General features: G+C 31.6%; 4 protein-coding genes and 1 non-coding gene across 8 annotated transcripts; 4 read left to right on the forward strand and 1 right to left on the reverse strand.

Moving 5' to 3' along the window:
- Window positions 1-30,917: 30,917 nt before the first annotated feature.
- Window positions 30,918-183,823, forward strand: LOC124537966 (ras association domain-containing protein 10). Of its 4 annotated transcripts, none has more exons than XM_047114960.1 (7): window positions 30,918-31,109; window positions 150,764-150,822; window positions 165,348-165,382; window positions 181,494-181,634; window positions 182,284-182,411; window positions 182,667-182,881; window positions 183,005-183,823. In XM_047114960.1, exons 4-7 carry the CDS (start codon window positions 181,499-181,501, stop codon window positions 183,801-183,803), a joined length of 1,278 nt encoding a protein of 425 aa, XP_046970916.1. In that variant the 5' UTR covers window positions 30,918-31,109; window positions 150,764-150,822; window positions 165,348-165,382; window positions 181,494-181,498; the 3' UTR covers window positions 183,804-183,823. The 4 variants fall into 4 exon arrangements, with proteins under 4 accessions (XP_046970916.1, XP_046970919.1, XP_046970918.1 ...); XM_047114963.1 differs by having other exon boundaries at window positions 182,287-182,411; XM_047114962.1 differs by lacking the exon at window positions 30,918-31,109 and adding an exon at window positions 47,030-47,079.
- Window positions 183,824-185,154: 1,331 nt separating this feature from the next.
- On the reverse strand, window positions 185,155-196,141 carry LOC124537871 (proteasome subunit alpha type-1). The gene is made up of 6 exons (XM_047114823.1): window positions 196,010-196,141; window positions 195,077-195,327; window positions 194,587-194,746; window positions 194,140-194,349; window positions 191,657-191,824; window positions 185,155-185,796 (listed from the first exon to the last, which is right to left on the reverse strand). Exons 1-6 carry the CDS (start codon window positions 196,010-196,012, stop codon window positions 185,776-185,778), a joined length of 813 nt encoding a protein of 270 aa, XP_046970779.1. The 5' UTR covers window positions 196,013-196,141; the 3' UTR covers window positions 185,155-185,775.
- Trnaw-cca lies at window positions 186,294-186,365 on the forward strand. Its single transcript has one exon. It is a non-coding gene; the product is annotated as a tRNA-Trp (tRNA).
- Window positions 187,168-189,783, forward strand: LOC124537870 (alpha-N-acetylglucosaminidase). The gene has a single exon (XM_047114822.1). It carries the CDS (start codon window positions 187,363-187,365, stop codon window positions 189,670-189,672), a length of 2,310 nt encoding a protein of 769 aa, XP_046970778.1. The 5' UTR covers window positions 187,168-187,362; the 3' UTR covers window positions 189,673-189,783.
- A 27,298-nt stretch (window positions 196,142-223,439) lies between the features above and the next one.
- LOC124538023 (FMRFamide-related peptides-like) lies at window positions 223,440-248,979 on the forward strand. The gene is made up of 3 exons (XM_047115024.1): window positions 223,440-223,486; window positions 247,998-248,144; window positions 248,391-248,979. Exons 2-3 carry the CDS (start codon window positions 248,014-248,016, stop codon window positions 248,827-248,829), a joined length of 570 nt encoding a protein of 189 aa, XP_046970980.1. The 5' UTR covers window positions 223,440-223,486; window positions 247,998-248,013; the 3' UTR covers window positions 248,830-248,979.
- The last annotated feature ends 26,768 nt before the right edge of the window (window positions 248,980-275,747 follow it).

Below are 275,747 nucleotides of genomic sequence, written 5' to 3' on the forward strand. Positions count from 1 at the left end.
TTGGACCTCATAAATTTAATTAAAAATAGTTGCATAAATTGAGCGGAAAAACAGTGTTGCCATTACAAAAATAAAAATAAAAAAATATTTTATATATCACAATTGGGTTTAGTAAAAGGATCGTAATATACGGCACCATAATAAAATTCACTTATTTACTGTGATTGCAATTGCCTTTTGAGATTTCTAGATTGAAGACTGAAATGTTATAATTATGTATCTATTATATTATATAAACCACAATCATGTACGTACGCATGAAAATGGGGTGCCATAATGAAATCAGTAGAAAATCGATCGGATATATAGATCTATTCACTTAAAAGGCTCGCCAACCACCCCGCTCCTCACCCCCTTATGTTAGATTATCGGGTACCGTTAGCAAAATAGTAATATATTATTATTTTTTTGCTGTCTTTTTCTTACATTAGTAATCTCACGCATATTAAGACTATTTTTTGTTTTTTTTTTATTAGAATGCTAAGGTTATATAATTAGCATGAATCATAGCATATTACGACCCAATAGTGACGAAAAAACTATATGTACTTTTTCATTTATTGAAATATGTAGGGGGTATTTATGAGTTTGGGTCGTATTACTTCATAAAGTAGATTTTTAGTTAAACGAATTAATATGTATCAAAATCAGCATCTTTCTTCATCTTATAATCACGAATGTCAGTCATATTATATGTATGTGCACTGATAATTTATTTTGTGTTTGTGTGTGTGAGTGGGAGGAAGAGTCCTTTGCAAGCGAACAGATCTATAAAGTTTTATTATATACATTTTTATATATTATTGTACAAAAAGAAAACGTGCCTTAAATTTCGGTGCCTTGTTCGTTCGGCCAACCGTGTGCCATAATGGGCAAAAAACATCGGTGTACAAAGTAGTGTATGGAGAGTCACAAAAAAAATGCCAAACTTTTTTTTTTTTAATAATAGTGGAAGTGTAAATAGATACGTAAAGACCCACCGGGCTATATCGGTTGTATATAACGAATTGTAGGTTCCACCGAATAAGATGACTTGATAGGCCAAAAAGTTCGCTTTTGTATATACGGCTTCGATTGTTGTACTGTTCGTTGTGCGTCGTGGGTCACACGAGGTGACGACAATTATTGTGTAGTATATTTTTTCTCTGTTAAATTTGAGATTCGAACTGTCAATGTCATTTTGACATTAGTATTTTTTTTCTCTATTGAATTCGAGATTCAAACTGTCAATGTCATTTTGACATTAGACAGATTATACTAAAATGTATTCATTTGGTTACTGTAGAGATTTTTATTTAAAAACGTGTGGCCGATTTTTACCTGCCATAATTCATTCCTAGTGAATTGTTTGTTTGAACCGTCATTGGGACCAACCCTTTCCAACCCCCCTAGTTAAGATATTATTCGCCAACATTTGTCCAAATGTTGGTCGTTGGAATTGCGTTGTGTATTATTGAAGTTTTGTTTTTTTTGTTATAATTCCATGAAATCGTGTAAACATTTGATCTGAAATTGTACTGATGGCAGACATCTCAATATTTCGACCTCGTACGAAAGATGTGAGTTAGATTAATTATTGTAAATCTTGTAAATTGAAAGCTTGTAAATAATTCGAGATTAAATATGCATTCTGATTTTAAAAATTATTAATTAGATGTATTTTAAGTATTTTATAACGAAGCAACAGCTCCGTAGATAGTTGTAATAATTGATGTTGCATTATTGTATAAAAAAAATGTATATTTTATATAAACATTTATGTGAAGTTTATACATAGTTTTTTTTTGTAATTGTTACGAAGGTGAACATTGTTTTGCCAAATTAATTTAATGTTTTAATTCTTCCATTAAAGAAAGGGATTATATTTTGTAAAGACGCCAACACCGATGATAGGAGGTTGATATTAATAAAAAGTGAAAATAAAAATAATAAATCAATAATTGCATCGTTTGATTTTACACCCTCACTTTACAGTATACTAGTATTCGCCCTCGTGTTAGGTCTTCGTAGGTTTCAGTGGAGAGGATCTTTTGATCGCTGTTTTTCGAACGCAAAGCCCGCTTAATATATTGACATGAAATTTCTTACATTATATTCAGCGCCTCATAGATACGTTGTATTTATGTAGATGTATTGCATATAAACATACATTTTAAAGATAGAACGTATTAACATCTCCGTATTAAATACTTTATTGTATTTTGTTACTAAAATAAATAATAAAATACTTTCAAGAAATTATCAAATGCAGACGATAATAACGATTTAGTAATTGGAGCATATTTTGAAATATTGGATTGTTTTATTTTGCTTTATGATAAAGATAGGCAAGCAAATGGGCATCCTGTTGGTAAGTGCTTACAATCGCCCAAAGACATTGAGTATTGAAATAATAATTACCCCTCCATACATCTCCAAATACCCTCAAACTTCGGAGATAAAAATGCTATGTATCGGGTGCCTGCAGCTACTGGCTACCCACAATTCAAACAGTGGAGTAACTAGCCGTAAAGCAAAAAAGGCTCGGTGGGTTTTGCATACAGAGAGCAAGTAAAATCTAAAATCTCGAGACATATCATTGTCAAGAACCAAAAGTAAAACTTTGTAAAGGAGGTGGGTTCAGAGTCATTTTTCATAATCCGGTCTAATTCCTCTTGAACCCGTAAAAAATAAAGCAGTTTCAAACGCATATGCCAAGATTAATAATTTAACTTGGTGGAAGGTCTTTGTGCAAGCCCGTCTGGGTAGGTACCACCCACTCATCAGTTATTCTACTACCAAATAACAGTACTCAGTATTGTTGTGTTCCGGTCTGAAGGGTGAGTGAGCCAGTGTAACTGGCACAAAACAGGGACAAAACATCTTAGTTCCCAAGGTTGGTTGCACATTGAAGATGTAAGGAATAGTTAATATTTCTTACAGCGTCATTGTCTATGGGCGTATCTCTTAATTTAATTTTAAGACTGTCAGATGGCCTTCTTCGAAAATGTATTTTGAATTCTATGTTCCACCGTGACTTACTTGGATCAGAAGACCACATGCGGCCGAATTGGCTGCGGTGTCATAGCTACACCAATGCCTTCAAACTAGATCACAAGAATACTGACTATTGCTTTTTGGCGGTGGAATATCTGATGAGAGTCTCAGATGGGTCCGCAAAAGCCCTTCCACCAAGCAGAGTCGGATTTAAAGGTGTGGAGGCCCCGGGGCCACAAAGCAGTGAGGGCCCTAGGCAAACAGAAGCGTGAACACCCTAATAATTATATTATTATGAATTAATTCGTTTTTTTTTTATGTTCAATCAGTAAGCTATGAATTGTTTCGTATTTGTATCGGTAACTTTTAAAATATTAAATAGTAACATTATTATAATTTGACTATATCTCAGTATTTGTTAACTTGCTGAAAACTGTGGCCCCCTCTCATGTGGAGGCCCCAGGGCAGTTGCCCCGGTTGCCCTCCCCTAAATACCCTGCCACCAAGTGAAACTTGTCATACCAGTTTGATTCAATACCTACCATGAAATATAGATTAGAAAGCAAGCAATGATAATCTAACAATTAAAAAATTTAAAGGTAATCGCGAGGCCTCGGTTTTCGATACACTGTTTATTCCATTGTGTCACGCTTCATTCTAATTATTAAAAAAAAAAAAACTAAAGATTATGTAACAATAATCGATACATAATGGATTATGTAACATGATCATTGCGTGTCTAACGCGTAAAAAAACTCTAGAAGTATATAAAATGCAATTTAAATGACAAAGTTTTAAAATATTACAAGAATGCATTGCAGACATTAAAATTCCATTTGTACAGCAAAAACTTTCAATATTTAATTTATGTGTAGCAGTTAAAAGCATAAATCATAAATGTGATTTCATTGTTTTTAAGGATTCCGTATAAATAAAGTTAATTTATTAAAAATATAGTAAACATAAGCGATCTATTCCTCCTGTGAGTTCAAAGTGGTTGATATGTATGTGGTATGTTACCTGATAATGTTTTTCTTCACACTGAATTTTGATGAAACCTCACTTTTTGAGACCGGTCATGAAATCCTTCAAATATAATTGATACTTGAATTTAAACCTATGCTTAGCCATGAAAATTTCGTCTTAATTATTAAGTATTAATTATAAATACTCTAAAGATACATTTGTCTACGATAAAAACAAGACAACATCTTTCTTTTATTACAAACAATATATTCCTAGATAGTAGTATAATTAATATGGGTCTGAAATGTATACAACTATGCATTTTTACATTACTTAAAATTACATTTTTTAATATTAATAGAAAACATAATAATAATTTATAAAGGATTAACTACTTTTTATTAATAAAACCCCTTCGATAAAATTTCAAATGTGATCCTTAAATATCAAAGCACGGTGCCCTAACTACGATATAGCACATAAGCGTTTTTGCTAAGGCATACCTACAGTCAAATTTCTTACATAAGGCGTTATACAATGCTAATGGCGTGGGGCCGGCTCCACTCACGCGAAGGGGCAATCTTATAATCTACAATCGTGTAGATTACACCTCCTACTGACTAAACTCCAAGAATTTACTGTTATATGGTGCATCCACTAAAGCTATTTTGAAATACATACTATATATTATAACGTATATAAAGTACCATACGAATATTGGGTAATTGACTGCAATATATAAATAAAATATATATCTATTAATTAAATTGTACAATATAAAATATGGCAACTATAAGCGTTATGAATGATAGTGACGTCATATTGTCACTAGAGGGCTTGAGACGCATGAATCGTTTACAAGATGCCTTAACATTGTGACGTCATATGCCCTTGGAAATTATTGATGTTATATTTATATGATTCTAGTTTTTGCCCGCGGCTTCGTTCTTGCTTTAGGGTTTGATCGTTAGGTGTTAGGGATAAAAAGTCCTATAAAGCCTGTGTTCTTCTTTGAGATTTAAATTTGCTGCATACTAAATTTCATTTTTCAATTTCAAATTCAGTTCAGTGGTTTTGAAGGGAAAGAGCAACAGACAGACAGAGGGACAAACAAAAGAGTGAGTTACTTTAGCATTGACAATATTAGTATTGGTTATATCAACAAATTTTCTTTGAATTTGTAGGCATGCTTAGTAATAAATTAATTAAAGTCAAAATGAGGCAAAAAATATGAATCCGTTAATTCAAAAGTTGTTAGTTGAAGTTTTTTATTTACTTCAAACTACTTTTAAACATTTGCAAGCAAAATATCGTAAAAGAAAATTATGAGTCAACATTAAAAAAAATCCAACTTAAGGCACCTCCAAAAATAAAAATATTATTTATTTTAAAAACGTGATATCTTTTTTTTCGTAAATGTTTCAAGTAATATTACTTTAAGTAAAAGGCTGCGCCTACATTTAGTGGCTCGGCTGTAACCATAAAGTTGAGGTAGTTAAGCGCTCACGCACAGGATATGTTTTAATATAACCTACATTGGAAACTCTTGCTTCAAACTTTTTTAATATACAGTTTTTATTTCAGTATTTCTAAGAAAAGGGGAAAATTATTTGACCCTATCGTTAATCTCCCTTAAAAATTAGGGTGAATTTAATTACAAGGGTCGTGAAATAAATTAGACTGTTAATTTCGAATTTGCCTAATTAACATAGATTGATAGACATATCTTATAAGATAATTTTAAACGTATCATATCGTAGTGAAAAATCGTGCTTTTTCATCGCCGTGGAAAATAATGTAGAGCGATGTATTTATATATAATATACTTATTATCATAGCACGCAGCAGCACCTTACATTAATATCCTCCAAACATATATAGAAAAATTTCATCATTATTGGTTCAGCCATTCAGGAGATAATTTAAAGATATAAATACGTACATAAGAATTATATATGTAAAGATAAAAATCGTATTCTAATAAATTAAATGTATATAACGGAGCAGCATGTCCGAGCGCGTTTTTAAAAAACACATAGCTGACGTCACGAGTGTCAGAAGTTTCGCTCTTTAACCATCTTCGGTGGTATGAAATAAAACTCAGGAAATAATCCTCTCTGATTTATTCCAATATGAGACGGTCCGATCGCTCCGACGGCTCGACCAAGTCTATCGATACCGTTTTTTTTTAACGTGTGTTGTGTATTGCTGTTGGCCCTACTGGCCTTCACAGCGTCACCTGACTTTCGGGCGAGAACTAATGTCACCTGCCCTGAGGTTGAGCGCGGGTCTCTAAATTAAAACTAAATTAAAACCAAAGTTCGTCCTGAGGGTGTCTCCTATGAGATCGCACCTCGGCTCAGAACGAAATCGGTGGGGAGTGATTCTAACACTGAGTGAATTTACTGACGTCTCGGCCGCCTCCGAGACGTCGCATAACTGGGTCCTCGTTTCCGCCGGCGGAAACGCTGTGGGTGTGTGGTGTGTAGTGTGTTATTCCCTACAAATGGTTTGTTTGCGATAGTGAGGCTATCGTCTGTGTCGTTCAGGACGTGCATAGGTCGCCTGAGTCTATTCGGAATATTACCTCTGCGAGAGGTGTATCGGCACGATTGAGCAATCAGCGGATTGCTATGTTCTTTAGCTCTCTCAAAATACGCCGTCGATAGTATTTTGAGATGCTTCGCGATCGAATCGATGTCGAAGTCCTATTGGAGATCTACGTTTCGGATGTACCACGGCGAGTCCGTGGCAATGCGGAGAAATCTATTTTGAATGGTCTGCAATCTTTTGATTTGCGTCGCCTTGATATGAGCAAAGACAGGGCTCGCGTAGGTCATGATAGGACGAATGCAGGCTTTGTATAGTGTCGTCTTATTTCTAAGGGACATTTTACTCCGCCCGCATAACATCATATACAGTCTTCCTAGTACGAACGCTGCTTTGTTTCGGACTCTAGTTACGTGAGATTTGAAAGTTAGTCTACTGTCTAGGGTGACCCCCAGGTATTTCGCTTCCGGTTTCCACGGTATCGGTTTATTGAATATTTTAATGTCTCCCGGTTGGCCCTGATTCCATTTTATGTAACTGGGGTTTCTACTAAAGTGTACTGCTACACTTTTTTCCGGATTAACTTCGATTCTCCATTTCCTAAACCAGTTGCCTAGTGCGTTGGCTGCGGATTGGAGTCTCTTTGTGATGACCTTAGTCGAGGTTGAGGTCGTATAGAGTGCGGTGTCGTCCGCGAAGCGGGCTAGGTTGACCATTGGAGTGGCCTTCGGAATGTCGTTGGTGAATAAACAGTAAAGAATGGGAGATAGCGCGGAGCCCTGAGGGACTCCTGCCCTGATAGGGCGAGGTGAGGACAGGGTTCCTTCAACTCGGTTATCGATACCGGCGGGAGCTTAATCTTTTATAACAAAAATAGGTGGGTAGACTTATTCACTCAAGCTAACAGTTGTTTACAAACATTAAAATATTTCAGAGTAATAAAACATTTCAAAATTCACTAAAAATTATTCATTTAACAATGAAACAGTTTTAAATTATTAAAATAATTATTTCTGGACACGTGTTTTTCTTAAATTCGTGGCTCCGCGCCGACATATATTTTTATTTATAAGGCTTCAATTATAATTACTTATAGAAATAACTACTTAATTATTTATATATAATCACTAATGATTGAAGTATTTGTAAAGTTAGTTATTAATAGAAATAATTATGCGCATCCCCTAAACGAATATTTAATTAGTAGTTTGCACATATACTCCATGAGTCCGATTGTGAATTTTAAAGGCACTGGGGCCGTAAAGACGGAGGCCTCTAATTACTTTCTAAATAATTATAACTTTTGTTTCGGTTTTTAATAATAAATTGCAAAACAAATTAAATAATCTTAACAAAAATGGAGAGAAAAGGTTTACGTGTTAAATAGATTTTAATTGTCTGAATTAAAAGGTTTCTGTTTTATTTGTACGGGTTACCAGAATCTGTAAAAACATCTTAAGGTGCAAATTATAAATGATCCAATATAAAGTATGTACCATATAACAATAACAACAACAACAACAACAGCCTGTAAATTCCCACTGCTGGGCTAAAGGCCTCCTCTCCCTTTAAGGAGAAGGTTTGGAACATATTCCACCACTCTGTTCCAATGCGGGTTGGTGGAATACACATGTGGCAGAATTTATATGAAATTTGTCACATGCAGGTTTCCTCACGATGTTTTGAATTATAAAGACAAATTAAGCATATGAATCAGCGGTGCTTGCCTGGGTTTGAATCCGCAATCATCGGTTAAGATGCACGCGTTCTAACCACTGGGCCATCTCTGCAGTATGTATAAAACCCAACTATCACACGAAATCGCCGGTACAATTAGTAATATTATGTCAATTGTCGCTGTTTTCGCATTTGGACTCCACTACCACTTACCATCAGGTCGATTGGAGTCATATGCCTACCATGATTGTATATAAATATGAATATTCTTTGATGTTGAACGTTACATTGCGCACTAAATACAACCAAATAGCTTAGTTCCTACGAAGTAATTGAAAGTTTATTAGTACTTGCGTGAATATTACTGGATTCATAAAAGTTAACGTAGCAGATGGCGCGCGATTCGTATGAGACAATTTATTTAAAATATTCATGACCTATTGTGACACATGTCATGTTAGTAATTTAATAATAAAATATTATAAACGAAACAGTTTCTTTTTAAACATTTTTGTTCAATAATACTCGAACAGCTGGATTAATTATAATACAATTTGGAACAAAATACTGTTATATACAATGGAATAAGACAGGATAGATATGATAGTATGTTTATTAAATAATCCCCAAAAATATATATTTAAAATTTATCTAACGTTACATAGACTAATATGACTATTATCTCATTAAAAGTAACAGTAGAAAGCATCAATTATTATTTAGTGGCAGGGCTATATGCTAGCGCGTTGGGAAAGGTACCACCTAATCATAGTGTTGTACTGACAAACAGTGTTGTAGTGTTGTCGTTATCCGGTTTTAATGGTTAATGCAATCTTACTGCAGACACAGAGGACATACCAGCTTAATTCCCAAGATTGGCGGCGCATTGGCGACGTAAAGAATGGTTAATATTTCCTACAGCGCCAAAGTTTACTGGCGGTAATCTGTTCCCACTAGGAGGACCATTTTCCTGACAATTTATATAATAACAGGCATTTATAAACGTAGTTAAAGGTGTGATTGATTAAACAATATTGTGTCTTTGTTTTTGTATGACAAATCTATAATCACAGAACGGGAAAATTCAGGGTTTAATATCCCTTAAATGACCTTTATAAGTAAAGCCGTTAGTCCTAACACTTCTAAAATTAGGGGAATAGTTAAACGCAAAATATGTTACGAACATGCAATGTCGACATCAATTGAATTAAACAGCAATTTATGAGAAGGCTATAAATAAATCAATTTGCTATAAAAATTTTCAACACCCAACATACCTTTAATCCAGGGTACAAGACTGAAAGAACAATTAGGACAACACGCGTAGGGCATTAAGACCTGGACTGACGAAGAGGCGCCGTGGAAGGTGCCTTAAAATAAGTAGTAGATTTAAAATAATTATATGATGGTACACTGGTATATTTCGTTTAAAGATCCAGGGATATTATGCTGTAACAAAACCTAGTCTTATAATTATTAAATGATTGAGTCTTAGTATATAAATATGATAAATACATTGTCTATTATCATATATGTATATAGTATAATCTTTTATCACGGAATAAAAAAATGTCATTTTTACAAATTATCAAAACAAAAACTATCAGAATGTCAAACTAATTGTTTTGATAAAAGTTAATTCTCACATTTTTTTTCCTTTTTTTTTTTGATCCCAATTTAAGTAGCTAAAGCACTTGTGTTATGGAACATCAAAAGTAACGACGGTACCACAAACACCCAGACCCAAGACAACATAGAGAACTAATGATAATCTACATTGACTCGGCCGGGAATCGAACCCGGGACTTCGGAGTGGCGTACCCATGAAAACCGGTGTACACACCACTCGACCACGGAGATCGTCAAATTGTACCTAGACATTGTACCTTAGCTATGTAGAAGTCTAGGTTTATATTCAGATATTGGGATACAATTATAATTTGTTGAATCAGAGTAAACTCGCCTTTAGTTTGTGGAAAAAGGAAACGTTATCAGCAACTAATTATCTCCTCCTGACCCACAAATGGAAGCTTAACCGAAGGCACAGAATATGTATTTAGTGTTCAAGTGTGAGTGTGTGTGTGTGTGTGTGTGCGTGTGTGTGTCTGTGTGTGTGCATGCGTGCGTGCGTGCTTGCGTGCGTGCGTGCGTGCGTGCGTGCGTGCGTGTGTGCGTGTGTGTGTGTGTGGCAATATATGGGTAATATCTGTACTGTGATACGATACGATCGGAAATCGTTCAGTAAAGTTATGCTATATAATATTCGGAACTCATCGCATACATGTGTAAAAATGGCGTATCGATATATAACGTAAATTGATTGTCAACATTTATTTACTGAATTAAAAACAAAATATACCTAGTTCATTCAAGTAGGCCTTTACAGGCAACTTTGAATCGATCATTTAACAACTATATTAAGTGAAGCTACCACCGGTTCGGAAAGTAGATTCTTCTGAGAAGGACCGGCAAGAATGATTACAGAATCACACAGTTGTAGATTTGCTTGCCTTCTGAGGAATCATGGTTTAAAATATTACCAATATGTTATAAGCTATTAGATATATAAGACCAATGGGGCATTCGATAGAGCCTATGACATATAATTAATATACATAAATAAGAATCATAGTTAATAGAGATTTTAAAACAAATTTTACTTACAAAAGTACTACATAAAATTTCTATAATATTTTATGAACTATAAAAAATAAAATGAAGGTTTTAAAACGTTTTTTTCTATGCAGTTTCGGAATGTTCGGAAATTCAAATTGTTTATTTTGTGAACTAAAACACTATTTATTATAGCAGAAGGATACCATTAGATTGGTTCAAAATTAATACTTAATAGTTTATTTAGAAACGCTATAAAGCATGTTTTTTGTTATTTGTACATCGACATTAAAATTTTTGGTAAAATAATATCTAAAATATGATAAAGTTACTTTCACTATTTATTTTTTCTTTTAACTTTTTAAAATATATCGTCCATATAATATATTAATTAATACCGTATGAAATATCATAAATAAAGCATCAATTTTAATCATAGAATTTTCAGTAATATCTTAATAATTAAAATATGAAGTTTTTATACAAAATCGCTATCGCTTATGACTCGCACCACACACTTGCGTGACTGGCTACCGTCACGCGCCGCTTCGCCCGGAAATGTCCGGGTGGTGGGGTAACGGGGAACGTGCAATATACCCACTATTGGTATTATGGAAATGCTTTACTGACCGACAGTATGGTATTATGTTTATGGTAAGTTATGAAATTTTACTGGCGAATAATTTTAAAGTATACGACACATAATTTGATATTATTTTTTTTTTCACGGAGAAGGTTTTCATGTCATTTTGAAACTCGTCGTGAGATGGCGTTACTGTGTATCATTAACTAACGACCTGACTTTGTTTCGTACAAATGCTGATACTAAATATACTACAGATTTTTTCTCATATACCATATTGTCCATGTATGATATTCAAAAACATTCCTTTCGAATCACTCTATTTGTTAAAAGAACCATATCAAAATCCGTAACGTAATTTGAAATACCTAAGCATACATAGGGACAGACAATTGTAAGTGACTTTGTTTTATACTATGAAATGAAATGATGAATGGAATCTGTCTGGTACCAGACACTTATAAGATATTTTACCGCCAAACAGCAATACTTATTGGTGTGTTTCGGTCTGAACGATGTGTATTTATTGGTTGCTCATTGGAGATGTAAGGAATGGTTTATATTTTCTTATTAGGCCAATATGTTTAGGCGGTGATGATTACGGTGGTGATGATATCAGATCGCCCGTCAAAAAATAAACTTATATGACATTAAATCGTTTTTCATGACAATTTTATAGGTAGGTATATACTTTTCAAACATAATTGTTTTTTTTTATTGTCATTATTGTTCACTATGTGCCCGAAGAAATTGTCACATCGAGGTGGCATACTCGTAATTACATGATAACTCTACTTAATAGAAGAAGTTATCAGTATGATGAGTTAGCCTGTAAGAGTGATGTACATGGTAATATTTTTTAAGACAGGATGTATCTTGTAGAGTTAGTCACTTTGTATACCACGTTGGCTTCCCAAATAAATAAATAAAGTTAATTGCAGGTATATTAATTACACGATTGGGTCCGTAAATAAAGCTGCACTTCGTATTTCCCTCTATCCGACACGACCAAAGAGTCTTTTAGAACAGGATAAATGGATTACGTGCTTTTCAAGGCACATACTTTCAACTCTCAAACTCCATGTTGCTAACAAGGATTTTTCGATAACAATTCAAAAACCAATTTTAATAACAAAAAATAACTAAAGATAAGTTCGAAGAAATGCAAAGTTGTATTTTTATTTATTTGAAATGCTTTATTGCACAACACATGGAAAAAAGGGGAAATATAAAACATAAAATAAGTTGTATTTATTATTAAGACAATAAATTAATTTATTGGTTACATTGTTTATTAAACATTTAATCATAAATTAAGTCAAATGATTACAGTTATTAAAAACGGGATATTTTCCATAAAAAAGGAATAAAAAGAACCATGTTTACAATCTTACGTGAATCAAATCAATCAAAATTAGTAAAGAAATCACTAGAAACCACTGGGGTTTAGTTTTTTCAAAACCAAAATCAAAATAAACTCATTCAAGTAGGCTTTTACAAGTACTTTTGAATCGTCATTTTACAACTATTGTCGGTTCGGAAAGTAGATTCTTCCGAGAAGAACCGAAAAGAAACTCAGTAGTTACTCTTTTTCAACATTTGCATTGTAAGCTAAAGTTTGCTAAATTATTTTTCCATGCAACTACACACATAGACACACACACACAATACACCGACCCCAAGTAAATGGAATTGAAATAATAATTATAGACTAACTGCATTACTGGTTGTTTTGTAGTTGGTTCCTAGAATTTGCGTTGCGGAATCGGCGACACGATATGTCAGATGTCAATTTTATTGTATTTATAAGCGCATACTATTATAGAGGTGTCTTTTTAATAATAATAATATAATAATAAACATTTATTGAGCAAATTACACTACTTTCACACAACATAAAAAACGAAACATAACAAAATATCACTTATCCTAAAATACATCAAACAAAAAAAAAAATACTAACTAAAAATACAACAGAACAAGTGTTGAGAGTAAAAAATTAGTAATTAAAATAATATTAAACAATAAATAGTGTGCAGCTGTGTAATTTAGCCAAAAGGAGATCCACTCAGTGAAAAATAGAAACATAATTGCTTCTACACTGATTTTAATATTTGTATTGTCATATTTATAATCAATAAGTACAGGAAAATAGTGCTAGTATCGTAGTATAAGTAATCGTTTAAATTGAAAATGAATACAATTGCGAAGCACAGGTATCTATTTAATAATATATACTAATTACTAATATTATAAATGTAAAAGTAACACTCTCTGTCAAATCTGTATGTCGCTCTTTCACTACCAAGCCACTGAACCGAATTTGATGATACTTGGTATGAAGGAAAGTTAGGCTCCAAGAAACGACATAGGCTACTCTTTTGCCTAACATATGACAACCTTAAGCGCATAACGAAGCCGCAGGCGACAGCTAGTGACATATACTTAAAACTTCTCCAAAACATGTTGAATCTTCTCGTATTAGTTTTGTTATTATTCATTTAGTACTTTGGCTTTCTAAAAAACTTCATTGTATTTTTGTGCAAAGGTTAGTGTGAACTAAAAGTTCATAAGTTTTTATTTAAATAAAAGAAAGTGAAAATTATGGAAAACATAATTTGTCCGTCGTTTTCCCGTGTAGTTGACAACAATGCCCCAGTGTCACAATGGCAGTCAGGTATGTCATTTAACTCATGCGCGGACGAGCCCTGAATACCGACCTCCGTCGACGCCAGCTGAGGCGCGGCCGCACTTATAGCGGGGCGTTGTTTGAGCTGTTTGTGATTTTTTTCTTTGGACCATAACTTCAAACGTTATGGTAATAAAAGGAGCGGATAATTAATTATTGATTCATTTAGATATTTGTGTATAAAATTTGTTTTTAATATCATTTATAGATGATAAAAAAGCGTGCGTGCAGGCTAGTACATGTTGATTTCCAACAAGCAGGATAAATTATATAAGTATATACAAATATAATTGTGTTTAACTAACATGACTTTGTATTCTTAAAAGTTGAAAAAGAGTGACTTGACTTTGACTTAAGTTCCTATGTCCCCTAGATGGGGCAGAGGACCTCCACAGTGCTCTGCCAGCCGGTTCGGTCTTGAGCTTCGCGCTTAATTTCGCTCCATGTCCTGCCAATGGTCGCCGCTTCTGCGATGACTGTACGCCGCCAGGATTGCTTAAGGCGGCCGCGTTTTTGCTTTCCTTGAGGTATCCAGTCTAGGGCTTGCCTCGGGATGTGTTCAGGATCCCTTCGGAGCGTGTGGCCGATCCAGTTCCACTTGCGATGTTTAATCTGTAGATCGATCGGAGTCTCATCGCAGCGATCCCAAAGATCTTGGTTGGAGATTTTCTCGGGCCAGTATACACCGAAAAAGAGTAGCTACTATGATAACTGCCGATTCTTCCAAACCGGTGGTAGCTTCACTGATTATAGTTTGTAAAATTCTACAGTGCTTGTTACTACTACTACAACATTTTTTCAAGACTATTCCAATGATTGAAATATTAAGTAAAAAAGGTAACAATGCAGCTTGAGCACGTCTTCCTATAAATGTCATGCATAGCTCTGCTGTAAATAACATACTTTTACTAAATAGTTTGAACGTAATTTCTCCAAAACATATCTTATGAACATTAATAAATAATTTCTTATTATTCAATTTTCGTATAATTGAAGGCAGATTAGAGACAATACCCCCACCACCCACCCCCACCCCGAAACAAGGAAACAAAAAAAAATGTTTGGTGATACAATAGCGAATGGTAGGATTTAACCAAAGTCAATTCCCTCCAGAGTAAAGTAACATTTGCATTAGAAGTTGGGACTAAAATCTATTGTAATACGCAGTTATCAATTATTATCGATTAGTCTTTGCTTGCACGCTAACACTGCCACCACAGATTGCGCGGATTTTAGTAAGAAACAAACGATACTAATTCTTATGCGAGACATTATACCCTAACGCATGCGATAGCCTTTTATCGACGATTTCTTCCTATTGTATGCATATTTTACATCGCTGCTTGTGAGAATTTAAGTCTTACAGTTAATAATAATCATTTAGATATAAGCTCATTATAGAATTCATGTTAGTGTAGTGTCGTGAATCCGAAATGCTCAATTCGTATGAAGGTAAACATACATCGTCACGCTTGAAACGGGTTTTAATAATAATTACCTTATTCTTTTCTTCTTAATATACATAAAGGCAGGGGATGGGCAAAGTGACTGCCTATCATATTGGCGTTATGAGAAATATTAATCATTCCTTACGTGATCAATGCGCCAACAATATTTTTTTCTTAGTGGTAGGGCTTTGTGCAAGCCCGCCTGGGCAGTGTAACTACAGACACAAGGCACATAACAAGGTTCCCAAGGTTGGTGACGCATTGGCCATGTTAGGAATAGTTATTATTCCTTACAGCGCCATTGTCTTTGGGCAGTGGTGACTACTCACCATCAGGTGGCTCATATACTCGTCCGCTAACCTATAGCATTAAAAAACCTTATAAAGTAAGGTGTTATCCCTTGTGCAGGCGGTGGAATATCAGATCAGATGGATAAACATCAGGTAAAGTAGATTGTTTGGAAAGGTTCCAGTGTTGTAGATGGACCCTAAGCGACGATTTCGAGTTGAAATCCAGACCAGTGATTAATGCATTTACAGATAATGCATGCATTTATAATTTACAGAGAAATACGAGTGTATTTCTCTGTAAAGAAGAACGCTTTAAAACCAAATTAAATGTAATCTAAGGAAACTTACTGGTGTCGAATTAACTTATTCTGCGAGTTACCAGTTTAATACTATATCATCAGTTGTGGGCTCAAATACGAAATGAAATACTCGTTATTAAAAACCAAAATGCAATATAACCTAGAGTACTACGAGACATAAAAAATTTGGAGACCTCTGCTATAAAATTATCAAGGTTTCATAGCTTTTATTATTCCATAAAAAAACCAATCAAAGTATACAACTCAAGATCCATTCATTACTTTAATCGATTGTAATATCTTTTTAAAGTTGATTAATTTGTTCAGCGTACATTCAAAGCTTCATCGTGCATTCAGGCCTTTGAACGGACTGGTACAGTAATGGTTTCAGCTGAACCGTTGAACTGTTTGCAGTGACTTGCTAAAATTATACCGTACTGTGGACATGTGGTCGATATATTACTGGGGGATTTGTTTATGTACTAGTTGTACGTCACGACTTCGTATAGTTAGAAACGATTAGATTAAAGATTATACCGTGATATTACTTTACACAGGAGACATAAATAAGGAATAAAAAAAAAATAATAATAAACAGCTTTATTGCACTCAGAAAATAAACAAAATACAAGAAAAAAGCTTAAAATCAAAATCACTACAAAAGTCTTTGCATACTTTTGTAGTGTGTTTTGTAGTTTGGCGGCCTTATCACTAAGTAGTGATCTCTTCCAGGCAACCCTACTGAAAGATACTTACAAGAGAAAACATAGTGGGCTAGTGCATTAACAAATTAAAAGTAAATATACATACATACAAAATACAATAGGCAATACAACAGATAGGTGCGAGCATACTTAGCTGCTAGTAGTGAAAGGGTTAGATGAGGTTTAATTTATTGACAGGTAATGCAATTTAACATGGGTTTTGAATAACTGAAGTATTGGAGACTGACGGGCTTAAGTTGGTAGTGCATTCCACAATCTAACCGCCTTTGCCGTGAACGAATTCATGTTGAGTAATTTCGGCTGGAAATTTTGGTTGAAAATAATAATAAAAAAAGCTTAGTAGATATTTAACGATCTTCGTGGCCGAGTGGTGTGTACACCAGTTTTCATGGTTACGCCACTCCGAGGTCCCGGGTTCGATTCCCGGCCGAGTCGATGTAGATTATCATTATTTTTCCATGTTGTCTTGGGTTTGGGTGTTTGGTGGTACCGTCGTTACTTCTGATTTTCCATAACACAAGTGCTTTAGCTACTTACATTGGGATCAGAGTAATGTACGTGATGTTGTCTCAGATTTTTTATATATTTCAAATTTATATTTTAAAATGTGTTCTAGATAAGGTGCGATGGCAATCAGTTAGATTTTTTTTGGTTAATATCATAGGTTTCTTGAATGTGTGAGGTTGGTGAAACCTGAAAGGCGGAATACAAGTCCGAAGGTTCAAAGATCGAAAAACGATAAAAGCTCGGGCAAGGGATGATTGGATTCAATAGCGAGGGGTGATCATTTAAATCATGATAATTGCAGCTGTTCTCGTAACGTATGTGGCAGGTGTTTTAAATTTATTAAGTAACAGATAACCCTTAGTAGACTAGTGGCTCTATTAATCGTTGGTTATTAAAACAGTCATTGGGAAAACCTGGATGCGTCTGGCGCTGAATAAAAAAGAGTACGCACTGTCAACCTGATATGACTTAGGTATGGTTATGATGTGGTAACTTTGAAGTAACGTTAGTAGTAAAATATGAAAATTCTGTGTTATTTATTATTGTCTTGCATTAGTATGAATTATTGACGTTCGTGCTTACAATATTTCGTAGTCTGAGTGATACGACTAAGGGAATGGTCAGCAAAAAACTACAAATTAAAACACTTATTTTCACGTCCTTCTTGATTGAATACATCCATATATTTTATATACTTTTATGATTCCACCAACAAGCGTTACTGGATACTCAGGAACACGAGATGAATGGATATATACTAATAATCAACTCAAAATTGTACACCAATAAATTAGTTACACGTAAAACAGCGATCTCTTCCAGGCAACCTTAAGGTACATTTTAATTGAAATATGTGTCATTTTGATTTAATTTCCATATTGTATAAGAAAGATCAAAACTACTTTTAAGAGCCTACTTTATTCTAAAGACGATTCAAAACTACTTTTCAGAGCTTACTTTATTTTAATCAATGAGTTTATTTCATACATTAAATTGTAAATATAACAAACGAAGATGACAAAATCGAAACAACAGTTGAAAAAATGATACTTGTAGGTCAGCCGCAAAATTCCGTCTGTGGCAAATGTCATTTGAAATAAGAAAACATACATTTTGATATCATCACAGTTGCTCGAGCCGTCTCAATAATAATACTTTCAAGACAAGTGCCGAATGATATTAAAAATAAGAAATGTATGTTACATTTTGATATCATCACAATTGCTCAAGTCGTTTCAATAATAATACTTACAAGGCAAGTGCAGTCAAGGCTCGGTAGCGACAGCTGGTCCGGCACCTGTCGCGGCACGTGCCTAGTCCTGCGTAGATCCTTTGAAGGGGGATCTAATAATAATAGGCCTCCTTCGTCAGGTTGAATTCGTAACTTCCTTTAAGCTCAATTCCCTTAGTAACGTATTGTATAAAACATACGTCATATTGTACATTATGATTTTATAAATTATCTTGATTTTATTTAGTTCGTTATTTTAATATTTCTAAAATAATTACAATTATATTAAGGTTCATTATTATGAATAAGGTTCTATACATAAGATACAGAAGTCTTCACAAAAGATCCTAAATGTATTTTTTCATACATCTTTTAGTTTAATTGTAGTAATTTTCTTTTGTTACTTTTTTTTTAAATTAATTAATTGTGTGCTTTATATTCAATTATTTCATTAAAAATCAATAACATATAACATATTTTTTTTAAATATTGGAGAATGTTCTTTTATGTGCTTATAATTTATTATTTAACAAGCCATTTTAAGTAAAGGTAAAATTTGAATATAATAACAATACATATCCATTCAAGTTTTACGCTTAGGCTAGACTTTCGGTGTCTATCTAGATTTGGACTATTTTTTCCGCTTACGCTAGTTCAAATTTGTTTATTATATATTTTTAAATCGATCTAAATTTTATTATAGTTGCCTTAATATAAATATTCTTACTTTAATGCATTTCAGTTTTTATGTTTTAGAAATAGAATGGTGTAGCTTAAAATTATGATGTATTAGTAAAAGCAACATTTTTTTTTTAAAATAGTTTTACATTAATATTGTACATTCTGTTGCCTTCCTATTTGATAAAGAATAAAATATATCTTTCTCGCTCCAATAAGCGAGACAAACGAACAAACACATTCACATGAGTACGGCTGTGTTTATTTGTACCTCACTTATACTCATGTACTTGTTTCATGTATGTCATTCGAAATAATTTACCTCATTCAAAGGAACTCGTAACGCTAACAAATTACAACGAGATTATTATATGGTCTGTCGGTCTGTCTGTGCCGGACCGTGACAGTTGCTGCGGATGTTGGGAAACTGTGAGATTCTGAGATTTGTATCTACGGTTTGTATCTCAATTCGAATGAGTGAATCTATTTGAACGATGTAAGAATCGTAACATAATAGATATAGGAATCATTTAAATTCTAATTTAGTTTAGATACTTCTTATTCTTGTTTATCTATATTTATATTACAAATGTAAAGGTATCTCTGTGTGTCTATCTGTCGCTCTTTCACGACCCAACTGCTGAAGCGAATTTGATGTGGATTGAAGCAAATTTGAACTCTGAGAAAGGACATATGCTACTTTTTTTGCCTGACATATGACAACCAAAAACTTAAAAACGCGAACAAAGCCGAGGGCGACAACTAGTATTAGAATCTGTATTAAATAGTAAAAAGATAAAGAAACAGCCTGTAAATGCTCCATTTCTTGATTTACTTATTTCGTAAAGATAAAATTTGGAGTAAGCTCCATTTGTTAATATGTATATATATATTTATAGTGTTTTATTATTTTTATTAATCTCTGTTATTTGATATTGTTTGAGTCATTATTATGAATTAATAATGTATAATATAACCCAAAAAACAATCAAAATATAGAAAAAGTTTTTTTTTTTAAAAGAAACAAATCTTTGAACTTTGTTTTGTAAAAGTATGTGTGCGAAAAATAATAAATGTAGGTATTATTTATTATTTTTTACAAAAGTAGGTTAGTTATTTAGTACCTCCTTTATTTAAATTATTACGATTAAAATAAACTTCAACACATAATCAAGATTGTTTTAACAATTTAAAAGGTCATATTTATAAAATATTTTAAATGAACAAAATTAAAATAACTTATGCTTTTTAACCGTGTAACAAGAAGCGTTAATGTTGATTTCGTTTAATAGACACATTGTATTGCTATAAGTAATACAGGCTAATGTAATATTAAATATGTCGTTGAGATTATGAGACAAATTGATAATGATGGATACTGTTCGAAAGCGATAGATTTCTCTTTTAAAACTGGTTTTAGTTTTCATTGTAGGAAAACAATAGTTGAAAATTACAGAGTTATAATGTTATTACGATTGATAGTACTTCATATAATTCTAATAAATCAAGTAGTCTGAATGACAACGTACATAAGTCGGTTAATACAGAAAAATGAAAATGTACTGATGTTCCTTTTGACAAATTTTCGGGGGGAATCAATGATATTCTAATAAACAGATATGTTATATCCATACTAAACAACAGAAAAAAGTGTGCCGCGCCGGGGACCGTTTATTTTAGTTTATTTTTACATTTCGTTAAAAGTAAAAAGGATAGCTTGATAAAAACTATAAGTAAAAGGGATAACTAAATGTTTTAATAACGCAAAACATATTACTACGTACTTATGATGTTTTATAACGTATTACTACGTAAAACGACTAAAGGCAAACGTCCCATTTAGGCGTTTTCTAGTCTTCACTTTTTGCGCTTTAATAACATATGTGTTTACTACAACATCATTGGAGGGAATTCATGGTTCGACAATTCAAATTATAAAATTTGTCTTTTATTTTTTTGGGAAGAAATTTTTATAGTGATGTGCGGTGTTTTAGTATCGTTATAATTGTGCCTTTATTTGCTCAAACGAAACTTGTTGAGATCAAACGATAAAATGCATAGGTTGATAGAAGGAAATGTACAGTCAGAGTAAGAAAACCTTCGTCAGTTTTCAAATTAATTCCCTAGGTACTCTTAGTACTTTACTAAACAGACAATTGCATATTACATTAAACTTACATAGCACTTTGATAGAAGTGACTTATAATGACATTACGACGCAATATGACATTCTCAATCGGTAAAACAGATTATTGTCCATACTAAGCATACGAAAATAAATCTTAAGATGACGAACCTTTTAACCTGACTATACATAGTCAGGGATTATTAATATTTCAAAATAGCGTAATGTTTCCAGAAATCATTATACTATTTTGAAGCGCAATGACGAAAGCAAGAGCACATTATTTGATAATGATGATGTTGATTGGTAATTTGGCCTCTTGGTTTGTACTTTCAATCAAATGTATTGTGAACTACAATTGTCCACAGTACTAATTGCTTGTCGCACTTAGGATGTAAGTTAGTTGATAAGTTTGCGCTAATAACACTGACCCAAATATTGTGAGAAGTTATGACACAGTGATATCCAGTATCCGAAAAAAATTTTGTCTAAAATATGTAGTATACCTCTTTCCTTGCAACCTTTGATTGTACAGTGAAAACTAGGAAAGTGTTCATTGAAGTCGATAAAAACACAAATTTACAAAACTCTATCTACTTGGCAAATAGTATTATGAAAAATATAAGATAAATATGTTCTAAATATTAATATTAATAACGAATTGAAATACTTATTTTTGTAAAACAGATATTAATCAAAAGATATATTAATAAAATATATATTATTGACCAAAGAATTTATTATGATTGTCAAGACAATTTGTTTTATGATGCGTCCATGAAGGCTTTTCTTGTGTTATCGATAGCTTGGTTCGAGTTTTGGACAAAAATTGACCAATCCGATATTGCATATATCGCTATCGCTCACAAGGTTTCGTTTCATATTTTTTCCTTAACATTATAAATATAAATATATTAAATATAAGCAATTGTACTTACTAAGTTTTTCAATGTAACATAATCATTATAAATATATATGTAGTATGTATTTGAATCTATAGTCCAAATAATATCCAAGTAAATAGTTCAGAATTACAAAAGAAAACTTATTCCGACCTTTGACGACCTCCGTGGTCGAGTAGTGTGTACACCAGTTTTCATGGGTACGCCACTCCGAGGTCCCGGGTTCGATTCCCGGTCGAGTCGATGTAGATTACCATTATTTTTCTATGTTGTCTTGGTTGTGGGTGTTTGTGGTATCGTCGTTACTCTTGATTTTCCATAACACAAGTGCTTAGCTACTTACATTGGGATCAGAGTAATGTATGTTATGTTGTCTCATATTTATTTATTTATTTATTATTATTATTATTCCGAATTTAAAAAGTGTCAAATTTTTATAAGGATGATAATAATTTTGTTTCTTAAATAACGAACTATTCATATTTTGTGATTTTTAGTAGAAATGACCATTAAGTCCCCTTATCGTTAAACCAGATCGAATCGCGTGGGGTTCTGTTAAGCCATTTCGAGAAAACAGGCTCGCGTGGCTCAAAGAATGCCTTAATAGCTGTGATTATTGTTTCATGTTTGACTTAATAACTAAATATGATTTATCATGAAAATAACGTGTTATATATTTATCACTACGTTTATTCTTAATTAATTGTAGATTATTTTTGAATTTTTGAATTTAAATAATTTAATTTATATGCTCAGAGGTATTAAGGTACATTTTGATTTTAGAGTATTTATAGTACATAGTTGAATGTGTAAAAAGCTTACTAAAAACCTTAGCACGTCACCCATACAAAACATATGGTCTTCTTCACTCTTATTCAATATGTATGTTATGTAATATGATATATATAAGAAGTATACGAATATGCCTATCTGAGCACGTGATGAATTATCAGCAAGAACTAAACACATAAAGACTCAGTGGTGTTACAATCAGTAAAATTCTCTACAGTCTTATACATAAATGCTTCATAAAGTTTTACAGCGGTAGATTATAAAAAAAAGTAACAGCCTGTAAATTTCCCACTGCTGGGCTAATCTCCTCGTCTCCCATCAAGGAGAGGGCTTGGAACATATTCCACCACGCTGTTCCAATGCACATGTAGCAGAATTTCAATGAAATTAGATACATGCAGATTAATATACACCCGTTCTAACCACTGGGCCATTTCGGCTCATACTGGGCCATCTCGGCTCATACTAGGTAGATTATTGTACTATTGAATTTTTAAAGCCAACTTGATTTGGCTTGCAAATAAATATCAATGCTGGTTGCATAATATTTTTTGTAAATGTGATTTACTAATAAAAAAACAATTGCAATAATAAAATTTATGTAATAAAATTGAATAAGACATTTGAATTAGGTGCATTAATGTCTGAATAATTAAAATAACATTTTGTCTGTCTGTTTATAATGAGATCAAAATGTCATGTGACATCTCATATGGTTTTATACACTATCGTAATAATATAAATAAATCGAATCTTTCATTTGCTATTTATGTAATTTCGATACGACATTCACATCACTATGACACAAAATGAATGTTTCTCAAACTTTTATTCATTTTTCATTCAAAATCACAACATGTTGATATTTTTACTTTCGAATTACATAATATTCGAATACAATGATTAATTGTCATTGCTTGGTTAATTTATAACCTATTCTTTATTCATCAGACACCAACAGAAGTCAATCTTATCTTCATCTATATATTTTGCATGTACTATAATCGAAGCTGTTTAGCAATTTCGAACCTTATTGTATTGGTAGTGAGTTATTTTTTCTGTGACATGTATTTTTTTTTATATCTATTAAACCAGTTCTTGATTAATAAATGATGACTGCTTTTACAAAATGGCTATTATATTGTATTCGAAATTTAGTGTTATGTACAATACAAATGGTTGGCGCAGTGGCTGCAATTAGTTGCTGCGCAAACAATCGTAGGTTCGATTCCCGTCGCGATTATTTAAAAAAGCCTTCATCGGTTTTTTCATCTCTCTTTAAACATAGGTTGTATTTAAATTACGTTAAGGGAAATTAAGTTAAAAATCATGATTACAGATTAAATTGTAAATACCTAGTCGTGTACTTTGATAGAATATCCTAACCGAATGTACTGCACTCATTAATCTATTATTTCATAAACAGAAACATTGGCATCGATTCTTATATTTTAATTGAAATATGAAACTTCGATATGAAAGTTCACCCCCCAGTTCATCCTCTTGGGTTTTAGGACTTTTCAGAAGCACTATAACAACTCACTTCTAAAAAGAAACCTAAATACCTATTTCAATATTTCAACATCAAAAAATCATTTACAAATTTTCACCCTCCATTTAACTCCCTGAAGATGAATTTTGAACAATCTCAATCCTTAGTGCTCATAGAAATGCCGCTAATTTTCATCCTGTTAGACCTAACGGCTCAAGCTGTGTGGTATATCAGTTAGTTATTACAATATTTTATAAGTAGGTTTATAGAATGAAGTGTATATATTGTAACGGTTTTGTGTTTATTATAAGCAAAAAAATTCCAGAATTTCTTGCAGGAATATTAACAGCTATTTTGTTATTCTTGCACTTAGTAAATAATTATCTAGCATGCTTATTACTAGCGAATATTAACCGGTAAGTACCTATGCTAGTTAGCTTGTTATTTGTTGCTTAAGTTATTCATTTTGAGGAAAACATTTTGACAATTCTCAATTTTTTAATAAATTGAATTCTGTGTTCGGTATCCATATACGTATAATGATTATGTATGTTTGTTCGTTGACTAGTTTGTTGTAAATTAGTACAGCATTTTCTATGTGAAAAAAAAAAGAATTAAAGCTTTTGAAGATTGTTTGGAAAACGGAACTTGATCTAATTGGGATTTTAATGTTATACAAATAATAAACAGTTCTAAGTAAAGTAATAAGTGTCACTTATTAAATTTCCCACTGCTGGGCATAATACTTTATTTATCTAGTGGAGTATGTTTGAATTTAATTTTAGCACGCTCACATTGATATACGCACGTATACATGTTAGAGGATTAATCGACACATGTAGGTTTCCTCACGGCATTTTAAAACGAGGCAAATTGAATCGTATCCATACTACACATCGAAACACAAAATAAAAAAAAAAAATTAATGAATACTATTCGAAAGAGGTTGCTACTCATGTTATATTTTTATTTCTTAATTTGGACACCGCATCCGGTCTTACGCATACGCATTTAATATAACTTTGATATTTATTGCTATTGATATAAAAACTATAATAAAATTACATGTGTTTTTTAATTTAACATCGATACATTAATCCTTTGAATTTAATTACTTTGTTACAAAACTCTATTGGAACCGGTCAGGTTTGTTTAATGTTTTTATTATGAACTATTATTAAAATATTAGGTATAACTAGTCTATTCATAAAAAATAACGACACAAACAGTTGTTTGGATTTATTTTACAAATAATTCTACTGTTGTGTCTTTAGTAACATAATTTGATTGAAAGGCTTAAAAGAGAAAGAAAAACGCTTAGTTTGATTAGAAAATATGTATGTGTCATTGTGTATTGTTTTAGCTTCTGATTTATTTTTACTTAAAGTTAATCTTTATAAGAAAAAAATAGTAAAAATTAACAGACTAGATGTATAATAATATTATAAACGTGATAGTAACTTTGTCGGTCTGTCGCTTCACGACCAAACCGCGTAACCGATTTTGATGAAATTTGCTAAATAGCACACTTAAAATCTAAGAAAGGACACATGCTACTTTTTGCCTGATACATAACAAACAGCGTCCTAAAACGCAAAGTCTCAGGCGAGTACTAGTTTCCTATGAACGGCATAATTATTATTGATTTTCTTTTGTTTTAAAAACAATATTGAAGTAATTAATATAATAGCCCAAAAATTCGATTATTGTGAATGTTTTTCGCGCGATTCCGATGTATCGATTGGGTTTTTAAGATTTGGTATTCAAATGGATATTTCATCATAAAATACTCTATACATTAATGTTATAAATGCGAAAGCAACTTTGTCTGTGTGTCACTTTTTCATTAGCACACCACTGAACCGAATTTGATGAAATTTGGGATGAAGCAAACTTAGACATTGGCTACTTTTTTGCCTGATACATGACGACCAAAACTCTAAAAGACGAGTGAAGTCGCGGGCGTCTACTAGTATTATATATTTTTGATATAACCTATTATGTATATACATATATTGTTTTATTTTTATTCCCACTAGTAACGAGTCAATAAGAGAAGGCTGTTCTTAATCTTAGAGACAGACAAACATACATTAGGATAGGCTTGCTCGCTTAAATGTACATCGAATGTTAGAAAGAGATAGCATAATATCATTATTTCACTTTACTCTAATAAGTTAGACATTTATAAATCGTGCAATATTGAATATATTACGATGAAACAATACACAAATAAAAAGCGATGCGTTAATATGTAAATTAAATCGGCGTAGTCACGGGAACTAACTAGTCTAGTGTTGTGTGTTTAAGGTGAATGCACTGTTTCGGTTCTATACTCGGGTTGAGTCATCAAACAATACGAGGCATTCTTCTTCCCACTCGTGTGACGATAGATATTACCTAAGATGTTGCATTCGGATTTGTTTGTTCGGATATTTACTTAGAAATTTAAATATAAAATATTATATTAATATAGATGAGCCGAGATGGCCCATTGGTTAGAACGCGTGCATCTTAACCGATGATTGCGTGCTCCATAATATAAATGTACTAAATTTGTGTTTATAATTCATCATGAGGAAACTTGCATGTGTCTATTTTCATCGAAATTCTGCCACAAGTGCATTCCACCAACTCGCATTGGAACAGCGTGGTGGAATATGTTTCACTTCTACTTTACTTTACTTTTTTTTATTAATATAGATATATATTTAAAAGACATGAAAAATCTGTGACAGCCTAGTGGCAAATACATTTAATTGTGGTCATATGCTGCAGAATTTTCCCGTGATCCTTGAAGGCAAACATCGTGAGGATACCTCCATGTTTCGCATGGAATACTTACAAATACGTAAAGAGATTTGAGAGAAATATCCGTAACAAAGCAAATATGTATCAAAGCGTCTCTTTTTAAATAAATATTACCATTTACATATTTTCATTGGGAACAACAGTTTCACATATATTTGATAGATTCATGAGAAAAAACGGAAAGCATGCGGTACAATATATTAGCGCTATGCATCAGAGATCGCTTAGATAAAAAAAACTGTATTCAAACATTTGTTTATATCTCGATATTAAATGGTATCATGCTGTAATTACTTTCATCGGTAAAAGATAATGTTTAGTAAACTGAAAATATTTTGAAATGAATTTATAATATAAATAAATATTTATAATTTATTTATATTTTTGAGAATCGGAGAGATAGTTGGAACACGTCAATCTGTACGTGTATATATATGTAATGGAGTATATGTGTATGTATGTCTTAAGCTTCGCTAACGAGATGATATGTTGATTTATTTAGTGAGACAAAGCAGTGTCTTTAGTGTGTGAAAGCATTTGGGCCGATTTCAATGTATTTGAATTCCTGGGTAGTTTAAATTGAACCCAGTAGGTAAAACTGCTGTCGAGAAGTAAGAAAACATTACCAGGATAAAGACTCAGTGGCAGTGCAGTGTTAACATATCACATATATGTTTTGATTTATAATACTTTACACTTTTGCATTTTTTATAGGGTTGGCAACTAAGTGATTTCCGATTTCAAATAAGAAGGAAAATTTGAAATTTTTGTTTAAAAATGTAACTTTATTAAATTAGAATTTGCCATTGTTCTGGCAGTGGAAAAATTCCACGTTCGTAAAACTTCTGATCTTTGCTAACAGAAAACTGAATTAAATGTGATCTGTTATCATGAGCGTTATTAAATATTTTACCATTTAAGGAATTAAGCATGGAACGAAACAAATGGTAATCAGTTATGGTAGGCGTATAAACTATCCACTTTTCATCGCCAGTAATTATATTTTTCAGAAATAGATGAATTTCGTTGCGTTTCCAAAGCGAATCGCAAATGATAATGCGTTGCGTCAAATGAATTTCCTTGAACTGGTGAGGGATCCATAAACCGAGTTTCTTGGCATATCCAAACAATTTTAACGCATGTGTGCGATACATTGAGCTTCTCTGCAATATTATATATATCATAGTGTTGTGCTATAACGATCTGAATCGATAATGGCCCTGATATGGGTATCATCGATTTCGACTGGGCGACCAGATCGTTGAGCATTTTTCAATGAAAAATCACCAGAACGAAATCTGGCAAACCAATTTCTGTACTAACTCTCTTTCAAGGCCTGGTTTCCATATACGACACATAACTTTTTTTGTGCTTGTGAGGCGTTCTTGCCTTTTCGGAAGTAATACAATAAAATATGTCTGCAGTGCACGTCCTTTTCTTTAATTTTTTAATTGGGATAAAAACAAAACAAAAACACTAATCGATATATATTTTTTACTAAATTAAAGTGAGAAGTGTAAACAATAAAAAAAGCATACGTTAGGTGCTTTGACCACTTTCACAAAACGAAGAAAGTGTAAAGTCCACCTATCAACAAAATCGGCAATGACTTAGTTGCCAACCCAATATTTATATTACTTAAATCTTACTATCACAGTATGAGTACTTTTATGAGTAAAGCAAAGCAACATAACATTTTATTTCCTAAAGTTGGTGGCCCATTGGTTGTGTGTGGGATGGTAATGTCTATAGGCAGTGGCAACTTACCATCACAATCCCCGTTGTTACCGTCTATCGAAGGCAAAGAATAGATTATATATATATATATATATATATATATATATACACGTTTAAATTTTTTAGTGAACTATTCCACCTTAAATATATGAGCATATTTTCACTTCAATTTTTTGTGTGAATTTTAGCCGCTCGTAGACCGATTTATTGTTATCGAACAGACTATACTTTAAGGGCTCTCAAGGTGCTTTAATAAGTAGACGATATTTATTGATACATTTAATAAAATCAAAATATTAGATCATTTAATTTAAACCTTTAACGGTATAACATCCTCATTTTAATGAGTTCTTAATCTAGATATCAAGCAGAAACTTCTTCAAGCTAAAATAGTCTTATTTGTTTGAGTAATAAATACTACATTTGTTTCAAGTATTCGCGTTATGTAATTTGTGCGGTACAATGTATGATACTATGAAGGAAAAACATTTAAGACCGGAAATTGGTGTAGATGTTATATAGGTTAAGTTACACCGGTTCTAAGGTTGTATATCAGACATAATTCCCATCGTTCAATTGATACTTCTTTCAAATTTATTTCATAGTTTGATTAAATATGTTTAAATTGACAGCCCTAAAGATTAAATAATTCGTTTCAAAAGTTTTTGTATTATAATTTGTATTAGTTCAGATGACATCCAGTCAGGTTTTTCCCTTTCTTCAGTAGTTCGCGTATGCAAAATTAGTAAAGTCTGTATAGATTCCCGCGTCAGTTCAACTCGAGAAAGCAAGTGCAACTTAATCGACGTGTCAAATTGACGAATCTATTAGGTCATATGATATTACAAGTTATTACATTTGTGTAAATATGATATTTGCATAAGAAATAATTATTGATAATTTGAGACAGCGTACTTAATTCGGATGAGATTGGTTTTACGAATTTTGCCGATGCTTTATCTAAGTTGTGTCGTACTATACCTGTAGTGCAATTCCGTAAGAAGTTCGTAACTCATTCGTGAAATTTTGACATCTGACTTGGAATTTCATAATTATTACAGTCAACGTCACATGCTGATACTCATGTTGATTTATTAATCAAAGAGGAGTATTCTGCCAAGAGATTACTTTCCATGTGTTGTTTGCGTGTCATAAAAAACGCATTGAGTCGTTGCTCTTTGATCTTGAAGTCTTTGCGTTCCAGTTAGATTTACCATTAAGTTAAGGGCGGTAATTGTCTTATGATTTTTATGTGAACGCCGGAATTGTAGACATTTACCCTATATTTGTCAGGCTAACAGTCCATAATTACTGAAAAAAAAGTACTGTGCTTATGCTTCCTCTTACTTTGAGAAAAAGGATTGCTGTTTCTACCATGCTGATCAAAAACGGGTCGGTGGATACACATTTGGCAGAAATTTAACACAGGTGGGTTCCTAAAGATGTTTTCCTTCACCATTGAGCACGAGATTAATTATAAACACAAATTAAGACCATGAAATTTAGACTAAACCAAGGCGGTTTGAACCCGCTATTATCGGTTAGGATGCACGCATTCCACCATTTTTAACATATCGGTAGATTACACAGCAATTATTATTATTTCCTAATATATATATTATTTTGTTAGCGAAGTCACGAGTAACACATGATCTAAATATCTGCAGCGGCACACATAATGGTATCTGGTCTAATGTGGAGTCATAGATCTGTCAGTGTTACGACACCTCGGTTATTGTTTAACTAAAATATAAAAGCTGTCGACACTATAACCGCTACTATGGGTTTGTATTTGCTATTGTTTTTTACAATGACAGGTGTGATGCGTGCGCCTGCGCCAGTCGCTTTCCAACGTGCGCGGGAGTCGGTCGCGCGTTCGTACCGTTTGAAAAATAATATTTCGTAAATCGGAAAATTGTGATCGTGATCTCACACAGTGATATTACTGTGCTTATGTGTTGTGCTCTGGGTATATGTGATGTGTATGGGATTTTAAGTATACAGGGTGTTCATATACGGTGAGTGATTTTTTTAATAGTTCACGTTTGTTATGGCTCTTTACGTTTCCTAGCGCATGATAATATCTAAATTTGCCTCAATTTATTTCAAGGCTAAAGTTTTTCATAACAATGTTGAATTGAAGCCTCTACATAATTACTCATATTATTACAAATATGTTTATTTTTTCGCGCCGTTTTACTAGTGACATCTTGTAACATAAATAATGTTCTATATGTAAGTCTGTACTTAACATATTAAATAGACTGTAGAACACAAACGATGTAGAAAATATTTTCGTAAATGGTAACACTTTTTTATTACAATTTGCGTTAATCTGTATTTCCAAACTGTCAAATATTATTGTAAATATTTTTTAATATATTTTTCAAGATAAGATATCTATGTAGTTTAAAAATCAAAATCGTAGGAAAATACACGATACTAAGTTAATATAAAACAATATACAAATAATACAGGTAAATAATAAAAAAAATAACTGGCAACAAAGAAAATCTTCATCTTTACGAGAATCTAAGAAACAATTAAAGCATAGACAAATTTATTTTATTCTTTTTTTTTTAATTTTTAATATACACAATGCAACGACGCTATTGATATAAATTAAAATATTCATGTACACATAATTACACTTTATTACTGTTGTTTACAATTTAAAAATGAAAATACAATGTTAGAAACAAAACATTATGCTAATATGGCAGTTTTACATAAGACAATAAAAATAAATGTGCGAAGGAAAAAAATGATAAAAATAACTCAATGGTTGATTTGTTGAAACGTTGAGGACGATTGATTACCAGTTCGAGTTATTTGCATTTGCCTATTATGAATGTTTTACAAGACTCAATGTTTCTGTATCTTTGATTAATATACGAGTATGTTGTGAATGAAATTTCACTTTAAAAAGACTATAGTACAGTCAGCAGGACAACATACATATGTAAGTAAAGTACCAGCCTGTACATTTCCCACTGCTGAGATAAGGCCTCCTCTTCCATTAACGAGAGGGTTTGGAACATATTCCACCACGCTGTTCCAATGCGGGTTGGTGGAATTCACTTGTAGCAGAATTTTGATGAAATTAGACACATGCAGGTTTCCTCACGATGTTTTCCTTCACCGCCGCACACGAGATGAATTATAAGCACAGATTAAGCACATATATGTAGCGGTGCTTGCCTGGGTTTGAACCCGTAAAAAATTTAAAGCAATTTATAATTCTTAAAGTATTATAACCATACTGCCGCTATAATTGCCTGTGATTTCGCTTTAGTTTCTAGGATTGATCAGTAGGTATTTAGCATAAAAAAATAGGTCCTAATTATATCAAATTTGGTTCAGTGATTTGGCAGTTAAACAGACAAGTAGGCAGAGATATTTTTGAATTTATAATATTAGTAGTATTAGTAGTAGTTGTAAGTATCTAGTCTTTAGTTAGTTTTAGAACCAATTAGTTAATGTGGAACATTGGATCGGATTTATAGGATGGTTTAGCGTATATGCAAGCACAACGTATAAAAATTTGCTATTGACGATATATAAAATGGTTTGTGTTTTTTGCAGCGCCAGTGCTTTTGGCATTTGGAAAAAATAAGTTTATATCGTTTTAAACACAAATAAGGCAAACCTAACTTCGTTATATTAAGAATTTTATTGCCTTATATTCTAACAAATACATTATTTAAGTAAAATATCTAGGCAAGAGGCAGATTTAGAAGAAGGCAATAAAGTATCAAGATTTTCCGGTCCACATGTACTATTCCAGCTACGAATCAAATAAATACAAAATACCAGTGAATATTAAAAACAAGCATTATTTATGTGGTATGAAATAATAAACTAGGATTTTTATGAGTCACATGATATTATATTTAATGATATATCACATGATATTATATTTAATATTTGGCAGTAATAACGGAGATGTAGGTGGTACCACTTAGACAGGTCTGCACATACCACCGGAAGATAACTTAGTGCAACCTAAGATTTATCTATTATAAAATCCTTTAGAATTATACTGAGCACCGCAGACTTACGACAATTTGTCAGACGTATATTTTCTACCAGTAGTCGCCTGAGATTTCGCCCGCGTTTTAGTATACCATGTATTGGGTAAAAAAGTAGACTATGTCCTTTCTTGGAGGATTAAATGTCATCATATTAGATTCATGGTTTGGCTGTGAAAAAGCGACAGACAGACAGAGTTACTTTCAAATTTATAATAATAATAATATAGATTAACTATTACTACATTAAAAATTAATTTGACGACCTCCGTGGTCGAGTGGTGTGCATACCGGTTTTCATGGGTCACTCTGAGGTCCCGGGTTCGATCCCCGGCCGAGTCATTGTAGATTATCATTAGTTTTCTATGTTGTCTTGGGTCTGGAAGTTTGTGGTACCGTCTTTACTTCTGATTTTCCATAACACAAGTGCTTTAGCTACTTACATTGGGATCAGAGTAATGTATGTGATGTTGTCTCAAATTTATTATATTTATTATTATTAACGGTATGATGACTGTTACAAGGTAATTGGAAGGACTATTACTATGCAGTAAATCTAGCTAAATTGTAAGCTGTCGAAATATTATGGTGTATAGATTTTAATAGCAAGTCAATTTGAATTGAATTTTATAAAATATCTTTTATGCTCTGATTCCTGCAGAAAGGTGCGCTAGGCCTAGGGGGTAGGGATACCCATTAAAACTATCTTCGGTATGTTTCGGAGAGACTGCAGGATATATGCGTTTACAATATCTTATGATTTTTTTTCATCGCGGCTTGCTTGCTTGGTCACTTATGTAAATCTCGAATCTAAACTATTAATATACAGGCGTATGTCACCGTTGAGGAACAGTCCATACAAATTTACGGTGACACAATTATACTACGTTCATTTTTTTCACTTCACTATTGAATTCACTTTGAAAATAAAATCATTATTTCCATTACTTGGTGGTAGGGCTTTGTGCTAGCCCGTCTGGGTAGATACCACCCACTCATCAGTTATTCTTCCACCAAATAACTGCACTCAGTATTGTTGTGTTCCGGTTTGAAGGGTGAATGAGCCAGTGTAACTACAGGCACAAGGGACATAACATCTTAGTTCCCAAGGTCGGTGGCACATTGACGATGTAAGGAATAGTTAACATTTCTTACAGCATCATTGTCTATGGGTGATGGTGACCACTTACCATCAGGTGGCCCAAATGCTTGTCCGCCAACCTATACCATAAAAAAAATGTGTGTGTTAATAAATCATACAATTAAAGTTTTGTAACGACACATAAAAACATGTTTTTTTATGTTATTTTCTCACGAATAATAAATATTCGTTCTATATATTAAGACGATTTTGTCGCATATCCATGGCATGTAATAAATTGTATGGTATAAGTACTACCGATTGATCGACAGGTTTACTGATGTTTAGAGTTACCATGTTTTATTTTGTTAGCTGGGACAAGGATTAAGGAAATTAAAATATCATTAATAATACTTTAAAAAAAATTGGAACATGCTTATAATTTCTGACTGGAAACGTTTGTATACTTCTATATAATCTATATAATATTTAAATAAACTTCACAAGCCAGAACCAGCTTGATAGCCGGAAGCCATTATGACACATGATATAAATTAAATATACTTACCTAAATTAAAATAACTATACTGATTGAATATACACTTAATCATATACAATTATACAAAATCAAAATAAACTTTATTCAAGTAGGCTTTTACAAGCACGTTTGAATCGTCATTTTACAATTAAGTGAAGCTACCACCGGTTCGGAAAGTAGATTCTACTGAGAAGAACCGGCAAGAAACTTTTTTATTATAGGATAAGGATAAGTCTTCTATTTATAAGAAAATATGCGTAGGAGTTACTTATTTAATAAAATTTAAAACTGTATTTGGCATTTTTAGTGGAAATATTATTACTAGATACTAAACTATTCTTTTCTTTTGAACTTCATTTCAGAGGTCATTCAGAAGGTTACAAAGAGGTTGTATATCCGTATAAATTAATCACATAACCTTTTTCGTTACATAATACATTTCAAATAAATATCCGAAAAATGAACATAATTTATGGTATCCCTGACTATAAATTGCTAATCAGTTGAGAAAAGCTTATCGTCTGGATTTGAACTCGCACTTCCTGTGTAGTATGTGGGTGCGCTACAACCTACTATACTTGTACGTACAATGCGACAAACAAACTAGTTTATCGAATAAGTAACGTTATATTAATTTAATTTTTAATAACATCTAACGATTATTAAGGCATCATTTAAATTTTCCCAGGCTATCTGTTGCTACGTTTCATATAAACTGTTATTATGAAAGTACTTGACGTTTTATACGTTGAATATTTTATGCTATTGATCAATTAAATAGGTTACTTAAAACTTTAACAACAGATAATAGAACGATATTACTAAATATAATGCTTTGATAAATTTAAAAAGCATATATTAAATTATTTAAGTTGAAAGTATAGTTTCACTAGCTGCACGCCCCGGCTTCGCACGGGAGGATATAGGTACTTACGATTTATTTTTATATATTTTTACCTTTAATTTATATATTTTATTGCTTTTCCGATATGTTTAACAACTGTTGTTTTATTTCAACTTATTTACGCAAAAACCTTAATAAAGTATATACCTAAACCTTCCTTATGAATACCTCTGTCTATAAGTAAATACCACATGAAAATCCGTTTAATAGTTTTGTGGTTTTTGCGAACATACAGACAGACAGACTTGGCTGCCGGACATTTTTTTATAATATGTGGTGATATTGCAGAGGGCCACATTTTGTTCTATACGTAAAGTTTTGTTAATTACGCGCGGTTAAAGCCGCGGTTTCAGCTAGTTACGCATTTTTATATTTAACAATACTACGTTCCAGTGAGCTGAGATGGCCACGTGCATCCTAACCGATAATTGCGGGTTCAAACCCAGGCAAGCACCACTATATATATATGTGCTTAATTTGTGTTTATAATTCATCACGTACTCGGTGGTGAAGGAAAACATCGTGAGGAAACCTGCATGTGGCTAATTTCATCGAAATTCTGCCACATGTGCATTCCACCAACCTGCATTGGAACAGCGTGGTGGAATATGTTCCAAACCCTCTCCTTAATGGGAGTGGAGGCCTTAGCTCAGCAGTGGGAAATTTACAGGCTGTTACTTTACTTTAATTGACTACGTTCCAGTGATGCAATGTTTTATTATTCTTACATAATTAACTATTTATTAAAAAGGAAATACTATTCTTGATCTATTAACAGCGCGAATGCAATTCCATTGTTCAAATAATTGGAATTATTTAATTATACATACGCCTGTAACATAAACAAATCGTTTCTTGTTAATGTTTTAAATATTAAGTTCAAATGCAATGAGTTTTAAGAAATCAATGAGGATCTTGAATGAAGTAATTTCGATTCAAACAACAATCCCATGAAGAAACTAGAACGATAGGCTATGTTTAGTTTACTTCTTTTACACACAACTTTGTCAGTAATTTCCTTATTCTAAGCTAATAATAATAAGACGATAAGTCAATTAAATATTTCCCTAATTAACCTTTAGAGTGGGTACATGGTTTTCTTGGTGGTTGGGTTTTGTATGCCCTGGGTAGGTACCGACCACTTATTTGTTTCGCCAAACAGTAAGACATAGTATAGTTGTTTTTCAGTTTGAAAGGTGTGTGAGCCTGTAAATACATACGCATAACATCTTAATTCTCAAGGGCCTGCCTAAACAATGCATTCGTGAATGGAAAGGCGAATATTTTTTTAATCTTCATTGACCTTATATAATTCTATACTTGTCAGAGTTCCAATATTCCAGTTACAATATATCTCGTAAATAATTTAAAGATGTTGGGACCGTCAACTAAAACTAACCAAATCTTTTTATAGTACCCAAGCGTTTACGAAAACATAAGTTAGAAAAAGAAAGAGAGAGAAGTACACTTCTGAGACAGAAAATATCAATTATTGATTTATAATTCAGTTCAAGTTCATAATAAGATATTTTACAGGTAATGATAATATTACATCAGGTAAGCTCTGATTGGTTAGAAGACGTATTTAATATAAATATTACGGTTTGCGAACATATGAATCTAACATCAGATAATATATAAAGAATCGTCTCCCTCGGCACTTAATTTTTGCTATATAACTGTATAACATATAAAAAAGTTATCTATAAAATCGAATAAAAACTATGATAACGTTAGTAGTATAGAAATGTAGTCCAGTCTTGAAATAGACCGCGACGAATGTTTATATTATTTATTTAAGACTAGCATTCCATCAAGTGCCGGTAAAAAGTTACAATAAATCTATACCAATAATACTATGAAAGTAACTATGTCTGTTTGTCGATCTTACACTGTCAAACCAATGAACCGAATTTGACGAAAACTCAAACTCAAAGGCCTTTTTGCCTAATGACAACAAACCTAAAACGTAAGCGAATCCGCCGGCGACAACAAGTATGAAATATTAAAAAAAAAGTTTTTTTTTTATTTTTTTATTAGATCACCAACAAAGTACACACTGATACATGATAGCACACAGTTCATTAAATTAAAAAAAATAAAAGAAGTGGTATCTCAATTACAGGTGATAACTGCATGAACAGTAAGGCAACATATACATTAAAACACAAAAAAGCCAATAAAAGACTAATCAAAATAGCAAGTTACAAAACGAAACAAATCAATGAATAAAAAATTAATAAAATAAAAATAATAATGAAAACTAATATGGATAATGGATAATTAAGTATTACTTATTAATGGCATTATGGACCTTCTAAATTTATTTAATAAATACATGCGTTATTAAGTTGGTAACACATACAGGACGGAAACAAAGTTGTAGATCATGTTGTGCATGTCATTGCGGTTTCGCACGGTTCGATTTTATTTGACCAACATTTCATTTTTATTTCTTTATCTTTAAATATTTAATCTGTGTCTTTTTGGCTTAAATAACACCCAACAAAAAAAAAAAAGAAAATATTATAAATTAGTGAACTTTTATTCGAAATTTGAATTTCTACTTTCAATATGAAATTACATTTACTTATTACTTAATTAAAAAAATACCGGTCAGTCTTTTTTTTTAATTTTATAATTGCTTGCAATTTTCTTTACATAGGTAATAAATAAAGAGTCAGGCGGTGATCGCTTCATTTCCAAGATGTTATCAATGATATAATTCATATTAATAATATAGATTACAATATTTTTGTTTTCCTTTACGGCTTAACTCTGTCATTTCCATATACAGCATATATCATTCCATATAAGAATATATCTTAACGATTGAGCAGTTTTTTACTAGAACACAACCAGATCTAATGTAAATAGGAATCGCTGTGTTATAAAATGAATACAGGCTGTTTATACATATATATTTTTATAAATAGAATTAATAACTTTATTTACAGATAAATTACTTATTTCAAATAATAATAGATAGTAACAAGACGGAATGATTTTTGCCTTCGGCATTGTGTCAAGATTCCATGTGACACCCACGCCACATCGGAGTCCAAAACAGTGTGACTTTTAAAAAATATATATATCTTGCACAACTCCATGGAATCAGCTTTCGCCTCCAGATATGATTGGAAACATTTAAGTATAGTCTACGAATTTCTTAAACGCCGGCAACGCACCTAGTGTAATATGTCATTAGGTAGTTGTAATCATTTGGATGTGAGTTCCTCTTCGTAGTTATATGACATAAAAAAACGATGATTTTCTATTGACCGATTTCGTCACCATGGGCTTATCTTCACGAAGTATTACATATGAAAATTTCACACGAAATTTACATGTGTACTCACACACACACACACACACACACACACACACACACACACACACAGACACACACGAGTCTGAGTGCGCGCGCGCGCGCACTCAGACTCGTGCGCGCGTTTCTACCTATTTTCATTAGTGTTTTTGTAATTCTTAGTTTGTTTCATCCTATAACTTTGAATTAAAGTATGAGTATGTTAAGGAAGAGCGACTTCTTCTGGCACGGGAGCTCACGGCACTCAGAAGTCAACCTTTGTGATGTCATTGTACTGTATTGGTTATTGATAAAATACATATTTATTATTATTATCACTATCTGTTCCATCACAAACTGAATTCCATGAAACACGTTCTGGTTCAAGAATATCAATACCAGCAAGAAGAGGCTTCTGTACTAATCGAGTTAGTACAATTAGTATGGATTTCTACTATCTTACTACTATACTTATATACTTTTCTTACGTAGCCAATTTTATTCGTAAGCCACATGCGAGCACATCAACGACAAAACCGGAGTTGAAGACAGTCGCCGTGACCGAAATCGGCCAGGATCATCATCATACCTTTCTTACTACTAGAATGTAATTAATACATCTAAAAATTTAAAATTTTATTTTTATTTGGGTTTGATCCTAGGACCTCAGGACTTACAGCCGCTGTGTCGCTGTCTGTAGTCTCTGGATAAATGAGGCACTTTTCAAAATGGTTGGATATATTTGTAATAATATTCTGCCTATTGTAATACAGAAGACAGAAATAACTTTACCAATCATTGGTTTTAACTTGTTACCTTCTGGCTGTAATTATAATAATAATGCCGTATTATATTCGTGCGAAACCGGGCCGTATACAAGTATGAACTTGACCGATTTGCTACATATGATATATATTGTATATTTAATTGCTTCCAATTAACTTTTTAACAATACATAGTGGGAAAAACAATTATATTTATAAGTTACAATGGCATGTGAATAAATTTTACATATTTACGATTCTAATCTCTTTCCTTTTTTAACAAAGTAATAAAAGACTTTTGGCCTTTTTTATAGGTATCACCTCTAAACTGACGTGTGACGTTATTTTGTATGTGTGTGTAATGTCAGTGTATGTAAATCATTGGGTCAAATGTTTGATCCAAACGATAGTGTCACGTGCTTACGCGAACAAAATTATCTTTTGCCTTTATAAGTTACCACGAAATGTCTTAATGAAGCTTATAAGGGTTTGAAAGGAATTCAAGTTATCTTTGATTGATTTCCTAGCTTTCGAATATTTCAAACGTTTATGTTGTAAGTCTTAATAATTAAATAAGACTGGAATGTTATTTTTATGTGCTTATAAATAAAAATTATCATTGATCGCAACGCAAGAAATATTAGTTGTTTGTATAATTATGCTTACATTGATCCATGTTATGCGTATAAAATTCGTACTAAATTATAAAATTAAAAGTGCCAAATTTCACTAGCATAAGTTAAAGCGTCAAAACGAAAAAGTTCATGGTACGAACAAACTGACTTTCACATTTATTAGTATTGAAGGTACCATTGAGAGGTTAATGACCTTAACTAATTTTGTTAAATATAGTGTCGTTAGAGAATCAATCAAATCCCCAACTGTAACCAATAAAAATAAATCCATTATATCTTATAGAAATAAACCATATGCTTTGTTAATATATGCTTTAATTTAATTTTTATAGTGTATACAATAGATGTTTAAATGTTATGTAATTATTTATAAACACAATTTATGCATTGGTCGACAATACGAGTATGTCAAAGGGCATTAACTTCCAATCAAATCTAAAATAAAAAAGATATTATGCCGCAAATAATACAAGAATTAATAAATAGAAAAATAAAAACAATATCCAAATAAATATACAATAAACAAACTTATAAAGGGGACAACTGAACTTACTAGTAATAAAAAGAGTAAAAAAACCATTTGAAGTGAGTAAGTTTACAATATTATGACAGTTTACAGTCAATGTTAATTTTACTATTAAGTGTACATTTAATATGAAATACCAATGTAATTAAAGATTAAAAATGTAATTATAATATAGTTATGAAAATGTCCGACGGTGGATTAACGCTCCATAATGATGGACAAATGGTAACTCTGTCTGGGTGTCGTTCTTTGGCGAACAAACCGCTGAACCGAGTTTGATGAAATTTGGTATGACGCAAACTGATCTGATTTCCAAGAAAGGACATCAATTTTTTGCCTGACACAAGACAACACCATAAAACGCAAACGAAACCGCAGGTGACTACTATTATGATATTTATAATTATAACTAACCTATAGTGTATCAGAAATGTCCAAAAAGTTTCAACAAATTCTGAGTGTTCATTTGGACAAGGTTGCATACTATATATACCAATATATGACATTAGAGACACATCTCCAACTGACCTACCACACCTTAAATATATATTCTTATATTATAATAAGCATAAATATACATCGACTATTGTCAACTTTTTGCGAAACACAAAAGCGGTCCGATAAATGAATATGCATTTAATAGCCTTACCTGAATGTTATATTAAACTCGATACCGAAATTGGTTGAAATATTTAAATAAAAAATAACTTTACGGCATTCGTTTTATTTATAGCTTATAAGCTTTCAAATATTGACATTTCGTACGTTTATGTCGGTAGAGGATGACTTAGGTTCCAAGATTCGGGTATAGTACGACACAACTTAGATGTAGCATCGGCAAATTCAATACAAACGATTAATGCCGATTTATAAATCGGCATTAATCGTTTTTCAACCAATAGAAATGGCTCCCTATCGCGGCATTCGATGCTATTCGTCGCTATAGATTCTAGTGCATGTAAATCGACGTGGCAAATTCACGAATATATTAGGTCATATGATATTACAAGTTATTACGTTTGTGTAAAGATCATATTCACATAGGAAACAAATATTGATAATTTGGGATAGAGTATTTAATTCGGATGTGTTCGATTTTACGAACATGGCCGATGTTACATCTAAGTTGTGTCTTACTATATGTTTACGCGATTCTTTTGACATTAAACGACGATTCTTTTTTACAAACACAGGGATAATTTGAAAAGCAATTGCTTGTCGTGACTTTGTAAGACGTAAGGCGCTATAAAGTCATTTCTTTATTGGTTTCGGCTGTGAAGGTGACATCTGCGTCAATAATTTATTATATATTAAGTGTTTTTAGTTTAATTTAAAATTAACAATTTAAATATCAATAAATCATTGAATTTATGTAACATTATTTAAAACTAAGGATACGAGCAATAAGGATAATTGATAGAGAGATAGGTTTTTAATTAATTATTGATTGCCTAATTTACGTATTACCTTAACAAATTAAAATAGTAAAAGAAAAAAAATTACAATTTATATAACACAACAATAAGACATTTATTTACTGGAAAATATTTAAATTGAGAACTATATTAAACATATTAAAATCAAAACTGTATAAAACACGAGCGCGTGTGCTAATAGGTGACAAGAAAGCTATGCTATGCGGCATTGTCCCGTTGAATCGCAAATATCTGGGTGAAACATTAACCAGACCTCTTGTTACCAGTGTATCTACGTAAAACATTACTTACAAGTTAGGGGAGTCCATTTGAAATTGATTGTATATTAAAAAAAAAACATTTTAAAACCAATAACTTTATAATTTTAGACACTGTGCTGTGTTTAATTTTTATTTTCAGGAGTCATTGGATTGGATTCTTTAAAAGAGCACATTATCCGAAAAATTGATAAGACTGGGTTCGATTTTTAAATAATATTGTATAATAAAATTATATTAAAATCATACGAATATTATAAACACTCGGCCTTTGAAAGCATCCTCAGCATTCCATCCGAACTAAGAGAGTAAAAGACTAAATATTATAGTAAACTTGTGTTTGTTCACAAACTTATGCACAATTATATGTCCAGCGCATCTGGCTAGTTCCGGTGTAACTCTTGAAAATGGACGACACCTTTAAGAGGATGCCATTATTAATATTATCTTATGAGATACTCCTAAACGGGAGTTAAACACAGTTTTAATTTAAACTCACACATTTCTTATAATTTTCGAGTTATAACACGATGTCTCGGCATTAAGATAAAATCTATCTAATTCGCATATTGACATTACATTATTTCAAATTAATTAAAATTTACTCATGGTTAAATATTAAATATATTATGTATTTATTTTGATGGTACGTAAAACATACTGACTTAAGAGATAGAGTCGAAATGGATTACCTTATGGAAGATGGATATAGTTTGCCGAGAGAAGAAAATAATTATATTTAGTTCATTAGGAATACATAATGAACTAAATATAATAATTTTATTGTCAGTGAGCCGTAAAATATTCCTATTTATCACACATAAAGTAGCATCAAAAAATATGGACACTATAAAAGCCGTCGAGAAACATAAGTATGTATACTGTCTTGGTACTGGGTACTGTTTTACTTTTAAAAAACATTATATAGACTTAACTCACTTCCAAGTTCTATAGCAAACACATATGATGACACACTCGACATAACAAAAGTAACACGTGTAGAAAGACAAGTATAAAAACGTTACTTAAAATAACTTTTTGTTGAACTTGAAAACGTAAGTCGAGGTACGTGAATTCGATACAACGAAAACAAAATTTTTCAGACGCGAGTTTATTTGACTTATCTAAGTTTATGTTCAGTTCACATTGCTTAAGCGTTCGCGGAAATATTATAAGCGTTTTTTTTAACTGTAAAATATATACACATACATACATATCACAAGTTACTCTAGAATAGAATTCTAAACATTAATTCCTAAAATATATACAAATATAAATAGAAAATAGTCACTGTATAAATCTTGACTGCGTAGTGACAAGACATTTTAAACACCTTATCAAAACTTATACAACGTTCAATTCGTAATATATAAATTTATAAAATATTTCTGTAACTTTTGATAGACATATAATTAACAAACTAAATTAGAACTATACTATAACTATAGGAATATTAAAAAAAAAACATTGTACATGAATATCCTTATTTAAACAACTTAAGTTGTCAACTGTTTGTAAAATACAAAAAAAAAGTATCAACTTTGATAGTACGTTTCCTAAGAAGATTTCTGTTGTAAAACCAAACACGGTCTTGATTACAGACTAGACTCGTTACAATGTTAAGACTGTTTTTATCGATAACCGCTTTCGCTTATCTATATGTGCGGGTTTAATCAGTCAAGCGTGAGTTATTCATAGCTGGTCGTCCGTAGGAGTCGCGGCGGTGGGCGCGTGCGCAGAATTATAAATGTTTGTCATTCAACGCTTGTATCTAAGGTGCTTTACGAGGTAAGCTTTAAGCGATGTCGCGTGCTGGTTTATGATGAAACAGATACTCAATATATATTTGTATATCTGTAATATGGTTGACATATTTGCTTTAAACATATATGTGATGTGTTACAAGATAATATAGATTTATTTATATTATGACAACTGAGTATAGCTTTTAAAGCAGATTTTGCGCACGAGTGAGAGATGAGAGAGCATGATCAAACGTTAGAAAGAGACGAAAGATAGAGTGTAATAAGACGCATTAAATTGTTTGATATTTGTTGTTGACAAATTATCTATACATATAATAAAATTGGAGTGTCTGTTTGTAATATTAAACTAGTCATTTTTTACTCAATGCATATGTATGTATACACGGTACATATACCAAAATAACATATTTTACATTTTTTGTTTGTCTGTTTATTCCGGCTAATCCCTGGAACGGTTGGACTAATTTTGACGGGATTTTCACTAGCAGATAACTGATATAATAAGGAGTAACCAAGGCTGCAAAAGAATATAATTTTTGTTAAATTCAAACGCGAACAAGGTCGTGGGCATAGCTAGTCATTAAATTAAGTAAAACTTTAAAGTTATCTACGTCAACACACTTGATAAATTTAATAATAACACGCCAAAAATATCAAAAGTAAAGGTCAGAGACGCGTCTTTTTTATTTATTTTTTAATTTTATTATTGTCATTCTCACAAGGATTTGTTTATTTAAGTAATTCTATTCTATTAATAAATTGAATTTGAATTACGTAGTTTTGTATAAGATTCATAATAAATGATTATTATTATAGAATTCTCTATATTACTAAAAAGTTAATTGACATTTTAGTAATTGTTGTTTTTGTTGCTTAATCTTTCTCATATAAGCAAAGAACTCTTAATTTGACCAATGAGCGTTCAATATTACCTAATATGTATTGTATCATAAAATATAAAATGTTCAAATAAAGAATATTAGAATAGAATAAAATATAAAGCCTTTTATTTCTCGCACAGAATTAATTATGATTTACATTTAATTACATTTTAATTATAATATTAGCTAAATTTATAATAATAATTTTGTTTTTTTTTTTAATATAAATTAAATATTAAAATCCTAATTAAAATATAAGTTAAAACATTTTAGTTATTTTTCATGCAAGCATGCAAGCTCTTATGTGAGGGTGAAGGCCTCCTCCAGACTTTTCCATTGGCCTCTTTGGCGATTGTGATCCAGTTTTTACTAGCTATTTTTAAAAATGTCGTAATTCCAACGAGTTAATGGTTTTCCTCTCTTTCTATATAAAGAATATTAATCAACATCAAATTAGTGATTACTAATGACTACGTGATACGTACTGTTACGTCGAGCTGACATGGCCTAGTGGTTAGAACGCGTGCATCTTAACCGATGATTGCGGGTTCAAACCCAGGCGAGCACCGCTGATTCACGTGCTTAATTTGTCTTTATAATTCATCTCGTGCTCAGCGGTGAAGGAAAACATCGTGACGAAACCTGCATGTGACAAATTTCATAGAAATTCTGCCACATGTGTATTCCACCAACCCGCATTGGAACAGCGTGGTTGAATATGTTCCAAACCTTCTCCTCAAAGGGAGAGGAGGCTTTTAGCCCAGCAGTGGGAATTTACAGGCTTTTGTTGTTGTTTGTTGTGACGTGATACGTACAATGTTCATGTATCGATACATATAAAATACGACCTTTAGAAATAATAAATAGATATAATGAGTCTGTAACGAGGCTTGTCTGTCCATAATTGACATGTGAAAACGTTGTCTGTTCGTGCAAGCATCGCACGAAGTTCACAAAATCGATTATATATTAATGATACCTGAAAAAGTCATATTATACTATGCATATCAAATTTTGACACGAATTAGAAATTTAATGATACAGAAAAATAGATCACTTGTTTATAACGTTAAAAAGGGATATATGAATATGTTAATGTGATCCAAACATCGAGTGTATTAACATAAGAATTAATAACATTAAATGCTTAAATATATATACAAATATGAACTAAAACTAGTTACTGTATAAATCTTGAACGCGTGGAATGAATGAATGAATGAATTTGATACAATTGTAAAGCAGAATACGAAATAATAAATAGTTCCTTTTGCCATGAACAAAATTACATACATAAATAAATAAATGTATATATTACATATAGTATGCAGTTGAAAATAATATTTCTTTTGTACTTTAAATAGACAAATGTCACCTCAGTCTACCCGTGACCACGAACGCTGTAAAGTGCTCGAAACGTCGGGATGTTAAAAATAATTAATATACGCGATTCAAATCCGTTAAAATTAATTTTATTTCAATGTGCAATAATCGTGAAAATGTAAGACAACATTAGATGCATACTTGTAGTAGGTCCCGTATTAAGTTAAGATACTTCACTATATACAATATATATCTCTACAAAGTCTAAAACCTATACATAGTATGTTAAGTATACCACGCTTAGATTTAGTACTCGGAAGTAGCCTACATACAAATCAGCTTTAGATCATACCTATCCATATGAAGTCATTATAAAACATTTGTTTTATCAAGCAACTAGAATCTAAGCTCCTACATAAAGATCGTAGATATGATACCATTTTTATATACTGGCTATTTTTACAGGTCAATGCGTTGTCGTAATTACAGCTACAGTGTGCGTGTTTGCATAGCCGTGCTGCCCACTTTGCTCTACTGCGGTATGTGTAATAAGAAATAATAATGTCATCCTAGCCAAAATTTTGGTTATTGTAACCGTTTATTTGAGCATATCTGTGTGTCATACATGAAATAGAATCTCATCATTCTTTTAATCTAATGGGTAATGTGACTGGAATATGATCAGGCGTATAAATAATAGTCTTAAACTAACCTGCTTCTGAGAATTATTGGTAAAAAGTCATTGATTAAATATATGACAAGATAATATTTTAGAACATGACTAAAACATTTTTCAAGCTTTTTTAGATGGTTGACTAAAACAATAGCTTAACAGGCTTTCCGTATTATCAACTGCAACAACATCAACAGCAGCCTGTAAATGTCCCACAGTTGGGCTGAGGCCTCCTCTTTCTTTGAGAAGAAGGTTTGGAACATATTCCAACGTTGTTCCAATTAGGGTTGGTGGAATTTCTATGAAAACCTGCATGTGAATGCCTCACGATGTTTCGTATTTTAAACCTTCGGCAGAATTAAAAGCTAGTCTCTAGGCTAGGTACAGTCAACTTAATATAAATTTAGTACTGTGCCTTTGACGAGGTATATTTCTCAGTTCACTTTCTCGATAACAATCAGCCGTTTGGTTCTCATGCAAACGTATGTAGATTTAAATGTAAGAATTACTCGTGTGCATCGATTAAGACAAAAAAATCGTTGACGTTAGTTCACAAGAAACTGCACCTGCTGCAAACACAGAGGTCAGCCACTGCCTTAAATGCGAATGAATGTTTTATTTTCTTATTGTCCTTGTAATTACACAAATACATGTCGTTTCTGGCGACTTTGTTTGGTATTGCAAGGCAAGATAATATCACGTAATTTTTTTTATTAATAAATATCTTCTGTAGAAATTCACTTTCAACTTCACTTTTTTTAATTTTACATAATTACACCATTATTTTCGATTCGATTTCAATGAAGACCTCTTTTTTACATTGCATTAACAGCCTGTAGATTTTCCACTCCTGGGCTATGGTAGGCTATGGTCTCTTACTTTGAGGAGAAAGTATGGTATGAAGGTATATACATATTCCACCACGCTGTTCTAATGCAGGTTGATGAATACACATCTTGCAGAAACAAAAACACAAATGTGTTTAAATAATTTAATACTATTTTAATGGTATCTTCAAAATACAATATAATATTTTAATAAGCTAATAGAGAAGCAAGAACAATATAATTAAAATTTATTGATTTTTACATAGATACGAGATAAAACATGTAAATAAAGATGAGGTTAGTTTAAATGACACAACATTTCTTCATCTCAATGGCAAACAAAACACGAAAAAATGGGATATTTGTTCAAGTTAAAGTCATTAATTTTAAAAGTATTTTCCAAACGCATCGAGACGAAACCGCTTTAGAACTCGCCGCACAGTGATTAGGCAGATATAATGTTAATTCTATTAATTGTGTTTTTCGTGTTCTGACCACAACTGGCTGTTCTATTTAAAATATTATTACGTCTTCATTGAACTCGAGATGGCCAAGTGGATAGAACGCGTGCATCTTAACCGATGATTGCTGGTTCAGGGCCTGGAATATTCAAGTGCTTAATTTGTGTTTATAATTCATCTCGAGCTCGGCGGTGAAGGAAAATATTATGAAGAAGCCTACATGTGTCTAATCTCATAGATGTTCTGCCACATGTGTATTCCACACCCGCATTGGAATAGCGCGGTGAAATTTGTTCCAAAGCTTCTCCTCAAACGGCGAGGAGGCCTTAGCCTAGAAGTAGAGAATTTAGAGGCTGTAGTTGTTTGTTATTGTATATGAAAACTGTTACTTGTAAGTCACATTTCCGATGTAATTTCCAATTTAATCCAAATTCCAAATATGTCTTTGTCTGCTTAACTAACAGTTTATGTCTTTGCAAATCACCTAGACGTCGATCAGTGTTTAACGGTATCCAACGAAAACGTACTTTCGTTTCACAATATCCGTTTTGGATTGAAAACACCCTCGTTGCAGACAATGTAGCTAAATAGCTTATGGAATTGATGTTTGTTTCAATGCTTACATTATTTCATTATTATTATATTTGAGTCGAGATGGCCCAGTGGTTAGAACGCGTGCATCTTAACCGATGATTGCGGGTTCAAACCCAGGCAAGCACCGCTGATTCATGTGCTTAATTTGTCTTTATAATTCATATCGTGCTCAGCGGTGAAGGAAAACATCGTGAGGAAACCTGCATGTGACAAATTTCATAGAAATTCTGCCACATGTGTATTCCACCAACCCGCATTGGAACAGCGTGGTGGAATATGTTCCAAAACCTTCTCCTCAAAGGGAGAGGAGGCCCTTAGCCCAGCAGTGGGAATTTACAGGCTGTTGTTACATTATTTTATTTTTTTAAATTTTCCTCTGTACTAGCTTTAACATTCCAGCCAGTGTTCATAAAAAAAAAGACTTGACACATCTCAAGTCAGCCAAAGCCATATTAAAAAAAATATTGACAGTTCGAAAGATATACTTTATGAGTATAGATAATAAACTGTCATAAGATATGGTAGGGTTGGAAAAATATCGAATTGTCTATTAATTACCGATTGAAATAACGTGCTTAAGTCTTAAAAATATCTCGAAGTTTTGACACGTCTCATTTGTTATGTATCAAATGTATCACTGTGGATATGTGCACAAAGGTGAAAGTTCTATTGTGATCTTAATTTACTCTTCACTAGTTATCAGTCCACGGATTGCTTGTTTGTACTTAAAACGTTGTCATTACATATCTATTATTATCACTACATTGTATAAAACAAAGTCGCTTATTACTGTATGTCTCTATGTATGATTAGATCTTTAAAATTACGCAACGGTTTTTGATGCGATTTTTTTAATAGATAGAGTGATTTTAGAGGAAGGTTTTTGTATATAGTAAAGAAACACTGATAATTTTATAAGTTTCTAATGTGATGTTGCATATAAACAAATTCTGTAGTATATTTATAGTATCATAATTGCACCCGTGTGATGCCGGGACGGGTCGCTAGTATACCTATATTTTTTTAACATTGTAGCTTGGGATGAGTTTTGATTCAACATTTCTTTCTGTAATTTCTATTGCCATATAATTTGTGGAAGATCGTCTTGGCAGGGCAATCCCTATTCCTTCTCTTTAACTTATGTGTGCGTGCGAAACTATTAACTTAGTTACTTCTCTGTGAGATGATCTATAAACACATATAATAACTCGAATGTTATACTCACCCGGAATTGAACTCGTGACCTTCACTGGCGCACGGACACTATTAATTTGACTATATCAATTTTATTAATTTTAACTAATCGTAATTGTACTATAATTAAGATAAACGAATAACTTATGACTCACTTTTACTAAGTTTTAAGGTTCTTTTGTAAAATAATGAATCCTTATTTACATTTAATTTGTATAAAACACATTTTCATAAAAATTACGGTAACTTTTTTCTATGGGAAAATATAGAGCAAATGATCCGCCATATAAGCAAGTGATGTCGCGCGTAGAACATAGTTGATTATAATAATTATAGCTTTGGAATGGAACACCAGTGAGATACGAATTACATTCCTACAGAATAAGTCTATCAGTTCATGTATCATCATTAATTAGTATTTATTAGGCATGGGCGTTGTGTATCGAATATTTGGATTAAATATCAGTGTTGAAATCCAGTTTCAGATATCGCCCTGTCTCTGTTTAACTTAATATTGTACGATATGTGAGAAAGAGATGAAACGGATGTGATATCGAAATAGGTTTAACATTCGCTTCATCTCCTTCTCACAGATGGGTTACTGTAAAGTTGAAGAGAGATAGATCTAATGTTATAGTTGTTGTACTTTGGATTCTTTGACGTACCAGAATGATATTCATAGTTCTTTAGATGCGGTGAAATCGATGACATCTTTTTTTATGGAATAGGTTGCCGGATGAGGATATTGGCCTGATGGTAAGTGGTCACCATCCATAGACAATGACGCTGTAAGAAATATTAACTATTCCTTACATCGTCAATGCGCCACCAACCTTGGGAACTAAGATGATATGTCCCTTGTGCCTGTAGTTACACCGGCTCACTCTCCCTTCAAACCGGAACACAACAATACTGCGTACTGTTGTTTAGCGGTAGAATATGTGATATGTGGGTGGTACCTAACCAGGTTGGTTTCGATATATAGGACACATGACTAGTATTTATATAGGATATAATAGCTACGGAACCCTCCATATTAAACTACTCTGTCAGCTGTTTTTTTTAAATAGCAAATTGTATCAATAGCTATTTATTGAGGCGATTCTCGCTACCGTTGCTCGGAATCAAAACACGTTGGGCTTCTAATTAACATACGCGTTATATCATTGAAATTAATTATTATTCTTACGATTTTTTTCCTAACATTATGTACTGTTATCGATCATTATCAGAATACGTATGTATTTATTAGTGAGAACGGATTTAGTTGTAAAATTTGAAATATTTTACTCTCAAATAGTATCGATTTTAAAGTCTTAAGTGAGATTCTGGATTGTATTTTTGTAAGTTTCTTTTGGGTAAGCATTCTAGAGGATTGTTTACGTCTATATGATTTTTGCTCTATTGAACGCTTTAAGTTATATGTGATACTATATCTTACAATTTCACACATTTTTCCTGATTGAATTAGTTTATGAATGAACAGACAGCTTTCCAAATAGTAAATATAGTTAGTTAGCATACAATAAATGTAAAACTATTCACCTCTTGTATACATTTTTTGCTTTGATTCTTAATTAATGTTATTCATTATTACGAGAAGATCTTATACAGCGATTTACATACATACATATTGTGGAGTTTTTGCGTATTTATACAGAATTTATTAGTTCTAGTTTATTTGAAATATAAATCGTTTTCAAATCAGTTCCATGGAAAATCTATATCATTAAAAACTTTTGGTTTAGATTATTAAGTGTTGTAATAAATGTACGCCTAATAATGGTAGTATCGTTCGTGTAAAAAAGTATGATATAAATAATATTAGTTACATAAGTTGCTATAAATTCAGTTGCAAGCGAAAATGTGACCTTGACTTTAGTTTTCTTTTTTAGTATTTTAAAATTGTATAAATTAACAATAAATTAAACACTTTTAACATTAACATTTAAAAAAAAAATTAACAGTTTGAATCTGTAAGAACCACCAATTCTAATCATACATAATCATTCACATTTAAAACGTTAGTGAGATTAAATTTAACAATTTTTACCATAAGATAAGATTTACTCCTGAATTTTGGCAAAGAAACTTTATAAACAATTGTATAAAAGATGTACACAAGTGTGCATATATACATAGGTACATAAGCTGATGAAAATACGAGGTATACGAGTGTACGAGTGTATCACTGCAAACTGCCAAAAAATGCCAATTTATTGGCAGAAAACCTTATGAATTGTAAGTGTCTTACGTCTCGATAACAGGTTCAATATAGGATACAGCAGATTGTTTTCTATTTTCAAACCTTGAGTTAAATTTGGTCAATAAAAAAAAATTCGTCGTGAAAATATTTGTCATATTTTATATTCTCGTTCATCATAAAGTTTTTGATCTACTTATAGAGAAATCGCTGTAGTATCTTTCTGATATTCCACTTCGACAAAATATTTATAAGAGAAAATGAGTACAGAGACTACATTGTACGTCTAACTGTCTTTGGTAATACTCGTTTTCATATGAGTCAATAAATAATTTAAAAGGATATATTATGTGTTATATCTGATGAAAGTAATAAATGTTATGTAATTATGATATTTTTATAGCGTAAAATTGGGAGACAGTTTATAAAAAGTAGTTCTACATGTTTATCCAAAAATTCTTAAATTAATTTGATAAAATAAAGTAACAGCCTGTACATTTCCCACTGCTCAGATAAGGCCTCCTATTCCATTAAGGAGAGGGTTTGGAACATATTCCACCACGCTGTTCCAATGCGGGTTGGTGGAATGCACATACAGAATTTCAATGAAATTAGACACATGTAGGTTTCCTAACGATATTTTCCTTCACCGCCGAGCACAAGATGAATTATAAACACAAATTAAGCACATATATATAGTGGTGCTTGCCTGGGTTTGAACCCGCAATCAATCAATTAAGATGCACACGTTCTAACCACTAATTTGATAAAGAAACTACAATTTCAAAATCGCTGCTATCATGATTTAAAAAGAGATGGAATCTCAATCATTGCATTTATTCAAAGAGCCCCATAAGAACTTCAAACAACGGCTTTAAACACATATAAAATACAGTAGTATCCATATTGATAACTTTAATGTTGTCTGATATGTATTAGTAAAATAGATTAACAACAGGTTTGGATATACAATTTACGTTGAGGTAGCCTGAAAAAGGGGCTCAGTCATATGTACGTTCTGCAACGATGAAATTATAAACGAAGTTCATTTATTTTGCCTTAAATGACCTTCGTTGAATTTCCTCCACATTTAATAAAACCAACCAACCACCCACTCCATCTTTTCGGTGGATGTCACACGATCGCTTGGATTTACTACCGTGGTAATCGAAGATTTCGTTTTGTCATCGAAAACGATGATCTTGGATTGTGACTGCATCCAACCGACCACATCCTGAGAGGAAGTTAGATCTCTGTACAATCGTAGAATGTCATTCGGAGAGAAATTACTCAAATTTCAAGATGGAGCCTAAGACAGGCTCATCCGGTATCGCTTTAAGGACTAGTAGAGAAAATACTATTTACTGGATGAAATAAAAATCGGTATTAATATTCGGTATCAGCATTACCTATTGTTCCTTTTTTTGCCTTCTTTGTATCAACTTGATTTATTTATATGTCTCAGTCAGTAATCTAAATTAATTATGAATGTTTTATGTGTAGTCGTAATAAAAATGTAAATGTTTATTCAATACCATATAAAATCTTCAGGTTATGTCTGGCAATATATTTTGTTATAGAATTCATCATTTCCGATCTCGACCTGTGTCCCGTATAATATACTTTAAAAAAAGTTGGATGAACAGACAGACCGAATATTTAAACAGTTGGCCGGATACCAGAAAGCAAAACTTGACAAGCTAAAGCCGGACACTTGGAATCCTAATGTCACGTGATAGTCAAAATGTCTGCTACGTTTAATGTTCAACCCTATAGATAAACGTGTAATGTTACCCTATTAATAAATGAAAATTTTAAAACAGTTATTTTAATGTTTCGAAAACGTTTTAATAAATAAATGTATTTAACTATGTGCTCTTGAACTTTGCATTAAAACGAGTTTATGGATATGTTCGACGCCCTAAGGGGGTAAAATAGCTTGCGAGATATACATTCCCACGAGAAGGCAAAAACATTTAATAGTCAAATATAATTCATTTATTTATTCCTATTCGAATAACTTAAGAATAAATTACCCTACTACAAATAATAAATTTGAAAGTTTCGTTCAAATTTTAATATTCATCTCAATTTTTGTTCTAAAATTAATGTTTTTAAATCCAAATAAATATATAATCCATACGATAAAACGAAAAAAGAGATAGTATAAGAATTGGACGTGATTAATCATGACACCGCCAACCATCAAATTTCATTTGTATTGATGTATCGTGTAGTGTAATTAACGTATAAGGAAAATAATAGTTCATATGGCTGGCAATGCATTGGGATACAGAATGATTAATATTCCTAGAAATCCGATGTCTTGGGGCTTTAGCGACAAATTACCGTTGGGTGGTACAGTGGGGGTAAGAAAAGGTTCGTCATCTTAAGGTCTATTTTCGTGTCCTCAGTATGAGGGATAATCTGCTTTACCGATCGAGAATATATGACATATTTTGACAATTCAGTAGAAGATATAATATCTAATTTGAATTTGTAATGACTAATTACGCCATTAAAATCGTTTCATGTTGATATAAAACTAGACGTAGTCCAAAGATGTCACACTATTTTGAACCAAGTTATCATAGTATGTAAGTTTAATTTTATATTAGTTTTATATCAGTTTCAATTGAAAAAAAGTACTAAGAGTTTACGATTTGATAAATGAATGAATTTGAAAACTGACCAAGGTTATCTTACTCTGACTGTACATATATTTAAATCCTTTAATTTGGGTATAATATTAATCATCGTACTTTTCGGTTTCTATCTTGTAATTTCTTTATTTTTTAGGAGGCAATAAATCCTGGGTTGGGACGATCATGATAGATTTTAAACGCGATTGGCAGTCATTTGACCACATCATTCACGATTAACTGCACCGTTCCGTGAATCATGTGAAGCGATTTACGATCGAGACGTAATTAAAGCGGTTTAAAATTTCACCGACACCTCGAGCTATGTTCTTTAATCAGACAAGAAAGTTTTTTCCCTACTCGACTAAATGCTCGTTATATAAGGATAATCGTAAAGTATCTTGTAACTTTAAAAATATCACAATTTTTATTATACATACTTATAACAGATAGGTTAACTCCGCAACGAGTACGTGCGAGGAAGCGTGGACTACGCAGGTAATTTAGCATAACAGCTTTCCATCCCTGGTCGTAGATCCTGAGGCAGACCCAAAACAAGGTGAAAAGATGTGGTGTTGAAGGACATGAAGATGTGCCAGCTGTCCGACGACGATGTTAAGGATAGAGCGAAATGGAGAGCTAAAACGAGGAAAGCTGACCCCACCACCATGTGAGATATACAGCTAGAAAAAGAGAGAGAGAGAGAGATAACAGATAGGTTATCTAATTCCATGTAGTAATTAACGTGTAAATCATATATTAAGCTTGTGCGTAACAAAAATGTAAGTAATAAATTTGCAAAGGAATGCCTCCAACTCTATGCTCAATCGCTGAAGCATATATAAGGCTTATTGATATCAATTTCGCAAAAAGTAAAAAAGGCAGTAAACACCCGAAAAGTCGAATGGGCTAGAAAAGTATCTGCGACTATTGCATCGCTAGTCGGACTGTAGATTGTTAAGCTATAAGGCTTGTCACTTTAAATTATGTATATTTTAAAATACTCATCGGTCGAGTGAGGCAGATACCGTAATGCGTGTGTCAACAATAAATATCACGGATGATGCTCGTAGTATTTGAGGGCAATCGTGAATCTTGTAACGATGTGTGTTGATATAATGTAATGTTACTTAAAAAATGCCATTGACTTTAATGGTTTTCTTATGAATTACAAATAAAAAAACACAACTCATGATATCTAGCGAGTAAAACAGGTAAATAAGATCAGATAACAGACTAAAAGTACTACGCTTTCATGTGCTAATTTTGTGTTTAAAATGCATGCGTGCGTGAAGAATATACCTACATGTGTCGAAAGACATTCCATGTGTGCTTCAAATCGACGTCAGAGAAAAATGGAATCTGAACGATTAGTTCGTTAAAAAAATAATCCATTTCACAGTTACAAAGCTAACCTATTAGTGAAACAATAAATTAAGTATGAGAATAATTAAACCGATGAATTAATCATTAACCAATACGCCCTTGAGTAATTACAGAAGTCGACAGTTACTTTGTTTAAACTGGTAACTGCCGAATGAAAGTTAAATTAATGATCAGGCCTTGGCTAAAGTTGTAATGGCTGAGAAGAACATCAAGATTTCGTATCTATCCATAAATAAATTTAAACTATATGGCACCGGTCCCTATATGTAGGCCATTCAGAGAATATAAATTCGTACATGTGCGAATATACTCTGTATTTTTTTACATACATTTTCTGTCATTTATGTCAAAACGAATCAATTGTAGAATCGAGTTCGAAATCGAAAGTGAGTTGAACCGCTGGAATAGATTTTCCATACAATTAAGCATTCGATAAATAAGTACTCGTTAAATAGAGTTTGTTACCGGTTCTTTTCGGTGGAGTCTACCTTCCGAACCGTCGGTAATTTTACTATTAATTAAAAACTGTATCTTCTGAGTAGAGCCTACTCTGAACTGCCGGTAGCTTAATTATTACTTGAAAACTGTAACGTGACGAATCAAACCTACCTTTATAAGACCAGTAAAATATTATAACTAAAATAAATAAATAAATATAGGACAACATCACATACATTACTCTGATCCCAATGTAAGCAGCTAAAGCACTTGTGTTATGGAAAATCAGAAGTACCGACGGTACCACAAACACCCAGACCCGGGAATCGAACTCGGGACCTCGGAGTGGCGTACCCATGAAAACCGGTGTACACTACTCGACCACAGAGGTCATTGAAATATTATGTATTATGTTTTTGTAGTGAGTTCATTTAGGCAGGAAAGTAATAAATCAAATGTTTTATTCTTTGACCTGGGTCAGTGGGACGATTGTACCGGGTTCATACGTTCTTCTATCGATTTCTTAAATCTTTAAGGGTTGAATAATTTCACTTAGCCATGCAAAGGCCTTATAATATAGGTCCACTAGAGGTTTTATTTCGGTATGACATTAAGAATTAAAGAAAGAGGTAATATATTTCTTTTTAATTGAGCTAACTTATAGTTAATGAAATGTTTTGATAATTTATATTTTTGACAAAGATTACATGTTTTTTTTTTCAAATTAAATGGAATACAAAATTATTCATTTAGGACTTAATGGTCCAAGATCCATCTGTTGGCCCTGGGATCTTACGCTATTTTTTTTTTTACTCGAAATGTTATTCGATTTTTTTAGGTGTCGTAAATTTATACAAATTAATATCGAGTTATCGTAACCATCTTGAGGGAATATGCCTACAAATAAACGCATTACTTTCCGTGTCTTTACCGTAGTTGGGTAATAAACAGTCCCCATAAATGAGTTACATTGCGACAGAGCAATCTTATCGGCCCACATATTTATTACACAATTCGGAAAAAACTATAATTACACCAAGTATTTAACATCAACACGGCGACTCAAGTATTTGCGGTAATGAGCTGTATCCTGAATTTAATTTTACTGGTTTTTGATTTCGCTATTTACTAGGGTTTTTGATTTACGTTTAATTGAAGTCGGTCAACAGATAAGCTGTTTTTCTCTTTCTCTCATCAGTTGCTTGACACGGGAAGAAAGAAGACGCAGCATTGTGTTACTAGTATACTAGCTGTTCCACGTGGTTTCATTGTATTATCTTTAAGTAACTACCTATTTCCAGTTCGTTATTTCTATTATTATAACGAGACGGATTCAATAAAATTAATTAAGTAATAAATAATTTGTTTTACAATAAAGTCGGGCAATAATCTTTGGCATTAAAGATCATTCCTGAGGAATAGATTCGATGAAATTATACCCTATATTGAATATAGGTATATTCAAACATTTTGTATTGAATTCGAGATGTCAAACAACCTCTAATTTTCTTCTCAATAGAAAAGAAGGAAAGTTGCCTAGTAGTGAGATGGATTAGGGAATAGAATCAGGATCATTTTTTTTTTTTTTTTTTTATGGTATAGGTGGCAAACGAGCAGGAGGCTCACCTGATGGAAAGTGACTACCACCGCCCATGGACATCTGCAACACCAGGGGGCTTGCAGGTGCGTTGCCGGCCTTTGAGAAAGGAGTAGGCTCTTTTCTTGAAGGTTCCCATGTCGTATCGGTTCGGAAAAACCGCCGGCGACAGCTGGTTCCACAGAGTGGTTGTGCGAGGCAGAAAATGTCTAAGAAATCGCGCTGTTGTGGATTTTCGGACATCAAGATGGTGCGGGTGAAACTTAGAATTTTGACGAGATGTCCGAAGGTGAAATTCAGCAGCCGGGATTAATCCGAACAATTCCTCGGAACATTCCCCGTGAAAAATTCGGTAGAAGATGCAGAGTGATCCAACATCTCTACGCAAAGCCAAAGGATCAAGGAGATCGGAAAGGGCTTGATCGTCGATAATTCGAGCCGCTCTACATTGGATGCGGTCAAATGGAAGGAGCTGGTACTGGGGAGCACCCGCCCAGAGGTGAGAGCAGTACTCCATGTGAGGCCGAATTTGCGCCTTGTAAAGTTTTAGGCGATGGGCCGACGTGAAGTACTGTCTCGCCTTGCTGAGCACACCGAGCTTCTTTGAAGCCAATTTGGCTTTGCCTTCCAATTGACCGCGGAACTGAACGAGGCTCGAAATATCAACGCCAAGTATTCCGATACTACCTGTAGCGGCTATCGGGATGTTCTCAAATCGTGGAGATACGACAAATGGTGTTTTTTTAGCGGTTAACGCGCAAACTTGCGTCTTTTTGGGGTTGAAATGGACTAAATTTAGCCGGCCCCAGTTCGAGACTTCGTTTAACGAAGACTCGATTTCAGACACAAGTTTGTTCCGGTTTTCTTCGACGTTTTCCCGAGAAATATTAGCGCGGCCGGTGTATAAGGTGTCAACGGTACTGTCGTCTGCATAGCAATGAATGTTCCCGATTTGCAACAAATCATTGATATGCAGAAGAAACAGAGTGGGTGATAGAACGCAGCCTTGTGGAACACCAGCATTGACGAATTTTAAGTCAGAGCATGCACCGTCGACAACGACCTTGATGCTCCGATCTGCCAAAAAGCTGGTAATCCAATTGCATAATTTCCCGGGAAGCCCATAAGAAGGAAGCTTCGAAAGAAGCGCTTTGTGCCATACGCGATCGAAGGCCTTCGCTATGTCCAAGCTGGCTGCTAATGCCTCCCCCTTGCTCTCAACTGCTTCAGCCCACCTGTGAGTAAGGTAAACTAGAAGATCACCGGCTGAGCGACCCCGACGGAAACCGTACTGGCGGACACTAATCAGCTGATTCTCCTCTAGGTACCGCAGGAGCTGGCAGTTAATAAGGGACTCCATTATCTTGGAGAGCAAGGAGGTGATGGCTATAGGCCTATAATTGGACGGATCTGAGCGGTTGCCTTTTTTAGGGATCGGATGCACCAAAGCAGTCTTCCAGGAGTTCGGGACGACGCCTAATGCGTAGGATTGCCGGAAAAGACGCGTTAAGACCGGTGCCAACTCGGGAGCACATGTCCGTAGCACGATTGGAGGGATGCCATCGGGTCCACTCGACTTGTGAATGTCCAAGGAAAGAAGTGCTTTCCGAACTGCACTTTGCCGAAATTTAACCTCCGGCATCGTCGTATCACATCGCGGGATTGATGGAGGTGACTTTCCTTGGTCATCCAGAGTCGAGTTCGACGCGAAGAGAGACCCTAAAAGATCGGCCTTCTCCTTCGCGGTATGGGCCAATGACTCACCGTCCCTGTGCAAAGACGGAAAAGAAGGCTGACAGAAATTCCCTAGGACAGCCTTAGCGAGAGACCAGAACGCACGTGTTCCTGATGGGAAGCGCACCAGTCTCTCGCCAATTCTGCCAATGTACTTCGACTTCGCCTCAGCTATCACGTTTTTGAAGGACCTGGAGGCAGAGTTATATTCCTTTCTGAATGTGCTGGTGTTTGTATCACGAGACGCCGATGCGTTAGCCCAGTCTTGGTAGCGTTCCCATTTTCGGCGTGAAGCTGTCTTACAGAGGCGACCAAACCAGGGCTGGGACTTGCCACCAATGGGCACCGCAGAATATGGAATGAAAAGTTCCATACCCTGAAGCACCACATCGGCGACAGAGTCAGCAACAACGCTCGGATCATCCATCGAGAAACAAACTCGCCCCCATGGGTAAGATGCAAAGAAGGACCGCATCCCATCCCAATCTGCTGACTTGTAGTGCCACACGCGACGACAGCCCGCGAAACGAGGTCGTGAGTATCGTGTAACTGGCACTGTACTCCGGACGAGACAGTGGTCCGACGAGCCCAGAGGGGGATCGACGACAATCTTATAGCCGTCCGGATGCGAAGTCAGCAGAAGGTCCAACAGGGAAGGTGTATGATCCTCCACGTCCGGTATTCGCGTTGGCGAGGTGACCAGTTGTGTCAAATCATAAGCCAAAGCGAAGTCGAGAACAGATCTACCCGCATGATCAGTGGTGCGTGATCCAAGCCACTCTGTATGATGAGCATTGAAATCGCCCAGAATAATGATCTCTGCGGATGGAGTCTGCTGCAGCACGGAATCTGTAAAATTCCTTCATCATTCATCATCATCACAAATTCAGAAAAAGCTAAACTTTTTGGTGTTGAACCTAACTTGAAATCCACATTACAAAAATTGTGCATGTGCAAAAATGTGCATTGTCTATATCAAATCAGCAACTATTTAATCAAAGAGGCGTCTACTTACATTTTGTATTTGATCAAGATTTGTCGGACGGTCATAGCGCCGGATGATTTTTCACATTAATTGTAGCAATGAAACACTTATATCTTTCCTACGCATGAAGTATATTAAGTGAGTAAGTACAGAGTACGGTTAAAAATTCGGTGACCTGTGACTCATAAAGCTTATTGTGTAACCTAGCCTTGAATGCGGACTCTATCGTGCTATGTGAAATAAAATTCAACCTTTTTGTAATGTAATAGAGTTTATATTAGAACGATACTTCCCTACATTTCGATCATAGAAAATGGTAAGTGAGGTCTTTAAGATTTGAGCTGTAAGGTTCAAAATGAAACCTTAAAATTAGTTAGTATTGCATATTGAATAAGGTTCGATTTTGTTCAAGCATTAGTTATACAATATCGTCTTATACATATGTGCATCAAAGTTTGATTGATCGATGGGCCTTATGTATATTGGAAAAAGGATGAAAATCGTATGAAGATATAAAATGAAGGCTTATTATACGTGTGAAAATATCTGCTACCCTGGTTATTGTTAGTTGCCCAATTAGCGAAGATTTTAACGGCTTTTCAAAAGTAATTGCTCATATTTGATCTTTTATTTGCTTTGTACAAAAGTAATAATAAAAAGGTTTTTATGTAATCAATAAAATTGTGTTATCTTAGTTGTAAGCACGTAAAGCATCGCACTGTGTGTGTCTTAATGTAAATTCCCATTAAACACACTTGGGTTTTTTTATTGCTTTTAAGTAAACTAAGATTATGTCTGAAGAGGAAGATTCATTTATTCTTCTTACAAATATTATAAATTTCAGATGTATGATTTTTACTCAATAACGCCAGAACGGCTGCACAAATCTCAATGAAATTTGGCATAGGGATAGATTGAGGTCTGGAATAACACACAGTTTATTATGTTTTATCAGTAACTCCTGCATTCCCTGTCTTATCTCTAACGCAGGTGAAACCGCGGGCGGTAACAAGTTTATACAAAACTGTGATATAATTTTTCTAAAACTTCTATTCCTAATTATTTTTTTGTCGATTTTCTTGCACACGTGGAATCTACGAATTAGTTGTTGTAGAGTTTCATTCCTTGTATGGTCTACAACAGCCACACCAGTGTCATAGATAAACGCTCTTGGGGCCTTTTGCAAGCCTTTTTGGGTAGTAGTAGTAGAGCTTTGTGCAAGCCCGTCTGGATAGGTACCACCCATTCATTATTTTCCTACTGTCAAACAGCAATACTATTGTATTTTGGTTTGAATTATCTCAGTCATCAAGTGTAACTACTGGCACATGTATATCAAACCTTAATTCCTATAAAAATTCTTACTGCGCCAACGTGGTATGGGAATTGATGACCATTTAAAATCAGCGTATTTGCTTATCCACTAAACAGACTCACAAAAAAAGATACATTATGATGTCGGGAAATAAAGAGTATACGACTGTCAAGGACACCACGTCGTCTGGTACGTGTGGCGTGAGATATTATGGTGGTCAACTTCTCCCTTAGAAACCGCCATAAGAATAATAAAAGACATCTAACACCGACAAATACACAATCTATTTTTTTGTTTTGTATATATTACTAATTTTGTTTTATTGTTTGTGTTCAATCCTATGCTTTCTTTATTTTAAAATACAGACACAAGAAATGTCATTAATTTCGTTTATAATGTTTCTTGTATCTGTATTTATAATGTTTATGTGTAAAATAATCAATCGGTGGATGTCATATACCTCAATGGACCCGTCCAAAGCATGCCTATCGGTAAATATATTGTAATATTTATTTAAATTATATCTTTATATAATAGGAATTAAAAATATTTCATGTTTTATGTATTTATATATTTATATTGTTAGCAATTCTACTACTATATAAAGGCTATACGCTTTAAACATATTAAGGGGTTACAATTGGAATTTGTGGGAAGGGTACCGTTTTGATGAAACCAGGTACCATTCTCTATGAAACCCTGACATCTCATCCCAACCAACATTATTGAGAGTGATTGAAGATTAATTATCACTAAAATAACGTTATAATGCACTAAATGAATACAAATAAATATCAAATCCGCGACCGTTTAAAAAAAAACGATACAGACAGCAATGCAATCATAAAATAATACACAACGAAATACATTTTTGTATAAATTCTAACGGATTCCTAGACACGGAGTAATCTATATAATCTAGATCGATTTACGTACACACAGACATTACAAATGTATTTGTAGTCACGAGTTGTATTTACATAAACGGATAGAGGCGCGTATAATTTCATATGAATCGATCATAGCATTAACTGTATAAGTATACGTACAGTTATGTATAAGTCGTAGTTAGTTTTTATTGTTAATGCCCGTAACTTTGTTTACCCGAATGGTAGGTAGGTAGATAGATATGTAGAGTTCATTGACCTATGTAGTTACCAGGAGTATAAGTATATGTTAGACATCTTTTTTTGTATAAAGGTCATGTAATGATTAATAAATATTACACAAAATCAAGGGTTGTAAAAAAATTTACATCATTTCAGAAAGAAAACCCCCAAGTCCGTCAAGAACCGATGAGAAACTTATTTCTGTGTATATTTTTAAGATTTCTCATTCCTTTTAGGAGTTCTTCGGAAGGCTAATAAATCAATAATTTTAACATCTATAGAGTAAATTAACCCTCAATCAATATTGATGGTTCTCTTTGAATTGACTCTTATTTCTAAGTATCTCTAAATAAATAATGTTTTCTAAATAAATAATCAAAATGCCTGTCAGTCCTTTATATATGGGGTTGTATTTGTCGGGAATTATTCTACATATCCTACAACCTAAGCAAAATATTAAAAGGTAATATCAGTTTGTTTCTATATTATTTGTTTCTAACGCTATCATGTTTTAAGTTTTAAGCGAAACCGCGTTTGGAAACTAGTAATACAAACACCAGTAACAAACGTGCATCATAATGCAAATCATTATTTATAAATTCAAGTAATAAAAAAATCAATATTAAAAACTATAAGTTTATTTATATACATCGTAAAATTAATAATAAATATTTATGTCAACAATTAAATAAATATCTTATCAATAAGCCCCATCTTAAGTAAGTCTAGACTATAGACTATATTATAAGTTAATCGCCCTCTTTTATTTGTTGTGTCTGTGTGAGTAACTAATATGTGTTTGTTTTTTCATTTTTAAATATGGAACTACTCTTAGTATATAGGTTAGTCCGAAAATTAAACCAATATTTTTTCTAACTTTGATAAAATATTAGTATTATGATTTTTTTACGGAATTGATTGATGATTTGATTCATAATTCAACCGAACTATTTAATATCTAATATATTTCACATGTTTGTACATGTTTAAATTTTATTGTTTATATTTAAAGGTTGCGTAAACTTGCTTAAAGTGAAGTAAAAAGGCATGTTTTATGGTTCCGCATTTTAAAACGATTAGACGGAACCCTGGATAATTATATCTATATATTTAATGACACCTATTTAAGAAACAGCCCGAGTTATCACATTAGTATCGCATACATGCTATGTCATACAAATATTTGGGTTCCTTGTTTGTATAAACGACCTTAAAATTTTCATATCAAAATATACATCAAGTATTAATATTTTCTGCTTGATACAAAACAACTTAAAATTTTCATATCAAAATATACACCAAGTATCAATATTTTGCAGAAAATATTAAATGTAGAGCAAGTAACGTTCTGTTATGTTGGTCCATGACACCGTTATTCTAAGGAGAAGATACACAAATTACTCATAATATTCCACCAAATTACGAGGATTTACTATGTATTTCCGAATTTGAACTGTAAAACAATATTTATAGATCGATGATCGACGAAAAAACATAAAAAAGCTACGGAATCATGAGAGCGGCACTAAAAGTTACACTTTTTGTAAATACATTTCGAAATTTAAATATTTATATCATTCAAATTAGTGTAATATGTATTAGGAACATATTATGTTCATTTTTAAATATGTAATAAAATGTATCGTCCTATTACTTTTTAGTAATCGTTTAGACAAATTTAATGTTTTAATTAGTTGATATTTATCTGCAAGTTGACTAGACTTGGATCAATATTTTATAAATTTGATAAACATTAATTAATTTCTACATTTAAATATATCACTAATATTAATAATTAATTGTGCAAGCATGGTGGTATAAGATAATTTAGTTATAATTTATGACCTATAGAAACGATACAAATCAGTTTAATATTTTATTTAATAATAAGGATATACCAAAATCATTCGTTTGTATTTATACCTGATGAGTTTAATGCATTTTTTTCATTAATAATCTTCGTCACAGTGTCCTTTGAATGTAATATATATTGTAATTAATGTCACATATATATAATTTTCGGTTTGTAATTTACAACCGCAGTTGTGATTTTCGAATTTATTCCTTCAGAACAGTTTATTTATTTATCCATAAAATAATATGTATTTTATGTTCTGCTGTTGTTAAAAACGATGAAAAAAAAACTCTATTGGATGTATCTGTATTGATTGTTTCGTTGTCAACACATATGGAATTAAAAGTAGGTATACCATAACATAAAAGGTACATAGCTACTTGGTGGCAAGACCTTGTGCAAGCCCGTCTGGGTAGGTACCACCCATTCATCAGTTATTCTACCGCCAAATAACAGTACTCAGTATTGTTGTGTTCCGGTTTGAAGGGTGAGTGAGCCAGTGTATCTACAGGCACAAGGGACATAACATCTTAGTTCCCAAGATTGCTGGCGCATTGACGATATAAGGAATACTTAATATTTCTTACAGCGTCTACGGGTGATGGTGACCTATACCATAAAAAAAAAACTAATAAATGATGTTACAATTAGTTGCTTGTGTTTTTTTCTAATGAAATAGCGATAAGTCGATTGTCGCAGTGACTATTCATCAACCTGCTTAGAAAAACACCTAGTTGACCTATTAATATAGACTGCATTGTATATCTAATTAATATATATAAACATGTAGAGCTCGGTTCAATCTCCATGTTAGGTAATTCAAAAGTAACAAGGTTTTTCGGTCGAAAACGGCTTAGTGGCCTTGGAGTAGGATCTGGAGTAGGTCCTGTCCTTGAACTCATTTCGGTTGTATCAGACTGGCAGTCGCATCGGATTATGATCTTATAACAATCATAAGAGTGGTGCAATAAAGAAATAAAATGTTTTATGCACAGTCCTCTACAAGTTGCCTAGAACTACTAAAGAATGAAAACGCTTAATGCACAATAGTTAGCTAGAATTAGGCAGGATATAAAATGGTTGTCGTTGCCAAAAACTGTCGTCTTCTGATCTAATCTCAATTTTATTATATACAATTTTTTTACACTTCGTAGTAGAGCTTTACAAGCCTGCCTGGGTAGGTACCACCCACACTCATAAGATATTCTACCGCCACACTACAGTACTCAGTATTGTTGGGTCATGGTATCATAGTTTCGAAGGTTGGTGGCGCATTGGTGATGAAAAGAATGGTTAAAATTTCGTAAAGAATCAATTTCTATTATCGGTGGTAACCACATACTATCATTCGTTCGTCCACCTATCGATATGATACAAATTGATGTAGCCTGTAGTAGAATTCTACAATTAAAATTACTAATTTTACGTCTCTTCTCTTCACCTCGGAATTTAGATCCATACTACTACATTATTTTATTTATATTTTAATTAAATATGCCACATAAGTACATAATATCAAGAAAAAGTGTATATCGCCTAATTATCAATAACATTAATGTTCATTAAAGCCTTAACTTAACGCCCAGCGAACCGACTGTATAAAACAGCTAGTATATTAATATTCCACATAATATCGTAAAATGCTATGTTATGACAGTTTTTATATAATAATTTTACTTTATTCGATATTAAAACTCTCATTAAAGATAATGGCTTTAATAATTAATGCACACTTCATTTAATACATTTTGTTTCCGGGAAGTGTTTATTAAAACCTTTATCGACCAATATTTCAGTTGTCAATTGTTATTCTTCGTCTATATTTAATCTATTCTTATTCAGTTAAAATAATTAAAAAAGAGCAATTTCAAAACACGAGTATAATTTTTGGTTCCCTAAGAGTTTTCAGTCCATTTCAAGAATCAGCTAACGATATATCTGTAACAAATGAAATAATAAATATGAGACAACATCACATACATTACTCTGATCCCAATGTAAGTAGCTAAAGCACTTGTCTTCTGGAAAATCAGAAGTAACGACGGTACCACAAACACCCAGACCCAAGACAACATAGAAAACTAATGATAATCTCCATTGACTCGGCCGGAAACACGGAACCTCGGAGTGGCGTACCCATGATAACCGGTGAACACACCACTCGACCACGGAGGTCGTCGAAGTGTTATTCTTCGTCTTTATTAAATCTATTCTTAATCAATTAAAATTATTAAAAAAAAACAACAACAACAACAACAACAGCAGCCTGTAAATTCCCACTGCTGGGCTATGGGCCCCCTCTCCCTTTGAGGAGAAGGTTTGAAACATATTCCACCACGCTTTACCAATGCGGGTTGGTGGAATACAAATGTGGCAGAATTTCTATGAAATTTGTCACATGCAGGTTTCCTCACGATGTTTTCCTTCACCGCTGAGCACGAGATGAATTATAAAGACAAATTAAGCACATGAATCAGCGGTGCTTGCCTGGGTTTGAACCCGCAATCATCGGTTAAGATGCACGCGTTCTAACCACTGGGCCATCTCGACAAAAAAAAGAACAATTTAATAATAAATTGGAAAATGCTGAAAACAGATGAGTATCGACCAATCGGATATAAGTTTTTGTTCCCTAAGAGTTTCCAGTCGAAAAACCAGCTACCGAGATTTCGGTAACAAATGAAAAGAATAGCCTTTCATTTGTCAGATCCTATATTTGATTCGAGGACCATGTCTGCAATCTTATGTAGATACGATTTTGTGTCTGTGTCTTGTATATATTGTTGTTTTTATTACTGTTTTTCAAAGTTACACGGTGTATTTTAATACATTTGTATTTTTAAATGTTGAAGAAATGTAACCAGTGAGTTTCTTGCCGGCTCTTTTAATTAATAGAACTTTCCATTAGTAGACCATTCCAAGCCGGTGATAGCTTCACTTAATATAGTTGTTAAATGATGATTCAAAAGTGATTTTAAAAGCCTAATTGAATAAAGTATATTTTGGGTTGATTTGAATCACTTTCTGAAATTTGACGATCAAATTCGATGTCATGTTTCGATATTCTTATTACAAAATAATCACCGATTACTGGAGAAAGCAAGACGGAATAATATTGAACTTGCTTGAAAATATAAAAGACTAAAAGTAAACGTTTCTTGTAGTTTTTAAGACCTTTTTCTACTGCTACGAGTATGAATAGAGTCAGGTGTCCGTTAATACAATGTGTAGCTGACAAGATGATTGAAAGTATTCTCTGTTTATATAACCAGTTTATTTACAAGCCCATGAGCATTGTATATAATTTTATGACTCAATTTCCATAACATTCTATAATATACTGAAAATTCAAATCCGAATGTTTAGGATGTATATCCACTTCATATATAGCGCGATTGAACGAGAAATTCTAAAGATATACATTTTTATCGTTAGTTATTTGCATATGAAAACTAAGTTGTATTTTGTAGCCTATTATTAAACAAAGGCCTATTATTAAGTGTTTAGCCTAGAATAGAAGTATTCACTTTTGAACTTACTTAATTACCGTGAAATAACTAGAGTTTCCTTCAGACAAGATTCAGTTCAGAGAAGATATAAAGCTTTTTAAATTAACATCGTTATTTTTATTACTAAAGTTATTAATTATTATTAATAACTTAAGTAATAAGTTAATTATCTCGTGAACAAGACATTCGTAGATAATGTCGAAATATCGAGCTCCACCGAATAAAAATAAAAAAACATGGTAAATATCCCGAAATTAATAATTTTAGATATAAAGCTGTCTTAGAAAAAAATACTAGCAATAAAGCAAATTCAATAAAGAAACGGTAAACGGTTTTAACAAATAATAAGCATGATGACTTAGAAAAGATTTTGTAAAGCTGGTAGTGGCAAGCGTCATTTCGCGCGCTATATTTACTGGACGCTCAACTTTATAACAAGATAATTAAAAATCACGACTGCCACATTAATGTCAAGTATATAGTATAGATATAAAAATGATATAAATCATTGAATAATGAATTTTACTTTTTATTGTAGTACCAGATAATATATCTTTGGTTTGATTTAATTTTGTTTTTTTTTTGTTTTGAACATTTCACTTATGTTCTATCCGTTAGTTACCTACCGCTGGGTATGCTGATGTATTTCGGATTTTAACTGCAATATTTCCTGTTGTGAGATGCTAATTAAAATAATATGTAAGTTTGGTGTTAAATAAGAAACTGTTAATGTCTCACTTAGTCTAAGACCTCTCGTAATGACAGTGTTTAGGTTTTTTTTTTATGTAATAGGTGGCAAACGAGCTGGAAGCTCAGCTGATGGAAAGTGACTACCACGAAGTATATTAAGTGAGTAAGTACAGAGTACATACAGGGTTAAAAATTCGGTGACCTGTGACTCATAAAGCTTATTGTGTAACCTAGCCTTGAATGCGGACTCTATCGTGCTATGTGAAATAAAATTCAACCTTTTTGTAATGCAAGAGAGTTTATATTAGAACGACACTTCCCTACATTTCGATCATAGAAAATGGTAAGTGAGGTCTTTAAGATTTGAGCTGTAAGGTTCAAAATGAAACCTTAAAAATAGTATTGCATATTGAATAAGGTTCGATTTTGTTCAAGCATTAGTTATACAATATCTTCTTATACATATGTGCATCAAAGTTTGATTGATCGATGGGCCTTATGTATATTAGAAAAAGGATGAAAATCGAATGAAGATATAAAATGAAGGCTTATTATACGTGTGAAAATATCTGCTACCCTGGTTATTGTTAGTTGCCCAATTAGCGAAGATTTTAACGGCTTTTCAAAAGTAATTGCTCATATTTGATCTTTTATTTGCTTTGTACAAAAGTAATAATAAAAAGGTTTTTATGCAATCAATAAAACTGTGTTATCTTATTTGTAAGCACGTAAAGCATCGCACTAGAGAGTGACTTAATGTAAATTCCTATCAAACACACTTAAAATTTTATTGCTTTTATGAAGATTTATTTATTCTTCTTCCTGTTATTATAACAGAAATTTTAGACGGATTGATATTTTTTACACACGTCAGGGTGGCTACACAAGAAAATTATCTGTGTTTAAAACTTCTATGTTTTTTTTTTCGTGTCGACTTTCTTGCACACATGGAATGTATGAAGAAGTCTTCGTTGTAGGCTTTTATTTCTTGTATGGTTAATAATATATAAACGTTCTTGGTAGAGAACTTTAATCAAGCCCGTCTGGGTAGGTTCCATTCATTATATTATCCTACTGTCTAACAGCAATAAATAAATAAATAAATATGAGACAACATCACATACATTACTCTGATCCCAATGTAAGTAGCAGAAGCACTTGTGTTATGGAAATCAGAAGTAACGACGGTACCACAAACACCCAAACCCAAGACAACATAGAAAACTAATGGTAATCTACATCGACTCGGCCGGGAATCGAACCCGGGACCTCAGAGTGGCGTACCCATGAAAACCGGTGTACAAACCACTCGACCACGGAGGTCGTCAAATACTATTGTATTCTGATTTGAAGTATCAGCCATTAAGTGTAACTACTGGCACATATACATATATCAAATCATAATTCCTATAAAATTTCTTACGGCGCTAACGGGCTATGGGAATTGATGACCATTTAAAATCAGCGTATTTGCTCATCCACTAAACAGACTCTTAAAAAAAAAGATACATTATGATGTCGAGAAGTAAAGAGTATACGACTATCAAGGACACCACGTCGTCTGGTACGTGTGGCGTGAGATATTATGGTGGTCAACTTCGCCTATAGACGCTGCCATAAGAATAATAAAAGACATCTAACACCGCGACTACGAAATCTAATTTTTTTTGTCAATATTACTAATTTTGTTTTATTTTTCGTGTTCAATCCTAAGCTTTCTTTATTTTTGTAAAGTATACTTTATTGTATACCACAAACAATAAAATATAGACACAAGAAATATCATTCATTTCGTTTATAATATTTCTTGTGTCTTTATTATAATGTTTATTTGTAAAATAATCAGTCTGTGGATGCCATATACCTCGATGGACACGTTAAAAGCATGCCTATCGGTAAATACATATAGTGTAATATTTATTCTAAATTATATCTTTATGTATTTATATATTTATGTTGTTAGCAATATGTAAATATAATATATCTACTACTATGTAAAGGCTATATATACACTTTAAACATATTAAGTTATATACATATTAATGCAATTGGAATTTGTGGGAGGGGTACCGTTTTGATAGAACCAGATACCATTCTCTATGAAACCCTGCCATCTCATCCCTACCAACATAACTATTTATTGAGAGTGACTGAAGATTAATTAACACTAAAATAACGTTATAGTGCACTAAATGAATTTAAATAAACATCAAATCCGCGACCGTTAACAAAAAAACGATACAGACAGCAATGCAATCATAAAATAATGTACAACGAAATACATTTTTGTATAAATTCTAACGGATTCCTAGACACGGAGTAATCTATATAATCTAGATCGATTTACGTACACACAGACGTTTCAAATGTATTTGTAGTCACGAGTTGTATTTACATAAACGGATAGAGGCGCGTATAATTTCATATGAATCGATCATAGCATTAACTGTATAAGTATACGTACAGTTATGTATAAGTCGTAGTTAGTTTTTATTGTTATTGCCCGTAACTTTGTTTACCCCAATGGTAGGTGTAAAGTTCATTGACCTATTTTGTTACCAAGAGTATAATATGTTATACATCATTATCATTTTTTTTCGTATAAAGGACATGTAATGATTAATAAATATTACACAAATTAATGGATTTAAAAAAGAAAAAATACATCATTTCAGAAAGAAACCCCTCAAATCCGTCAAGAACTGATAAGAAACTCATTTTTGTGTATAAGTTCAAAATTTCTCATATCTTTTGAGGAGTACCTAGGGAGGCTAATAGATCACTAATTTTAACATCTATAGAGTAAATTAACCCTCAATCAATATTGATTGTTCTCTTTGAATTGACTCTTATTTCTAAGTAATATCTCTAAATAAATAATCTTTTCTAAATAAATAATGAAAATGCCTGTCTGTCCGTTATATATGGGCTTATATTTGTCGGGAATTATTCTACATATCCTACAACCTAATCAAAATACCAAAAGGTAATATCAGTTTGTTTCTATATTATTTATTTGTAACTTAAGTATTTATCGTAACTCCCATTTATAGGCGGGCGATACCGCGGTTGGAAACTAGTAACACAAACACCAGTAACAACAGTGCATCATAATGTCAAATCATTATTTATAAATTCAAATAATAAAAAATCAATATTAAAAACTATAAGTTTATTTATATACATCGTAAAATTAATAATAAATATTTATGTCAACAATTAAATAAATATCTTATCAATAAGTTCCATCTTAAGTAAGTCTAGACTATATTATAAGTTAATCGCCCTCTTTTATTTTTTGTGTCTGTGTGAGTATCAAATATGTGTTCGTTTTTTCAGTTTTAAATATGGAACTAATATTATTATTATAAATATGGAACTCTTATTATATAGGTTGGAAAATTAAACTAACATTATTTGGGGCAGGTAAGTGGAATATTAGTAGTGTGATTTTTTTACGGAATTGATTGATGATTTTATTCCTAATTCAACCGAGCTATTTAATATCTAATATATATCACATGTTGAAATTTTATTGTTTATATTTAAAGGATGTGCAAACTTATTTAAAGTGAAGCAAAAAAGCATGTTTTATGGTTCCGCATTTTAAACCGATTAGACGAAACCCTGGATAATTATATCTATATCTTTAATGACACCTATTTGAGAAACCCCCTGAGTTATCACATTAGTATCGCATACATGCTATGTCATACAAATATTTAAGGTTCCTTGTTTGATACAAAACAACTTAAAATGTTCATATCAAAATATATGAAGCATCAATATTTTGTAGAAAATATTAAATAAATGTAGAGCAAGTAACGTTCTGTTATGTTGGTCCATGACACCGTTATTCTAAGGAGAAGATACACAAAATACTCATAATATTCCACCAAATTATGAGGATTTACTATGTATTTCCGAATTTAAACTGTAAAACAATATTTATAGATCGATGATCGACGAAAAAACATAAAAAAGCTACGGAGCCATGAGCGCGGCACTAAAAGTTACACTTTTTGTAAATACATTTCGAAATTTAAATATTTATATCATTCAAATTAGTGTAATATGTATTAGAAACATATTATGTTTATTTTTAAATATGTAATAAAATGTATCGTCCTATTAGTTTTTAGCAATCGTTTAGACAAATTTAATGTTTTAATTAGTTGATATTTCTCTGCAAGTTGACTAGACTTGGATCAATATTTTATAAATTTGATAAACATTAATTAATTTCTACATTTAAATATATCACTAATATTAATAATTAATAGTGCAAGCATGGTGGTATAAGATAATTTAGTTATAATTTATGATCTACAGAAACGATACAAATCAGTTTAATATTTTATTTAATAATAAGGATATACCAAAATCATTCGTTTGTATTTATACCTGATGAGTTTAATGCATTTTTTTTTCATTAATAATCTTCGTCACAGTGTCCTTTGAATGTAATAAATATTGTTATTAATGTCACATATATATAATTTTCGGTTTGTAATTTACAACCGAGTTGTGATTTTCGAATTTATTCCTTCAGAACAGTTTATTTATTTATCCATAAAATAAAATGTGTTTTATGTTCTGCTGTTGTTAAAAACGATGAAACAAAAACTCTATTGGATGTATCTGTATTGATTGTTTCGTTGTCAACACATATGGAATTAAAAGTATACCATAACATCAAGATACAATACGAAAAAAAAAAGGTACATAAGTACTTGGTGCCAGGGCCTTGTGCAAGCCCGTCTGGGTAGGTACCACCCACTAATCAGTTATTCTACCGCCAAATAACAGTACTCAGTATTGTTGTGTTCCGGTTTGAAGGGTGAGTGAGACAGTGTATCTACAGGCACAAGGGACATAACATCTTAGTTCCCAAGATTGCTGGCGCATTGACGATATAAGGAATACTTAATATTTCTTACAGCGTCTACGGGTGATGGTGACCTATACCATAAAAAAAAAACTAATAAATGATGTTACAATTATTTGTTTGTGTTTTTTTCTAATGAAATAGCGATAAGTCGATTGTCGCAGTGACTATTCATCAACCTGCTTAGAAAAACACCTAGTTGACCTATTAATATAGACTGCATTGTATATCTAATTAATATATATAAAAATGTAGAGCTCGGTTCAATCTCCATGTTAGGTCATTCAAAAGTAACAAGGTTTTTCGGTCGAAAACGGCTTAGTGGCCTTGGAGTAGGATCTGGAGTAGGTCCTGTCCTTGAACTCATTTCGGTTGTATCAACTGGCAGTCGCATCGGATTATGGTCTTATAACAATCATAAGAGTGGTGCAATAAAGAAATAAAATGTTTTATGCAGTCCTCTACAAGTTGCCTAGAACTAAGCAGCATATAAAATGGTTGTCGTTGCCAAAAACTATCATATTCTCATCTAATTTCAATTTCATTTTTTTAAACTTCGTGATAGAGCTTTGCAAGCCTGCCTGGATAGATACCACACACTCATCAGATATTCTACCGCCAAACAACAGTACTCTCAGTATTGTTGTGTCCCGGTTGTAATAAAACTACTAAAATACAATCACAAGGGACATAATATCATAGTTTCAAAGGTTGGTGGCGCATTGGTGATGAAAAGAATGGTTAAAATTTCGTAAAGAATCATTACCTATTGTCGTGGTAACCACATACCATCATTCATTAGTCCACCTACCGATATCATACAAATGAACGTAGCGTGAATTCTACAATTATAATTACTAATTTTACGTCTCCTCTCTTCACCTCAGAATTTAGATCCATACTACTACTATTTTATTTATATTTTAATTAAATTAGCCACATAAGTACATAATATCAAGAAAAAGTGTATATCGCCTAATTATCAATAACATTAATGTTCATTAAAGCCTTAACTTAACGCCCAGCGAACCGGCTGTATAAAACAGCTAGTATATTAATATTCCACATAATATCGTAAAATGCTATGTTATGACAGTTTTTATATAATAATTTTACTTTATACGATATTAAAACTCTCATTAAAGATAATGGCTTTAATACTTAATGCACACTTCATTTAATAAATTTTGTTTCCGGGTAGTGTTTATTAAAACCTTTTTCGACCAATATTTCAGCTTTCAATAGTTATTCTTCGTCTATATTTAATCTATTCTTAATCAGTTAAAATGATTAAAAAAGAACAATTTCAAAACACGAGTATAATTTTTGGTTCCCTAAGAGTTTCCAGTCTATTTCAAGAATCAACTACCGAAATATCTGTAACAAATGAAATAATAAATAAATAATAAATATAAGACAATATCACATACATTACTCTGATTCCAATGTAAGTAGCTAAAGCACTTGTCTTACGGAAAATCAGAAGTAACGACGGTACCATAAACACCCAGACCCAAGACAACATAGAAAACTATTGATAATCTACATTGACTCGGCCGGAAACACGGAACCTCGGCGTGGCGTACCCATGATAACCGGTGAACACACCACTCGACCACGGAGGTCGTCGAAGTGTTATTCTTCGTCTTTATTAAATCTATTCTTAATCAATTAAAATTATTAAAAAAAAAAAAAAACAACCACAACAACAACAGCAGCCTGTAAATTCCCACTGCTGGGCTATGGGCCCCCTCTCCCTTTGAGGAGAAGGTTTGAAACATATTCCACCACGCTTTACCAATGCGGGTTGGTGGAATACAAATGTGGCAGAATTTCTATGAAATTTGTCACATGCAGGTTTCCTCACGATGTTTTCCTTCACCGCTGAGCACGAGATGAATTATAAAGAAAAATTAAGCACATGAATCAGCGGTGCTTGCCTGGGTTTGAACCCGCAATCATCGGTTAAGATGCACGCGTTCTAACCACTGGGCCATCTCGACAAAAAAAGAACAATTTAATACTAAATTGGAAAATGCTGAAAACAGATGAGTATCGACCAATCGGATATGAGTTTTTGTTCCCTAAGACTTTCCAGTCGAAAAACCAGCTACCGAGATTTCGGTAACAAATGAAATGAATAGCCTTTCATTTGTCAGATCCTTTATTTGATTCGAGGACCATGTCTGCAATCTTATGAAGTAGCTACGATTTTGTGTCTGTGTCTTGTATATATTGTTGTTTTTATTACTGTTTTTCAAAGTTACACGGTGTATTTTAATGCATTTGTGTTTTTAAATGTTAAAGAAAATTATCCACTGAGTTTCTTACAGGCTCTTTTATTTAGCTCTTTTATAGAGCATTCCAAGCCGGTGATAGCTTCACTTAAAATAGTTGTTAAATGACTATTCAAAAGTGATTGTAAAGGCCTAATTGAATAAAGTATATTGTGAATTGATTTGAATCACTTTCTGAAATTTGACCATCAAATTCGATGTCATGTTTCGATATTTTTATTACAAAATATTCACCGATTACTGGAGAAAGCAAGACGGAATATTATTGAACTTGCTTGAAAATAAAAAAAGGCTAAAAATAAACGTTTCTTGTAGTTTTTAAGACCTTTTTCTACTGCTACGAGTATGAATAGAGTCAGGTGTCCGTTAATACAATGTGTAGCTGACAAGATGATTGAAAGTATTCTCTGTTTATATAACCAGTTTATTTACAAGCCCATGAGCATTGTATATAATTTTATGGCTCAATTTCCATAACATTCTATAATATACTGAAAATTCAAATCCGAATGTTTAGGATGTATATCCACTTAATATATAGCGCGATTGAACGAAAAATTCTAAAGATATAAATGTTTTATCGTTAGCTATTTGCATATGAAAAGTAAGTTATATTTTGTAGCCTATTATTAGGTAAACAAAGGCAAATGTGTTTAGCCAAGAATAGAAGTATTCACTTTTGAACTTACTTAATTACCGTGAAATAACTAGAGTTTCCTTCAGACAAGATTCAATTCAGAGAAGATATAAAACTTTTTAAATTAACATGGTTATTTTTATTACTAAAATTATTTATTATTATTAATAACTTAACTAATAAGTTAATTATCTCGTGAACAAGACATTCGTAGATAATGTCGAAATATCGAGCTCCACCGAATAAAAATAAAAAACATGGTAAATATCCCGAAATTAATAATTTTAGATATAAAGCTGTCTTAGAAAAAAATACTAGCAATAAAGCAAATTCAATAAAGAAACGGTAAACGGTTTTACCAAATAATAAGCATGATGACTTAGAAAAGATTTTGTAAAGCTGTTAGTGGCAAGCGTCATTTCGCGCGCTATATTTACTGGACGCTCAACTTTATAACAAGATAATTAAAAATCACGACTGCCACATTAATGTCAAGTATATAGTATAGATATAAAAATGATATAAATCATTGAATAATGAATTTTACTTTTTATTGTAGTACCAGATAATATATCTTTGGTTTGATTTAATTTTGTTTTTTTTTTCTTGAACATTACACTTAGGTATGTTTTATCCGTTAGTTACCTACCGCTGGGTATGCTGATGTATTTCGGATTTTAACTGCAATATTTCCTGTTGTGAGATGCTAATTAAAATAATTTGTAATTTTGGCGTTAAATAATAAGCTGTTAATGTCTCACCTAGTCAAAGACCTCTCGTAATGACAGTGCTTAGTATCGAATTTCATTTTCGGACATCTCGTCAAAATTGTAAGTACTACCTGCAGCACCGTGTAATCCAAAAATCCAACATCGCTTTTTGAGACATTGTCTGTTTCGCTCTACTCTGCGGAACTGGCTCTCGCTGGCTTTTTCGAACCGATACGATTTCGGAACCTTCAAAAAAGAGCGTACACATTTCTTAAAGGCCAGCAACGTAACGCAAGACCCCCGATTATGTAGTCCATGGGTGAATCTCATCATTTAACACCGATAATATAAAAAAACATGCCGTTCCAATGGTTACGCATGTGGCAGATTTATTCTCTTTCTACCAAGCATGGGTACCAATTATTGACATGGAAATTTAGTGGTGCTTGTTCTTCTATAAACCCCTTAAACCAATGATTCATTATATCGAATAATAAGTCCAAACTAGATAAATATTACTGTTTACCGTAAAGATAGAATGAATATTCCTGCAAAGGAGGATTGAGAGTCACTTGAAAACATAAGTACTGTTAAATTAAATTCAATAATATTCATATTTGAACTTTATTGCTTTCGAGTGTAGCTGGTGAATAATAAATTAGTGAGCAAACAAATTCTCCAGTTTTTTGCCTTTAAAATAGCAGCCGTCTGTTTGTTATAACCATATGTGTGTTTTTATTAATTCTGTACACAAAATGAAATCTTTAAATGTCAGCACTAGTTTATTCTACCGCCAATTAATATTTTTTGAAGTGTCATTGTCTTTGGGAGGAGGTGACTATTTACCTGCCTTATTTGCTCGTCCGCATACAAGAGTACAAAATAGAGAAGTTGCCCAAATTATTTCTTCTCTAACAATAAATTTCGTCGTCAAAGAGTCTATGTTGCCATTACTTGACGAGCATTTGGATTCAATACATCTTTCTTCTTCAAAACCATAAATTTAAGACTTCCAAATGTATACAATTGTATAAGTATGAAAATATCAGTAGTCTGACATCACATCTTAGAATCAATTGGTCTAATACGTAGTAAGATCTCGCAGAAGGTAAATATGAGAACATCACATACATGACTCTGATCCCAATGTAAGTAGCTAAAGCACCTGTGTTATGGAAAATTAGAAGTAACGACGGTACCACAAACACCCAGACCCAAAACAGAACAGAAAACTAATGACAATCCACATCGACTCAGCCGGGAATCGAACCCTGGACCTCGGAATGGCGTACCCATGAAAACCACCACAAAAAAGTGTACACCTCTCGACCACGATGGTCGTCAAAAGGTACCTATCGTAAAAGTAAGTAAGTAAGTAAGTAACAGCCTGTACATTTCCCACTGCTGAGATAAGGCCTCCTCTTCCATGAAGGAGAGGGTTTGGAACATATTCCACCACGCTGTTCCAATGCGGGTTGGTGGAATGCACATGTGGCAGAATTTCGATGAAATTAGACACATGCAGGTTTCCTCACGATGTTTTCCTTCACCGCCGAGCATGAGATGAATTATAAACACAAATTAAGCACATATATATAGTGGTGCTTGCCTGGGTTTGAACCCGCAATCATCGGTTAAGATGCACGCGTTCTAACCACTGGGCCATCTCAGCTCTTACCTAATTAATAAAGTTGGCATTACCTATCGTAATGCCAACTTTATTCTAAGCCTTCTCTTCTTTCATGTTCTTAATAAAGAGGAAAATATAGTTTAGAGTAAAGAATAATTTTTGGACAGACGATGGACTCTAGGACGATTCAAATAAAATATTATTGATTAATATTGCACTGATTTGGATTATGAATCACTCTATTGTTTTGATTGTCATTTGAAAATAAAATTTTAAATCTTAGTCGAACGAAATTAGCCTTGGTTTTGATACACCTATAGTTCTCAGAAGAGATAAAGTTGGATCGAATCCTTGACCTTGTGGTCAATCAAATCTTTATTATGTTAGTTATATAAGGTGTTCCGTAACTAATCGCTAACGGTACTAGCTAAATGCGACTGAAAATGTTTGAAAAATTACAGTGTTTCGAAAAAAAAGCATAATTTATGTAGAGCTGAGATGGCCCAGTGGTTAGAAAGCGTGCATCTTAACTGATGATTTCAGGTTCAAGCCCAGGCAAGCACCACTATATAGATGTGTTTAATTTGTGTTTATAATTCATCTCGTGCTCGGCGGCGAAGGAAAACATCGTGAAGAAACCTGCATGTGTCTAATTTCAACGAAATTCTGCCACATGTGCATTCCACCAAGTCGCATTGGAACAGCGTGGTGGAATATGTTCCAAACCCTCTTCTTAATGGAAGAGGAGGCCTTAGCCCAGCAGTGGGTAATTTACAGGCTGTTACTTTACTTTACTATGTATATATATCGTATAACAAGATGATGGCTAAAGGTAATATTTACAAAGCTACTTTAACATATAAATGAAAATTAAATGATGTTGCAGAAAAAGCTTATATGATATACAAATACACACAACGATAACTATGTATGTGTGAAAATCACGTGACGTTACTATTAAGACCAAACAGAAATAATTTATTAATTTGTCGCTTACGTGTAAGATAGGATGACTAGTAATATCCAAAAGACGACCGATACAGCCATGAGTCAGATAACATACTACACCATGAAAGGTATAAAAGACACATCTTATTTGTGAAAATATTTATATTAGTATGACAGAAATTTCTGTTATTTTTTTTTTTAATTTCCGCTAGCATATATGCAAGTACAGTGTAAACTCTATATAACGACACTGAAGGGACCGTGCATTTTATGGCGTTATAAAGAGTGGTCGTTAAATGAAGAGAAGAAAAATCAGAATTCGAAAAAAAAGCTTATTTTAGTCTATTGTTAGTAGTTATGTACAAAAAATGCGCTATTGCGTATACTCTATTATTTTTGTCTGACGCCTTTTGCTGCACGACCAATTTTGTTGTATATTTTTATTTTTTTTATTTATATCTTATATAAAGGAAGTAATTTCCCAATAATTTAGCTGCTTTCAGAACTTTTTTAACGCTTGGCGGAGGCTCAAGCTCATCCGTCTCATCTTCTCATCATTCATCTCTTTATTCTTGAACCTCAGTTTTTTCTCACTGAATCTAAAATTTCTATGTCTGTGAGTAAAGCCGTTGTAAACAGGCAGTTGTCTACTTCGATGTAGGTTTGAAAATTTACCGTATTTCCTGCCATGTTGACCTGCTGAATCCACTCAGTTAATGGAAGGTCGTCGTCGCTATCAAACTCAAGTTCTGTTTCCACCTCATCAATCGTAGAATACATATGATAACGTTGTATTCCATGACTCATACTTATTAGGCATGGTCACAGTCTACACGTGCAAGCAATCCCAATTTGTAAACAAATTAACGAATTTCTTAGAAAGTTCCTAATGCGTGGTGCCGACATTCGAGTTTATTGAGGGCTAGAATAATAAAGCGACAAAAGAACGTATACAGATGCGCAGTTTTTTCTAATTTTAGCAATTTAAAAGGAAAAAAACTTAATTTTTATTTCTCAATTTTTGTCGTTATTGAGAGTGGGTGTGATGTTATGTAGAGTGTATCATTGTATAGAATACAAGCTAAACCAACTAAAACCAATTGATTTCGACGCTTTAGAGAGTTTGCCGTTAAATCGAGTGACGTTACATGGAGTTTACACTGTATATCCAAAGTACAATAACTTTTTTTTATGGAATAGTTTGGCGTACGAGCATATGGGCGACCTGAATGTAAGTGGTCACCATCACTTATAGACAATGACGCTGTAAGAAATATTAACTATTCCTTACATCGTCAATGCGCCACCAACCTTGGAAACTAAGATGATATGTCCCTTGTGCCTGTAGTTACACTGGCTCACTCACCCTTCAAACTGGAACACAACAATAGTGCGTACTGTTGTTTAGCGGTAGAATATCTAACTAACTAGAAACAATTTAATCATTCAAATTTCCCTACTCGATAAACAATTGAATAGAATCGACTTTTAAATTTAATCGAACTCATTCGATTATTATAAAATATATACCAATTATAAACCAAATATTGTGTGATGTTAACCTTACCTTACCTTACATGTATAACATCTAAATCTTTCCTCAATGACGACACCACTAACATGACATACTAGGCTTAAGTGTATGTACCACTTAAGTGGTTATCAGAGGAGATTTATAAACCACAACTAATGGTATGTGTTTAAGTATAATGGTAGTTGACTTCAGAATAGTAAATATTTCATAATAATGTTTATTATTGGTAATTTTAAATATACATTTTCTATCCTTCTCACACGTACTGTTGACAACGTGTTTGCTTTGAGTTAGAATTATGTAGAAAGTGTAATGTCATGCTATTTATTGTGAAATTACGGAAGATATTGTATATTTTATATCATACTTGTTTCGCTTCGCATGAAAATAAGAGTACGTAATCAAAATCAAAATCTTTATTCAAGTATATAACAGTGTTGAATTAAACGTAAAGCTCCCATCGGTTTTGAAAGTAGATTCTACCTAGAAGTACCGGCAACAACTTCAATAGTTACTCCTTTCTAACATGGTTATTGCAGGCTATGTGAATAAAGTATACTAAAATTTATATAAACGTTCATTATGAAACAGAAATAAAGAAAAAATGTCGCGAGCGTTTGGAGAAGCAGAAAGTTTAATGACAGCTTAGAAACGTATAGAGGAAAATAAAAAAAATATTCATTATTATTTAATATGAAGATTATGTGCATTTAACATATAACTATCAGCCTTATTTACATGCTTACTCATACCTACACATTAACATACTACACAAAAAAAAAACGATTTCTCTAAAGCAATTGGCCTTAGGATAGATATATCTCATACTGATTATAGCTTCTAATTGATCCATTGATGAATTAATCAATAAAATATAAATATAATTAAAATTGTAGTTATTTTAAAGCGTTCGTGTTCAATGGAACATAAGTCTCTGCTCAGAAGAATGACATTAAAAGGCTATCTCACGATTGCCATTAAATAATTAAAGTTACGATCTAATTAAAATGATTTGTAACTCAATTTAAGGTATTCTATATACTATATTTACGACTTTTACATCATATATTTTTTCATTGATGTTTACCGCCAACCACACGTTCTAAGATGTGAGTGCCTGTAATTACAATGACTCATATACGCTTTCAACTGGAACACAATAAATGTATTTGGCTAATTGAATACATGCTTCTGTGACTTATATCATTGTCCAGCTAACCCTGTTACACACATCCTGTTAAATGTTCGCTTAATAATGAAATCCAATTTAAAAAGTGTTCAACGTTGTCTCGAAAATTCTAATTTAACGGGCAACTTTTCTAATATGTCAGATAATTGTAAAAAAAGCATAATATTTTAAGCTGAAATACATTACGAGCTCAGTAGTACAACTTTTTTGGCTACAAGCTTTGCGACCTTGACAAATATTTTAATAGGTCACACACATATGTTTAAGCAATATTATAAATAAACAATCACCACGATCATCATGAACCCTTTACCTTATGTGGATCTCCATACACAGTTCAAAGGTACAGAAAAGGACATAAGACTAACCTAACCTAACACCTGTGCTCTCTAACGCTGAAACTAAACCAAAGCACTTAGGATATTTACGTATTGTTATCGTAGGTTTTAAAACAATTTGAAAACAAATCAAAACTTACTGGTAATTATGTTATAAAGCTCCGTGAAAGCGTTCATACGATAAAATGTTAACAACAAAAGGTTCTCAACTAACAAATGTAAACAGCATTAGATATGGGCAGTTTCATTTTATGGTAACACACGACCCAACGGTTTCTCACTCAGAGTGACTAATGGAATGTAAAGACAGTGCCACATATATGTATTATATTTTTTTTTGTTTGTATGAACGCGGATATTTTTCAGTGTGACAAGTTAAAAAAAATATTGTTATGAAAAAATATTAAATCTCATGTCTGAACTTAAAACTATTTGCTTTAGAATCGTTTCAATATATCGTATGATACATATAAACGACACAAGATTTTTATTTCGACAGATCTGAAAAGCATAAAAAAGTCTCGCTTTCAAAGTTCATTGTATTGTTTTAGCAGTCAAATCTCAATTGTCTTGCGTTTCTAGACGCTAAACTTCAAGGCTGAGTCCAACGTTCGCCCAATATTGGGTTATTCGGACAGAGGTTGGTAATCGTGTAAGTAAGTAGCGTGTGTGGTAGTTGGTAGACAAAGTAAAGCTGGTCCAACGTTTGAACTCTCTCCAGTCGTGTTGTAATTGCCGTCTCATCGAATTAGTAATGAGATGAGAGAATACCGGTGTGTGCGTATATTTAGTCAGGTCTGCTGGTCTCCATTGAGTACAACTAGAACCGGTCAGAATCTTGATAAATAATTCTTATTACAATCTTTGGTACCTATATGTAATTATTATTACCCCTTTGAGAGCCGAGATGGCGCAGTGGTTAGAATGCAGTTAGTAACGCTTAAACTTAGAAATCTGCAAAGTTTTTCCTCAAAGAGAGAGAAGTGGACTTAGCCAAATTGTAGGTCATTTACCGGCTTTTATTTTTGGTACCTTCAAGTCAAAAATGATAAAGCACTCATCTTCGTAAATCGCGTCAAAATTTGAAGTTTCATTTGCACTACCTAGATGTCCGAAAATGTATATAGATATATTTTGCATGCTACTGTTCCACTGGACAAAATTATTTTCGATGGTTTTTTCGAAGTGATACGAATTGGGAACCTTAAAAAAAAGCGTACACATTTCTCAAAGGCTGGCAATGCATCTGTAAGCTTCTCGATGTTGCGTTCTGGGCGTTGTCTCTTTCCATCGAATGAGGCACCAGCTCGCTTGCAATAAAAAATATTTTCAATTGTTACACAAAATAGTAAACACAGATAATATTGTTATACGTACGTTTCCTTTGTTACGTATTTATCAGTTATGAGTCATGAACGATCGCTACTGTTTGTGCAAAAGGTCGTATGTCGAAATGGTGTTTACACAATTGCATGCTTACAATCGATTATTTCATTATGTTTTATTGATACAATATTAATTTTCACCTATGCTACTTACGATAACTAAATATTTTATACGTGAATCTTCCGAGAATTTCTGGTTCTAAGCCAGGTAGTGCTACTGAGTTGTCATTTACTTAAATTGTGTGTATAATTTATCTCGTGCTGGTTAAGGCAGTTATCGTGAGGAATGGTTTCCTTTGTTGCAAATCATCATCATAAAATTTCGAAGTTGAAGACGAACGCTTATGAGTAATGCCGGAAATAGCTACCTACAGGTCCAAGGCAGTATTAATTATCTACTTAACGTTAGCGATCTTTGTGTGTTAGTCTCTTTTCAGTGTAACTTCCTTTTGACAGACTCGGAATTGAAGAGCTGAAGTGGTAGAGAATCTGAACTACACCACCAATGCTGGCTGGATATGTAAAATGGCAGGATGTGTCCTTGTATCGCACGAAATGGATTATAAACTACAAATTAAGCTCAGTGCTATGAATATGAATTCACGGTTACGAATTATTATAACAGAAAAAGAAAAATTCTATGTGTAAAGTTTTTCCGAAGTATTATTGTCTTTGACAGTTTTAACTAGTGAAAATTTAATAGAACTGTAATATATAATATTTAGAATATAGAGGTAAATTATCTCTACGTTCCAAATATTTGGTATTACTCAAAGATGCTACATAATTACTCAGTTCTCTTCTACTTAAAAGAAGGAGTATTTAGTATGTTTTTACTTTACCTAAATTTAATAGGTACAATACAAAGAAAAAGCGATTTTTATAGATTCGTTTAAGAAACAATTGAATATCTAGGCGATAAATTTGCATCAATACCTGTAGTTCATTAAAGAAAACAACACAAACTTTAAAGTTACCAACATAACGCAGTTTCATATCCAATAACAGATCGTTATTGTCAACTTTTTCTTTGTATACTTTTGTTTTCTTTACATTCTCATTATTTCAAGTTTGTTTTGTTTTTTTTTTTTTTATCAAATCAATATATTATATTAAAATTAGACGATGTGTGTAATTACAATTATTAACATATAAGAAAAAACTTTTTATAAATTAGTACTTTGTTTAGACTTCGTAATTAAAATGATACCCAATTCAAAATGTCATACATTTATGAAGGTTACTATCAAAATCAGGATCGTTTTCAATTGAACGCTTTTGCGGTTACGAGTTTGATCGACACTAACCCCTAAGCCTTAACGAGCTCAAGACACGACACGCCATTGACTTTTTTAATTAACGCCCTAATTTAATAAGAATAATGCAATAAAAATGTACAAAGTTTACAAATTAAAAAAAAAGGTTTTATATGCATATATGTTTGGCAACCAAATAATTGGTTTTTATTATCTGTTACGAAATCATTTTAAGTTTTATTTATATCGGATAATGTAGTTAGCCAGGTAGTTTTAATGATGCCACTGGACGTTCTGACAAGGTTACCTTGACTTTCTTGATGTAACAAAAACTGGTAACACTGACATGGAACGTAAATATATTTAGCGCGAACAAACATTGTAATGAAGTTGTAAGTTTTATGGTCAGAAATACTTTACATGTAAGAAAATAGTCCGTTATTATAGTTGTCGAGAAAACAGAGCGAGAAGTTAAACAGAAGTGGCATCGCTGCGTTTTAATAATACGGGTTTAATCTTGTATTGACGATTTACATATATATCATGAGTTTTCACGAGGAAACGGTTGTCATAATAATTTTATGCCTGATTTGGTTGCAACGAATAATAACATTAAAATTTTATGTTCGGTAAGTAAACGCTTAATTGAAAAGATATTCCAATTACATATACATGAAATATGTATGTTTGTTTATAATGCTATATTATTAATAAATCTATAATTATATTATACATGTGAAAGTTACTCTATCTGTCTATTGTTGTTTCACAGCCAAACCGTTGGACCGAATTTGATGAAATTTGGTATGAAGCAAACTCGAACTTCAAGAAAGGATGTGGGCTACATTTTTTGCGTAACACATGACAATTAGTATCCTAAAAAGCGAGCAAAGCTGCGGGCGACTACTAGTAATATAATATTTGGAATTATTTAAAAACAATTAAGTTTTCCGACAATGTACCGATATATAAATATATTAAATTATCTTTTGTGACTAGTATAATACGTCTTATAAAGACTTAGATAAGTAATTAAAATATAGAACTACTACATTGAATCTTGTTTAATTTACTCTTAAAAGTGTTCACTTCCAGATTTCAAAAGTGTTCGAAGCCTTCTAGAGTAATATTTGTATTATAACAAGGTAATTGTTTAATTGGTCATTACACGCAAAGGGTTTTTGCTTCACGCATCGATGGTTTTAACTTCGTATATCATAGTCTAGTGGAGTTCCAGATCAATGCTATTTTATTTTAAGATCTAAATCTAGAGTAGAAAGGTTTTCTTTTGAAGTTTTATTTCAACTGTTACTTATACTATTTTTGATATTAAGTTCATTAAGACAACGTATTTGATGTAACTGGTACATATAAAAAATGTTAGTTAAATAGTTTACAAAATTATTTTATTTTTGTTAAGTCTTTCCAGTATATAGACGACAAAGTATTTGAGTTAATATGTAATAAAAGCGCGGCGTGCGGTCAGATACAGCTCGGACGGGCAAAAAGCTTGATCAGTGCTAATAGTTTTATAGTATTTAATATTTAAAAGTTCTATATTGGACATAAAATAATTTCACCTGCGCGAAGACAGGTATAGATAACTAGTAAAGTATATTTTGATTTTAATACCAGTGTTTATAGAATGAGGACACTATGTTGCCATCAATAAAAAAATACTAATACAATTTGCATAGATAATATATAAATATAGTCGTTGAGGTTAGACTATAAAGTCGATACTGAATTAAACATAACTGTACCGTTCGATTTTCAAAATTACTGTCATTTTAGAATATTCTCGGTAATAAAATGTAGTTGAATATTATGTGATATAAGCCTTAAATGTGTTTGGTTTCACATTCAATTATGCATAATACCAAGATGCTGTTTATTTCTATCTTAAATATATTGAAAAATATATAAATTTCCTTAATGGTGCAGTGGTCAAAACACGTAAATTCTAAGTGAAATTTGAAGTTCTGCAAGTACCATTGGATATACAATCACCACTCAATCACCCAAAAGAAGCTGTATTAGGAGGGATGACGTTATAAGCCTAAGGGTTCGAGATCGAACATGTGTTTTATACATCAATTGAAGTCTTAACGTTGAGCTATTGAGTTGATAAGATCTCTCTCATCTATTCTACCGCCAATAAAAAAAATGTATTGTTGTGTTTCATTTTGAAGTGTACCACCGCAGGAGTATGTGACTACCGGCACAAGTGACATATGCTCTTAGCTCCCAAGGTTTGTGAACCAGAAATGGTTGAGATGATGTAAGAATGGCTTACAGGCGAATCATTTACCACTCCACCTATATTTAGAAAAAAGCCCTTAATTAATTACGATCAATTATTCAAAACATACAATGTATGAAATTTATACTTATAAATTAAATAATTTAAATGAATCAAAAAAAATTTTCAATTTAAAAATTAATACCAAAAACGTCTTAGCCTTTCTAGATAGGTGAACAAGTTAGCTATAATGCGCAGGCGCATTCGATATTAACGTTTACTGCGATTGTTATTGCATTACAGTTGTACCTCGGGAGGTCTAACCATCTAAGATTACGGAAATTAATTTAGATATAAAATGCAAAGCACGAAACGTCTCGCAGCTATTTTATAATTATATGAATAAAAGAGAAATATTTGCTATTTAAATAATTCTTCTTTCGTTCGTTCGTTCTATTAAAAATACGAGTAATAGTATTGTGTATTGCTTTTTGCTATAAAAAAGGGTATATTAATTTAGAAATTTCATTATAACATTGACATATTATTTATTTAAAAAAATAACTGAAAACTAACTTATATTCTCTGTTCGAAATTTTTATTACTTTATAACAGTACAGTAAGAGTTTATATACCAGCCTTGTATAATATAGATTGAAGAACAACTATAAAAACAAAAATTATTCGCTTTTCTCTACTAAAATATGTATATTATATACATGTAAACTTTTCTCTTTAATTACTCTGTTTATTGATAAAAACCGCAATAAAATCTGTTGCATAGTTTAAAAGATCTAAACATACAAAGAGCGGGATGTTACTTTGTTTTATACAATGCATCTACTTATACATGTTGTTCATTTCTTATATCATTTTTTATATTTAGTGTAAAATTGTAACATACACAAGTTAAAAAAGGCGTAAGTGTCTAAGAAATGCTTCTGACTTTGTATCTTGCACAAATCAGCATCTAGTTTTTTAATTGGTCAATCAGTGTTTATAAATGAAATTCTTTATAATAAACACTATGTAACGATATGGTTTAATTAATCAATCAATCGTTTAAATATTTAATAACACTTTTAACGATATATTTGTTTATTCCAACTGGGCCTAAACTATTATAGTGCACAGGGAATAACACAGGTGCGCCCTATTCGCTAACAAAAATTTACAGACACTGTCAGAGAAACAGAGGCTTCACTTTCTTGCTTACCTCTGGCACGGGCGTAGTGGGGAGTGTAGTATATGTAATTACCCAAACCTTACAAAAAATAATTTCTTAACAGAAAAATCCCAAAACCGTTACTGCCTCGTTCCGGATTTCGAACCTTGGATTTTATAATCTGTACCTGTTTAAGCTTACCACTAGACTGAGTATGTTGTTTGAAATATCACTCTATACACTTACCAAGTTATTTAATGTTTACGGTAATTTTAATGAGATTTCGTGGGGATAACTCTTGTAATTATGATGGCTAGATTGAGGTTGGTAATTTGCGTTCAACAGGAAGTTCAGTTGAGTACTTATATTGATTCAATATTGCTTTGATTAAAATATTTACCGAAACTATTTAGATTTGACGGTTTAACTTTATTTTGCGGCTCGTCAGGATATAAAATACATTAAGATTCATCAAAATCGATCCAGTAGTTTGGGATGATCACTGACACAGTTTAAAGTATTGAATTATTATAAAATTAGTTATGCCCGCGACTTCGTACCAGTTTGAATTTAACAAAAAAGTTATTGATGCATAAGTTCCTCCTTATTAAATCAGCTATCTGCCCGTGAAATTCCCGTCAAAATCTGTCTAGCCATTCCAGAGATTAGACGGAATAAACAGTTAGATAGATAAAAATTAGAAAAAATGTTATTGTAGTATATACTCCGTTTTTATACATACACATTTAGTAAATAGTGATTATTTTAATATTAAAACAGACACTCCAATTTTATTAACGATGTTTTTTCTATCGAAAGATATAATATAACAAAAGAAGATCAGTTTACAAATAAGCATCTTTCATTAAAGGCAGTTATCATTTCCTGTATTTCGATCTCATAAAACGTAGCTAGTCTCCGTTGAGACTAGCGGCCGTTATGAGGACGTCAAAATTAATCATCATTGTTAAATCCCACAGTTGATTATGTAAGTATAAACATTTTCGTATTATAAGCAATCGCAATATTTGAATTTTATCGAGTAGTTAAATATAAAATTACACGCATAATGTTGAAACTTATACCGAAACGCATTTCATATTATCCTAGAGGGACCACACGTAGCAATGTTACTCCATACAGAATAATATAATAGTTGAGTAATCTTTGATGTTTTTCCTTATTTTATTTAGTTGTGAGACGTCATACGATTATTACTACGCTTCTTGTTTTTTAAGACGTATAGTATGACACAACTTAGATGTAGCATCGGCTATTCAATAAAATCGATTACTGCAATTTATTAAACCAATAGAGATAGCTCCCTATCGCGCCATTCGACGCTATTCGTCGCTACAGATTCTCGCGTCAGTTCAACCCGAGAAAGCAAGTGCATGTAAATCGACGTGTCAAATTGACGAATATAATAGGTTATATGATATTACAAGTTATTACGTTTATGTAAAGATCATATTCACATAGAAATAAATATTGATATTTTGGGTTGGCGTACTTAATTCGGATGTGATCGGTTTTACGAATTTTGCCGATGCTACATCTAAGATGTGTCATATACGTGACTATTCTCGGAATCCCATAAATTGAGAAGTTAGATAAGAAACTTTCAAAGTATTAGGCACGTTAAAAATGGAGGTCTACTGTTAAACAGTTTTTGGATATCTAGAGTTTTGACTCGCTTTACAAACAACAAATAGTCATCATAGATTGATGACTATTTGTATTAAGCCCCGGTCGTAAAGACAAAATACTTTTCAGTATTTCTGTTGAGATATTATTCATCAATACCAATCTGTAGTTTGAAGGTTAGTCGTCGTGTATTCCCGTGTCTTGGAAAGATCGTAAAGTACTTGGTGATACATTCGATTTTTCTAGTCGTATGATTACAATTAGATAATACAGAGTATTTTCAATTAATATGTGTATCTAAACCGATGATTGCGAGTTCAAACCCAGGCATCTCGTGCTCGGCGGTGAAGGAAAACGTCGTGAGGAAACCTGCATGTGTCTAATTTCACCGAAATTCTGCCACATGTGCATTCCACCAACCCGCATTGGATCAGCGTGGAGGAATATGTTTCAAAGCCTCTCCTTAATGGAAGAGGAGGCGTTATCCCAGCTGTACAGGTTGTTACTTTACTTTACTTTTTTATGTGTGCTGACTTACCATAGAGGTAAGTCAGTACATATAAATTGAAAACGTACTCTAAAATTACATAATAATCATTACGATGTTAGTTTTTTAAATGAGCGTCTGAGTGACAGTATTCTGGTTTTATAACTTAGTAAGTTAACGAGATCGTTAGTAACAGAAGGTATATCGGTATAACCACGTGTGTACAGTGACGGGAGGCCAATATTCATTTGCATATTGATAAACGTGAAGTCAAAATAATAAGGCGTTCTACTGAGGGGCGATCTTTTAGTACGTGATTATAAATTTATAATGTTTAATGTTCTTTTTTTAAATATAGTGGTTATGCATTATGGTGTCTGTTTATATTTTGTCGCAATTTTAAATAAATATTTATTGATTTTGCAACTACATTGAGCTATAACATTTATTAAGCTATAACATATTAGTTGTAAGCTCTTTACAGCAATAAAACAAAATTACACAACGTAAACGATAGTTCTATGATAATAATGAATGTATTATAACATACTTATGAACATAGTAATAACAACCAATCATCACTATTATTTCGCCGTACGAGCTTTTGATGCATTCTTTTAAATCAGTTGGTCATTGGTCATTTATTTTTTGGACGAAAATTTTACCTTAAGAAATTGGCTATTTAATTCAAAATACTGTTTTATATTATATTAAAATGCAAGAGGCGTCAATCCACTACCGTTTAATAATTATTTATGACAAATCCACGAGCTCACTAGCTCTTAATACCTGGACACGACACTTACATTTTTATTTATTAATGGAATGACGCTGGCAGGAAAAGCAACGACTGATATTCTTGCGCTTTTTTTGTAGAGTCTTCATATATTATTGAGTTACAATTGTCCTTATCGGCTCACTTACATCTCATTTTAGAATACTTTAATGAAATTAAAACCGCGCAGTTTAAGGAGAGCCTTATGTCCGTACCATTGTAACATGCACATTTTTACCGTAACCATAATCGATGGGTCACGCCGGCTACAAGCGTAATTGTCGAATATTAACAATTCGTTCCTTATAGAATCGAATTGATAATTTAACGGAGGTTCGATGCTTACGTGATACATCGGTCGTTTAAGATGTTAATCCTTATCACACAATCAAATGTATTTCTTATTTTTAATTACGGTGTTTATCACTTTCCAGGCTCAATACACACAAAAGCGTAGTGTTATAGGATTATGTGTTCATCGTATATATTTAAAACAACCAAAGTCAGGCGGGTAAAAAAGCGCGGCACAGCTCGTCTTTTTTATGTTCGTCGGTGGACGAGCATATGGACCACCTGATGGTAAGTGGTCACCACCGCCCATGGACAATGGCCCATAGATAACGCCAATACGTCACCGACCTTGGGAATTAAGATGATATATCCCTTTTGGCTGTCACACTACTTCAATCTAGAAGTACCTCTCAGATAGACTTGCATAGAGCCCTACTACAAAGTAAATTATTTCATTAAAAACCAGCAGTTAACACTTATTATTTATAAGGTAAATGCTACGATTAACGTATATAGGAGAAACTAATTGATATAATTAAAACATGGTTACGATAGCCGTTACAAATCTATATCAAAAGATTATCCGATATACTAATTAAGCTGAGCCTACTTTAAAGTCAACAATTTCCTTTTTATGACGACCGTTAATCCTGAACATCCTGATGTAAATATAAATATATATTTGATATGTTCCACTTTATTAACAGGTTCTTAGGAATATTCAATGTTATTTAAATCTCACGGGATTTTTTTATTGGTAATTATAAGTACGCATATAATGGAAATATTATAAAAACAAAACAAAATTTAGAAGCGGGTTAAAAGAACAGTGTGTAGGAAGATAATTATGTATGATTCACTTAATTTCGTGCCATGTCTAATTCTTTTTAGGTCTTTAGATTATTATTAAATTAACAAAGACTTAAATTATTAATTTTGTATCACTAAAAACACGTTACTTTTTTTTATAAAAACTAATTACTTTAACAGCTGCGAATCCCTAAAAACCGTTACGAGGGAGTGATAAAATGATAAACATGGCGGACAGGTTCGCTTCACGCGTCGGCGCGCGCGCATGACGCATGACGTCACTTCCGCCCCCGCCCGCTTCCGGCGGACATTAACACAAGCTGCTATTGTGGTAAGGTTAGAAACAGACATGTAGCGTGAATGTTTAATTAATATAATAATTATTTTGACAATATCACCGAAATTATCGTGTAAAAATGTCTATTGTCTAAATCAAGATGGAAACGTAATTATTATTTAATGTATCGATTTAAACGATTATGATTCGATTATCTTATTTTATTATTTTAAATAAGTATGAGTATTTTTTTCATTCGATTATTGCAAAGTACATATCGTATTAGCGGCGGCTTGGTAGATCCATGTTGTCGGTATAAAATAAAATCAAGTCACTTTATTTTCATTTTCTTTATAGTATACATTTTTCTCTTTACAGTTTTTTTTACCATTTTGAACTCAAAATCCGTCTTATATCATAAACGAGAACAGTAAGCTGACACTTGTAACGTTAATAGCCTTAATTTAAACGACCTCTGTGGTCGAGTAGTATGTATACCGTTTTCATGGGTACGCCACACCGAAGTCCCGGGTACGATTCCATCCGATGTAGAAAAAGTTCATTAGTTTTCTATCTTGTCTTGGGTCAGGGTGTTTGTGGTACCGTCGTTACTTCTGATTTTCTATAACACAAGTGCTTTAGCTACTTACATCGGGATCAGAGTAGTGTGTGTGATGTTGTCCAATATTTATTTATTTAAAGCGGGTATATAATAATATTATATAATGAAACCTACGAAACGAGCTGCGTACTGTGATATAAGTTTTATTTAATAAATAAAAAAAATAATCATAGCTATTACATTGATTATTTTTTAGGTAAAAATATGTAATATTTTATCGGCCCAATGGATTTGGTCATTGCCTTATAAGCTGACAACTAACCCAGTGAGGCAGTTGGCGATGTGTAATGGTTAATGTATTTGCGTTGACAAGTGTTATTGCGAATCTGTATTTACATACGAATGAGTCGTCTGATTCAATTTGGGTGTCAGTTCTTGCAATGAAATAAATATTTTTTAGGTCTGTGGAATATTCTCTTACGTGGAATAAATTATTTAAAATTTGAGAGTCTCAGAACATTTTCTGAATGAGATTATATTAACTTTTAATAAATTTCATCTCATATTGAACATCTGATTGAATCTAATTGATAACAGCGGTTTTAAAATTGTTTATGACGCCCAACGTTGAAATTTTGTTCACATTCATTCATTCTTTATGGATAATATAAACATCGCATAACATATCTAATCATACGATGAGTGTTTCGTTGTCTATGCGTACACGCACTGAGAAATCATTCATTCAATAAAATAGAAACTTTGTACTGTTATTATTAAATCATTTTTGGCTACTAAAATTATAGAGGCATGAACTATTAACATCAAATAATGCTACTTTTATATGTTAGTACGAAAATAAATATGTTCCTTTTAACAAAGGTATCTTATCTTTGAAATAAACACCGATATACATACATTGGGACGGTTAGAAATGTTAATTGCATCTGCAATATTCCACCAAAGTTGGACACTCAGCTATTATACCCTTGTGCCTGTTACACTGACTAATTTATCCATAAAACCGGAATACAACAGTACAAAGCATTGCTTGGCGAGAGAATATATGATGAGTGGATCTACCCAGAAAGGCTTGCCCCAACCCCAAGTAATTGTTTCTCGTGCAAACAAAGCTACATAGTATTATCTACAGAATACATAGCTCTCTCGACTACGCACTAGTCAAAATAATGTTTATTCGAGCCGGGCATGTATAGCGATAATTAACGTAAATATTATTCATCATTATAAAATTTTAAATCTGTATTATCCACAATTAACAATATAAATGTAAAAGTAACTCTGTCTGTCTGACGCTTTTTCACGACCAAATCGCTGAACCGAATTCGATGAAATTTGAACTCCAGGAAAAGACATACTTGGTGTTAGGGCTTTGTGCTAGCCCGTCTGGGTAGGTACCACCCACTCACCAGATCTTCTACCGCCAAATAACAGTACTCAGTATTGTTGTGTTCTGGTTTGAAGGGTGAGTGAGCCAGTGTAACTACAGGCACAAGGGACATAATATCTTAGTTCCCAAGGTTGGTGGCATATTGACGATGTAAAGAATCGTTGATATTTCTTACAGCATCATTGTCTATGGTTGATGGTGACCACATACCATCAGGTGCCCCATATGCTCGTCCGCCAACCTATTCCATAAAAAGCCTACTGTTTTGCTTAACACATGACAAATAACACCCTAAAACGCGAACGAAACCGCGGCCGATTACTTTTTTTAATATAAAAACAAAACTCAAAAAGCACTTTAAAATAACAACTTATAGAATACCTATTTAAGTTACATAATACGATAATAAAGCAAAACGTTATGACATTTACAATGGCGGCAAAAATTCAAGCAACAATTTATATCGAGTAAATTCGTTATTTACAATGCATTCAAATCGATTCAATACTATCGATTCTTTGTCGATACATTACTCGTTTACATTACCGTACAATGTGCTTACCTGACAACATTAGTATTCAAACATTTCAGCCCGAGCTCTCTCTTCACGACCCAGAGCCTTAAGGTCTTTAATTGTTAGGAACCGTTGTTGCCTAAGGATTTACTCGGACAATACGTAAATTATGTTACGGAGAAATTTCAAGAGATCTTATCTCGATTTTATGATAAGCTAGACTTTACTGTGGTTTTGTTTGTGTGAAAATCTTTTCTGCCTCGAGAGCTAAAGAGAAATAAAATAATAACAATTTATAAAATACATTTGTCACATATTGTTTTATATAATAATTACCAAAGTTATGACGATATGATGTCTTATACATTCTTATATGTTATCTATCTCTATCGCTAGGTATATTTTTTTTATTTTAATTTTATTTATTGGGTTTGCTAGCGATTTTACATTTAATATACAATTAGATGATATGCATACAAAGATTATGTAAAAACATTTAAAAGCAAACACTACGTGCTAATGTAACTATTAATTACTGATCGAACCCCTTACTTCAAAATCATTAGATACAACAATAATCAACTACTCTAAAGAAGTAGAACTTAGAAGCTACAAACTACCCAAGACCAAAAACCAACTTTTCAATTCAAGCGAAAAAAAACACGAATTTCTTACTATATTCAATTTACAATCACTTACTTGAATAATAATTAAAATGCTATTAAGTGATCTTTTTTATTCGAAGATGCTTTCATTGATAGAGGTTCAAAGTACCGATAAGATAATACAATTATTTGCGTAATAGCCTTTCCAATACAGTACTTTCACTTATTTTAAGTCTGTTTTGTAACAGAAGAATCAAACAGTTAATTAATCTTTTCGAATACTTTATTAAACTTTAATATTGTTCTGAATATCGATGGATATAAATACCCATTTTATTATTTTGCTTTAGTCTTTTTTAGATGATTGATATACAAATCCACAAAACCATATTGAATAAGCTCCAAATATTTTACTCAAGAGGATAACTTATGCTCGTATTGAGATTTTGCTAAATTTAAATTTAGTAATAATGAATCATAATAAATAAATAATTAAAATAGATCAAACCACGGATTCGTTTAAAGAATAACTGGTGAATGTTTGATAACCACCCATACAGTAATTAATCCATCATAAATTAAGAGGAAAGTTGAAGGGCAATGGCTAGACTATACAAGGTTTGACATGAGCAGGAAAGAATGGACTCTGTATGACGGCAAAAGAAAGAAAGGTAGAACCTGAATAACTGTGTAACTGTGTATATATACATATAATAACAACAGATCAATGATGACATTACCATCTTAATAGCAGCCTCTGAGCAGTTCCAAGGCCACCTGTCCTCTTCGTAGTACTATTAAATTAAACTAAAGATTCGCTGTAACAAAATAAACCATTTTACATCGGTTCTATTGGCATTTTACCTAAAGGTCACAATTACATTCAGATCACCCACCCGTCGAAGCAAAGGGCACGGTTTTAGTGTATAGTTTAGTAATTTTGTTCCTTGGTTGTAATTTACATGAGGATTTTTCCACTTCCAATGAATTATTTTACAAGTTAGCTAATGACTCAGTGTAATTGAACTTACCATTATAAAATATCTTAAATTACTAAATTGAAACGAAATTTATCATTATTACATCGTATAAAACAAAGTCGCGTATCGTTGTCTGTCCGTGTATGCTTAGATCTTTAAAGTTACGCAAAGGATGAAGCGATTTTTTTTAAATGATAGAGTGATTTGAGAGGATGTTTTTTGTGTGTAAAACAATGAAAATTTAGTGAAGAAGCACTGATAATTTTAGAAGTTCCTACTGTGATGTCATACTGTAGTACCCGTGCGAAGCTGGGCCGGTTATTTTTTTATAACTCTTAGGATAAACCTCCACTTTATAAGAAAGAATTCGATGCGCTTTTGGCTACGTAGATCCAGTTTTAGTTCACCAACCCGCATTGGAACAGCGTGATGGAATATGTTCCAAACCTTCTCCTCAAAGGGACAGGAGTTCTTTAGCCCAGCAGTGGGAATTTACAGGCTGTTGTTGTTGTTGTTGTATATAGTAATGTTATTTATATGTTTAAAACCTCAATGCGACATCTCTTATGGTACAAATATTTGTTTCGAGGATCATGTCAATGTACGGACTGTTCAAGGAAATGAAGTAAATATGTCGTCTTTAATAAAGGCGATTATTGCTTAAATCTGGTATTTTTTCATGTTCGGCGTACAGTACAATAGAGTTCTTGAAATGTTCTCTGTGACTATTCAAATTAGTTTTCACTTCAGCGATCCGGCAAATTGCGAAAGAACTGTGGCCATTAAAGTCGCATAGAAAATCAATTTTACTGTTTTACAGAACTCATTAACTTTGTAAATGTGAAAGGTTACTTCCATTCGCGGCACTTTTTTACCACGCGATTAAATAGAGACAAAACCGAAACAAAATTAAATAATGTTACAATAGAGAATTTGCTTTTTGGTAATAAAAGTTTTAGAGTACAACGAACTGTCTTTTATTATGTCACAGAGCAGAGTTATATTTCCAAGTCATAGAATAGGCGCGAAATTTACCATAGACTATACATAACATAGACAAGTTGTATTTTGAGAAATAAGGTAAGAAAAAAAATGCTGATATTAAGTTGTGAGATTCAGTACAAATCCTACCCCTCTAATAATTTAAATGGGAAACCCTCAACGCATATGTTGTCATGAGAACATAAAATAATAATTTTGACTAACACATTATAACCCTTCCAGGATTACATTTTATGGGCTTAATTTAATTAAATTAATTAGGAAGTGTCACCTAATCATATTTCCCTTAGGAAGCCAAAAAGTGCCTATATCTTAAAACTGTCAAAATGCTGTCAACCGTATCAGCAAAATTTTATATTTTATCTGTAATTACACTGACTCACTTGTCCTGCATATAAAGTAACATGACTTTTAGATTAACAAACATGTGGGAATAATTTTATACATATTATACTTTTAGACTTGGGAGTAGTATTTTGTGAGTCAGAAAAAACAAAGTAAAGTAATGCCAGTAAATATTCACGCTGTTCCAATGAGAGTTGGTGGGATGCACATATGGTAGAATTTCGATTAAATTGGACACAAGCAGGTTTCCTCACGATATTTCTCTTCACCGCCGAGCACGAGATGAATTATAAACACAAATTAAGCACACATATAGTGGTGCTTGCCTGGGTTTGAAACCGAAATCATCGTTAAAATGCACGCGTTCTAGTGAGTCAGTAATGTTGTGTTATTGGTCTTGCTCATGCTCAGATTGTGCTTGTAATTGTATGAATAGCAATATATTAATATTTATTATATTCTGATGTGTGTGTTCTAGGTTAAGGATTTTGACAATCTCCTTCGTATATTCTCTATTTTGCAAGTCATCGAAGAAACTGTCTCTAACAGTAACTAACAGCTTTTAAGCAAAATTGCAATTTGTTAAACCAAAAATGTTGACATAGGTTTATTATTCTACGCGATAGCACTAACATTTGGAAACCCTGTTTCATGGGCAGTTTTACCGCATATAACTATTTATTGTGTTAACGGTTTATAAATAAGCTATGTAATAATTTAACGATCTATACATGCAGTAAATTAGCTGTAGTCAAAGCGCTTCCCTCGTCAGTTAACTTGAGGACAACCTTATTTTGTCTTTGTGTATATTTCACATGGTCACACTACTTATATAGTATATTTTTGGCCCAAAGAATCAAATGTTTCTGATTCAAAGAGAATATTCTGGATATATTCTTGTTACTATTGAACGCGGTCATTATATGGACACCATTCTTAGAAACTTATTACGTAGAAACCAAAAGAAAAAGTAAACAATGACTTATGTAAATTTTGTAATACAAATAAAATTATAAATAATTTCTCATAAGTTTTTCAAATAATAAAATAAAAAATGTGACAGAGTAGATACGTAGATAAAGAAATTTGTAAGACCTGTCATACTCGTCATAGCTATTACTTCACACCTTACATAGTATTAAAGTAGGTTCTGTATTGACTCACGTAAGCCGATTGAATAAATTTGATGTATTGAATATGGAAGAACTAAAATTGGGTCACTGATATATGAAGACGAGCTTGTATTCATTTATATGGGAAAGTATAGTATGGGCGAAAATGAGAAGTACTATCCAAATGCACAAGAGACATACCATGTTACTGTCTATAATTGGATTTTATTTCTTACACATCGCTCAACTCCTAAGAATGTTTGTGCCAAAATACCATTTAAGCATTCATTTAAAGTAAAAAGTAAAGTAACAGCCTGTAAATTTCCCACTGCTGCGATAAGACCTCCTCTTCCATTAAGGAGAGGGTTTGGAACATATTCCACCACGCTGTTGAAATACGGGTTGGTAGAATGCACATGTGGCAGAACTTCGATGAAATTAGACACATGCAGGTTTCCTCACGATGTTTTCCATCACCGCCTAGCACGAGATGAATTATAAACACAAATTAAGCACATATATTTAGTGGTGGTTGCCTGTGTTTGAACCCGCAATCATCGGTCTTACCACTGGGCCATCTCAGCTCAAGCGTTCATTTATCAATTTAAAAAAAAACTGTTCGATCGTTTGATAAGTTTTGTATCGTGTATTTTTTCTTACCTGGCGCTACAATTCATCAACGTATGTTATACATCGGTCGCCATGACAATCTCTATAATAGAGGTAGCACAACAACTACCTATATATGTAAATAATATACAAATATGCATTGAGTAATATTTTAAATAGTAATGACTATTGATGACTCAAACTCAAACTCAAATTGCTTTATTTAATATAGAATTACACTTTCTTATTGAAGGTCAATTGAAACAGTACCACCGGTTCGGAAAAGAAAATACCCCGACCTGAGAAGAACCGGCGAAAGAAACTCAGCGGGATTTTTGGCTCATATATTATGATTATGTAAACAATTTAAATGAAATGAAATAGATGAAGAATAATATTAGAATTATTAAATTCATGATCACGCGATGATCAATAATCGTTCCCAAATCAATTAGCATTGTCTCTATCTTTTAAAAATAAAATACTTACAGCCCAGTAGAGGTAAGGATACGGAGAATAAAACCGCTTCAGATTTTTGTAATTTCGTATCACTACCTGTAATTTTCGCGGAATGCTCACAAAAAGACGAGGAAATACCAGATGGTAAGCCACAAATCTCATGGCCTCTGAAGCCATAATGTTCGCAATCAAACCGTTCACACACCATAACAGTGGGAACTATCCTCTGACAGGGGATAACATTTAATAATCCTTATTGTAATGCCATAGAGGCTATATTACCATAACTAATCTGATATGTAAATTATGCAATTTTTTTCTTTTTTTTTTGTTGTTGTATTTGTAAGCCTTATTGTATAGCAATAAGGTATATAATGAAATACAGTTTTTGAAAACATTTCTGTAAAATACAATCAGATTTGCTCATAGAGCATATCGAAGGGTTTGAATGCTTTGTACATTGAACTTACCATTTTTACGAATGCATTAATATTTATCTGTTTCTTAAAGACATCAGATTTGGGTGATCATAGCAATAAACTAATAAAATTTACGATTTGTACTAAATTTAAATACCTTAGTAAAGATAATTTCGATGAATACGAAATAAAAATATGGATAATCCAATTAATATTTCCAGACTACAATTTTTATTTACATATGTGTCAAGTTTTAATCAGAAGCGTTAAGTTTTTTCTTGATTGATTAACTAACATCAATCCATACAAACTTTCTGATTTATTATATTAGAAAGACAAAGTCTACGCAATTAAAAAATCATGTTACGAATTAAAAAGGATTTTAATATATCTTAAGAAACACTAACCTATCTTTAATCAAATATAAAATATTAAATAAAATAATATTATAAATGTGGAAGGAACTATGTCTGTCTGTCTGTTGCTCTTTCACGCCCAAACCACTAAACCGAATTAGATGAAATTTGATATGAAGCAAACTTGAAGTCCGAGGAAGGACGAAGGCCCTTTTTGCCTAACTCATGACAACGCCCTGAAACGCGAGCGAAGCCGCGAGCCACAACTAGCCTAAAATATGTATTTAAAAACTATGTTAGGAAATTTGCCTAGACACTGGAAGTGCCTATACCACTCCGTACACCTAGATGCATCTAAGATTCTGTGCCTGTAATTATACCAGTTTACTACCAGCCACTTACCCTTCAAAATCGCAACACAGACGTACAAAATGATTGATGTTTTGCCTTAGAATAATTGATGAGTAGGTGGTACCCACCATACGGGCATGGAAAAAAAATAAATAAAATTGTATGTTTGTCTGATACAGATATAACGAAGTATAATGAAGAAACATAAAATGTACATATTAGACAACAAATATGTGTTAAATAAACGTAAATCAAATAAAATTCAATATAATAACTAAAAAACAATAAAACTATCTTTTCGAAAATTAATTGGTTTTGGCTGCATTAGTCTATATAGTAGGAAAAAAGGTAGACTAAGACTAAAATATATGATTTGTCTCATGTAAGTCACTGAGTCATAAATGATTTTTATTTAAAATGAAGTAAATATATCTTAAGACCATAATATTTAAATTGAATCTTGTAATTAAGCCTGTTAAGTAGTTAAAGAAATTGATTTGAAAAACAAACGTATACTTTTACTTTTTACACGTCAAATGATAACTAACTGACAATATAAATAAAAATATTGAAAATGTCAGTCTGGGACATGTACAGTTTACTTTTTTTTTATAGATTGGACATACATAAACTACATACATATCCACATGAATTTGAAAACTCTAACAGACACAATATTTTTTCATCCGAGTAGGTTTAGATTCTTACATCACTATAACACGAGTGGAATAGAGATATATCTATATGAAAGAGATAGAGAAAGAAAGAGAGTGAAAGAAAGAGATAGCATCTACTTACGGCGAAGAATATCTACATTGCAGGTGATTAATCTTTGAAATTATACGCTGTGGCCGAAAATCGGTCAGAAAGGTATAATTATAGGTAAGACCGTTACTCTTTAGGTACGCATTAGTAAAGCTAATTCCGTTTTACGCAATCTTCAAACTAAATTAATAAAACTGGACTTATAAATTTATTTTTATTTTTTAAATGATATGATTATATGATTCTCCTTCGAATTTGTCATAGTTTTAATTAAATTATTAATATATTTTATCTTAAACTAGCCGCTTCATGATTTTTTTACTTATTAAGATGACGTTTATAGTTTAATTAAACAATAAATATAATCGAAATCCGTAATAAAGATTTACATATGATGACATTATCAATTTAGTTGTTTGGGCGTCACGACCAAACAAACATACATACGTTCCGTTTATATTACTACAGTAAATTTAACTTTAATTGCGTGGGAACCCAAAACCTACCAGTATTTTTGAAGTTATAAATACAGTAACATGCGTATCAAATTTACTATCTATATAAAGATTTATGTGACTCTTTAACCGTGAAAATGTTTATACACATTCAAACAAAGCAGTGTTAAATATTTATAGGTATTTTATGAAATTATAAGGAAAGTCAGATTTGTAGTCTGAATACTGATCGCTCATTGGTGGGTTATCGCGTCATCAGTTTTATCAACCAATAAGAAACCTTCTCTTAATATTTTTTGCCAATTATAATTTGATTACAACTAATTTAATTATCAACGCTGTAAAATTTACATATATAGAGTTATTAACATTTTCTGGGACAGGAAAAAATATTCTTAAATGTAAAAATTTCTAAACTATTGAGGAAAAATTTCTCTTTGCGTAAATTAATTTTAATTAAAAACTTTAAGTAGATACATTATATTTTTAATAAAATAATCTTCATAATAATGTAAGTCGGCAAATTTTAACATATTAAATTTCAATTAATAATAATAAAAATATCAATCATAAAAGTTGGTATTTTAAAAAATAATTGCAATTTATAATATTCTTAATAAATTAAGAATCCAATAGCTATAGTTAACATGGTGCTTAGTACTCTATTCACGAATCGTTAGCACCAAGAGTTGAACGACCTCACGAATCAAGTCATGAACTATGGTCCTAGACACTTGACTTGTGTGGTACTGACTTTATAATACACAAGTCACCAAACGAAATATTAATACGGAATAAAAAGTAACACGATGACGCGGTGTTTTAAAAATGACTTTTATTTTCGAATTTCAATTTAACCTTTTTTTATTGTAATGTAAAAAGATTAAAGTAAAGTAAAGTAACAGCCTGTAAATTTCCCACTGCTGGGACAACAGTAATTAGTGTCCTAAGATGGAACCCGAGCCTAACTCCAGACGTTTCTTTCTAAAAAGTACTCTTTTATTAATAATATGATTCATTTATTAATCTAGTCTTAATAATGAGCTGAGATGGCCCAGTGGTTAGAACGCGTGCATCTTAACTGATGATTGCGGGTTCAAACCCAGGCAAGCACCACTATATATATGTGCTTAATTTGCGTTTATAATTCATCTCGTACTCGGTGGTGAAGGAAAACATCGTGAGGAAACCTGCATGTGTCTGATTTCATCGAAATTCTGCCACATGTGCATTCCACCAACCCGCATAGGAACAGCGTGGTTGAATATGTTCTAAAGCCGTTAATGGACGAGGAGGCTTTGTCTTTGTCAGGAAATTTAAATTTACTTTACTTTACTTTAATGGTAGTAAGTGTTTAATTTAATCGCTGAAGGTTTATCGGTAGAATTTACACTTCGAAACGGGCGGTAGTTTAACTTTTAATATATATTATTTATTAATAATTACTAATTATTAATATTATAAATGTGAAAGTAACTCTGTCTGTCGATCTTTAACGACCAAACCGCTGAACCGAATTCGATGAAATTTGGTATGAAGCTAACTTGAACTCCATGAAAGGATATAGGCTACTTTTTTGTGTAACAATTGACAACCAACGTAAAGCGAGCGAAGGCAAGTGCGACTACTATTATTTAATAATAATTTTGATTAATTTCTATAACGTAACTGTGCATAATGTACTACAATTAATTTACAATAAACCATTGTAAAACCTTCGCCAATAATAATATAATATTGTCAGTGTTGACAATTACAACTTTACGAACTAAAGCCATTTTTGCTGGTTCTATTTATATTACGTTAGGTTTTCGAAATACTTGTCATGAATCGAAAATACTTAATTTGTAATTACTTAAAGGATAAATTAAACTTCGTGTATTGCATTAATATGCTAAATTAAATTTGTACTAATTAAAGTCGCTACCATTCGGCTGGTATTGACGGCGTGTGACTAATTAATTAAGAATTAATCACCCTTTGCCGTTAATCGATACAAGACAACAGCAGAATATTTATTTAGAGCATATTCAATCATGCTGATTTTGCTGATATTTACTTGGTGGACTGTAAAAGTCCGTCTGGATTCATCTCATCATATATTATATATAACTACAGGCACAAGGGACATGACATCTTAGTTCCCAAGGTTGGTGGCACATTGACGATGTAAGGAATTGTAATATTTCTTGCAGCGTCATTGTCTATGGGTGATTGTGACCACTTACCATTGGGTGGCCCATATGCTCGTCCGCCAAACTATATCATAAAAAAAAATTATAATGCCAAACAGCAATACTTTGCACTTTTGTGTTCCGGTTGGAAGGGTGACTGAGCCAGTATAACTCTGTAGTTGTGCCTGTGCACAAGAAACATAACATTGTTCCAATGTTGGCGGTGCATTGGTGATCAAGGAATGGTTAATACTTCTTTCAGCGCCGAGGTTGGTGACCAATTACTATTAAGTGGATCATTTGCCTATCTATACATGAAAACAAAGTACTAATTCACTGTAGATTGGTGAATTAATATATGGCAAAATTCATCCCACACATGCATTTATCCTCACGAATATATTTAAGAAGTAAAAACTTATTCGCACAAAAAATCATGTAATTAAATAAAATAACTTCGATCAAAACCTAAAGTATCATGTTCAAATCCATCTGTTGTGTTCACAGTTGTCTCGCCCCGGCATAAAATTAAATTAATGAAAAACAAATTAATTAAAAATGTGGTTTTATCCATAGCGACTGTGCTATACCGGTAACACTATTTCAAGGCGGTTTAAAAATAATTTTAATTACCATAATTACTGTCTGTTTCAACTTCGCAGGTATCGACGTATCAGCAGACATCGTTCAAATATAAAATGGATATTGTTAAATGATACTATGAGATATGCGGAATTGTAAGCTACATTGCGTATAAATATTGTTTAGAGACAGAGGTGAATATTTAAATACTATCTCTTTCTTTCGAATGATGAACCAGTGTTGACTAAAAGAGAGCATCATAGTTTAACTAAACACTCGCTAAATACCATTTATGTATAAGGCACGATTTTAAGTAAAACTATAGCTAAAGTCTGTTGGTAGAACAATATCAGTAAGATATAACTTCTTTATTAATTACTGCTAAATAGTATATAATACTCATTTATTGTTTAGACTTACTTATGTTACGTGGAAGATGTCCTAGTTACAATTTAACTGAATGATCTAATCACTTATATGTAATAGTATAATCTTGTAGGATTTTAGGCACGTTAATTTTAGTTTACTTACTTAACTATTGCCCAATGCTTAAAATGCCAGATCAAATAGATGTTCTAAAACTATAATTACTATATAATGTAATACGATATAAAACTATAATTACTATATAATGTAATACGATATAAAACTATAATTACTATATAATGTAATACAATATAAAGGTATAATTGAAACAATTCAGACTCATCGCGAGATCTCTGAAACTATAGGTCCGAATAACTCAAAACTCTTATAGCAACATAGACGCTTACTACAGAAGGATTCTTTGGACTTACCAACTAACTAACTTCGAGCGAATTTAATAATGATTAACATACAAATATAAAGGAATAAAAATAACAAATTTATATTATTTTGTATTGACATGTCAAACCATTAATAACTGTCAAATATTTCGTTTTCAGGTAAGTGCGTCAGTCATTTCTCATCAATAATAAAAATACAACGGAAACAAGGTGAGTGATTAGTATAGTAGGTAAATATGGAATTTTATTACATATGGTTTATATATAGTTACTATTAATTTTTAATTTATTTTATTATCATTTGTTTGTGCGGCAAATATGTGCTGAGTGGATTACTCAACACATATTCTGCCTTACTTGCTTACCTTGTATTTTGATTGTTCCTGCATTGTTTTCATTCATTTCGTCAAACAGCATGGATTTGTAATTTATTAGGATAATATCTAAACAATTCTATCTTAGAGTGCAGTCCTATCGACAATCTCTTTGTTGCATGATTCAAGTGTTAAACATCGAGTGAAAAAAGCATAGGCTAGGAATATGTTAAACTGTCTAATTAAATCTTGTGTATCGTAATGTAAATGTGTATAGTTCTGTAAAACCAGAAGGTCATATATGTGTTGGGTATGTGCCGGATGCTCTTACACTAATGAATACAAATATAGAATATCAATTAATGTATGAGATTTTAAGAGTTATTTTTTTATGGCTTAGTTTGGCGGACGAACATATTGGCCACCTGATGGTAAGTGGTCACCACTCATAGACAATGAAACTGTAAGAAATATTAACTATTCCTTACTTCGTCAATGTGCCACCAACCTTGGAAACTAAGATGTTATGTCCCTTGTGCCTGTAGTTACACTGGCTCACTCACCCTTCAAATAGGAACACAACAATACTCAGTACTGTTATTTGGCGGTAGAATAACTGATGAGTGGGTGGTACCTACCCATTTAAATAAAACTATTTATAACGGATGAATCGCGTATATTAATTATTTTTAAACATCCCGACGTTTCGAGCACTTTGCAGTGTTCGTGGTCACGGGCAGACTGCAAAGTGCTTTAATATACGCGATTCATCCGTTATAAATAGTTTTATTTAAATGTGTAATCATCGCGAAAATTTAAGACAACATTATGGTACCTACCCAGACAGGCTTGCACAAAGCCCTACCACCAAGTAAGTAATTGTCAGAATGAAACTTATTTTAATTTACTATTCACGAAAACTAAGAGAATTTTGTATGTGTGATTATTTCTGGTTTTAAGTTTACATAACATCAATTCAATCGTATTGATTAAGAATTTTAGACAAATGAAAAGAGTTCTAGTTGTATAAATAGTAACAGTACTATGTTCGATAGTACGGTACGAGTTTTTATTTCAAACCTGAATTAAAATAGACATTGAAAAAAACTCCCAACAAACAATCAGATGGTTGTATCCTTGAACTCAATGTATAAGATATTGTACAGACATGCGACTGTCGTAAGTCTAATTTGTCTGATCATTTAATGAATATTCACTACATATATATTATTAATTTATTTATGTATAGATATTGTCAACTAGAATAAATTAAAAATAAATAAGAATAATTTAATTATTTGTTTATGTGTTTTAAATTATCATATTAAATTAAGTTGAACAGTATCATACAATAGCCTAAAATTTCATATTTAAATTTACACAAGTCATAAGCATTTGCAATCAAGATTAATATCGTTCGGAAATTGAAGACGTACATTTTTATTTATATATATTTTATTTGAGACATGTAAGATTGTACGATTGTTTTTTTAAGTGACGTCACCCACGACGATCGCAGTAAATACATCAAAATAATGTCTCAAGACTGTGGAAGCCGTAGTACGTCCTATAATTGCCATTAAGATAAAAACAATGTACGATTACAAAGCAAAAAGCAGCCCTTAGCATATATGACAAGCATACCCGTTAAGTAAAGTTTTTTTAAATCGAACCTGTGATCCAGTTTGCGTCTGCCCTTATTATTAATACTAGTTTCATGGGAATTAGACGCATGTATTGTTTTGATTATTTTAGAACCGTTCATTTTTAATCTGTGCTCTTTTAGGAAATAACGGTTCTTATAAGTTATTGCTGAACTGACTTTTATTATTGTTCTTGGATTTATTTTATACTCAAAGTTATTATTATGCTTTGAATATTAAATTTGTTACGACGCAGAGACGGTATTGAAACTTGTAATAGTATTTCTGTATACGAGTATCACATTTTGGAACGCATATAAAAAGTTTTCACTACATATAAAACTTATATAGTAACGAAAAAAATAAATAAGATGAGCGTTTAATATATTCGAATTTTAAAAAAGTAATTTTGAGCCAGTGTAAATATAGGCACAGAGGACATAACATCTTAGTTTTTTGGCGATGTAAGGTAGGATTGACATTTCTTGCAGCGACATTATTTATGGGACCACATACCATCAGGTATTTATCATATATCTGTCAGAGTAAATAAGCTAAAGAATCAATTTTTAAATATATACTGGACTAAGGCCTCCTCTTCTCTTGAGACCTCAAGTTTTCAATCACGAAGCTTCCATGCGCACTGGTGGCAGATTTTCTTTCGACAAATTCAAATACTCACGATTATTTCCTTAAAGAGCACGAGATAAATTTTGAACTCAATAAAAGCTTAAAACTACAATAGAATTACAATAATTGTTCATACACACACATACACATATATTGTACTCGTAAAAGTGGATACTATTTTTTATAATTATATATATTTTTTAAACTCTACAAGTAAAGCCACAGCAAGTTCGAATGATTAATAGTGCGTTAAACTAAGCCAAGATTGTGGTCATCATAGTCTCCGTTTCCAACCACAACATAAATAATACGACCGACGTTTAATTAGTAAGAGGAGCACGTGTCGTCTGGCCACAAGACGATTACTCATAGATACGATATATTATTACATTTATATATCACAAATCAAGGCAGTGAGCTTAAAGACATACTACTTGACTGTCGCTTAGTTAGCTAGGTTTCTATACGATCTAAGTTGTTATGGATTAACGAATTAAAAGTATTTATAATTTAGACACTTCTAAATACGAATTTCTTTAATAAAATTCAATCAAAGTACTGTCATTTTTTGGCACTATAAAGTGGCACCTTCGCCTAAAGACGCTGTCACTTTAAAAATATTTACCATTTCTTAAACTGTCATTGGCCAATTATGCAAGCTATATTGTCCGAGTTCGTATAACTCACGTTTAAAACTTTAAAAAAAACTGCGATTTATTAATAGTGATTTTTTATCTGTAATTTTTAAATTTCGTTTAAAATTCGAAATTTAAATGTTTTATAATAATTATAGGGTCCTTGATAATTACGAATGGTATATTAAAATCATTAACAAAAGCAATTAAACTTAACAAAGGAATGTGAAACAAGACATCAATAATTTTTAAGACAAAAACTCGGTTCAGTTTAATCCTGTTTATTGTAATTAAGGTAAAATCATTATTGTCCTAGTTTTTTAAGGAACTAAGACCATATTGAGTTGATAAAAATACTAAACGGGGCCGTCTCTCGCGAGCACGTTTTTGTATGACTTTTAAATGAATAACTTTATACCTTCTTTAAATGCCGTGACGAAGACGTGTTGATTCGATACTGATCGATAAAATCGATTTTCTTGCTTCGATTTTAATTTTATTAAATGACATACATTTGTTTTATATTATTTTTAAACAAAATGAGAGTTCATTTTGTTATAAAAAAACGAAGAAGGTTGAGTTAGAAGGTTATGAAAGTATTTAAATTATATTTTTTATTAGTGCAACACTTAATTATTACATATTATCTGTATTAATAAAAAAAGCGCTTAAAATGTACTTGTCAGACAAGTTAGGAATAATATATCGTTCACACGTCATTCGATTCTTAAGACATGTGAATGAGACTGCGGCAAATCCAGTATTCAGTAAAGTTCCAAGATATCAACGTGTTGCTATGTTCGCAATTTTGATACGTGACAAAATTCGAATTTTAAATTTTTTAATTTCGAATGAACAAACTCACCATATAAGACGATCGTGAAATGTCAAAGGATACGTCATTACTATAGTTAGTAATTATAGTATCAAAACAGTTTATCACCATAAGTCAGCGTTCAATTTTTCACGCATGAAGTGAGTTCTTACAGAACAGTACTACTATTGAGGTATTTAAAATTTCTAATACATTTTTAAGGGAAAATATGTAAAAAGAAATAAACATAAATAGAATATTACAATCGAATAACTTTATTTTTTAATATATACTATATATTAGAACTTAAATATTTTTATGAACTGACTGGTAATATAAAGTAATCTTAATTTGATCATTGGTATTTCATTAAAATCTAAAATTGCAGACAGACCTTATAATTGTAACAAATCATTTTTAGAATAGCTAACGGTATATTATACGTTTTTAGACAAAATAAAAAAATATCAACGATTCACGGTAACAGTTTCGTGATTTGAACGAACAAAAAACAAATTATAAAAAATGTAAATCGATTTCGTTTCATATAAATGCGAAAAATATCATTCGATGTAACTTAATCTCACTTATTTTAAATCGTGGAATCTTGAACTGTAACAAAGAGATTTTAAAATCGGATTAAAGATATAGACGTAAGGATCGTACACATGTTACTCCCACGTAATTTTTTAAATTTTTGACAGATGTGTAATGTCTTCTCAAGTCATCTATTTCGAAGTTGGAGCCAAATTTTTGTATGCTTTAATTTTATGTATCGAGGTACTAGAATAGATTTCGCAGTTGGGATTATGTTGGTGATAATACTGTGTTGTTAGTATTCATAATGTTGGCAATCTTTGCCACGTGATTTTTCTATCACGTAGTGGTAGTAGGTTGGTCACAATGGTGAACCTTCCACGATATAGTTGGTAGTGTAAGTAAGCTGGTGATTTAGTGACCCTACTAGGCTGACTAGGTTAAGTTTTGTATTGCATGTCATTTAACGACCTGTGAGATGCAAGCAAAGATAGAGGCGAAAACTAGTAGTTTATGAATTGTTCATTTATTTTAATTATATTTTGTACTTATATTTTACAAGCTATTTGTACCGACTTCACGAATATAAAGGCTAGGAAAATTGAATTTGTTAGCGTCCTTCCTAAATATATAAATTTTTAATCATTCTGTTCATTGATAAAAATTGCAATCCTTTGAGTAATTTAAAAAATCAAAGTGTACAGACGGTGGAAAACGACTTTGTTTTATACAATACAGAAAAGTCAAATTTTTTATTCTTCCTATAATACTACATGTATATTATTTTATCTTGATTAACTCATGATTTCATTAAGCTCAATTATACATGTTTCTTTAGGTAATGCTTACAATTGCAAGTATGGTAAATTTACCATAAGTACAAGTCAATTTAAATTTTATAAATAATGGATGGAAAATACTTTCCAACACCATCATCCTTCTGCCCTTATCCCAATTTTCTGTGTCTTCTAAGATGTCTTCTAAGTAACATTCTTTCTAAGCATACATCTTATCTTCTTTCACACAATCCATCCATCGTTTCTACGGTCGTCCTCTACCTTTACATCTATCCACATCCATATTTTCCATCAAAATATATATTATTAATATTCTAGTCTAGATTTTAATATCATTAAGTCATAGCTTACCTTCATAGCGATTGTAAAATAAAGCTATTATTTTCATTGTGGCGTCGCGTGTTGTATTCCATAATTTTACTATGGTAAGATTTGGAATGTAAATCGTCTGCGATACACGATTATATAAAGTGGTATAACTGCCTTAGTAATAGTATTTTGACCCGTCATTTTATGTAATGCAATCGAGACGCTATTATGTGCAAGTTTGTTGTGTGTGTATAGTGCTAGGTCAACATATCTTCAAATAAATATTGTTAAACCAATAGAAAAAAATTGCATATAGGTAATACAACATAGTTAATATTCGTCTGAGCTGATTATGACCATGGATTAACCTCAAACACTAGCTAATTAGATTGGGACGTTATTATATTCAAGTGTGAAAAATTACACATTCATTAAGAAAAATATTAGGCGTAACATTTTTTGCGTTTTCGGAGGCATTTTATTTAGCAGTGCCAACTTCTTAACTCACAACTACCTGTTGTATAAATTGAAAGAGTAAATAACTTGTATACAGTGTACAGACTATTTTATTGTTTATAATTATATCGCTAGAGAAACACCTTACGCATTTCCGAATAGCGAGAAGGGAGAAGGATAGTATGGGGATATATAGGACTCATCAGTGCTAAGAGCACCTAGTTTTGAGCTTTTTGGCTTTATCAGCAAACTTTGGAAACTATGCTGATAAGGACAAAATGTACTCACAGAAAACCTTCATATGGACATAAGTGCTTAACAAAAATTCCCAAGCGACACTCACTGTTTGGGAAACGGTGGTCCCAATTTACCGATTCAACACGCCTTTTTTAAACTGAAAATCATTGACCAATTACTGTCAAACTTCGAGCACCGATTAATGCGACCTTGCGGGACCAATTCGTACATACAATGGCGTACAAATTATACCAACAACAATTGTACGTACGACGGACTATGGGAATAAGGTCTCCAATTTGTCATAGACAACACAATACGTATTCAAGTCTGCTTCTGCATGAATATTCAATACCCATTGTAAGTATTTTGATAGTAGCTTGTCCTGGTTACACTCTAAACTTTAAATAATATTTTGTATAACATATATTGATTAATTGATATATTACTTGGTGGTAGAGCTAAGTGCTAGATCGTCTAGGTAGGTCCTATCTCATATCTTTTCCTCAAAGGGAGACGAGGCCTTAGCCCATCTGTGGCAAATTTATAGGCTGTTGTTGTTATATGGTAGCTATATACTCCGTAGATGGTGGTAACCAGTCTGTGTCAATACTAGAAACTCATCAGATACCTCCAAATAGCAATAGTAAATATTGTTGTATTTCGATTTGAAGCATTAGTGAGCCAGTATAATTAGAGAGCTTAGATTTTAAATTCGTTGTATACATATTGTATACATTTATGCCTAAAGATGGTGGCGCGGTGGTAATGTAAAGGATGGTGAATATTTCGTATAGTGCCAATGTTCATAAGCTTTGGTGACCAAAGCTCTACTATTAAAAAAGAGATACTACTGCGTATCTTACCGAGCATTCTAATAATAATAAATCTACCTCCGTTCCGGTGCAGGTGATAACTTTAAATCTAATTTAGTATAGGATACAAAAGTGCTCGTAAGAGACTTCAAAAAGAGGATTAACATTTTAGATCCCATGTTACAACTCAACTTTCTTATAACTACGTATAATTGAGTGACGTAACCTTTTTCTTTATGAAGCTAATAAAAAATATATATTACTGAGTATAATTCATTATTACGCTGAACTTAATTTTGAAGTTAAACTCAAAATCACGAGAAATCCATATAAACTTACTATTTAAATTTCAGTCAGTGAGTGACTCGTATCGCTCCCACGCCTTTCCCCATTGACGTTGAGGTGTGAACACGGTATCTAATTGAAGCGACAAATATTCTACTAACCGTTTGTAGACTACATTATAGTACAAGAGCTATATTCGAATTAACATTAAAAAATGTGATAAATAAAATAAGGATATATCATAATAATATAATTGTAGTCTAAGAAAAAATTATAACAAAACTTCCCTTTATTATAGCACCTCAATCTTGCAGTTTCATTTTTATTTTTTTATTTTTTTGGACAACATCACATACATTACTCTGATCCCAATGTAGGTAGCTAAAGCACTTGTGTTATGGAAAATCAACAGTAACGATGGCACCACAAACACCCAGACCCAAGACAACATAGAAAACTAATAAACCTTCTACATCGACTCGGCCGGGAATCGAACCCGGGATCTCAGACTGGCGTACCCATGTTTACCGGTACACACACCACTCGACCACGGAGGCCGCCAATGAAGTCTACAATATTATAGTATTGTAGACTTAATTTATTAATGTAAATAAATATTGTCTTATCTTGTCTTTGTCTTGGTATAATATAAATAAAATAATAAATACTTAAACGTACCACGCAATAATTCTCGTAGTCTTAGTAATTTCTTCTATACGCGACCATATAGAACGCAATTTGGTAAAAATCTTTATTATATATTAGTATTTGTAAGCAAATTAAGGATTTAGACATCTGCTATGAAACGCGCTCTCTGTTCATTAAAAAAATAAATGAATTTATTTGTACAGCCCAGTTGTAATTAGTGTATTGTTATTGTTACTCCTAACATAAATTAATTCAATGAAATGTTGTAATCTAGAGAAATATAAATATTAATGTTAATTTTTGTTTAGATGGTTAATGCTTTAATATTTATTTTCTAATTATTAATTCATAATATTTCTTGTTTAATTAATAATTAAGTGGAATTGTTATATGTATTTGTTTTCACTTAAAAATATTTTATAAAATATGTGTATTGTAATGTTATAAGTGCATGCCGAGACTACCTGTAATTAGTAGAACATTTTCCTTCAATCAAGTTGTTATATTGTGCGTATGCAATGTGTTATTGTACCTACTTTTGGTTGTCCTAAGTAAATAAATAAATAAATAGTGTTCTCGAATCGATTAAAAAAATATGAACATACTCAAGTTATATGGAAATAAAGAAAAATAAAGAATAGACAAAATAAAACTTAGGATCAAACACAGAAAAAAAAATAATCAAAATTAGTTAAATGCAATAACAAAAAATACAAAATAAATGTTGATCACAAATGTTACAATGGACAGACTTATGACTAATTTAACATCTCTTCCAGACGATCCAATAATATTTAGTACATTAACACTTATTACATTTAAATTAATTTTTTATACAAGAAAAAAAATATTTTTCACAATTTCAATTGCTTTAATATTTCAATATAGCTCTTAGGCTACGAAGTGCGTTTGCTCGTTCCTCTTGCTTATAGACTCGGCGTCTTAACAGACGGCTTCCTATTTCATTGTTTGAAAGAATTTTATGGAAAAACTTACGGTAAATTATTGTCAGCCTAACATAATATTTGAACTGTAATGGCTCAGTGAACGAAATACGCAGAAACTAATAAAAGGATACGGGTTTTAGTTCCAGCAAATATAAAAGTAAAAAATTTCGAAAGAAATTAGCGCTGCATTAATAAACCTAACTGATATATTAAATACGTAGCGTGTGAACACTTTCTATAAATAAGTAATATATATGTATGTATGTGTATATTAATGCTTATGTTGTTTGTAATAAAAATCATAAGGTAAAAATTTTATTACATGTATTAACGGATAAGTATATATTTAAAGTAATGTAATTACATCTAGTAGGTATGTAACTATATCGAAATAATTGTCTGTTTCATTATAAAAACGATGCTGCAGCGATAAGTGTCATTTTCATTTCTGAAGGTAAGTTTTTACTACAACAACAAAAAACAACAACATCAACAACAACAACAACACAACACTAACCTAATTTGTTATCATATGTATCATGCTCGGTGGTCAAATCACATATAAGGTATTTGACCACTGTGCCTGATAATTATAATTTTATTATTATTATCGCTAGTATTATTAACGTGTTAAATGATATAGTGCTATCACTAAGTCTTGATCTTTAGACTTTATCCCGTAGTTATTCATTTTAATCTATCTTGAGTCATCAGATTCAAGGTTCTAGTTTTACTGATTGGCGTTACGCACGCGAGGATTCTATGAAGCTACGGTCCACGTAACCCATGTATGTCTGATACACCGTGCTATAATTACTTTTATGGACAACCATTATGTTAACTGCTAAAAACTGAACCAAAACGTTAACAAAAATAGGAAAACATGCAAATTTCTATTTGAAACAGAATATGTAATTTATACGAACGATGGAAGAAGTCAAAAGTAAATAATGTCGTTCTTTTGGGTAAATGTTTTTTCCTCAAAGAAATGATTTGGAGCTTATTCTGTCATTCTCCATCAAAGCGTTAATGATACACATAATATATTTTCAACCAACACATTCAGTTTCTTCACTTTACACAGTAAGTGGTCACCATCACCCATAGACAAAGACGCTGTAAGAAATATTAACTATTTCTTACATCGTCAATGCGCCACCAACCTTGGGAACTAAGATGCTATGTCCCTTGTGCCTGTAGTTACCCTGGCTCACTCACCCTTCAAACCAGAACACAGCAATACTGTGTACTGTTGTTTATCGGTAGAGTATCTTATGAGTGGGTGGTACCTACCCAGGCGGGCTTGCACAAAGCCCTACCACAATGAAAATAAAAAAAAAATACATAAATATAATTTAAAAAAATATATTTATGCTTTTCCAAATTCAAACCCATAATCAAAGAATGTAATTCATCATTGCTCATATTTTTACATTAAGTTGTACATCAAAAACAAGTATCAAGTGATAACAATAGCTCTACAATAACCAAAATAATCACTCATGAGACAGAAGTTAAAATCGATTTTACCGTTTGTAAAATTATATATAAACAACTGTATTATAGTAATTACGTTTGTGTGTAACAATCTTGTGAATCGGCTGTTGAGATCGCTCACACAGTGTAACAATAAATAAGTAATCAAAATGCGTCGTGATAGGTTGTAACAAGCATGATTGATTATGTCTTAAGTTTGTCGTATATTGTATAATATAAGTATATCATAGGTAGGTGGCCTGTAAATTTCCCACTGCTGGGCTGAGGCCTCATCTTCAATTAAAAAAGGGTTTGGAATATATTCCATTCCAATGCACATGTGGCAGAATTTCGATGAAATTAGACACATGCAGGTTTTCTCATGATGTTTTCCTTCACCGCCGAGCACGAGATGAATTATAAACAGCACATATATATATATATAGTGGAGCTGTTCTGGTCTTGAACCCAAAATCATCGGTTCAGATGCACGCGTTCTAACCACTGGGCCATATTCAATTCACTCCGTTTCATTTCATTGAAGTGTCTGTTTGTATTGTTAAAAAAAACCGCTCTTTGGTAATGGCATATGTATGTATATACGGTATGTATACCAAAATACGGCTGGACCGATTTTGACGGGACTGTAACCGGCAGAGCGCTCATGTAAAAGAGTAACGTAGGCCACTTTTATTTTCCAAAAACTGTTAAGTAAGACGCGCAGCCTTATTACCTTACTAACAATTCAAACCGGAACATAAAAATACCAAGTATTCCTGTATTGAGGCACAATTTCTGATGAATGGGTGGTACCTACCCAGACGCTCTTGCACTAAACCCTACCACCAAGTTGCATGAATATGTAAGAATATGCAGTCATTCTCATTTTATTTTGCAGTTGAAATTATATAAATTTAGAATTAGTAATAACATAAAGTCAAATATAAGTTATTCCAATGTTTTCATTCTAAAATTGCAGCGTTATAAATATTATATTAGATACATTTATAAGCAAATGGTACGTTTGAATGTTGGTCATATTTTAATTTATAATATCAAAACATTAGGTAATAAATCAACGATACCAAAGATACCGCTGCTTATAAAATGCTAAAATACTCATGTTAACCAAATCTTGTCTCCTAAGAAGCATTTACATCGAAGTAATTGATAAATTATTCTTATTTCTCTACTTTATTTATATTCTTGTTTTATATGACACACATTCAAATGTATTTGGTTTATGTATGTATATAGATATCAGGACGGGCAAAGAGGCCTACTGTTCTTAAGAAGTCACCACTGCCCATAGACATATTTTTTTATGGTATAGGTTGGCGGACGAGCACATGGGCCCCCTGATGGCAAGTGGTCACCATCATCCATAGACAATGACGATGTAAAAAATATTAACTATTCCTTACATCGTCAATGTGCCACCAACCTTGGTAACTAAGATGTTATGTGCCTGTAGTTACACTGGCTCACTGACCCTTCAAACCGGAACACAACAATACTGAGTACTATTATTTGGCGGTAGAATAACTGATGAGTGGATGGTACCTACCCAGACGGGCTTGCACAAAGTAAAACCAACCAAAACCACCACGTACTACCACCAAGTAAAATATGCATGTAAAATAGGCACTGTTAGAATTATTAACTATTTCTTACATCGTCAATGCGCCACTAACCTTGAGAACTAACATATTAAACTCTTGTCTTTCTTACATGGTCTTCCCCTTGGAAAAACACTAATATTAAGGTTTGCAGTTTTTCGGTAAAATATCTGATGATTTGTTGGAACCTTCACTTGACGAACTTACACGTAACCCTACTATGTAAAAGAAGTAATTCAATTGTATTTATTTACGTACATATGTCATTTAATTATTGGAACAATTTAACATTGCGGCAATGCTAAATTTAATCTTATTTTTTTTAATATATTTATATAAGAAAATACTCATACAAGTTTATTTGATATTTAAGTAAACTTCTTATTGCTCAAAGTGTTATTAATGCGAGAAGGCTTCGAAAGGCTTATAATTCATGTACAAGACTCTTTATAGGGAGTCAACTTTTGATTTAGAGCCCGCATTACATAACGAAATATTACGCCATTGGTTACGCACAGAAATGTCCACTGAATTAAAGCCTCCTATGCACTTACATTTCTAGGATTTCTGAATTTCTGAAAATTATATCTTAAATCCTAAGACCAATCAATCATGGACATAGATGATTTCTTGGGTTTGGTATAATGTTTCTGTGTTTCAAGACCGAAATAAATTCATATTTTAATTTATTTATTTCAGACTAATCTGCTGTGGTAATCTAATCATATCAATTTTATTCAAGTAAACTTCACAATGAAGAGTTTTTGGATCGTCTATGTATATTTAAATACTACCACCGTTTCGGAAAGCAATCTCCAACTAGAAGAAACGCCAAAAAACTCGCCTAATTGCTCATTTCAAATAAATAAATCTACAATACTGTTTTTTACAGTAATTAGTGTCCTAAATCAAAGAATCATTATAAATTTTACGTTTATGTCTGTTCTGTATTTCAATTAGTAAATGAAATAACTTTGAATAAATAAAATGTAAGCGACGCAAAACCAGACAAAGAACTGTTGTTAATTAAATCGATTCAATGCATTTTCCATATCCCGGGAATCCCAAACATCGTTAGCATTCTGGATTTACGTACGTGCAAATTTGGCATGCAAAGTAATATTGCTTTTGTACCTATCGAAATAAGAACGTATTCTGCGTAATGTTATAATTCATTTATTATAAATTTAACAATGCTTAACACTACTTGTTTAAATGGAAACAATTATTATAGTAAAGTTCTCGCTAAATATTTGTATTTTTCTCTGACACATTATAGATTTTTTTATGTATATTTTTTCGATTTCAACACCAAATGTGACTTTGTTTTGTTTCCACGTTTCATAAAGTTGCATAAGTCGTGCTTGCAATGACCGATGCCTTTGCAACCGAAATTAAATATACGACATAACTTATCAACATTTTGTATACTTAAAATCACATTTTCTTTATTCAAATTTAGAAAAAATGGTTGATTGATTGACAGATATTTGTGTGCATGGATTGAGCAGAATCGTCCAGCAATTCGATCTATAAGAGTCAGCTGCTTAGAAGACAGTAAAAGTAACATACATATAAATTACATAAATAGTCGTAACCTTCTATTTTTAATACACACGAATTTTTTTAATAAATTGGACATATGCTTGTTTTTAAAATGATCTTTATTTAAAAAATATATCATGATTATTATATTATATTTACGATTATATAATGTAGTTATAATTATTGCTATATTTGGAGTCGGTGTCAGCCAAGAAAACCCTACAGTATATCTATAAAAAAACAATACGAGAATACTTTAACAAATATGTTTTTTACAAATTACCTTTTATACGATAATATACTGGATCAATCAAGGGGCTCGTATCGCTTCTTTCTTTTGATTGTTGGGACAAGGGCACCGTGGCTGACACCGGCTCCAAATATAACAATAACTATAACTACATTATATAATCGTTAATCGACTTTTAAGTAGTCTAATATTTTTCATTTCATTTTACTCAGGACTGTAAAAAATATTTTGAATACGCAATTCTTTTTATTACTTTTTAGTGCATATTCATTTGATTTAAAATAGTGTTTTGTTTGAAGTCGGTTTTTCTTTTTGTTAAAATTTTATTTTCCTTTCCAATACTCTATTTTTGCACATTCAACGAGTTTCTTGGCTCTGTGTGAACATACCTTAGCAAGAACTGTTAAAAGTATAGTCAGAAATAGGTTTGTATGCTGTTGTAAATTTTTTACTCGTCGCTTTAAATTCTTCAAGATTAGAGAACTAGAGCAGATTCCGGTCAGAAATTTATTCGACATCGCTGTGTTTTTTACTTTTTTGAATTGAATTAACTTAACTGAGATGTTTACTGTATAACGTAAAAGAAATAACATAAAGGAAAAGAATACTATCGTATTTATTAAACGAGAATTAAAAATAAGAATGCCCTACAAAATTCAGCTGTGGAATTCAATTATAGAATGAAATTATAGGCTAAAAGATTAGTATAACAAAATATATCGTTAAGTCTGATATAATGATAAGTAATTATAATAAAGAATATTACGATATTGATATTCTTATTTTTATTTTTACTGAGCCCTGTGCATCAGGATTGGGGTACCACCAACTCAAGAACTTTACGCTTTGAAGGATGAGTGAGTTTGTGTTAATACCGAACACGTATTTAGTTTATAAGAAGTGTCTTACATGGTCATGGCACCATGTAAGACACATTTTTTAAAATGCTGTATATATTTCTGTCAGTATCTACGGCCTACAGATATCAATTATTTTACTCTCTGAAAGTTATGAAGTGTTATTTGAAAACAAATAATTTTTAACTATTAAAAGTACAACGATTTAGGTAACACAATACGACATTGACATTAATTAAATAGCAATAAATAAATGTTTTCAATTACAAAGATTACTTGTATCACATAAATCGATTATCTCAGCTCGTAATCTGATATTTGGGTCATGGTATAGTCATTATACCATTATTAACAAGGTCTCCGCAATATTCAATCAATGAAATACTAATGCCAGCACGTAAACTCGTTGGTCCTGAGCCTGAACTCTCTCGATCGAATCTCGATCTTGTTTGATTGTCGTCTCATTAGTAGGGGATCTGAGAGTACGTCTGTTGATGTTATAGCAGGGATTTATTCCCTTGAGAATTATAAGAGTAGAGATGGCCCAGTGGTTAGAATGCGTGCATCTTAACCGATGATTGCGGGTTCAAACCCAGGCGAGCACCAGTGATTCTTGTGCTTAATTTGTCTTTGTCTTTATAATTCATCTCGTGCTCGGCGGTGAAGGAACAGAAACAAGAAACAGCGTGAGGAAACCTGCATGTGACAAATTTCATAGAAGTTCTGCCACATGTGTATTCCACCAACCCGCATTGGAACAGCGTGGTGGAATATTTTCCAAACCTTCTCCTCTAAGGGAGAGGAGGCCTTTAGCCCAGCAGTGGGAATTTACAGGCTGTTGTTGTTGTTTGTTGTTGAATTATAACATTACCGGCTCTACGTTAAAAATTACGATTGTTGGAATCAGTCAAAAGAACTTAGATATATTATCATGTTTTAGTCCTTATTTGGAGAATATATGTAAGGAGATTGATCCACCGTACCCCGATCGTATTCCTCAATATGAAATGTATTTTATAAATATTTTGTTCCTCAAGAAACTATTGTTATTGTTTATAAGGTTAAGTCTTTAAACTGATCAAGCATTAGTTCGAGTTATTAAAATGTAGAATAGTTTTGTCAAAAAATATTTTAAAATTATATGTTTCTTTAACAATATTAAATATAACTTTAGCTTCTTAGAAATAGTACTTTTTAATTTACATGAAACAACAAATCATAATCAACTAACTCTATATAATTTATTTTGATAAACATATATATAAAATTAGATGTATGTATATTTCGTGACACGGTTTAATATATTTTATACACGTTATATTTTATAAAAATAGAAAACAATACACCCATTAGCATAAATAACAGTTTGTAAAAGACATTTTTATTTTATCATTGTTCAATCAAATGTAGTTATTGTAACGTAGAAGCTACACAGATCAATAAATCGATAGAGATGGTTACCTTTATAGATAATTTGCTTTAATAATATAAACCCATGAGTTTGAATGTGTTCTAACAAAATTTATATTCTATAATTTACTTTTTTGTTTTTTTTTTTTAATTCGTCTTCTGTTGTCGTTAAGTTGGTGGAAAACTTTTTGACGTATGATTGATTAATTAACTAAAATATATTTTGGAATAATAGTTACCGATGATTCATTAACACATAACAAAGTAAAAGGCACTGGTGCGATGTGTAAAATTATCAATAAATAATATATACTTATATTTTATAGAGAATATATATTTTAATATCGTAAAAAATATTGTTTACTTTTACTATTAGCTTATCTTATTCTTTTAATTATAAGCATGTTTCCGCAAAGTAAAATTGAGCTGCAACGGTATATAAAAATTGTAGGAATCTTTTTCGTTTTTTTTTTTAATAAATGAGATGAGAGCAAAAATGAAACCAAATAAGAACATCAATACATAAGGCATTATTCAATACAAGATTATAAAGTGGATTAAAAATGTAGAGCTTGTCTTGTTGCCTTTTAAGCAGAATATATTATAAGTACTGTATTTAACTGACATAAATGTGTATTTCAAATGATGGAAAAGAGTAACTACCGAGTTTCTTGACAGTTGTTCTTGGTATTATCTGTTAGAGCTGTCTTTATAAACTCAATGTCATGAGACAAATAATTGGGTCTCAAATAATGATCTTTAGCTGTCAAACTTTTTTTTGACATCCTTCTCATTTGTTTCTAGAACGCTCGAACATGTTAAGTTAACAATTAAATGTTTTCAATCTTTTTGGTGTTTTGCATTTCCGACATTAATGTACGTTCCGAACCTATGGTACATTTATGTTCACAGTGTTCGAATTAAGTGATTCAAAACCCACTTGATTAAATATGTTTTGATTTTAATGTAGATCGTTGTTACCTACAAGGTACCCAACTATTCAGAAATCATAAGTTAAGGTTAGAGTTGATTTATATTTACTTGCTAATCATGCTTCATCGTACGGCTAATAAAGTTCTTTCTTTCATGTGATGTTAGTCAAGCTCAGGTACAGTCAGAGTAAGAAAACCTTCGTCAGTTATCAAATCTTAAGCTCTTAGTAACTTTTTAATCTAAACATCAAATCATTGCGAGGCAATATGTCATTCTCAATCGGTATATCAGATTTTCGCTCATACTAAGCCCCCAAAAACGATCTTAAGGTGACGAACATTTTCTTACCCCGACTGTACATAACGTAATAATGATTAATTCCTATTCTTAATATAACACTTGAGATATTAGTGACGTGAAGGCATAAAAAAGCGTGTTTGATGTTTTTATTACCATGGGATGACTTCACTGATCTATTAACTAAAGTAATTTGTAACTTCGCGCTCTGTTTTAATGTTATTAGTTTTTCAACACTTTAAGACAATTACATTAATTCGAGACAACCTTAAATTGCGTTCCTATTTGAAGATTTTTGCAATAATAATAATAAATATTATGTAATACTAAAAATATAAATTAATTATTACAAATAGTTAAAGCAGAGATGGCCCAGTGGTTAGAACGCGTGCATCATAAACGATGATTGCGGGTTCAAACCCAGGCTAGCACCACTGAATATTCATGTGCCTAATTTTTATTTACAATTCATCTCGTGGTCAGTGGTGAAGGAAAACATCGTGAGGAAACCATATGTTTAATTTCATAGAAATTCTGCCACATGTGTATTCCACCAACCCGCATTGGAACAGCGTGGTAGAATATGTTCCGTACCTCAAAAGGAAGAGGCGGCCTTAGCCCAGCAGTGGGAAATCTACAGGCTGCAGTGGTTTATTGTATTACAATTAATGACATAATATGCTTTGTTTATTAACATATAATTAAAAACTTCTATCGTAAGTTTGTAATTAACGAAAGGTTACAAACATTTCTAATACATGAATATTAAAAATTAGTTGAGTAAAATTCTTCTATTCACCTCGTCCTCAAGGTTGTTTCTACCTAATCGCAAAGTCTGCCCAAGGTAGACATATTTTTGAACAACTTCGAGGACGGTACCATGTATCGCAATCGGTTAAGGTAGCACATGTTCATTGAACATGACCTTGGTTTTATCCAAGTTCATCCGTAGGCCGATACGCATAGAAGAATCAGCCAGCTCGTTCAGCATTTGTTGTAGGTCCTGCAGCGTTTCTGCCACGATGACGATGTCGTCCGCGAGTCTCAAGTGAGAGATGTATTCGCCATTGATGTTGATGCCACGTCCTTTCCAGTTCATCGTCTTGAAGATATCCTCCATTGCATTAGTAAACAATTTGGGGGAAATAACATCCCCTTGTCTCACTCCTCGATGCAATGGTATGAGACTTCTTTGCTGATTCTGTACTCGGACGGACATGGTGGCAGTAAAATATTTTTGTAACAAATTAATAATTTTGTGGTTTGTTAGTTTTAACGTTATTTTTATATTTGTTTACAAAAACGCAAAGTATATAGCGTGTTTTCAAAAATGAAAAATATTTTATTTAACAATTTGACAAAAGAGGCGTAGGTTTTATGTACGATTAAAAATTTCCACGTAACTTGTGTTGTGAATAATTTTTGCAATAACATTTTACATTATTTGGAGTCACGAGCCTCAGATTCATGTAATTCTATGCAAGCTCGTGACTTCAGATTGGTCAATATTTTTCAATCGTATTGCAATACACACACACACACATACATACACAATTTGCGTGGTTATCATTGCGTCAGCGTCACACGTCGCTGGAACTCAGATGCATTTTGCGCATCTCCGGTCAGACCTACACACGGTCATTGCAGACTATAATATATAATTTTTCGAATAATAATATAATCTGCGCGTGATATATTAATAACAATAGCCTAACGAAATTCTTACATTTTAAACCGATGGTATATAAACGTTGGTCAATCGATTCGTACTGGCTAATCGATTTGTATGTTAAATAATAAGAAATATACAAATATAGTAGCTAGTTAACTGAAACTATAAGTTATTTTAAACCTCTTAATTAAAGTATGTATACTCGTATTTTATGATTCTTTCATATGCTATATCAATTGGAACTTAAATAATTTAATAAGCATCTGCTCTTCACCTAGAGAGACACAAACGACGCATTCAACATTACTATGCATTTCAAACTGACATTTCAGAAATGGTCACATAACAAAAATGTTTTACATGTATGTTAAAGAAATATAATAAGATTTTCATTTATGATTTATTTGTGTACCGTAAAAACATATGGGGGTTGTTCCTTAATTACAAAGTTATTGCTTATCCTCGGAATACTTATAAGATATATAATAACTAACAATCCTTATATATTTTCGCTTATATATTTGAAAGAAATAAGTTCGTCAGTCGTATAGTTGTAGCAGTGTGTCCCTCGACGTTTCGCAACGCTGTCACGCAGTTTTGACAAGTGGGGCGACGTCGTTTCCGCCGATTGTAGTGTAAAATCGTAAAGAAAGTGAAAACCCACATAAAAATAGTACCAACGTACATAAAACCACAGTTTATTCTTTGGAAAATACTCATTCAATGTACTAAACAGCTGCAGTATTTAAAATACACACTGAAAATTATGTTGAAAACCATAATTTTAAATTTACGTATTGCTCTTTGGTGGTAGAATTACTGAGTGGGTGATACCAACCCAACCTAGCTTGTATAAATGCCGAGCACCAGTGAAAGTATAATGCTAATTATCCATAAGATTTTGTTTTTTAAATCCAATAATTCTCGTGCAATAACAAAGCATCGATATACTCGAACCTATTAAATCTAATTATGTATATAAATTGTATGTATAAACATAAATTGAGAATTCAAATATATCAAAGGAATTGGAATATCGTGGTGGAATATGTTCTAAACCCTCTCCTTAATAGAAGAGGAGGCCTTATCCCAACAGTGGGAAATTGACAGCTGTTACTTTACTTTATCATACAAAACGTCACGCGCTCAGCTTGTATACACGTTAATTTTTATACAATAATATGTGTTATACAATATAAAACTGTTATTTGTATTTCAAATATTTATATGACGGTCACAAATAACAATAGTTAATTTAAATAAGTAGGGCAAGTTGAACTTGATTTATGTTCATTGATTGCTAAGAAAAATAAAAAGGTTTTAATGATTCATCAGTTTAATAGTTATTTTGATGAATTAATCTTTCTTTATAAATCCTTAATTAGGTTTTGTTTCTATGTCATTTATATAAGCTTAAAAGCCTGGTGCATGGAATGAATCGTAATCGATTGGCTTGGATATTCAAATACACAGAAATATTAAACACATCAGAAGGCCAGATTGTTTGCAATCTGTAGTTTTAAAAATCTTTTAAAAAATCTGAGAGTATATAACATATATTTTTGTATCATTACTGTTAATAAAAATAAACCTATGCTCTGCAGTACTGCAGTAGAATAAATAATTTATAGGTTTGGGCGTGAAAGAGCGACAGATCGACAGACAAAAAGAGTTCCTTTCACATTTATAATTTAATTTGCAAAAAGTATCTACGAAACTACGAGACCGATTTTAATGAAACTTACGCTGGATAGGTTAAAGTGTACCTAACCTAACTTAGGATAAAAATTCGAGAAATTCAAGTACAAACATACACTTACGAAAACACACGTACGTAGAACCCTAAGTGGATCATCATTATCATAGTCGAATATAATTAAATTCTAACAATGCTACTACATACATGTCGAACTGATATTCTCCCTTTTAAGAAGTCGGTTAAGAAGACCTGAACAATCTCCTACTAATATCGAAAGCGCACACACATAAAAGTAAAAAAAGTAAAGTAACAGCCTGTAAATTTCCCACAGCTGGGCTAAGGCCTCCTCTTCCATTATGGAGAGGGTATGTAACATATTCCACCACGCTGTTCCAATGCGGGTTAGTGGAATGCACATGTGGCAGAATCGTGATGAAATTAGACACATGCAAGTTTCCTCACGATGTTTTCCTTCACCGCCGAGCACGAGATGAATTATGAACACAAATTAAGCACATAAATATACTGGTGCTTGCCTGGGTTTCAACCCGAAATCATCGGTTAAGATGCACGCGTTCTAACCACTGGGCCATCTCAGCAGAACACACATACACTCGCCTTACTGTATAGACTATTACAACTTTTACCCATGATCACACATACACGCCTTACAGTCTAGTATTAACTATTATTGTGCATAAATTCTAACTATGTAGTCTGTTATCTCGTTAGTCGTTACAAGTTACTAAAAGTCACATTTAGAAATGCTTAATTGGTTATATAAACAGATTTTGATTAAAATACATCGTCAAACGATAGATTAGTTCGGTTGCAACACTCGACTTCCAAAGATTTATAACGATAAAGTTCAGTGTAAATTGCTTTCGAGCAAAAACTGAACCATCCGTTTAAGTAACTATCCACTTAAAGCTTGTAATTATTAGCTATTAAAAAGCTATAATATAATTTATAGTATTCGATAATTTATGTTATACAACAACGTAACGAGGTTAATGTAACACGACGCATGAGTTGTTAAATGCAGTATGTATATTTGGATACTTTTTAAATGGTTTCAATATACTGCGACGTAATGTTTCGATAAATTCCTTTGACATATACCTATTATATCGATGAGAATGATGTCATCTTGACAGATTTCGGCCACGGGACAAATGTCAAGCGGGACTAGCTAAATATGTAGGACATATTATGGTACAAGCTCAAGGAAGCGCTCATAATCCGATAGAACTGTAAAATTTTTACACGACGAAAGAATTTAAGCGTAGGACTCCCATTCTTACCAAGTCATAGGAGTTTACACTGTGTTCCAACACTAGATAATAGAATGTTACTGTTTTTTTTTTTTCGATGTAGAATATTGAAAAGTTCTCATAAATCTACATATTTCTCCAAATATTGCTCCATTTTCTTAAACAATTTATGTCTAAAGACTCTTAAATAAATCGCTGTAATAATTCATCGCTTTCGTTTAAATTATTGTTGCACTATTTAATATAAGAGATGATAAAACAATTCCTAAACAAAATGTATAATTGCCTGAACATTTTATTTACGAAGTGGTTTGCAGAAAGCATTCAATCAACTTATATATAAACTATTAATTAATCGCCTCGCATCTAGTAGACAGCAGGCCTCAAGTCACGATCGTAAGATAATACCCCAGTGATAGGTATTTGCGTTATCGAAGGATAATTTGTGTATTAAAATGCTTTAGATATCTACGCCATAGGCATTTCTGTGTAATATATCAAAAACTAAAATCTAGTCAAGTTCGAGAGTAAGCCGAAGGTTCCGTAGAATTTATCAACATCTTTATTTTTGTATGAAGTCTTGACGTATGGCTAATTTTACTATCTTGAGAGTCTCATGGTCTGTGGAATCAGAGAGATCTCAACCCATGATCAAGTTTAGTCCCAAGCCATAACCACTGAATTAGTACTTAATCTGTGTTTATAATAAATCTTAAGCTCGGCTTTATAAACTTATATACTCATGTTAAAGGGTCACGTGATTATTCCTCGCATTGGAACAGCGTCCTGGAATAATCCTCCCTTTGAACCTTTTCCTCAAAAGAAGAGTCATTTAATGGCTAACACTTCCACTAATTGTTATTAATTGATTACACCTAAGTTTTGCTTATGTAATCAAATTATGACTAATAAGTCATAATACAAAATATTTTATCTATTTTAGTCGTATGTCGTTATAAGCATCTTGTTACCTTTCGGTTATGAAATATATGTAATAGATAGGTTTCTGGTATGTCAGATGAAGACCAAAATCACAATGGTTTTAATGTCTTCTACGTAACTTCATCTAGAGTTTTTCAATGAAAGGCAGAAATAAATAGCGGATGAGTTAGTGTAATTGTTGTCTTAGATTTTCGCGATTATTACACATTGAAATAAAACTAGTTTAAACGGATTTAAATCGCGTATATTAATTATTTTTATCATCCCGACATTTCGAGCACTATACAGCGTTCGTGGTCACGGGTAGACTACCCGTCGGGATGATGAAAATAAATAATATATTCGATTTAAATCCGTTAAAACTAGTTTTATTTCAGTTAGCGTAATTATAAGTACAAAGGACCCCATAACTCTGAGATCATATAGTTAATTGTGCGTTGGGTTTTTAATGATTAAGATTTCTTATAGTTTCAATGTTTACAAATGGAGATGACTGCATACCCAAAACTGATCCACTCACCTGTATCCCTGTTACATATACCAACATTACAGAAAAAAAAAACAGATTTTTAGTTCTACTAGCGACCCGGCTTCGCATAGGTGCAATACTGTTACTCGATATACTACAGAATTACTTTTATTTACGACATCACATTAGAAACTTCTTAAATTATCAGTGTTTCTTTCCTATATTGTCCATGAATGATATATAAAAACCTTTCTCTCGAATCACTCTATCTATTAAAATAACTACATCAAAAGCTGTTGCATAGTTTTAAAGATTTAAGCATACATAGGGATTTAGGGGCAGTGAAAGCGACCTTGTTTTATACTATGTAGTGGAGTTTCAATCGTAACTGTGTTTAACAGATTATTTTCTCACAAACAAATCTGATATTTAAGCATTACTAATGATATTTCAAACGAAATAATTAATATTTCAATTGAAACGTATTTGCTCAACATAATTTGTGTGTTAGCGTGAAATTATAAATATATTCATTGCTATCTGATCGTGTATTAATGAATTTGTCATAAGCACGTTAAGTTATTGCTAGGATAGTACTATTAATCGCTTCTGACTTTTCTTCGCACTTCACGATGTAATAGAATATTGTGAGTGACAAACTCATTACAGGTGTGGTAAATCTTGTTTAGTTACTATTCGTAACTACCTTATTTGTCAAGTGAGTATCATTTAAGGCAAATAATAAGGTAGCAAGTTCTATTCCAGATTAGATTATTTTTAAGTAATTGAATTTTTCTGTCAAGTAATTCCCAATAAAAGGCTTGGTAACACAACTTACTTAAATATTGTGCCCCATCCCTCTATGTTAATTTTAGATTGCATCTGTGTCATTGCACACACATAAGTTGCCCAAGGGAATAGCTTTTGAGATTAGCAGTCGCAAGCAAAATTAGTTCAAGTTAAAATTAATACTTAACTCCATGATTATTTGATGAACCAACAATTATATTAACTATTTATTTCGTTTGCAAGCGATTTTACATAAGTATAAAAGCATACATACATATATTTAAACATGCACATAACAATGTAAAATTATTCAAAAGCAAACACAATTTGCTGGAAATAAATTAGTATAAACACATAATTATAATTTAGTTATAAAAGCAAACAGTTCTTAGCATCCGAAACAAACGTGGAACTGTGTAATTAATTGTTATAAATTAACTTGAGTAAAAGTTAAAAATAAATAATTATTAACAACACAAAATTCATCTCCCAGTCTTTTAGATCTTAAAACAAGAATCCAAAATAAAAAATAATAACCACAACACCACATAACTTAATATAAGGTATATAAAGACGTTAAATAAAATTAAAAATTGATTATTAAAAACATATCATTTATTATATGACATTACAAAGTTTTGTTTTTATAGGACACTCTATATAAGACAAATGACTATAAATTTTAGCTCAATCAATTATTTCGTCATCTACAGAGCTCTGACGTCAAATCTCATTAACGTCTCAAATATCTTATTTTGAAATTCATAAGCTATCTCAGTCTTGCGTCTACGATCAGCTGATTGAATCTCAGACTCAGTCCAACTTCATTCTTATGACGTTAAACGTAGGCGTCTAATCTTTATGATCTTAATGATGTTAGGCGCATAGCAAAATATACTAATATATAAAGTAGAAATATTACATACGAGTATATAGTATGAAATAAAAACGTATATAGTACTACAACAATATTAATATATAATAGCTCTTATACAATACCATTTGATTATTTAATGCGTTATTTTTTTAATAAACTGTGAAAGAAAAACATCCCAGGGAAAAAATAAGTATAGCTTTCAATACCGAAAAAAAGGTGCATGAAATAATATATAATAAGGGGTAGCGTCTTTACTTCTGATTTTCCATAACGCAAGTGCTTTAGCTACTTACATTGGGATCAGAGTAATGTATGTTATGTCGTCCAATATATATTATTAATTATTACTAAATGAGGGACTTTGACAGTGTACATAGATAATAAGTGTTTTTTTTATGAAATTAGCCTTATATGGCTATTTCGGGATAGTTTCTTCGTTTGATGACTAAATCGAAGAAATGTCGTAACTGTGTAAAGAGCACTCGATATTATAGTAAGATTTTAAAATAATCGATTTTGGTAACGATGTCGTATCGGATACTGTAAAAGGGATTTCGAATAAATTTACACTAAAACATTATTATTCAGTAGTAATTGCCAGTCGTGTTAGCTTTTAATAGACTATTAGTTAGTTGATTTTATTATAAAAATATTTTATACACTATTTAATTGTTAAATATGAGTTTGTATATGAAATTTAATATACTTTATACTAACGATTGGTATTTACGGGTTAACTTATACTTATTATTTTTCAGTATTTGAGGACTATTTGAAGTGACTGTTTTAGGATGATCGATTGCCGCGAAAATTATCAAGTATTTCTCGTAAACCTTAAGTAAAAACGGAATGTATTGTTTACATGAAATAATTCACATGTATTTTCGTACGGGCAACTACACTGTAGTACAAAGTTGTATCATTTTCAAATTAATTTATATGAGTGTAGGGCTTTGGCAAGCCGTATCTGTAAGTACCACCTACGTCAGATAAACCGCTAACCAGCAATACTTATTATTGATGTTTTCCGCTTTGAAGAGTGATTGGGACAGTGTAACTGTAGGCATAAAGCACATAATAACTTACATTCGAAGGTTGGTAGCGCTTTGATGTGACACATATATTAACAGCCTGTAAATTTCCTACTTCTAACGCTTCCTCTCCCTTTGGTGAGAATGTTTGGAATATATTCAACAACTTTGTTCCAATCCGTATTGGTGGAATACACATGTAGCAGACTTCCGATGAAATTAGACGCATGCATATTTTCATTCACCACCGAGCACGAAATGAACTACAAAGATAAATTAAGCACACAGAATCTTCAGTGGTGCTTGCTTTGAACCCGTAACCATCAGTTAAAATGCACGCGTTCTAACCACTGGTCCATCTCGGCTCAAATATCATTTGAATATAACTATTTGATTCTATTACTACACTCCGGTGTGTTAATACGTCGAGATCACAGCTTCTAAAGCGTTTAAGATTATCTCAAAACGTATATATTAATTAACCCAGTTCATGTACATAAAGTAACGGACAAACGTTGGTATTATGCAAAATCTTGGTCTTATTGAAAACGAAACTTGCCTTTTATCGTTTAATATATAATTTAGTTTATTAATTTAGACACGTCACGTTCTATGTATCTTTAGTACGTAACATATATAACAAATCTAGTATATAAGTACTCTTCCAGAATTAGTAATAGAAATTATATAAAAAAAATACTTCAAAAGTTCATTAATCGTTTTAAAACAATGCACGCACTCTATCATTAAATATATTTAATCTTAAAGATTTATTTAGAAATGAAATACTGTCTGAAATAAAGGTTATTATTATTATTACGTAGCAAAATTAAGTTGACCCCGTAAGGGCGGTACAATATTTTACTCGTTTACACTCGCGGATTCTTCCGAGTTTTTCTTGTTTATTTCTGTATCTATAGCAAAGATATATTTTTGTACCGATAAATGAGTCGTTACAATAATATCACTTCTCATGAGATTGATATATTTAACCATGACAACAATAGTTTTAAGAAAACTTTGCTCAATTGGTGTCAAGATTTTTTGCTTTTATTTCAGTTTATTTTGGAGTAATTTATTATTGTTTTTTTTTGTTCCTTCATATTCTTTCATAATTTTGTCGTTATTTTAAAAAAATATTAATATAGGAGTGTAATGTTTTGTTGTTTAATTTTGTCATTTGTAATGTAAAATGTAAACGCCTGTAGTGGTGTATCACACCGTACATGAATTTATTTTTTACTTTTTCTTAAATATTTTGTGAATATGTGTTTCGAAAACTATAAAAAAAGTCGAAGGAAAATTTAATATAATCTGTTGTATATTGAACCTTTTTCTAGTGACTTTATCGGCGTCGAAAATTCACAACCACATATATCGTTAACTGTATATTACGTTTTGAAATGTAAGACTGTTCTCACTGCTGAGCCATATAATCTATAGTTTGGTTTATTTCATTAAACTTTTCTATTAATAAACACTCCTTAGTGTTTATTTCTTACAATGAATTAAATTATTAATAAAAATTATAAAACATAACATAATAAATATTAAAGAAGGTCACACGATTGCAAATAACATTAATATAAATATAAAATGAGTTACTTAAAAAAATGATACGGCACTTACTCGATTACCATTTAAAATGCCCAACGTATTTCGCTTCGTTTATAAAGAATTTTAAATGAAATAATCAAAAGAGACCGCTTAAATTAATCATTAATCAATACAATTTAAAAATATTCACCCCTTTTTTTAAGTCGGTTACGGGATTTTACTTGGATTAAATGTTTTCTTAATAAGATAATTTGTAATCAACGATTAAAACTAACTCTCGGGTTACTTTTGGAACGCATTTCTTATCTACTATTTACATTAGGTATGTGAATTCCGCACATACTTATTCGTATTTTTTTCCTTTTTTTCCATGTCGTTTAAGTGGTTTACTTTATAGAAAAGGTATTATTTTAAGAATATAATTAAAAAAGTAAAGAAATTTAACAGCCTGTAAATTTATCACTGCTGAGATAAGGCTTCCTCTTCCATTAAGGAGGGGGTTTGGAACATATTCCACCACACTGTTTTCATGCGAGTTGGTGGAATGCACATGTGGCAGAATTTCGATGAAATTAGACATATTCAGGTTTTCCTCACGATGTTTTCCTTCATCGCCGAGCACGAGATGAATTATAAAGACAAACTAAGCACATGAAACAGCGGTGCTTGCCTGGGTTTGAACCCGCAATCATCGGTTAAGATGCACGAGTTCTAACCACTGGGCCATCTCGACTCTTAATATATATATAGATTATGTGCTGCATGAATGTTTACGTAACTGAATAAAAATTATTTGTATCAAAAATTTAAATATATAAATGTATCCGAATTGAATATTCAATGTATATAATAACCATTAGTGATTTTAATCTTTTATAACATTTATTTGTGATAAACTTATATGTTTACACTGATTGAATTAATACATTAAAATTAATTTCTTTATGCATATATTTGTTTCGGGATTTTTCGTGGAATATATTTATAATTGACCAATGAAATATTGACTTATGAAGACTGGTCGGTTATAGGCCACATCGAATATTGCTTAGTGCATGAAATGTAATTGTGCAAATATTATCTTAACTCTTATAGTTTAACGGCACAGTAATCCGTTACCCAATGAAAAGAGGGGCAAAAGATATTGTAACGTCTTTTTAGGGCACGTGTGTGAAATTACACCTGCCTTAAACCGGGCTGATAAGAACTTTTTGAAAAATCAAATAACTTATTAATAATGAATGCTCTTAGAAATATCGCGTCTATGTAACGTAGATTGATCATTGTCAGGATTAAACATGCACAACATAAAACCTCTTATGTAAATGTTAAAGTTTTCTTAATATAAAATTGGAATATTAAGTTTGTGAATAGTCTCAAGATTAAATCGACGCTTATAAGTTGCCAGAGTTTATTCAATCATAAATTTGGCAATACCTACCTTGAATCTGATGCATAAAAGTAATAAAAACAAGCTAATACATGGCTTATGTCAAATGATATTTAAAACAAAATAATTTATGTTCATCATAAACAAGTATCAAAATGCCTTCGTTGCGATATAGTATCATAATAAATTACAAATAAATGATATCATTTAATAATGTGTTATCTCTGTGTTAAAATCATTAATAACTTGTATAACGTAACCTAACAAGAAGTAAATCAACACTACACTTCACTTCATTTGAATATGAAACACTAACAAGCATATAAATATATGACAAAATATTTTCTCAGTTCATAACCAAATTGCCTTAAAATTAAGAAAAACAACTTCAGCTTTTTTGGATTGAAGCGAATCAAATAAACTTATTAATGTCAAAATGCATATTTGGATATATGTCACCTAATTAAATTACTTATTAAATTCAATCACACAATAAAGAATGTTAAAGTAAAAAAAGTAACAGCCCGTAAATTTCCCACTGCTGAGATAAGGCCTCCCCTTCCATTGATGAGAGGGTTTGCAACATATTCCATCACGCTGTTGCAATGCGGATTGGTGGAATGCAAATATGGCAGAATTTCGAAGAAATTAGACACCTGCAGGTTTCCTCACGATGTTTTCCTTCACCGCCGAGCACGAGATGAATTATAAACACAAATTAAGCACATATATCTAGTGGTGCTTGCCTAGGTTTGAGCCCGTAATCACGGGTTAATATGCACGCGTTCTAACCACTGGGCCATCTCAGCTCAAATAATGTTACGTAATGTTTTTTTGGTAATATTAATAGTCATTACATTATGGACTTTATTATCCAAGGTAGAGAAGTCAGTGTTATAGGAACTCAAAGGTTCATTACTCGTTTTAAAACGACACACGTACTATATATTATTTTATATATGTAAAAACTGTAACCATATTATTGACATTAAATGTTATTTTATTTACCTGTCAAAATTGATTTGAAAAATCTCTTAAAAATTACTCGCAGAATCCTTAATATGCAAAAAGCTTTTTATGTTCTCAATTTAATGGTATTTTAAGAAAGATCTCAATTATTTTATCTGATGCCTTGAATCTCATACATTTGGTATATTGGTTATTAAAAAGGTTTTAGTTCCGGTCATTAGTACCTTAGTTATTATGTCATTGAATTTGGAAACGACTAAGTAAAGTCAATACACAGTAATACATACATATTCAGGGTACAAGGAAATTCCCACTTTTATTAATAATAAAGACTATGTTATCTGTAGTAATTCCACAGATTCGCTATTAACTTTGCTGATTTGTAAATTCAAAGCGTTTTTAAAAAAACATTAATTAATAAGGCACATTGATCGACACGAAATTATATAGATGATAAAAAAGCCTGGAGCTTGTTGACTTTCAGGTAGGATAAAATAAATCTATGCATAACTTTCTGAGGATAATAATACTCAATTTTCAAACAAGATTTTTATAGATAGATATTTTGAGGTTCAAGCTTGCTTCGTATCAATCTTTCGTCAAATTGGGTTCAGTAGTTTGGCCATAAAAGTGTAACAGACAGAAAGACACATTATAACATAAGTGTAGATAACTACGTCAGATACGATTTATACAAATATACGAAGTTTATCCGCCTACGCTATACGCCCTCATATTTGTCACGTGCCTTTATTTAAATCTAAATTTAAATTTCTAAAATTGTCGGCGAATAGTCCAAAGAGTAAATGGCAATTAGTTATTAATGAAAGACTTTAAATTAATGCGTTATTTATTTCGACGTCAATTAACGCTAGACAATTTTAACGTTATAAATTTTCTGTAAAGGTTTTATGATTAAGTAAAATACACTAATTAGATAATTTTATAAATGACATCTGACTCTGTTACTTTATAATGAAAATTAATAAGCACCAATTAATTTAAGATGATTGCTTAAGATAACAAAGATCTATTCTTAATTAAATATCCTAAACGTCATAATCAAAGAGTATTTGCTTATTCAAAGCAATAGAAGTATAGTTATATGTTCTTGTATATGTAATATTATTGTAGAGGTTGCTAAGTAATCTCTCATAACAATCAAAATTGGAATATTTTAGTATAATTATATCAAATATTATTTTTTAATATACATTAACTTCAATGTAATAAAAAGTAAAAATATTTGAAAATAGAACAGTTCAAATGAAACAACCAATAATGATGACAGTTATTTTGTTCACTTTAATAAATATAAAACCTTAAAAATATTGTACGAATGAAAATTAATGGTTTTTTATCTAGATAGGAATGTAATTTGTATTCTAGATTTCTTTTATAAAAAAAAATAATGTCTAACGTAGCAATTAGAAAACGAATAATTCTCTATCGATAGTAATTTCCATAGACAATTCTGATATCAGATATGAAGTAAATAAATGTTTGCTTTTTATGAAACCTGATTACTATGTAAAAAAGCTTTTAAAGCTACGTTTGTTTTTGACTTGCATTGCATTTTTATATTCAATATTTTAAAGTAGTATCTTTCTTGCTGGTTTTATAAGTTACTAAAATATATTCAACATGATATAAATTTTAAGCAGCATGCTATACAAACATTTTATTATCGACGTGTTGTTATATATATATAGAGCCTTTTGATCTATAACTTAGGAATTTATTATTCTTCCAAAAATCTGACGAAGTATCATAATTTCGTAATACAATAATAATAAATGAAAATAACACTCAATAATAAAAATAACATATAAACATCGAAATCGATGAAATGATCGAAATAACTTATTTTAAATATACATATTTATATAGCAGTACTTTTTTAAATACATAAGCATAAACCGACATTATTTTTTCATATATAAATCGAACGATCATGCCGCATTGCGCTTAATACTTTTCAAATCGCCAGTGACAAAGTTGCTGAGCGCTATCATGGAATTTATTTTTATCATACTATTCCAATGATACAAGAATATTCTACTCTATAATCACATATACAAATACCTTAAGCATATAATTATCTTACATTGTATACAAACAACGAATAATATCGTTTCATATCGTAAATAATATGTTATCAAAGACGGAGTATAGAATTAATCGAATTATTGTTTTTATTACGGTTCTAGATCTTCTAAAACATATCTATGTAGTCGTGATTATATATTTAAAGTATATGTTAGAATTACATATATAATATATTAACATACGTTGAAATACATTTATGTAAAGTAGAGAATAAATGAAACAAAAACGATTAAACGATCTATCGTGATTTTGTTTCGAAAACAAATTTCATTTTGTAAGCAATTCATCAATTTCAAGATACGAATTGATCGTACGTTACTTATGTACTGGAGTACGTTGATGTAGTTCCAATCTATTATTTAAGTTCACGCTTTATATAAAATAAATAGAACGGTATCGATCTAAGCGATTGTTCTTGAAAAGTCGAGACATTTTCCATCAATCATTCTGTGTGGTACATAATTAATACAACGTATTTCGAATCGCCCCAGCAATTTGTCCATTGCTGTGAATAGGCCCTTATCAGACTATCATGGAAATAAGGGTAGAAAATAATCAATATTTTGCAACCCCACCCTGCAACGCATGCGTGGTGTTAACCACCAGGTGGTGGTGGTACGATACCGTGCCATGGTGGATCCCATGCTGTAATACCACACACCATTCTAACTCAGCGGGCCGAGGTGGTAGCACACCTGACGACGGGCGCCATGGCTGGGAATACCAGCAATTGGAATCCGCCATGTAAGTCTAAAGATTTATATTACGATTTATATACTGTTTCTAAAAATAGTTCTTGAATATTTACCTGACCTATTTGAATAGGTAACTTGATCGGACGTTCTATTATAATGATTTCGACTTTTGCATTTGTTCAATTTATAATAAGATTTTATTCGGTTATTTATATTTGTATTCGTTGAATTTTTCAGCTTTATTTAATGTCGTGTTAATCATATTTTTTTTATATTACGCAGAATTCGCCGGTTTCCGGAGAGGCGAACGGTAAGAAGCAGTCTTTGAGTACAGCTTATTTTTTTATGTTACCACGCTGTTAATTATTTAAATAAATACATAGTAAAGTGTAAAGTATACCGTTGACGTGTACTAACATTTCTATGTATATAATACTTGAATAAACATGCTTCGTAAACACACACTATTTGTTTAATGCCTCCATCCATATTATGTTAAGCGGGAGTTTCATTAACGCGATTTTCGTGCACCTATATTTTTCATTTTTATTTTTTAAAATTCATCAATTATTTTGTTAGATTATTTAAAAAATAAATTATAATTAACTTCCTATTATACCGAAATCGATATGTTTTAATTGAAAAAGTTATCTCTAAATAAGGTGGGTAAACTTACTAAAATTATACGGAATAAAAAAGCAAAAATAAATCATGCAAAAGAGACTAAATGAATATAAAACTAACAAAATAATATTATAAAAAAATGTTAGCCCATAAATATAAAGGAAGGGATCGTTTTTTATAGTCAGTTAAATAAATAAGGGTCGCCAAGACTTGCAATTTAATTAACCTCGGCCCTACCTTTGTTTTCGCCCTATTTCCCACAGGGATATATATACATAAAGGCAAAATTAAATTAATTAAAATGGCATTTACGACACCCCAAAAATATCGCATAGTTACATTTTATTTTGAGTAGTATTTTTATAGTGTTAAGGTAAGAAGCAGCCGCTTTTAAATAACAACCTTCACGATTTAAAATTTGTACCTGATTTTTTCATTCATTTTATACCGTGACGCATACCAAATAGTACCTACGTTTCTTTTGACGCTTTATAAATTGAGGTAAATATAGCTGGACTTACAATGTTATTCGGTTATCTATTTAATCGACTACAAAGAAAAGTGGAGGGGAGGGTCATTGTTTTAATAGACAATATTTGTATATTAGTATCAGGACGTGTTAAATTTTTTAAACTCACGAAAAATAAACTATTCTGTCATACGAGGCAGCAAACGAAAATAGTTTAAAAAAAGGTTATATATTTTTTTGTTTTTTTTTTTTTTTATTTTCAACCAATATAGTCTGCAACGGTGCCGCACCTTAATCTTGAATCTAAATATTTTTCTTCTCTGTAACGCGACACAAATTAGTAACGTAATTCCCGTACATTTCGGAAGTATCCTCGGGTTTAATATCTGTATACTTAGCGTTATCATTTACTTTGTAAACATAGATGACCATCTAACGTAATGGCAGGAATGTCTTCCTTATCAAATAAGTCAATTTAAAAAAGTAATTATATAAAGATACCACTTGAAATTATGAAACAAAATCCTCCGACCGCGTCTGTCTATCTGTAACTACTAAACGGATTTTCATGCTATTTTCACTTATAGACAGGGTTTCATAAGGAAAGTTAAGGTATATAATTTATTAAGGTATTTGTACAAATAAGTTGAAATAGAACGACCATTGTTAAACATGTAGGAAAAAATTAACAAAAACAACGCATGTCCACCTGTGCGAAGCCGGGACAACCGCTAGTTTAAATTAAATATGAAATTCGAACCAGTTCGAACTAGATTATAAGAAACTTATAATCAATAATATATTTGTCATAACCGAAAAGAAACTAACCTATGCTTACTAGAAAGAGAACAGGATTGACGATGTTGCGCTCAATATAAATGTTATTTTTGTTGTCTGCAGTGATAACTGCTTATCACACTTCTTTTGCGACTTTTCATCGGTATTTCCTTTAAAGAAGAATAAAGTCACGTTGTTGTTCGGTACACGTTTTCTTTTGACCTGGCGTCCGTTTATTTTCCAACAATATATTGATATTATATGATTCAAGTATATAGTATGTTTTTATATAAATGTGTCCCTTATAGTATAATCTGAGTTGTTATAAATAAGAAGTGATACGTTAGTTTTAATTTTATTACATTTGCATTAATATATTTGAAGTTTATGGAGGTTTTTTTTAATGACGTCACTTTTTCTAAAACCTATTTTATGGATATATTAAGAATTCTCATTTTATCGCATCATCAGGTTTTAATAATATTTCTTCTTAAGATTAAAAATATTTAATTCAAGGATATAGTAATAAAATTATTTAATACCATCTATGGTATACAAAATTTCGTTAACAGTCCAAAATCAGACACGCGAAATTAAATTATATAATATATTTATACGATTCTTAGTGCTAATAATAAACGATAAAATATAACTTATAGGGATATTTATTTCCGACAATAGTCTAGCTCGCTTGTAAATTAATTTTATCGTAAATTTAATTTATAAGCGAGACAATACATTGTAAAAACGTTTATTTTATAACGTTACATATCAAATAATCAAAGTCAAAAATCAAAATCAAAATAAACTTTATTCAAGTGGGCTTTTACAAGCACTTTTGAATCGTCATTTAACAATTAAGTGAAGCTACCACCGGTTCGGAAAGTAGATTCTACCGAGAAGAAACGGCAAGAAACTCAGTAGTTACTCCTTTTTAACATTTAAAAAATACAATCATATTAGTTAAATACAACTATATATGAATGTAAGGTATCCTGGAAATCAACGGGTATTAATTCCACGCTTTTTTATCATCTACAAAATCTTGTATCCAATAACATGCATTTTTTACCAATGTATTTTTATAAACGATTTGAATTTAGGGAACGGCAAAGTTAAGAAGATATAGATTCGATTACAAAATACAATAAATATGCGTTATTTTTAACTACTAACTATCCAGTTATGTCTTCGGTATCCCGTTTTTTCTGAACAAAAAATCATCCTTTTAATTATTTTTTACATTCAACTTTTTTTTTACATTTGGAAGCGGCCGCCTAAAAAAGTATATTCTAATTTGTATTTTATTATGAACTAGAGACCTAAAAATCGATGTAGATGTAAATTAAATAGTACACTTGTAATATTATCGTCACAAATATATAATACTTAATTTACATAGGTTTTTAAAAATCATATACCGTCATTAATATTAAATATATGTATGTAATGTATTATATATATATATTAAACTTCAATAAACGTACAATATTTTATCTTCCCATGTGCAGTATATTTTATTATCTTTAATTTATAACGCAATTTTTTTTAAATAATTTCTAATATGTATCAAATAAAATAATATTGAATTAAAATATACATAAAAACGCGCGTAAAACTCAACGTTACATTTCCAATGTAAATGTACCTTTATTGTATTTTCATCGTAGGCGGCGACACACGTGCTGTTTATTGACGGTCAATTTAATTTACGATGTATCCTAATTCTTATTCCGTGTTGTGTGGAACTGCCCACGCTTTCATTAGAGTGCATCTTAAATATCAAAACATTAATATTTTTTTCCGCAAACATTTAAATAACAATTGACTACGAAATTATATACTTGGATAAAATATAGACTTTTTCCTTTTTTTTATGTACTCGAAAAGATAATAAAGTAGATAATGTTATATATATACGGACCTACAAAAAGCCCTTCTATCTGCGTCATAACAATTAACCAAAATTACAAACAAAAGACACAATTAACAATTTAACACAAAGCTTTTCTTAAAGAAGTGTTTCAAGCTAGATATTACTGAATCATTCAAGTTACAGTTACGTTACAGGCACGAAATCAAATGGTCAAACTAAGACACAAACAAACGGTTATATCAAAATAAATTTTATCAAATATAACTAAATAAATCTACTTAACTAATAATATTTCGAGAATGTATCTTAGTGTAAGTTAGAAATATCTAAAATGCCTTTATATGTGTGTACATTGGATAAGCGAATAAATTACTCCAAATATAGCCAATACATTACACGAATGGCAAGATAAAGTCATTATAAATAATAATCATTGTATCTTTATTAGTATTGTTATTAAATAATTTAATGCCACGCCTTTCTTGTCAATTTAATTTTGCAATGATATCTGTGGTATGTGATTGTTGATTCATTAGCAAAGTTAAGGAACGAAATAGGCTACAAATGAGACCCCTGCAGACTACGTTTGTTAACTACTAAATATAATGACATAGTCTTTAGAGTTGTAAGATACAATAGTTTCTTATTGCCTGCCATCGATTTTGTGTTGCCTTTCTTGTGTTTGTAATTAAACTCGATCGTTTATACCAAATGGAATGTAGCTTTGACTAATAATCGCTGTGTAGAGATTGAGTAAATGCTACCTGGTTGTGTAGGAGTGATACGTACTCCGATATTAGGTATATAATCTCATGGGAGATTACCCAAATATATAGAATGTATGATAGTGCATAAGTGTATGCCCTACCCTGCACTCTCTATTCATCTTCTCACCCTTATAATCCGACAGCTTCACGTGCTTTCTAAAAAGTGCACTTCCAAATGCCAAACCCGGTCTGATATGGAGAATTTCTCTACAGAAAGTCCCAATAACTTTTACCAGCCTACCTTGGTTCCGATATAAAAAATACTAAGTTATGATTTCAACATATTACAAAATAAATTAAATATAGTGTATATACAGATAGTATATACTATGTTATTATGTACATTATTATTCTGTATTTATAAGAACAAAACAATAAAACAGTTCAAATATTATTTATATCGAACGGAATCTGATTTTTTTCTATTTAATAGTCATATATACAGGCGGCTTCTGTCGTGATAAGCACTAATCGGTACTATATCCTAAGGCTACAGCACTAACGTTATAAAATATAAGACCCAATGACAATCGTTTACATAACAGCAATTGTTAATTACAACCTTGTCAAAAAAATATTATATATGTAAATTAATGGTTTTAATATAGTTACAAAACGATTACTTATGTTACGTGTCCAATTTCAATATGTCAGAGTACGCTATATTTGTCGAATGCATTACATTGTTCCGATTACGTTCCACTTATCTTATCTTTGATCTTTCATTGCACCATATTAAGAAGTTATCGAAATCTGAATGAGATCATTTCATATATTTGTCATCGTATCGTACACTTGCAATCTGTGAATGTAAAGTTTTCAAAAATCCGAGGTAATCTCATTTATTTTAAATTTAAATATTTATAAGTATTAATCATATTCATATATTACCTGCAGTAAGAGTGGAATAAAAATCAATTAAAAAATTAGATAAAATTATTTTATTCAATTGGAAGCATATCACTGACTTATTGATTGTAAAATTAAACATTAATATCATCACTGAATGCAAAGAGCAATTTCACCTCCAAAGCTCTTATCACCAGTAGATAATACAAAATAAATTATCTTAATATAATATTATTAAAAACCATAAGTAAGATAAAATAAAAAATAACAACACTAATTTATTTATTATTACACTTTCTAAAACCAACATAATTAATTAGAACAATAACTACGAATGAATATAAAAAAGCAACTATTTAACGACCTCCACTTGGAAAGACTCGAACCAACGGGAGTCCTGGGCATGTTATGATCCCTATGACTTAGCTTCTTTCGTTTACCCGACACTGTCAAGCCTTGATAAATATATAGGAAATGTTGGCTATGTCTTATATTTTTGAAAATTCTCTAAATATATGATATATCAGTGTTGAGAAATTTCAAACATTTATGAATCATATTTTAACAACTGAAACATGAAACTCAAAAAAATAATTAGTTTTTTTTTAAGTATAATTTGAAATGTTTGCATCTCATTAAAACGAGTTGTATTTCAACACATATAGTATCTTTATGTTTATCGATTCCAGGACTATCAGTTCCGCTTACCACAAAAGCGTGATACTATGCGTTAATTGTACTTCTTATTTACGTCTGATGAGTTAAGGAGATCAGATGGCAACCTATTTAAGTGTTCTCGCCATTAACGTTGTAGGCTAAACACCTGTGGGAATTTATAAAGTGTTGCTTACTGGAATCATTCCAACAGTTGTTACTTTTAAATTTAATTAAATAAAAAAAAAAAACTAAAACAGTTCAAATTCAAAAATAATTCCAATTTTTAATAAAGACCTTTTCCACTACTCAAACCTCTGCCAAGGCTTCCTCTCCCTTTGAAGAGAAGGCTTTGGAGCTTACCCAAAACCTTGCTTCAATGCGGGTTGATGGATACATACGTGGCAGAATTTCATTGACATTTAGACACATGCATACTCATATAATATATAATTGAGATTATTGATTGATTAATTGAGATGAAGTATAGACAAAAATTCAGCACATAAATCCATTGGTTCTTGCCTAGGTTTGAACCTGCAATCATCGGTGACAACGTATGCGTTCTAACCACTGGGCCACCTCGCTCTACTATCATCACCTTATAGTTTTCTTTATTTTGAAACATTGCACAACAAAAAATCTTTTATATAATGTACCAACAATATTATTACACTTAAATTATGCAGATTAATAGAACACTCGTTAACCGACGTTAAAAAAACATGTTATAATTAACAGCAAGTTAGATTATATGGATAGCGATAAACAAATTGAATCTATCACTGTTAGCGATCGGTGTCCGTGACACAAAATAAAATGTTATACGTATTTAAGCTCTGCTATTAATTATTTCGATACAAGAGTAAAGTAGAAGTAAGTAATTAGAATGACATTTAAAATACAAAAATAATTTACCCGATTCAGTTTAATACACAACCGTATTTAAAACTAGTAGTCGCTCACGGCATCGCTTGTGTTTTGGGAGATTGGCTATCATATGTTAGGCAAATAGCCTAAGTCCTTCCTCGGAGTTCAAGTTTGTTTCAAACCAAATTTCATCAAATTCGGTTCAGAGGTTTGGTCTTGAAAGAGCGACAAACAGACAGAGTTACTTTCACATTTATTATATAATATTAATATGGATTTATAAAAAAAAGTTTTAATATAATATGATTTGTGAAAAATAAAGTTCTTTTTTAAATTTTCTGTCTAGTTTGAAATTAAGTTGATTATCAATTTCCATAATTATACGACACGTACAAAAGACATCAACGAGTTTATTTGTAATGGATGCTGTTTTAAAAGTCATTAATCAAAGATATTATGTCAAATGAGACATTAAAATTAATAACAAAGATTTATTATTTATGATATAACTAACACAATACTACATAAACTTATATTGTTATAATAAAAACGAATTACTTTACATATACTTAACATTTTAATATAACATTGTATTTGGTGAGAATTAAGCAATATCCTTGGAGGACAGAATATTTATTATAACTTCTAATTCGCAAATATAAAAATTTTTTGCTATACTGATATAAAGGAGTACAAATAATATACAAAAATTTGTTAATATTATACACGATCTGTGATCGTGACCTTGAACGCGTTTGAATTTAACAAAAAAAATAGGCTGAGTTACTCCCATAATATCAATTATCTGCCAGTGAAAGTCCCGTCAAAATCGGTCCAGCCGTTCCAGATATTATTCGGAGCAAACAGACATACATACAGACAGACAAAAATTGTAAAAAGTGACATTTTAGTATACATATGTACCGTGTATATACATATGTATTGAGTTAAAAAAGGGCTATTTTAATATTACAAACAGACACTCCAATTTCGTTATATGTATAGGTAACATAAATAAAACTATTATTTCATATATATTTCAATGAATTAAAAAAACAACTACAACAAAATCTCATACAATCGATAAACTGATACAACTAGATAATTTATAACCAGGAATGAGACGCATGTAGTATTACGACCGTTACTTCGGAGAGATCAATTTAAATTGGCTGTAGTAACATCGTAATTAAGGCAAACGTAATCACATTTACACGACGATCTTAGTAATGAGACGTAAATATGTCACTCTAAGGAGCTATACCTCTTTTATTTATAAAAAAATAAGACGGACGTCCTCAAGACTCTCTTTACGCAATCGATGTTAAATCGATACAAGTTTATTATAAAATAGCAATGTTCGCGTGCCAGCATCGATTCAGGCCGATTTAGCTTTCGTAATCGACTTTAATTAGCTTAAATACGATAAAAAATAGCCTGCGAATAGTGCTGGCATTTCTAGTGTGCTGGAGGTAACGTTTGTGGTACGGATAGAAAAAAAAAAGTTTTTATATTTTTTAATTTTGGTATTGGATTATATTTTTTTAACTACATTTTATTTTGTATAAGCATAGGTGCCATTACCATAAGCATACAAAGATATTTATATAAATAATATAAAAAATCTTTACATTATTTGTAATGACATTTATGGCTACAAATAAACTTATGTATTAATACATATAATAACTTGTTATTTGCTTTAAATATGTTCTAAATTAGAGGGTTCTAAAATTTTTCATTTAGAATATATTTCATTTTTATGTAATTATAACCAAAGCAGTATAATATAAAGTCATAACCAAAATAAGTCTTAGTTAAAAAAACATACATGTAGTATATTTTTGGCGACAGTACAGTACGTCTCGATCTAGAATCTAGGTTATGTCCTAACTGAGCACGTTAACTGACGATACCTTAACGGATAACATCCATTCAAATTTATTACCCACCTCCTACTGGACGCCATTTAATATTAATTAATACAGATATATAATATTTTACGATTGTCGGTTTTAACATTTCATAAAATAAATTACTGTAATTATGAATTTTTAATACCTTTTGCATAATGCCACTTCATTCTCATTTCATAATTACTATGATAATTCTTAGATATATTAAATTTTAACGAGATGGAATTATACTAACGAAGATACATATTGAAATGTGTACATTAAAATAGTATTTATTTGTATTGTCATCGTGTATAAAAAAAATAGATTGCCAGTTAGGTCACTTTTTTATCGTGAAAAAGTGCCGTCAGTTTGAAAAACAAATTCCACTGAGAAGACTCAGGAATAAATTTAGTAATCATTCTTTTTTCAAATGAAATATATTTAATTCAATTAATGTCCTGCATGAGATAAATGAATACGAACTCCAGCTTTTCTAAAGTCTGTATATATTATTGCATTATATAATAAGCATACGAATGTTTTTGTATCAATGATGAATAAATATATCCCGATGCTATTCATCCAATTGTATAGAAACTTTTTTGTTGGTACATATGTGAATATTTCTGGTATAGTATAATAAATGCACAAAAAGTGACTAGCGAGGTTAACGATACATAAAAATTGAAAGACACATTGTAATTCTAGCCGCACATTAGCTAGTAATTAATAATATTACAAACGTTTAATGATGCAAGCAGCCAACTAATGTCAGATCACGTAAATGATAGTTCCACAGTCATTTATCATTAGTGTGCGCTTGCTCTTATCCCATTTATGTAGGGTCGGCGCAATGTGTTATAACACTGCAAGAAATAATGATTAGGTAGATTTTTATGACCAGCTGCCTGCCTGACTCTAATGCCAAATGGGTAGGTTGTTTAGGGAGCAAGTTATTAAATGAATGGGTTTACATTTGGATGACTCCATTCTGCTAAGTTTGAAGTTTTTACGCTTATTATACAAAATGTATAAAGTTAAGGTAATATAGAGTTAAGCTTCTCTGATATCCGGCAAATGTACGTATTATATATACATTTAAAGGTTACATCGAAAAGCAGATTACTGCTATAATTCTAGGAATATGACTTACTGTGAGGTTGTAAAAATAATAGAGATTATAATTAAATAGCCCATATCTATCCTTTATAAGGAGGCAACGCTACTTGAGAAAAATATTAATTTATTTAGTTATATCTGAACTATTTGTTTATTGTTTTTAATTAAATACGACTGTCATTAAAACATAATTTTCTTTGTTAACAGATCGCTCCTGGAATAAATTTGGAAATGATCCCATAACTGCGCCTGAGTGGCGTAAAGAGGTAAGTCTCAATCGGTATACTTTCAGAGATTCGCTTTTTTATCGAGAGGCTATTTATTATTTTTTTTAATATTTAAATGATAGTATCCTCCTGACCGATAACGAACATTGAAGCAAACAGATATTAGATCTGAGTAGATTTCATTATTTAAATAAAGAAAAGGGTGAAAATTACTCAATTCAAAAAAAGGCTTGGATTTAAATCCATTATGGTGCTCCAATACATGCTAGATATTGATCCGAAATATGCGGATTTATTCGCGATATTTTTCAACTACGAAATGTATTATATACACAATTACAAAACACTTAATTTGTACTTCAATTTTCCGTTAAATACTAGTCATATATCAAAGGTAAGGATTTGTCTATTACTTGTATCTTTTATTTTAAAAAAAAACTATTAAGTCGATAACAGCGCCATCTGTCAAGCTCATAACGACCCAGCTTCTAACGTTGACTTATCAGGCATGTGGCGAATAAAAAGGTGTGTGTGATAATAAACAGAGGCAAAATGAAAATGATTAATTTTTTGCTCGATATTGCCCGTGGTCAAGTAACGTATACGAAGTTAAGGCAGGGTGGGCAAAATAAAAACTTGTTCCATCGTCACAAACATTATACATGGTGTTTATATGTGCACAAAATATAATTATATTCTGTCATTTTATTTCAACAGATCTCAATACTTATTTTTCAGTGGATACCTCTTTGATGTGAAAGTGTACTTCACTTTTAATGTCTTTTTTTACATTAAATATAAATATAAAATTTTATAGATAATGTTTATTACAATTATTCGTTTTTAAATACTTAGGTTTATCGATATATTGAACCCGATTGATAAATTAGGTCCCGTTCTTAGCTACAAATTCGTATGTCATATCATTAGTAATGAGTCATAAATAGTTAATCCTGTTTATCACAAGACATCTTAGTCTGCGATTACTTTTGTAGTAGAAATAACAAAAGTATTTGATTTATCACGAGTCCAACAATTAACGATTGGAAATGGGGTCGACAATCACCTACTTAAGAGCGATCAATCTCTTCGACATTTTCTTTCGACAAACGATTAATTTCGACGAAAATGACGTTCAAAATCGCTTGAACAATTGACAGTAATATCAGCATGAAGATTGACAATAGAAAAGGTTTCACTATATTTTCACTGTTAATTATTAATAGACCGAAACAAATACAGATAGCTTATACGATTGTTCGTGTTATACAAAATTATTACAATGCAATAATAAAATAGAATGAATGATTTCACTCTTTGTTTTGTGTTGCGTTGTTTTTGAAACATCCTGTACTCGTGACATTGATTGAGCGATCGTTGCGTTACACGAGCCGCTTACAGAGTTCCATTGTAAAGTGTAACATGTCTTAATTAATATATTTTTTTATCTTAAGGTTCAGTGAAATTGACATCGCTTAACTACCGATTTTTACCTAAATTTGCAGAAACATGTAACATTACAGACGATTTCATCCTATTCATTTGTATAAAACCAGTTGTTCTCTCGCGTTTTAGGGGATCGGTTGTCATGTGTTAAGCAAAAAATGTAGCCTATGTCCTTTCTTGAATTCAAGTTTGCTTCATACGAAATTTCATCAAATTTGGCCCAGCGGTTTGGTTGTGAAATAACGATAAACAGACAGAGTAACTTTCACATTTATAATATGATTATAGATTTACTAACAATATAACATTTTAAACAAACAGACATATTTCATTTAAAAAAGTAGCTTGGACTTCAAGTTTATTTCACATCAAATTTCATCAGATTCGCTTCATTGGTTTGGTCGTGAAAGACTGACAGACAGACACACAGACAGACAGAGTTACTTTGACATTTATAAAATTAAGTATAGAATCTTTACATACATACACAAACGTATATTTAAAATTAATTGGAATTGATTTGCAGGGTTAAAGAAATACTACTTTATAAATAAATATCAAGAAGAAAAAAAAGGAAAATACATTATCAATATTAATAAATAAATATGAGCAACATCACATACATTACTCTGATCCCAATGTAAGTAGCTGAAGCACTTGTGTTATTGAAATCATAAGTACGATACTACAAACACCCAGACCCAAGACAACATAGAAAACTAATGGTAATCTACATCGACTCGGTCGGGAATCGAACCCGGGACCTCAGAGTGACGTACCCATGAGAACTCAACCATGGAGGTCGTCAAATATTTCTCTTAAGTATTTATTTTCAACAAATTAAGCGTGCATGTACTAAGCAATTAATAATAGTATTCATCTTTAGTAGACCGGTCTACCCGTGACCACGAACACTGCAAAGTGCTCGAAACGTCGGGATGTTTAAAAATAATTAATATACGCGATTCATCCGTTATAATTAGTTTTATTTAAATGTGTAATAATCGCGAAAATTTAAGACAGTATTCATCTTACTGCTTTGCTCATTAAACCTTTAGCAAAATAATACGAACTAATGCGCTTTGACGTATTGAATGGGAGATGGTATGCGAATACAACCGCTGGTCACCTGCGGTCCTCACATTATAGCTCATTGCTATTCTGTCAATAAAAACATATAATTTACTTACATATTAGAACTTGACCTCTTTTAAATGTTAATGTAAAACATTTGTGTTTTTGTTTACATTAATTCATATGTTTTAAATGGATATATTTTATACGGAACAATTATAGAAAAGAATTAATAACGTACATATATAGGTAGACTTCAATAGTTTACTGATAGATCGTAGGTTCCATCCGTGCTCCTTTGATTTTTCCTATATAATCAACATGCTCCATACCTCTATGGTAATTAGTCAACTTGATAACGAAGTAGTTTTTGAATAACATGAAGAGTTCATACACATAAATATTTCCGCGCTAAATAAAGCCTTCAACAAAAACACGCCTTTATTTAGAATGTATTCCATATTTGTTTTTGTGAAATAACCATCAAAAATGCAGACGTCTCCTTCTTTCTTATGTACAATATCTTGTAGTAAATTTTCCGACTCTTTTTTTGGTATATGTACCACCCTTAACAGCCGCGGCTGTATGTAATATTACCCACTTCTTACATCGCCAATACGCCAATCTCCAATACCAATGCAAACCTTGGAAGCAAGAATCTTACATCTCTCTCGTCTATAGTTTCACTGACTGGAAAACAAAAATACTAAATATTGCTGTTTACATCTCATCTACCAATATAATAATGATTATTATTCTTACGTCGTTTTAATGTTTTAATGATACTGCCTCTTGGGAGGTATTGTATTAGAATAAATTTTCAAATATGCATTCATTATTAAAACACGCAAGTAAGGAATGAAATGAATGGTGAACGGATGAATAAAGAATGCAATTAAGTAAATAATCGTACAATTTGCCATTAATTACGTCATTGTGCTGGTATCCGACAAATTACGAAGCGGTAAATCATTCGTTTCCTTTGAAAAAAAAATTCGCGACTTTTTGTGTTTAAAATAATTCTTATGAACGTATTATATAAGTAGATAGTCTTTGTAGAAGTTGATTCTTTTGACATTACAAATTGGCTGTGTTGCCATTACATATGATTAAATTATCATTTCGTACAATTGTTTATTCTTGCTATGTTAAATTGAACAAATGTTGAATACCTATTTATTGCACAACTGTAATTTATTTTATACTAGATGTCGCCCGTGGCTTCGCTCGCGTTTTAAAACGTTTGATATCATATCGCTCATCCAGTACGACATCGTCACAATTGCAAAAATCTCTAAAATGACTTTTTCATTCCAAACGATCTCATTTCGTACATACTTCCTAGAGTAATTTTGTCAGAATTATTGTTTCAATAGTTTTTGAATGATATCTATGTAATAATTTTTGCAGTTGTGACGATGTCGTTCTGGATGAGCGATATGGCAGGTAAAAAAGTAGCCTATGTCCTTTCAAGGAGCTCAGGTTTGCTTCATACAAAATTTCATCAAATTCGGTTCAGTGGTTTGATCGTGAAAGAGCAACAGACAGACAGACAAAGTTACTTTCACATTTATAATATTATAGTATAGATTTACTGAAATCCCTCATTTATTACATTTTGTTCTTCATTCCTATACACCGTTGAAACTACTTTTTTTAGGTATTGCATTCTATAAAATCGATTCCAAATATAGTAATCTTTGGATCGAATTTTAAATCGATATTAACAAAACCGAATACGATTTATTCGAAACAGTTCGCAAGCCTTGAAAGTAATCACTTGACAGATTATAAATAAACATTGATTTAGCAGGTGTGACAACTCGTCAAAGTACATTTCTAATGATTCAATAAGAATATTTTTTCCTGCAAATAACGTCCTTATGATTATAAGAATAAATAATAAAATAGCATAAATAATATGTTGATTAGGTTGTAAATGTATTTATAGAAAACATCTGGTTTTATTTTATCATGATAGAACGTTATGCGATGTTGATAAGGCATTGATGGTTGCAGTGTAGTAATTCCTTGTAGGAATAGTTCGTTTCTGGTATTCTAGTGATATTAAGTGACAAAGCAACTAGATCTGGCTCGCGGTTCTAGCCGTATTAATGCAACTTATTAGCTCACTTTTTGGCATAATATAACATATAGCAAATTCCGGTCAATAGGCAAATAAATTGTAGCTATAACTTAACGAAAGCGTCACCCATCGTAACTTAACAAAGCCTTGGACTTATCGAGATTATAAAATAATTCAGTATGTTGAGTATTGTGTGAATGTTTTTAATCTATCATGTTTTTTTGAAGAGTGCGCTAAAGGCAGTAATTGCAAATTTCACCGACGCGTCCTTACTCGGCCTTCGCGGTACGCGATCACATTTCATCATCTAAAGATTTTAAAGTATATAATTCTAAAGAATATGCTTGTTCTTGAAAATGTATTAAGCGACAAAATTATTCCACAGTTATAAAAAGAAAAGTTCATATTTATAAGCCTTTAGGTAGGTACGAATAATAATACATTTTAATAATAACACATTAACTATGTGTTTGCTATATGATGGGCAATGCAAAGGCAAATGGGCTGCTTGATGGTAAGTGGTCACCACTGACATTGGCGCCGTAAAACAAAGAAATCAATAATTATCTCTTTCAATTCACCCCTCGCCTATACGCTACTAACCATGGACACTAAGATGTAACATCCCTCTTCAAAATGGAACACAACAATGCAAATTATTTGTACTCGGTGGTAGAACTTACGAAAACTGGGTGATACCTATCAAGATGCATTAAATACCTATACCAAGTAAAACGTGAAATGTTATGTAAAATAACTAAGATAATTGAAAATAAATCTTTTACAAATAATAAACATGTTTGCATACAAAACCTTTAATTAAACGCCATCCCGATTGCAAGACTAGTTACTCAAATTGAATTTCTCATAACTTGTTTCGCTTTCAAGCTGACAATCACCTGTAGTGTTTTTCAATTAGTATTTAACTTACAGCGCTTACGAATCGTCAATTAATCATTTGCAGTCACTAATTATGCAATATTTCTATTATCTAGTTGGCCGATTCCTTCAGCACTAGGGCCTCCGACTGGTCGCAAATAATCTGCCTCTTAAATGCCACTGATCTTGACGTAATTTTGACGACCTCCGTAGTCGGGTTCGATTCCCGGCCTAGTCAATGTATATTATCATTAGTTTACGATGTTGTCTTGGGTCTGGTGTGTGGTACCGTCGTTACTTCTGTTTTTCCATAACACAAGTGCTACTTATATTTGGATCAAAACGTACGTGATTTTGTCTTATATATTTATTTATACTGATGTTTTCGTATATTAAATTGCTATATATTATTTATTTCAATCTCGAAGGCGAAAGAAAATGTATTTTGAAAAACTAGCTCCGTTCGAAAAACTTCTGCGACTGGTACATACGTTATCTTCACGCTCTTTGGAACAACTTAACTTTTACGACGAGTTTTCATTTAATTTAAAGGTGAATATCATCATAATATATAAATAAAAACAATTACAAAAACTATTAGACAATTGACGAGTCGTTCTGACAATTTCTTGGTATCTTTGTCAACTAGTAATTGTATGTCACGTTTATATATGTGCAGTTTAATTTAATATTGCACCTGTCATTTAAGGCCAGTTACAAACTGACGATAATATTGTACACTCAGAGTAAAAAAACCTTCGTCAGTTTTCAAATTCATTCCTCTATCAAGTCTTAAACACTTAGTACCTTTTGAATCTAAACATCAAATCATTGTATAGCAGATTATTGCTCAAACTGAACACACGAAAATAGATCTTAAGGTGGTCACCTTTCTTACCCCGACCATACAATTCCAGCTTATTATATTGATAATATTGTTAATTCAAAAATGAAATATAAACGTCTAATGACAGGAAGTATATTTAATATTTAACCGAACTTATGCAAAGTAACTGCATTCGTTTTGCTTACATATACTTCAATGTTTACAGTTTGTTGTTTACGAGCAAATCTGGAAGAGCTTCGGAGACAGATTGTAATCTTCCAGTTTAACTGCGATAGATTACAATATAGCGAAAAATAATGCGCTAAATTGAAATCATATTTCACGGTTCACAGTATTTCGACAGTTTGCAATCTGAAAAAATGAGACGAGATCAAAATCTAAATAATTTTGTAATCTTACGGTGACATATAGATAGAAGGTTAGAAAGATTACAGGCGAAGTGTTTTAATATATAATGAAAATGTCAATATCAATTTCAATGTAAAGTCGACAAGTATTTATTAATGTAAATAGTTTGTGTTGAGCCTTATCCTGCAAAAAATATCTATGAAATGACAAGCGGAAAAAAAACTATGAGAAAGGTTAATTGTTCGTTGATACTTTATCGGAATAAATACAGAAACATAGAATTTCAAAATTCAAAATGGCATTTGTTGTGTTAACAATAAATAATTTATTCATCAAAAATATACAAGTTATCAGAGTGTCTATCTTGGAAATCATAAAATAAATAAATAATTAAGGCAATAATCATTTCATATATAATTATATTTTCACTTGCTACAGCGATTTTAAGGAAATTTCATAATCTTAGATTTGATTTTGTAGGGGAAGTGTGCATTCTAGTTCAATTCAGTTCAATCCAGTTCAAATCGGAATAAAAGTGGTATATGTATGTCAAATATTATTATCAGAAATCATTTGTTATTTCTGCTGTATATTTATAACACCTCCATTTCATGGTACATATGTTTTAAAAAATTATGTAAAAACTAATTACCTCTGATTATATTACCTTACAAATATATCATATGATACATATAAATATCATATGACATAAGAAATGCTTTAATCTTTCAGAACTAACTATATATTTAAACGACTTGTTATTGAGATTGAAATAGGTTCAAATGATAAGGTATGTAATATTCGAAACGATTCAAATGCAATTGATTAAATTTAAATAAACCGACGTAAATAAATAATTGGTTAGAACGCAGCATTATTATTCTAAACATATTATTAGCGTTATAGCAACAGTCAATTGTATTTATAAGCGTAATAAAATTCTGTATTTACGTTTAATAAAACACTCTATAAAACCGCTGCTGAGCCTTGGGAAAAGCTTTGTGGCTTATTTCACTACGTTATTCTAATGCAGGTTAGTATATGACATGCCGGTTTCCTTATGATGGGATGAATGAGATGAATTATAATGATATATGTATATGAATTATGAACATATGGTGCTTGTCCAGCTCTAAGTGCAAGTGGTTTGAACCGGCAATCTTTGAAAAATCGGGCATTCTAGCTTCTGAATAAGGTAGTTCAAAGATTTGTTATATTTTAAAACAATTTAATTTTTTGTTTGAAATTGGAAATACTATTACATTTAAATATATTGAAATGTGCTTTGATAATGTATGTAATTTTGTACATGAAATAATACTATTTTGTGATTGGTGGCAGGATTTAAGCTATTGTAACATCAAAATGGTACCTGCAACTTTGCTAAGAAAGAATTTGAAATTGATTTTGAATACTGTAATCACTTTTCACTTAGGGGTTCGTACTTCCTAATTTTTTAATTAGAAACTACGTTAAAAAGTCAATAAATATAGTATTTCGTAAATTATTCAAAGATTAATTAGGAAATATTTGTGTGAGGCAGTATAATTCGAAGCCAAGTGATTTACAGTTTTACAATCAGTTATGGTATCAGCGTGCTTGGCGCTAGCTGCTTGTCACGACTGACTTTCAGCGCAGTCAAAACTATTGAGTCTATATAGCTGATATTTGGAACATAGTTTTTTTTTTACTTTAGGCAATCACAAAGAAAGATTGATTTTTAAATACTTAAGGACGGGTTATATCCGTAGGATGCCGTCAAGAGCCAATCAACTATTATAATGCTTAAAATCAGAATTAATAAAAAGAAAAAGTCTAACTCTTATATTTGTTTAAAATTCCTGAAACAAAAGTCTACTAAATGCAAAGTTTGATATGTCTATGAGCAGGGGTAACTTACCATTAAAAGGCCTATTTCCCCGTCAGCCTACCTACACAGTATAAAAATAAAACAAGAATAGTTAAAGTTAATGATGGCAAATAAAATAATCAATAAACAACCACACGCGATCTGCATTGCTGAAAAACAGCGAAGTCATAACGCTAAAACTAATGTTGAACATAAAATAAAATTCTAACAAAGGTTTTTTCCAAACAACCAAAACTGTTGCATTATTTCGTACGCTCTTTTGGTCTAACATATGCCTTTATGGAATAATAATTAAAAGTTAGAAATAAATTCCAAATTATTGCTGTTATAATTATTATGTTTATGATGTTTATTTGAAATGTTAATAAAAAAGAGAGATTAAAAATGAAATCACATCAAACACGAGAACAAGTCACGTGACTCTTAAAAATGAAATTACAGTGAATGTAACTATTTTAATTTGAAATGAATTAATATGTAATTTAGTCATACATGATTTTCATAATATTTATTATATTTGTTATAAAAAAAGAAAGTGTAAGCTAAAGTTATTTTGTTGATCAGTTGTTGATGAATCACTCTCAATATTAATTAGACACGTTCTTCTTTATTAGTAAAGTTATAACAATGTTCCCTCCCGGTTTCAAGCGTATTCAATAGTCTTAAAATTCCCGCCATTTTTTTATTTTTTTTCAATGTTGCCCACTTCAAAAATCGTGGCGACAACAAAAGTATATTTATTTACTTATGTTGATATGCTCTAAATAAAAACCAAATATCACGTTCGTAATAAGTGCCTTAAATTCATTCGAATAGTGAAATACAATATTCATTGTCATTTAAAACGTTATTACGGAATTATTTGCGTTTTTTTACAACGCAATAGATGGGGGCGATAAAGGTCGGCCATTATATTTAATTAAACTAGGGTTAGTCGTGAGCTGGGAAAATAAAACGGTTAGTTCCATGAATTTTAAAATACACGAGAATTTCGATGCAATTAGAAGTAATATTAGTGTAAGTACGTTTTTAATGTAAAAAAAACAACGTCATTTTTTTTATTGTTCCAGTAATATAAATTTAAATACGAATTAATTCTTTACATTACAGTTTCATATCATAAAACTTTACTCAAAACTTATGTGACATTCGAGTCGAATCTTGCAATTATAAACCAGCAGTGTGATTCTGTAAAAAAACACTTCGCATTTCAGTCGTGAAAATTCGACGGACTCACATATATGTTATAGTCAATGTCGCATATTACATTATGAAATTATAGATTAGAGTTCTATGGTGGCTTTCGACTTTTTTTTTCCAGAATACCTCTTCAATTACATAGTATACATAACAAAACACCATAAACATCAAAAAAGAAATATAAATTCACGGTAGCGTGTGCAGTAATTAAAAATGTTAATATAAGAAATAATGAATAAACAAATACACAACACTTTTGATGTGTTAACAAAACGCACCGTTTTGCGCTACTGGGATTTTGTATTTGCTTTTGTTGCTTCACTATAATATTCAGCGCCTTCAACGTGCCTTTTCTTTTATAATCTGGATAGTACTATGTTTTATTTATATGACTGTAAGATCATTAATTTTAAATTGAAACATACTAGTACGTAAGCAAACGAATATTATCTAACTATATTATTGATGGTTAATATTAAATATACCTCAAACCCTTATGCTTTCTTTATACAGAATATAGTCAATACCATTACCTTACACAAACATAGTAAAAATAGATTGACCCAAATAAAAACATCCGGTCGAGCCGAGGGGGCATAGGGTTCGAATGACCTACTTTATGGGTCACATACCACACCCAAGGGGTGTTAACCTATTGATAGGGGGTTGAGGGAGAATATGGACACTTTTATGCTATTTTCATGATTTTTAACACGCAATCCGCGTTTTAGTGTTCGGATTTACGGTGAAAGAGTTTTTGTTGTATGATTAATGGATTTGGCTTATAGCGTGATATTGTATCCTAAATATTCATTCGGAACTCACTTCGAAACTCGCATAGGAAAAGTAGAGACCGATTTATGTTGATATGCCTTTTTGATTTTTGTATCCTTTGAATGCTATAATGATTATGATCATTGTCGTTTATTAAATTTGATTTGAGTGAGTTCCGAGTTCCTTTTTATACATAAACGGTTATTAAACATTTTACGAGCTATAAAGTAAGTTTAAGTTTATTCTGCTGTGAGTTTAAATTATTTTCACAAATGATTGGCTTCACTGGTTTTGAGAATATACGCCTATATAGATTTAATTCAGGTATTCATAAAAAATATGGAAGTTTTGTTTGATTTCACATATAAATATTTTTTAGGTTTTCGCGTTATGATGCCCACTCAGAAACAGCATACAATATTTAAAAGACATCCTTGCCCGAATCTTTAATATGTTTTTACAAATAGTCAATGTTTATTGAAATTTATAATATTCCTAGTCTAAAGGTAACAATATAATTTATTTTTTAGCTTTCCATATAATCTTTCACATTAATATAAAAGAACACAATCAAAATCAAAATATACTTTATTCAAGTTACTTAACAAACTAAATAAGATGAAGCTACCACCGATTCGGTATTTAAGTTCTACCGAAAAGAACCGGCAAGGCGCTGAGTAGTTACTCTTTTCAATATTCAGCATTCAGATTCCGCGCTGAATACAAAATAAATGAATTGATTTCAATACGATAAAAACCATTAACATATATTACAAGCGATCATTTATCTGCATTTACTTTTTATGCACATGCAAATTTAAAGGCGAGAAATGATTGATAACTCATTTTTATTGCTCAGGAACGTAAAAACGCACTTGTTTGGTGTAAATTGTGTAATGAGCGTACATATATAATTAAGGTAATTATTATCTGTCATGTCTGCGCACAGATCCTTGTTCGAAGATAACGCACACGCAAATGTATATTTGAATAGATATTTGTACACAGATAAACAATAAATTACAGCTGGTAAAGAATAAAATGTAACCAAAGTTAAAAAGTTTCTGTATGTTAGATTATAATTCCAGTGCTATACAAACGGTACGGTTTATACTTGTTGTGTATGACACATACATAACTACTGTCAAATATTATCATGTTATGTTCAGCAGTACAATTCTGTTAGAACTAACTTCGTGTCTTACTTCTAAAACGTCGTAACCGACAAACGATGTTGCGCAATTTTGATGCGTGTATCTCGTAAACGTTAGAATTATAACAGTTCAAGCCGCGTATCTCTTTATGACATTTCAGGAACGTGAAGGCGGTTTTAAATATTTTCTCATTGAATTACTCTGCTATTTTGAAGGGTTCGATGGAAGCTAGTGTAATTACAGACATAAGGGATGTAACGCATTATATCTCATAGAATTTACGATATAAGGAATTATTTACATTATTTAGTGTCTGTAGTCAAAGGATGCCACTTATTATACAGTTATGTAAGAATTTTTAATGAGTGAGAATATTGTAAAAGTCTAAAATCCAGCAAAACATTCCGAGCTTTTTCCTTTCCTATAAATACATATGTATATCCAGTCATTAACATGAAGCAGCGTATAAAAACCATACACATATGTAAAATAATAAAGCACTTGAAATTTAGGTGTTATACGAGCACTATAACGTTTTTGAGTGAGCCAGTGTAACTACAGGCACAACACACTTAGTTCCCAAGGTTGGTGGCACATTGACGATGTAAGGAATAGTTAATATTTCTTACAGCGTCATTGTCTATGGGTGATGGTGACCACTTACTATCAGGTGGCCCATGCTCCACCGCCAACCTATACCATAAAAAAACTACAGATTTAAAACCAAGACCCCAACACATAGAAATGTTACCGGAAAAAAATATTTTTTTATTGTAGACTATTATTTAATAGTAAAATTTGTTTTGGTTTCATTTTAGTCTTCTATAGCAAATACCCTTATTTATATGAGAAAATCAAAACCGCTCTTACTTAATATTGAGTACAATCATTTATTTATATTAACGTAAGACCATCAACAATTGCCAACTGATACCATTTAGCACGATTACAAAATCGAATTCCCATAAATTATTTATAAACAAGCAAATAATAATTACATGTACAAAACTAGATAAAATATATGCCCTAGATAAGGCGACGGTTAGATTAACGAGCTTGTCCAACAGACGTCCTACATTAGGTAAGGGCCTAATATGGAGCTTACTACATCAAATGCAATGTCACTCTTTATTACGGAATGTCCATTAGGCCGAAAATCAACCACGAATATTTAAACAATATAACCTTTAACCGACTACGATATTGCCAAAAACAGTATACAACAACAGCCTGTAAATTCCCACTGCTAGGCTAAAGGCCTCCTCTCCCTTAGAGGAGAAGATTTGGAACATATTCCACAGCACTGTTCCAATGCGGGTTGGTGGAATACACATGTGGCAGAATTTGTATGAAATTTGTCCCATGCAGGTTTCCTCATGATGTTTTACTTCATCGCCGAGTACGAGACGAATTATACAGACAAATTAAGCACATGAATCTGCAGTGCTTGCCTGGGTTTGAACCCGCAATCATCGGTTAAGATGCACGCGTTCTAACCACTGGGCCATCTCGACTCTTAAAAAAAAAACAGTAAATAATCTGTATATTTCTGTGAGCTTTGAAGCTACCCGAAGCTAAGAATTAATTTTAAAAATGATATTTTGAATTTGGAATAGTCCCAAATATTTCAAGTGGCCATCTTGATAGAATATAACAATATATAAAAGCAATACGTTGATCTATAATACATATAAAAACTAACAATATTTTTGGATAAGCTGTACGGTAGATTATAAAAATCTATTGTATATATACAGACAAGTTAAAAAAACAATTCTGACGAAAGCTTATTGTCGTCATAAAAAAATAATATGGCGGACTATAGCGGTTTTAATGAAGACCTTGATAAAAATGTTTGTGTTTTATGCCTTTGCTAATTATTTACATTTTTCTTATAATTTTTTCGTTCCATTTTAGGACACGAATTTATATTTATCTACGTATACGACTTTACATTGTTAATAAGTACAAAAATGGTGACGCCTTTTAAATCGACACTTTTTTTACCGACATACCTAAGCTATTATTCATTCACAATTTCTTTCATCAATCACCTCACTAGTCTTTTCGATAATGATAATAATGTCAACTTACTCAAACCTTAACAAGTAAATGTAAAAAGTAATCGTTTTAATGTTTTTCGACGTCGTTAGCCTAAAAGTATATTAAAACGAAAAAAAAGCAAAACAATCCAAACACATTTGACATGTATACATTAACGACGTCCGCTTTTAAAAAAGACGTTTCCATGGTAACGGGGGTAACAACACTATGCTATACAATGACATGGCATTATCAACCTTATTTCTTTAATATAAAGTAGCAATTACAAATGCGGGGGCCTATATAACCTTGCCATGTATAAGAATGTTCGGAATTATTTAAACGCGTGGAAAATGTCGTGCCATTAGGAAATCTTGTTTTTTTTCGTCCGAGTTTTAGGCATTGAAAGAATAATGTTTTTGCTCCTGGAATTACCAAGTGTTAGTAGCATTTATAAATTATACCAAGCATTACTTCAAAGTAACCAAAGTTAACGTAATAATGTTACATTGTTTTAACAAAAGCACCGAATATATTTAAAGCTAATATTTCTATATTAATTATAATAATAATCATTATGAATAATAAAATATCTATTAGTGAAGTTAGAAATCAAAAATCTTAATAGGAGTCATTTTCCCGCCAATAATGCTGTCATTATTGACAGAAGAGGTTGGATCGTTTTTATTCTTAATATTTTATTCAGTCAAACACGAAAGAGTTCTGAAAGGTCTATTTGTAACAAATTACGTAGCAATTGTGATTACTGTTAAACATATCAGGTTAAATTGAATATTGTTTCTTTTCTTTGATAACTTTTTAATGAATTATATTTTGTTTCAGATTTTGTTAAATGAACGCTTCGTTTGTTTTATGAGGTATGTAATTTTTTTTATTACCCAATTAGAGTTTTAATAAGTCGTTTGAATAAAAGTCGATTTATTATACAAAAGATTCCGTGAATTATGTCCAAATAAAAATGATAGGGCTTTGCCTTAAGTAAAAAATTAAAAATAATCATCTTCTGGAGACTTAGTTTATTTATTCTTTTAATTGGTTATAACTAGATTTATAAAAGAAAAAACGACATGTTGAAGAACCTTTTACGCTTGTTAAAGGCAAGGATGACTGGACAAATCTTCGTCACAGATTATAAAATATGAAAAAACGGTAATCTCGATGATACGGAAATTTGCGGTTCACCATTTGATATGATGGTGGTAAAAAGTTAAATGCTGCGTTATTCTCACCGGTTTTTTGTGGTGTGACCGACCGGTACCTAATTTTTACCGGCATTACGGTTTTAAGAAATACAGTTTAAAAAAAATTCGTGTTGTAAAAAATTTAGCAGTCGCACTTTACAAAATATTGGCATAGTAACATTTTTTTAGAATATATTGTAGAATTATCTTTTATATAAACGAAGTCGCTTTTTGCCTCTATCTGTGTCTCCGATAAATTATTCTAAACATCTTAACGATTTTGATGTATTTTACTTGATTTATAAATAACGAATAAACTATTTTCACACTCTTACACGGCTAATGCTGGTTAAACTTAAGGAGACATAGCGGAACAATGTGTTAGAAAGTTATTGTCATAAAAAGGTCTAAAGAAGTTCCACAATAGCACATATTTGGCATCTATAATGTACACTCATTATAACTGTTTCTATGTATTATAGATTAGTAAACAACCATAGGTTTTTTGAGAAATCATTTTCCCCGATTCGCTATTAATCCTTATTCAAAGTACATTAATTTACGCATTTAATATTAATTGAAATTGACTTTAACAATAATTTATTCAAATGCATAGTTTAGAAGATATGATATCTTCTAAACTATGCATTTGAATAAATTAAGAATATTAGGAATATTAAGAATATTCTAAGTGACGCGTAACCAAAAATTCGCTGGGAAACGGGAAGTCGTATAACTGTCATTAAAATGTTTTAACGATGGCGATAAAACCTGGATAAATTTTGCTCTATTTTTCACATTAAACTATGACTCAAAACAATTAATATATATTATATATAATATTATATATTTCTTCTTCTTCTCATCTATGACATACATGCACCACTAAATAAATAAATGTTATAAAATGCCTATCAAATAACATCTTAAAGGCACTAACCATCCACCTTTATTAATATTGGTGTTTTATTTTTCTTGACAAATAAGTTTTGATGTAATTGCTTTTATATTGGATAACGATTTTGAATAAATTGTACCCGCACGAGAAGCAGTCTTCATGTCTACCTTATTTTTAATACGATTATTACATATTATGTAATGTTATAATAAGTGTTATCTGAAAACTTTATTTAATTATGATATATTAAAGCTAAAACGTTTAAAGTAAATGTAACATATTTTGGTTTAGGAAATATATATAAAAATATATATATATATATATAATACTCTACACTGAGGGATTAATTTAAGTCTTCGTATAATTAAGATTATGAAATACTATAAATGCATACGTATATAGGTACGTCAGTTTTTGAATATTTTTAAGAGAGGATACAGCAAAATGGCCTCAACGAAGTACATCACGCTGGGTCTTGGCACTGGGAGAATTCACAGGAGTTATATAATTACCCGTGAATTTCCTGATGCCTCAGCTCAGTGTGGTTACCATCAACAAACAAGAGTACTGCAGAAGAAACACAAAGAAGAGAAGAAAACAGAAAATACTCAGAAGACAATGTAAAATTAACTTCATACAAATTGTAGACACATACTAAGTGCTTTAGGTACGACGTAGAAAGATTAACATAACACCGATTTTTGATAGTATATAATTTGATATATTAATAATAATAAACCTTTGAATAAGTACCTACAAGAATTTGGGCAAAATCTTATTGTATTTCAGAATTATTTTTTTACCTATATACCTGGATCCTAATTATATATAACACGTATATTTACTACATAATTCTTCGTAGGTCTAGCTATCTCAAGCCTTATTAGACTTTTCATTGAGACAAAAACTGTCAAACTCAAATCAAACTGTCAAAATTGTTAAAACTGTCTAAGACATAACTCTTGCTAAAGATGTGAAAAATATATAGTCTGTATTTTATTATAAATAATAATTAAGTCGATATTATAGCAATAACTAAACGCAATGTCGAGTCTTTCCTGTGTGACGAGTTTGCCCCGTGTCATATCATTGTCAAGTTACTTTGTAACTTCCGTGAATACACACGGTTTTCTAAATTATTGCATTCCAATAATATCTGAAATTAACATTTAATTTTTCATTAATACATATATGCGACTTTGAAGTACTTTTGATTTGTTTCTTACCTTAAAACATTGACATTTATTTGAAATATAATTACACATTTATCCGTTTATTTTGTTCACAACTTTAGTTACTATTACGATATATAAATTGAATCATATTAAATTTTTAAGTTATAAATATAAAATTCATATAAATGTTGTTAGTCTCGTAAAATTTAATTGGTGACCATGTTCGGAATGCTTATGTATTTACTTATTGCTTATTTAGCTGTGAATACTGCTTGTGAGATACATATAAAAGAGTTACATTGAGAGCTTGTTTCACGAGTACAAGATTATATAAAAACAATCACATAAGTATTTATTATTAGTAATAGTATTTTTTATATTTATTATTGAATGGTACTTGCCTGTAATTGGGTAGTACTAATACACTGACTATAAAATATTCTTTACAATCAAACAGCAGTGGCCATAATGGCATATGTGTGCCAAAAACTTTGAAAATTACAATGTTAAATTCCTTGAGCCACAAAGCAATAAAAGTTATTGATTTTATATACACTAACCGTTCAGTGGGTGGTACCTCCAAGTATTTGCGTGCTCGTGCAAAATAAAATATAATACATTTATTTATTTATTTTTGCTGATTTGTACTGATATATTACAGCAAAACCGTAAGAGTTCTGTATGAAAAATTATTAAAAATTACATTAAAGTATTCAAATAAACGAGTCGAGATGGCCCAATGGTTAGAACGCGTGCATTTAATCCGACGATTGCGGTTTCAAACCCAGGCGAGCAACGCTGAATATCATGTGCTTAACTTGTGTTTATAATTCATCTCGTGCTCGGCGCTGAAAGAAAACATCTTGAAACCTACATATGTCTAAATGAAATTAGACGTATTTAAAAGTTCTGCTACATGTGCATACCACCAATCCGTATTGGAACATCGTGGTGGAATATGTTCCAAACCCTTCCTCAAAGGGAGAGGAGGCCCTAGCCCAACAGTGGGAAATTTACAGGCTGTTGTTGTTGTTGTTGCAATATAAATATTACACAATAATATCATAAAGTTAAACAATTTCTTAATTCATTTCAAAATCGATTCCACTACAAATATGTCTGTAATTAAAAAATATAGATACATCAAAATATTTCGCAAATTACAAGATCTAGTGTTACGCAACGCGTCTGTGTGTATCGTTCGACATCTGTGGGGATAAAAGCTTCCTTTCGTTGTTTCATCGCATAGAAGCGGATAATTCTTAACATATGTATTTTAAATTATAAGCGGAAAGCGATACGCTTATATATCGACTTGGTAAAAGTATATTAAACTATAAGTTCCTCAGCTGTTGTTCTCCTCCGCTATGCATTAACAGTTGATTTCGTTCCTCATTTATGATATGTTGAAAACAGACTGGAGATGATACGCTATTTTCGTACGTGCACGCATAATATATTATAATTAATATAGCCAATATTGCATATCAATGATTATAACCTTGTTGTGCCTTCAGTTTTCTCCTACATAATTGATCTATTTCAGCCCGCGTCTCTATTTAAGAATTAAGTGTGTGTACGTGCTATCACGATATAATCAGTTTAAAAAAACGCTCCTCGCTTATTCCTTAAGCTATATCGTTTAAGCTGACAGTTATCTCCGTAGTATTCTGATGAAACAATACCCATTTAATCCATATGTAATGAGTGAACCATTATTACATAATACCGTTGATACCTTTGTTCTCTATGTATTTTATGAGATGTTTCTCTTGAAAACGTTGCAATGTTTTTGTTTATAATTATTTTTTATTTGTATGACGTGACAATAAAACGATAAATAAATAATATAAAACTTGTGGCATTAGTATTTTACAGTGTTTATATCACAATTATTGTAAAAAAATTATGAATATCTTGATTACCCATTGGATAGATTACATAGATTTTGAAATATTGTAGAATCGACTCTACATGCTTAATTGGGGATGTACTTCATCTCATCCCCATTTCTCGGATGAAATTCCAAATGTACCTGTTACATGTTACCTGTAGTGGATCAGCGTGTTGGAAATCCAAAATAATTGGTGTCAGGTAATTTGTAATCATTTGTAGTTTTGGTAGGATTTATTAAAACAATAAACTTATTTTATTGTGACCGCAAATATATTTGATTACATAAAATAAATTGTACATAATTATGAAATAAAACATTTAAATGTTTCATAATCGAATTTGCATACAATATGACACAAGGCAAAAAAAACAAAACAATTAAATTTATAATCTTTTAATTTTTCGTTGTGTTTATTAATTATTATATATAATTCGGCTTACTTTGCTGTTAGTTACATATTGCATTCACTGGTGCGTTAAATATAATTGCGTGGATGTTGATTTAAAAATAAAATATTTCGTGTACTTACTTGTGGATACAAGTAATACTGGGAATGTTGTTGTAAGTTGGTAGTTAAATTTTTACTCTTTCGTTTTACGTTATAAAATGTTAGTATTTTAACTTATTCTTAAGCTATTTATAATATATCAACGTCGTTAACAATCGTGTGATTAAGCTGTATTTTTACTAACAAGTACTACTTTTACAATAACACTTCTTACATTTATCGATCAATGAAGTTATGGGTGTCTAAATAACTATATTTTTTTAAATAAATTAAATATTATTAGTGTACTTTTTGTTTAATTTTTAAAGAACGGTCATGTTGAAATTTTAAGGGGTCCCATATAACATTGATAACATTGTAATTCGTTCCTTCGTCATTCGATTGTGATCAAGTTAACGAAACACAAACCTTTTTTAAAGAATACTAGAAATGCCTTCATTAATTGAGACATTACTAATATTCGTACGTACCCCCTGTTTCAATCATATCACTTGTGTTATAAGTGGGTACGACAATAGCCCAAGGAGTCAGGATCGATCCTGCGACTTTTAAATCACTAGACAACCCGTAAACCATTGCGCAATTGACGCTTCAAATAATAACTCCTCTCCCTTTAATGAGAAGGTTTGGAACATATTCGACCACGCTGTTCAAATACGGGTGGTGGAATACACATGTGGCAGAATTTCTATGAAATTAGACACAAACAGGTTACCTCAATGTTTTCCTTCATCGCCGAGCATAAGATGAATTATAAAGACAAATCAAGCACATGAATTTTCAGTTGTGCTTGCCTGGGTTTGAACCCGCAATCATCGGTTAAGATGCACGCGTTCTAACTACTGGGCCACCTCAGAACTAAAATACATTAATAAATATGATATATGCGAAACAATTCGTCATAATATCAAATGCCCAATGACATGACGTTTAGTCACATCATTGTTTCTCGACTCACATCAAACGATGACAAAAAATTGTTAAACAAAGGTTAATGACATTGTGTTTTGTTAATACCCGCGCATTCCTCCGACTGTTATTCTTTACGAGTGTTGCTAGACGAACACTCATGAGAATGAGAGGCAAATTGTTGATTTTAACGAGAGATAGGTGATTACAACATTTTGTATCATTGATATTATACACCATTGTAAGTGAGTCTGAAATCACACTCATATTGTGACGAGAGAACATTGTCGTTTGTCATTTGTTTGAAATAACGGAAAAACTACGTATGATTTTGGTGTTTAAATTATATGTCGTCATAGAACTGTATCTCATACATTATATTAATTTATTTAAACACAATTTTGTGACAAAAAAAAAATATTATTGATGCATTTAAAAAAAAAAAAAATTCTGAAATCGTCATATTTAATTGTAGCAATTTCAGTGGAAACTGTTATCAAAATATTTTGTGGCCAGATATATGTATATCATATAAAATATTTACATCGATAACGAATAATGTGATCGGGAGCAATATCTGAGTTTTAATTGCATGGAAAAATCTTTTCAATTCGTTGCCTATAATTTATAAAGATCCAAATCCATTCAGCCATTGAATTAAGATCTAATATATGTAAATATAGTTTTGCATTTTTAAATTCACCAAAAAACTGTATTTAATAAAATATATATTGTGTAAATTAAAAAAAAAAACTATTGTAATATAAAATGAGATTGCTAAATAAATACCTCGAAAAATGTTCTAATATGATTGTTAGGTTAGTTTCAAACATTAACTACAAAGATTGATTGTTTCATTCAAACCTACTAATTTTAGGTCTTTCGAATGAAATCGATCGTTCTTGGAAGAGGATAATAGAGGCAAAATGTTGGCCCGTGCCACAGAGTATATAATTTATTTCGCGCCAATCTTATTCTTAGAAAACTCGATCGATATTAATCCATTTTGTAGTTGTGCTTGAGGGTTCAAAATTAACTTTGTGTTATAAAAAAATATGAGGTATATACAGAACATACCGTTGGTAATATAATTCTGTTTACAATATATATGTATGTGTATTATATTTTTATATATAACCTGAGAGGATAGACGTGTCAGATAATAGTTTTCAGATATTTTAAGTATTGTTTAATTTCACGTTTCTTAAATACTTTTAAGTCGTTTTTTTTTTGTTTGTTTCATAGAAATTTTATAGGGATTAAATCATAATTAGAATATACATTTTGTTTTTCCCTATCTACACAAGGATTACATTTATGTTTATTAGTGTTACTGGCTTTTTAATACTCTTGTATAAACAACATATCCGTATTTATGATTTTCAGCATCTAATTGTATATTTAGGAAAGAGTTTGTACCGCTTTTTGAAAGCGGTATTTATATCAGCACTGACTTTGTTAATTTATTTCAATTACTTTATTTCAATTGTTCTTACTGAATTCCTAGAAGCTATTATGGTATTTGTAGAATCATATTTCAGAAAAAAACAGTCAAAGAAGCTAATCGTAAGTGTATAATTCGGTAGCATGGTACTCTACAATATATGTATATGTAGAAAATAAAACAGTGCGTCAGTTATAAAAATATTATTTTTTCACAGCTGAAATCAGGGCTTATCATATTTAAATATGGAATATATAGTATATTATCGATATTTAAGTATAAAATGTATGCGGAGCACGATTTATTTCAATTAAATACGAAATAATTTCATTAAAAGCCGTTTTTGACGTGTGATATCACTATTGGATAAAATCGAATCGGCATGATGCTTATTTATGCCGTCATAAAGTAAAAAAAAGTAAAGTAACAGCCTGTAAATTTCCCACTGCTGGGATAAGGCCTCCATTACGGAGAGGTTGGAACATATTCCACCACGCTGTTCCAATGCGGGTTGGTGGAATGCACATGTGGCAGAATTTCGATTAAAATTAGTCACATGCAGGTTTCCTCACGATATTTTCCTCCACCGCCGAGCACGGGATGAATAATAAACACAAATTAAGCACATATATATAGATATTGCTGTATGACTGGGTTGGAACCCGCAATCATCGGTTAAGATTCACGCCTTATGCCGTCATGCCTCCCCTAAAATGAATTAGTGTTAAACTTCGTTGTTATAATAATAAGGATAAAAATAATTATTTTCGTTTAAATATAAACTTCTTTAAACGACAATGTTTCTTATCCGCCGCGAGTCACGTGACTCATGTATTGTTTTTATTACAAAAAAATTTATAACGTCAAGTCCAAAGAACATTCGGTCTGAATCAATTTTTAGTATGTTTTAATCTGTTCTCATTGCTACGCTTGGGAATCACTTATTATGTATGACATTGTATTGAAGAAAATCAATAAAACAAATATTACACAACAGAATTTCAATTATATACTTTAAGATTCTTTCGTTAAATTATCCGAGTCTATAAATCTTTTTTAAGACTCAATTATCCTGGTGGTGGTCTTTTTTTAACGATCTCAACGGCCGGATGCGAGCTAGTGCTTCTGAACCAAACTCGATGATTAAAAACTGTGTAGCCTTTGTTTACAGACATCATATTTATTTTCCTTTAAACACACGGACTAACTGATTGAAAAGCCAATTATTTATTCAAACCGCATTCGATGTTGTCATTAATAATTAATATTCAACTTAATCAAATTCGCTTAAATAAAATAAATAAAACTAAACAAATGTAAATAATTAAATATACATAACTCATATTCCGTTTAAATATTATTTGAAACTCTGAACGCACCCGTAAACATCAAACATGGCCGCCCGTTGAACTATTATCTCATTGATGGATTTAGTATCGAAATATCTCGAACATATCAATGTTATCGATTAAAAAAATCATGTTTTTTTTCTATATCTATAATTGTGGATAGGTTTCGATTTGGTCTATCGTAGACCTGCACGAAATTATTTATGTATTTAGATTATTAAATAGAAAATATATTTTACTATTAATATTTAAACCAGTCAATAGAATATCTTCAGTCGTCAGACGCAAAATGTTAATCAATGAATCTCGTAGGAGGCTGTGTGATTGAAAAAATCTCCAATAGTACCTATGAGGTAAAACTAAAACCTATCTTAGTCTGTTTAATAATAACGTTTATTTTTAAATTACTATTTCATTAGTTTTTATCAGTTTGCGTGTTTCGAAACTCATAGGTCTACAATATTTTATATCGCCTCATATTGGTATAATATATTTACCTAAATTTAGTTAAAAATTACTTTTAACGACCTCTGATATTCGCCATTCGATAAAACCATGAGTCACGGGTAATTCTCAGCGTCCTTGCGTGTTTGTAGTCGGCGCTGTTGCTTATAATTACGCCTGCGAGCAAGGGCTACCGATAATTCGCCTGTTACGATACTAGTGATGTTATATTTTATATCGATAGCGGTATAATTAATTAGATTCGGTCGTGAATCTAACAACTATCGCGCCTATAAAGAATTAAGCAATTCGATACAGTTTTAGATTTTAAGGAAGTATTTTTTTTAATAGAGTTCGTGCAAGGGCAAGATAATATCCTTAATTGTATTATATATACATATATTCGTCATCTCAAACATTTAATTTTAAGTAATATTTATCCTCAAAGACATAACTATCACATCAAGACCGTAATAACAAACTTTGCTAAAGGTAAAACCGGGGTTTTTCTATACCTACCTACCTATATTATTGTACTTACAAAATTTTAAAAAGTAATATATATGTATTTACAAAAAGAAATATCGTAGTAGGTTACTTCTTATTATACTTACATATTGAGTTGAATTAAAATATACCTATGTTCTATGTTTATTTAAATACATAGATATCTGTAAAAATTAAGAAAATAGTTCTCGGAAGGCTACACAAATGACCAGACATGTATCGATTGGTATCAATCGTTTTCGATTTTGGTTACATTAAAAAAAACCAAATACTATCGATATAATAAACGTATCAGCCCATCACTATAGCTACCGTGAATTGGTCAGGCTGCAGGCGTCTCGTGAACACTTCGGACAAAGCCGTGCCCACTTCATGTCTTTAGTCCGCTCTGTCATACATCTGGTCAGAATATTGTGACAAGCACCTGTTAAATGGTTCCGTGAATAGTTCTCGTAAGTGTAGACCAACGGTTATAGTCAGTACTTATGTTGGAAATGCATTATTATACTTGAAATCATTTAAATATTACTAAGTATGTTTTGGAATAGTTCTTTATGGAATAATTTAAGTTTGTATATAAATCATTATTATTGAATAATACAGTGAATTATTAACATTAAGGAGTTATGAAATAAAAATAGTTACTGTATAATTCTTGACCGCGAGGAATGTTGGCATTTTTCCGTCGAATCGCAAATAATTATTTAATAACTAGTAGCTGTGGCTTTGCTCGCGTTTTAGAGTGTATGTCCTTTCATGGAATTCAAGTTTGCTTCATACCAAATTTAATCAAATTCGGTTCAGCGGTTTGGTCCTGAAATAATGACAGATAGACAGACAGAGTTACTTTCAGATTTATAATATTAATATGTATTTATTTTATTGTAATAATAAATAATAAACTTTTACCAAGGCAGTTGCGAACTTATAAGTCTGCACAGCAAAAGATCTTAGTTCAAGTTCCAGATTGGATTTACACATCCCTATAGAAATAATCACACAAAGGAACGCAACTTAGTCCTCCGTATGAATTTTCGGTAGAATCGGAAAATGCCGTCACGTATATGAACCTACGTCAGATTATGATTGATGTACTTGAGGTTAAGAATGGGTCCTGGCGAATTTATATACTTTAATATCAATATAATTTTTTTTTATGAAGTAGGTGGCATACTAACAGGAATCTCATCTGATGGAAAGTGACTACCACCGCCCATGGACATCTGCAACACCAGGGAGCTTGCAGGCGCGTTGCCGGCCTTTAAGAAAGGAGTACGCTCTTTTTTTGAAGGCTTCCATGTCGTATCGGTTCGGAAAAACCGCCGGCGAAAGCTAGTTCCACAAAGTGGTTGTGCGAGGCAGAAAATGTCTAAGAAATCGTATACAGTATTTTAACATGATACATATTCCAATTTTAAATAACGTAAATCAAAAATCATCAATATTAACCTACCCATTTGAAGAGATCGATGAATGATTACTTTATATACTTTCTAAGATACATATATACTTGTACAACATTTTAACTTGAATGCACTCAATATGTAATCAAAAGTGCTTCAATGTTGTATTCCGAACAGGATGCAGTGTTTAACTTTTTGCAAAACTGTTTATGTGTTAAATGTAGCAAATTAGAAGACTGCACGATTCTTAACAGTCGTCGGTAGTATTTTCTCTAAATGCTGTTTACAAAATTAATGCTTTCGTTCTGATAAAACAATGTTGCTAGCCGGAAAAATTATACGTTCGATTTACAATGTAAGGTATATCGATACCCGTTTATAAATAAACGAATAAGGATACAAATTCCAGCATAGGAAAGTCTGTATAATTGTCACAACATTTTATTAGAAGAAAATCTGAATATCACAGTGAAACAGTAATTGCGCCTACTAGTGTTTCATTAATATCGATTAATTCATATGTAAATCCTTTTTTAGTAATTATACTTGTGAAGTTGATGAAAATGTATGTATATATCGAATAATGTCAAAAAGTATTAAATAGTAAATAATAATACAACTTACAAAATATTGCATAGAATAACTAAAACGCTGTTCCGAAATTACATTAACACAAACATTTGGGCGTGCCCTTAATGTCAAGGGGGGTGGGGTGGCTAGAGGAAGGGGTGATGGAACACCTAATGGTGACTAGTCACGAATCGAGCACTCAAATTACAAAGCCCCCATGTTTATGTTGAATGTCATGGATTTATACATTTTTCTTGCCTTATCGGATCGCTAATTTTGATAAGGACTTGTTATACTGTACAGTGAACTTCGTCATCGTTCGAAGCACTGAATTCTTATTTTCTTTTTTTTTTATAATTATCTGTAACAACTTAATTATACCTAAGTTATTATATGACGAACACGCTAGGTAAAAAAAATGACGCTTCAATTATATTATTTGTATTTAATATATTTTACTGACCTGATTTTTAAATAAAAACAAAGATAATATATTTTAATTGAAGAGCGTACCACAGACTATAAACGCATTGCAGAAAAACCTCTTTTCTAATTTTAAACGTTCATGCATTATCTGCATTCGAAATTCTGCAATTTCCTGCAACACCACGCCGTTATGGTAATCACCACCCCCATTGTACCAGGCGCGGTCCAACCCCGCTTATACAATGCACGTGGCGATGTGTTTGCTTCACGGTTGCCATGGCAACGATTGCGGGTAAGCAAATACATAAAAATCGTTAATATGCTTTCCATTAGGTTTTAGTAATCTGAAAATAATCAACTTGTTTGATTAGAGTGAATAAAGTTTGAATTTCATATGAAATGAAAATTAGTTTGAGATTTCTGACTATAAAATAAATATTTTTTTTTTATTAATTGCAGCTTTATTGATTAAAAAATAAAGATAAATATTGGTATAGAAAGGCTCGGCTTAGCCCACCCATCTTTCTGACCTACCCAAGACACACACATTTATGGAAACAATGATACATATGTACTTATACATTATGCAGTAATTAACGTATTTCTTTGTTCATTGTAAGATTACTACGCGTTTAAAACCAACAGTACTATATATTTATAAATAATCAACATGTACCTACTTAAGTTATAATATACAATACAATTTTTAACGACATTTCAATTTTAAAACTTTGACCTCAATTTGTAATGTTCTTACATGTTTTTTTATTTATGAGAGACAGAAATATCCGTGAACAGATGTATTTAATATTTACTTGTGACCCATAGCTTCGCTCGTTATTTAGTTTGTGTTCGTTTGGTGTTAGTGATAAAAGATAACATATCTCTTCATAAACATAACTTCTATTCAAGGTAATTTCATCCAAAATCAGTGGTTTGACCGTAAATAGCAACAGATAGAAAAACATGGTTACTTCATAATACATTTATATATTATGTTACAGAGCAACCCTAGCCTTCAATACGGTGTTATGACAGTTTATTCTACATCATAATTAATATCACATTATAATTGCATATTATGAATATAGCAGGGGCTATTGAATTTACTTGATTATATACAATTATTAATGTAATTAATAGATCAATAATTTGTAAAACTGTGCTTAATATTATTTTATATGTAAAACGATATCATTGTAAAACGATATTTTTTTGGCCATACCGAACTACTGAAATTACAATTTGTATTTATAATATAAAAAAATAGCCTTGATGCTAAAATTGATATATACTTAAGAACTATATACTTATTAATACAACAACAACAACAGCAACAACAGCCTGTAAATTCCCACTGCTGGGCTAAAAGCCTCCTCTCCTTTGAGGAGAAGGTTTGGAACATATTCCACCACGCTGTTCCAATGCGTCTTGGTGGAATTCACATGTGGCAGAATTTCTATGAAATTTGTCACATGCAGGTTTCCTCACGATGTTTTCCTTGACCGCTGAGCACGAGATGAATTATAAAGACAAATTAAGCACATGAATCAGCGGTGCTTGCCTGGATTTGAACCCGCAATCATCGGTTAAGATGCACGCGTTCTAACCACTGGGCCATCTCGACTCATACTTATTAATATATTCTTAAATTAAAGAAAAATACAAATTTTAGTTCTCATCGGAAAAAGATCTTCGTGATTGAGTATAACGTAACATTAGTACAAAAGCATTCGTTCAGACGATAAAACTACCTAATTATTTGCAAGGCTGTTGATATTTACAACCTTGCAATTAATTACTCTAGTATTTCTTAAAAAACAAGAACAAATGAATGATGAATTGAAAGTGGCTTAAATTTGAAGACAGGTATAGAATATATTCAAAAATATAATTGAATTCTTATTTAACTACTAGCTATACCCGCCCACTTCGCTGGGCATTAGTCGCAAAAAAATAAATTTTTAAATTTTCATTTTCATTTTGTTGACGACCTCCATGGTCGAGTGGTGTGTACACCGGTTTTCATGGATACGCCACTCTGAGGTCCTGGGTTCGATTCCCGGCTGAGTCGATGTAGATTACCATTAGTTTTCTATGTTGTCTTGGGTATGGGTGTTTGTGGTACCGTCGTTACTTCTGATTTCCATAACACAAGTGCTTCAGCTACTTACATTGGGATCAGAATAATGTATGTGATGTTGTCTCATATTATTATTATTATTAATTAATTACTGATCATCAACAATGTACAAATAATAAAGAAACATGCGAGATCTAATAAAAAAAACTATTTAATATTCGTCATCTATTTCATCTTCTTCAATGATGTTCACGATAGGCTGCAGATTGGTCATAACACCCATAAACTTATACGATGTTATATAGGTACGATGAAATTTTTAATTAAATTTCTATAGTCTGTAAAAGTTTGCATCAAACCAACACGTCCTCTTTTATCCGGTTCTATCGAATATCGATGTTATTACATCTACAACCTTGTCAATACTTGCGTACGTACGTCAAAGCATCCTGAGCATATTCGTGCATATGTCTTGGACTTCCACTGTACGAAGATCTTTGTCCGATATCAGCAGCTATTTTATCATTCGATATTGTATCTCGTAAATAAATGTTCTCTTCGGCTCAGAGTTTTGATTGATTGTAATGAATGTAGTTTAATCGTTCGTTCTCGACCATAGCGTACATGTCAACAATGAGTTGTTAAAACAGTTGACGACACTTCAGAATATGGTTAGATTATCTCTAATCGTTATATGATATGCAAAAAAATCCATACAACTAACTCTTCGATGTCACAGAGCCTGTCGTGAGAATATTTTGATACAGTCCGAGATTATACTTATCAATCTCCTGCTCGCATAAACATAATTGGATAATCGTAATAATTGTCATACGATTGATGTGTTTCAGCGACACCTTGATTGTTTTTGTATGGCTTAATGATAACAATACCTCGTTTTGTAATTTCTGTACCGACAACTATAGCTGTGACTTCAGGAGCTACGGCAGCATAAAAATGCATAAAAATGCATTGATAATGACTTTGAATCATTTGTTATTTAACCTTCTAGAGCAGTTTTAAAATCTTTAACTAAACATTTATTTTCATAAAGCATAATCCTAAATTCAGCGATGTTTTCTCGATTCGTTGTAATGCTGAACATGCATCAAAGTTCAATCTTTTTCTATGTTCATGTTTTTCCTGTATACCAATTTTTATAAAGATGCACGGTGCATCTGTTCTCCAGTTAAAGCAGAACATACAGACAGACAAAAATGTCAAAAATGGTAAAAATTATGTCAGTCAATCATAAAAAAAATACTTATGACGACAAACATAAGTGTACAGACAGACTCTAGAGATTTATATAGTAGTATAGATTTAGTATTCACGTGCGAAAGCTTTATTATTAGCGTATTTCATGTATAACTTTGGTGTTTCTATACGGATTTCAATGTTTCCTTTTTTATGAAATAGTTAATACTGTTAACTTTTTTTATTTGGGATGATTGAGAGTGTTATAAGCGCAGGAATAGTCAAATATAATCAGAAAGCTTCGAACTACTAAGCTATTGAGAGTGACACGTATTATTGTGAGTCAACCATAAAAGATAGACAAAGGCTGTCATGGGATATTTTTTATATAATTTTAAGGAGAACATTTCCGTAATACACAATTTCTTTGTAGCTTTAACCATTAAGGTTGTACACGCGACGGAAGCTTAAAATATGGAGTAACTTCTCCTGTTTTCCCGACATTTCCCTTCACTGCTCTGCTCCTATTGACTGTAGCGTGATGAAAAATATACTATAACCAGCTCAGGAGTATGAAAAATAATTGTACCGAGTTTCGTTAAAATCCGTCGAGTAGTTTTTTACTTTATTTATTTCAGTTACGTAAGTCTTTAGTATATGTACAAAAATTAAATAACGCGCATACCGCATACCCTAATTAAGCGAAAGTATAAAAACGGCCACATATCCGAATAAAAGATCTTTTCTAAGAACATGCCAACATTTATGATCCTAAGAGTAGAATATACAAGCATGTAGATAAAGTTGAAAAACATTACATTATTAATTATTTAAAAAGTGTAACACCTAATCTTGGTGTTAGTATGGACTTAGTATTGCAGTATAGTCATATAACTCTAGTATAATATTTAGTAATAGCAGCAGGAAGTTTATTAATTACGTACACGGTTTAGCTAAAATAGAATTTAATATTTCAGGCGTCATGGAGGCATCATCGTCGGATTACAGCGACGAGGAGGTTGGCGTGTTAGCTCGGGGTCAGAAGTTGTGGGTCAGAGGTGTTCGCTCACACACTACCTGCGCTGACATTGTACGTGCTTTGCAAGGCGCCCCTGAAGGTAAATTCTTGGAAGCAGTCTTATCATCATCTTACTTTTATGTATTAATTAGCCTTGTTTATCGAGTTGCTTTTTTGTAAGGCTGTCGTTACCGAGCTCCTCAAATCAAGTTAATTAAAATTATAATCGGGTCAAAAAATGATCGAGTTTTCCAATCAAGTCTCAAAAGCAAAAGGCTAAAGTTACCGGAGTCAGGAGTACCTTATAAAGCTTACCTTACCATCCAAACGACTTTAGCCATCCATAAATATTTTTATAGAAATAAATTAGCAAACATATTTCAGCCTGACGTTTTTCATTTATTATCACAATGAAGTAGAAATGTGCAATTATACAATGCCTATATGCTTGGGGTGACGCAATACAAAATAAAATAAAAATAAACGTAGATTTGCACATTCACGAAGGGCTGTCAGTGCTTCCAGATAGCATTGTGTAGGCACATTTTTCGCATTGACGATCACTTCTGACACGCGATACATCGTGATAGATGACGTGCTAGATATCAATCTATTTTGGAATCCCAGACTAACATTCCATTTTAAAAACAGAATACTTACCTTTTCCTACATTATCTCTCATTTCTTGGACGTCAGAAAACATGAAGCTATAATAAGTTCCATTGTATTATGTAATTCTTTTCTTTCAGCAGCAGGAGGTCTAAGCGACCACGGTGAGTGGGTGTTAGCGGAGCGATGGCGAGGAGTAGAACGACCTCTACCACCAGACGCTCCAGTGTTACACGTATTAGCAGCTTGGGGCGACGCTAGGCATGAGGTATGATTTGGTTTAGTTTAGATATATGTTCTCATCTTTTTCAAATACGATATATGTCGGTACAGCCGATAGCCTAACTTAAATTGTTAAGCTTTTTTAAACATTTTCCATTACTTGAACCACACCAACCAAGGGTTGTAGGTTACCAAAAGTCAAAGCTCATTCCATTTTAAAGATTATATTTATGTTATTAAAAAAATAAGCGTTTACATATTTTTGTATTTTTTTATTAATACTGTTTTTAATATTCCTTAGGTTCGGCTATCACTTCGTCGATTGTCAAGTGGTGGGGAAGACGATTCGGGACGCGATAGCGACGGTGGCAGTCGAGCCAGATCTAGAAGGAGGAAGAAGGGAGTCCGTGCTGCTACTCCACCGCCAAGATCAAAAAGCGAAGACCCTGCAGCAAAACTGGTGTCTGTTATACAACACCAGAGTAGAACCATACACCAACAACTGGACAAGCTAAGGTAGCCATCAGCTTTCTTATTTCACAATCTTATAGTTACACAAATATATACAAACACACATCTTCTGGCAAAAATGCCCAATTAGCCAAAGTATCTTATACTTATTATTTTTTTGTATTACAGGGAACAAGAGAAACTGATTGATCATCTAGAAGATCAGACACACAAAAATCGAATGGAAAAACACGGAACCAATTATCTCCTCGAATCCTACCTTCGGGATTTAGGAAGATCCAGCGAACTGAATGATAGTCAAGCAGGAAACAGCGATAGTGGTGTCGGCGTGGGCAGCGGAACCCCACCCAGAAGACACACAAAGCACAAGTCCAGAAGAGAAAGACATCTCATGAGAGAACATTACTTCACAAAAGAGCTCACCGACATATGTCAAGTCAACTCAGAAAGACTGATGCAAACGTCAAACGACACAGATTCGGATGCATCAGCTGATGAACTATCTCGAATACGAGAAGAGGTCGAACTATTGGAAAAACTCGCGATAATCAACAAGAGATTGCACCGTGAAGAAGAATTAGTTGTAAGATTGACGGCTAAAGTTAAACGATATATGGACGAGAACAAAGCCAATAGCTGCGAAAACGTATCCCAAGTCGCGATGCTCATGAACAAAATAGAGGAAGATTTAGCCAAAACAACGATAGAGATGCAGGCAAACACGATGGAGATCGAAAAAGCGGACAAAGAAATTGAATTTAGAATGAAACTTCTAGACGAATTGACAATCGAATTGGAAAAGGAGGAATTACAGAATACGATATTAGAAAGACAGCTGCACGAGGCGTCGAGTCGGCAACCGATTGTCCTACGAGAGAGCTACATACCAGTTTTAGATCAGAGTAGTCCAACCCAACCAACCTTCAGTTTCAATGGTAGTAATTACGTTCTGGACACTCTAGTATGACATAGGATTAACGTTTCTGATTAAATGTCCCAAAGATATGCTTTGAAATTACCATAAATAGCTTCCAGTAACTATACAATCGAGTGATTACATCCCAAAATAAAATTGTCCCAAAATTTAACTATAGATTTTAAGTTACTTTTAAGATAAAATGGTGCTAAGATGTTATATAGATTTGTTTATATGTACTATGTATAGATAGATTTAGATATTTTTATATCGATTCCGATGCCAAAAAATATACAACAAAACCACCAATCACAACATGTATAAATTAGTAAACACTAGTCAATTCGATGATCTATATAAAAATGCTTTCATCATAAAAAACATCAACCTAAAGGACTATTCTGTAAAAACAAGCAGATACTTATACCTTCACACCACACGTTAATAAAATCTCAGATTTATAGGACTATCCTAAAAATTGTGTAATCAAACTCACTGTCGCCTATTACATTCGAGTTTTGCGATGAGTTTCGAGTTTCTTCTTACGGAATACGTGTGCAGTTGGCACGTTTTACGAGTGAGCTATAGTATGACACAAATTAGATGTAGCATCGGAAAATGCAATGGAATGAAAATAAAACCGATTACTGCCGATTTACACAACCAATAGAAACAGCTCCCTATCACGCCATTCGACGCTATTCGTCGCTATAGATTCTCGCGTCAGAGAAAGCAAGTTCATGTAAATCGACGAATATATTAAGTCTTATGATATTACAAGTTATTACGTTTGTGCAAAGATCATATTCGCATGAGAAATAAATATTGATAATTTGGGATAGCGTACTCAATTCGGTTGTGATCGGTTTTACGAATTTTGCCGATGCGACATCTAAGTTGTCGTACTATACGTTGTTCGTTCTTACAGAATAGTTTCGCTGTTACGAAACATGCAAGCGTAATATTATTGTAAATATAATTTCCGTTTTATTTTTCTATGGTCGAATAAAATAGGAATACGTTCGGATAATTTGTAAATAATTCGAAATGAAAATTTTATAAATAAACAAAATGCAATATTCATGGATCTCATGGTATACAAATTATTATTATATCGAACATGTTCTATAAATAAAACTTGATCGATTATATTTTCATTATTTAACGTTCCATTTTCAAAATTAAATCTAGAAAGAATAATTAAAAATAAATTATGTAAATGAAAACACTTGTCCTTATTTTCTTATAAACGTTAATGCATTCACGAATCTGATGCTACAGTCAAATCATCAACTATTTTTAAGCAATTTTGTTCATAAAATATCCAAAAACATTTCTATAAAATAATTGTTAATTAACATTTATGTTTATATTATAGATGTACAGAGTAAATAAAAGAATATTAAAAAGACACGTGTTTAATTTGTTACAAAATAAAGGAAATACACAAGATGTTTAATAGCATTAAATATATTTTCTCTCTTCGCCCTGGCCAGTGCCTAAAGTACCTTATTGCTTAGAACAAAACTGATATTATATTTAATAAAAATACTACATAGATTTCTTTTCGTGACTCTACCTCAAATAGTATCTTTAAAATTACAATTAGGTAGTTGGTATTTGTACGGAACATTATAACTACATATAACAGATATCATAGCTAATGTGTCACAGAACCCCAGGTGTGCTAAAAGCGTACAATTACTGTACAGTTACAAAAAAAGTTACATGATATTTGAAAGAATCTACATACATTTTGTACAGTATATCCCTTGAAATATTAACTAAAGTATTATGAATCAGAATAAAATTTTCCAATGGAATTTCAGTCTTAATTACATAGCAACAGAGGATAATTTAAACACTGGCCAAGGCAGATCTTTAGACGTGTTAAAAAGGAAAGGAAGGATGACACTATATACCGTATGAATATAAACACAGAGACTTGGTGACAATTGTGTCGTAAATTCTTCGTCTATTATCCTGTTAAGCCCATCTGCGTTTTCCTGCAAGCGATCTGTGTCTACTCCGTGTCCATCGCGACCTGCAACAATAATCCTTATTTATAAAACAGTAAGAAACATTTTCGTTTAATTACCTACAAATCTTGAAAAGAAATTCATTTTTTTTTAATTCGACATCAATTTTTGGATTCATATTAAAAAATCGAACGTTTGAAAGGCGATAAGTGTATCCATAGAATCACACAAAATTTCAAGACTGTTGAAAGCATCAATATTATAATCAATACTGAATTATCCTTTAACAAGTTTAAGTCATTTTCTATTGGGATTAAAAAAAAAAAAAAAGAATTTTAAGAAAAATTGAATAATTCAAACATTACCTACTACAGTACTTGGCACTATCAGATAAGACTAATTCACTAAACAAATAAGTCATACATGTTTAGTAAATTCTAATTACAAAATAAAAATAAACAAATAATTATTTTGTTATCTGAAAACAAAGAGAAAGTCAACGATGTTTTAACATTATAGATACAATCAGAAATAGTATCTTATTTAGACATTGTATTGTAAGGACTCCGTGGCGCAACGGTAGCGCGTCTGACTCCAGATCAGAAGGTTGCGTGTTCAAATCACGTCGGGGTCAAAGAGTTTCGAATACATATTTTTATTTCAATTAAGATAATATTAATGAGTTGATTATTTCAAAGTATGCTCTATTCAAGAAATAGGTACTTATAATAAACGCCAACGTAAATATTGTTGTGAAAAATCAATTTTATCAATATCATTTTATCTTAAACCACGTAATATATAAAAAATAGCTTAATTTTAATTAAACAAATTTTGATACGGTTTTTACTGATAGACAGAGCCATTGTTTTGTAAATATTTTATACAAAATAGCTTAAAGACTATGACAACGTTCTATACCAAACTAAGATATTTTTGTGTGCTTATAATGGATAACTTTGGCCAAACCTTAGCAGATACATCAAAATAATGTAGCAAAATATTGTACGTCTTAAAAACGTACCGAAAAGTTCACGATAACACGTGTCTTTCTTCTACGCCCATAATCAGTAATTGTATCTATTACAAATTAGTAAATAACTGTAATTTATTTGCGAAGGCATTTACACATTAATTAATCCTCATTATGGTAAATATTTTAGATACCTCGGGCATTTAATGTAGATCAAATTTATCTTTAGCAAAAAATATCCACCGTCATTAGGCATTGTTTATTTTTAAAATAAATAAACATAACATCTCAATATTCGCTTAGCGGTTTTTAATTAATAAATTCAGTGTGTTTTAAAGTGAAAACTATACGTAACTAATTTTTCAATTACGTATGCAATGTGAAATATATATTTAATTAAATACTTTTTTTATTATTTACCACAGACGAAATAAGATATTTAAGCATACATAATTACTTAACACGGAAAGTAAACAGATAGCAAAGAAAACAGCATTAAATTAATCACTAGCATCGTTGTCAGAGCTTATCGCAATGAATACCTCGTTACAGGCAACGAATTATCTTTTATCGAGGGTCAAGGGGTCAGCGTCACTGGTCACAATGAAAGCAACGGCCTATCATTCATAAATGGAACGTCTAGAGTTCACATCGTAAGATGGAGCTATTGTACATTTTCATCGTATTTAATTTAATAAAACACGGTACAAGTTTAAATCTAGACTACTTAGATCCTGTGAAATTACAAACGAAAACATCGCCGCAAGTGCAGCAAGAAGCCGCTTTGAATATTATAAATAAATATTTGAGCAATGTGCAAGTGGAAGTTAATCCTGTTATGTTCAATGATCATAAGGACGTTTTCGCACTTCGAACTGTAAATGGACAGCTTCAAATCAGGGCTAGCTCTGGTGTAGCGGCCGTGTGGGGCTTCAACCATTATTTAAAGAAATACTGCAAGAGTCAGATCGCGTGGCAAGTACAGCGAGTGCAAATACCATATCCTTTGCCAGATGTGGACGAGATTATTGTAGCCAACGACAGATTCCGTTACTATCAAAATGTATGTACTTCATCGTATAGCTTCGTGTGGTGGAAACCAAATAACGAGTGGCCTCGTCATGTGGAATGGATGGCTTTGAATGGGATTAACTTAGCCTTGGCCCCCGTCGCGCAGGAGGCCGCCTGGGCAAAAATTTACAGACGATTGGGTATGTCTGAAAATGATATTAACGAACATTTCACCGGACCGGGGTTTCTAGCTTGGCTTCGAATGGGTAATGTGCATGGATGGGGCGGACCCCTGCCTAAATCTTGGCATGACCGACAGAAAGAGATACAAGATAAAATCGTCGATTTAATGTTCAAACTTGGGATGGTTCCAGTTTTCCCTGCATTCAACGGACACGTGCCCAGAGCTTTTCAAACTATATACCCAAATTTGACTTTATACAGTGTTGGAACGTGGAACAAGTTCGACACCGATTATTGCTGCAATCTTTTTATAGATCCAAAAGAACCAGAATTTAAAACAATCGGCAAAATGTTCCTAAAGGAAATAACAGCTAGCACTGGCACGGGAAACATTTATGCAATTGATCCATTTAATGAAATTAAAATTGAACCGTGGTCTACGTCGCTGGTACAAGAAACGGCCAAATCAATTTTCTCCACCATATCCGAAATAGATAAAGACGCAGTATGGCTACTCCAAAACTGGATGTTCGTTCACAATCCTCTACTATGGCCTTTGAAAAGAGTACAGAAATTTCTGACGTCTGTACCAAACGGACGAATGTTATTGCTCGATTTGCAATCAGAACAATGGCCTCAATTCGATTTATACCAAATGTATTACGGACAACCTTTCATCTGGTGCATGCTCCATAATTTCGGAGGTACGCTAGGTATGTTTGGTAGCATGCAAACAATCAACAGGGATGTTTATAAAGTGAGAAATCGTGCCAACAACACCATGATTGGCATAGGAATAACTCCTGAAGGCATCAATCAAAACTACGTAGTTTACGACTTGATGTTAGAGAGCGCTTGGCGAACCGGTCCCGTCAAAGATTTAGACGAATGGGTTGGCGATTACGCTGAACGACGATATGGATGCAACGCAACAGCTACGGCTTGGACGTATTTACTAAAAAGCGTATACAGTTTCGATGGTCTCAATAGAATAAGAGGGAAGTACGTTATAACGCGCCGGCCCAGTTTCACGATAAGACCTTGGGCTTGGTACAAAAGCCATGACTTATTTGAGGCATTCAAATTATTTGCTTTCGTTGATAATAACGCTTGTAATTCGCCCGGATTCTTACACGATCTCGTCGACGTAACAAGACAAGGATTACAATACAGAGCTGAACAATTATACATGAATTTATTAAGAGATAAATCATCGAACAGTATTATATTCAATTTTACAATAGGACGATTTCTGGACGCGATGGACGACATGGAGAATATATTAGCAACAAATACAGATTTCACTATTACAAATTGGTTGCAATCTGCTAAAGAAATTGCATCAACAAACGAAGAGACATATCTGTACGAATTGAATGCACGCAATCAAATCACTCTATGGGGACCGAAGGGCGAAATAACAGATTACGCGTGCAAGCAGTGGGCGGAGGTTTTCCATTATTATTATAAGCCAAGATGGTCGAGATTTTTGCAAATGGCATTAGACGCAAAGTTGAGAAACGAAACGTTCGATGAAAGGAACGCTCAGCGCGTTGTGAGATATTCAGTTGAAGAAAAATTCCTCACTGTAAACATTGATCCATTACCCAGCAACGATACGAGAACAGTTGCCGTCAGTTTGTATCAGAAATGGGCTTACGTCTCCGACCTGGACGATTTACCTTTAAACATTATTAAGCAAATGTCACAACAAGAGGATTCCGAGGAAATAACACCTTTAGTTACAATGTGGACATCTACTACCACCGATTAACGACCATATAATTTAAGTTTGTATATCATGAAATTGTATTACCATATATTTAAAATGCTTAGCGTTACTGTTCGTTCAAAAGGTCGTATGTACAGTCAGATTAAGAAGACAGTCAGTTTTTTAATTAAATCCTTTATCAAGTCTTAAATTCTTAGTACCTTTTGAATCTAAACATCAAATCATTGCGACGCAATATGCCATTCTCGATCGGTAAAGCAAATTATCGTTAACACTGAGCACACGAAAGTAGATCTTAAAGTGACGAACCTTTTCTTGCCCCGCATGTACTACAGAAATATTAAATTAACAGTAAAATTTATAAATAAAACACACAGCATACGATCCTTTGCAATCGTTAATTTAAACTACTATATTCCGCTGTAAGTAACACATCAGAGGTCAAGAAGGAACTATTTTGTACTGAGTATTGAAATAAATGATTTTAAATCAACTTCGAAACATAATGACTTTCATTATCCTTTGTTTGGTGAATAACAGTTATGAATATGTATTTGTCATCGAGAGAGAGCTTTACTACAAATTTATTAAATAATTATATTTATTTTTGTATTTAACTAGTTTTGTCCATATATATCTCATGTTATTTAAAATTCTGTGTCATGAAATAACTTTTTTTTTATGGTATAGGTTGGCGGACGAGCATATGGGCCACCTGATGGTAAGTGGTCCATCACCCATAGACAAAGAAGCTGTAAGAAATATTAACTATTCCTTACATGTTCAATGTACCACCAGCCTTCAGAACTAAGATGTCATGTCCCTTGTGCCTGTTGTTACACTGGGTCACTCAGCCTTCAAACCGGAACACAACAATACTGAGTACTGTTATTGTGCGTTAGAATAACTGATGAGTGGGTGGTACCCAGATGGGCTTGCACAATGTAAATCTACCACCAAGTAAAATAATAAAGAAAATAGTTATATTTAAATAGAGATATCGCAATTAATATTATTAATAAATTGCATAGTTTGAGTGTCCAATATTTCATATTTCCGAAAAAAATAAACATCAGATCGATATGATGTTTCAAATCATTATTTCTATTTACATGAATTATACAGTAGGATGATGGTATAGTATATAATTTTAAGTATTTGTTTGAATTTGTTTTATGCATTTTTTCACGAGATCACTGTTGTCGCTGAAAGTTTGTGTACTAGTTGTGAACACTCGTATGTCTTCATGATTGCAACATTTGTATATCTTTTTTAATTTGTATTGTGTCAATGTGCAGGGGCATGTGAATAAAGTCACCTGACAGTAAGGACCCTTAGGCATTAAAATCATCTCATCATCTCCCTTTTGAAGAGAAGATTTGGAATATCTTCCAACAGGCTGTTCCAATGCGGGTTGGTGGAATATAGATATGGCAGAATTACTATGAAAGTAGACAGATGCAGGTTTCCTTACGATGTTTTCCTTCACCGCACGAGACCAATTATTAACACAAATTAAGCATATGAATAGACAGTGGTGCTTGCCTGGATATATTAAACCTGCAATCATCAGTTGAGATGCAAACGTTCTAACCACTGGGTCATCTTTCATATTCATATTCAAGTTATCAATTTTCAAAGTCAGTTTTTACTATTTCTATTTACTCCTGCAATTGGAATAGGCTTTAGTAGTGTGTGAGCTGAGATGGCCCAGTGGTTAAAACGCGCGCATCTTAACCGATGATTGCGGGTTCAAGCCCAGGCAGGCAAGCCACTTATATGTGCTTAATTTGTGTTTATAAATTCATCTCGTGCTCGGCGGTGAATAAAAACATCTTGAGGAAACCTGCATGTGTCTAATTTCAGCGAAATTCTGCCACATTTGCATTCCACCAACCCGCATTTGAACAGCGTGGTGGAATATGTTCCAAACCCTCTCCTTAATCGAAGAGGAGGCCTTATCCCAGCGGTGGGAAATTTACAGGCTGTTACTTTACTTTTTAGTAGTGTATATGCATTAAGTGACCTGTGCCTGGGGCTCGTCCCCCGCGTCGGAGGGCGGCGCGCCGTCACCGGTGGCGGCGCCCCCGCCGCGGCGCTCCTCGCCCTCCACGAGAGACAGGTAGCGCGTCAGCTCAGCCTCTTCGCACACGTGAAGCGCTGTCTTCGGACCGACAATCGCAATGGATACGTTCTGAAAACAATTATTTACAATCATTTAATGAAATCATAATAATTATAAGATTTTAAAACCAGCCTCGATTCTTCCTTTGGAACACTTGGATTCGAAAATGATAGGGATGTTCATTTAAAAAATTTTAACTGAAAGTTTAGCTTCAGTGAATAAAATGAGGTGTTCTAATTATCGTTCTCAGTTTTACCCAAATTCATAAAAGATGACAAATACGATACAACACATTGTAACGTAATTGTGGCGCACGTTACATGTTTCATCCATTTTTAAATAATTTCAACATAAAATACTAAATTTCTAACATACGTTATCGGATGTCATCTGTCATTTGACTTTGACAATAATTTCTAAGGCTATGTTTATGCGTAATTTAAAAATACCGCTAAATTTGACATTTAAAATAAAAATGCACTTTTTATGCATTATGCGTTCCTGACCTAATTGTAATTTATTATCTTTATATTATCTTTGAGATGATCTTTGACATTTGTCTAAGACCTCACTTTCCTTCCGCCTTTTAAGTCGAAATGTGACGCTAAATTATTTTCAAAGTTTTTGTAACTTTTATTTGGTTTAAATTATCGAATATTGTTGAAAATTGAAGTTTTAAGGCACGATATGTCTTAATTTAAACGATTGGAAGTAAATCCATGTCGGATTACAAAAATAAATTTGGATATTTGTCGCCTCGTGGTAAGTCGAAAAACTTTCTTCGAAAGTTGAATTTATTTCAATTGTTCGGTTTCGTAACAACGATTGTGGTTCTTTACAGGGAATTTTTAGAATATTTCCCATGATGCATTTTGTTATTTTTGGAAAATAACCGGGATTGACCGGGTAAGTTGTTTGAATTATTAAAGTGAAACTATAGATTTTCGAAATTCGTGTTAGGTTCTAATTAGAATTGTTTCTCTTTTGCAGTTATTTTCAACAATTATTTTCAATGGTTATTTTCAACAGTTTATTTTCAATTGGTATTTTTCTACCATTATTTTCTACAGTTATTTTCTACAACTGTATTATCGTGGATTATTCCTTGAATTATCTTCTTTGGCTGTATCTTCGAGTGGATTATTGTCAACGCTTTTCGAAGAACATTTGAACTTAATTTCTTTGGATATTTTGAAGATTAAATTTTAGAAACCGTAAAGGAAGTGAAAACTTTATAACATTTATTTAACTTCTGGATTTCGGTATGTAATTTTTACATATTTATTTTTACTGCAATTTTGGAACTTCGTGGGATTTAGTATACATTTTATAATCTTATGAAAATTTGGCATTCAAACCCTTTTTTTAAAAAATAATATTTATACATTGTTGTAACTTTATTTACACCTAATTCTAATAATTTATATTTGAATATTTTTTTTTTGGAGAAACTTTTAATAACATAACTTAGTCTATCTTTAAATTATTTTTTTGTTAACTTTGGAAAATTTACAATTTATAATATTTAATTAAATTTAATGTATTTTAAATGGATGTAAACATCCAGGCGCCCGATTTTGTTACTCTTTAAATTTAAGATTTTACAATTGTTAAAATTATTTTTTTATATTCTATTCTTGTGAATAAATTAATTTATAACATAGATTTGCCTTTTTTGTAAATCTACTTGTAATGTTGAAGGGTTATTTAACTGACTTCCGGAGCACTTTCTTTCGAGGATTTGTTTAATTTAAAAGCCTTGTCCAGCTCTACCGAATTTTTAGTTGGCCTCGAAGAAAATTAATATTTTTTTAAATTTAAATTTATTTTTAGCCAATTATATATTACAATTGGCCCCCCTTCAAATTTTATACATTACAACATATGGACCAACTAACTGCCTTCTGTGATATCTATTCACTCTGCACTTTAAGACTGGATTTCGGTGGCACTGATAATTGTTAGATAGATGAAGTCTCATGTTTCTAGTTACATTGGCCTATCTAAGTACAGACACATGAGAGACGATGATGAGTGGACTATACCTACGCAGACAGGCTTGCACAAAGCCCCCAAGTAAGCTGCTAGTGATAAACCAAAATGGTATAAAAAAACTTTAGCTTAATCTGACATTCAACAGGTTTAATTTATTACCAGCTAGTATTCGCACGCAGCTTCACTCGCGTTTTAGAGTATTAGATATCATTTGTTAAGCAAAAAAAGTAACCTTATTTGGAGTTCAAGTTTTCTTTATAAGAAATTTCATGAATTTCGGTTCAGCGATTTGGTTGCGAAACAGCGACAGATTGACAGTTTCTTTCATACTTATAATATTATAATATGGATTATTTCAGAGTTAAGGCTTAGTATTATATAATACATACCTTAAGATTGAGATCAACTTCATTTGGCAGTGTATCTCTTAAAGCCCTCAAGCCGTGAGCAACTAAATCATTGAGCTCACAATCAAGGAATGAGTTGTAATGTTTCTCTAAGTATGTGCGGGCAGACTGAGATCGTGCTCCAATCGCCATCGCTCTACAGTCAAAGAAGTTCGCCGAAGGGCATGTCTGGTAGATGTGCGGACCTTGATCCTGAAAATTAATTATGAATATTTTATTATATAATGTATATATATTGTATGTAGATTAAAACACAATTTGTTGCAATGTTAATCAATTTACAACCAATTAAAATTTTTTTAGTTCTATTTTGCTTTGAAGCATAACCTGCTTTTTTTTAGGTTCTTAGGTTTTAATATTCAAATTATAATAAATATAATGGATTATGATCCATTAAACTATATACATTTTTTTAACATTCACACTTACATCATATCCTGCCACCAATAGACCAACACCTAGGGGTCTTTTGTCATATCTCTGAGTGCAGATCTGCATTTTATTGCCAACTAAAGCAATAAGTCTGCCAACTGGCATAGGGGAGTCATGCGCATAGCGATAATTGAGACACTCAGTACGCATGAAACGGCTGTAATGAAAATGAAATTGATTTCAATAATATTACATTTTTATTCAATAAAGAAATCTGTACATTTTTTTCAATGTAAGCTTGTGATTGATTATGTACTATGAATCAATGACATAAAAGCAACTGTTTCAAATAGAAATATGCAGTAAAAGATTTAAATTATTAGTAATACAGAAAATGATTCATATTTGGTGAAAATAACTTCAGAATAGAGTTTTCTAAAACATTTTAGTTTCTATAAAGTTGGAAATAAGTTATGCACAAAATGCACTATGCACATTTTCTTAGACCATTTCAAGATTAAAAAAAACAACTACATATTTAAATTACCTTAACATTCTGGCATCTGCTGTTAATCCAGAAATGGAAATGCCAATATGCTCATCAATTGGGATAATCTTTTTTTGATAAGCCGACAACTCACTGACTGCCCTCTTAAGAGCTATCAGTACTGCAAACTGCTTGTTTTTCAGGCCAACAGTAGCCGAACCCAACTTCACTGCTTCCATAGCGTATTCTACTTGATGAAGGCGGCCTTGAGGACTCCATACTGTGACATCACTGTCATACTGATTACGGAACTGTAATGCAAATTTAATGAAATTTAACACCATCATATCAAAACACATTGATAATTAATTAAGGGATATAAATTAAAAGATACAAGTTTATATCCATGGTGAGTAAGCCTGGACTTAGTATAGGTTGATGCACAGGCAGGATATGTAGAAATTGTATTTTTATTGATATAAACACTGCAATTAAAATGATGGAAAATAGTAACTATTGAGTTACTTGCCAGTTCTTCTCAGCCATTATTTTGCAAAGCAGTATTAGCTTTACATTAAATTCTAATACTATGATATGACATTTCAAAATTGCTTTAAGAATTGATTTGAATAAAAAAATAAAAAATCTAAGTCATAAACATGATACTATGTTCATAGAACGTTTTATACAAATTCACATCTACAAAGAAAACTTTTTTATAAATATATCTCTAAATGAAAATAAATTTTAAGGTTATTTGCAAAATTACAAAAACACTTGTCGTTCGATTAACCTCTTAGTTAATACGCCTATGAAAATATAATAATAGAAATAAGATTTGTTTTACTATTACTTTCGATATGTTATCCAATAGTTCTTTGAATTGTATGAAAATGACAATGCATATTTGAACAATATTTACTATAAAAATACAGTTTAATCAGTATTTAGAATCAGTCGTTAATAATATTATTGTTTGTTTTATAAACTTACCATGTTTTAATCTTTTATAAATGCGAGTGTTTTTTAAATTACACCGATCCGGCACTTTCTATAGTAGTTTTAAATTCGATGAGACGCGACAAAAGATGACTATTAGAATGTCATAATGACATATTTTGTCTATGAAAATCTCAAGTCTATATATAGTAATTGTCCATTGACATTCATGCAGAAACAATTTTCTGAATGAGAATTACTGTTACAATGACAATAATCAAATTTTAGTTAAACTTAAAAGAATCATAGTTAACCTGAACTGTATTAATACAGATAGAGCAGTCATTTGTAATGAAAATATATGTGTATTATATTCAATTCATAAAAATAATACTGGTAACACAAATATGAAATGGCGCCAAGATTTTAAAACTTTTTTCTAATTTCATTTATACTATTTTTGCATGAATTAAATTATATTATATTTTTCAAAAGTATTTTTTCGTATAAAGTAATATTTGATTAGTAGACATATATAGTAAAGAAAATTCAAGAACAACTTATGTATAAAAACAGATTGGCAACACTTATTTATTTATCATAGTTGTTAATATTTAAAAATAAAATACATTTCTATAGAAAATAAAGTAAACTAAAAAATGTATAAAATTTTGTAATACCGATTTCATGCAATAGTCCGTAAGCCGATTTTAAAACAGATCAGTCGCCTGTAGTTAATACTGATTCTGTTAAGTTAATTAAACTCAGAATAAGATTAGTCCATTACCAAGGTCGTTTCCTCGGAGATTATTCTATTACTAAATTCTTTTATTATTAATTTGATAAAACAATATTAATTATGTCTTTCGACTTCAATTAATATCAAAATATATTATTATCTACTTAATATTATTAGGCCTAACTTATTTGTACATATTTTAGTTCTTTGTGTTATTATTATGTGTGTTCATTATTAAAAAACTGAAGTTTGGCTTCGTAGATTCAAACTTTTTTTATTATAATGGCCATGACGTCAATAATGAAAAAAAAATGTTTTGTACGTATGAAGATAACAATAAAATTCTCTCTTAGGAATTAAATAAAGTAATTCATGGTCACATTATCTGTAAAATAAGCTGTTCGGTACAATTCACAATTTTGACGCGTTACTCCGGAGCATGGAGTAGACGTAGATGTGTCTAGTTATTTAATTGTTGCTAATATTTTCCAGAGCTTTCACATTTATAATATAAACGAATAGTAAATATGTGGGTAGGTGATAGCGTACTGTACTGTATACGAGTGAATCTGAGTTATGAATAATATGAGAAGCTGTTCTAAAATAAAATACTGTTTCACCTTATTCACAAGCAGCGCTGAAACACCTGATTGTTTCAAATGTACTCTGTAAAGTGAGGAGTACGTACGTCGTACATTGTACGATGTAGTTTACATTCTATATTTAAATATAATAAATATATTATGTAGTAGGTACGATATATTTCGAATGAGTAACTCTTTATGAATATAAGATACTCAATACTTAATCATAAATCTTTATAATTATGATTATTATTATTAATGTTTATACTAAATAAACATTTCGACTGTAACATTATTTGATTAAATTTATTTTTAAAATAATAATAATCAACTTGTAAAATAGTATTTAATAAAAATTAAATTATTATTAAAAAACTCATTCCATTAATTTTATAAATATTAATTTAAAACAATAGAATTGAGATTAAAACTGCCCCTTTAATCCGAGCAGTTCAGTCTGATTTACAGTGGTTGAATGGTTTGAACAAAACGCATAAAAAGACTTTTTTAATATGAAATGAACCGCCATGAAACCAGAGTTGGATGAGTTTACACACTTTATCTAAAACTAGATACAGTTTACTAAAATAGTATTAAAGCGACTCATAAAAAATGTATACTTTGTTCAAAGTACTATGATTCTTCAATTGCCATAACAACCGATGGCATAAAAGCTATAAACAATTAATCAAAAAATAATAGTAAAACGCAAATTCAAGTTGGAAATATGCAACTATAGTTGACACTTACGGTCTTAATCATCATCATCATCATCATCATCAGCCCGTACCCGTCCACTGCTGGACATAGGTCTCTCCAAGCGCACGCTACTGTAGTCTTTCTCCGGCTACTCGCATTCAGCTCCTGCCTGCCGCCTTGCGTATATCGTCACTCTACCGTGCCTGAGGACGTCCTACACTACGTTTGTCGAGACGTTTGTCTTAATCATATTATAAGCGGATGTGGTGCAGATATTATTTGATTTATAGAAAATTTTGCTAATTTGCAATCATTCCACGTGGTCAAGGTTTATAGATTAGGCAAGTACCAGTATTTAAGGGTTTAGTGTTAAAAATGGTAACATATTGATTATTGAAATCAAATCAGGTTTATAGGCGGATCTTCAACAAATGTTAGCGTAGCTAATGTTAAACTTAGTAAAATTATACGTTGGACATTTAAGTATGATTGTACTTACGCTTGTAACTGTCACACTTTTTTATGACATAGGTGGCAAACAGGAGGATGGAAATGGAACCTCACCTGATGGAAGGTGACTACTACCGCTAATCGACATCTGAAACACAAGGGGGCTTGCAGGTGCGTTGCCGGCCTTTAAGAAGTACGCTCTTTTCTTGAAGGTTCCCATGTCGTATCGGTTCGGAAAAACCGCCGGAGAAAGCTGGTTCTACCAAGTGGTTGTGCGAGGCAGAAAATGTCTAAGAAATCGCGCTGTTGTGGATTTTCGGACATCGAGGTGGTGCCGGTGAAAATTCGAATTTCGACGAGATGTCCCAAGGTGAAATTCAGCAGCCCGGATTAATTCGAACAATTCCTCGGAACATTCCCCGTAAAGTGATTGATCCAACACCTCTACACAAAGCCAAAGGTCAAGGAGATCGGAAAGGGCTTGATCGTTGATAACTCTACTGCTCTACCTTGGATATGGTCAAATGTAAGGAGTTGGTACTGGTTCTCAAATCGTGGAGATACGACAAATGGTGTTTTTAGCGGTTAATGCGCAAACTTGCGTCCTTTTGGGGTTGAAATGGACTAGATTTAGCCGGCCCCAATTCGAAACTTCATTTAACGAAGACTCGATTTCAGACACAAGTTTGTTCCGGTTCTCTTCAACTTTTTTCCGAGAAATATTACCCCGGCTGGTGTATAAGGTTTCTGCGGTACTGTCGTCTGCATAGCAGTGAATGTTACTGGTTTGAAATCATTGATTTGCAGAAGAAACAGAGCGGGTAATAGACCGCAGCCATGTGGAACACCAGCATTGACGAATTTTAAGTCTGAGCATGCACCGTCGAGACAACGACCTTGATGCTCCGATCTGCCAAAAAACTGGTTAAAATAAAATTAAAATGTTAAAATCAATCAATCAATTATAATCATCCAACAAATAAGACCTTAAATCATCTTTATTAGTATTTTTTTTTGCCACATAAATACTAACACTAATAGTAATTATTCCCGCTAAATTTCCGCTTATCAGTTTTGATGTAAAAGCCCATTTTTCTGTAATTACCTATACATGATTATACTTTTCCGCAATACAAAATTAATTCAACAGTAGAATAAATAATAATCATCACCATTGATTGTCCCAAGCCTACTAGGTGAAGAAGAAGTAAAAATAACGATCGATCATTATCAATTTCATTTTTTATCACAGTTATTCTACACTTCGTGATAGCATTAAGCTAATGAAGTAAATTGAAGCCGAAAAGGCAAGTTTATAATCCGTAAAATTTTAATGGCACATTGACATTCGAAACGTATAAGCTCCGTAGTCTGATTAGTTATAATTTCGTTGATTTGGGTTGTATTATTGTTGTTTCTAAGGGACTCATAGCTAGAATTTTTTGGTACCTACTAAATGGATCTGATGAGACGGACCATGTACTGTGTGTGGGTGACATTGATACTGCTCTCCTTGATCCACTGGCGGACTAGAAACCTATACCTAAACATATTTAGTAGGCAATGTAGTCTGAGTCACCTCGCTCAAAACTTTCCGACAGATTGAGATTGAGCCCAGGGGTCATACTAAAGTGGGATTTCAATGACTGTGGCTTCATGAGTACTTGAGGTCTATGTTTGGGAACAGGTACTTGTGCTCCATTTGATGTTACTTTCCACTGCTATTTTGAAAGTATTATTTATTAATAAGACGAACTTTTCTCTATTTTTCCGTTTTCTAGTGGCGATATTAGTCTTTGTTTAGTTTGGGTTGAAAGTCCGTGCGATATGATTAAATAGTATTATTAAATAGTATATGAATAAGTAGTATTATTAAATGCTTAATCAAAATCTAACTTAAACAACCGGTTTTTGTTTTGCACTAAGAAAAGCGGTCTCTTCATTTTACCTTGAAAAGTAACAGCCTCTTAATTTCCCACTGCTGGGCTAATGGCCTCCTCTCCCATTAAGGAGAGGGCTTGGAACATATTCCGCCACACTGTTCCAATGCGAGTTGGTGGAATACACATGTGGCAGAATTTCAATGAAATTAGACACATGGAGGTTTCCTCACGATGTTTTCCTTCACCGCCGAGCACGAGATGAAATATAAAGACAAATTAAGCACATATATATATAATGGTACTTGCCTGGGTTTGAACCCGAAATCATCGGTTAAAATGCACGCGTTCTAACCACTGGGTCATCTAGGCATCTCCTTGAAAACGCGGAAATAATTTACTGACACAAACAAAACCACAACATCATGCCAAAAATAAAGTAGAAAATTAAAAACAAAACCTCATAAAATATATCATAAACATACAAGTATATATGACGACGACAAAAAAAGCAAAAATTTAATTATTAACTGAGGTAACATAGTCGTAAAACAAATAAGACGAACATACATTTTTAACGTTAAAAATGCGACGTCTATCATATAAACATTCCATAGCGTTGAGATGATTAAACATATAGCTATATTTCAAGTGAAACTAATTCAGATCACAAAGGGCTTAACTCCGTCTTTGAATCATCCTCGTCTATTCACTTCACTGACACGTGACGTAATCCGACAATATCATTATGTCTCTGGATCCTGAGCAATGATGTTATTCACGTTATAATACTCCAGTCACGTAAAGCCGCGTATCTATACAACATCAACGGTCAAAAAAAGGTTCAACGCCTGTAAATACGTTTTTATATTCACTGTCTAGGTGTACAATTAATCAAAAATATGGCCTAGCGGTTAGAACGCGTGCATCTTAGCCGATGATTACAGGTTCAAACCCAGGCAAGCATCGCAGATTCATGTGCTTAATTTGTCTTTATAATTCATCTCGTGCTCAGCGGTGAAGGAAACATCGTGAGGAAACCTGCATTTGACAAATTTCATAGAAATTCTGCCACATGTGTATTCCACTAAACCGCATTGGAACAGCGTGGTGAACTATGTTCCAACCTTCTCCTCAAAGGGAGGGGAGGCCTTTAGCCCAGCAGTGGGAATTTACAGGCTGTTGTTGTTGTTGTTTGTATGTATGTTCCAAAATAGCAATCAAAAGATGAGTCAATTTAACAATTTCAAACATCGTTTATAATTTTAGGATTTCTTTGGTGATATGTCAAATTTTATATGCATTTCAAAAGTGTACGAAAAACAATACATATTAACAGTTCCATGACCAAATGTTTTTAACAGATATATTTGTTTAATTGCAAGAATGCAACATCTGTTACCACGCTTTTGTTATTTCATGTGTCCATATAACAGTAATTTTTAACGTGAATTTCAATAAATTCAAACCGTCTGATAAACTCCAAAGTTTATGACCCTACTGATCCGTTGAATATACAATAGTTTTTTTTTCATAATATTCAATGTTATTCTACGCGTGTTTTTTTAGTGTTTTTTTTTTATAAAAACATGTTTTTAATGAGCCTTAAAATATGACTATATACAGATTTTTAACTTTACCGTTTCGTAAATTCAAATCGTTTATAAAAAATACATTTGTAAAAAATGCATATTATTTGACACAAGATTTTGTAGACGATAAAAAAGCTTCGAATGAATACCTGTTGACTTCCAGGCAGGATACATTACATACATATATAATTGTATTTAACTAATATGATTGTATTTTTTAAATGTTGAAAAAGAGTAACTACTGAGTTTCTTGTCGGTTCTTCTCGGTAGAATCCGCTCTCCGAACCGGTGGTAGCTTCACTTAATTGTTAAATGACGATTCAAAAGTGCTTGTAAAAGGCCACTTGAATAAAGCTTATTTTGATTTTGATTGAATTGAGGACAGAGTGTGTTTGAGTGCGTGTCTAACCCTGAAATGAGCTGAAGTGTTTTTTAGCAGTCCGAACATTGATTACTGTCAGTTTGTCGGTATAATATTTAAAGATATTATTTCATTTAAGTTCCACAGACTATTATTCAATAAAAAAAATCGGTGTACCTACACGAATTTTTAGGACATTTTAATATAGCCTTTTATATATATATCTTACTTAGTTAACTGTAGAAGTACCCAATAAAGACACTTTGATTAAGTAAAGTAAACAGAATCAAGAAAATATTTTGTTCTTTTTTCAAATGAATGTTAGCCAGTGGTACACACTACTGGCACAAGTTACATCCTTGGTCCTAAGGTTGGTGGCACATTGTCAATTTAGGGAATTTACTGTTCCTTACTTCTCATTTTTAATACAGAGCCAATGTTTAAGGGTGATGGTGACCACTTACTACCAAAAGGCCATATTGTCCGTTCGCCTGATCATATTCTAAAAAAAATTAAAAAACAAAACTGTTTAAAATTCTATGAATATTCGCTATTCTTGATAAACTTCGGACTAATGTTCACTAACGCAAACTGTAATAATGTTTATGTTTCGTCAAATAACATTTACTGTGTTTTCAATCATTTTGTATTTCGACGTGTTTGTAAGTAATTTGTATACTAGAATAATTATCAGTTCACGTATAAAATAGATATTATTGAAAACATTACATATAATCAATTAAAATGAAAGTATTAACACAATTTCTATACATAGATGACTATCTAAAAACAAAACTGTGTTACAAACAAAGAGATTATAATCTATTTCGTATATTGTCCTCGGATTTCAATGATGTTGTAGTAAACAGATATGTTATTAACGCGCAAAAAGTGAAGACTAGAAAACGTCCTGATTGGGACGTTTGCCTTAAGTCGTTTTACGTAGTAATACGTTATAATACATCATAATTGCGTAGTAATACGTTTTGCGTAATTAAAACATCTAGTATCCCTTATACTTATTGTTTTTATCAAGCTATCCTTTTTACTTTTAACGAAATGTAAAAATAAACTAAAATAAACGGTCCCCGGCGCGGCACACTTTTTTCTGTTGTTTAGTATGGATATCTGTTTATTAGAATATCATTGTTGCATTTTGACAGATGTTCAGGAAAATGAAAAAATATGGTTGCATATAAAATTCACATATAGTATGAAATTGTTAATAAATCTTTAACGTCCGTTAAATCGCGGAGCAAGGTCTGATACGCCTCGTATGTCCCCCTTGCAAAGCGGCCAAGAAAACATAGATTTCTGCGAAGGCTGTAACGTCTATGCAATATATTGTAGGAAAGTGATAAATATATTTATGTTATGCTAATATTGAAAACGGAATGGTATAGCGCATTTAATTTAATACGGGGTCTTATTGACCAAACCCGCACCAAAGAAATGAAGTTCTCATACGAGGTCTTAAACGCCCCGTACCACAGTATAGAAAAAAATATGAAAATGATGCCGCAGCCAATGTGTTATAGCTGTCAATTTAAGCTTTATTTCTATATCAACATATACATTTTGATTTATTTTAAATATATGATTAAAAAATACACAATTTATTGTTGTAATCAGTGAGCATAGACCCTTTATCCTTTAACGATGTTTCATATTCAAGTGAATCTTTAAAGACAACATCGAAGCAATTACATGCCGAGAGGCATAATTAGTTTTGTAAATAGTAGTTCTCGAGTTAATGGGAGCCCGAGATGTAACTCAACACTGATGTATATCACGGTCGTTTATTTCATACTTATTATAAAAAAATAGATGTGATATCTTTTTATATAAAATAGATAAGTATTTATTTAATTATTATTTTCAGTAAAAAATATCCTGCTGAGTTTATTTCGCCGGTTCTTCTTCTTCTTCCGGTAGATTAGAGGAGTGTTAGAAAAACCAAAATAATGCATAATAAGTATGTCCGTCTTTTAATTTGAAGAAAATAAATAGTACCTACATTTTCATTAACTTCCCAATGGTTAACAGTTACCATTTTCTTTTAATTCTGGATGATTAATTATTAATAATGTGCTCTGATAATATAGTAACAATAAATATATTTTGAAGATTGATTCCTGTCTTATATTGCCGCCTTCTTTTACTTTAACCGTTAATTATTATATGCTAAAGCACTAAAGTAGTCAATTTGCTTATAATACAGTATAAAAGACTATTATGACGTATATTGCTATAAAATTTATTATAAAGTATTATTAAATCTAGAACGTCATCGGATGAAATCGTAAAGTCTGCTCAAAATACCGACGAGGGTGTCCAGCGTCTGGCGCCATGATAACTAATCTACATCGCACTGTTGTTACACTTTGATTCCGGCTCGAGGTATATCTACGCAAGCAAGGAAACAATAATTAACTAAAAATAACATTTTGAAATAAAAATCGGGGTCGTAAAATATTAAGGATGCGATTTTTTATGAAATTTAAAAAAATACTTTTTATAAAGTCAAGTATTATTCATTTTGAAAGAGTTTTTGGCTTGATGCTACGCATATATTATATACTATGTATATTTGCTTTTTCATTCCTGACTATTAATATTTTTTCGTCAGTGTAAGTATGGTGTACATATACAGTGTAAGTGTGGTGTATATATTCAAACAGAATATAAATATATAAAATAATAAAATGTTTAATTTTTTTCTATTAAAAACGAAAGGTAAAAAGAGCATGAACCCGGGGAAAGAGACTTATTAAAAATTATAATAGACCTATTAATTTTTTTCTTCACCAGGCAACTTAAAATGGCGCTTTATTTGTCATACGTTGTTTGCACAGGAGTATCGCTTCATGATTCATATTTCTTGATCTTACTATCTAATACAATTCTCGACAGCCTGTCACACAATTGTTTTGTATTTGTAGTAATTTTTTGTTACGTTTATATTTATATATTTATCTTGTAATTGTAAATATTACCTGCATTATATTACGCCTGTTTGTTTGAATGTATCAATCTTTCAATTATATCCCAATAGCAGTTTAATGCAACTGAAGTACGAACGTGCAATGTTGAAAACCCAAAAGTAGACATTTGTTATTTTCATTGAACTTTTTGAAAATGAAGCAAACTTAATCAAACATATTCCTGTAACAAATTTTCATATTCGACTTTCTCTAAAATGTCTAAGCAGTTCTATATTTTACTACAACCTTTTCTTTTATTTATTACCTATTTGACAAGCTAGAGTTGTCAATAAAACCTATTTGGAACAATTTAAATTTATTTTATGTATTTTTCTCTAACTTTTAATAGCGATTACGTTCAAATTTGGAATACTGGCCAATGGCCTTTGCCAGACAAGTTAATGTAAATAATCGAATACAATATACCAAGTGAAGTGCTACCATTAGAAGATTTTATCTGAGACATCATCCCACTCAATTCTCTGCGTTGTTGACTCACACTTGACGCAATGTCTACTTTTTTTAATAGCATAATACTTTTCGGAGTTTTATTATTATTTTCATTGTTGTCATAAAACATAGATGCGTATCATAATCCATATATATCAAACTTGAGAAATTTGTCTACAAAATTACTACAAATCATATACTTAGAGTATATTTATACATATGTACATATATATGTATGTGACTAAACTTTTTTTATTATATAGGTGGCAAACAGGAAAGAGGCTTATCTGATGGAAAGTTACTACCACCACCCATGGACATCTGCATCATCAAGGGGCTTGCAGATAACCCCTTTCCCTTATAAAGGCATGTAGGAACTGTAGTTGTTATTCGCTCTCGATAAGTAAATTTTGATTCATTTTGTGTAGATATTATCAATATTTTCAAATCAAATATCGAGAGAAAATCCACGGTCATTTACTAGTGCAGATACATACATTATTATTAATACACTTGTAAAACTAAGAAGCTGGAATCATTCCAAAACGTAGTTTGACATGAATGAAACTCCCACGCTTTTGACTCAACTTTGGCTAAAGATGTTTCACACTGATCGCAAAACGCTGCGACAGACAGGTGAAAATTTTAAAATATAAATAAAAATATAATTGTTGATCATATATAAATAGGAAATATATTTCTACTTCTCGTTTTTAATTACACTTTAATATTATTGATGCTTGATGCTTGCAGATAAATACATGTATATGCTTTGTTACGCCAGTTACAAGAATAATTTATTCTGCAATAATATATGAGTGATCTGCTGAGATAAAATTTATATTTCTATCAAGAATAAGCTATTAACAGCTTATTTTAATGTGACGTATATAAATTACGTGGCAGTATATAAATTACACGTGGCAAATTACTCACATCTTAAACTTATGCAAATAATGTTGTTATAATAATCAGGAATCAAATCCACTTGACTTGAGTCGTATACATTTACATTCATACACTTGACATAATATGTAAAGGAATGTATTTAAAAACTGACGAACATTTTCTTACCTCGACTGTACATATCGTGTATTTACAATTTTTTTTTAATTTAACTAGATCTATAAAAAATGTTGTTGCTTACAGAAGAGTGAACTGGTAGGAATTGTCACGTAAGAAAAAACCGTTATGCTCCCTCCAGATGACTCACCACTCCTTCTCTTTCTCTCTATCCCTTTCTATTGTATATGGTCTTATATAATATTATTCGAACTTATTTTTTGCTGCTGTTTTAATACACATGGCGTTTTTAATAATTTTGTCATTGTGTTGAAGTTATTCTTGAACGTTGATGATTTATTTTACTGTGTCTGGTGTTCAATACATAATATATATCTCTTAGCTCCCACTACAATACTGCTTCATAGCATTAATCATAACATAAGTATTATAAAACTAATGATACCCTTTAAAATACTTTTCTAATAGTCCCAAAAAGATACCCCCAAAAGCACATTTTATTACAATCCGTGCTGTATTCCATTTCAGTGTGAAAGTGTCTTAATTTCTTATAATTGCGTAGCGTAGTAGACGTTGCGTCACTTCTTCAATTCTGATATTAAACGAAAATATATCAATTGTATGTATCTATGACAATAAAATATAAAATAAAAGAGTTATGAATTCATGGAAATATAACTAATATAATAAATTGGTTTATTTTATAGTCTATTGGATTTGGTATAAGATGTTTTGTCAGAGAATATACATATAAAGTTAATATAACAACGCTTATAACTAATTTATTAATAAAACACATAATAATTATTATTAACCAATTTGATCAAATATTGTTAAAGTTTGGGGTTCATTTAAAAATATATATGTAACTAGCTGTGCCCGCGTCAGAATTTAATAAAAAAAAAATATTCCTTATTATATCAGTTATCGGCCAGTGAAGGTCCTGTCAACGTCGATCCAGCCGTTCCAGAGATTAGCCGTAACAGACAGACAGCCAAAAATTGTAAAAAATGTTATTTTGGTATATGTACCGTGTAAACATATGCATTGAATAAAAAAGGGCTATTTTAATATTACAAACAGACACTCCAATTTTGTAATATGTAGTTATATAGATATTTAATTAATTTTCTTAAAATCTAAACATTGAGGCTTCCTATTTTTTTTTTTTTTTTTTTCTCTCTTTATTTAAAGAGCTTTGTCACCATGTGTGACTATGTCGCTCTGTTATTTAACTTTACATATTTATTTCCTTAACCTAAAATACTTGTTAGCTAACTTATACAATGCTTTAGCTTCAACACTTAAAGGAAATGCCAAAAAAGTCATACAATCAATTATATTGAAATCCTTAATATTAAATTGAGTAGCTATAGTCATCCTAAGACTCTCGTTCCGAACACATTCCAACAAAACGTGGTAAATATCCTCTACTACTCCGCAGGGGATGCAATTCTGAGTTTCCGATTTCTTTATAAGAAAGGCAAATTTATTAGTTGGGATGTGCCCGGCGCGAAGTCTTAGAGCCGTTATTACATCTCTGCGACTAAGTTTATGGTTGTCAAACCAGCATATCTTTAGTGGATGAGGCTGTATCGTCTTGTACCAAATACCCTTCTCCTTAGATCGCTTGTCAAAATACTCAGTCCACATAGAATTACATTTAACTTTTATATGCCAAATAAGATCCGTAAAAAATGGCGTTATAGATATGTGTTCACCTTCGAAGCAAGCTTGTTTAGCCAAGTAATCAACCGTTTCATTGCCCCTAACACCAACATGTGATGGAATCCATTGTAAATATACAGTTTTTCCACCTGAATTTAGTTTTAACAATTGGTTTAAAATATTATAAGCTATCGGTGTGCCTCGATAAGTCGAGGTACATCGAGCCAAATGTTGCAGGGCACTTTTTGAATCGGTGAATACTACAAATTCATTACTGTCAATAGTATCAATATATGCTAAAGCTTCTAAGATAGCCACAAATTCTACAACCATTATGCAAATATTTTGATCTATTTTAATTTTCATATTACAATTATTCTGTACATCATAAAACGCAGCTCCCGACTCATTATTTTCCTTGGAGCCATCAGTAAAAATTTCATAACAATTGTTATAGGTGTTTCTCATAAAATGTTCTACCAAAGATTTTAATTGTTGTGTGCTGTATGTATTTTTAGCCTCGTGAACTGTCGAAATATCGCTTTTAATAAATTTTGTAACATTCACATTACTTATCCACGTCTGCAGAGAGAACATATCAAGTAAATTACTACGATGTATAGGAAAGGAATTTAATTCTTGATGAATCAAAACTAAAAGCGGTTTACGTTTATTTGCCCAATATCGTTGAGTTTCGCAAAGATGAGACAACTCATTTAATAATTTTATATTATAATTGTTATTAAGAGCTTTCGACTTAAGCCAAAATTTCCCTGCTAAGAAACGTCTACGTATGCATAATGGTTGTAGATTTAATTCACTCTCCATAACGTGGATAGGAGTAGTTTTTATAAAGTTTCCTATTATTCTCATTGAGCGATTTTGAATTAAATCAAGTTTTTTAAGATGACATTTTGCGGCATTATCATACAAAAAGCTACTATAGTCTAACCTGCTTCGAATCAAGGCTATATACAGACGTCTCAGATGTTTAGGATGAACACCCCAATTGGATCCTGTTAATACTTTAAATATATTAAGAAACTGTAAAACCTTTTGTGTCGTTTCCGTTATATGTTTAGTCCATCGTAAAGAGCGATTCAGCCACATCCCGAGATATTTAATATTTTCGACAACTTCTAAATTATAATTATCTATTTTGAGAACTATTACATCATGTCTTTTACCTTTAGAAAATAAACAAATTTTACTTTTAGTTGGGGAAATATCAAGACCAATTCTATTAACTAATTCTTTAAATAAGTCTAATGCTGTTTGTAACAAATTCTGAGCAAAAACTAAGTTTGAATTTGAATAATAAAGGACAAAATCATCAGCAAATTGAGAGATACTAACATTTTGAATTTGATGACAAATATTGATTGTTGCCACATTGAACAATAGGGGTGACAAAGGGTCCCCCTGTGCTAAACCCAAAGAAGTAGTTCTAGAGACTTCCCAATCACTTGTTTGAATTTTAAGCCGACGTTCACTAAAAAAGTTCCACAAGTAATTGCAAATTTTACTTCCAACACCAAAATCATGAAGAAGTTTTAAGAGACTATAAATATCGACATTATTATACGCATTAGTTAGGTCTATAAAACAAGCAATAGTTGATTCGTTTTTAGAAAAAGCAATTTGTACATTAGAAACTAATTGACAAAGATTATCGTGGCATGACCTAGTCTTTCGAAATCCAATTGTTGACTCAGAAAATAATTTATTGTGTTCAAAATACCATTCCAATCTTTTATTTAAAATAGAGTGAAATGTTTTACACAAACATGATATTAAAGAAATTGGTCTTAGGGATGAATCTAAATTCGAATCTCGTCCTGGTTTTGGTATTGGGACAATAGCTATATTGCGCCATTGATGAGGAACAACGTTTAGCGATAAAAACATATTATATAATTGTAATAGAATTAGAAAACCCTTCCTAGGCATATTCTTTATCATAGAATAAGATATGCCATCACACCCTGGAGCTGTATTTTTGGACTTCATGACATATAATATTTCTTGTATTGAGATCGGACACTCCAATTGATTGTTATTTATTTCAAATATGGGTGCCGGCCTAGGAACATAATCGGGGGTAAAACTTTTGAGAAATTTGTTAGCAGAATCTACAGTTACATGTGATTTTTGACTTTTATAGCCCTTGAACCAACGCATACGATCCCACATTTCTTTAGAGGTTGAAACTTCGTTTAGTGATGAACAGTTAGTATGCCAAGATCTACATTCAGCCCTCCGCATTAACCTCTGAGATTCCCTTATTTTGTCCTGCAATAAATCTAAATTAACTGGAATTGGGTTTTTTCGAAATTTCGAGAGAGCTAAACGACGTTCAGCAACTACTTTTGACAGATCCGCACTCCAATAGCGTTTAAGAGTAAATTTATTATTAGGATTTTGATTAATTTTATACATCGGTATAAATTTATCAGCCGCATCATTCAAACAAGCGATAAAGAGATCGTATGCATGCTGAGGATTTTCGGGTAGAATACAATCAGAAAAAATTTCAGCTAAGTAGTTCTTGTAATTAGTCCAATCGGCTTTTTTAAAATTTCTTCGTATGATAGGCTTACACAATGGATTAAAACCAATAGACATTTTCAGAATAAGGTGATCGCTTCCCAATGTCTCATTACAAACATTCCAATCAAATTTCATTGAAACATCCGTAGAAACTATCGATAAGTCTGGGGAAGATTCCTGTAATACGCCATTTACTAGTTTTAAACGGGTCGACATTTTATTGTTCAATGTGACCAAATGACTATCAAACAGAGCATCGCAAATTTGAGTACCTCGCATATCCGTCCTGTTAGACCAATTCGAGTGGTGACCATTGAAATCACCTAGTATAAGACAATTCTTATTAGCTAATGAAAATAAAAACTCCCAGTCCCTCTGATTTGTTCTGACAGAGGGAGGACAATAAACTGCAATTATATCTTTTACGTCACAGCAGTTATAGACTTGTAAATGTAGTAACTCAATGGCCGTATTAGTGAAATTTAGTATTGGTACTGCGTTAGCTTTTACTGAATTATGCGTAAAAATAGCGATACCTCCGTAACCATCGTCCCTATCTTTTCGAAAGATATTATATCCGCTTATTCTTAAATTTGTATTACTGTCTAACCAGGTTTCGCAAACAATAGCAATATGAATTTTCTCTAAATACAAAAACTGTTTAATTGCTGCCAATTTGTTCTTGATGCTTTGCGCATTCCACTGCATTATGTTAAGCCTCTGTATTCTAACTTCACTAGCCATCTGTATTACTAAAAAGTAGGTTCTTTACAAAAGATAAACTCAATAATTTGCCTCCGAACATAATTACAAACCATTCAAATATTAATGTTAAAATTAGTTGTATCTTCTTTCTTCCCGAATACTTCTTAATAAAAATAATATCAGCAATCCTTTCAATTAATTCAGAACATGTTATTTTTGGTTTGGTTACGTCTTCTGTTTTGTTTTTTTCATTCTCTCGAGGATAATGTTCTGTACTCGATTCACTATCCATGTCCTTAAAATCATTAACCTTTTCTCTACTGTAGTTTTTTTTATTTTTGGTTTTCGTAGATTTCCTAAAGATATTACTCGGCTTTGTTGATTCGGCATTACCTACTTTTAAGCATTCAGCATAGCTTCTTGGTGCTAAGGAGTCAGTCGAAATAGCAGGAGACAGATTGAATTTTCGTAGAGGACTTTTATGATGAATGACTTTATGCACTGGTGGAGTGGGAGGCACATACATTGTTAGGGCTTTCTTATACGTGACATTAAATTCTGACATAATTTCTCTAATTTTATTTTCTTTTTTATATACAGGACATAATTTACTCAAAGCTAAATGTTGGCCTGAACAATTAATACATTTAAAAGTTGTAGCTTCACAATTGTCATGATTGTCACCACATTTCGGACATACTAATTTCTTACTTGGACATATCTTTTTACTATGACCAAATCGCCAACACTTAGAACATTGAGTAACAAAAAATTTATAGGGTTCTATCTTAACTCTTATGTCATACACATATACGTGCTGAGGAAGAAATGTACCTTTAAATCCTAAACGAACTGTTTCACTATCAATCCAGCCCGTCCCACTATCATTTCTCCGCATAAGCCTTTTAACTGATACTAACTCATTTTCAGTCTTTATATTCTGTTTAATCTCATCTTCTGACAACTCAATTTCCACATTCCTAATGATACCATATGATAATCCTACTTCATATGTCTTTTGAATTCTCCACCCACTTTCTAAAAAGGTCGTGCAATCAATAAGTTTATTCGCGCTGTCTTCCTTACTAAATTGAATTAGAACCTTGTAAGGGTTAATGTATTTAACTCGAGTGATATTCATTATATTTTCTTTTTTCAATAACTTAGCCATCTGAAATTGTTTAGGTAATATTTCTTTGGAATATATACAAATTTCTATAATATCATCTTGAAGATTAGTCTGAGATCTTGTTTTTCTAGTCTGTACTCTTTTTGCTTGCCTATCAACGGTTGTCCATTCATTTGTTGAGTCTGACGACCGCAAACGCTTATTTGCCCTTCTACTATCCTCATCACCCATACATGTTAATTCAGCATCGGAATGCAATAATTCCGCATCCATAATATTATCGTTTCTAATAGTGCACTCTTCAACAAAGTTGTTTACATTCTCCGTAACTAGAATATTATTATTCAACTCCATTATACTGCACCATACGGCCGGGAGCCGCCAGCGGCTGCGCACGTGTAGATAACGCCGCGACGGCCCTTGATTCTTAGTAAACAATTAGTACGTCAATAACGCTCCGCAATAACACAACCGCACTAAACAGATGTACGATCCGAACTGGAGGCTTCCTATTTAGGCGACATCATTTACACGAACACGTACGACTGCTGATTGGCGGATATCCGTGGGACTATTCCGTCCGATTTCCTCGTGTGGTTTCCTTCGGCGTTGAGCGAGAGACAAACTAGTAGACAAACAAGTAAATACAAATTTAGCCCAATTCGATGAGAAATTGAATATCTTTATTCAACATCGAAGGCATTGAATATTTATTTTTTTTCATAAATCACAATACCTAAAAATGATACTATGGCGTAGATAGGTTATCATTTTACGCACACAGTTTTACGTTGGAAATGCTCTTAATTATAATATCATCTTCATCTACTTCACCTTGTCTAATTTATTTAGGGATATTTGCAAGATTTTTGTATAAAGGTTTACCAGAGTTTTACAACCAGCTGTCTGTCATTCTTTATAGAGGAGCTGATAGAGCGAAGCGAAGCGAAGTCGAGGTGGCCCAGTGGTTAGAACGCGTGCATCTTAACCGATGATTGCGGGTTCCAACCCAGGCAAGCACCACTGATTCATGTGCTTAATTTGTCTTTATAATTCATCTCGTGCTCAGCGGTGAAGGAAAACATCGTGAGAAAACCTGCATGTGACAAATTTCATAGAAATTCTGCCACATGTGTATTCCACCAATCCGCATTGGAACAGCGTAGTGGAATATGTTCCAAACCTTCTCCTCAAAGGGAGAGGAGGCCTTTAGCCCAGCCGTGGGAATTTGCAGACTGTTGTTGTTGTTGTTGATAGAGCGAACGGTCTTGATGGATGCACTGAAATAATTTGCACACAATCTATTCTCTTATTGACTGACTTAAACTAACAACATCAATGGGTATATATGACTATATGGTCATGAGTTCCGTCGGGCCAAAAAAAAGTCATCGAATTCTTCTCTCAACATATTCGTAGTAACAGTACTGATTTTGAAAGTGTAGACTACCTGCTCGGATAGCCTGTTGGTTGAATGTAACCCAGTTGGTATTACGGGGATATCGAATTATAAAAGTAAGGAAATAGACAGTGTATTTCTGTTTGCACACGGATACAAGCACTATATAGGTATCCATCGTAGTAGTCTTCTTCCCTTAAGATTAGCCGTCGTGACCAAAATTGCTCAACGAGTCCTCATCATCATTCTACTCTGAAATAGTACGACATATTTCTTCATCCAATACGCATCCATACAAATACATTAAAATCTCAATCAATCCATATTTTAGAGCGAGATTTAATATCTGTTTTATATCACTGACAATTCGTTATAACTTTAAAGCTTGACCCACTTTTATAAATGTGCCAAAACGCACAATTGCATAAAAGCAACAACAGCTTTTAATATAATTTGAAAAATGTTTTGAACATTAAAAAAACTTTTAAGTGCTTTTTTGGCACTTATAACGTTTTTAAAGTAAAAACTAAAACCACAATTTATGATTTTTTATAAAATCTTAAATTTTACTTCAAGTGTTTTAGATCAGACAGCCTTTTGATAAGTAACGTGTTTATATAGTCACATATAACAATAATTTACCCGATAAGAACGAAAGGAACAGTTTAGTGATGTCTGGTGTTTCACTAAATATTTTAATTTAATTATTTGTTAAAAATAAACAAGCACTTTAATGTGTTGAACGTATGAAACATTAAGAAAGAATAGTGATTGAATAAAATATAAAATCGATTAATTTAATGTGGGTAATTTTGTGTCGCGAGTTTAGGTACCGTGGAAAGATATAGGCGAAGCCGAAGGGAAGAACTAACAATATAAAATATGAGATCGTGATGTATTTGTAATAGCAGCTTTGTTTGTAGCAGTCTTAATATCGTATTAATAAAACCACTATGCTGTGCAGCATATATTACAATATAAAGGTCTGAAGAAATTTTTAAATATATACAAATGAGAAGAGAAATATTGGCTACACAGTGCGTCATGTAACATCAGGTAGTGGGATTAAGAGCAAAAGCTTTGAAATCTACGCCGGAGGTTTCAAGTGAGCTACGCGTCTTTGTTCATAGCAGCGGTGATTTAAGTCCAGACTGCTGTAATGCCACCCAGAAGACAGAAGAAGGAATGACAATATATATACTCGTAGTTTTGTAAAAATAGTTTTACATATATGTATTTTTAAAATAAATTTCTCAGTCTCTACAACAAATCTAAAAAAAATAAAAATTATAACAGTTACTTACTGAAAAGTTCATGAAAATAATTATTTTTGTTTGACATCTCATTTTTTAAAAGTCTTCCTTAATATTAAAATAAGGACACATTTTAAGGCATATATTAATTATGCATATTATATCTTTACGAAGTTGTATAAACGAATGAATCTTTTTAAATGTCGCAATAATGATTATCTTGTTTGTAAACAAAAATAAACATCTTTTATTTTTTTGTGGCAACACTAGTTTAACTTTTGTAATTAAACAGAGCATATATTAAACTCGTTACAGTAACATTGTTGACTACTTTTAATGGAAGACCTTCGTTGGTCTGTTGCATATGCAATATGCATAAACTTTACGTATAACGGTCACATGGAACATTAACTCTTAGAGAAATAATATGTAACATTTGATAAGCAAGAATGGTTTAAATTTACATTGATTTTTCTAAAACTATCATCATTACAAGGCTGACTCTACCGTACAACATCTCAAACGACTTTGGCGATATTTTCATATGTATGTATTTATATCCAATAAATATATTTATAAAAAAATAAATTAAAAATTTTAAAAACCACCGACACAAAAAACATAATCTAAGTATGTATGTATTAATATTAAAAAAAAAAACGCAAGTGAATTGAATTGAATTGAAGATTAGTAATTTTTAATTTTGTTTAATAGTTAGTAATTTAGTTTTAGAGTGGTCCCTCAACGCGAAGTTTTTTTTTTTAAATACGTACAGACAGACAGACACGTCGAACTTATATCACCTCTCTTCAACATGTATTAAAGTTAGTAAACATTTAAGAATAATAATAAGGTTAATAAAGTTAAAATATTTAACTTATAAGTAAATTAACATTAACACAATCAGGCAACGTTTAAGTTGTAATTATTAAATACCATCTAATAAATAGAGAAATTTTAATTAAAAATAAAATCCATGAACATAAGCACGATGCCACTCAATCTTCAAAGTTCAATGAATACGTCAAGTTTTTATATTTAAAATTAAAAACACATAATGTATTATCTGGTGGTGAATTCTGTAAGCCCGCCTGGTTAGGTTACCTACTCATCAGATATTCTAGCCCATATTCCCGTCTTCCTATACACATTAATATTAAAGTATTCAAAAAATATAATTATAATTTTGTAATAACAAACAACCATGCAAGAATCTGCGATGAATAGTTTCATTTTATATTTTTTTAGTTTGAAATAGTTAGATAGTCTGGCATTTTGGGCAAAGTCCGTCTACTGGTAAGCTGTCATTTACTAAAAACATCACTACTACAAGATTTATTATCTGTTCCTTACATCCTCTCCACCATCCTTGGAATTAAAATGTAATAACTCTAGTCTCTGTCACTGTCGTAACACTGACTTGGCTAACCAATATACTAACATTGCAGCTAGGCAGTGGAATATATTTCAATAAGTGGTTGGTACCTAGCCAGACGGATTTTCACAAAACTGTAGCACCAATAAAACAGTAAGTATATAGTAAGTTAAAAGTTTTTACTAAAACATATATTAAAACAAACAATAAAACTAAAATTTGCCAAGAATACACACGTGAATCTAATAATATATAATAAGAAAAATATGAGACATGGGACAGTAAACATATAATCTTGATTTATTATATAGTAACATAAATTATGATAAAAACATAGATATAGAACATAGAACTAGGAGACACAGCGTTATGAGGTTGAGATAAATTACTTCTATGAGGCTCCCTTGTTTCGTCTACTACTACAAAGTTAGATGTGTAAAAACGACACACATTCAAAAAAGTCTTAACACACACAATAAAGAACATATTTCAACACCAATATATTATTATTTAAGAATTAACCGGAGCTGCCTCTTGTAGACTACAGTAATTCAAAGCATACAATAAAGTTTTTCACAATGCTACATATATTTTGTTGTACCATTACTTTGATTTCAAAAATAAAATCCTATCATTGTTCATATAATCAAAATATTAATAAAATATTAAATTGTTAACATAATCCTTGTATTGTAACATTTCAGTATCATAATATGTGTTTATAGGTACGTTTTAGTATAAGTATTAGTGTCACCGCCTAAACAAATTAGGATTTTGAAAATCACTCTCGTGTTTAGGTTATCTGGAAGAGATGAACATTGCCGCCCTTACCCCAGATTTCTATATTTTAGCTATGATGTACATTCAGAGTAAGAAAACATTCGTCAGTTTTAAAATTTATCAAGTCGTCAACTCTTAGTACCTTTTGAAATTAAAACACTAAACTGACAACTGCATATAAAATTTAATTTACATAGTACTCTTTGCCAGATGTGACTTATAATTACAAATGTCAATATGTCATTCTCGATCGGTAAAGCAGATTATTGCCCATACTGAGCACACGAAAATAGATCTTAAGGTGACGAACCTTTTCTTACCCTGACTGTACAATAAATATATTTATATTCAATGAATTTAATACAATAGCAATATATTCATTTTAATGCAATGCTTGATTTATTTTTTATATTATGTTATTTTATAATATTGCTGGAAATTAATGGATTTCCATAGCAATTAACCCCATTGGAAATCATTTAAAAAATTGAGATATATATATTAGGAATACAGAAATAGTAATAAATGTATCGATACAATTTCGGTACACTTCGGTTCGTAACTGTACATTAAAGTTCCAATCTCCAAAAGTAAGTATAAAAATCGAGACTTTAAAAATGACTCATTCCGTAGCCGCGTAGCAACTAAATGTAGCGCGTGGCGCCGTTTGGATTTAAGGTCAGTTTGATTCCATGTGAGGCGATACATTCTTTATTCTGATGGCATATCACCTGACATCAATGAGAAAACTGATATATACAATTAATTATAATGATTTAATTGGAAAATAAAATCAAATAATTAAAACTTTAAATTATTTAAATACTAGAAAATTAAAAAGGTTGACTGTAATTTTTAAAATAATTAGGACCTAAGTCCTACTGATTTTGTTATTTTTTAATAAAAAAAATATATCTTAACCACGCGATAATTACAATACTTACACAGTAATAACAATAATAATGACTATTATTATTATTATTAAATACATTTATGTAACTTGAATATGTACAATATATTGAGCATCAGACGGTAATCAACACATACGTAAAATATAATTTCATAATTGATCGACAAAACCTATAAATGGCATGTACAATTATATAATATTTTCGTGTAATTAAATAAACTTATCTTAGACGTTCGTTGAAGTCTTTTACAGGACATTAATATGTAATTTTTTTCTTCTATTAGAAAGCACCTGAAAGCAGTTTATGGAAAATCAGAAGTAACGACGGTACCACAAACACCCAGACGATATAGAAAACTACTAAACTCGTTCGGGAATCGAACCCGGGTCCTCGGAGTAGCGTGCCGGAAACCGGTGTACACACTACTCGACCACGGACGTCGTCAAGAATGCACAACTTAATATTACAACTATTCGACTTGTCTAGCAAAATTGATTTTAACGATTATTAATAAATTGTAGTACAAAAAATAAAATTTTAACTAAAAGAAAAACCGACTTCAAACAAAACAATATTTTAAAACAAATAAATGTGCCCTAAAATTTAATAAAAATAATTGCATATTTAACATATTTTTAGATTTCTCCTATTCCTCCAGGTAAAATGAAATGAAAAACCAGTCTACCCGTGACCACGAACGCTGTAAAGTGCTCGAAACGTCGGGATGTTAAAAATAATTAATATACGCGATTCAAATCCGTTATAGCTAGTTTTATTTGAAATGAAAAATATTAGACTACTTAAAAGTCGATTTACGATTACATAACGTAGTTATAGTTTGGAGCCGGTGTACTTTCCAAACAAAAAAATGACAATTGTTATCGAATAAAGAGTGAATTACGTGAGAGCATTATTATTATTAAATAATAGATCCACCTAAACCTGTACAGGATTAGGATAGTTAATGTTCCAATATTCATTTTAATGAATAAATTTTATTGCTATAATTTGGTAATTCTATAATTCATTTTATCTTAATTTATCAAAGACCAAACAAAATGTGTTATAAACACAGCAGGTGTAGTTTTGATACAGTTTACAAGGTTTTCTCTCCCATTGCAGTAAAAGCATTAACACATATTATTCAAGGAAACTCGCAGGTAGAAACAGTTTAGTTTAAAATATAATCGATACTTAAATACTAATATATATACTTAAAAAACGTGAAAGTTACTCTGTTTGACTATTTGTCGGTCTGTCCCTCTTTCACTACGAAACCATTGAAACCAATTTGATAAAAATTGGTATCAAGAAAATTTAAACTGAAAGACGCTTCTTTTTGCCTAACTCTTGACAACCAACCCCGTTAAACGCGATCGAAACCTCTAGCGACAACTCATATAAATAATGTATCCTATTATGCTATCCAGAAAATTTATATTTATTAACACATTATACAAAACTACTTCTATACAGTATCAAAATTGTAAATTCTATTTACTATTAAGGTGAATAATATCGTGTAACAATTCAACCTCCTACGGGACGCTAATGTTCAATTTCTATAAAACGTCGGCCACGTTTCGTTCTTCCTTTTATTTGTTTTTGATTAAATAGCTCATGTTTAAATATTGAAGTTCTTTGTAACGCACAAATAACCAGAATTAAGTACTACATTACTCGTAGTTGGTGACCTGATTCGAATTAGAAATTGGTAGTTGTTTTGTATCACTCTTGTTTTTGTTAAATAAAATTAAATAAAGAATAGGTCTTGTTATATTAATCATTGTATTATTTCATGTGTTTTGAGTTTAATAGATGAGATGGTCTAGCGATTAAAGCATCTGAATCTTAAGTAGACGTAGATTTACTAATAATTTTATATGTCTAGAGGACATAGACGCTTCAGTTTTAATTTTGACTTCTTTATAAATAATCAAGTACTTTATGCGTCCAACATTATAGTATAGTAATGTCTGTCAAACACGTTACAACCAAATTAAAATAAAATTTATTTTTATAATACGTATTTAATTTAATAAAAAAACCAAGTGACAACAAAACGGCGTGTAAATTTCCCACTGCTGGGCTAAGGCCACCTCTCCCTTTAAGGAGAAGGTTTGGAATATATTCCACCGCGCTTTACAACGCGGGCTGGTAGAATACACATGTGGCAGAATTTCTATTAAACTAGGCACATGCATGTTTCCTCACGGTGTTTTCCTTCACCGCCGAGCTCGAGATAAATTGTAAACACAAGCTAAGCACGTGAATAAATTAGAGTAGTTACTCTACGTAAGTAAAGTGGTGCCTGCCTGGGTTTGAACCCGATATCATCGATTAAGATTCACGCATTCTAACCACAGGGGCATCTCAGCTCCTAGTATAAAAGCCAAGTGACAAATCAAACATAAATATTTAAATGCTATATGTGAGACCAGGATACAGCATTTCTTAATATAGGGAATAAATACATTAAATTGTCAATGCAAAATCCTTAATCTCCAATATGAAGCGCTGTATACGAAAGATATTGAAACTTCAATTGTACAACGCTTGCTGTCTTGAATACTAATTCTCTAAAACTTACACAAATCGGTCCACTAAGTCACAAGTCAAACTGTTTTTAATCATTGCTTGCCAACATTCCACTCAGTAACTATTTTTAATTCATATTTGTATACATTTAAGGACTTAATGTTAAATTTTTTTATGTTACTTAATAAATAAATTCACTAATTTATTGTTAGAATAGATTAACGTTGAATGTTTGTCTTCAAATTGACAGTAACTCTTCTAAAAGTTTGTGAGGACAAAATTAGGTGCATTGCAGGACATTTTCAATAGTAGTAATTTATTGTCTTGCTCATGCAAGCAAGCAAGCAAGCAAGCTCGAAAGTGTACTAAATTTTGAACTTACTTTTAAATCATGCAAAAAACCAAGGTCTACTGGAAAATTATTCATAATTTATTTAATTTAATCAAAATAAAACTAAGTAAAACCAATCGGCATGTATCGTAATAGACCGTGTAAATTTTCAATGAAACAAACATAGTATTAATAACATATACGGATATATTATGATAAGGGATTAAGGTTTGAATCGTAATGATCCAATTAAGATTAATTACATATTATACTGATATTAATTAAATAATTATGTAACTTCATTTATTGAATATTACGCAAGAAAATTGCTTACAATTTGAAGCAATATTGTTAGTTTACCAATTACTGCGTGAGTTATATTTAATCTATATATAAAACTAAGATACTATTTATGACGCGTACTTAATTACTTACTAATTATAAATTCGTGATCAGAAAAGTGAAATGGCAAAATGTAAGAATAATTAAATGGCATATGAAATTCTGCCATTCGACTGTAAATTATTTTTTAACTTAACTCTACTCAACCCTAATTAAAAATGTAAAAATATTCCATATAAATTTATGTTTATGACTATATAATATTAAATACAAATATTTTTATATCACATATTGTTAAAATAATAACATTAAAAAAATATATCATCTGATTTCATACCATCTTTTTTATTTCAAAACGTATAAAGCTGAAGTTATTTGTATCTGCTACGGAAGTGCTACGACAGTTAGCTACGAACGTTACGATATTGTCTACCGTTTTTGTAGTAATTTCCTAATATTTCGTTACTATAAAATTTAAATTATTATTCGATACAATAAAAACTTAAAAGTGATATTCTGTCTGTGCCCATTTCTAGGCCAAGGCCTACTTTTTCTTTGACGACAAGGATAGCAACTTATTCCACAACTCTAATGCGGTTTGGTTGATTTCAATTAATGTTAATTTCCTCACCATATTTTCCTTTACTGTCGAGCACAAGATAACTTATAAAGACAAATTAAGCACAAGGAAATTCAGTAGTTCTTTGAACCAACTTTAGTTAAAATGCATACGTTAAGAGCTGTTCGTTCTCGGCTGTAAGAAGAATTATATTATTGAGGTAAAGATAAATAAAAAAGTAAATAATTCAATATTTCATTAATCAAATAAATATATGTTTTATTCAACTAGGCTAATATCACACTTTTAATATCATTATATAAGTTAAACAAAAAGGCGATATTACATATAAATAAAAACATAAAATTAACTAATTAGTTAATAATTAATTTATTTAAGATTATTATAAGTTAATACTACATAGTTAATTTATTTTATTTAGGTATTATGCATAAATGTTAACAAATACGAAGTTATCGATTTGATAATTTGTATAATCTTGTTTCGAATACTATTTTTTATCTAATAATTAATTATTTTAAAACGTTTCTCTTACAGATTTCTATTAGCTTCTAGCACGAATAAAAAATAGTATTTGAATATCGAATAATATCTATAGAACACGTGGACCAAATACAACAAAATAGATTGAATTTTAATGAAATAATTTTTAATTTTGACCCAAACGTAACTCACCGTATATATGTAAATTAATGCAACTATTAAGTCTACAAACTTTGGCTCTAATTGTTCGTCGAGAGGGTCTTTGAAATTTCAAGAGGACACAATATATGGGGTTAAAGTTTATATCATTAATATACATAAAATTATTGACTAAAATAGGTGATATACGCCTGAACCATACTTTATTTTTACCCTAATAATTACTAAAAATACAATAAACACTAAATTTGACTTTAATTACAATTAAACTAATAAATTCCTTAAGATTAGACACATTTCATCCCAAGCCCACTATTATCTTAACAAGGACAACCTAACTGAGGTTGACTATAAAATTACTATAACTAACTATCTCAGAACCGACCATTTCGCCCCATAAATCTAAGAAATCACACAATAAGTGTAACTTTACACCAATACACCATCCCACGTAGGTGACGTCACGCCATAGCGGCAACATAAAAGCTCCGAGCTTGCGGTACAGCCTTCAAAACGGTGGTGAACTCTAAGAGTATAGGTCCTACGTGTGTAACACGGACGTAAACGTAAGTTGGAAACTTTTTATATACCTTTATAGTTAGTTTAGTAGAGTTTAGTCATATTTTTGTATAGTGAATATTGTTTTATGTAATTCTTAATAATATTTGGTGCAGTTTATTTAACTTTGTGTCAAAATTTTACGCAGACAAGTTGAAAATTATCTCGTATTACAAATATTTACATTTTATTTATTATTAAGAGTCGAATATCGTAAAATATTATTATAGATAATAAAATAATGCGAAATATACACTAAATATATAAAAGTACAAAAAAAATTGTATTTAAACAAGAATACGAACGAGACACTCTAAAATGTAATGAATTTAAATCCTATATGATAAAATAGTTATAAACTTCATATTTATGAACAAATCAAGAATACTAGTATATAATTTTTATATGCACACTTTTGATTTAATTTATGATTTCTAAAAAAAACAATTGGTATTAGATTTAATAATAGTAAGTTATTTAATATATAATTAAATTATTACAGTTTGATTTATTAAACGAAAGATAATGAAGAAAATCTAATAATCGTAATTTAATCATGCTATTGTGTAAAAAAAAAATACCAATAATGTGTTTCAATTATTATAGTTAATTTTATTCAAAAATATACAATAAAAATTTTAAAATATTAAAATGAATAATAAATTATATAATTATATATATACATTTTTATAATAAATTATGAAAATGTATATAATATTTTTATATTACCATCAATTAATATTTCTTTTGATACTTAAGATACATGTCATCAAAACGTTTGACTCAATCCTTAATTAACTTATTTGAAATTTAAGTAAAATAATTAAAATTGATAATTTAATCTCGTGGCCTGTCGCATCTTACTAAAAGTAATTATTAGAAAAAAAATGAAAAGGGAAAAAAGATTAATGTCATTAAAATAGATTGGAATTTGTGCGATATAAAAATTAAGCCTGATAGTTAATTATAGATTAAACTAAACTATATTGTTTATAAAAACAAAAAAAAAGCTATTTAGAGATGAGCGTTTCTCGAGATACTCGCCAATAAATATATTACAAACTATACTCTTTAAAAACAACACATAGACAGCAAGGTTTTATTATGAAACAGCGTTCAATCCAATTATTTAATATAATTGTTATATAAGAAATAAATATAACATATAAAGAAATATTTTTCGTCAATCGTTAGTAATCGAAAAGAAAATATAATATGTGTTCACAATACAATCTGTTTCGAGTCTATCAATAACGTATTTCACATACAGACATGCTGTTATTGAAGATAAAAAGATGATAGCTATTGATAACGTTTGAAATGTACGGGAATTAACAGGTAACCTATAATAGAAAACCGCAACCCACCGAAAACACAAAGCCTTCATTAATTAATCTATTGTATTTACTGATCACTGTGTGATCTTTGTAATAATGTGCACGACCGTCCTGATAGCTTAATCTATAAATCAATAGTAAATAATAATCATAATGGATTTTAATATATTAAAATAATGATACATAAAAACTTTAAAAGCAGGAAATGAGTTTTCATTTGAACTGTGTAGTAAAACAAATAAAATTTGATGCACTATATTAGATTGTTAACAGCAAAAGTAAATTTCAACTTTAATCGTTTCAGTGAAGATTAAAATTATTTAGACCCACACGTACGTTTACGTTATGGTGCTACAAATTTAAAATTTATAATTAGTTCGTAATATTATGACAACTGCACAAAATGCGATTACCGACAGTTTTATCACTTAACTTTATATATTTACCGCAAATAAATCTGTAAATAAGATTATTGGAATAATTCGTGCATTAAGTATATCCTACCTCCAATCAAAATTGAATATTGTACTCAATAGTAGTTAGTAGTGAAGTAATTCCATATAGAAATATTGAGATATTTAATGTAATTGTATTTGTGTGTTATTAAAGATACAGTCGCAAATATGATAATACCATTTAATTGTCCTCTACCTTTATCTGTGACGTTAGATAAATATTTTGTCTAAGTAGTGTATTCCAAAAAGAAAGCGACGGGTCTCCTTCAAATTTTTAATGACGATATCGAAAGGTCGGTTTTAAGAATTTAAACTTTGATAGTATGACTGTGTTGCTATATAAAAAATTTAGTCCCAAAATAGTTGAACTTTAGGTTTCATTGAAATAATTATGCAAATACGTTTCAATGAGCGGGAAATACCTTAATTAGAGAACCGTCCCTCTTAGAATGGAATTACTTTTTGTTTATTTTTAGCTAAGACAATAGTTTACTTGTTTTAAATCTAAGATCAACTTCATAAATATATTCTTTTAATTATCCTGTAGTAGTCATGCCTTTTAAACATCTCCGATTATAGATCAACGATTTAAAATTCTATTCATTATACAAGTTTGGTTTTTAAACGAAATACAAATTTGATTTTTTTAAATATGTCGAAATTTTATCGCCGTGAAATAAAATCATGTGTATAATTATAATTAATAAATAATATTACAATCATTTCAGGTCAAGATATAAGTTATATTGTTAATGATTGAAGATTTAAAAGAAATTAATCGTAAATATTTGCTCAAGTTCGTCCAGTATTGTCTTCATCCCATTTATTTGGGTAGGCGCAGTGCGTTTCCTGCATGACATGCTTTTGCGGTCGGTCGTCTGCCCGACGCCAGCTTTCTGAGAATGTTCGTGTTCAAAAAGACATACAGCTTGTTTGAAACATTAACTACTCGATTGTTACTACCAATTTAATTAAATATCAAAACGAACGAATCTCAATCTTTTTCCAACAACTTTCAAGGCTTCAATGCTATGATTCTCTTCCCGTTACAATTCTACTTTTCTTTCCGCTGAAGTCAAGTAGAATAACAGCTAAGAAGTAGAATAAGAACTTTCTAAGAATGTTCGTGTATTCGTTTAACTAAGACATACAGTTTGCTTGAATCATTAAGTATGCGATTGTAACTTTAATATTTGGATTGTAAATTTAATAACATAATACAAACTTTCAAGGCTTCGATGCTATGATTCTCTTCCCGTTATAATTCAACTTGTCTTTTCGCTCTACTCTACTTCATCTTTTATTCTTAAGCTGTATTTATCTAAAACCGAAATAATGATGCATCTGTAATTTTGAAAAAACTAAATTGAACAGAATTTTCGGCCATGAATTATATCCATACGAAAATATAAAATAGTTAAATAATGAATTAATATAATTTAATTTGTTAATATACAGATATATACTTCAGTTCGGAATCCGTTATTTTAATATAGTTTGATTATACATACAAATAATTTGCCTGAATTATAAACTTAACTGCGTTATATCGAGGAACATTATTTTAATAGCAATTTAATATGATAGTAAAAAATATTTTGGTTGTAACAAGAATTCCTCTTCAACGAATCGTAATCAACGATAAACATAATGATACCTAATTATGAATTCGTAATTTAATTGAAAAACTAGTGGAATTAATATGAATAACATAGTTATGCTCTGTTATTGAATAAGGGTGTACTCGCTCATTGCGAGACAAAAATACACCAAAAAAAAGTTAAGAGCTTATTCATGAGATAAGTTTCTGTCTGGTTACTCCATTTTTTACAGCTGAGATGGCCCAGTGGTTAGAACGTGTGCATCTTAACCGATGAATTCGGGTTCAAACCTAGGCAAGCACGACTATACATATGTGCTTAATTTGTGTTTATAATTCATCTCGTGCTCGGTGGTGAAGGAAAACATCGTGAGGAAACCTGTATTTGTCTAGTTTCATTGAAATTCTGCCACATGTGCCACCAACCCGCATTGGAACCCGCGTGGTGGAAATGTTCCAAACCCTCTCCTTAATGGGAGAGGAGGCATTAACCCATCAGTGGGAAATTTACAGGCTATAAAGTAAATTACTTTACTTTTTTACTTTACTCCATTTAACCATTACCAAATTATTAATGACTAATGTAAAATTAATGTATTTCTTTCTTAATTGGAATCTTACAACCACAGAACGTTACAAGATCATACCAAATACGGTTATAATCCCTAGATTAACAAAGTTACTATTAATTGCTATAAATATCGGATTATTTCGAATACGTTAACAAAGAAACTAATTAAGTATCACCCACGTACCCCAAGTGCTATTATTAATGAATTGTATTGTAGGTTTTATTGTGTCACCGTAAAATAAATACTCAGAGTACGTATAGGCCGTGATTTCTTTACATAAACACTAATAAAGTATTATTAAAATGAAGATAGAAAATTTACCTTTTTTAATTAAGCACTCTGTTACGAGCCTCTGAATTTAAATAGATACTCTATCGCGAAGAAAACTACACTGCTCATTTTTTCCACTGATTAAATAAAATATAAACATTATTTTATAATTAACTTTATCTGCTTGATAGAAAAATATGATGTTTTTCTATCAAGAGGTCTTGCCAAATGTTCAGTAGTTATTTTTATTCGTCAATCAAACGAATGCTAACTCCAAAATTTTCTCACATTCATATAATCCTGTTCATAAAGTATAGGATATATATTCATATAATGAACGTATATGAATTTTAAAGTGAGGCCTTTTTTTAACGTGTGTTCTGATTTTAGGTAAATATATTATATCTATAATATAAGAAATCCCTTTCTTTAAAAATGTATATATTTTTTATGTACAGAAGTGAAATAGATTAAATAGAAAGCCAAGAATTTAAAATACTTAAAACTATTTACTTTCAAATCAAAAACATTTCTATCTTCTAATTTATAAATAAATCACCCAATACCACATAGATATTAAAGTTAACTACTAACTTAAATTAAACTTACAAGTTCGGATTTATGAAATACAATGGCAGTTTTTTAACAATTTACAAGACGCGCCTTTATCAAACGTACCCAAAAAAAGCAATGGCAGCTTAGTTTTATTCTTTCTAGACAGTTGTGTGGATAAACGAATCTACTAAATATATTTTATATGTGAGTAATTCAGTAATACATCAGTCTATATTTTACAAAATGATACATTAAAATCTCAGTGGTAAATCGTAAAATAATAACAAAATTATTACATACAAGTGTTACTGAGCTTACTATTCTAAACTAACAAATTGCAAGTTTCAATAAAATGAAGGAAATCATTGAAAAACACAATATATTTTGCAGCGTTTGCGTTTTCGTTATTCAACACTGTTTTACATTGTATACATAATTTAATTATGAAACTAATGACAGTACAAAAAGAGAAAAAGAAAGTTTTTGAATTAATCCCTTCATCAAGTCGTAAACTCTTAGTACCTTTTGAAACTAAAATACTAAACAGACAACTGCATATTAAATTAAACTTACATAGTACTCGTGACTAATAATGACATTGCGACGCAATATGTCATTCTCAATCGGTAAAGGAAATTATCGCTCATATTGAGCACACGAAAATATATCTTATAGTGACGAACCTTTACTTAACCCGCCTGTACATTATTAACTATTTATTTAAATATGATTTTTAAAATTAAAATATAAACGTTTAAACCTTTATCCTAATCATATAATGTCGGTACAGGTAGTCAAGTCATTTTAGAACCTCGATAGTAGGCCTTTTGCAAGATCAAAAGGCAAAACTGTGAATTACGTTATTTTCCAATTTGAAGGGTAACTTGCACGAGGGACATAATTACAAGGTACATTGAGGCTAAGGTATGTGGCGGTGGCTATCACTTAACTTCAAGTGGCCGCTTTGCACGACTATATAATAAAAATAAATATCCTGGCTGACTATCAACACACAGCCAATTATATGTCTAGTAATTTAGAACAGGAGGGTGAATAATTTTAACCCATTAAAAACATAAATGTAAAATGAGAGCCAAGTACAATATTAAGATATTAGCCTTGGTTGTTGACTTCAACGACAAACGAAGTGAGATCTACATGGGTGCCAAGTTCTATGGCCAGTCCTAAATGTATTTATAACTACATGAAACATCATTTATTTCCATAACTTAGGATAATATATTGTAGCCTAAATCTGATTTGACTAGTCCAGATATACGAATTATTATTTTCGATGAATAGTTTCCAACAGAAAGCAGAAAAAGAAATTATCGTAATAATAAAATGACAACTGACAAGTATATACTGAAGAAGTATAGACTGTATAATATAATCAATTAATACTAAATCCCAGTTATTAATAACGTAGTAAATCGTGTGCGTAATAAGTGATCCTAATAAAACCAATAAAATGAAAAATTATCATAAAATGATAAAATTTAGCAGTTTTATTATTACCTTTGTATTCGCCTAATTACCTACCTCTATTCCAAATTTGAGCTTTCTAGATCACCTGGAAGTGGAAAATGTTTTTGATCTATAGGTCAGTCAGTGATAAAAATTGCGATTTTTGGACATGAATATATAAATAGCCGTTTAAGATGTGTGTATTAAATTTGGAGCACATATGTATCTCGCCAGCCATAATATATGAGCCAAATTTGACATCTTTATGTCAAACAGTTTTTGAGCTGTGAGGTCAAAAGTGGTTCCAAATGGTTCGTGTAATATTACACGTGGTGCTGCTCGCCATTACTGTTACTAGTACTTGGCTTTAACGGTACCGCGTGTCTAGATCCACGCGATAGTATTGTATAAAACATAATGTGATAAATACACTATTTTTATATGTGGGTACATTCTTAGTAATACTTATTTCGAAAAATTATTTTTATTATAATCTATTTGGAAAATGAAACCTTAATATAAATGATTATTATATAAGAAAAATAAGCAACAAGTTTGCATTTCTTATTCAATATTAGTTGTTGCTAATTTGAGGGTAAATTCGATGTAGTTTAATTGAATTGTGTAATACTTTTCTTTAAATAGTCAGAATATATTTAAAACATCTAAATAAATTTAACATTTCGTTATGAATGAAAATGCTTAAGTTATCGATAATGTATTAACGCCACCGCAGGAAAAAACCGAATCTAACCTAAAAGATTTTATATTATATATTATTAAATTAAATTTATTATATGTAAATACGAAATTAAAAATAAATAAGATTTAACCTAACCTATAAAGGCGCAATCGCAGTTTCAATATATATTTGAGAACCAAATATCTAACTAAATACCATATTGATGAAATCGAAGAAAAACATTTGATATGTTTATGTCTATCATGTGTATTCCACCAATTGGAACAGCGTGGTGGAATATGTTCCAAACCTTCTCCTCAAAGGGAGAGGAGACCTTAAGCCAGCGGTGGGAAATTAACAGACTGTTATTGTTGTTTGTTATATCTATGAAAATATCGCTGTTTGAACGCATCACGCGAAACCGCTGCAAATTTTGACATGAAATTTTACTGCATGCACCAATATATTCAACGTATTTCAGAGAAGGTTTTTAGCTAAACGTAATAACCATACATTATAATTAAACTAGCGCCCGCACCCGCCCCGGCATTGCACGGGTGCAATGATATGACATCATAGTAGAAAGTTCTAAAATTATCACTGTTTCTTTACTAAATTGTCCATGTATTTCATACAAAAAATTATTCTCGAATCACTATTAAAAGAAACCGCATCAAAATCCGTTGCGTACCTTCAATGATTTAAGCATACATATGGATATAGGGACAGAAAAAACGACTTTGTCCGCTTCTGCTAACAAATATTTTGATTACTTATCTTGTAACGTGTACTTTTAATTATATAATTTTAGTAAAGTCTATATTGCATACCCCTTTCTGACGTTTATCGATCGTGTTAAGTCAGTTATCCTATGCTATTTAGACTCTACTTAGACCATCGTACGCTAGATTTAAGTATTTTATATTTTGCATACAACAATAACTTTAATCTGTTGCACTTTTAAACTCTTCTAAAACGAAATTAACACAAACAAAGACAATGTATTTATAATTAAAGATTAAAGTCACAAATAAGGGACATCATAAAACACATTTGGCTTTTAGCTTTGAGGTTCTCGTAACAAAAAGCCCGTGTGATAAACGAAATAACAAGATAATTAGTAATGGACCCCGATACCTTTTGTTACGATTTAACATTAATTATAGCCGAAGGCAAAGGGTGCGCTTATAAAGCTGCGTTAAGTATATAAATATAAAATTTTTGAAATAAATTATGAAACACAACTAATATTGATTTATATTAGTATGTATACAAACATTTCTTTGCCTTGTGTTACATATGTATATTCGGGTTGCAACTGTGTCTGTGAGACTGATATTAACAGTAACAACAACAGCCTGTAAATTTCCCACTGCAGGTCTAAGTCCTCCTCTACCTTTGAGGAGAAGGTTTTTAATATATTCCACCACGCTGTTCCAATGCGGCAGAATTTCTATGAATTTGTACACATGCAGTTTTCCTCACGATGAATGTTCAATTTACAGTAAATTGAACGTATTATATGTTTAAGACATAATAATGGTAAACTTGTTATAAAAATATGCATCAAATTGTAATTTGAATAATTTAAGATACAAATTATTAAACGGTATAAATTAAATATACCGTTAATGATGAGAAACGAATACATTAAATACATAAACGATTTACCTTGAAATTTAAGTAAATTCCCACTGCTGGGCTAAAGGCCTCCTCTCCCTTTGAGGAGAAGGTTTTGGAACATATTCCAACACGCTGTTCCATTGCGGGTTGGTGGAAACACAACAGTAGTTCAATGGTTATTAAAAATAGTTTAGTACAAGTTACCTATACCCAAGGTATCGTTTTAGATGTTATTCCTGTCAAAAATGTGTGTCACTACGGTGTAAAAGTAATCAACGCTTATGAGAATTAATTAGATTATCAAATGAAACGGTACAAAATCTCAGCGGATCTCCATAACGAGACACGCGCGTTATATCTCGATTATCGTCCGAAATAAATATCAATTCGCACGATCCCTTGCGAAAAGGTTTTTTTTACGTTGACATTTGTATTTCGAACTTCAAAACAAAACGACACATATATAACTCAATCATTATATATTACGTAGAGCAGAATATCAAATTATTTGGGTTTGAAAACGTCTCATAAAAATCAAGGCACTAGAACTATAAGTTCGATAAATTAAAATTCAAATATACTGCATCATTGCACTGTAAAAAAACATAAAAAATTAAATGTCATGATTGTAAACACAACTATTGAAACAAACTTATCGACAACTATTTATGTAAACCAAGCAAGTCTTTTCATAGTATGTGTTTTCAAGACTGAAATTTCATATTAAAATAAATTTTCTTAAAACATCACTATTTAATTAAAAACTGTTTATCATAAGTATATACAATATTATTTGAAAGAAAACATTTCTAATTCGTAAAATAGCAATGATAGTTTAATTATTGTTATGTGTGTGTTATCTACAAATCCGTTAAGACCTAACGTTCGAATTTATAATATTAGTAAGATAAATATACAATTAACCAACAAATGTACAAGTTCTATATAACAGCATGTATAGCCTTTTATAGCTGTATCGAGGAAAATTAATGTAGCGTATTTACAGTGCTCTTAAAAGGTTAATCGCCTACGTCATAAACATGCAAGTTGACGTCACGTAATCGAATTTAGAAAATTTCGAGAAATTTAATTCAAAACAACAAAGAGTTAAAATATTTCATGAATAACTTGTACGCGTTGCTTAATTGCAAACAAATTAAAACACAGCACTGTTGGGGTCGATTTACAAAATCATTCTGAACTAAATTTTTTGCAAAAAAAGCAAGTAAATAAACAGTTTTTAAAGCAAACTGTTCATCATAAAGATATTTATAAAAACAATATTCTTCAACGTTTTCCTTTGAAAAAGAAGTATTTTAAATGACATTCATAAAGTAACCGATTAGCCAAATCTTGTAACCAATTATATTATATGATAATAAATTGCTTATATAACACACCTACGTTTATATTATAACAACGTAGTAAAAACGTTTTTATAATATGAAGACGTAAAATTAAAAAAAATATGTCTATAGACTATGGTGAACACTTACCAACGTTGATTATTTGCAAACTTTTAGTAATCATTAGCATATAAAGTTTAACTTAGTGTATTTTACCATTTAAAAATAGACTGAACTTTCAAAATTAGCTTTATATCGTTATGTTATACTTAATGTAAATAATATTTATATGTAAATAATATTTTTTATATAGGAATATTATTATGCATAAAAAGTCGAGCACTTGAATTAAATAAAACATTGCCGGTATTACCCAGGATGATGTTGGGATTCTAACAATACATGTAAATCTGTTCAGGAATTTAAAACTTACGATTGAATTAAGAAACACACGTATTCACACGAACTAATAACGAAGGCGCTACGCTGACGCAAACTTTATATCCGAAGAAATAATTTCAAAAATACTTTACAAACATAAAACCAATCTGACTTTAAATCCACACATTCAATTTATATCAAGCGAAGGACATTACTAATTCATCCCGACCTTAATCTCGTTTTTAAAAAGATGAATTGAATGAAATCGCTTGAATCCCAATCTTCAATAGAAATATTTCATTCAGCGAAACATTATCCTCACAGAACACACTTTAATGTGTTCTATATGATATAAAAAAAATTCTTAAACCTTTAGAAAATCTTACCTTTAAATAATCTTGAAAGGTAATTAAAACTAATGACTTCGTAATATTTGATTCGATCCTTGATTCGAACTCAAGAACTCAGGGTATACAGCGGTATAAACTATAAATTAATTATCTAAGCAACAGGTTATTTCGATTGAAAAATCGCAAAAGTTAAATTGCAATTATATTTTAACTTTACCTCCCTTAATTTACTCCTATATACATTACTGGATAAAGTTTTTCAAATAATAAAAAGCCGTTAATTTGTTCGTTATTTGTCGTGCGGGATACACAATAAATTATTTGTATTTAACACACAACTATGTAATTAATTGTCAGAAGATAACAGTGAGATTTATGTTTGTTCTCGAATCTTCATTCCAATAGATATCTTCAATTTAATTTCGGCTTGGAAAATGACATTACAACTTTAAGCTACTTGATTAAAGTAAATTTTAATTTGATTCTTTTGTAGGCACAACAATACCTAGTTTTGAAACTAATACATAATAATGATTATTCAATTTTATTAAATCTGATATAAATTCTTCGTATAACTAGTAATCTGTGATTACACTTACGTTTTAAGTATAAAAGAATATAAAGGTTCAGGTGTTAGGCAAAGTTTCTTGATATTCAAACATTTACTGGAATTTGATAAGCATTATCAAACTTCAAAAAAATCGATTCTGGCTTGGACGTGAAAAAACAACATATATGCAGAAATACTTTCACACTTATAATATTGGTAGATATAAATAATTACTCACAATCATCTTTAATCGTCAAAAAAGGGGCATAATTTATAGGCAACGTTCTCAAAGACAAAATAATATTAAACTACTGGATTATAAAAATTAATAAAAATAAATTGACACTACCCAATTCTGCCTCTGCCGAATTAATGCGCGTGAAAGATAATTAAATTACGATCTTATGATCCTATAATAATAAATAGTGAATCTGTAACGGCTAAAGTAACTGAAAATTGGTATTTGTTTGATCCCTGTGTTATTCGTATATAATATATATAATTCGTACATATAATCGTAAATGATATTTTTTTATATAAATTTTTTTATATGGAATATAGACATAGGCAATTTTTTTACATTATGGTACATGTTTTGAATATCAATATGTGATATAATGTTAGAAATGTATCAATATTATAATTTAAAGTAAAACAGCCTACAACAAAACATTCGAATTGCCAGACGGATTTTTGTATATTTATGACAATTTGATAAAACACAGAAAAAAACTAAAAATAACTTTATAACAAAATGTTAGACTTTTTAAAATACATCACGACGTACTAAATAATACGTCAAGTCATTTCATTCATAAATTTATTGAGAGAAAACAATCGGTATTCGCATTTGTTGTTCCGTTTTTTTATTATTAAAATATTACTTTAAAAATTAATTTCGAACAGAATATTCTATATATACTTTGCAACTGCACCGGAAATATAGACAATTGTCGTAGCGTGAATTTCATGTTCTCCTATTTAATAAACGTCAATAGAAAACGTCTTTAGAAAAGGGAGATACAGAACGGACATTTTCTTGCAATATCAGTAGCATAGCAAGTATTAAATTCCATATCTAGATGTTATGATATAAGTTATACAAGACGAGAATATATATTATACATCTAACGGAATTATTACCCATGTGTAATAAATCCACTTTATAGCGTACGACGAATATAGTTTTGAATTTATAGTCGAAAAGACATAAATAGTCTTGACTATTTATAGTGTTTTATTTTATACTATATCTTAATTTGCACTCATATATAATATTTTTATATATCTGTACCCCATGTCCCATCCATTCAAACTAATTTACGACTTTCGGTTTAAAAGTTGCGCCGTGAAAGTAGAACAAGGGAACTCGCATTAAAATTTATAATGTAAAATTTCGAAAGATCAAATCCAAGGCCAAACTCGGAGATTTTAATTTTATATTATAAGCACCATTTGTTACGGACCCTTTATGCGCGTTACACTCGTTTCACCCACAACGTTTCCGGCGGTGAAAATGAGGTCCCGAAAATATGTATAAGAAAAACGTTAGCGCTAAAAATAGATCCGCAGTCCAGCCTATCGGCTAATTTCTGAACCAAAGAATGACCACTCATAAACACTAACAACATTTATCATTTTACTTAAATACCATAATCATGAATTACGCTGATACTGTACAACGTATAATGACAGCATGCTTGGGTACCCATACTCATCATAAGCTCCCCCGCTATGTAGCATCTTAGCATTCTTAGCTCCCAAGGCCGGTCGCACTTGGGTGTTAAGTAAGGTGTGGTTATTATTTGGTGATGCATTGGCGATATAAGGAATGATTAATATTTCTTACAGTACATATGTTTACGGAATATGTTTCAAACCTTTTCCTCAAAGGGAGAGGAGGCATTAGCTTAGCAGTGGGACATTTACAGACTGTTGTTGTTATGTGTACGGACCGTTTTTTATTATTTTTAATATTCAATCTAAGTTTCTTTGGTTTAAATTCAGATGTATATGGTTTTAGCGTAGACAAGTATTTAGGGCATAATTTTATATATGTTAAATATAAAACTTATGATTATTATGTTGATATTTTAAAAATACTTTCATGGGTTTAAATTAAAACGATGTACTATCTAATTGTATGACTTATAATTTGCCCTCACAAAAAAAATTACAACACAATCAACATGCATATTTTTTAATATAAAGATATATATATAATACAATTAAAAAAATAAATAAATAGCACGTATAACTCACAAAAAAAAAACATGACAATTTAGTTATCACGGTTTTTTGAGTACACATCAAAACATATCTTTTGGCTTTAAAAAGGCTCAAGTGTGCGCTGATTTACTACTTGAACCAGTCTTTATTAAAAAAAATATATTTGACTAAAATGATAAGACACGCGAAAACAGTTGCGAGCTGTTTACTCTGAACCCTGACTTCGCGTACAGAGAACATACGATAACTGTAACAAAAGATTTATTTAAAACCCATTGTTTCGTGAGGATTAAAGTGTGATATAATTGTGTATTCACTCATTTCGTATCACAAAGGGCGACACGGGTATTGTCTCTGAACGGATGCTGTGACTGTGACGTCTCTGCTGTGTAATAATATTCTATATATTCTCGATAGACGTGACCTGACTAGTTATATGTGCAATGACAATCTGATATCTCTACATTTCCTATGAATAACTTGTGTTTAGATGAAGTAAAATATACTAGGAGTATGGTAGGATGTTTGAACGTGTGTAGCTATCCACACAACATTGGACAACGTCACATACATTACTCTGATCCCAATGTAAGTAGCTAAAGCACTTGTGTTATGGAAAATCAGAAGTAACTACGGTACCACAAACACCCAGACAACATAGAAATCTAATGAACTTTTTCTACATCGACTCGGTCGGAAATCGAACCCGAGTGTGCCTATGAAAACCGATATACACGCTACTCGACCACGGAGGTCGTACATAGGTCACGTATCTGGTACGCCGTATGTCACCGCGATATGCATACGACATACATTTGCACAATTTAAAATGACTATCCTGAAGTCTAAATGTTCATATAAACTGTAAAGATTAACAATATTTAATAATGACGTAAGCGCAACATGTGTAGTCGTGTCTTTATCCTAATTGACCACCGCTTGTAACTAACTTCTGAACGGTTCGCATATAAATGGTAAAAATTAACAATAATGACGTATGCGCAGTATACACATGTGGCGCTTACGTCATTACTGTTAATTTCATGTGATGTCCTTTGTAACTAACTTCGGAACGGTCAATTTATATCACAGGTATTATATGTAAGACGCGTTGTATACTCGTCATCGCTTGCGTAGCTCTAATATGGGGACCGACAGAGTATACAATTATGTAGTTTTGGTATACTTTGGAGCTTTCTAGAGGATTAAAACTATCCTTTCTATAGGACAGGGTATAAGCTGCTACAGAATTTAATTTGACTAAAACTATGTTATGCAATGGTTTCTGGTTAAATGACACAAGTATAACAATATATTTGAATAATTAAAAAAACGAAATGACCCAATGCTTGGATAGCATTAATCTAACCGATGATAGCGGGTTCCAACCCAATCAAGCACTACCCAATTTCCACCTAAGCTTGGTTTGTGTTTATAATTTGTCACGAATTCGGTTATATAAAATCACGTGTTCGGTGGTGAAAGAAAACATCGAAAAAAAACTTGGATGTATCTCGTTTTAATAAATTCAGCAACACATGTATTTATTACCATGCACTAAGCGAGGGAGAATTATCTCAAAAACCTTCTTCTGCTCAAAGGCAGAAGCCTTAGCCCAGCAGTAATACAGGCTGTTATATCTTTGTTATTAAATATGATTTTATTATTCAGTATTATTGTTTCGGTTGTTATATGTTTGATAATTATTGTTAGTTGATATTAATGTTACTTTATATTAATAAACATTTCAAACCACTTAATCAATCATGTGATCATTCCAAATTTAAAATTAACAGTGATGAGTACTTTCCTCTATACCAGCATAAATTAAGCTTCTATTTGTATACAGTCATGTAGTTTTCAAAATTTAAATCAAACTGGATATTTCGAGAAATGTAATTAAGTTCTCACCAGCCAGTAATACAGTTTTTTATTAAAAGACGGTGTCATTTACGAAAGTAATATCAAATTTTAGAAAGATAAATTACATACATATCCTAGAATAGTTTATTTTTTCCGTTTTTCCATCTTAGTGACTTTAATAAAGATCTGAATAATAAGCCTTGAAGAGATAAATACTATAAGATACTATAAAATACTATTCAAAACTTTGCAAACCTGGTGTCATTAGGCCGGGAAAACGTTACGCAGAAAAATAATCATCTGTTTCAATTCTTCTACTGTACGAGAGCAGGACAAAAAATACTCTACATCACATATACTACTCTACTACTACTCTACCCAAAACCCAAACGAAGCATATCAAAATACCTGTAAATGAGCTCACACGTTTAACTAATGCCTAATTTATGATTACTCAAATATTAATAAGTCATATATTTCTATTAGTAATCAATTACACTTTACGAATGATATATACTGTTCTCCAACTTTGCTCTTTTCAACCGACTTCAAAAAGGAGGAGGTTTGTAACAAACATATTTCCTAAAGTATTCTCGTTTTGTTTTTGATATATATACTTTAGGGTTTTCTTGGGTGACACCGGCTCCAAATATAACAATAACTATAACTACGTTATATAATCGTAAATCAACTATTAAGTAGTCTAATATTTTTCATCTCATTTTACTTAGGAGGTCTCTAAAAAATATGTTCAATACGCAATTATTTTTATTACATTTTAGTGCATATTTATTTGTTTTAAAATAGTGTTTTATTTCAAGTCGGTTTTTCTTTTTGTTAAAATTATTATCTTTAAAAAGATTGTAATAAGATTTATTTACATTAATATTTATACAAAAATGATAACTTATTTTAATTTAATATCAGTTGTATATTAAGTTATTCAACTTAAAGTTCGAAAGTGGCAAATAGACGTTTCGGAAGTTCATCGAAGTGGCCGCGGGCTTGAACTATTCTCAATCTCCGCTCACCGACTTAGCGCTCAACTTGAAAATGTTATGAATTTATATTCAAAATGTTACACGTATTTTCAATTTATAATCAATTGTTCTTACGAACGTTTTAACATTTACCGTTTCTGATTTAAGTAAATTAATATACGACTAGCATTTAAAAATAGTAAAGTAATTAATATACTGTCAATGGCCTTGGTCTACTTTTCAGGTAAAGTTTGAGAGCATAGTCCACCACGCTATTCTACTTTAGATATGAAGTATTGCTACATGCTTTTTTTTCATGATGTCATTAACACATAAATCAAGCACATGTAACAGGTGTTCGCTTGGAATAGAACTCGCGACCTTTAGTTGAAATCCATATATTAAAAGTTGATAGACTTTACTAATTTGATCAGTATGTTACTTATACTTAATTAAAAGAATCTGCATATGTATTGTAATAAGTACCTACGAATGTATGTAGTATAAAAACAAATGTAGGCTGTACGTATATTTGACAACATACATCTTTTAAATAGTGGAATCATAAATTTAAAACGCGATTTGGGATAAATATTTGAATTTATTTCATCCATCGTCATCGTATATATAATAATGTAAGAAAAGGTCAATTAACAATTGAATTTAATTCGATATTTGAACGTAAAATGCTGATCATGTAGAATTATTTAATATATCAGGTATTATTATATAGTTATATATGTATGTTTATAGTATAGTTGAATCGATATAATAAGTATGAAGCTTAAATATATGATCGTATTAACATTAAATCAAATGCTGACTTATTCAGACGACTTGTACTACACAAATTAAGCGAGTTTAGTTACCTCAAAGCCGTCAAATCAGTAGTGTACATTCGAACTGACGCTTAAGAACATCTTCCAATCAGGTGTCGATTGATTAATAATTCCTTTTTGAAACTGAATTTAACTGGTTTTGCAGGGATATAAATTTGACAGGTAAACTGGGGGAGGGGATGGTAAGAGAAATTAATAAAAATAAGAAAATATATGCCATGAATGTCTCACTGCTAAGCGTAGACCCTAATATATTTTCTTAATAAGTAAGAAAAAAATATTTAGATCTTAATCCTGCGCTGCCTCAATTTGGTGAAGACATATTTTTCTATTCCTTTCAATATATGCAGGTCTTTCACCAGGACGAGATATAAACCTCTTGTCTTATTGCTCATTAGTGACAGGAAGGCTGGTTAGTTTTTGAATATACGTTCAAAAAAAGCTACTAGCAATATAAGCTAGATATGCGGTATTACCCAAGTTACTGCTCCTTTCACGTGGCTCGTAACGTGATAAGAGGTAGTCAATAGCCTTTTACATTGAATAGTCTAACACAACATATATTTTAATTATAATATATTTTACTACTTAGTAGACACCCGAGGCTTCTCTCTTGTTTCGGTTGTCATGTGTTAGGCCAAAAGTGGCCTATATTCTTCCTTGGAGTTAAATTTTGCTTCTTAATACCAAATTTCATCAAATTTTGTTCATTGGTTTGGTAGTACAAGAGCGAAAGACAGACAGAGAGAGTTACTTTCACATTTATAATATTAATATAGATTAAGGATGTGTTGGGGCAATGTGCAGACACAACAGAAATCATATTTTGGTTCCCAAGGTTGGTGGCGCGTTGGAGATGTACTACTAACACCAATATCTGTGGACGATGGTGACTAAAAGACTTTCTTTTTGAGATTTTTTTATTTTTGACAACCTCCGTGGTCGAGTGGTGTGTACACCGGTTTTCATGGGTACGCCACTCGAGGTCCCGGGTTCGATTCCCGGCCGAGTCTATGGAGATTATTAGTTTTCAACCGACTTCCAAAAGGAGGAGGTTATCAATTCGTCTGTATTTTTTTTTTTTTTTTTTTTTTTTTTTTTTATGTTTGTTACCTCATAACTTTTCACTGGGTGGACCGATTTTGATAATTTTTTTTTTGTTTGAAAGGTAGTGCTTCCCGTGGGGTCCCATTTTTTTATTTTTTTTTTCCGATGATGGTATCCATGTGAAAACGACATAAGTCTTAAATTTGCATTATGTATATGCGCGACAAATAGGTGAATAACTGAAAATCACGTTAACCAATTTTGATAATTCTTTTTTTATTATAAAATATATACTTCAAGGGTAATTTGGTGAAAGTTTGGTAAGGTTCTGAGCACAGGATCCATGACAAAGTAACGGAACGGAAGGGAACGGAACAATTCTGAGGAGCACGTTAGCGATACTCGGTCGAATCTTTTATTTATAGGTCATTTGGATATTTGAGGCACCTTCCGTAATTTGGTTATGTTTATGTAATTATCATAGTCGAATATTATAATCAACTAGCTACCCACCCCGGCTTCGCACGGGTGCAATACTGGTACTAAATATACTACAGATTTTTTTTATATACGACATCACATCGCAAACTTCTAAAATTATCAGTGTTTCTTTACTATATTGTTCATGTTTTATATACACAAACCTTCCCCTTGAATCACACTATCTTTTAAAAAAAACCGCATCAAAATCCGTTGCGTAGATTTAAAGATATAGGGACAGAGAAAGCGACTTTGTTTTATACTATGTAGTGATGGAACTCCTATACGGCTCGCAGTTAGGGTGCGATATGGGGCAGAATTTCTTACTATCTTTAATCAAATTTTGTGTATGTGATGTGATGTCATATGATGTACGAAATATAGTTGGTCTTTTTCAAAGTTTTTTTGCTGAGTTCGATTACAGCTCTTTCGAGGGATCCTTGTAGTTTACGCCGCGTGACGTATTAAATCCGCATTTTCGAAAGTCTATTTTTGCTTTATTCGCAAGTTTCCTTTGAAATTGTCCTCGAAGTAGTTTCTGACTCATATAAACGGAACGTTTAATCTATCCATATTAAAAAAAATTAGTTAGTCAACATCAGCTTCACTTAAAATCAAAAAATAAATAAAATTTTAACAAAAAGAAAAACCGACTTCAAACAAAACACTATTTTAAAACAAATGAATATGCACGAAAAAGTAATAAAAATAATTGCGTATTCAACATATTTTTTAGAGTCTTCCTAAGTTAAATGAAATGAAAAAATATTAGACTACTTAAAAGTCGATTAACGATTATATCATGTAGTTATAATTATTGTTATATTTGGAGTCGGTGTCAGCCAATAAAACCCTACAGTATATCTATCAAAAAACAATACGAGAATACTTTGACAAATATGTTTTTTACAAATTACCTTTTACACAATAATATACTGGATCAATCAAGGGGCTCGTATCGCTTCTTTCTTTTGATTGTTGGGGCAAGGGCACCGTGGCTGACACCGGCTCCAAATATAACAATAATTATAACTACATGATATAATCGTTAATCGACTTTTAAGTAGTCTAATATTTTTTCATTTCATTTAACTTAGGAAGACTCTAAAAAATATGTTGAATACGCAATTATTTTTATTACTTTTTCGTGCATATTCATTTGTTTTAAAATAGTGTTTTGTTTGAAGTCGGTTTTTCTTTTTGTTAAAATTTTATTTATCTATGTTGTCTTGGGTCTGGGTGTTCGTGGTACCGTCGTTACTTCTGATTTTCCATACCACAGGTGCGTTAGCTACTTACGTTGGGATCAGAGTAATGTATGTGATGTTGTCTCATATTTATTTATTATTTATTTTATTTATTTTAAATCTATTTGCACATTATTATTACTTACATAATTGAAACACTGGAAAGCTGTTAACAAATCAAACTCTCAAATATAAAATGTCATTTCCTTTTATGTAATTCGATACGTTCAATGTAAAGGGACGACTCTAAAAGTGATATTTCGAATCGTGGGCGGATATTTCATTGTATAGCGTTTATTCTTTCCTCAAAATTTATTCGTAAATTTATTCTAACCTCACTTATATTATCAATGCCAAAGTAAGTTTGTTTGTGACGTTTAAACAACAACAACAGCCTGTAAATTCCCATTGCTGGGCTAAAGGCCTCCTCTCCCTTAGAGGAGAAGGTTTGGTACATACATATTGCAACACGCTGTTTCAATGCGGGTTGGTGGTGACGTTTAAACTATTCGACTGTAATATTGTATTTAATATTGTCACTTAATGACTTTGTAAGAAAAGTATTCAGTTCCAGCGTCGAATCGTCGCTAACCGTGGGAACCAAGACGTAATGAGTTGTTTTCCTGTAACATTATATCACATATTTTTGTACATCATTATAATTAAACTTTGCATATCAGTGGATATTCATAGAACAGGATATATCTTAATAACCTAACATCTGGTTTGGCTTTCGAGCGTATTAAATTTAGTATTGAATAAATAATTAAATTCACGTAAAAAATTCATGACCTATAAATTTTAATTTTATAATCAAATAACAAAATCCCAATTAAGATCACCTCATTTATGTATTGTATTCATTAAACTACGCGAATAATAATTATTTTTAATAATTATTCGATAAAATCTTTGTAGTGTTTATTAAACATAATTTATATTCTATAATTAATATTAAAGGAGTTTATTTGTAAAAAAAATATTACTAAAACCAAAAGAGTTATTTTAAATGTAAAATTTAAAAACGAAGAACGTAATAAAATTCGTGTTTCAACCTTAATTTCAGATTTTTAACGAACATAAAATACTTTTACTCTGACTAATTCTTATTTTGGGTCCCGCCCTTTATTATTTAACTAGTTCAAAAGTCGAATATAAATTAAGTTGTCTGAAATGAAATCTCTTACCGATCGTGTGAGATTATAAGAGAGAAAGAATAGAGACTGCACTTGCTTCTGATGCGCACTATTTCTGTAATATATTCCCTGTGTGCTCAATGTACTTATTCTGTGCAATTGTATATTCTACGTAAAGGTATCGTGGCCCGATTTCATATTTCGATCGTCATTTTCATCCGTCAATAAAGAATATATTAATAGAGAATAATAAGACTGTTTTGAAAATACACCTTAAACGTTCACAAATAACACAGTTGCCAAGAAACGCATAGATGATTGAATATTACGACATAAACGCAAAACTAACTGGTTACAAGTTGTCTATTACTTAGACACTGGAATCCGAACTAAAATAAACCGAACTCAATTAAACAAAAAATTGCTTTAAAACTAGTATAATCTTGATATTATTGCAATATAAATTATACATTGTTTCGTTGTCATTATTTAGTAAGTGAATTAAAAAAAAAACAAAAGAAGATCATAGAACATTCGATTTTACACATTACTGTTTCTTTTTGAATATTGTAATTTTTTTTTTATATATGACGAATTTTGTTAATTAAAATTACATTAAATTAGGTATATATAACACAGATATTATTAAAATAAAAATCGTAGGCGCGAACACACCCAATAACAAAGTACTAGCATATACATGCAGACTTGCTTAACAATATTACTCAGTAATAACCTTAAAAAATACAAGTAATAAACGAATTGTTTATGGCAGAACCGCCATATTTCAATGCATCTGTATAATCAATATCGTAAACAAATGTACTTAAATATTAAGCTTCAGGCTTTACGATGCCATTGCAGACGAGGAGACGACGAATTTGTTCTTTATACGTACTCTTAGCACGATTACAATCTTATAGTATTATCTCTCAAGCGATAATAGACTTTAAATATAATACAGATAAATATTAAAGTCGAATAAGTCTGCGAAACTTGAAGTGAGAGAATTGTTTGCTTGTTTAACAATTAATCAATACAATTAAACACGTTAAATTGGTGTATTGACATTCAGTAACTTACGACTAAGTCTATTTCGAAAGACAACTTTAGTTTAGTTGTTTAGTTCACCAATTATCACTTAACAACCTTGTCGAATTAAATGCTATTTTATATGTATATTGGTATTGCACATAGTTCTTAGGGAACGACCTTATTTTATAATCAGTTCAATGTAAATCCCTAACGACTGACATCAAGGGTGTTGGTAAAATAATAAAGAAGGAAAAAGTACTGTTATTTGTAGATACATAGTACATTTAAATATTCAGACATTTTTGTTTATGACTACTGATCTGCGTTTTCGACCGCGTTTTATGTTATTGTTCCGTCCTTGAGTCATCATGATGTTATATAGCCTCTTTATAAATAAAAAAGTATTTTTTTAAATCGAACTAATATCTATTATCACTTTCAAACATATAAAAACTTTTCAGCATTAATAAATATGCATAAATGGCAGGCTATTTTAAAATAGCAGACTTTAAAGCTATCATGGAATGGTCCCCTTAAAGACAATTAATTTGTAAGAAATGTATTCAATTCCACCGTCGAATCGTCGCCAACCGTGGGAACTAAGACGTAACGACTTGTTTTCTTGTAACATTGTATCACTTATCATTAAGAGCAAAAATATTATTTAATATTTCAATATAGAAAGATGAGTGTAATGTACTACTGATACAGCTTAGTCTCTTTTACTTAAATCAACATTATACGTTAAAATATTCAAACAAACAACAACAGCTGTAAATTCCCCACTAAGGCCTCCTTTTGAGGAGAAATTTTGGAACATATTCCACCACTACGTTCCAATGTGGTTTGGTGGAATACACATGTCGCAGAATTTCTATGAAATTAGACCTCAGGTTTCCTCACGTTGTTTTCCTTCACAGCCGAGCATGAATATTGAGAGGTGGTTGCCTGGGTTTGAAAACGCAATCGTCGGTTAAGATGCACGCGCTCTAACCACTGGGCCATCTCGGCTGAGTGTGAGCTGCCATAAACAAAAGCAATACCAAAATTTAAACATAAATTTTACCTACCCTCAAAAAAGTAGTATTAAATATAATTATATACCAGACCTACTTACATGCTGAGCTAGATTTTACGTGTGGCTTCAACTTTATCGAATTACTTCTGCTCTGCCGATACTCGTTTCAGGATCGCTGTGCAGTCTACATAGATTCCAGGAAGTTTCAAAAAGAAATTCGACAATCTTTTAAACTATTTACGATTTCATTTATAATTTAAACTATTTCATTTTAACAAATGTACTCTGGAAAATAATATTATAAATCCCTATTAATTAGTATTTCTTATAAAAACTAGCAACCCACCCCGACTTTGCACGGGTGCTATATTAATACTAAAAATACTACAAAATTTGTGTATTAACGACATCAATATCAATCATAATTTATTCAGTATTATGTACATTTTTCTATGCGTGTGTGAGTGTACGAATTTGTGTAAATTTCAAAATAATAACACAATATTTTCTACTAAGACAATCATTGTTACTTCGAACGACTTCATAATTTGACTTATTAAGATGACATTTCAAATTTAAAAAAAATATTTATTGATAAAGATAAATATTGCATAAGAATAAAACGAAATATACGCACTGCGCTAACAATTTCAATATTTCAATCACTGTGTCTTATTTTCTTACGAATCTCGGCAATGGTCGCTCTCGGCGCCGACGAGTCTGCCAAGCTGACCTTCCCCCAGTTCACGACCTTTATACATCGTAGGTAGCAGGAAATTCTGGTTAACTTCACGGGAAAGCTGCAATGTTTTTAAATTCCGATTCTATGTTTGGTTTGACGCACGAAACTTGCATCAAGGATGTGTTTTAATTTTATTGTTTACGAAAATATTATTTGGAACTAGTTTTATGTCTTACATTATTTTTCGTTGTATTACTACTGTATGTAATATCTACATCTCGTATTCACATGTGTTATTGATAAATTATTAGGGTTTTTTTATATGCACGAATATATGCTTAAAAATATATATACGAAAGTTTTTTTTTTGTAATTACATTTTTCGATGGACAGTGGCCATCACGAATAGACAACACAAGAAATATTAACGTTTAACATATACATCACACCACTAACCTGAAGAACTAAGATAATATTTACCGGTAGATTCTGTGATGATCGATTCTTATCGCTTAGTCGAATAACTACTAAATCGAAGCGATTGGTGTCTTCACATTGTCGATTAAAAATCGATTTAATTTGACACCTTTCAAGCTTTTTTATTCACGTTATCAGACGCAATCGAATTGACTAATCTGTTAGTTTATTTATATAGAAAATCTTTGAAAAGTACTATTTTATATTACTTTACCCACAGTAATGTATTTTATTATAGATGTGACTCGACAGAGTTCAATTTACAATGGTCAAAATTGTAAACAGTATTTTCTTTCAGACCGCAAGCAGACACCATGAGGAACAACAGGAGTATTATGTTGGTGTTGCTCATCTGCATTGTCGCTGGCGTCATGTCTAATCCCGTCAGAAGATCGCCAGACCTTGAAGCTAGACGTAGGAGTGCTATCGACAGGAGTATGATAAGGTGAGGCGAAAAATGTTTTATTTATTCCACACTACACATGTCACAGTACATAGTGCAGTCACTATACATAATAATGACTACTTTGAATCTTATTGATCTGAGTTTATTATTTCCTAATTTATTTTAATTTAATATATTTTGTATTATAAAGTGCTAAATTGTCAACGCTCAAGGTCATAGTAATTGTCAATCTTGTATTTAAAATTGTATATAGATAATCTTTAATAGATAAATTTATAATCTTAGATTCGGAAGATCTTACCCACCGGAACCATCAGCCAGTGATCTCCGAGACGCATTCCAACGCCCGACACGCAGAGGCAATAGCTTTCTCCGCTTTGGCAGATCTCAACCCGTCTCATTCACGACCGACGACCTCATATCCTTACTCAGGACCTACGAAGACGAGTACGATAGCCCTGTCTCGAAACGTGTTTCCAACTTCGTGAGATTGGGACGTGACCCTAAGTTCATCCGCCTCGGGAGGTCTACTGATGAAGATAAGTCTGGCTACGAACAAGGTTCAGATTTAGTTGTTAGCGGATACCCTCAAAGGAAAAGCAGGGCCAGGGATCATTTCATCAGACTCGGAAGGGACAGCGAGGAGTTGACCAGGGATATTGATCTAGAAGAGTCTTCGGAGAGGAAGAAGAGATCGGCGAATTGTCTTGATTGCCAATCGTAATTAATTTGTGATACTTCCAAAACCAGACGTGATCTCTCAAAATGTTTTTGTGCCAAAGTTTTAAACTACGATTACCTTAAATAAAATAGAATCAGATTGATTACTTTGTTTTTATTTTATAATTATTTATTAAGAATTTAATGTTTAAATAACCGGTTTATATTATTTACTATTAAAAAGTCAATTACTCTATAAATACTTTAATGAAAAATAATGATTTTAACCGATTATTAAAAATTTTGTACTTCATTTAGGTAGCGCTCTTGTCATTTTATAAAAATGAATAATTTAGTATTAATCTACTAAACATAATTATATATTTACATAAAAATATTCTAATAATATGATGTTTTAAAATAAAATTTTAATATATGAAAATCGATGTTTATTCTTCATATATAAAGCAAGATACGCTTTTCCACTTCATCTCACATCAAATGTCTTATCCACAAACATAAGTATGTACCTATTCAAATTTTATTACAGCACTTCAAATTAAATATTTTGCATCGGCTAACATCGTATTTACGAACATAACCGATCGCACTAAAGACGATAAAGGATTGTATATGGACTGTATAAGTTTCTTAAAACTAAAACTGTAATTATTGAAGTATTTATTTGCTATCTCACTCACTCTTCTTGCAAATTTCTCTGTCTCTCGTTCTTTGATTCCCTATAGATATTTATAAGTTAGTGACAATTTTTGTGGAGCGATTTATTGTTGATTTATGATTGTTTCCGATGCTAGCTTGATGCACAATATTTATTCTGAAGTACTACTTTATTTATATAAGACTCTGATTTTGTTTATTATATAAACAGTTTTGTTATTTAGGTTGTTTTATGGTTGACATTTCAAAGCAAGTAGTAGCTTATTGATACTTGGCTAGTCATATATATTTTGAGATCTGTATTAACATCTTTGTTGAACAATTGGTACATGTATCCGGTTTTAAGGCTGGGCTAAGGATACCGAATTTTATATAGATATAGACTCATATATTTCTCTGTGTTAAGAATAGATATCGAATATAGAACTATAAAATTGTTAATATATAATAAAATAAATGGCATAAATGTGTAATGTTTCGACTGGTTTTATTTTGAAATAAAGTCATATTAAATGGACATTATAATGATTTCCTTTATTTCAGCACCTATATAAAATAGATATAATTTTAGATTTTTTCGAATAACACTAGAATTCTTTAAGAGTCTACTTTAAAAAAAAATAAAATATTCAAATAAAAACCTTTTTGGAATGTAATTAGTTGATTGAATAAGTAAAAAAAGTTAAACCAGTAGATTTTATTTATTTATATATTCATAGGTATACAATCAGAACGTACATTAAAATTACGGACCTATACAATTTCGAGACAAATTACATTCCCATTCATGTGTATAGGGCTTTCTTATATATAAAAAAAACATGAAAAATTCATAGGTAAATTATCTAAATAACATTGAATATTGATCACTATTAAATTGTTTAAGGTATGTGCAACAAAATATGAATAGAAATAGCTTAAAATTAATTGAAAATATTTGACTAACAAAAACATACATGTTCAATAAAAGTCTTTAAAAATATTATCACAAATAAATATAATATAATAATAACATACAAATCAAATAATTGGTTCATTATTTTGTTTAAGATCAACACCCCAACTCTTCAAAAGCTCAAGTGATCAAAACCACAACAATGTCTTTAACATCACTGGTAATTAAAAAATATGCTAAATTAACAGTATGTCTTAAAAATATTAATTATGATATAAAGTTGCGTTATAGAGGACGGTTCGCGTAGCAGAGGCGTAGAGGGCAGCGCGGCGTCGCTTACACCATCTTTTAATTGGTCATTGAGAGCTATTAGCTTCGACTTACAATGCATTTTGTAACTTGAAGCATAATAGCTCACTTTTAGCCCGACAATAGCGAAGTAACAATATAATTATTTTATGCGTCAATATTCTGGATGTATTTATAATGAATATGTTCCAAACCCTCTCCTTAATGGAAGAGGTGGCCTTATCTCAGCAGTGGGAAATGTACAGGCTGTTACTTTACTTTACTATTTATATTCGTATACGTCATTTCCAGTAGAGGCATTCTGTTAGAAGAAAATCAAAATTCACTATAGATCTTGAACATCAAATCCAGAATGTGTTATGCGACATTATCTATAATCATAGTGAGAAGTCAAAATTTCACGAGTGAGATACGAAATTAATTACAGAATCACACTGCTAATACTAAATATTACGTAATATGTAAAACTTAGAACGATTTTCTTATATTTTTAAGGTGTTATTATTTAATAATATCGACATTAAACTATACGTATTTATTTACTTTTAGTATCTCCACTGTTTAAAATAAAGTTAAATACATATCCAATTTTTAATAGATGAAGTTATCAAAATGGTATCTTCAGAAGATCTGCTGCATAGACTTGCTGCAATATCTCACATCAATGTGTCATTAGCTTAGATTTAGTTGCAATTAAGAATTTAGTCGGTATAATTCAGTCGGTTTCTTAATTAACTCGGATAAATATGAGGTTGTGGTTTTGGCAGCTACTTAGAGGTCGAATTCAGTTTCATGATCTATCTTCAAGTTATTAATGTGAATACCTTTGACCTTCACTAATATTGCCAAAATTTTAACCATTATTTTTGACGGTAATATAACACGGTCAACTTATATTAACGACGATTGCATTATTACAAGCTTTCTTAACAAAATATCAACTGAGTTTCGTCTCGCTTCTTTTGAATAGAATTTATTTTCCGAACCAGTGACAGCTTCGCATAAGACAAATATATCTAAAGTACTTTTAAAAGTCTTTTTGAATTAAGTATAAATTATAGTTTTTTTAACAATCGTTAAGTTTTATTGCTTCCCGTTATTGATGATGCGTCTGGTTTTTAAATGCTATGGAAATGGGTCTGGAATGGTTTATTGATAGATTTAAACGCCCACAAAACAAGATTATGAATCAAACTGAAATTGATTACTTTAGCCCTTGAATCCTAACCGATTATTGTAGATTGAACCAGAGCAAACATCTCTATATTAACATATTCCTCATTTACAATTATAATTATTCATACTCGGAAATATAAGAAAACATCATGAGCAAAACTGCTTATTTCGACTGAAAATCTGATACGCTAGTTTGATGCGTGTATATTTATTATTTTTATAAACATAAGAATTAATAACGTTAAGTACTTAAATGTTACGTACATTTATGTACTAATTATTAATACAGTAACTATTTTTAATACAGATATGATTTAAAAATAGTTACTGTATTAATCTTGACCGCGTGGAATGACGGCAAGTTAGCTGCATTTCCCCGAATGAATGAATCGCATATCCGATCCTCAGATATATGATAATATATCTCTTAAATATTTTTATAATCAAAGTCACATTTTAGATAGTGATCTGGAGTAAGTTTTTCATTCATTCTTACAAAATAAATAAGAGTAATATAATTCTTTACTCATTTCGTTGATATCACTAAGAAAATATAAAATATTCTGTTTCACCCGTCACATAAGTCCCTACCGATTTCAATGTACCACAACGAGAGACATGTACACCTTTTTTGCTCATTGGACGGTAGAAAATAATGTGTTACGTGTTTATAACACTGTTTAATTTTGGTAGTAACTACTTACTTACTGGTTCTTCACGGTAAATTCTTTGTTCATGTTTATTTTAATCAAATTATTTTTATTACTTGTCATCGATAGATGGTATTAGTAGGATTTTAAATCGCGCTATAGTTGTCTTCGTTTTGTTACGATATGTAAGGCATTGTTTAAAATAAAGTTTGAGTTTCCTGGATCAACAGTTCTTTCATTCGTCATCCAACATTCTGCATTCTGCATTCTGCATTCTGAAGCGGTAGCTTCGCTCAATATAGTTTGTAAAATAACGTTTCAAAAATGCTTGTAAAAGCCTACATGAATAAAGTAGTATATTTTGATTTTGATTATGTGCCTTGTGCCTGGGTCATTCACCCTTCAAACCGGAATTAAAAATAAGTAAGTATCGCTGTTTCGCGGTTAAATATCTGATGACTTGAGACGACCTCACACTATCACCAATTAAATTGCTTAATGTAATTATGTCACATGTGTATCTAACACCCCCTATTAGGGTAAAGAACATCCACTTTTTCTATGGGAAGCCTTTGGCCAACAGTGGGCCAATATTGGTTGTTTCATTTATATATAAAATAACATAGTGTGCTCTTATAGGAAATATCCTTAAAACTAGTCCAATCTTTCGAGAAATTGCAACAAATATTCAAACACTATCAGTTTTATGTATAGTAAGATGTATGACGACAATACAATCTTGTATCTTCGTACGTGAGCGTCTGTAATTACGTACAGACGTGTTAGTCCCTGTCTCAGCGCTAGAGCCTCGATGTCACTTTGGCTTACAAACATATACGAAGCTAATTCTAAAATGTGATGTTTCCGTTATAATAATATTACATAGACATGTAACATTATAAATACTCGATTTAACAAAATATGATAGTAAAAAATCGTTTCCTAGTGCTTATCTAAATTATATAAGGACTGTATGATTGATTCTATTAGTCACATAGGTCAGGTGTCACGTACTTACACACAAACACGTACGTACTCGTAAATTGTCAATATTATATAATGTGTTCATCGCTTCTAAAGGGTTGGTAATAACCAACCCTTTAAAAGCGGAAAAGGTATTAGGCACAATAAAGATAATCAAATCAACTTCATTCGAGTAAATTTCACAATTAAGCGTTTTTGAATCGTCGATATTTAAATGTTACCACCGTTCCGGATAGCAGCCTCCAGCGAGAAGAAACGTCAAGAAACTCGAATAGTTGCTCTTTTCAAATAAAAACAAACATAATACCATTTTCTACAATAATTATTGTCCTGTAATGGAACCCTAGCCTAAATTCAGGTGGTTTTTTTAAGTAGTCTTTATCCTCCCTTGGATTTCAAGCTTGCTTTATAGCAAATTTCATCTAATTTAGTTGCTTAGTTTGAATTAATGAAAAGACAAACAAGATATACATTCCAGTTTATTATATTAGTATAGATTATCAATAATTATTTCGAACTTTGTGCATGTTTTATAAGATTTTAAATTAATATGTTTTATTTGTGTTATTACAGAAATACGGGTAAATTAACCTAACCTAACCATTAACCACGTTTTTTATTTTTATTTCATGGAGCTCGATATTTCGACATTAGTAACGAATGACTTGTTCGTGTATGTTATTTTGCCTTTGTTTCCTCATTCGAACTATGTTCCGCTCGTAGCTCAGCGTAGCTCTCCTCTGGGAACGGCACGAAATACTGTCTGTAGGCAAGCGGTCGTTCCGCATACACTGTGCTATATTTGTTACCATATCTGAATTTTTTTTGTTCTCATGCGTTTTTTTATCATTCATCAGTTTTTTAGTATCAATTTAAACAAACACAAAAAAAATTAAGCAAACTACGCACAACGCACGCACACAACAAAGCAATTGCTCGTTGGCCTCGGCTCAGACGCAGCGGAATTCCAAGGGGTCCCTACTGGTACGTCTCTGGTGACCAGAGTTTGTTGTAAACAGGTGTTTACAACAAACTGTATACTAACTGTATACTACAAGTGGTCAGTGTGGAGCCAGTCATCTTATCAGCCGCAGGATGACATCCTTGATTATACAGGTCTCGACGTATGGCATATATATAATAGCATAGTCATCAAATGGTATATGGACCAGATTCAAGCTATAAACTATTATTCCCATAAAATTCCCCTATTTCACTCTTGTACATTATTACAGACATCTTGAATGAATTTGGAAAGATACCCATATGTAGCTTTGATTAAAATCAGCCGAGGATAGATGACATTTCACTCTTGTATATAATAATTATTACAGTCTTCATGAATAAAATTGGAAAAAGATACCCATATCTGGCATTGATTAAAATTTGCCGAGCATAGGTGACAGAGTTTTTGAGGACATTCCAAGTATACCTAATGAGATCCCTTCCTAACCAGTAGTGAAAATTGGTCGTAAACTTTTGATTACCTTGACACATTCGTCAAAATTTCGTTTGTTCCAAAACAAAAGGGGATGTGTTATTTACTGACGGTGACGTTGAAGAAATATTTGGGTCATGAATATTATGGTTAAATTTTCTAGCTAGCTTTGGACCGATATTGACGAAGAGATCATATATGTTGTTGCATATTTGGAGCGGAGAAGAATCATTCAGTAATTATGTATACTATGTTGTTTTTTTTTACTATGTTTTTCCATAACACAACTGCTTTAGCTACTTACATAAGGATCAGAGTAATGTATGTGATGTTGTCCCATATTGAATTATTAATTAATTAATTATTTAATTCTCGAGTGCCTTATCTTTAGTAGTTTTAAGAGAAATATTATATAGTAGTATATGTATATTATTGTTATTAGTTAACATCTAAACATATTTTGTTTCAGCACCATTACATTTGTGTTTTATATTCGAATATTACAATATTCGTTCCGCATAACATCCTTTCTATATCCGCTGAGAACAATTTCCGTGTGAGCTTATTAATGACAAATACAGAGTGTAAACAAAAATATTATTCTAAAGATCTAAGTACTGAATGTTAATCGGTACTAACTCAATTTATTACTATCTATTGTAATACCTTATTTTGAGTGACATGCTTAATTTATAATTAATGAGGTAGAAGTTTCGAAGTCTTATAGTCTGCAAATTAGAATTATATTCATTTTAATTTTAACTTCTAACAAAGTTTGAGTTTGAGGTTATAAGTACAATCATTTGAAAGATGCTTTATTGATTAAATTGATTGTATAAAAATATTTTTCTCAAACTTGTGTGTATAAAATAATATTTTATAAAACGATATGTGCTCATCGAAATAGTTCCTGAATTTTTTGTTTCAAATTAACATTCATCATCTTTTATCAAACACAAGGGAAACATTCTCATAAAAAAGCCGCATAAAATCTACACAACAATGAAACAAAATGATTCATATTATCATAAAATAATGACAGATATTACGACGTTCGTTTTATTTTAGCTCATAAACGCTTTTACTCAACAACGGACTGTAAACAAAAGTTTGTCACAAAGCAACAATGAGTACAGGCAAACCGGACAACAAACAAACTTACAAAGCAAATAACACACAGGCAAGTTTTCAATAGGCTAGTTCCGAGACCAATTCTACTATTTCATAGACGTAATGTTTTCATCGCTGTTTCCATTTCAATGTCGATATCGTAAAGATTTTAATGTCTGGCAACACCGTGCTATTAATTTAAGAAATTAAATTAAATTAAAAAAAAAATTACCCACATTATGCCTAAAATTTTTATGAGGCTGTTAGCAATTTATATTTAGTAATTTTATATCTGACTTTAAGCAGTTATGTCAATTGTTTTTTCTTTCACTGGAACGAAAACATCTTAGGCAGATAAGGATTAATCTAGCTACCTTTTTTTTATTTTTTTTATTTTATTTCATACTGATTTTTTATCCTGACTGACCCTTCAATTGAAACAATTCTAAATAAAACATTGCTACCATAATAAGTTTATTATTATACAATGAAAATGTTATATTACTTTTTACATAAATACTATTATATTCAGCGAATACTTTTACCCAAATTCTATTTGAAATATTATGTATTCATTTCGCTGACCAATATTCAGTAGATATTTTAACAATATCGATAACATCAAAGCATTAATCTTACTATCAATCTTTGGTTGTAACTATTTGTCAACCATTCCACGATTTAACACACAATAAAACGAGGGTCCTTTCATACCGAATAGACGCAAAAAACCTTTATGCTACAATGACAAATGTTTCGTATTATAATAACCTGTAATAATTCTATTACCGTATTAGGGTATTGAGTGTGAAATGAGGACTCAATATACATTTATTAATATATAATAAATATGACAACAACGACTTAAATAAATAGAGTAAAATAAAGGCGTTTTTAATAACTTAAGCATTTTATATTATTATTATATATATGTTCTATGTGTAACATAATTAATTAATATAACAAATTGTAACCACTTGGTTTTTCACTTTATTTAAAACAGTATTAATAAATCTTGTATAATTTCCAGGTCAGAAGAAATTTTAAATATACGAGTTTATTTACGAATGAATGCAATTTACATTCGTTCTATTTGATGAATTATTGAATGAAATTTTAATACACTTTGATTTATTCATACAAAATCCGTTCATTGTTCCGTGCCGCCGTTCAGTCTGAGTGTAGCTTTACTAAAATCTTTATCATTAGTCAAATATCGGTAACTAAACAAATTGAGTGTGTATTGACAAATGAATGTCACTATTTTATGTAAAGACGAATAATTTGTCAATATTAGATATATTTGTCACACTATATAGGCAAAAGAATAATGCTTTTATCTGATTAAAAGAATAAGGGTTTCCTATTTTGAATTCTAAGTGGCTTTCGCGGAGAAAGAGCCCATGATAATATTTCTTGTCTTAAGTAAACATTTAGGATATATTATGTGAAATGAACAAATAATCGTGAAGACAGTACAAAACATCTATATATACAGAAATTAATCATGTCATTATTTTACAGAAACAAAATATTGTATACAACAAAATTCTTAAAAGCTTCAAGGTCATTTAGTCCCGGAATTATTGTATATCAATATATATATATATATATATATATATATATATATATATATATATATATATATATATATATATATATATATAACTGTTCCGTTACTGAGTGACTGAGTGACTGACAGACAACGCACCGCCTAAACTACTGGACCTAGAGACTTGAAATTTGGCACATGTATGCCTTAAGTGTCCTAGAAGTGCCAAAGGGATTTTTCAATATTCCCACGGGATAGGGAATAAATGGGATTTAGATTTTCGAACCAAAGTAGCTCTATCTCCATAACTATAACTATAAGAGATTTCAAATTTAGCATGCAAGTAGATTATATCAACAACTAAAAACTGTTTTTAGGATATTTCAGAATTGCCAAGGGATAGGGAATAAACGGGACATGCTATATATAAAAGTAAATAAAACTATGCAAGCCCCACGTGCCACTTCTGACTTTCTGTGCTCTTGAGGAATTTATTTGATACTTATCCAGCATGCTACTCCTGTCATGACAATGGATGCACTTATAGGTGAACAAATGGACACGTGTAAGTCTCCTAACGGTGTTTAATAAGATAATTTATAAATTTATATATGATAAATGATTTATAATAGATTTAAATTGAATAACTATGTTTATAAAATCTAGATGTCCGTAATTCCAGAACAGGGCATAAGACAGTTTTTGTCTCGTGCAGCCGTTCTTTGGAACCATCTTTCGCTGGTGATTTTTTCGAACTGATACGATTTGAGAACCTTCAAAGAGCGTACTCTTTCCTTAAACGTCGGCAATGCACTTGCAAGCCGCCCGGTATTACACATGTTTGGTGGCATTCAAGTTCCATCCTCGTAACACTTAAAAAAAATTGAATTTCTTATTTTCGATCAAAATTCATGAGTTCTAAATATAATTAGCCCAGGTATATAGATAGAACATAAAATATATATATCCAATGTAAGTCTATAATAGATTCAATATTATAATCACGCTTCATCGCACATAAACAATTTTGCCATATTAAGTATTATATGACATTTTCGTGGAGAAAAATTTGTTAATACAACTCGTTTATTCATGTACTCTTGTTTTGATTTATAAATTGTTTTTATATTTTATACTTCTTTTATTAAATATTTGGATGAGCAAATAATATCAAGATGGCTATCTATAGACAAAAAAAGATCTAAATATTCATGTCTTATGTCCTAATTACGTTTTTTCATTTGCTGTCGAAGCACTTGGCTCTTGGAGTAGTAGTGCAAAAAGCTTCATCAAAAGTATAACACCTCGCCTCATTGTCTCCACTGGTGACAGGAGGGCTGGTTCGTTTTTTGCCCAGATGATCGGAATTGCGATTCAACGGGGAAATGTTGCTAGCATTCTTGCCACCATTCTAAGCGGTCAAGATTTATACAGTAACTAGTTATAGTTCAAATTTGTATATATTAAAGTATTTAATGTTAATAATTCTTATGTTAATAAAGACACCAGTATCTATATATAAGAAACTCCATAAACACGGGAAGGTTTTCTGTTTCGCCACTGTTATCATCCGAACAACCTGCTCTCCAAAGCACTAACACCACAAGCTTCCAAAGACCACGCTCCTACTTGTAATCTATACATATAATAAAATTGAAGTGTCTATTTGTAACATTAAAATAACCCTTTTTTCTCAATGAATATATATGTATACACAGTACATATATCAAAATAACCTTTTTTACAACTTTTGTCTATCTGTTTGTTCCGGCTTATCTCTGGAACGGCTGGACCGATTTTGACTTGACTTTCACTAGCAGAGAACTGATATAATAAGGAGTAACTTAGGCTACAATAATGTTCTTTGTTAAATTCAAACGCGTACAAGGTCGCGGGCACAGCTAGTTTATTAATATAAAAACACAATGTTTTTCATGCAGCCTTTTTATCCACAGAGTATAATCTAATAACTACAGCATGGTCATATAACAAAAGAGATCATGATTAATATTATTTTTCAATGTGAAACCTTCATGGTTAAAGTGTATTTGCATAACATTTTGGTGACAGTGTTTGGTTAGGGCAAATGTCAAGCGTTGAAGTATCATATAACATTTGTTTTTGAACGAGTTTCGGGTATCCTAAGTTTTTAAAAGAAGGCATCAACTTCACTCGACAATCACAATGTTACTACTTATAATCAGATAGCCTACTGGTCAGTCTTGCCTACCTGTCAGATTATCCTTACTTCCTCAGTGGATACTATACTATGATCACTTGGATATCCGAAGTGTGTTATTACAATCGTTCCCGACATAGAACCAGCGAATCAAACGAACTTATTAGTACTTACGAGTAGGTTACGAGTAGGTAATGTTTTGACATTTGCATGTTTTTGCAAAATCGAAATGGCCCAGTGGTTAGAACGCGTGCATCTTAGCCGATGATTGCGGGTTCAAACCCAGGCAAGCACCACTGAATATTCATGTGCTTAATTTGTGTTTATAATTCGTCTCGTGTTGGGCCGTGAAGGAAAACATTGTGAGGAAACCTGCATGTGTCTAATTTCATAGAAATTCAGCCACATGTGGTACTGTGTATTCCACCAACCCGCATTGGAACAGCGTGGTGGAATATGTTACGAACCTTCTCCCCCAAAGAGAGAGGAATTCTTAGCCCAGAAGTAGGAACTTTACAGGCTTCAGTTCTGTTTTTGCATGTTGCATGTTTAAATAAAAATGCATCGAAAATATCGAATAATATAAAATTATCGTTGTCCAAGACAAAAATGGCTTATAAGCCATTAGACCAAGAAGGTAGAACTTCTCTTTTAAAATTAAAAAAATATATTAACACATTGTCTAGCACTTATTATCGGTTAAGCTAATATTTTAATTCAAAGTGTAATCATGCATCATTTAAAATGGATAGAGACATGTAACATGATAATCTTATTATGTAGAATCATTGCATTTATATAAGAACAGCGTAAGTTAATTACAATGCACAGTGCTTCTCAACCTTTGGTATATTTTTTATTTAAAATAAAAACGATTTTATATTATTTTATATTATTTATTTTTATGTATCGTAAAGTAAAGCCGAACGCTGTACTGCTACTGGACTAAAGTCTTCATCAGTTCAGGAGATGATGAGGAATGAATTCTACAATGCTCCTCAAATTCAAATTGATGGAAAAATTTAATCCAATGCAGGCAGGTTTCCTCACGACTTTTCCTTCAACACCAAGCACAAAAAAACACTTTCGCAAATTCATTTATTCGTTTAATTTCATAAATAATTGACTAAATGATTTTGCGAATTCTTACGGTTCTGAACGTATCAGGTCTGTCAATAAGGCTCTTGGCATCTAAAGACCTCCTCCTGTAGTCCAGTCTGGCCAAGTGCCCAGCTCATCTCCTTTTTTATCTCATGATACGTTTCCAACCGTCGACCTTCGTAATTCGTCTAATCTCTAGTAAAAAAGATAGGGCCTATGAACCACTGTCCAATGTCAGCGGAAGAACTGGGAAACCCTCACCTTGGCCTATGGAAGCTGCACTTTATAACCGACATAAATTATTCATTATTCAATTATGAATCTTAAGCGACGAGCCATAGGATACAATTTGCAATAAAATATGTATACAATGAAGAAAAAGCCGCGGTACTTTATATCATATAGGATTACTGGAATAGTTTTATGGCCAATGGCAATAGATTTTAAATCTGAGTTGACTCTTGCAATCCAATTAACGTTGACACAATTATCAATCAAAGACATTTTATTAGATAAGTAGATAGGCTGGTTACCTACCAGTCTAAGATACGATAACTAACACTGAAAGTCGAAACAAGTAAATATGAAGTATTGCTGTTCGCAGTATATTAAATTATCAGCGAATATTATAAATGCGAAAGTTTGTGAGGATGTATGTATGTTTCTTACTCTTTTACGAAAAAACTACTGAACGGATTTGTATGAAATTTTACAGTAATATAAGTTATACATCAGAATAACACATAGACTATAATTTATAATGATTTTATGTAAATCATAATATAACGGTACATATCAACTACCCGTGTGAAGCTAAGGCTGGTCGCTAGAACTTTTTTTTATGGTATAGGTTGGCGGACGGTCATATGGGCCACCTGATGGTAAGTGGTCACCATCACCCATAGACAATAACGCTGTAAGAAATATTAACTATCCCTTACTTCGTCAATGTGCCACCAACCTTGGGAACTAAGATGTTATGTTCCTTGTGCCTGTAGTTACACTGGCTCACTCAATTAGTAAATTATAAATGTCGGGCATCTGTGGAAAATAATGAGGAAAATTTTAATCCAACGTAAGCAGTTTTCCTCACCTCATAATATGATGAAAGTTACATAGTAAAATCAACATTAAATAATCCGCTTGGCCTTGATTTGCGAGACTTCATCTGTTGGTCGCCTGTCTGAGTCCAACATTGTCAACTCATGTTTTTCTGTGTATCCTAGATACCTAGTTGTTTTTGTAGCCGATTGAGAGATATGCTTATTAACTACTACTTTTTACGATTCCGAATTGTAATGACTTTTATTAACTGGTCTTGTTATTGTGTCGGACCCACATAGCAATTTTAGGCTACTTGAATTTTTAGTCATCAAATATTTGTTTACTTATATACTTTTTACATTAATTATTTACTACATTAGTCATCGATATTAATACACCTGTGAGGCCTTCCTACAACAGGCCTGTGAGGTGAGTATGTCTCAATAGACGTAAGCTTTGGGTGGCAGAATGTCCTCAGATTATTATTTACGTCGCAGAAAGTTTATAAGAAAACAAATCGTCTGATGTTTACCAATTCCAATTTCCAAATAAAAGTTTCATATAAAAAAGAGATGAACAAAACTCTATAGAAAGTAAATAATTACATACATAGGTATTAAACAGAAAAGTATATAAGACAATGAGTAATTGTTACACCACGTGCACATACGACCTTGTTTTAACTAATCACTTACAAATAACCTTCAATAGATGTAAGAATAAAATAGTTTTAATGACAATGAAACTGATTACTTTGCTTTATTTGCCATCTAGACAAACGCAAATACTGAAAACCCGCAATCATTCAAAAATATTTTTAGTGGTTCGTCCTTTGAATATGCAACTTAATACTGGAAATGGACATAGCTGATCAGTGATAGGCAATTTTAACCCTTATGTCCATATATATCTTCCTAAAATCAAACTATTTCGGGTACATAAAATCATCCTAAAGAAATTTACCCGCGATTTTAGTCTTAAGAAATGACATGTATCTTTCATCGTCTTAGGATTTCTGCCTCAAATTTTTGTTCCTCGTGTTTCTTTGATATATCTTCTACATAAAATTCGGTGTAACGCCTTAAGCGCCGGAATGTAATAGTCAAATAGATCTACTTCTATATTAATATTATAAATGCGAAATCGCTCTATATGTAGTGCTGTTTTTACCTTGTCACATTTAAACCGCTAAATATAATTAAATGAAATTTGGAAGGAAGTTACTTCGAGTACCTGAGGAATTACATAAGTTATTATTTTTAATTTTCCCTTCGAGAGAGAAAAGGGGGCATATAGATTTGTGTGCTATGTGCTAATGTTTTACAAATTTCGTGCAAGTAAGACAGGTTTATCTAGTATATAAATATGGCTTTGAACAGTCCATGATTTTCTTATGTCTTATATAATATCTATTAGCTCTAGTAAGCTTTAGTTTTTAAGTAATGCATTGCTTTTTTAAAAATAAAATCACCTAAAATATAGCATATACCCAATATAAATGTATTTGTGTCAATATTGTAACGATACGAAGAAATTAAACATATCGATATGTTGAAAAGCGACGGACTTACATTAATAGCATTAGCGGGCTGGCGAATTAGTGATGTATGTTGTTATACATTATCGATGTTATTTTTAATATAAGTTTAAATGCTTATGTTAAAAAATGTCCGTACACAAATGTTTTATTGACTGCATCCTCTTTTGAGGAACTTCTCTATATTTGACAAAATATTTTTGTTAATCAAAGAAAACCTTATTATTTTTAATAAATCTGAATTTACATACACTGTTATGTCAATACACCAATTAACATTATATCTAGTAAATAATCTTGATAAAATAATGAATGCTTTATTTTTTCAATTGTTAAGTATTAATAATCAAGATATATTGGCGTTAGATTGAATCACAGCTAGAATCGATTCCTTTTTTTCACTTTTTTATTATATTATCTACAAATATTGTAAATAAGTGATATTCACTCCAAGATTAAGATACGCACAGTGCTATAATTATTATTGGTTCAAGTTATCAAATTTGTATCAATATAATTTTCTTTTCATTTAAATTTACTACAAAGTGTTTTGATTCACGCCTTTACATTACCATTTAATTTAATATTTCTATGTTATAAAACAAATTTATTTGTTGGATGTTATGGTGAATTGTCGTGAATTCTTGTTTGTATCATTGTAGGACTATATTTCCAAATGAGCTTCCAGATTTTTATCATCTTCATCAACTAAGAAAATAATAAAATTCTTGCATAAGAAATCTCAACTTAAAGGAAAATATCAAAACTTGAACCACGCTGCATGTGTCGGAATCGGAAGATGTAACTCTTGTAACGACTCGAGCTTTTATCCCTACAATGCTTTACTTCACCACCAAATATACCATATAAATACTCATCGTTCCCATATATATTAACAAGCTACATCTCTTCGAGTTGATCGATTTATCTGAAACATACTCGTCTAAAACATGTAAGCTAAAACTAATCAATAGATAATTAATCAATATGAACAATTATAAAATGATTGTAAAATAAAATGTTTATAAATTTTGATTTTTTTTATAATATCGATAAAACACGCATCACTAGAGTCTGTGGCGAACCACTTTGAAAATTCGATTAACGTGTTCACTTAGCATATTGTTGGCCATTGTCCCGTAGGACAAGTTCTGGTGCGGTTTCGTTCGCGATTATTTTTTGTGACTTACCATGAATTTGTGGTGACTATTAACTGGTGAGTACACTTTGTTTAAATCGCTAAATATCATAAAAAATATAATAAAACCGTTTAAATACATATTACGTTAAGTGGGTAAGTCACGCAAAAATGACAATTATTACAAATTAAACATTTGTATAACTAATTAATCTTTTGCTATGGAGTTTGGGATTGCAGTTTTTAGATTCACCTCTGACTGACTGATAATAGGTAATCTTTTACCCGACTTAATGTAATTGTAATTACATGTAAAAATAAATTGCATAATTACACTGAAATTAAATTATTACTAGACTATGTATATCGAAAATTTCAAGCGTTTTCTTCAAATTAATATCAGCGTTTCCTCTTTGTGATTCAGATCAATAGATTATGAATGTTTTATGGTATTTGTATTTTTATATATTTAACGACCTCCGTGGTCGAGTGGTGTGTACACGAGTTTTCATGGGTACGCCACTCCGAGATCCTGGGTTCGATTGCCGGCTGAGTCGATGTAGATTATCGTTATTATTATTATTAACATTGGTTCTATATAAGTCCGTGTGTCCGTTTGAGAATAGATACTACCCACTTAATGTACCGCTAAACGGCACTCTTAGCATTATTGAGTTCTAACTTAGAGAACAAGTTAGCTAGTAACACAAGACCATAACATGTTAGTTCGTAAGGTAAGTGGCGCATTCGTTATGGAAGAAATGGTTGATAGTTGATAGAACGTCAAAGTTAATGGGTGATGATACCGCTTACCATCATGCCAACCTTTGTCCGTTCGCTTATTATTTCATAAAAAACATGATAACACAAACAGTTAAACGATTATTCCAATCCAACAATGAGAATTCCCATAAAAAGTCCCTACTATACCAAGGCAATTAAATTCGGAATTTTCATATGTTTTGTATTGTCAATGCCTGGTAAGACACCAGAACGGTTCCCGGTTTATAATAGACAAAAATATAATTCAACTATTTGATATATAACAAGAAGACGTAAACAAATATAATAAGAATATATTGGTAGTCTCGTAATATACCAATAAATCTTGCCATGCAACACACCTATATTTCATATGTATAAAAATCTGACAAAGACAGTCCTCACTACCCATCAAAATTCAAAAGTGCAACCAGACGATAGATAACGCTAAAGGTAATATATAATTCTATCATTGAAATAATATATTATATCATTAAAAATACTTGTTCAAAAGATGGATTCAGTTCTATAACTGAATCTTTATCTATCGAAAAGTCTATACTTTTCGATAGAAAAAGATTACAAACATTTCATGCAGTGATCTGGCATAAGTTAAAGTGTTGGCTAAGTTCGTACGTTTTAAATATAATAAGCAGTCTCTTAAAATGTACAACATATAAACATTTTGCTTATGTTTATCCTGAACTGTTCCCACTTACGTACACTTGTTCCCGCCCCCTGCTTGCTGCCCACGTGTAAGGCGGGGTCAAATCTTAAGTTCCTAAGACAAAGGTTTTATGTACTCCTACGTAAAAAAATCATGAAAAATGTCATCACGATTATTTTGACAGTTTAATAGCTAGCCAACAAACAAACAAACTTATGCATATGTAATATCAGTTAGTTTTATAAAACTATGACATGAAAATCATTTATCAATCGCAATGGCGGATTAACCAATAGGCTAAGTAGGCTGGAGCCTTGGGCGGCAGATTAAGACGGGCGGCAAATTTAGGCCAAATTTGTTATTATCTTACTGATCATAAAAAAAAATCTTATAACTATATGTATACCACATGACGTCCGTAACCCGTATACTCGTCACTACATAGCGGGTTGAAAAAATAATCTAGTAACTGACAGAAATATCACCTAGTTTATAATCATACTAATAACGACAAAAAACCGATGTAATGAGGACGATAGAACACAAATCATAAATGTTGCAAAAAAAGTAGGGTCGTCAAAAATTGAATAGCCTACTAGCCTACTGGCAGATTTGTAAATCCGCCACTGATCAATCGTATAAGTAAATTTTCCATGAGTCCAGTACCTTACCTACTTATTTACAATACTAGTATTATGATTAAGCTATATATATAAACTAGAAATAATGATATGGTATAAAACAGGGTTTATATACACATAACCTAAATACATGAACAATATTTCTTTATTATGTTAAAATGTTTATATTAAATCCGTCAATAAAGATGAGGGACAATTCTATTAGTGCTAATGCATCGGACGGCTATCAGATCGGATATCATAGGAGCAATGTCATAATATTAAGTACGATTACCTACCTACCTACCTACATATTTAACATGATGACACGTGCTTTTAAATGCATAATTCGAATTAAATAATCGCTTAATGTTATAATAAGACCAATCTTTCGTAATTTATGTGGACGATTTAATATTATTGTTTTTTTTTAACAATTATTATTTAATAATATTATAATTTTTTATTTAATAATAATGCAACATGCTACATTTATCAATCAATCAATTACATTTTAAATACTCAAGAATTTTCTACATTTATATTATATATATTTTATAGCAAATACTTAATTTTCAAATAAATTATTCATTATTCAAATATATTATTATAAAGTTAAATAAATAATAAAATATGTGAAATATAAATAGATGAAGTGTTTTTCGGAAGTAGTTAATTACAAGCATAACAAATAAATCTATAAATTACCAATAATTACAATTATTCGTAACGTTTTAACATTCCACAATCGAATTTAACATCGAGTTTTAAATACTTTCTTAAATAATAGCTCAACTTAAAAAATCGTAATATTTTTTTTTGTTATAATTGACATGAAATTTTATTAAAAAAAAAGTTTTAATGTGATTTTAAATTAATCTATTAATCATCATTACTAAAGTTTTAGCCTTAAATAAAAAAAACATTCTAGACGCTCTTGTAAGTAAAATAAAACATAATAATTATGAAATAGGTCACGAAAATTTTATACTTTTAATTATATAATATTAATAGAGGGAAAAACTCTTTTACCCTTGCCAAGTCAGATCACGTAGCTCTATAGACAAATATATTTTCCACCTCTTTACAAGTTTTTAATTACTAACGATCTCTTGACGCAATATACTACACGTGGCTCGTCCAACAATAGTCCCAGGCTTGAACTCATCGTGTATCATATAAGTATTTAAATGACGGTCTGAGATCTGATCTGAGCAAAACTGTCCCGTGATGTGAGTTTTCAGACCATTACCATGAAATAATAAATCGATAATAATGTACTTCTAGAACCTGGCTTAAGCCTCACCCTTATTCCACCACGGACATCCATTACAGATGTAGACTATTGAGCAGTCGGATATATAGTGTGGAAGAACGTTTATTACACAAGTTTTCCCTCGACATCATTATAATTCATCTAATGACTCATTTACGCTTTAGGAGAAGAGCTGGATACCCTCTAAATCAAGGTTAAATGGTAGAATATTTATTCTTATTTAGTTAGTAATAACTAAGAGTCGTTTGCATAGAGCTGTATCCAATCCCCAGCTATAAAAATAAACACTCACCTTGAATTTCAATCTCATTATAGGTATGCAAATCTCTTATAGAAATCGCGCAAAACTAGCACTTGACATGGTTTGCTATGTTACGTTTAATATACGATAATATTCATATTACATTTTATGTTACATTACATATATTTACAAAAAAAACAAAAAACAAAAATGCCAATTGATGACTATGTATAAAACTATGCTTATTCTCTGGCGTCATTTCTTCCAACGCATCCAAGAAGGAAGAAACAATGAAGAGAAATGAATAGTAGGTAAATACGCACAACCACACAATACAACAATAACAACAACAACAGCTTGTAAATTCCCATTACTGGGCTAAAGGCCTCCTATCCCTTTTGAGGAGAAGGTTTGGAACATATTCCACCACGCTGTTCCAATGCGGGTTGGTGGAATACACATGTGGCAGAATTATTATGAAATTTGTCACATGCAGGTTTCCTCACAGTGTTTTCCTTCACCGCTGAGCACGAGATGAATTATAAAGAAAAATTAAGCACATGAGCAGTGCTTGCCTGGGTTTGAACCCGCAATCATCTGTTAAGATGTACGCGTTCTAACCACTTTGCCATCTCGACTCTCAACCACAAATATAAAATATTATGTTATAAAATATTATGAGAATATAAAATTTGTCTATCAGTATGTAGGGGATAATTCCCAGAACTAATTATTCATTTAAAAAAATACTGTTATATATTTTTTTTTAATGAATAATTAGTTCTGTTCTATTATTATATTCTTTCTGTAATACCCAGAGCGAAGACGGGCGGGTAGTAAAGTAACATACTACACTGACTATAGAACTGTCTATAAAATTGTGGCTCGCACAACCTCTCCGTGGAACCAGCTTTCGCCAGAGGTTCGTCCAAACCAATACGACTTGGGTACATTCATGGACTTGTAACAGATGACCATGTGGTGTGCAATCACTTTCCATACGGCGAGCCTTCTACTCATTTACCTATACCATTAAAAAGTATAGTCAAATAACAGCCGGTCTATTTCATACTACAAGGGTATAGTAACATAGGAAAGTCCAAGACTGGCATTACATGAGTCAGAAGAACTTTATTAGACAGTCATCATGAAATATACCACAATCTACAAGTGCACGTCACGTAATATATGTCTTATTTTATACCGACGCAAGCGGAGGGGAGATGATATTCTGTTGACACTTGTAAAGAGGGTAAATGAGAACCACAAAGGATGTTCTCGATTATAATCTAAAATTTGCGATCTATTATAAAGATAACATTTATGGATAATGAACGAATGTCGTTCAGAACAGCTGAGTAATTCCTATGAAGTTTATTAACACCAAGGATGACGATTCAAGACTTACACACTCAATCTCGATTTCTTCACACAATGAAGAAATCGTCGTTGTAGAGATCTTCGTTTGTTAATAATTAATTCAAAAAGACTTTCATATTTCGAATGTAGACTAATATCAAGGGAGACCCAAATGCGTAGACCATATTGTAATAAATGAGTGTGTGAAAATACTGGTGCACTATTTATTCTATCACTGTCATGATCCGATGGGTCGACAAATCCGACTCTACCAGAATGGGTTCAGGAACAATGTCTCTGAGAGGCACAGAAGTATACATGCTTCCAACTTCCAAACGCCGAGCTGTTACTGAAAATTTTCGATAGAAAAAGCAAATTATTTGAAAACTTTTTTTAACCTGAGCTACGGTTTGAACCCAATAAGTACCTCGGGATCTACGGCCATACATCTAACCACTAGACGACGAGGTTTATATAAGAGTAATGACCGTAATCCTGAGACGTATATTTAAAATAGACTGTACGTTTTGTATTTATTGATGTATGTTGTAGAATAATATGTTTTGATAACCTACTGAATAATCACTGAACCAGAATATTTTGGACAAAGAACATTATTATTGTATGATTCCCTCGAGATTAATTCTTTTAATCTCTCCCTTTGTGATAATTTGTAAATCTAAATTGTATTCTATAAATTATTTCAAAACACGTTTAGTTATTGATGATATGTGATGATTTTAAAGTAAAACAATTTTGACCTTGATCACATAATAAACTTCTATAATAATATTATAAATGTGAATGTAACTCTGTCTGTCCGTCTGTCTGTCTGTCTGTCGCACTTTCACGACTAAACCAATGAGCTGGATTTGAAAAAAATTGGTTTGTTGCAAACTTGAACTCCTAGAATACAACGGACAAAGGCTACTTCTTTGCCTAACATACGATAACCAACGCCTAAAATGCGAGCGAATCCGCGGGCGGGCTATGTATATCTTGTGATATATAAAAATGCAATGACGAAGAACATTTAAATAAAACTAGTTATAAAGGATTTTAATCGCGTATATTAATTATTTTGGACATCCCGACGTTTCGAGCACTTTACAGCGTTTGTGGTCACGAGTAGACAGTCTACCCGTGACCACGAACGCTGTAAAGATGTGTAATAATCGCGAAAATTTATAGACGAACAACATTACTACGACAAACTACGACAAACTCTGCTACCATACAGGTCTTACTCACTGCTAATATCAAAATCGAGACATTAGAAAGACTAATAAGAGGAAAAACTTTTATTATTTTATGTACTGTTATTTTATGTTATGTCTTTGATCAAACTCAGCATTAATTCATTATATACATCATATATTTAATAAACCTTGAACTTGATTTACCCTTGCAAAATCACGTCAAAGGCTAGCAATTTTATGTCATCTTATGGATTAACATAAGATGGCAAGTTGTCACCACAGATATGAAATATTAACCATTCCTTACATCGCGAATGCGCCACCAACCCTGGGAACAAAGGTATTATGTCCCTTGTGCCTTAATATATTATAATACAATTGACACTAGCTTATACAGATTTACTCCTTTTTTTATTCTTCCGTTGTATGATGTGTAGGAAGCCAGCAGAATTTTAAAGGCCTTATGTTGGCATTTAAAGAGGCATTGAATATGCATTAAACGGTTTATGCATTACAGCTTCAATAAACCTTCAGCTAAAGCTCATAGAAAACTAGTAGACGACTTTTTTGCCTTACAACAACAGTCTGTAAATTTCCCACTGCTGGGCTAAGGCTCCCCTCTCCCTTTGAGGAGAAGGTTTGGAACATTACGCACCACGCTGTTCCAATGCGGGTTGATGGAATACACATGTGGCAGTATTTCTATGAAATTGACACTTGCAAGTTTCATTACGATGTTTTCATTTACCGTCAAGCACGAGAAGAATTATAAACACAAATTGAGCACATGAATATTCAGTGGTGCTTGCCTGGGTTTGAACCCGCAATCGTGAGTTCTAACCACTGGGCCATCTCGATTCTTTTGTCTTTATGTTTTCCAATCTTATAGCCAAGAACTCAATACTTAAGACGTATTCATAGTCAATACAATTGCTTACTAAAATAATTTCAATGAATGATATGATTCGATTACATCTTCTTTTGTAAACATTTAGTGAACTCGTTTTTAATTCATAACGTTACTTTTATGAGAAAAATATATCATAAATATTTATGTTGTAGCTGGTACATTTCTACTGGTAATAATTTAGTCGACCACGAATAAACCTAATAAATCACCGAATATCTCGCGATAAGCAACATCAAAAATCATACTAGTCTTTGAAGTCTTTAAATGTTGAAAAAAAAACACATTCATTTTTATACTTTAGACAACAATTTGCATTATCTGTAGTAAGTTTATATACTATATTCCAAGAATGGTACTGCTTTTTTGTCATGTACTCGTTGAAGATATCATTTGTTTTTTTTTTTATAAACCGTACAGCCAACACAACTTTTATCAATATAACTCTTAAACGGATTTCTTTAGATTTATCTTATAATATTCAACGAGTTATTCATTAACACGTTTTACGTGTATTTTAATTTTGATAACAAATTGTTTATATCAATTTATCTATATAGATGAAAAACGCAATATTTGCACAAAAAAGGACCACATTTTTGTAACTTATTAACTATTACTAATTAACTAAGAGAAGCTCGGTCGCATAAGTAGTTTACATTATGTGTGGATCACAAACCTTATTACGATAGAAATAATTTTAGACCATGATGCGTCAGTGCATATGATTGATGTTTGATTCCAAGATTAACATGATTCGAGTATGAGATACTTCTAAACACTATGGTAATATTCTATAAATACGTTTCTCCCTAGGATTTCACTGGTATATTGCCAGGATTACTAAACCAGATCTTACACATTACTGATTTAATGCAACACTTAAATATTCACACATAAATAGTATGATAAAAAAATTAAGCGGGACTCCTTGTTTTTTTTATCTTTATCTCTTTCTAATAAATGATAATAATAGCCTGTAAAATTCCCACTGATGGGCAAAGACCTTTTCTCCCTAAGGAGAAGGTTAGGAGCATATTCGACCACGCTGTTCCGATGTGGAAAAATATTTTTTGAACGATTTTTTTATGCCTTCTCCAGGCGACCTCTTCTTGTCTTTCCTTTTATCTGTATCTCTTTCTAATTATAATAATAAATAATAATAACATCTGTAAAAAAATAATTTGCCACTACTGAACAAAGGCTTCACTTCCTTTGAGGAGAAGGTTAGAAGCAAATTCCACCACGCTGTTCCGATGCAGGTTGGTGGATTCACATGTGGAAGAATTTCGTTGAAATTAGACACATGCATGATTCCTCACGATATTGTCCTTCACATTCAGTTTGAGATGAATAATAAACACTAATTAAGCACATGAAAATTCAGTGGTGCTTGCCTGGGTTTAAACCCGCATTCGTCGGGTTAGGTGTACGCGTTCTAACCACTGGACCATCTCTGCTCATATCTCTTTCTATTTTATATTATTTCATATAATATTTTGTTATTGTTATAATGCATGAGATATTTTTAGTAGCAATTTTATTTCTTGTTATTTATATATTCTCAAACGCTGTTAATTTATTCCATTGTGGTTGTTATTTAATACATAATATATAACGAAAGCACTTTCCAACCGGGTCCAACGACACATCCCTTTAGATAATATATTCATCAACCGAAGATAAATCATATGCTGGGTCAGAGCGTAAAAACTTGGAAAAATAGTATAACTAGAGATATTCTTGATCAGCGATTGAAGTTATTAATCTCACCCCTGATATATTTAATTGGATTTTTAATTAGATTAAAAATAAGGAACTTTTAAGATGTGTTTACGCAAGCACTGCTACTTTTTCTGCATTATTAGCCGGTCGGCGTTGATAATAGTTATCATAGCTAATGACAATCGAAAGAACAAAATCATAATGGCATTGATTATATTTTTTTGAGTAGGAACTAACTTTAAGTATTCCACTATAGCTAGGAGGCTAGGATCTCCTATTCTCGTTTAAGGAAAAGCCTATTCCAACTCTCTATTCCAATCCAAACTGCATAGTTAGTTTTTTAAATCAATCCCGCCATTCCTTGTATATGGTTGGTATGGTTTTAGTTTTTAAGTCAACTAATTAACCCCTCTTTAATAACCTTAGTTTAATTATAATTATATTTTGGGCTATTAACATCTAAACTACACTGTAATCTCACTATTTATAATTGTTCTTATCACTGAGTGGGAATACTTGAAAGTCATCATAAAGTCGATACGGACTCGGTCCATAAATTTTATAGTCGTTAACAGTCTACTAAAGCCACTGCCAATTTGAAAGCGGGTGTAACTGAATATATATTATCTATATAAATATTATCAATGTGATTGTAAATCTGTATGTCTGTCACGACCAAACCAGTGAACCGAATTAGATGAAATTTAACTCCAGGAAAGGACAAAGGCTACGTTTTTTGCCTGAGTAGAACAAATAATGCCTTAAAAAGCGAACGAAGCCGCGGGCGACTACTAGTAATCATATCATAGTCAATCGTCACATGATTCAAAATTATATATACATATATCAAAACCAACCCTCAGTCGGTAATAATCACCACAATCATTTGAAAAAAAATAATTATAAGCTAACTGTCCTGTCATAACAAGGACATTATATATGTGTATACCGATTTTAGATTGAAAAAAAACACATAAAACAATATCTCGTCGTTTCTCTAGTATATAATCTATTGACTAGTTTAAAAGATCTAAGCGCACTTACAGCGGGAAGCGACTTTAATTTATACTGTAGAGAGAAATCATAAGTAGAGAAGTTCCCATGGAACTTGTAATCATCAACAGTGTAAGGATGCAACAGTGACTTTTTTTGTACCTTTAATATTTGTACCTCATATCCCAACAACTACCTACGTATCTATGTTTCTTTTGTCTAAAGCGACGTCATCAATACGATTAAATACCGTGATATTGGCGAAATAATTTACATTTTGGCAAAAAGAAACCCCAAACAAAAAACGATCAAATACTATTTTATTTTTATTTTTACCCTACATAAAGATATAATAAATTTTAAAAATATTAATCATCCGCTTTTATAAAACGCTCTTGTTTCCGCTGATAGTGGGACAAGCGTACATCGGAGCCTGGTATTTTTACTTTGTAAACAGGCACTCATGAACTGATTCTGATCAAAGGGGCGATCGCCATATGGGAAAGTCGAAACGGCAGGTGTAATGCCTTCCTTCATAATTGTCTAATGTTAAACACAGCTTTGAATTATAATAGTTATTGATTAAAATTTAAAACCCTGTACATATATTTGAAAAACACTTTGAATTAAATATATTGTTAAATGTCGTCAATTTTTTTTACTTTCTTAATTACTCTTTTGTTTTGAAAGTCAAGGATTCAATTTCAAACTAATACTTTGTAAATTAAATATTTTTAATAGGATATAATATTCATTTATAGATTATTACTGAATAGCTATGGCGGTGTTATACAAAAAGTAATTTTTTTTATCTATTAATTATGTCTTAAAATAATTAAAATTTCATACAGTAACGCGGAACGAATGGCATATTATAAATACCTTGTCTCATTAAATGTTTTTTTTTATTTTCTTTACAGGAAAACATTAATTTAAATATATAAAAAAATGAATCGTTAAATAGCAGTACTACATTAAAGAATAATATCGAATCTTTGATCAATTATTAAAATCACCGATGTTTTGTTTAAAAAAAAATCGATATAATAATTTAAAATAACAATCAAAACGCTCATACAGTTAAAACTTGAACGAGGTCAATCCTTAGATAATTCAAACCATTCTATATGTCATAACAAAGTACTTTAGTACGTGAGTCAGTTTAAAAATTATTTAGAAACGTAATATATTTCGGGAATCAGTCAGATACGAAACTAAATTAGTTCTGCGCGAGATTCGAATGGAAACATACATGGAAGTAATCGATTCCACTTCAAATTACACAAACAATAAATTGATTTTTATTCGAATCGTTTGAAAATCGATTGTTTTGTTATATGGAACTGTTTATTGTTTTTTTTTTTTTTATGTAGAATTTAATATTGTAACCGGACAGTGAGTTAATGTAGGAGTTTTTCAAGTGACTTAATTAATGATAAAAT

This window comes from Vanessa cardui, chromosome 19 (assembly GCF_905220365.1).
Source record: "Vanessa cardui chromosome 19, ilVanCard2.1, whole genome shotgun sequence".
In the NCBI taxonomy this organism is placed as follows: domain Eukaryota; kingdom Metazoa; phylum Arthropoda; class Insecta; order Lepidoptera; family Nymphalidae; genus Vanessa; species Vanessa cardui.

Bases quoted from the DNA above. Each gene is read 5' to 3' on its own strand.
- LOC124537870 (XM_047114822.1), top strand. From the start codon at position 187,363: ATGGAGCTATTGTACATTTTCATCGTATTTAATTTAATAAAACACGGT.
- LOC124537966 (XM_047114960.1), top strand. From the start codon at position 181,499: ATGGAGGCATCATCGTCGGATTACAGCGACGAGGAGGTTGGCGTGTTA. The intron at 182,412-182,666 runs GTATGATTTGGT...AATATTCCTTAG, and splicing joins GGGGCGACGCTAGGCATGAG to GTTCGGCTATCACTTCGTCG. The intron at 182,882-183,004 runs GTAGCCATCAGC...TTTGTATTACAG, and splicing joins CAACAACTGGACAAGCTAAG to GGAACAAGAGAAACTGATTG.
- LOC124537871 (XM_047114823.1), bottom strand. The intron at 191,825-194,139 runs GTATGTATTATA...AATTGTTTTCAG, and splicing joins AAGTTGATCTCAATCTTAAG to AACGTATCCATTGCGATTGT. The intron at 185,797-191,656 runs GTCACTTAATGC...TTATTGTTGCAG, and splicing joins GGGACGAGCCCCAGGCACAG to GTCGCGATGGACACGGAGTA.
- LOC124538023 (XM_047115024.1), top strand. From the start codon at position 248,014: ATGAGGAACAACAGGAGTATTATGTTGGTGTTGCTCATCTGCATTGTC. The intron at 248,145-248,390 runs GTGAGGCGAAAA...TTATAATCTTAG, and splicing joins ATCGACAGGAGTATGATAAG to ATTCGGAAGATCTTACCCAC.